At 57.3% G+C, this 243,189-nt stretch overlaps 1 protein-coding gene across 6 annotated transcripts; it reads right to left on the bottom strand.

The window, feature by feature from the left end:
• Positions 1-17,988: 17,988 nt before the first annotated feature.
• On the bottom strand, positions 17,989-212,713 carry RUNX1 (RUNX family transcription factor 1). 6 transcript variants are annotated; one of them, XM_036347492.1, is made up of 8 exons: positions 212,522-212,710; positions 212,290-212,401; positions 104,586-104,839; positions 98,624-98,780; positions 80,392-80,496; positions 58,395-58,586; positions 28,221-28,382; positions 17,989-22,063 (listed from the first exon to the last, which is right to left on the bottom strand). In XM_036347492.1, the coding sequence occupies exons 2-8, from the start codon at positions 212,345-212,347 to the stop codon at positions 21,597-21,599; spliced, it is 1,395 nt and encodes a 464-aa protein (XP_036203385.1). In that variant the 5' UTR covers positions 212,348-212,401; positions 212,522-212,710; the 3' UTR covers positions 17,989-21,596. The 6 variants fall into 6 exon arrangements, with proteins under 6 accessions (XP_036203385.1, XP_036203387.1, XP_036203388.1 ...); XM_036347494.1 differs by lacking the exon at positions 80,392-80,496 and having other exon boundaries at positions 212,522-212,713; XM_036347495.1 differs by lacking the exon at positions 28,221-28,382.
• Between the last annotated feature and the right edge of the window lie 30,476 nt (positions 212,714-243,189).

The following is a 243,189-nucleotide window of genomic DNA, read 5'->3' as shown; positions in this document are numbered from 1 at the left end:
ACTTTGTGTGTGTGTGTGTGTTGTGTGCTTTTAAAAACGTATTTGTGCCCAGCTGGTGTGGCTCAATGGCATGTGCCCAGGTGGCAGGCTCGATCCCCAGTAGGGGGCGTGCAGGAGGCAGCTGATCAATGATTCTCTCTCATCATGGATGTTTCTGTCTCTCTCCCTCTCCCTTCCTCTCTGAAATCAATTAAAAAATATAAAATATATATTTGTATGCTTATTGGTTTAAAAATTTTTGTCTGGACCAAGAAGTCCCTACCCGTGCCAGCCCAGGGCACTAAATCCTGAGAACAGACAGCTCAGCACCCCCGGAGACCAGGGCGCTCGGGGCGAAGGCCTCGCTGGTCTGCTGGGGAGGAGGCCCGGGCAGCCCTCAGGACTGGACCGTGCCGTGGGAGCGGCCTCCTCTTCCCTGCGTGTCCTGAGGCTCGCACCGCGCTGGGCCACGGTGTGGGAGGCAGAGGGAGACAACAGCGCTGCACAAAGTTGCCAGGCAATTCACCCCGTGGGCACGGCGCCTGGAATCATAATCAGACCTCGACTTCTTCACAGCCTTCTCGCTTCGGATCTTCCAAATAAAAAATAAATATTGAGCCCTGACCGGTTTGGCTCACTGGATAGAGCGTTGGCCTGCGGACTGAAAGGTCCTGGGTTCGATTCCGGTCAGGGGCATGTACCTTGGTTGTGGGCACATCTCCAGTAGGGGGTGTGCAAGAGGCAGCTGATCGATGTTTCTCTCTCGTCGATGTTTCTAACTCTCCATCCCTCTCCCTTCCTCTCTGTAAAAAATCAATAATATATATATTTTTTTAAAAAATAAATAAGGAGGGCAGTTCTTCCTTTCGTCCTCCGGGTGCACAGGAGCGATGGGTCATCGTGTGAGCGCCCTCTCGCTGCGTGCGGGAGGTATTGACTTATGACCTCCACAGCAGCACCGTCCGTCTCGGCCGTGACTAAAAGGGGGCTTGTGAGGCTCTCTTTTCCTCTCTTTAGACGTGGCGGGTGTGCCAGGCTCTCCCTCTCACCCAGCGCCTGCTTTCCTCCCATTATGGGTGCATTGTTTGTGTCCCGTTGGCTTGCTGTGCTCGGAGCAGCCGCAAGGGGGCAGCCAACCCCAGTGTCGGGCCTTAGGCCGCCCTGGGCTGCAGCCGCTTTGGAACCTGCCTGGAGGGGACAGATGATTGGATTAGGTCGCCTTCGGGGCTGGACACACAAGCACTTGTCCTGGAGGGAAGCCCAGCCCCGCTGGTCTCCTCCGAGGGAGGGAGCCGTGGGAGCCGCGGGAGCCGAGGGAGCCACGGGAGCCGTGGGAGCCGTGAACCGAGCAGACCTGGGAATTACCTGATGGGTCTGGGCTGTGAGGCGAGGGAGCCCTGTGCACGGCCGGTCCTGCTGCTTCTGGTCTGAGGGGCTGGATTAGGGTTCTGAGTGTCATTCAAGTCACAGTTCCCTCGGGCGACACGGATAGCCCACCCAGCCCTGTGGGTCCCGGTGAAACCACTGGCAAATCTGCCTTCCCCACAGGCCACGGGCTGCCCACGGAGCCCAGTAGAGGGGGTCCCCCTGGGGTCCCTCTTTCAGGGCTCTGAGTCACTGGGGGGCCCCCGTGGTGGCCAAGGCCCTGGGGGTGCTGGCTCCTTGGAGACGTTACTTGGCCGAAACAAAAGGACCGGGAGCTTTGGTGGCTTTGTGGCCCCGTCCAGGGCAGAGGGCGTCGGCCATGTCACTGAGCGGCAGCTCTGAGCACTGTGCCAGATATGCCTGGTCCCCATGGTGCCCGGTGCCCGCAGTGCCCGGGCCTGCAGCTCTCATCCTCTGAGGGGTGTGGGGTCGCGGGGGAGACGAGGCAGTCGCCTGCACAGGGACCAATGGAGACACGCGACTGCGGACTTGACGCTTCGGTTCCAGAGCTTCCCCATCGATGTTGCCTCCAGTGAGCCACTGGGAGGCCCAGGAGGCAGCGGGGATGGGAGGGGCGGGCAGGGAAGGAAGAGAAGTGGGGGCTGTGAGCGAGGACCAGGGAGCCCCTCCCGCCCTCCGTCCTTCCCCGATGGGGACGCAGGAGAGTTCAGGAAGCAGGGAGTTTGTCAGCGTCACGGGTCTTTACCACAGACACGCACACAGCCCAGGGCAGTGTGTCTTCACTTTTTATTTTTTTGAAAGATATTTTTATTGATTTCAGAGAGGAAGGGAGAGGGAGAGAGACAGAAACATCAATGATGAGAGAGAATCAAGGACCGGCTGCCTCCTGCACGCCCCACACTGGGGATCGAGTCTGCAACCCGGGCCTGTGCCCTGATTGGGAATTGAACCTCCTTGTTCATAGGTCGATGCTCAACCACTGAGCCACGCTGGCCGGGCTTAAATGTGTTTAGTTGTCAGAATCACTGAGGACACGCTCACGCGTGCATATGACCTTTTACCTCCGGCGTCAGCACTGCTGGCGGCCCAGTGATCCGCCTGGGGAAGTTCCACAGGATCATGGTAGTTTGGGGGAGACCCCCCCACTTTCTACTCCTGGAAAGACAGGCACCTCGAGGGCTGGTGACGTGGCGAGTTCCCTGCTGTTTGGAAGTGAGGCTGAAGCCCCCCCGCCCTCCTGACCTGTGTGGGGTGGTCACGCGGGGGACCACGTGTGGATGAGCTGCCCGCGGGCTCTCAGCTGAGCTCTAGAAGCGCCATGTCTTCCGGGGACCACAGTTCCTCTTCCTCTCCCTGCCACTCGCTGCTTGAGTGGGAGGGGGCAGGTGCTGCCAGAGGGCCGGGACCTGTGTGCAGGCGGCCGGGGACCCATGAACGGGTGGCTGGGGGGACCTGTGTGTAGGTGGGACCTGTGTGCAGGTGGGACCCGTGTGCGGGTGGCCGCAGGGACTCATGTGCAGGTGGCTGGGTGACCCATGTGCGGGTGGAATCCGAGTGCAGGTGGGACCCGTGTGCAGGCGGCTGGGTGACCCATGTGCAGGTGGGACCCGTGTGTGGGTGGGACCGTGTGCGAGTGGCTGCGGTGACCTGTGTGCAGGTGGGACCTGTGTGCAGGCGGCTGGGTGACCCATGTGCGGGTGGAACCCGTGTGTGGGTGGGACCGTGTGCGAGTGGCTGCGGTGACCTGTGTGCAGGTGGGACCTGTGTGCAGGCGGCTGGGTGACCCGTGTGCAGGTGGGACCCATGTGCAGGCAGCCGGGGGCCCTGGTGCGCACCTCCCTGCTGCCCTCCGGCCCGCCCTCTGCTCAGGCGCTGAGCCCCCTGCAGGCAGGGGACAGCCCTCACGGAGACGCTGCCATCTCCCTGGGGTGCCAGCCTCCCAAGGGCTCTGTGTCTGAGCCAGATGCCAGCTGCAGGCAGCAGGTAGGGGAGGCAGCGGGCAGGGGAGGCAGCGGCAGGGGAGGCAGCGGGCAGGGGAGGCAGCTGCAGGGGAGGCAGGGGCAGGGGAGGCAGGGGCAGGGGAGGCAGCAGAGGCTCCGAGCGGAACAGCCACCAAGTCCAGTCTCCACTGAGGTGGCCCATGCCCGGCAGGACCCTCTGCGGGAGCAGGCGGTCAGGGAGGCGGCATTCAGGGGGAGAGCAAGTCGCTGGCTGAGCCCCAGGCCGGTCCCTGACCTGTGCGTGGGATGGCGGGAACACTGACCTGCACCCCAAGAATCCCACTTTTCTCTCCCGTTGACCTGTATTTAAACAACAGTCCTCAGTGATGAACAACGTTACGTCTCACATTCCCTCCACGAAAGCTGTGGCGGGTGTGTCCCCTCTTGCTGTGGAAGTGCCTGCAGCGCGTCCTCCCTCCTGCCCCTCTGCACCAGCACCCCCACCGGCACCCCCACCCCCACCCGCACCCCCACCCCCACCCACACCCCCACCCGCACCCGCACCCCCACCCGCACCCGTACCCCCACCCGCACCCCCACACCCACCCGCACCCCCACCCGCACCCCACCCGCACCCGCACCCGCACTCCCACCCGCACCCGTACCCCCACCCGCACCCGCATCCCCACACACACCCCCACCCGCACCCGCACCCGCACCCGTACCCCCACCTGCACCCACACCCACGGTCTGTCTGGCTAAGGACACGGCTGCCGACCTGGCCCAGCTGTGAGGGCCGCCGGGCGGAGAGGATGCCGGTGCCGGGGCTCAGCTGCTCTGGAGGGAGAGCTTGGCTGCTGGCGGAAGAGACCAGGCGGCGGGGGCGGCTGGGACAGGTGCCCGCCCGGTCCCTCAGTCTCTTTCTCAGCCTCTGAGGGGCCCACAGCCCTGGGTCAAGAGGCCAGGCTCCTGGCCGCAGCCGCTGCCCATGGACCCCCTGGTGCCCCAGGCCCCCGGGACAGGCGGCACCTGGTGGGCTGCTCCCCACTCAGCGCAGCGCAGCCGGGAAACACGGCCTCGCCCTGATCAGTCATCACCACGGGCTTCCAGCCCCTCCCGCTCACCTGCCCTGTGACCACAGGCCGGCTCCCTTTGGCACCGAGCACAGCGGCTCAGACGTTCACTCAGGTCCAGGGAACAGGTAGGGACTGGTTCCCAGCGAGGGGAAAACACAGCAAATACTTTGGACTGAACTCCGTGCGCGTGTCTTGCTGCGGCTTGCAGGCCCCGAGCGGCTCTCAGACGGCGCTGATTAGCCCCGGAGCCAAGTGGGGCAGCCCTGGCTCTGCTGATCCCGCCGCCGGGAGGGGCCGCTGGCCTGGGACCTGGGATGAGTGGGGCCGCTGGGGCGTGGGAAGAGCTCGCTCCGGAGGCTGGAGCCACCTTTGGACCGGCCAACCTGTTGGTCAAGCAAACAAGTGGGTAGACCTTCCCGGCTGGGCTCAGGGCCCTGGCTGGGAGAGGAGGCGCCGACTCCAGTCCTGGCTGTGCCTCCAGCTTCCCTGAGGCCTGGGGCCAGTGAACCCGTCCGCGCTGCCGCGTCTCCTCTGTGAAATGGGTACAGGGCGTCCATCCTGTGGGAAGCAAATGAGATGAGGGTGATGCTGTAGACACGGGCCCTGGTCGGATCCCTGCAAGGCCATGGTCAGCGGGGCTGGCCTGGGCAGGGGGAGAGAGGAACAGGGCGAGTGTGGGCACATTTCCCCGAGGGCAGAACAGCTGCAGGCGGCCCAGGGCACCCAGGAGAGGGGATGCGGGGGCGGGAGACTGCTCTGCAGCCCGGGAGGCAGCTCCCAGGAGCTCGGCACAGCTGGGGCCCAAGGGTCAGCCTGCCTGGCCGAGGCCCCGGGAGTGCAAAGGCCCTTTCCTCGGAGCTGGTCCTCCGTGGAGACCCACTGTGCTCACAGAGGCCCCGGGCACCTACGCCTGGCCCCTCCCCCGCAGAGCACCCCAGGGGGCCAGCCCTCCGCTGGGCCTGAGCTTCTTGGAGACACCTCGGGCACGGTCCCCGCCACACTGTCGCCCTTGCCCTGGTGCCGACCACCTCCCCACCCCAGGAGGCCCCGAGGGCAGGCGTGGGGCTCACACAGTTTTGAGTCTCTAGAAGAGAGTCCCCTCCCAAGAAATATTTGCTGAACCCAACGGAGCCCTTTATGAAGCATTGAGACCACGGGAGGGGCGGGGACCTCCCTGAAGTCATATGCCCATCGGCAGACGCAGCCCGTGCAGCGCAGGCAGGTCGGGCACGGCCAGATCCGCGTCCCCCTCTCAGTGGGTTGGAGACGGGAGACTTCTCAGTAGCCATGACGCGGACCCTTTAACTGCTGAGGGAAATAGCCAAGGGCTGCTGAGTTAACCTGCAAACCCTTCACCTCCTTCCCTGGGGCCTCCTCAGATCTCACCCTCCACCCGTTTCCCACCGAGCCACCTGCTCCTCGGAGACGCTGATCAGATCGCTCGGTCTCGCCCCACAGGTGTCGGTAGGTGTTGGTTGGCAGCCACCCACCTGGGCTCTGCTGGTGAACGCGCCCACGTGGCTCAGCCGTCGCAGACGTCACAGGGAGCACGTCTGGATGGTGGGATGCAGCAACTGCTGCTCCCTGGCTGCGCCTGTGGCGTGTCCTGTGGTTCGTGTGGCATGGTCCCCCCTGCCTCTGCCACAGAGCCTGGCACGAGTAGCTGGCTGAATCCTGGCCGGGGCCGGGTTCAGTAACGACCTCTTTGGTCCTTTCTCTGCAGCTGACGAGGATGTTTCTAGTGTACCCCTGGCCTGGGACCATCTGTCGGCATCCTGCTATTGCGGATGAGGCTGGGGACCCCCGCTGAGGTACCAAAGCAGCTGAAGTCACCCACCATGGATTGGGGTGGCCATGGTCTCCGGGGTGTTTGACGTAAGATCTGGAGGGGAGGGAGAGAGGCTCACCCTTTCCCTTCAAGGTCAAGGCTATCTGTGGCCACTGTCTCCAATGGGGGACTTACAAAAGGTGTCTTAACAAGAGACCAACGTCTGGTAATTCCAGGGGAAACTTGAAATGCATATCCCAGCTGAGAAAACAAATAGCGCAGTGATTCCTGCTCACACTGGGGCGGCAGTCACCGGGCTGGGGACTTTTCTGCGAGCAGGCTGGGCTAGGAGGTGTGAGAACCACTGAGGGGGTGAGTGAGCTTGGCTGGATTCGACTCCATGGGAAAGTGAGGCCAGTGGTGAAGTACCCTGGCCTGCTCTGCTGTTTTTAGATGACTTGGCAGGTGTAGGAACCATATCATCTTGGCTGAGTCACTGAACTTTTCATATTTCAGTGTCTTCATCTGTATGCTGGGGGCAATCATAATATCCACCCACACACCCAACCCTACTTCTGGGGACAGAAGGGAAGAGCAAGTGAGGCGATGAACTTCTTTTTGTAAAATGTTATGCAACTTGGATTTATCATAACTTGGTTGATTGGGTCTTGGGTGTCTAAATGTCAACTCTTAGTTCCAACGTTCAAATCTATTTAGTTTTTTATATTGAAGTACTAGAGGCTTGGTGCACAAAAATTTGTGCACTTGGGGGGGCCCCTCAGCCTGGCCTATGCCCTCTTGCAGTCTGGGACCCTTCGGAGGATGTCCACCTCCTGGCTTAGGACCACTCCCTGGGAGATCGGGCCCAAGCTGGCAGTCAGACATCCCTCTGGCAGCCCGGCAGCCCTCGGGGGATGTCCACTTACCAGCAGGGAGTAGACCTAAGCTGCAGTTGGACATCCTTAGTGCTGCTGAGGAGGCGGGAGAGGCTCCTGCCACCACCGCTGTGCTGGCAGCCATCAGCCTGGCTTGTGGCTGAGCAGAGCTCCCCCTGTGGGAGCGCACTGACTACCAGGGGGCAGCTCCTGCATTGAGCATCTGCCCCCTGGTGGTCAGTGTGTGTCATAGTGACCAGTCATTCCCAGCCATTCCCAGTCATTCTGCTGTTAGGGTCAATTTGCATATTACCCTTTTATTATATAGGATAGAGGCCTGGTGCATGGGTGGGGGCCGGCTGGTTTGCCCTGCAGGGTGTCCCAGATCAGGGTGACGGTCCTGCTTGGGTGAGACCCAAATACTTTGGACTGAACTCCTCGGTGAGGGGCTGATGGCTGTTTGCAGGCTGGTCACACCCCCTTCAGGGTGGGGGTCCCCACTGGGGTGTCTGGCAAGCCTGGGTGAGGGGATAATGGCTATTTGCAGGCTGGTCAAGCCCCCCCACCCCCGTGGGGACCCTCACCCCATGGAAGTTTGGCCAGCCTGGGTGAGGGGCTGAGGGCCATTTTCAGGCTGGCCAAGCCCCTGGGCAAGGGAAGCTCCCAGCCTCTCCTTTTTTTCTTTTTTTCTTTTATTCTGGAATTTATTTACTTTCTATATTTGAAACTTTGTAGCCTTGAGTGGAGCTCAGAGCTGGCCAGGGCAGGCGGGTGGGAAGTTTGGCTTCCTCCATCACTGGGGCAACCAAGCCTCCTGCTTGCTCCAGCTCTGTGGCTGCCAGCCACCATTGTGGTTGGGTTAATTTGCATATAGTTGCTCTGATTGGCTGGTAGGTGTGGCTTGGGGTGTAGTGAAGGTACGGTCAATTTGCATGTTTGTCTTTTATTAGTGTAGATATGTGGATGCATAAACATGCACCAATCACAACTTGTGATTTAGCTTGATGAGCTGGAACCCAGAGGTACAGCATTATTAGTGCCCAAGAAGCCCCTCGTGCCTCCTCCCCGTGTGCCCTCCGTCCCTCCTTGAGGTAATCACTATCCAGGCCTTTAAAAACTCAGATCCGTGTTTTCCTGTTTGGAACTCTGCACATGGACTCATACAGTATGTGTTTTTTGTTTGTTTGTTTAGCTTCTTAACCTTACGTTTGTGAGAAAGATCTGTTGCTGAAGCAGTCCTTTATGAATTTTCATTATTGCATAGTATCCTATTGTATAACTAGACCACAATTTATACTATTCTAATTGATTGATTGATTATTGAATGGTTAACCCATTCAATGAATTCTTGGAAAAAGCCCAACTTGACCTGATGTATTATCTTTTTTTTATATTGAAGGATTCAGTTTGATCGTATTTTATTCTCTCTTTTATCTCTGTGCGTATGGCTGCGATTGGTTTGTTTTTCTTCTTTGCCATGTTCTTTTCAGGTTTTGGTATCAAGGTTATGCTGGCTTCTTTTACCCTCCATGTGTACTTTTACTTTAAAAAATCTGTATTTCAGCCTGGCTATTTCTTTTGACCTATCTCTTAACTCACGAATCCTCTCTTTAGCTGTCTCTCACTTACTGTTACCTTTATTAGTTAAGTTCTTTTTTTTATTGTCTACGGTTTTACATATGTCTCCTTTTTCCCCAATGGACACCCCCCATATTAGTTAAGTTCTTAATTCCAGTCCAAGCATTTTTAAATCATAGCATTTTCTTTTTCTTTCTATGCTTTCATGTTGTCCACTGAGGGTCTGCATATAGCCATATACATTTCTTGCACTTATTAATTAGATGTAGTTCAAGTCCATCGCTGATAATGTCTGTGGGACTGTCCCTTTATCTGTGCTTCCTGTTGGTTGTCAGTTATTTGTTCATGCCTTTTGGAGCCTCAGGGAATTTGGGCTGAACACGGAGGATTGTGTGTAAACGTGGTTGCGATCACGTGAGGCCCTGGATGCTTGGGGAGGCAGTAGACGTTAGTCATTTACCTTAATCCACGCAGGTATCGAGGCATTAGTGTCTTGGCCTCCGTATTTGTGAGGCTGCAATCCCAAGTGCAGCTCTTTGCACACCTCAGCTGAAATTCTGGGCCACCTGTCAGCGCCTATCTCACTTCTCTTCCTTAAAGGGCCCTTCACCCTGACTTTTGTCCCTGTACTTTGTAAGACTAACAGAGGTAGTTTAGCCTCTTAGAATTCTTGAGAAACAAAAAACTACCTGGAGGAAAAAAGAAAAATCAGTGCCAATGCCAGACTCACCCCCTTCTCACGTCTTTTCCTTTTCTCTTTCTTTCTAGGACATTGGCTTCTTTGGTGTCTGCTGCCTTGGTTTGATATGTCTTCAAACGCACACACACATGCACGCACACATGCACACACACACACACGTGCGCGCTTTGACGATTCCTTAGTTGTTCCCTGTGGGGTGTGTGTTGGCTGTGTTACACGGCTCCACTATGGGCAGAGATCTTTCAAAATCTGCTTTCACATTCCAAATGCATGGCTCCTTCGAACGCCAGGCTGGGCGGCCGGACATGCTTCCGAGACCAGCTCCGGAGAAGCCGAAGTTGTGTTTCTGATTTCAGAAAGCACATCCGCCTGAACTCCAAGCTTCTGGCCCTTTATTTCCTCATCCCCAGGCTCACGCGCCCTTTCTTGTTCCGCAGTCACCCCCGCCTGCGGAAGGCGTGCGGAAGTGGCCCACGGTCCGGATCTGCACCCAGGGCGACTCGGAAGGTGTTTCCCAGAACCCACAGGGGAGGCTGTGGACACCCTGCCTGTCGAGCCACGCGACCTGGCCCCAGGCTGCCCGTGACTTTGGAGTCGCTCTTTGTGCTTCGAGCTCTGGCAGCGCCCGGGAAAGGCTGTCTGTGGGCGCTGACTTTCCTCTGACTTTCTGATGGTTTCTTTTGTCAACATGACCAACTAGTTGTGAATCAGAGTCATGGCATCTTCAGAATGACACACGCAGAGGCTCAGACCTGCACCCTTTTAAATGCAGCCTCATTAAAGGGAGGTGCTGAGCCTTGTAAATGCTGGGAATAGTGCCGAGTCCTCCATTCAAGGCATTTAGCACACATGGTAGGACTCATTGCTAAGACAGCACGGGAGCTGCCTAAGGGGCCATTCTAAAAGAACTGCCATTTCCACTCGCAATGATACATCTGATAAGGGCTGATCTCGGAAACTTATAAAGAACTTACAAAGCTCAACATCAAAAAACAAACAGTCCAGTTAAAAAATGGGCAAAGGACCTGATAGACACTTCTCCAAAGAGGACACACAGATGGCCAATAGACACATGAAAAGATGCTCAACGTCACTAATCACCAGAGAAATGCAAATAAAAACCACCATGAAATATCTCCTCACACCTGTCAGAATGGCCACCATCAATAAATCAACAAACAGCAAGTGTTAGTGAGCACGTGGAGATAAGGGAGCCCTCATGCACTGCTGGTGGGAACGCAGGCTGGGGCAGCCACTGTGGAAGACAGCATGGAGTTTCCTCAAGAAATTAAAACTGGAGCTGTCTTACGAGCCAGTGATTCCACTTCTGGGGATATATCCGACGGAACAAGAAACACTAATTTGAAAGAATATATGCCCCTCCCACCCCCTATGTTCATTGCAGACTTATTTACAACAGCCCAGGTGCCCATCGGTAGATGAGTGGATAAAAAAGCTGTGGTACATTTACACAGTGGCAAACTACTGGGCCATAAAAGAAAAAAGAAGGAAATCTTACCTTTTGCGACCGCATGGATGGGCCTGGCGAACATTATGCTAAGTGAAACAAGCCAGTCAGAGAAAGACAAGTGCCATATGATGTCACATATATGTGGAACCTAACGAACAAAATAAAGCGACAACACAACAAAAAGAAACAGACTCACAGAGAACAGGCTGGCCGCTGTCAGAGGGGAGGGGGTGGGGAGCTGGGTGAAAAAGGTGAAAGGATGAAGCAAAAAACCTATCCAAACTCACAGACACGGACAGCAGCCTGGTGGTTCCCAGGGGGAAGGGGGTGGGGGAGGGAGAGGAGGTGCCGCGGGGAGAAATGGTGATGGAAGGCGACTCGACTTGGGGTGGTGGGCACACCTTACAATGCACAATGATGTCTTACTAGAGAATTGTACACCTGGAACCTATCTAATTTTATTAACGAGTGTCACTTCAATAAATTCAATAACAAATTATAAAAGAAATGAATGGTAAAGTACAGTATGTCTTAAAGCGACAAGCCCAAGAGCCGAGAAGGCTTTGATCTTTAAGAGGCTCATGAACAGGGCAGAGCGCCCGCAGAGCTCTATTCCCGCATTCAAATGCCGAGAGGGACCCAGCGGCGCTCAGGCCTGCGGGCCTTGGCCTCTACCCCAGGGAGGCCGGGAGGAGGCTAACTCCATCCAGCGCTTTACAAACTTTTTACGGCGCGAAGCCAGCGTTCGTCCCTCCCTGGTAACCAGTGAACTGGGGTCTTGCTCAAGCCTTGCTTTTCCAGCAGGGCCTGAACCCATCTTTACAGACACGATTCATGAAGAAAGAAAGAGACAGTGGGACCCAAAGAAAGAGTGTTTTGCTCCTGAATGAAACCTGTGGCTGCTGCCGCCTTATGATACCTTGGTGAAGGGGTCCACCTGTCTCCTCCCCCTCCCTGCCACCCCAGGCCTGTACCCCTTCTTTTAAAAATATATTTTATTGATTTCAGAGAGAAAGGGAGAGAGAGAGAGAGAGAGAGAGAGAGAGAGAGAGAGAGAGAGAGAGAAAGAGAGAGAAAGAAACATCAATGATGAGAGAACCATGGATTGGCTGCCTCCTGCACGCCCCACACTGGGGATCGAGCCTGCAACCTGGGTGTGTGCCCTGACAGGGAATGAACCTTGACCTCCGGGTTCATAGGTCGACGCTCAACCACTGCACCACGCGGCCAGGCTTGTGCCCCTTCTTCATAGTGACCGGTACCCTCCGGAGTCATCGTGGGCAGCCTGCTTGTCTGCTCTGTCCCGGGAGCAGCTAGAGGCTCACAGACAGTGCAGGGACGTGGTCAGGGCTGTGGTAAGAGACGTTCAAAGGAGACGCATAACTATGCGACCTGCCCCCCCACGGACTCTGTCCCTCTCAACAGCACGTGGGTGTTTGTCCCTCCTCTGACCCCAAGGGGCCAGGTCATGGGAAGAAGTAGCCTTCATGGTGCACGAAGGCTCACAGGCCGGGAATGCAGGTCTGTGGTGGTTCCAGCAGCTGCCCCTCACTCTTCCTCCCGCTTCCATGGCGACCACAGGGACAGGTCTGGCCACAGAGTCCAAGGAGATCTCGCACCAGCGCGAAGGCTATTGAGCCAAAAGTGAGCGTGACCTCATTAGCCGCCTACTTGCACCGAGTCCTCAGAATGATCAGTGACGTGGCATGGATTCAGCACTGAGCTCAGAAACAGCACTAACCTGCAGCGCAGCATCTCCTGTGTCCCTCCCACGCTCACCCAGTGTGACCGCGTCTCCTGAACGCTGTTCACCATTCCCCCAATTTTCTTCTAACCCCACGTGGCCCTCAGCAAGGGGAGCGGGAGACTTGGGCACAGAGACACACGGCCGGGGGCGGGGGGCGCCTTGATGGAGGCAGGGCCTGGAGTGATGTGTCTGTGAGCGAAGACCACTGAGGATGGGGGGAGCACTGAGGGTGGGGGTATCACCGAAGACCTGGGGGGAGCACTGAGGGTGGGAGTATCACCGAAGACCTGGGGGGAGCACTGAGGGTGGGGTATCACCGAAGACCTGGGGGGAGCACTGAGGGTGGGGGTTGTCACCGAAGACCTGGGGGGAGCACTGAGGGTGGGGGTATCACCGAAGACCTGGGGGGAGCACTGAGGGTGGGGGTATCACCGAAGACCTGGGGGGAGCACTGAGGGTGGGGGTATCACCGAAGACCTGGGGGGAGCACTGAGGGTGGGGGTATCACCGAAGACCTGGGGGGAGCACTGAGGGTGGGGGTATCACCGAAGACCTGGGGGGAGCACTGAGGGTGGGGGTATCACCGAAGACCTGGGGGGAGCACTGAGGGTGGGGGTTGTCACCGAAGACCTGGGGGGGAGCCCCCAGGCCGGGGCAGGGAGCAGAAGCAGAGAGGTCGGGACAGATCCTCCCTCAGAGCCTCCAGACCGAGCCGTCCTTGCCACCATGACCTGGAACTCTGGCCTCCACACAGAGGATGTCGTTCTGTTGGGTAAGCCACCAGCGTGTGGTGCTGTCAGGGCAGCTGCGGGCACTGCCTGGTGCCGGCTAATGGTGGGTCCGCCTCCTCCGTTGGGGGGAGGACGCGGCCTGGTCACCGACTCTGTCAGGTGAAAGGCGGGTTTGGCAGGAGACACCCCAGCTCGCTCCCGTGCAGGACCGTCTCGGGGTCACTGCGGCGAGGAAGCGGTGCCCGCTCACGGGATTTCCAGTAACACAGGACCCTGCTCTGCACGGCAAGACTTCCATCCTCAGGCGCTGCCTCAGGGACACGGGAGCAGAGGGGACGGGAGGGATGCGGATGTGGTTCCCGAGGCTGGGTCTGCCCACACCCGCCTCCGCCAGGGCGGTGAAGTGAGTGCATTCCCGTGTCTCCTCCCCTCTCAGCAGACAGGAGGAGAGCTGGTTCCTGTGGGTCAGGGAGGAGGCACCCCCATCCCCGGGAAGCCCCAGGGCTGGGCGAGGCGAAACTGAGGATAACGGAATGGACTCTGGACTTTAATGAGCGATAAGGGGTTGGTATTGGCTCATTCACGGTTGCAAAGGCACCTCCTGATGTTTGAAATATCGATGATAGGGATGCGTGCTCTGGGGTGCACGTGCTGGGGTGCGTGTGCTGGGGTGCACGTGCTGGGGTCTGAGTGCTGGGGTGCATGTGCTGGGGTATGAGTGCTGGGGTGCACGTGCTGGGGTCTGAGTGCTGGGGTGCATGTGCTGGGGTGCGCGTGCTGGGGTCTGAGTGCTGGGGTGCATGTGATGCCAGGGGATGGGGACTGTCCAGACTCTTTTCTAAATTTCCCTGTAAGCCTAAAACTTCTAAAAAATAAAGTTTATGGCCTGGACGGCGTGGCTCAGTGGTTGAGTGTCAACTTGTGAACCATGTCAAGGTTCAATTCTGGTGAAGGCACAGGCCTGGGTTGTAGGCTTGGTCCCCAGAAGGGGATGTGGAGGAGGCAGCTAGTCAATGATTCTCTCATCATTGATGTTTCCCTCTCTCTCCCTCTCCATTCCTCTCTGAAATCAATAATAATAATAATAATAATTGTATATAAAATAACATTTATGAATTAAAAATAAACCAATAAACGAAGAGCACTGTGAGAGGGTGTGGTGGACTGAGGCCACTCAGCTGTCACGGGGTCTGATACTCTCGGGCGTGCCGGGAGGTGGCTCTGACCTGGAACCTCGCTGTGACCTTGTGCCTGAAGCCCTTCTGTCCCCACCTGCCCCCTGTTTGCCCCCCACGCTCGCACAGTCATTTCTCCTGCTTTTCAAGAAGGGCCTTGTGGGGAGGCCACCGTCAAGGGTTTGGACAGCTCCTTTGTCGACAGTGGCTGGAGTGCTGCTCTGAGCTTCAGGGCAGAGGGTGTTGGAAGCAGGCATCCGGGCCAGGTCACTGCTCCTCCACCTGCTCCCTGAACCTTGGCTTTCTCGTGTCCCCAGGGCCAGTGTATGACCCCAGCCAGCCGGTGTCCGCGGAGCCCGCGGTGGAGACTGGCTTCAGTAGCACTTACCATGCTTGTGGTTTCTCTGCAGGCCGCCTTTCCTCCTCTGCAGCACATGAGCACTTCGGAAGGTGCTGAAACCTCTCCGCACCAAGGCCTAGCTCAAACGCCGCCAGAGACAGCGGCGACCTAGCTCCCACCTGGCGAGTCTCAGTCTTCCTCTTCCTACAGCATGAGGTGCCGACCCCAGAAACCTACCTCAATAAAACCTCCTGAAAGAGTGATGGTCAAAACCTCAAGTCTTTCTGAACCCGCAGTTCCCTTTAAGTCTACAAAAGTTCTAGCACAGGGCACATGCACACGCAGAAGGCCTCGGAGGGCTGTTCCCATGCAAGACACCAGGGCAGCGTGGTGCCCGCCAGGACAGGGCGGTAGATGGGGTGGCATAGCCGTGTGCCGGCTGAAGGAGGTCTAAGTGCCGATGGGGAAGCAGAAATGCTGCCTTTTGCATGGATGCAGGTAAAACATGGTCTGTGCACTGTCGGTACGGAAAAGCCTGGAAGGATGAGCACAAAACAGCTGACAGCCCCAGCCAGGCGTGGGGTGGGAGAAGTGGGACGTTTCAGCTTTTTACCGGGTGTTGTTTACATTTTTATTTTATTGCATTTATTGGGGTGACACTGGTTAATAAAACCATAAAAGTTTCACGTGCACAACCCAACAAAACCTCATCTGCACACTGCCTCGTGCGCCCATTGCCCTCAGCAAAGTCTCTTTCTGTCCTCATGTATCCCCTCCTTTGCCCTCTCCCCTCCCACCCCTTTCCTCTGGCTGTTACCGCACTGTTGTCTGTGCCTATGAGTTATCTGTACTAATAATAGAGGAATATGCAAATTGTCCGGGACGCCGTCACAGTAACAGTAACGACCGAACAGGCTGCGTGGGGCGACCAGGCCGGCAGGGGGGTTAGTGAGGGACGACTAAACGACTGAACATCAGGCTGTGTTGGGCAACCAGGCTGGCAGGGGGGGCAGTTGGGGGTGACCAGGCCACAGGCGGTGGCAGTGAGGGGTGACCAGGCCAGCAGGGGAGGCGGCAATTGGGGGTGATCAGGCTGGTGGGGGGGCAGTTAGGGGCGATCGGGCAGGCAGGCAGGTGAGTGGTTAGGAGCCAGCAGTCCCGAATTGTGAGAGGGATGTCCAACTGGCAGTCAGACATCCCCCAAGGGGTCCCGGATTGGAGAGGGTGCAGGCTGGGCTGAGGGGAGCCCCCCTCCTGTGCACGACTTTTGTGCACCGGATGTATATAGTTCTTTTGCTTAATCCCTCCACCTTTTTTCATCCAGCCCCCAAACTCCCTCCCCTCTGACTGCTACCCGTCTGTTCTTTCTCTGTGAGTCTGTTTCCACCTTGTCTGTGAAATCATTTTGTTCATTAGGTGCCACATGTATGTGAGATCATGTGGTAGGGTTTCCATTTCGATGCGTAGCACCACCTTGTGCAGTTAGCATGCACTGAGCATGTGTTATGTGCCAAACTCTCAAGTGTTTGACATGTGTGAACTTACTTAAGTGCCAGCACTGGAAACTGTCTTCACAGCTGGGAAGAACTAGGGCACTGGTTTCACGTGTTCCCTCGTGTGACAATCCTGGGCACCCCCAGGCAGTCTGGCCCCTGGGGCCATGCTCTCCGCCGCCCCAAGGCCTCCTTCCTGACCGCAGATGACCGATCCTCCCCCGCCTCCCGCCTCGCTCAGTAGCCATCACTTCCCACGTCCCAGTTTCTCTTGATCCCGCTCGCTTCCGTTCCTGATATCCTTTGTGGCCACATTTAAGACGGCGAGACGACGGTGACCAGACTGGAAGGAGCGCTCGGCCATGCTTCTTGGCTGGGAGGTAACGTGGGTGGCACAGACCTGGGGGCGGAAACACTAGCAGTAATTTGCAGGGCGGGGAGGGGCAGAAAGAACTTCCTAAAGCTCCCACCACCGCTCAGGCTGCCTCCTGGGACTGACAGGAAGGGAGCCGACAGGTGACTGGCCGCAGGTTGAACACAACCCCTTTCCACGTCGTGTTTGCAAAGCACACGTAATTCTTTCTCCCTCTTCCTTTTGTTTTTGAAGACAAGCGTGGAAGCCTGCTCCAGGCTCCTGAGCACCCAGGGGGCAGCCCTGGGAGCCAGGCCTGCACTTGGCCAGGGCCCTCAGAGCCAGGCGGCTGCTGGGAGGGGCTGCCCCCCAGGGCTCTGTCCTGTGTGTTGCGTGGGCTTCCTGTGGCCCCAGCCCTGCACGTCAGAGAAAGCTGGAACCGCTGTGATAGGGTCTAGGTTCTGCCACACTGTGTACTTGCCATTCACTAATTATCACATGGGGCTCACAGAAGGTACTGTGGGGCAAAGACAGTGAGGCTCCGAGGGTCCTGGGCAGCGGCAGTCCAGACACCGGGACACCCTGCATAGGCTGGGCACAAGAGCTGGGCACGAGGGCTCGGCATGAGCTGGGCATGAGGCTGGGCACAGGGATGGGCACCAGGGCTGGGCACCAGGGCTGTGCATGAGGGTTGGGCACGAGGGCTGCGTCCAGGGCTGGGCATGAGGGCTGGGCACGAGGCTGGGCACCAGGGCTGGGTATGAGGGTTGGGTATGAGGGCTGGGCATGAGACCTGGGCATAAGGCTGGGCACAGGGCTGGGCATAAGGGTTGGGCACAGGGCTGGGCATGAGGCTAGGCACGAGGCTGGGCACCAGGGCTGCTCTGGAGGACGGAAGGGGCCACTCCGATCATGCAGGAACCTGGGCCCAAGTGCCCGCCCTCCTGCACCACTAGAACCACCTCAGAGAGGACCTGGCTGCCTCCCAGCCTCTCTGGTTTCCAGCTCGAGACTGACAGTCCCTCAGGAAGGGTCTGTGGGCAGCGGGAGGAGGACCCGCGCGTCCCCCGGGAGCCCCTGCGCAGAACCCGCCCCACGGGGAGCGGCCACCACGGGCCGCGAGGACCGCACCTGCTGGCCGCTTTTTCAAGAGACGTTCCGCCGTCGTTTCAATTTGAAAGTTTATTTTTTCCGTTGATGGTTACACATCCAGAACAGCACAGAGAACGCACGGTTTTTTTTTTTTTTTTTTTGCACATTCATTTTCCCTCAAACAAAAGTGAACTTAAAAAAATTTTGCAACCATGCCATTAGCTCTTTATAAAAGTGGATAAAAAGTAGTTTGTTTTAAAGTCTAAAATAAACAAAGGATAAAGAAGCATTTTTGTCTACAGTATTGAGCAAACGTAAGAAAACGTCCTTAGAAGCACACATAAAATTGAAAAAAGTTATCGTATTAACAATATTTTATAATGGAGCTTAAAACCTATTTACAGACATAAATACAACGAACTTTGTTGATGCAACTCTCCTGGAAGGAAAAAGTAACCCAGCGGCCAGCCTCATGGGCCCTGACCTGGCTGCAGGGAGAGGAAAATGCCAGAGAGACAAGCAGAAAACCCCGAACAGTGTGCCCTGCCGGTGAACGCAAAGGCATCTGTTCAGACGTCACAGCTGTTTTCTGAGACGATGGTTAGACTGACGTTCGCTGTGTAACAGACCCCAAACGTGTCACCCCCCCGGAAAGAAACACCACCCACACCGAGAATCGCTGGGCAGGATGTCCCACGGAAACAGGCCCGGACAGAAACCCGCAATGGGAACTGCAGGGCTTGGGGTGAGACCACGCGTTTCCCGCCCAGTGAGAGCCGTTCCGTCGGTGGGCACAGCCCGGGCAGCTTCAGCTCTGACTGTGCCCGGCCTGGCAGGCTCCAGCCGCGGCCGCGGGCACCCGAGCGGCAAGAAGCCCACTCGTGGCTGCTCCAGTTTGGACTCCTGGTGTTGGGAGGGGTGTATTTCCCAGACAGAAGGAGGAGGAGAGGGGGAGAGAGACAGTGGGAGATGTTACAGGGGCAAAGAGGGAGAGAACTGTAAGTATGATCGATAGTGAGAAAAAGAAAACACTGCAGTGAAACGTGTCCATGTCTAATTATAAATAAGATTGAGAGATGGCTTAGCTCATGCTTCTTCTCCGGCACCAAGGCTCCCGGAGACACCTGGCTTTGCCATCACTGGCTGTTGGCCTCCCGGCTGAAAGGCCACCTTAATGTACCGGCCGGACGACGCAGTCCCTCAGGGAAAGTCACTAGCTGTGCCCTCTATCTCCCAAACAGCTGACCTCAGATTCACTTTTTCTGAAACAATTAAATACCGAATCTGCTGGAAGGGGACTCTGGATGGCCAAACCCGTGGGCCTGTGGGACAGCGAGCAGCCCTGCTCACGCGTGGCCTCAGACCGAAGGCTCACGCAACAGGTGACCTGATTCTGGTGCAGGACCCTCGGCTGATTTCCAGCTGGAATATCATCAGGGACCAGAATTGAACAACAAAAAAATTTTTTTCCTTCATTTTCCCCAGCATTTTGTCAGGGTAGATGTGGCCACAGGTGCTGGAAAGAACATTTGAAGTCAATGTGGGGTAAACGGGCTGAGGGTTCTTTTCAGAAATGGACATTTTAAATGGACTGGCAGGTAATTTTCCTGCCAAATAAATAAATAAAATAAAGCAATCTAGAATAAAATAGGAAAATGAATGCCGGAGGGAGGATTATGTCTAAAATGAACATGGACCTCGCCTGGGGTTTCCCCGAGCTCTGCTTAGCCCTTTTCTAGAGACCCTTGACCTCACAAGACAGACTCCTTCCTCTTCACCTCTCACCAAAGTGCTACTGCGTTTGCGTAAAACAGCATACCCAGGGCGGGCAACAGTCGGGGAACAGCCGCTCGCATGGCAAATAATACAATAATGAATAAATAACAATACAAGAATAAACTCTGTGTTTTGCATATTCACAACTGTAAACCCACGTCCCCCACCCCTGGATATAGGAGAAAACTCAAAAACAAGTTGTTTTAAATAAACTCAGCTGTCTTTGCTGCCTGCAGCCGAAGATCTTCCTAACGCGAACCCTTACATTTACAGAATAAAAACCAAACACTGTTCTCAAGTCCTGCTCTCACACGCTCTTCCGAGCTGACCCGAAGTCGTGCCCAGGAGCTGAAGCGGCGCATTAAACGGCCCCCGACCACTTTGAGCGCACGCAGGCCGACGTCAGCAGCTCGTGTGTACGAGCTGGAGTATTTGTGCGCTCTGGCCGGATCCTCCAGTCAAAACAGTGCCATCAGTTTACAGTGACATCGGCTGTGCTTGACTTGTAGCCATGGGCAGCAGGCGTGACACGGATCTTTCCGCTCACAGGACACGCAGGTCAAAGTGCACCCTCCCTCCCCCCAGGGGAGGGTCTCAGCCTGGGGACGGCAACACGAAGGTGGGTGGTCAGCGAGCAGCACGGGGTGGGGGCCTGCACAGCTGGGACTGATGCTGTCCCGCGGGACTCCAGAGACGGAGGGAGACTGGCTCGCGCAGGCCGGCTGCTGGGCCCATCCTGGCCGGGGACCTGCAGCGGGCAAAGGCACCCGGCCCAGTCCCTTCCACCCCCAGCCTCGGGGAACAGCCACACGTTTTGTTCTGTGTAAACGAGCAGGTAACTGCAAACGAGGAGCATTTTCTTAAAGCTAAAAGCCACTACATTCTGGATTCGGCAGATCTCCTTCCCACCCAGAACCCAGCATCACAGGAACCCCTGAATTCACGGATTTGGCTCCCATGTGGATACTGCTCCCCACATGGCTGACTTTGGATGTGTTCTGAAGTTACCAAGAGGCACGCAGTGAGCGGATCCCTAGGCCGACAGTGAGTCCTTGCCAGAGGGGCCGTCGCTGGCATCTCCCGAGCCCTCTGGAGCCAGGCCTGACCTCTGCTTCCAGGGCGGGAGTCAGGCAGCAGAGCCTTTGTGGGGCTCCGCAGAACACCCCCTGCCTCGGGTCTCTGGATGAACCCTCAGGATCTGAAAAGGCTATTAAAACATTGCTGCATTAGCTACCAACTCGTTTGATTAACATTAAAGGAAGTTTAATGTAAACAATATGTAGATAACCAAGGGATCACATTACCCATCCTTTTTCCCCAGCCTTCTTCAATGTGATACATTTAACTTTGGCTACTATCAAAAAAAAAATGTAGTACTTGATATTCTTCTTCTTAATATAAGTACATTTAAATAATAAAAAAGTATCAACACATAAGTAACTGTCTATACATCAAGATACATAAATATCTAGGGATTCCTCGTGGGAATACAGTAGTTGAAAATGACCCAAAGCTGTAGCTGTTTCTTAAAAAAACAAAAACACACAACTACACAAAAGTCCAAAAGAAAAGTTAAATAAACCTTACAAGAAAAGGAATCATATTTTTTTTCAATTGTCATAGCAAGAAAGAAGCAAGCTCAAATTTTTATATATATGTATATAAAAATAAAACCACCTCAAATGCAAATACGCATTTTGCAATTTATAAGGTGCTGGAAAAGAACATGAAAAATACCAATTCGATGCCAAACAGGATGAGTTGCATCCCCCAACCCTGAACCAAACTTCCATACTCTTTGGAATAAACAACTTGGTTAAAAAGTGAAGTCAGGGTATAAAATCTTTCTTTTATTCACAGCATTGCTAATTCAGAAGCATTCACAGTTTTCCTCTGGAATCTTCCTGTTCGCCTCCCGGGGGCCACATGGCCGGACCGTCACACTCTGCAGACGGCGGGCTCCGATGGCGCTGGAGGCCGGCGGCGATGGCGATGGCGATGGCGATGGCCCGGCCGGTCCAGCTGGTGCCAGCGCGCGGGGGCCCGGCCGGTCCAGCTGGTGCCAGCGCGCGGGGGCCCGGCCGGTCCAGCTGGTGCCGGCGGCCCGCGAGGTGGGCTCAGTAGGGCCGCCACACGGCCTCCTCCAGGCGCGCGGCGGGCATGGTGGGCGAGTTGCTGTGGCTGCCCTCGGCCTCGCCCGCGTCGCTGGGCGTGGGCAGGCTGGGGTGCAGCAGCGCGGCGCCGGTGGACGCGTTGGTGCAGGGCGGCAGGATGCGCGGCGGCGAGCGCTCGCCCACCATGGAGAACTGGTAGGAGCCGGCGGACGCGCCGTAGTACAGGTGGTAGGAGGGCGAGCCCGCCTGGAAGGGGCCGCCCTGCGCCTGCGAGGAGCCCGGGTAGGGCGGCGGCAGGTACGTGTGGTAGCGCGTGGCCGAGCCCATGGCCGACATGCCGATGCCGATGCCCGAGGTGACGGGCGTCGGGGAGTAGGTGAAGGCGCCCGGGTAGTGCATGCGCGGGTCCGAGATGGAGGGCAGCGCCGGGAACTGGCGCGGGTCGCCGAAGGCCGTCAGCTCGGGGGCCGCTGCGGGCGGGAAAGCATCATGGTGAGAGGGGAGCTCAGGGGGTCCGCCCTCGCTGCCGGCCCCCCGCAGGACCATTACCCAGAATGCCGCTGCCCAGGGAGGTGGGGGACTACCCAGAATGCCGCTGTCCAGCGAGGTGGGGGACTACCCAGAATGCCGCTGTCCAGCGAGGTGGGGGACTACCCAGAATGCTGCTGCCCGGGGAGGTGGGGGACTACCCAGAATGCTGCTGAACAGGGAGGTGGGGGACTACCCAGAATGCTGCTGTCCAGCGAGGTGGGGGACTACCCAGAATGCTGCTGAACAGGGAGGTGGGGGACTACCCAGAATGCTGCTGTCCGGGGAGGTGGGCGACTACCCAGAATGCTGCTGCTGGGGCAGGTGGGTCACTAGGCAGAATACTATTGCCAAGGAATTGAGGACGTCCCAGAATGCTGCTGCTCAGGAAGCTGGAAGACTACCCGAGTATTACTGCTCAGGAAGCTAGGAGAGTACCCAGAATGCTACTGCCCAGGAAGCTGGAAGACTACCCAGAATGCTGTTGTCCAGGAAGCTGAAAAATTACCCAGCATGCTGCTGCTCTGGGAGATGGGGACTTCCCGGAATGCTACTGCCCAGGAAGCTAGGAGAGTACCCAGAATGCTGCTGCCCAGAGAGATAGTATGATAATGTATAGTAAAAGAAGAGAATATATGCTACCAAGTAACATAAACGCTAATATAATATGCTATCACGTAGCATAACAATAGAGATCTAATATGGGTACAGTATGTAGAGTATAGACATGACGTAGGCGTGTGTAGTACAGATACAATGACTGGTGTCATCCGGGTTGGCAAACTGCAGCCCAGGGGTCAAATCCAGCCGTGCGTTTTCGTGTCCCACAAGCTAAGAATGAGCATTATTATATTTTTAAGTGGTTGAAAAAGAAGTCAAAGGAAGACTGTGTCCTGTAATGAAATTTATGTGAGATTCAAATTTCAGGGTCAGTGCATAAAGCTTTATTGGCATTAGCTGCATTCCTTTATGCGTTGTCTCTGCCTGCGTTTGAGCTGCCGCTGCAGCGTTGAGGGTCACGACTTAGACTGCAGGGCCCTGAAATACTAAAATATTTAGTTTCTGGCTCTTTACAGAAAAAAGCTGGCCAATCTTCTAGATAATCAATACACTAATGCACCAATATTAATATAAATTTAGTCTCTGACATTAATATAATTATAATTGATAACACAATGTAACACTATATAATAATTAGAAATAAAATGGACACATTAATACATTCATATCAATAGACTATATCATGCATAATATGATATAGTATCATAACAATACTAATGTATAATATTACAATACATTAGACATAGTATTTAGGTTGAATCATAGGAAATTGCCATTTTGTTAGGCCTCAAACAGTTCAAAATTGGCAACTTCCTGTGAGTCAACGCATGCACAGCATAGGAGTGACGGAGTGGATACCAGCACCACCGCTCTCCCCACCTCGACCTCGGACTCGCCCCACATTCTTAGAAAGGGCTCAGCCTGGTCCACCTGGCGTTCACCATCACGCCTCCACGGTTTGTTACCACGAGTGGCTGCAGGGCCTGATTTAGCGACTGCATGTTCCCCATGCCGACATTTTACCAGGAATGGCAAAGCTTCGTCTCTAAAACTCATCTTGCTAGAATTATGCCTTCCAGCTTCAGGGACTGGCTTCGACTCCCCGGCATGGCCCCCCTGCATCCTCTCACCCACAGGCTGCCCTTGGGAGCCACTGGAGGCCTGGGTGTCAGAGAGGGCTCCCTGTGTTAGAGCTTCTCAAAGGTGGCACCGTGGCCCTCTCTCGGCCAGACAGTTCTCTGTGGGGATGTGAAGGGCTGTCCAGAGCCTGCCTTGTAGGATGTCTGGCAGCGTCCTTGGCCTTTGCCCACCAGATACCAGCAGCGTCCCCACTCCCAGAATTGTGACAACCAACGACAACCAACGTCTCCAGATACTGTCAATGTCCCGGGGGTAGGGGCGAGGGGCAGCTCCCCACTCCCCTCTGAGAACCGACACTGTATATTCAGGATGGTGCCCTGGGGTAGTCTCTCTCTCAGAATTATTCACAAAAGGACAAGGCCAGGACTACAGTCTTTACATCAGCAAACCCAGAAGACAGCAACAAAACGGCAGAGGCACGAATGAAACGTTTTAAAATGTGCACGTCCTCAAATCAACAACAAAATGACTCCAAGCTCAGGATGACAGGTGGCCCCATGCCCTCTTGTGTCCAGGCCGATAGAGAATGTGAAGGAGCAAAGCTGGTTCTGGGAGGAGAGCTACTGGGGGGGGGGGGGGGGGGGGGGAGGGAGGGGTATTAATCTGTTTGTGGACGGCCTGGGCCCTTGGTCAACTTCCTCATATTTCAAGCCTATTATTCCAGCAGGGAGAGCTAGTGTCTGCCTCACTCTCTCCCCTCTCTCTCTCTCTCCTGCTTTCCCTCCTCCCTCCTCCCACCCTCTAGTGATTTTTTTTATTGCCCTAACACATTGTTAGAAAATGACCTCCTCTGTAAACTTGGGGTGAATGTGAAGAGGGGCCATCCTCCTCATCAGAGAGGTAATTGAAGTTTCTAGAAACAAGCGAGATGTGCGGGAATCTCTGTGCTAGTGGGGAAAGCAGGAGTCTGACTTTCAAACAAACACCCCTGTCAATCTTTCCTGAGCGCGTCAGACGTGTGGGCAGGGAAACGCCATCAACGGACAGCGCTCCGGGCCGCCCTCCACGGGCGGCCGCTCCAGCTTGTCCCCAGGCCAGGCCGCACCTCATTCCTCAGGGCTGGTCCTGCCGCTCCCGGGGCCATGTGTGAGCAAGCTGGGTGCCACTTGTTTTTGCTCCCACGGAGCTGTGACATGTTCAAGGGTTAACAGGAAGCTTGACTCCATCTTGCCAGTAAGATTTACGGAGTCTGGGGAGAAGCGGAGGCAGGAGGAAAAGCAGGAGGCACATACAATCCGTTTGTTTTCATCTGACGCAATCCTCCGGACACAAATACGGGACCCGCCCACTCCTCCTCTTGCTTCACTTGCCCTGAGACGCAAAGGTGAGCCCACTGGGAAATGAATGAAAGGTCACCCTGTCCACGGCGGCGTCTGGACACGCTCGGCCAGTTGTTCCGACGGCTGCCCGGTACCCGGGGATGGTACCCAGTTACTGGAATCCCGAGTGAGTCGGGCGTTTGTCACGGACGTAGGAACGGAATGATGCTGCGGTCTCAGCCGTCAGGGGAAATAGGGTTTCACTTGTGGGCAGAATATCTGAATGGTCTTAAATACTGCCCGTGAGTCTCCTCCTGCCTACATAATAACAGCGTCACCTTTCCCCTTTGACAGCGGATGATAAAACTTAGGCCCTAGCCGGTGTGGCTCAGTGGATAGAGCATTGGCCTGCGGACCGAAGGGCTCCGGGTTCGATTCCGGTCCAGGGCATGTACCTCCGTTGTAGGCTCTTCAACCAAACACCCCTTTGTTTGTTTGGGTGTTTGTTTGAAAGCCCGGGCCCTGGTCGGGGCTCTGGCAGGAGGCAACCAATCCATGTGTTTCTCTCACATCGATGTTTCTCTCTGTCTTTCCCTCTCTCTTTCACTCTCTCTAAAATCAATGGAAAAATATCCTTGGGTGAGGGTTAAAAAATATAAATAAAAAAAAAATCCAACAACTTGGGCCCTTTAGCTATGCTCAGATTCAAATGATCTATTCAAATATTTGTTTTCATTTTGATGTCCAGTTTGATACCACCTACCAGGCCTCACCAGTTACACCCCTGGGGGGTGGGGGCAGCTCATTTGCCCTCTGGCTGGCCTGGTGCCCCCTAGTGAACTCCAGCGTGGGCGGAGGGGCAGACCCTGTGAGCACAGGGGCTTTGAAGGAGCAGGAAATCTGGGGATTAGGAGGGGCAGGTATTTTCGTTGGAAATGTTGCCCCACTGATGGGGCTAAAGATTTGCCGTGACAGCTCGAGTTCTCATCCTGCAGTTTTCGGGGATGAAAGCGGCCCCACGCCAGGCCCCGCCCCCTGCCCCACAGGATTAAACAGCCTGAGCAGATAATGGCTGCCTTCAAGGGAGCTTTCTCATGACTCAGAAAAATGCATGCCGTCTGTCGCCCAGGTTGGCAGCTAAACATTAACTTCTTTTAAAAAAAGCAGAAGGAAAAAAAGCAAAGAAAACCTCTGGATGACAACTCTTCTCAGACAAGGTGTGGAGTCTGTCTGCAGAGGAGAGAGAGGCAGACAGAGTGCAAGTCCCCCGCAGAAGGCAGCCCAGGTGGGGCTGGGGCTGGGGCTGCGGGGCAGGACAGCGCAGAGCCGGGGGCGGGGCGAAAGGGAAAGGCAGGCCAGGGCAGGGCTGGGCTCTAAAGCTGGGGCCAAGTGGCCACTTCTGTGTCTCCCCCTCCCCCCCAACCCCCCTCCAGCCCCGGCCCCAGCACAGGACCACACTTTCAGGCCGGGCTCAGCCCTGCTCGAGGGGGAGATCTGCTAGTGAAAAGCATCTCCCATGCTGCTCTCTGCGATTCTCACTGGTCCTCCCTCCCCGTCAGCAAAGGGCCATCCGGGTGCAGAAATGGGACCTGGTTTGTGCCCACTGCACACCCTCAGGCCATGACGCATCCTTCCACACCCGGGGGTGCCTGAAGCTGGGTTTGGGGGTGCTCACAGTACCCATTTTTTTTTAAATCACCCTTATGCTTGATCACGGTCAGTTGGAGCTCTTGGCCCCTACGGTCCTTGGACTATAAGATGCCGACCAGGCCAAAAGACGTAATGAATTCCCAGGGACAGACCCCGAACAGGGCCCTTGCCCAGGAGAGCAGGCGTCGTTTCGGAAGCAGGCCACGGCCAGCCCGCGGGCAGAGCAGCGCCCCGAGCAGAATCAGTGAGACTTGACAAGGGCCTCGGAACGGGCCTTCTAAGCCACAAGCCGAGCAGCCGTCCTCATGCCTGCGCTGCTTCCTCCCCGCCGGAGCCCGCGGGTGCCAGGAAGACGTTGGCACCCATGGCCGGAACCAGGTGAAAACTGGACAGGCCGGTGGCTTCCCTACGGCACGCCAGCTCCCGAGGAACGCGAAGGCCCTGTTCTCACCTGGGGGTGGTGTGGGGACATCCGGCAAGGTCCGGGGACATTCTGTGGCTGTCCCCATGGAGAGCGGGGGCTACTGGAACCCAGAGGCCAGAGGCGCTGCTAAGCACCTGCATCTCACGGACGGCCCCCCAGCCAAGAGCTGCCTGGTCCCCAAGGCCATCGGTGCCCCCGTTGAGAAGCGGCTAAAGCACCTGGTGAACCCCAAGCAACCCCAACTGTCTGGACAGCACGACACTGGGCCGCCCTGGAGATGCCGGGCACGCGGCCCTTGTCTTTGCCCGCCCTCGCCTGCTCTAACTGATCCCGAGGAGGGAAGAGCCACGCAGCCGCGGCCCCGGGCGGGAAGTGCGTGTGTGGCCGTCCGAGGCCGGGGTCCCGGAGCCATTGTCACGGCCCCGCCCAGCTCCCACGTCACAGCCCACGGAGGCTTTCTCCTTTTGCTTTCAGCAAAGGGATGTTTCTCTGCAGCTCTGAGCTCCCTGCCCACGAGCAAAGGTGAGCGCCAAGCCCGGAGGCCCCGCAGTGAAATGCCTAATATTAGCGAGCTGGTGCTAACAGCAATGCGCGAACCACGCCACCGGGCTTTCCACGGGGCCTCCTGCCTGGTATGAGCAGCTTCTAGTGGAACTGTCTCCCTTGGGGTGTATTCGCTTGCTTCCCATCCCACGGGGACCCCAGGGTGCTGGTCACGCGTGACCCGTGAAAGCTGGTCACGTGACTCATCCCAACTGCATTCCGCAGGCCGACTTCTTCCTTCTATAGTATGATTAACCCTCCAGCTGCCACCTTTGCTTGTGGAACGTGAACCACCCCACCACGCCCCAGGTGTCCAGGCCACCCCTGCCGCTGGGGGTCAAGGCCGGCAGCGCATGGCCGTGGGACCGGGAGCTGGACAGCCCTGTCTTTAAACCACATCTGAGCCCATGAAAAGTGACGCCACCCGCTCCACGCATCTCCTCTGGTCCCACGACCTCCCACTCCGCGACCTCCCACTCCGCGACCTCCCTCGCTTTCAGAGGGTGTCTCTGGGCCGCTTACTTGAGAGCCGGCTGGAAATCTCCGCGGAGAGGGTCGTCATGCCGCTGGCCCGGCCCGGCGAGATGGGCGTCGCTGGGTGCACGGAGGGAGAGGCGATCGAGCCCAGGTACTGGTAGGACTGGTCGTAGGACCAGGGCGGGGAGGGCTGGATCTGCCTGGTGTCTGCGGAGAACCGGGAGGTCAGTGACAGGTAAGAGTGGGAGGGATTAAAAAAAAAGACTTTTAATAAGAAACCAGTTTCCTTTGTCTCAATATGTCACACGTGTGTGGCCTCTCTGCCAGTGTCCCGTAAGCTCACTTAAGTCCAAGTATTTGCTTTCGTTTGGCCCTTTCTCCCTCCAAAATACTGAAATGTAGTTTATGTTTGGTTCTTGAAGGTTTCCCTCTTCTAACTCCCTCCACAGGCTTTATTTCATCACTAGAGGCCCGGTGCACAGATTTGTGCACTGGTGGGGTCCCTCGGCCTGGCCTGCGGGGATCAGGCTGAAACCAGCTCTCCGACATCCCCTGAGGGGTCCCTGATTGTGAGAGGGTGGTTCTAGGGTAATGCACCCCAGAATCAGGCTCCCTCCTCTCTGGTTCTGGGTGTGTCACCTGAGAACCGCAGCTGCCAAGTCACTGCAGCTCAGCAGCTCCTGTGTTGAGCATCTGCCCCCTGGTGGTCATTGTGTGTCATAGCTACTGGTTGGACGGTCGAGTGGTCAGACGGTCGCTTACACTTTTATATATATATATATATAGAGAGAGAGAGAGATGAGGATAATGATGAGGAAGATTTCCCGGTGGAGTGTTTTTTGTTTTTTGTAAATATATTTTTATTGGTTCCAGGGAGGAAGAGAGAGGGAGGCAGAGACAGAAACATCAATGATGAGAGAGAATCACTGATCGGCTGCCTCCTGCACGTCCCCCACTGGAGATTGAGCCTGCAACCCGGGCCTGCGTCCTTGACCAGGAATCGAACTGTGACCTCCTGGTTCACAGGTGGACGCTCAGCCACTGAGCCCCGCCGGCCAGGCCAGGTGGAGTGTTAACGTTCAAACTGCCGAGCTGCTCGTAGTGACTGTGCAGACATTTCAGCGTCACCAATAATCACATGACCACCATCTGAAACGTTTCCCAACTCAGTGACCACCTGTCTGTACTTAGAGAGCAAGAAAGAACGTAAAGTGTTTTGTTTTTCTTTTTGTACCTTTTGGCAGAAAGAATCCACAGGGCCTGAAATGCTTTCTGTTTAGGGGAATTTTCTGCCAAGGCCGATGGAAAAGCAGGCCCGGCCGGGCAGCTGGCCCTGCGGCCCGATGATGCTTGCAAACCCAGCCCGGAGCTGGCTCCGTCACCCGACACCGAGGGGTCCTGCCTCTTCCCGGGGCAGAGTGTTGGCAAGAACCTTCTAGGCTGCCAGGAAAGAGGCCCAGGAAGGTGACGAGACCAGAGTCGGCTTCGGAAGGTTTAGGTGAAAAGGATTTTGGAAACTGGACTCCAGCGTTCCCAGGAGTCTGTTCTCAAAAGCATCATGCTGTTTGCAGGTGAAAAGGAGGAGAAAAGCCCTAACCGGTTTGGCTCAGTGGATAGCGCATCGGCCTGCGGACTCAAGGGTCCCAGGTTCGATTCCAGTCAAGGGCATGTACCTTGGTTGCGGGCACATCCCCAGTAGGGAGTGTGCAGGAGGCAGCTGATCGATGTTTCTCTCTCATCGGTGTTTCTAACTCTCTATCCCTCTCCCTTCCTCTCTGTAAAAAATCCATAAAATATATATAAAAAAAGGAGGAGAAAAAAAAAACACCTCTATTTTGGGGCAAAATACGTAAGAAAATGCAGGTTGGACGTTGCCCCACCAGAAGCCGGCTTTACTTTTCTTTAGGTCAAACACGAACGTTCTCTGTGTCCCATCTTCTCTGTGGACAGAGGGCACAGCAGACTACACCCCCTGGGGCCCCAGCCGGGGCGCTCCATGCTGGGCGTCACTCTAGAGAGCAAGCCGCCCAGGAAAAGAGCAGGTGTGAGTATTGTCTGCGCCGGACGTAGACGTGCGTTATTCCCCCGGCGATGCCATGTCCCCACCTGCTCCAAGGGGCGCCCGGCTCCCAGAAGGGCCTCTCTGCTCAGCTCCCCAACGTTGTATCGTGGGCAGCGCACCAGGCACCTGGAGCCCCACCCAGTCTTCCTTCCCATTCTTCTCCCAGCAGCCCCCCACCCTTCCCTCCGACGGATCCATTTCTTTCTATCTTCTTTTATTTTTGTCCTCAATTGAGGATATTTTTCCATTGATTTTTAGAGAGAGGGAAGAGAGAGGGAAAGACAGAGAGAAACACTGATGTGAGAGAAACACATCGATGGGTTGCCTCCTGCACGGGCTCTGACCAGGGCCCGGGCCGGGGAGGAGCCTGTATCCCACGTACCTGCCCTTGATCGGAATCGAACCCAGGACCCTTCAGTCCGCAGGCTGACGCTCTATCCACTGAGCCACACTGGCCAGGGCATGTTTTCTTTGTTTAAATCACTGAATTATTAAGTTTGAAAAACCTGGGCAGCTATCTTAACTGAGAATCTTTGAATCTAATTGTAAAGTCGGGTTTTCATGGGCTGCTGAATTTTAGAGAATTCGAGGAGCTGCAAGGAGTGAGAGAGAGAGAGAGAAAGACCCATTTGAAACTCAGGGGAGACTACACGGGCAACCAAAGATGTCAGACAGCCTCGCAGCTCACAGCTTTCCCAGCCACCGACAGCAAACGGCGCCCAGCAGGCTGCCCAGGGTTCCCACCGCTCCAGGCATTCTGCTCCCGGGAGGGGGGGCCGGGGGGGGGGGACGCAGACTCAGCTCTCCCGTGAGACGGCATGTGTCCTCGCTACCACCCTCGCCGAGTGGACCGGCAGCGCTCAGATATCTGAATCACTTACCAGGCGAACAAAAGGCGTTTTGTAATCGTCACTAAGCCCCCAGGCCGCGGATTGCGGCGGCAGCAGGCCGGGGCAGACAGCCCAGCACCAGCCCGTGTCTGAGGCCGCGGCAAGCACACGTACAAGCCGGGGTGCGTGCTCCGTCATGTTTTCCTGGAGCGGGAGCGACGCGCGAGGCTCTTCTGAACCCGTAATTAAGCCGCGAGCCTGGCCCATGTTTCGCAGCCTCTTAACAATACGCTTTGGGAAAACGATCTTATGATTAACGTTTACGTTCTATGATTTTTCTGAACACAGGGTTTCAGATTCAACGTCTTCTCCCTTCTCACCCCAGCGCAGCCCCCACCCCCGTGTCAGAGGGGAGACAGCACTGAGCACCCACGGGACCCCTCCCGGGATCCGTGTCCGCCCCTGAGGCCGCGGCGTCGGCTTCACTGCCCGGGGCGGCCAGAAGGTGGTGGTGGCGAGCTGCTCACATCCGTGTGGGAGTTTCCTTCTTCTACGTTATTAATAAAAAGCCGAAACCGAAATGAAAACAGAAAACGAAGGGCCGAGAATATGGGGAATGTGAGTTACCTCCCTGCTCGGACGGGGCCGACACGGACACATGAACACACGTGTAGACGTGGCAGTGCTGTGGGCCGCCCGGACCCGGGCTGAGCGCCGGGGGAAGTGCCGTGTGGTGACCCCGGGCCACCTGCTCACAGAGTCTTTATTTTTTAAAGATATATTTTTATCAGTCAGAGGAAGACAAGTATCACATGATCTCATATGTGGAATCTAATGAACAAAATAAACTGATGAACAAAACAGGTCCAGAGACATAGCAGCACGGAACAGAGGGATGAACCTCAGAGCGAAGGCGGGTGGGTAGGTGTATGGGAAGAGTTCAACCAAAGAACTTGTCTGCATATAAGCATCCCCCATGGACACAGACAAGAGGGCGGTGAGGGCCTGGGGTAGGGGGTGGGGACAGGCTAGAAGGGGCCAATGGGGAAATATAGGGGGCATATGCAATACTTTCAACAATAAAGATATTTTTTAGTGAGCAAAATATATATGTATATGTGTGTAAATATATGTATATACATATATATATATTTATATTTATTGACTCCGGAGAGGAAGGGAGAGGGAGAGAAAGAGTGAGAAACATCAATGATGACAGAGAATCATTGATTGTCTGCCTTCTGCACGCCCCCAACTGGGGATCGAGCCCGAAACCTGGGCATGTGCCCTTGACCGGGAACTGAACCGTGACCTCCTGGTTCGTAGGTCAACGCTCAACGACTGAGCCGCACGGCAGGGCCTCACTTTCTTACTCTCACCTGTGCCAGGAGGTGACCTCTGAGCACTGCTGCTGGCCCCTGCGCGGGATTCTCACTCACGCGGGACCCGTGCGGCCGCTGCTTAACTCGCACGTTGCGCAGAGTCAGGGGGGAGCAGGGGGAGGTGTGGTGCGCGGTGGCGCTGTGATCATAACCGTGTGCGCTCTGGGAAGCGGGAGGAGGCAGGGGTGAGACGGGGGCGCCCAGGAAAGAACCCCAGGCCGAGGGAGAGAGCCTGTCAGTCATTCTCCGAGAGCAGGGCTGCCTGTCCCCGAGGGACCGCCTCTCATAAGACCACCCTCAGCTGGACCAAAGTGCATTGAAGATTTGCTCTGCGCTGGGCACGTGCTAACTCCCTGGGAACAGCCTAGTGAGCAGGACCTATAGGGTCCCTGTCCCACTGGAGCTCACAGACTGATCTTAGTGACCATGTCCGGGCCGTCGGATGCTTGGAAAGGCTGCTTCCTATCGCATTAATGCATCATGCCAAGAGTTGCTTCATTCATTCATTCATTCATTCATTCATTCATTCATTCATTCATAGGGTCATGAAGCGATTCACTTCCTCATTCCTTCATGTTGCCAACAAACATTTTGCTCCACTAGGGGTACTGACGTGGGGACTCCATGGTGAATGGACACAGGCCTTGCCTCCAGGAGTGGTGGCTGGTGGGGGACCTGCAGGCTGTACCCAGGAGAACTGCTGGGTTATCTGCTTCACCTGGACTTGCAAACAGCTGTTCCCACGTCAGAGATAAGAGCCCCAGTGGTATTTACTGCATGCTTAAGGTCTTCTCCTGAGAGGAGCAAATTAAGGAAAGCATCTAATGTAAGCCACACAAAGATTTCCGCTTGAGCCCGGCCTTCACCGTACACCAGTTATGACCTTGGGAGGGTCACCTGTTTCTCCCTTACACAGTCTCCTACTTCCAAGGGTAATAGTGAGATAAGTGAGATGAGGCATATGAAGCAAGCGTTGCAGTTTGGGGCCACAGGAAACTCACAGTGAGTCTAATTCTTGAGTTAGGATGTGACTGAAACGAAGGAACCCATGCCCAGGGACTTGCCGGTGTTTGTGCGTGAGGCCACAGCCCCACTCCGGGACGGGGCTCAGGTAGCACTAACTGTTCACTGACCGAGACTCAGGAGATTATGGTGAAGATCCAGGAAAACTGGAAGCTTGGGGTGAGGATAGAGAAGGCGAGGATCCATGTTCCCATGAAAAACCACGGGACTTGGGAGTTTAAGCGAGTCTCCTGCATCTGCTTTTTCTAGGGCACGTGGTGTCAGTGCAGCTGCTTCACAGGCCGCTTTGTGATGGTTATTTCAGCTTTTTGATGCCCAAATAATGGGCAGAACAGAGCTCCCTCTCCACGCCATGATCCCTACTTCCTCCCAGTGGAAATGAGGTCAAAACGGGGGCGGGGGGGAGGGGGGCGGGCGAGAGATAGGAGTAAGGTGGGGTGAGGCTAGAGCTGAGCTCAGAGGTATCCATGGCCTGCATCAGTAGGAAGAAACTAGAGGGCTTTAGCTGTGGACGACACAATGTCACGAAGTCTCCAGCGCTAAAAATGAGCCCGTCCAATGGCTCTTGTCAACTGCTCTGCTACCTCCTTGTTCAGCCCGATATGTGAAGAGCTGGGAGTCATCACTCCCCTCTTCACAATAAGGAAAGAGCTGAATAAAGTGAGGATCCACGACTCTTCGTGGGCCTGTCAGAGAATGGAGGTCACAGGGCAAACTGCCACCCTGGCATCTCGAGAGGCAGGGGAATCCCAAGCCACCAGATGCCTGCCTCCTGGGGGCAGAGGTCGTCGGCCATCAACCCGGAGGGACGGACACCTAAATGGTAATTCAGACAAATCGTGGGAGGCTGAGTGTAGTTGGGGGCGAGAGAGAGAAACTCCCGGGGCTGTAGTCGTGTGTGTGTGTGCGTGTGTGTGTGTGCGTGTGTGTGCGCGTGCGCGCGTGTGTGTGTGTGCGCGCGCGTGTGTGCGTACATGCACATGGGGAGCGTGTAGGGATGCTTTGCTGGGTTTTTCATCCATGAACTCCCCAGGTTCTCACAGATCCAGCATAACAGTGGGTTACAGCCAGCAGAGCTACAGGACTATTTAAGGCAGAGTCCGCAGGGAAGCCCACGGACAGTGAAGGAGACAGAAACAGGGACGTCAGAGGAATTGGAAGCTTCTGACACCCAGCTACAGCAGCCAGCACACAGCCCAGCTCCTGGCGGCTTGAACAGCGGGTCTCACACTGGAGTCCTGTGTGCCCGAAACATCATGTCCAGCTTTCAAATCAGGAACCGTGAGGCCAGAAAAAACAGTATGAAGGGACAAAACAGGCATCAGAACTAGACTCAGAGATGACATAGACTTTGGAATTACCAGACAGGGAATTTAACTATGATTAATACAGTAAGGACTCCAGTAGAAAAAGATGACAGCATGCAAGAAAATATGAATAGCGTAGGAAGAGAGATGGAAACTCTAAGACTGAAAAGTAAATTCTAGAAATGAAAACACTATAACAGAAACGAGAAATGCCTTTGGTGGGGTCATCAATAGCCGGACATGCTGAGGGGAAAATCATTGAGCTTGAAAATATGCCAACAGAAACGCACCAACAGAAAGGTAAAGAGAAGAAAGCGGGAGTAGAAGAAGATCTATGACCTTGGGGACAATTTCAAAAGGTGTAACACATGCAAAGTGGAAATCGCAGAAGGAAAAGAAAGAGAAAACAGAATGGGAGAAATATTTGAAGTATTATTGGCCACGAATTTTACAAAATTAATGACAGACACCAATCCACAGACCCAGGAAGCTCACAGAACATCAAGCAAGCTAGACACCAAATAATCTACATTTCGGCCTAGTGTGTTGAAACTGCAGAAAACTTGAAGACAAAGAGAGAAGCTTGAAGAAGCCAGAAGTGAGCAGGGAGGGGGCACGTTACGTAGAGAGGAACAAGAGGAGGATTACTGCAGACTCCTCTTCAGAAACCAGGGAGGCAAAAAGAGAGGCGGGAAATATTTAAAGCGCTGAAAGAAAAAAAACCACCCACCTAAGCCACCAACCTAGTATTGTCTATTCAGCAAAATAAACCTTCAAAGGTACCGGAGAGATAAAGACATTCTTTGACACACAAAAGCTAAGACAATTCATCCAGCAGACATGTTAAAATAAGTTCCTCAGGGGAAGAAATATACCAGGGGCCACAAACTCAGATCGATGTAAAGAAAGAATAAATGAAGGAAAAAAAGTCTTATTTTCCTATTCTTAATTGATCCAAAAGATAATTTTCTGTTGAACATGACAATAGTAATAGCGTACTGTGTAATGACAACATACGGGTAAGTGAAATGAAATACAGAAATGGAAAGGGAGAGGTGGTGTGGTATGACTTTTAAGAGTTGTCATACATGTGTTTTGCAACTCCAGGGCAACCACTAAAACTTTTAAAAAGTATAACTGACATGCTAAGAGGGGAGATAAAATGAAATCACACAAAATGCTGTTAAAACCAGAGAATGAAGAAAAAGAGGGGGGAAAATCAGATGCAAGAAATATAAAACAGTCAACAAGCACGGTAGATGTTAATAGACCCGTCTAAGTAATCTTAACCTTAACTATGAATGGCCTAAATGGCCAATGAAAGAAGAGAGATTATCAGAGCGAATGAAAAACAAGACAACTATGTGTTGTCTACAAGGAACCCAGGTTAAATATAAAGACTCAGGCTAAGAGACAAGGGGTGGGGGAGGACAGACCATGCGAACACTAACCAAAAGCAAGCCGGCGTAGCTATGTTCATTTTATATAAAACTGACTCAGAAGAAGGGACAATGTCAGGGACAAAGAGGGGAAATACATGATGATAAAGGAGTCAATTCTTTAAGAAGACACAGTCATCTTTAAACCTAGCAACAGAGTGTGAAACAACGTTTAGAACACAGGCGGCAACAACGTTGAGACCTACGAGGAAAAGTGGACAAGCACAGACACTGTGACCGATGAAGCGTTCAGCACCCTCTCAGTCACTGGCCGCCAAGCAGGCAGAAAATTCGGGCAGAGATGACCCGAACAGTCCTACCAACCAACTTGCTCTAACATTTATAGGACATTCCACCCAACAAAGCAGAGTACACCTTCTTCTCGAGCTCGCAGGGAACACTCACCAAGACAGGCCCCATTCTGGGCCATAAAACACACCTTAACACACTGAAAAGAATGGACGTGGTGCAAAGTAGGTTCTCCGGCCACCTGGGTTGAAACGGAGAAATCAGCAATAGAGACAAAGCCAGAGAACATGCAAGGAACTGGTGCTTCCCCAACACACTTCTAAGTAAGCTCAGCGTTCGAGAAGAAGCCTAAAGAGAAATTAAAAGATAAGCGGAACGAAACGAAAATCCAGCGCGCCCAAATCTGCGGGATGCAGGGAAGGCGGCGCTCAGAGGGAAACTGGTAGCACTGAGTGCATACAATAGACAAGGAGAATGATCCAGAATCAATAACCTACGCTTCTACCTTAAGAAACTGGAGGGAAAAAGAGCAAAATAAGCCTAAGGCAAGTAGAAGAAAAGAAATAATAAACATGAGGGCAGAAACCACTGAAATAGAACACAGAAGTGACAAAACCGATGAAACCCGAAAGCTGTTGTTTGAAAAGCTGAAGATGCTCTCCTTTGTCCTCGAGCTCCCTCAGGCCACAGGAGAGGGGGCCAGGGACGCCTGACTCCACTGAGGGTGGCTCGACTACCACCCCCCCAACCTGGGTCCCCCAGCACCACCTGAGCTGGGACACCGCCCCCTCAGCCTGGGCCAGGGCAAGGTGGGTGGGGGTCTGTGGCTTGGACGTGGTTGTTACAGTGAGCAGGCCCTTTCTTTTTCTTTTTTTTCTTATAAATATGTATTTTCTTATTGATTTCAGAGAGGAAGGGAGAGGGGGAGAGAGAAACAGAAACATCAGTGAGAGAGAGTCACTGATCGGCCACCTCCTGCACGCCCCACACTGGGGATCGAGCCCAACCCCGGCATGTGCCCTGACCGGGACTTGAACCATGACCTCCTGGTTCCTAGGTCGACGCTCAACCCTGGAGCCACGCCGGCCGGGCTCTTTGGCTCTTTAGCTGGCATCTTTAAAACGCCTTCCAGGCGCCTTTCAGAGCCATGTGAGAACACAGACCAGACAGTTACGTCTGCCACCGGGCCCGCGTGTCTGTTTCTGACGGAGCCAAGCCTGGTTGGTGAACATATAAACCACCAGGGCCGCCCTGGACTTCTCCCCCACCCCTGCCCTCCTCGGCTTGGAGTGGGCAGGGCCGCTCCCAGGGTGTCCTCCAGGGCCACCTCAGTCATGGGCAGCTGCTGTCATGCCCTCCTGGAGGCCTCGGGACGCACAACAGGATGTGACTCAGGCCTCGGGGATGTGAGTCAGTCTCCGGGGCGATGTGTCAGGGCGAGCCCCAGGGGTGGCCGGCGTCTCCCGCCGGGACCCCTGGGAGGAACGGCAGCTCCCTGCAAACACAAGGGGCGCCCGAGCCTCGCTGCCACCCCAGGACGGTGCGAGATCGGCTTCGAGGCCAGGTCATTCTCTGCTGTGAACGGGGACGACCCTGAAAGCCCCACTGCTTTCCTGAAGCCCTGATCCCCCCTCTGGCCCCTGCAGCAAAAGTGCAGCCACCGGGGGCGGGGGGCGGGAGGGGGGGGGTGCGCCAGGTAGCACAGGCTGCTATCAGTGCAGTCCCATGGTAATGTGAGTCAGTTCCCACCAGCTCCGAGTCCTGGAAGAGGAGAGGTTGTGAAAGACGCTGGTATTTGCCAAGCGCTTGTCTCCGCTGGCTGCAGACATCTGGGTTAGTCATGCACGGCCAGCCGGGCGCACTCATTGTTCCGGCAATTACTCTGCAGGGAGGCATCCAGCGCCAAGCCGGGGCAGAGCCCTGCCCGGGGCGCCGGCCTCGGGGGCCTCCGGGGTGTGAGGGACCTGTCCTCGCAGCCGCCCCTGCCTGCCACAGGGACGGAGGAGGAACGGGGCGGTCTCGGCATCACGCCCTGCCTCTGGGACCCGAATTCCGCGTGGGCCCGGGAGGCTCCGTGGCTTTGCGGTCAGGCGCGGGGGTGGCTCGCAGGGGGCCGCCCCCGCCCGGTGCGCACCGCAGTCCCTTTCCTCTCCAGCCGCTCTGCCCTCTCCTGTTCTCTGAACATGGACGCGGCAGGCTCACCTGCCTCACAGGTGTGCGCGCTAATTAGTGCCTGCGAGCCCTCGGAGAGCCACAGATGAAAGGCGCCCATAAATGCAGCGCGCCCTCGCTCATTAGCTGTGCCAGACGGTTCCCAGGGGAACGGCCGCCCGCACCACAGGCCTCCCCCAGCCAGGCCGTCTGGAGAGACTGTGGGCTCCCATCAGTGGGCGCTGGGGAGAGGCTGGGAGAGGCCGCGGCGGCCAGAGAGACGGGGTTTGGGTAATGCCTGGGTGCCCCGCGGGCACGGTGTCCCGGTGTCCTGAGGCAGAGAGGCGGCCTGCGGTTTGCAGGGTGGAGGGACATGGCCCCGGGGACAGAGGGACCAGTGGTCTCTGCTCTGTCCTCCTGCAGACAGGTGATGGCCCTGCACGAGGTTAAACACCCCACTCCCTCCCGCGAACACGTCTTCCGTAGACTCTCCGCGCCTTCGCTTCTGCAAGGCCAGGGTCCCACGGGAACGGGGAACAGGCTGCGACACAGTCCGATCAGACGTGCAGGGGAGGGTGTGGGAGCCCCCACTCTGCTGTGGTCGGTGTGAGCCCCAAACCCCCGAGGACCGGGGAGCCCTGTCTCAGGGTTGCTCCTCGGGGAGCAGAAGGGCCCGAGCAAGGGCACAGAACAGATAGGCCTGAGGTCTGCGAGGCTGGGACTGCGCCCCGCCCGCCCCTCACTCACTGTGTGCTGAGGCAGGGACAACACCCCCTGAGACTCAGTTTCCCCACCCGTGAGGAGGCCCTGGGGGCTGAGCTGACCCTGAGCTCCCTCACTGTTAGTGCAGTCCCTGCCCCTGGCGCCAGGCTTCTCTCCCGCTTCAAAGACAGACCCCGCGTCCCCAGAGCCGAGCTGTGCTGCCCGGCAGAGGCTTCCCACCCGTGGGGACGGCTCCACGCGGGGAGGAGGGAGCCCTCCGTAGCCAGCGAGGTCCAGGGTGTCCCGTGTCCCGAGGCCTCACCGGGAAAGTGTGGCTTCCCCATCCACGCGTGCGGCGCCCCACGGGTGGGACCACAGCAGCCTTCCTCCCCGGGCGGCGGCCTCCTCCACAGCGAGGACCCGGCCGTCGGCCCCTCGGCACTCGGCACGGGCGGCTGCATGGCGGCCACGCGGCCGAACCTCACGCCGGGCCGAGCACGGAGACCGAAAGCTGAGTCTTGCTCGTCAAGGGCCCCGTGGACGGGCTCCCTCTGACCTCTCGTTGTTTTTTGAAAATCGCTAAGTGACTTGGCTTTCCCACTGGAGAAGAGAGTGAGGAAGGCGAGGCCCCCTGGTCCTCCTCCGGGGCAGGTCCCTGCGCCGGCTTGGGGTTCGCTGGAAAATCGATTTCTTTGGCTTGCGAGCCAGGGCGCCAATGCCAGTGTCTGTGTCCTCCGACGCCCCCTGCCCGGTCCCTCTGGTGTCTCCCACCCGCACGTGAGGGCCACGCAGGAGGAATCGGTCACCGCGGTCTGCAGCCATCGCACACCCCAGAGCCGACCTTGGCGTGACCCCCCGGGCCGGCCCGGATTACTCACAGGCCGCAGGGCCGCTGGGAGCAGGAAGGGGCCTTTGAGGAGCAGCGCCGCGCGTTTATAAGCTCGTCCTGCTGCTCGGAACAAAGCACACCCGCTAGTAAAGCAGCTTCACCTCGGGGCACCCATCTCGCAGCGAATGGCACCCCGACTCTGATCCACAAAGGCAACGGCAAAGCTGCCGGAATCCTTTCAAACCCCAACACTGACCTCGACTGAAGAACCACACACTCACACACACACACACTAACACACACACACTCTCATACACACACACACTCTCACACACTCATACACACACTCATACACACACTCACACTCACACACACTCACATACACACTCACACTTACACACACTCACATACACACTCACACACTCTCTCACACACACACACACACTCACACACACTAACACACACACACTCTTATACATACACACTCTCACACACTCATACACACACTCATACACACACACTCACACTCACACACACTAACACACACACACTCTCATACACACACACACTCACACACTCATACACACACTCATACACACACACTCACACTCACACACACTCACACACACACTCACACACACACTCACATACACACTCACACTTACACACACACTCACACACACTCTCTCACACACACACACTCACGCACACACACACTAACACACACTCACACATGCACACACACACTCATGCACACACACTCACATACACACACACTCATACCCACACGCACTCACATACACACATACACTCATGCACACGCACACTGACATACACACACTCACACTCATGCACACGCACACTCACATACACACACTCACACTCATGCACACACACACTGACATACACACACTCATGCACACGCACACTCACATACATACACACTCATACCTACACGCACTCACATATACACACTCACACTCATGCACACGCACACTCACATACACACACACAGTCGAACACTCGGGAGGAAGCAGGCCGAGGATGATCCAGACCCACAGCTTCGTTACTGACTGAGGAGAAGCAACGGCGTTTCAGACACCCCCCCTCCCCCCACTGGACCGGACGAGGTCACCCAGAAAGATGACACGCTGAGTGGCGGAGGCTCCCCCCGGAGACACGCTGCTGTCAAGGTCAAGGGAGGCTTTCTGGGGAGGCAGGAGGGCGCAGGGACCGGGCCTGATGGAGGCCTTCCTTCGCACACGAGGAGGAGAGTTTGAGGTGGCAGGTGACCTGAAACTCGGGCTCAGCCAGAGGGCTGACCGACGGAGGACGGGACGCGAGGGGCCCGCAGAAGCCAGAGACACCAGTGACGCCCACGGGAGGGGGGGGTGCGCCGAGGTCCCGTGTGGATTGACTAAGTCCTGTGGGTTCCCCAGACGGGTCTAAAGGGGGCACCGGACAAGGTCTGGAGACATGGGTTGTCCAGTTTGGGGTCGGGGGGGGGGGGCTGCTGGCATCTGGTGGGCAGAGGCCAGGGAGCTGTGAGACACCCCACGGTGCCCAGGACGGCCCACAGCAGAGCACGATTCCCCACAGTCAGCGGTGCCCTGGGAGCCCGGCCCAGTGGGCAGGCACGCGGCCTCAGTCACCAGGTCAGACCCCGAGGACAGCCCCAGGTGCGGCTTTCAGAGAGGCCCCCAGACTCAGGAAAGTGAGTGCAGCAGCCGGCGGGGCAGCCAACAGATCAGAAACAGGACCTGGGTGTGGGGGCGCCTCTGGGCCCTGGGAGCCAGGGTGGCTGGAGCGCCCCGTCCCTATGCTGGGGGGGGGGGGGGCAACGATGGCTTTCTCAGGGCCCGGCACCCAGCACGCCAGACCCTGGGTGAACCGCAGGTGTAACCCCCAACGCGTCCCCCTGAGCTGACCGTTGGCTCTGCCACCCGGGAAGGGGCAGGCCGGTGCTTGCCTCCCTGAGCTTCCCGGGCGTGAGTCACCTGTAACCAGATAATGATGCAAATCGCTGTCAACACGTCTAGGGTTTCACCCAGCCTCCCCTGGACGAGGGCGAGAGAGCCCCTCAGACGCCGGGCCGGCCGTCCCGGGCGGAGCCCGCGGTGGCCAGTGAGGGGACCGCTGTCCCCAGGGCAGGCGGGGACAGGGCAGGCGGGGACAGGCCTCCGGGTCCTCTGTAAGGTGCTGTTTTTACAGGACGACGGAAGCCATTTCTCCCTTGATCTGGTGACCACACGCTGACGAGATGAAAAGACGGGTCTAAAGCTCAAGGGAGAAAAGCAGTCACCACCGAGCCCAGTGCCCGGCGGACGCTGGGGCGGGCACCTGGTCCTGCCCGCAGGCCGGCGACCCTGAGCCTGGGACGTCCTCACCATGCTGTCCCCGTCCCCCTGAAGACAAGCCCGCACAGCCCCAAACCTCAAGCACACGCTGGTGTCTGTCGCTGAGAATCCCTCACCTCTCAGGATGAGGGAGGAAGGGAGGTGACCATTGCCCGCCTCCTGCTCTGTGTTTTGGGGGTGCTCCTGGGGGGCGCAGTCAGGCTCCCAGAAACAGGGAAGTGGCCCCGTCCTGTGTCTAATGGCCTCAAACTGCCAAGCTGCTCGTTGTAAACGCTTTTATGGGAAGTGCCCTGCCCGCCCCTCTCATCACTGGGAACCACGCGTGAGCTGTCCAGCTCCCCTGTCCCACGCTCTGGCCCCAGGTGAGGGCCATGGCTGGGCTGGCCGGGGAGGGGGCGGGGGGGATGAGAAGCAATTACCAGGCAGACTTTGGAGGCTCTGAGCCCTGGGGCACCGGCTGCTGACAAAAGGCTCCAGGCCCCCTTGCGTCTCAGGCCAGGATCCGGCCTTGCCTGCCTCAGGACCGGGCAGACTTCAGGGCGATAACATCGGCTCCTGTCCGCGGCACCCCAGGGTCTCTGCTGTCTCCCGACAAGAACGTGCAAGTACCAACAAAAGCCCATTATACCAGCTCCCTCTGCGCCTGGCGCGCTCACTGGCTTAGGCTTTTATGGTTTGCCCCGTGACACCCCGACAAAAGGCAGCGGGGAGTCGGCGCTAGCTGCCCGGCTCTGCAAGCCTTTGGACACGCATCGCCTTCCCGGCAAACAGGAACTTCCGGTCGTCTGCTTTTTTTTTTAAAAAAAACCAAACAAACCAGCAAACCAGTCTCAACAACACATCCAAGTCCTGTCCCCGCGACTGGAACAAAAGAGGCTCCGAGGAACCGGGAAGAGGAGATGGGCCGGCAGGGACATAGGGGGTTGGAACGGGAGTCCACCCGCCGAGGCCTGTAAGGCAGCGAGGCTGCGGAGGGACAGGGCGGGGAGCCCCGGGGTGACGGCCGCGAAATGTTCCAGTGTTGGGCCTGGAGGCCAGGCCAAGGGGCCGGTTTGGGAGAGAGGCTGTGATTAGGGCGGGAACATGGGAGGCCTAGCAGCAGAAAGAGTGACCTTGGGGGATGGATTTGGAAAGTTCTGGAACCAAGAAGCATCTAGGCAAGCTTTTAAAGAAGAGGCAACACAGGAAGCCACCTGGACATGGCAGGAGGGGACAGGACCTGGGGTCTGGGAAGAGAGGGAGGTGTGTGTGGGGTGACAGGGGGTGTTATACAACCAGTTCCTGCTTTGGGTCCAAATCTCTAAATGACTGTGTAGAACCAGGGCCAGGTGTCTGGAGGGCAGCTGAGCTGGGAGCGAGGCAGGTGGCAGGAGAGAAGTGACAGGAGAGTTTGGCCTGGGCGCGGGGGCGCAAATAGCAACAGGAAAGGAAGCTCACCCGCTTTAGTCAACAGAGGCTGAAGAAGGCAACGGGTCATACGGTCAAGAGGGACAGAGAGCCCGGCCGGCGGGCTCAGTGGTTGAGGGTCGACCTGTGAACCAGGAGGTCACGGTTTGATTCCTGGTCAAGGGCACATGCCTGGGTTACTGGCTCAATCCCCAGTGTGGGGCGAGCAGGAGGCAGATCAGTGATTCTCTCTCATCATTGATGTTTCTCTCTCTCCCCCTCCCTCCCTCTCTGAAATCAATAAAATATTTTTACATAGAAAGAAGCTCAGAGATATTCCATTTTCCTCTTTGTCACAAAGTGGAAGGGCAAGGGCCTTGCTGTCACCCGGGGGACCACCCCACTTCCGCCCCAGCTAGGCTCTGGCGGGCAGACCGGGCATCTCTGGGGCAGGAAGTGAGAGCCCCCGTGGCGGCGGGCAGGGCAGCGGAGCTGGGCCTGAGAGCGGGGGGAGCCAGCTGGGTGTGGGCCGGGCTGGGAGAGAGGTCCTGCCGCATGGACTCCCAGGAGAGCCTGTCACTCTGGAGCCAGACAGAGACGCGGAGGATGCGGCAGGGGCTGGGCTCCCGGGGCGGGCGGGAGGCAGCCCTCTCCGGGGTTTGGCTGATGGCACACGCAGCACAGAGGGGGATCGTCCCTGGGCCCCAGGAGCCTAGGACACTGGGTGCAGCACACACCTCAGGGCGCCTCTGACCGAACACTGAGCTCCAAGGTCAGGAGCCGAGAGGGGTCCCCAGCGGGACCCAGAGAAGTCGTGTCCAGGGCTGCCTCAGGTCAAGGTCGTTGGAGCAAAGGTTCCGGCCGCCTCAGCACTGGCGGCCAGCTCCGTCCTGCGTGGCTGAGGAGGGCCAGGAGGCTGAAGGGGGGTAGAAGGAGGGGGGATAGAGGGGCCCTGCTTCACCAGGGAGGACACAGTGCCCTCTGCTTCCTGCTCCCGCCCCTGACACGCCAGCCAGGGGAGGAGAACCAGGAAGAGAAAAGCTTTTGCCAATAGACGGTCTATGCGGGCAGCTCAGGTTTCAGCGCTGGGGGTGGGGGGGCACCCCTGCCCACACCCCCTCCCACCCAGCATGGCTGGGGGTTACTCCACAGCCTCCAGCTCTTGTCAGTAGGAGGAAATCCTCCTTCATGAGAGAGGACTGTGGGCATTGTTTGTGTTTTAATTTCCAAAAACAAGGAAATGTTTACAAAATGGGGGGGGGGGGCCGGGAGGAGAGGGAAGGAGAGGCGAGGGCGAGGGAGGCGCGACCCCGTGTTTCCCAGCCTCCCCGCATCTCCCCGCTCCTCCCGCCCCTCCCAGCCGCCGCCTGAGATGTGTGAACAAGGCCCTCATTGTCTGGGGCAGGTGTGAGATTGGACTTGAGTCCCCGCCAAGCTCGGCTCCGGAGCCAGCGCTGGGAGCCGCAAACACGCTCCCGCCTCTCATACCCCTGCAGCCACCGAGTCTCAACAACCGAAGGCTGAACCCACACAACGTAAATCAGGGGATGGCCCGGCCGCCGGCCGCTCCTGGGGCGATGCCTGCAGCCTGTCTGCGTGCAGACGCGGCCTGTTTGGGTTCTTGAGGCTTTTTTTTGGTAATAAAACCATGAGAAAACGGTGGGGCAGGCAGAGCCTCCCTGGGGTTTGCCCTGTCTTGTTCCAGCCGCCCCGCCCCCCTCGCCCAGCAGTGCTGTTTTGAAGGGACGGCTGGGGCGGTTCAGGGCCAGGGGCCAGGGACGGGGAGCGCGTCCCTCGGGGAGGACGGCTGGGCACCGGGAGCTGGCGCGCAGGCTGGGTGACCCCTGGCCAGCTACGAACCCCTCTGGGCTTCCAGCTCCTTGTCTAACAGATGCAGGGACTGGCCATCTGCTGGCCCAGCTTTCTGTGATTCACTGGTCGCCCTGGTCAGAAGTTCAAAGCCTGACTCAGGGAAATGGCTGCCCTTGGGGAACAGCTTGCGACACACACATTCTCCGAGACTGAGGGGGTCTGTGTCTTCGAGCAAGAAAAGGCCAGGCGCTGCCTCCCCGCTCCGGCTTCCTCTCTTATCTGCGCCCGGAGCCCGGGTCCTCGGGCCGCTGAGGCAAGACCGGGATGCGGCCGGGACATGTCCGAGCCGCACGGGCGGGAGGCACCCATGGGGACGATAGGGCCACACGCCAGTCCCTCCCCATTTCTCCTGATGACCTCTGACCTTCGTTCCACCTGGAGAGGAGACCCTGAGCTGCCCGCGGTGCCGGGCCTCAGACGGGGTGGGCCTGGGTCTCTGCTCGGGGGGCCCGGGGACTGTCCGGGTGGCTCTGGCCCTGCCTTCAGGACCTTGACCTGCATCCTGCACAGGGCGCAGCACGCGGGACGCCTGTCTCTGGCCTGGCACCCTGGCTCTGAGCGCTCAGCTGTTCAGGGAGTAAAGGGGTGACGTTGGCAGAAGCGCCCTGAACTGGGACCAGAAACCTGTCACTCAGCCCCAGCCCCCGCCCCCCACCAGCCTGCCTGTCACTCAGCCCCAGCCCCCGCCCCCCACCAGCCTGCCCCCTACCGGCCTGCCCGCATCCTGGCACCTGTTTGCCCCCAGCCCATGCAGAGCAGGCTCTCACGGCCTGTCTGGCTCACGGGCAGAATCAGCACAGGGAGGCATGACCTTAAAGTCCCACAGGAAGGTGAAACTCGGTTCAAAGAAACCCTCTGTGGGTGGTTCTTTAAAAATGCCAGCGAAGCCCTGGTGCCGCTCAGCGGGTGAGCGTCCACCTATGAACCAGGAGGTCACGGGTTGTTCCCGGTCAGGGCACAGGCCCGGGCTGTGGGCTGTGGGCTGTGGGCTCCATCCCCAGTGCAGGGAGTGCAGGAGGCAGCCGATCCATGATTCTCTCTCATCATTGATGTTTCTCTCTCTCTCCCTCTCCCTTCCTCTCTGAAATCAATAAAAAAATAAATATTAAAAAAGAAGCCGAAGAAGCTGACCATGACATTCTCAGAACATGTGCGATTTGTGCAAGTCAGGGACCCGGCCAGTGTTCATCTCTGACAGCTGCCCACGCAGGCCCCATGGCGGGAGTGCCCGTCAGCCCCCCTGCGCTGTCTGCTCGCACCAGGGAGCAGGGCTGGGCGCTGGGCGGGACTGAGAGCATGGGGTGCATGGGAGGGGGTCCTACTCCTGCCCTGTTGAAACCCCCTCCTGGGCATGGAATCGAACGTTTCAACTGGAGACACAAGAAGCCATGACGCAGAACCCAGCCCGCTCATCTCCTCTAGGAGGCCGCACGCTGCCAGGGCGCCGCTGAAGGTCCTGGTGAGGGTTCCGCTCTGGTGGCAGAGACCACGCCGGGGCCCCTCCGAGGCGGAGGCAGGGGGCTGGCCAAGGGCGGAGCAGGGGCCAGGAGTCCCGGGACCTGGCGGGCAGGGCTGCCTTTCCCACTGGGCGTCCGCGTCTCCTGAATCAATGAAAGGCTTTGAGCAAAGACATTGAAGGTCCCTTTCAAGTTCACCAGTGTCCTGTTCCCCTTTGACCTTGTGCTGCACTGGCCCTGGGAGCTCCTGTAGAACTGAATGCCCTGTCCCCTTCTTCTCCCCCCCAGTCCCTCTGGGCCAGCATCCCTCCTGGGGAGGGAGGCCCTGAGGGGGCTCATCTCAGAGCACCTGAGCCCACAGGACAGCACCGATGGGCACCCCCCAGGGACACACCAATGCCCCCAGCGAAGGGCACAACAGGAGCGATAACACAAGAAGGAATAATGCCGGCCATTGGTTTAGCACGGAAAGCGCATCACCCACGACTCGAATGCCCGACGGGAACACGCCTCTCTGCTGGCCACGAGCCCGTGAGGCGGGGAGAGTGACACATACAGGGGGACCCTGCGCCAGGCACTGGGTTCTGCCCGTGGACCCACTCAGTCCTCACGGCTCTCCTGTGAGAGGCGCTGTTACTCCCACGTCCCTTCTGCGGGCGGGCGGGGGGGGTGGGAGGGGCGCGCCCATAGAGAACGCATGAGCCCCCTCGAGGCCAGTGGCCGGGAGCGGCCAGCCCGGCATGGGTCCCAGGCCAGGCCACACCCGCAGGTGGAGCTCAGCATCAGCTGTGGATGCAGACGCTGCCCCCGTGCACGGTCCTGGGGCGGCTGTCCCCGAGCCCCTCCTCGTGCTCAGTGGTAGGAACAGCCTCCCCGACTGACCGACGGCGGGGGGCGGGGGGCGGGGGGACAGAGGGGCTGGCGTCGCGCGACCCTGACCCCTCCAGGCCTCGTGCCTCCCTCCGAGGCAGCAGGTGCCGACCGGGGAGGAAGCTCAGAGAGAAGCCGTCCGGTATAGACGTACGAAGGCATCCCCCCGCCCCCGCCCCCGCCCCCGCCCCCACAGGCGTGAAAGGCTCACGCGAGGGGCTGGGGAAGATGCCGGAGTCAGTCTAACGAGGTTTCCGCTGCTTTCCACCTGAACTGGCCATCTGTGATTTTGCCCAAATTCAATTTTAAAGTCATGCTGTATAATTTGTGGGAAATCGCATTAAATTAAACAGACCCACGCCTGGACAACGGCTTCTCTCACTCGCCACCAGATGACGGCTCCGGAAGGCCGAGCGGGCGGCTAAAACAGTCCCCCCAAAAGAGCCTTGTAATCCGGGCGGCCGCATGGGGCTCCGGGGCATCCCTACTGGTCTCCTGAGGGTGCGGACGGACTCCCCAGGATCACACACTGCGAGCTTCAGAGCTCCCTGCCTGAGCACGCCCATGGCAGGCGGGGCCCGGGGCTCCGGGCTCACTGGACGGGGCCAAGCCGGGCCACGGGGCCGCCCAGCGTCTGGGACCCTCCGGACCACGTCCTGCACCTGAGCGGGGGCTGGTGGCGGGGGTGACATGCACCCAGAGCAGGTCGCTCTACAGACGTGAGCTGTCATTATGTTGTCATTGCCTTTGGTAACCGTGGGAGCCAGGCCATGACCTTGTGCTAATCTCCCTGCAGCAGCTGCTCCCAAAACAACCCAGGAGAGACACCATCCAAACACACGCTGCAGGTTCAAAACCGGCGGAGCCACTGTCCATTCCAGAACCGTCTGGGTCCATCCTCACGAGGCCAGCCCTCCTGACGGCCCACGGAAGCCGGCCTAGACGCCTCCCTGCAGCCGCTCACCCAGCGGGCGGTTGACAGCCACGCTCGGGAGAGCGAGCCCATAAGCCACTTAGCGAAGAGATGCCCAGCCAGCCGAAGCGCGCTGACTTTCACAGATGCTCCGCTAACGCCATCATTCCGTCATGCGCCATCTGAGACGCGAGCAGAGGCACTAACGGAGCGTGAGCGGCCACGGCAGGGCAGCGGCCCCGGGGACGTAATAAAACTTCCCTTGCGCGCTCTGCAACGCCAAGTGCAGCCGCAGGTTGGACTATTTCTTGCTCTGGTCCTTTTAAAACCTGTCCAGCCCATCGGTGTGGCTCAGGGGTTGAGCATCGACCTATGAACCAGGAGGTCACGGTTTGATTCCTGGTCGGGGCACAGGCCCAGGTTGCAGGCTCGATCCTCAGTGTGGGGCGTGTAGGAGGCGGCTGATCAATGATTCCTGCTCATCATTGATGCTTCTCTCTCTCTCTCTCTCTCTCTCTCTCTCCCTTTCCTTTCCTCTCTGAAATCAATAAAAATATATTTAAAAAAGTAAGATCTTGAAACTGTCCTTGGAAGGTTCTAATCTCGACATGACCCTGAGGGGGTGTGAGAGGTGACGGTGCCCAGGACAGTGGCCCCTGAGCCGTGTCTGGAGGGAACGACTCAGTTCGGCCCAACTTCTCCTGCTCATGGCTCGTCCGGGGACTCTGTTTTCTCTTGAAAACGCTTATTTCTTTTAAACATAAATGCCATCTCCCATGTCACCCAGGAGGGCCTGAACCGGCGAACTCCGCCTGAGCACTTTCCGGAGCTTAAAATAAAACAACAACTGGACGGGGCGCCACACTCCCGCTGCCCTGCCCACCCGGGGCCCTCAGAGACCCAAACCCGCAGGCCGGCCAGTGTTTGTCCTTGGGGAGAGTTCTATACTATTTCATTTTATTATTTTGTTTTATTTACTGTGGCTGGTAACTGGATCTCTGGTATCAGAACAGGTAATGTCCTGCCAGAAAGAGATTACGGGAGACAGCGTATGGAAAGAGCTGGGCTTGCCAGGGAAGATGTATTTACAGGCGTTTCGCAATCCGTGTCTTTACTCTCCACCACAATCGGGCTGTTCCACCCCTGGGAAGGCAGTTGTTCCCTCGGGGGAGAGCTGTGTGGGGCGAAGGCTCTGAGACTGAAATGGGAAGACACAACACACACGCACACCCAGGTGGCTCCTGACAGGGGGGCTGGCGCCCCGTCTCCCCTCCCCCCCCGGAACCCCCCCACGCCCCCAGGAAGTCAGCCTCCGAGGGCCAGAGAGGAAAAGCAGAAACAGTTCCAGCTCCTCAGCAGTACCTGCTCGTGGGACGGAGAGGGCCCTGCACCCTGTTCCGTGGTGTCAGGAAACACAATGCAAATGAGCAGCCCCGGCTCAGTTGGCAGAAGCGCCCTCCCCAGGCAGCGCGAGCCGCTCTCGAACCCGGGCCTGCTTCCCGCTCAGCATGGGCTGCCCTTCCTCTCCGGGTGCCAACCTCTGGTCAGCGTCGGTCTGCCTCCCGCCTGCAGCCTCCGCTCCTGTTTCTGAACACCCGGATGGGAAAGGCGGCCTGGCAGGGAGTGGTTACTTCGGGCCGAGGAGCTATGCGAAGTGACCACCAGCCTTTCGCCAGGGGTGCCTGGCCCACAATGCCTTGCAATGAGCCACGAAGGGTTTTCCTGAGGGTTGGGGGTGGGGTTAGGACTGGGGTTGTGGTTGGTGTGCAATACCAAGCTGGGGGAGACTAGGGCAGGTGACGGCTAGGATGGAGCCGGGGGCTATGGTTAGGCTTAGGTATAAAGGAAGCTTTAAAGCCGGAGCTAAGGCTGTGTTTAGGGTTACGGTTAGGTGTTGGGTTAGAATTTTAGTTTGGGTTGGAATAAAATTTAGAGCCGGGGCAAGGGTTAGGGCGAGGCTGACACTAGGATTAAGCACAGCGCTGCGGCCAGGGTCACGTATAGGTGCTGGTGAAGCGCTCTCAGCCTATGCCTAGGCCTGGGGTTAACGTCAGAGTCCGGTTCGGGTGATGGATGGTGCTAGGTTTAGTTTTATGGTTGGGGTACATACGGAGTTGGGGCAATATGGGGTGAACGACAAGGCTTGGATTAAGCCTGTGGCTGCGATTAGGGTTAGGTATAAAGTTAAAGGTAAACCCTGAGGCAATGCTATGGTTAGGGTGAAGGTGAAGTGAAGGTTACTCTTAGGGTTAGAACTGTGGTAACAGTTAGAGCTGGGCAAGTGCCCAGGTAAGGGCTAAGAAGAAAAATTAGAGCCACCAGAAAAGGGGGGGGGGGCAGCGTGTTTGAAACCACAGTGATGTGCTTAGTTGCGGAGGCGCATTCCCAAACCCCTCCCCATGGCTGTGGGCTTCTCGCCCTCCCCGTCCTCATGCTACTGCCACCCAGGACCTCCTGAGCTCTCGGGGCAGGGCAGGGGGCACCCAGGCCTCCAGCTCCTGGGCCGCGCTGCCCTCCTGACCCTCGCCTTTCTCCAGCACCGCTGGGCCCTGGGGGTGTGTCTGCTCTAGAAGGTACAGAACACCTGACCTCATCAAGGAGCAAGACTCACATGTCCCCCCGCTGGGAAATAAAGGGCCATGATGCTGAGTCCCAGCCGGTGGCCGGCTGCCACGGCCAGGGACACGCTGCGGCTGCCAGCCTGACTCATCGGTGCATCTACCTCCCGGAGTGTCTGCTCAGGGGAGGGGCGGGGGGAGCCGGGTCGGAACTCGCCTGGCGCCCCCTCGCTTTTTCTGCTTCGGGGGCGTGGGTAGGATGGTGGCCCCCAACGACCCGTTTCCGTGTGACTCACAGAACTGCGAGTGTGACCTTATTTGGAGAAAAGAGTCTTTCCAGATGTCACCAAGCGAAGGAGCTGGTGACATCACCCTGGCCTGTCTGGGCGGGGCCTGCGCTCAGTGACAAGTGTCCTTGTCGAGCAAAGGAGGAGATGACACAGAGACGAGGGCCCTGGGGAGACGGAGGCAGAGATTAGCGATGTGGTCACAGCCGAGAAGCGCCGGGGCCACCCGAGGTGGGAAGAGGCGGGAAGTCCCGGCCCCGGGGCCTACAGGGGGCACGGCCCTGCTGACACCTTGCTTTTGGGCCTCTGGCCTCCAGACGGCGGGAGAACGCCTCCCTGTGTTTCTCAGCCACCAGGGGTGTGCCATTCGCTATGGCAGCCACAGGAAGCGACGACCCTTGGTCTAGCCCAGCCATGGGCAAACTACGGCCCGCGGGCCGGATCCGGCCCGTTTGAAATGAATAAAACTATTGAAATAAAAGACCATACCCTTTTATGTAATGATGTTTTCTTTGAATTTATATTAGTTCACACAAACACTCCATCCATGCTTTTGTTCCGGCCTCCGGTCCAGTTTAAGAACGCATTGTGGCCCTCCCCTGGTCTAGCCGATACGGATCACGGGCTGGCGGCCACACGCATGCTTCCCGCTTCCCGCCGGCCCCAGACCTCCACATGCAATGCCGCCCACTTCGCAGAGGAGGAAACTGAGGCTGTGAGAGGTTCAGTCCCTTGCAAGCTTCCCACCGTCGCGGTGGCGGAGGCCAGTGTTTGAGCAAGGCCGTCCGTCGGACGTGGGCCCTCATGCTCAGCCTCACTGTCTGCTCTGCTGTCTCTCTTTAAGGCCCTCAGGCCCTCAGCGTCACCCTCCTCCTGCTTAACCACCCTTATCGAGCAAGTGCTCCAACGACAGCCTTGTTAAAAGTCACTCATGTGAGCAAAACATGTGCGTGTGCATGTGTGTCCCTGTGTGTATGTGCATGTGCGTGTGTGTGCACGGCCCCGGCCTGTGGATCACAAGAGTCGGAGAAGCTCAGAAGGCATGAAACCCACAGCAGGGATATTTTATCATGGGATCATGCCCCAAGGGGAGTCCTCCTTTCTTTAACTAGAAAAGAGGCCACGGCCTCAATAACATGCCGCGGGAAGTGTGGTCCGATCCCCGTGGACACGGGAAAGCGCAGCCCCACGTGTGTGCTGCACGGCGCCTGGAGCATGGGCGGCTGGCGGTGGCGGCTCCACGGGGGGCCATGTGTGAAGGACCGAGCTGTGAGGCGCCTGGAAAGGCGGCATGGCACCTGGCGGGCGGCCTGCGTGTGGGTCAGGACGTCTGTCCACACACAGAGTGAGAGCCAGGGCGGCCGCCACCCCGAGTGGGGAGTGACCACCGGTGCGGCCAGTGGCCACGGGCAGGTGGGAAGCCAGGGCCTGAGGGCTTGGATAAGGGAGGAAACCAGTCCTAGCTTTCTCCCCCGCTTCCCCCTTTAGTGAATGTCAACAATGCAGTTCACTCACGGGAGCTTTCCGACCGTCCCCTGAACTCGCAGTGCATGTGGCTCCAGCCACGGGCAGGGAACACGGCACCGGAGCCGCAGGCCCGCCCAAGAGGTCCTCGTCTCTCAGTGGCACCGTCCCGCCTGCTGGGAGGGGGCAGGACCCAGCTGTGGCCTGGGGGCGCCTACCCCCCACCCCGCTCCGCGTCCCTTCCTCTGCTTCTCCTTCCCTCCCTCCCCCTGCCCCCTCCCTCCTTCTTACATGCATTGATTTACCTTCATTTACTCATGGGAACACACCTGGCTCAGGCTTGCTTTTAGGGTAAGATTCTGATGCTGACCTTGAAAGGCCCTTGAACTTGCCACCCCCAGGTAAGAGTTATTTTTTACATCGTCCACTTGGCCTGTTTACAGCCCGTCTCAGAGGTTGATTCCTGGCACTCGGAAGACTTGACTCTGGGTCACCGCTAAATGGCCATCCATAGATTATGTGTGAGGGGTCATGTGCTGGGTTACAGGGTGACAGCCTCTGCTCCGTGGCAACCAGCAGCCCCCACCCCGGTTTGCTTGTGAACTTTTAGAATTGCTGGGGGGCGGGGAGGGAGAGAGAAAGGGGAAGGAAAGGAGAGGGGGAGAGAGAAAGAGAGAGAGAGTGAGGAGGAGGGGGAGGAAGGGGGGGGAAGTGGGGGAGGAGGGAGAGGAAGGGGGGGGAAGTGGGGGAGGAGGGAGGGGAAGGAGGGGGAGGAGGAGGGGGAGGGGGAGGAGGAAGAGAAGGGGTGCCATGCAGTTTGATGTTTCCCTGCCAAGCCTGGAAGGGTTTTGTGGCTCCTCCCGTGGGAGAGGGGAAGCCCTACTTCCTCCTGTGGACCCAGCAGACGCAGGTGAAACTCGCAGCCCCATGTGCTGAGGCACAAAGTTGACCCCCACCTCACAGAGCTCACAAAGGACACGGTGTCTCCAAAGTAACTTTCCCTTTTCGGGAGAATCACTGCCCAAACAGAAGTCCCTGGGGAGACTGAGTATCGGGCAATGGCTGGAAAGGCAGGGTCCTGCCCGCCCCTGGGACTCCCAGAGCCCCCAGGCCGAGCCATGCTGCCCGGGGTGGGGGGTTTGGGGGGCGAAGGAGGCTCTGGTCCTATGGCCCCCGAGGGAGGCCCGCCCATGTGGGAGGCCGGGCGGGCCCCCCGACACGGTGCGCACACATGGCCTGTGCCTCGCCCGCCCCTCTCCTTCCGTCGCTCCTGCGGGGAGTGAGTTATGTTGGCTTTTCTCGCCGCCTCTGGAAACAAACGCTCAGGGCCCAGAGGGGACATTTATTGCGTGTCCACCCCGGAGCCCGGCCCCACAGTCATGATGAGCATCGTGACGTCTAATGATCACAGAACACACTCACTGCAGGACCTCGAGATGGACCGGCAGCCCGGCCGCTCACCCACCGCCGCTGTCCACAGGACGCGCCTGGACACGGGCCGGCCCTGCATCTTGTCCGTCCTGGATCCTGAAGTGTGAGCCCAGGGGGACCCGTCAGCCCGTTGGGACTGGCCTGTCGCCAGGAAGGTCTGGGCGTAAGGCTGTGTGTCACTGCCGGTTCTGGAGACATTGGGCAGTGGTTAACCTCAAGTTCCGATGGCCTGTCTGCCAACCACACCGCGGGCCTGTGGCGAGGATGGCGCGATGCACAGAAAGCCCGACCCGGGGGATGCGTCCCAACGGGCCAATGAGAGAGCCAGACCCGTGCTGTGGGGCTTCGGGCAACACACACGGGAACATTCGCCGCCTCTTGGTTCTGTGGTTTTGACCCTCTGCCCCTGCAGGTCTGTCCCATCCCGTTTCCCAACAGGAGGGGGTTACGCAGCCGCAGGGTGGATCCCCGTGAGCGGCAGGTCAGGACTCGAGTTCTTAGTCACCCACTTCGGCTGCCTGGAGCCGCCTCAGGGGGCGCGAGGGGCTGTGTGTGCCGGACATTGGACGCGGTGCCTTATCTTCCCGGGACCTGCCCCATCTCAGCCTTGAAAAGGGCGTCCCTTCCCTTCCCTTCCCGTGGCTGCCGACGAGCTCTGAAACTCACGGACCATCCTGACGCGCATGAACGCGCCACCGTGGCAGCACGGCTGTCCGAGAGTTCAACGTCAGACCCGGTAACTGAGGAAGCCGAACGTAACCTCAGCCCTTTTAGAGTCCCTGCCTCAAGGCACACACGGTGGTTTGGCGGCAGGCACCCTGCCCCTCCTCCTGCGCCTCGCTCCCATGGCTCGAGGTGTCTGTCCTGAGTGATTCTCAGGCACGTCGATTCTAGATAAAGGGTGTCCCAAAATTCACGCAAGATTTGAATTTTGCGTGAGCATTAACAACAACAACAAAAAATAAAAGCCTAATTTTACTTGGTTTATTGAATCAGATTCTAATATTTGCTGCCCTTTGATTTCAATCCCTTCAATTTGATAAGCATTACCAAGTACCAATGATGGCTCAGGAGCAGGGACAATGAAGACCAATGAAGACCACGGCTTTGTGTCTGTGCCAGCAAAGCCGTGGAGGCCATTTACCCAATGTGCTATTCCATACGTAACCCTAGACTGTATACTTTATGAATCAATAAAAAAATTACAATTTTTAATTATAAGCCTGTATTTTCTATCAAAATTACTTCTTGCGTGAATTTTGGGACACCCTTTAAATCTCGGCGTCGTTGTGTCTCCGAGAGACTTCCTACTGACAGAGTCCAAGGGACAGGGTGCCCGTCCCAGTGAAGTCCCAGCAGAGCTGGGATTCCCAGCCTCTCGTCAACCCATGACCTCTTCACGCCCCCGCGGCTGACACGTCCACGTGCCGGAAACACGTACGTGTGGACAGTCACCGCCACACCCGGCTGCCCCGACCACTGCGGCCAGGTCAGGGAGAGCCACTACCCACGCCGATTTTCACGTAAAGGATCTTCTGAAACAGTACAGACGCCCGGGAGCTGAGCCGGGAAAAGAACCCTTTCCTACCTGTTGAGAGCAGAACGGAGGTCTGGAAAGAGACGTTACTATGAGGACCCCTGTCAACGTCCTGATTCAGGGGGGAAGCCCCAGGGGCCTATTCCCAACACGACGGGGCATAAAAGCATTTTCTTATAGAAAACACAACAGGAAGGAAAGGCGTCTCAGGGAAATACCAGGGGCTCTTGTTTTTAGACGTTGTCCCTACAGGCCCCATGCAGCACTGGGTGGCTAAGCATCATTTGGACAGAAAGCGCATCGGCGATCTAGTTGCACCTGCAGAGGAGCGCTGCGCCCGTGGGCCGCCAGCAGCGCGTTCCTAGTGCTCAGACGCTGCTGAAGTGAGAAAGCTTTTCAAAGGCACAAGGACGGGTTAGGATCCGGGAGCCGACGAAGGCCCGTCCACAGGGCTGCTGCTGGATTCACCTGTGTCACCCCGACCCCTTTCCTTTCTGGTGGGGAGGGAAGTCAGATAGGGTCGCTCCTCGCCACAACCCTGTCAGCAACGCTGGTTGCGTGGGGACGATGTCTGCTCGCCCCCGTGGCTGAATCCCGTTGCCTTTAAAAACGCTGGCAGGGTCAGCAGGGAAGGCCAACCCCGTGGATCAGCCTCGCGGTGCACGTGGCCAGCGATGCCACGAGAGATAAGAAGACGAGGTGACACAGGGCGTCCCGAGGAGGACAGGGGCGGGTTTAAATGGCCCTAAATGCAGACCCAGGCGTCGCCCCGAGAAGGTCATGCTACTTGGAAGGAAAGTATCATTTCCCACGAGCCCATCCTCTCGGCCTGGACGAGCCGTCCACCGAATGCACCGCACACCGCGTCCTGGCGTTGGACGGGTGTCCATCACTAGGAAGCACCGGGAAAGTCACGGCACCAGGGGCCGCTTCCGAAACACGCCTGGGACACACCTGTGGCCGAGGTGGCCCCGCAGAGTCATGCTTGCAGTTTCTGTCTGTCCACAAGGGGCTGTTGGACAGACAGGCCACCCAGCAGCCCTGAGCACGGTCACTTCCGGGAAACGTCTGGGAATTTGACACTCAAAGGAAAGAGCCTCCTCTGGAGACACAAGTGTGAGAGCCAATGGCACGCCCCCCCCCGCCCCCAATCTGGCTCTGTGCACAACGGCCGCACACCTCCTGGGAGTGCACGTGCTAACCCTGAAAGGAAGAGCATCACCCCGAAAACCCTGCAGGTCTCAGGTCCCCCCACATCCCACCGCGGACCGACACAGAGGCGACGCCGGGAGGTGGCTCTGCTGCAGGAGGACGAGGACGAGCTGCCGTCCAGACCGGTCGCCGCCCTCCCCGCAGGCGGCCTCTCTCCCTTACGGGCGGACCAGCCTGCACGCTGGGAAGGGCTCTCCCTGGGCTGCTCGTCTGCACGCGGCCTGCTCCGCCCGGGAAACGGTATCGCAGAGCAAACACTCGCTGACGTCAGCGGTCCCGCAGCGTCAGCCAGCTGGGTGTGCTATCTCACTTGGCACGGTGGGCGCTGGGCAGTTGGTGTGTTCCACGGTGCTGTTGCCATTGCCAGCTCACTAGCCCTGCGGGGTGCGGGCAACCTGCCTGCTTTATTGATTGCAAATTTACTGATTGCAAATAACACCTCTGCTGTGACGGCATCCGAACAGTCCTATTTATTTACATTTTCCGAAGAGCGGATCTCGGAAACAAACCCCCAACGGACGCTGGAGACAGTAAGCTTGAGACAGCCTGGCCTGCACCGGGCTTGGTGTGTGTGCGTGCATGTGCGCATGTGTGTGGATGTGTGTGCACATGCGTGTGTCTTCCAGCCTAAGGGGCAGGTAAGGAAACAGCACCGCTAATCAAACTAGCATCATCTGCATGTGTCTCTCCACAGTCCACATCCCAGGGAGCAGCGCCCTCGACCTGGGGCCTTGTGACCATGTCGTCGGACTCCGCAGGCCTGGGCAGCCCGGGACCGCGTGTCCAACCAGCGCCCGGGCTGCTGGCCGGCGGACCCCCTCTGAGCACAGAAGCGAAGCCAGGACGGGTGGGGCCGGGTGCTGCCGGGGGCGAGGTGGGCAGGGGCGGCCCAGGTACTTACCCTGCATCTGGCTCTGAGGCTGAGGGTTAAAGGCAGTGGAGTGGCCCAAGGAGGCGCGCGGGTTGGGTGTGGGGGCGGGGTGGTGTGGGCTGACCCGCATGGCCGTGCGCCGCAGCTGCTCCAGCTCACTGAGCCGCTCGGAAAAGGACAAGCTCCCCGGCTTGGTCTGATCGTCTAGTTTCTGACGATGTCCTATTGGGGGGGGGGGGGGCAGGGAAGGAGGGAGGGAAGAGATCAGAACATGTATTGTGGATCTTCTGAAATTGGGGGTTTTCTTGTCCTTCCCCTCCCTCTCCCCTCACCCCCGTGGGGCAATTCGGGAACACTGTCCCCACAGCAGCCTGGGGCCCCCTCTGTCACGCGGCCACTAGGCGCTCCCCCGGCCTGGGCTCCACGGCCTGGACCCCCTGTCTCCACAGGGAGGGGAGGGGGCCTCAGGCAGGCGGTGGCGGTGAGGGCAGGAGGGAGGCACAGTGATTGCTGGCTCTGGGCCACCTGCTGGGGCTCAGCGATGGCGGCGGGAGCGGTGCCTCCCGGGGCGTGAGCTCAGCGGCTCCTCGCTGCGCACCACCCACCGGCTTCTCAGCAGCAGTGGATGCCCTGGAGCCCGGGCACGCCCCTTCAACAGGAAGCGGGGTGTGGCGAACCCCAGCCCGGGTGGCCAGGCTTCCTGGTAAGGGCACCGCCCCGCAGCCCCCCTCGCTCTCCCTCCTCGCCAGCCTCCTGGGAACCTTTCCTTCCCGAAGCTGCTGCCCAGGTGCGGCTCCCAGAGGGAACCTACCGGAAGGTGCGGCTGGGGCCTGCGCCAGCTCAGCACTCCCCCAGGCCGGGCCCTGGAGCCCAGAGGTGCCACCGGCAGCTGGAACCAGCTTCCCAGGGGACCCAGGAACCCCAGGGGGGGTGGCCCTCAGTGTCTGTAGGGACAGTGCACGTCCTTGCTGGCCCCTGGTCTAAATCACTGTCCCCAGGACGCAGGGAGCAGAGACCACTCACGCAGGCCAGGCCAGGAGGGTGGGACCTCCTGTTTCCCCCTAGAGGCCCCTCAAAATGCGTTAAAGTGGAGACTCAGGCCTGGAGGCCGATGATGCTCCATGTACGCCCCGGCCCTGTGGTTCCCACAGACTCGCTGCCGGTTGGTTTCACAGCCCCTGGCTGTCCAGTGGCCTGAAGGAGCAGCTTGCTTGTGGCCACACCCACATTCTCATTCACTGGTGAGAAAGGGGGTCCCTGAGCCCGCACTCCCCGTGGCCCAGCCGGGAGAGGCAGGGGGGGTGCGGGGGGTGGGGAGGTGAGGGGATGGGGAGAGAAGGGCATTTCAGCCTGGCTCCCGATCGCTACAATTACAAAGTTAAATTTCGTGGCGCCCTAGTTGGTGTGGTTCAGTGGATAGAGCATCAGCCTGCGGTGGACTGAAGGGTCCCGGGTTCAATTCCAGTCAAGGGCACAGGCCCGGGTTGTGGGCTCAGTCCCCAGTGTGGGGCATGCAGGGGGCAGCCGATCCATGATCCTCTCTCATCATGGATGCTTCTATCTCGCTCTCCCGCTCCCTTCCCCTCTGAAATCAATTTGAGAAAACATTTCACGGCTGGTGTAATGGTCCTGAATGCCCGCGGCCTGTGCTTCCGCCCGCCGCCCGGCCCCTTGGCACAGCTGCTGCGGCTCAGATTCCAGAGCCGAGAAAGGCTCACTCTCTGCGGCGACTGCTCTGCCCCGGGCCCGCCTGGAGGAGGGAAAACACGCCAGCACAGTGTTTGTGCGGCTCCCGCGGACGCTCCCTCTTCACGTGTCACCAGGCAAATCCGGACGCTGATTCAGCCCCCAGCCCCCAGCGCCCGCCCCACACCAACAGCCGAGCCACCCAGCCCGGCCCACGTGGGCGAGGCCTGACCAGCGGGTATTTTAGGCCCTGGCCTGGCGGGCGAACGGCTGTGGGGCCGGGTCCCGGAACAACCCGTCATCCCCTCTGAAGCACAGAAATGTCTTTCTGGAACGTTCTATTCCAGTCAATCGAGAACGGAGTCATTCAGCATCTCTGGAGTTCCCTCACTCCTCCCTCCCCTTATCTTCCCAACACATTCTTGGCTCCCTGATGATCCCCCTGGAGAATCTAACGTTTTCTTCAGAAAAACCGACAGTTCCAACTCCAGGGCTGCTCGGAGCATCACAATCTGGCCCTTTTAAACCCCGAGCGGGACCTGATGCCTGGAGGGTCAGGGGGGACAGAGGGCCACCTAGGGGTCAAGGGGGGGCAGAGGGCCGCCTGGGGGTCAGGGGGGAAAGCAGGAGGGCAGGGGGCAGAGGGGGGTCAAGGTCAGCAGAAGGCCTGGGGGTCAGGGGGAAGAGGTTCTGGGAGTCAGGGGGGCAGAGGAGGGTCAGAGGGGGATGGGCGGGAAGGGGGCAGAAGGCCTAGGGGTCAGGGGGACATGGGGCAGAGGGGGCACCAGGATCGGGAGGATTCTGCCTCAGAAAGAGCGCCAGCTGGTAGCGAAGGCACAGAGCTTTGCAGCAGGTTTGGTGCCAGTTCCCATGGCCCCGTCCTCAGGCGCCCAGGGGTGTTGTTGAAGAACCCGTGTCGGGGTCCGGGGGTGGCCCAGGGCACGTGTGTGCTGAATACACGGCACGCGGCGTTTTGAAGGAAGGCCACGCATCGTGCCTGCCGCAGCCACACGCTTGGGGACCAGGCGCCACCAAGAAACCAAACACCAACACGTCACTTCAGCTCAGTCCCCTGGCCAGGCCCAGCGGGCCCTCCTGTCCCATGTGATACGCGCTGGGTATGTTACACATCCACATATAACGCAACATGAAGGCTATAATGAGGATGTTAGCAGGACACACATGATCTATGCATGTTTACATATCACCCAACGTGCTGTAAACGTAAGGACTTAACTTCCCTCCCCAGTCTCTTCCCATATCTTTAAGCCAAGAGCACAGCACGAGGTTAGGGTTCTTCAGGACGGGGTGGGGGGGCGGGGGGGCGGGGGGTGGGGGAAGGGCCAGAAGTCAGCCTTCTGTTTGAACGCATGGGTGGGAGGTGCAGTGCCGAGAAGTTATGTCATTTACCCGCTGTCACCCAGCCACCGAGAAAGAGGGCAGGTCTGAAAACACACCCTCTCCCTCACCCTCTCCCACCGCATGCTCAGTGCACGTAGACACCCCAAATTCTGCGAACCCCGAGTGCACAGAGGGAGAGGCCCACGGTGGTGCATAGCAGGCGTGGGGACATCGGGCGCTCCCCGCCCCCAGGTCCCGCTCTGTCCCGCCTGCTCAGAGGCCAGGAGCCAGAGCCCACTGTATGGGCAGCCAGCTGAGTCCCCCTCCTGAGTGGCAGGCGTGGGGTGCGGCCAAGAATTTGGATTCTGCTCAGGGGCAGGGGCTGCGCTGGCCCAGGAGCATCCTGGGAGCTGGGAGTGCGGGGGCCACTCCTCCCCATGGCCCTGCGCCTTCAACGTGCTTCTCATTTGCTCTGGGGTGGAAACGAAAGCACCAAATACACCAGCACTGTGCTCAGACCCAGGCCCGCGGCACCGGGGGCTGAGCGTGCGGTGATGACTCCTGGTCTTTCTCCTAATTTCCTGATCCTTCGATGCACGCCGGCCACTGAGAATGCCAAGGTCAGGCCGGGCGGGGGCTGTCGCTCCCACCTCACTGAGAGGGTCCGGGAGTCGCAGTCACAATGCTCAGGCTGAGCTCTCAGTTGAACCCGGGATTCTCAGGGGGAGGCCTCTGAGCCCATCAGGATGGGGGTGCATGCTGAGGCCCCGGGGAGCTGGGCTGTCTGCCTGGAGGTTAACTCTGTTTCTAAACCTGCTTTTCCACCGCGTCTCCTGTGGACAGAGCGAGTCTCTCCATCCGTAGCCTCCTTATCTGGCGGCCTGGGGTTAGGGACTACGGGGCTCCTCTACGCATCGCACAACTGCACCTGCAGATAAGCCACTCGGCTGGTTCCACCGGACGACTCTCACTCAGCACAGGCTTCTCAGACAGGAAAGCATCATATGGCATTAGGCTCTCAAAGCTCCCTCCCTCCCTTCCTCCCTTCCCCTTTCTTTCTTCCTTCCTTTCTCCTTCCCTCCCTCCCTCCTTCCCTCCCTCCCTCCTCCCTCCCTCTTCCTTCCTCTCTTTCTCTCTTTCTGTTTTTCCTTCCTTTTTTCAGGCAAATGCCTGGCCTTTGGGAGCCAGTCCCAAGCCCCATCGGCCTGATCCCACCAGGTCTTCAGCTCCGGGACTCCACCCGCCCCCCTCCCCACTGGTGACCCCCTGCTGCGGGCGCCCCCAGTGCACCCTGAGAGCACCCTCCCCCCCTCCTGCTCTTCCCTTCAGACAGTCACTCGTGGCCTGGGACACAGGGATCCTGGAGCTGCTCCTCCCTTCCCCCCCCCCCCCCAAGCCTGCCCTGAGCGGACCTGCTGCCTGAGCAACTGGCACAGCCCTTCTGGGTGTGCCCTTCCCACCGCCTCCCGTGGCGGTGTCCAGGCCGAGCGGCCTTTTGCGCTCCTGCAGACCAGCTGGGCAGCTGTCGGGGCAGCAGCCGGAGAGAAAGCCATGCTGCCGAACCTAATCCAGGGCACATGTCCCGGCTCCTCTTACCGGTTAGAAAATAATGGCCCCTCCCATCAGCGGCCAGAGGACCGCAAGCAGGAGGTCCCCATCACCCACCCGTGAACTTCAGCCCCACCCATGCGCCTGTGCAGGGCACTGTCCCTGAGCTCATGCCCTCCCGCCTCCCACAGGCAGGTAAGTCAGTGAGCGGTGGGGTGAACCCACTGGGATGCGCTCCTTCCAGGCAGCGTGCTTCCACTTGGGGATCTTAGAGACACGAAGCTTCACCCCTGAGGACCAGGCACACCCACGGGTGGAATGAGCTTTGGCTCCTCTGGCAGGTGGCGACAGGCCACCATGTGACCACCAAGTCTGCCTGTACACGGGGCTTCCCTATCCCGAGTCCCCCAAACCTCGGCCAGCAGTGGCCCCTCACGAGGCATGAAGGGCACGTTTTAGAGGTCAGGCTGGCCTTTGGCTGAGCCTGTTTCTAAGGTGGATCCCCTCCTTGAAACCAGAAGGCAGATGGTTGGCATTCCCCACCCTGCTCCAGCCACACGTCTGGTTGCTGTTGCTGCTGCACGCCTGCCTCAGGGCCTTTGCACGTGCTGTTGGCCCCGAATAATCTCTCCTCGGATACCGGGACCTTCTACCCTTCACGCCTTTGCCTACATGTCATCTTGTCCCTGATGAGACTTGACTCCTATTCCAAGTGGCACACTGTCCCCAAGCTGCCCGATCCCCTTTGCTCCGGTTTCCTGCGTAGCACTAATTAACGTTACTTCTGGTCTGTCTGTGCCCCGTGGACTGTGAGCCCCAGGAGGGTGGGATCCTGTCTCCCTTTTCACAGCTGGGTCCCTAGCACCCGGAAGAGCACCTGCCACAAAACAGGCTCACTCAGCGGAGACGGAACAACCAAGACTGACGCAGGAGGTGCTCAGGTCCGCGGTGACTGGTGCCACCCACCTGTCCTCATCAGACCGCAAGAGAGGAGACCGCGTTCAGGGCAAAAGAAGTGTGAGTGAAAGGTTTCGGCTAAAATGAAACTACAAGACGCAGAAAAACCACGTGTAGAGGGAAAAAAAGAACCGGTAACCAAACATACGGCGTTTCATGAATTGTCTGGAGTCTGCGAAACACACAGGCATGACCACAGTGTCCTCGGCCACGGGCTACGGCCACTGCTGGACACGCAGGAAGGGGAGGTGGAGAAGGCCACAGCCACGTCGCGAGGAAAGCCCGCTAGGCCAGGGCCAGTCCTCCGCTCACACGGACTCCAGGCGAAGGCCACACAGGGCTGCCCCGGGCCCTGCCCTCCCCGAACCACGTCCCCAAAGCTCAGGGACAAAAACAGAAGCAAAACTGAGCTCCAGCAGCTCACGCCGCAGTCACAGACAGCGGAGCCTTTCACTCACGCACGTGAGCTCCCTGAGCCGAAGCTCCCTGAAGCCAGAGACGAACCGGTGTCACGGTCGCCCCGGTGACCTCCTGTTGGTGCCCTGACTAAGCAGGTAATTGCCACTGAGGGTGAGAACCGCCGGGTGGCCCTCTGGTGCAGACGGCTCCCAAGTTCAAGGCTCTTTCTCTTCTCCTGGCCTCCAGTTCCCGCGACCATCGCCCTCCCTGGGAAGGGACTGTGGGGAAATCCCTGCTGGAAAGCAAATGAAAGAGTAGCTGAGAGTGGTAGCGGCGGGCACTGTGCATTGACTTCCCGGTACCTCCTGTCCCCACGGAGGGACGGGCGGAGGGACGGACAGAGGGACGGACGGAGGGACGGACGGAGGGACGGATGGAGGGGTGGATGGAGGGACGGACGGAGGGACGGACGGAGGGATGGACAGAGGGACGGACAGCAGGAGGGTTTGATGGAGGGCGACTTCGAGGGTGGGTTTTGGAGGAGGTGGAGAGTGTGGCCTGGGGATGCTGCCTCTGACCTGCCTTTTATTTATTTATTCATTCATTTATTTACTTATTTTTTTTAAAATATATTTTATTGATTTTTACAGAGAGGAAGGGAGAGGGATAGACAGAAACATCGAAGGGAGAGAAACATCGATCAGCCACCTCCTGCACACTCCCTACTGGGGATATGCCTGCAACCAAGGTACACGCCCTTGACCGGAATCAAACCCAGGACACTTCAGTCCACAGGCCGACGCTCTATCTACTGAGCCAAACCGGCTAGGGATACTTACTTGTTTTTTTTAAATTTATTTATAAAATTGGTTGGGGTGACACTGCTTAACATGTTCATGCAGGTTTCATGTGTAGGTTTCCATGTTACAAGGTCTGTATGTGGCCCCGTGTGCCCGCCACCCAGAGCCAGAGCTTCTCTGTCCCCTCACAGCAGTCCCCCCCCTCCCCCCCCCATCGGCAGACACCACCCTGCTGTTGGTTGAACTGCCGGTCGGTCAGCTGGTCGGTCAGCTGAGCTCCGGTCGGCCCCCAGGGCAAGTGCTGAGGAAAAGGTGAGAATGGCCCTGAGCCCCCAGGCTGCACCCGGGCCTCCCGCTGCCGGCACAGGCCCGACCCCTGCGGGTCTCCCCTCGCCCGCCCGCCCGCCCGCGCAGGGCACATGCCACGCATTCCTGGCCCAGGCGCAGGGCGGGCTCAGACAGGCCGGGAAACTGAGAGTCCCTTCCAGGCCGGTGGCGGTGCCACAACCAGGCGGATGCGTGAAGGAGGGCGCGAGCGAGTGAACGAGTCCCCTTTCCTGGGCACGTCTCATCCTTGAGCACCTCGGCTGACCTCGGATGACCTGAGTGACCTCTGCCCCTGCTGACAGAGGTCAGAAGAGCCCCGCCCACCCCTAGGAGCCTGCCCAGTGCCTGTCCCGGCAGCAGGGCCGGGGCCTCTGGTTCCCACGCTCTCTGGTGTCACGGGTGCCAGCTGGATGCCGGGTGGCCTTGTGGGAGCAGAGAGCCAGCCCAGGCCTGTGAGACGGCCAAGCAGGCCCCGCCGGTGCGAAGGGTCGGGGAGCCCCGAGAACTCTGCCCCTGAGCACTGACGTGTCCGGAAGCCAACGGCAGCCAGGGGTTGTTTCTAACAGGCTGTGGCCCTACCTCACACCCCCACCGCCCACCCCCCCACCGCACGTCCCCACCGTACGTCCCCACCATACACCCCCCACCGCACGTCCCCACCGCACATTCCCACCGCACACCCCCCACCGCACATCCCCATCGCACGCCGTCCAGAGAATGCTCTTACCCTCCTCACCAGGCTGACTCCCGGCCCCTGTGGTCAGCACCCACCTCTGAAGGAGCCTCTGGGGGGCGGGGGAGCCTTGTCCCCAGGTCCCTGCCCTTGGCGAGTGGCTCTCTGCTGGGGACTCCTAAAGGCCAGGGCGGGTGATGAGAACAGGAGCCACCGCCTGCCGGGCTCAGGGGGAGGGGGGGCCCTAGCGGGGAAAGTGCTGTTTAGCCTAAGACGCAGGCGCCCGCTCACCCTGGTGATCCCTGAGCCAGCGAGCGCAGAAGGACGAGGAGGCTGCCCACACTTCCCTGGCCAGCCCGGCCACTGTCCTGTCCCAACCTCTCCACGTGGGGAAGGGACAGCCCTGCCCTCGCCCCCCGCAGGGACCCTGCCTGGGCCCAGCACCCCGCTCCTCTCCGCCAGGGAAGCCCAGGGGCCGCCTTTTCAGGGGACGTCTTGCACTTGAACTCTCTCCTTTTCGCTCCGTGAACAGCCCTCCTCTGTGTGGACACCTGGTGTGTGAAAGCCGCATCTCAGCCCAGGTCGAGGCTTGAAGATGACGGAGCCTCTGCCAGGCCCAAGGGCCCCCCACGCCCTGCCCGGCTCTGGCTCCTGCCCCCCCCGCCCCCTTTTTAACCACTTCTGCTTCCTCCCTTTTCTCTGCAGCTGCAGCCGCGAGACATAGTAAGGCTACTGTGCAGGTCTGCCAGCGGCCGGGGCCTCCCGAGGCCGCACAAGCCGGTTATTCTCCGCGTGTTTCCCTTGGCGCAGGCCCGAGCGCAGTGAGTCAAACGGTATTAACTTTCAATAGGGAAGTGGTGTGGTCAACCAGAGCTGCTTGCGGCGAGATGGGGAGATAGCGGGCAGGTACTGCGGCGCAGCCGGGACCGAGGAGGCCCAGGAGGGGCGGCTGGAGGCAGGCCCACGCCATCCCTCCTCGCTGGCTGAGCCATCAGCCCGGGCCTCCGGGGCCTGCACAGCTGAGCACCGTGCGGCTCTAAGGGCGGCTTCCGTTTGAAAAGGCCGCCAGCGCCATGGGCAGCCTCGTGGCGATCCCCCCACGCATGGCCTGGCACTCTGGAGGGGACCTGCATTTCTCTCTCTCTGGCTAGCTTGGGGAGCGAGGAGATGCACCCCCTGTCCACCTCTTCCCTGGCTGCCCCCCCCCCCCCCCCCCCGCGCCCCAGTCCCGGATCTCCGTCTCCCCGGGCTGGCAGTGGTTCCAGGCCCCGGGCTCTGGCTTCTCCTTGGCCAGGTGAGCGAATGATGTGGGAACTGGCAGTCGCTCCCATAGACACCAAGTCCCACTGTTAGAAGCTGAGAAGGGTCGTGAAATCATCAAATCCCCCCCCCCCCCCCCGCCTCATTCTGCAGATGGGGAAACAGGTTCTGACAAGGGCCGAGGGCCACTGGGCCTCAGAGAGCCAGCCTGGGCCAGAACCCGGGTTCCCAGGCCGGGGGCCCTCCACCGCGGCCGCACCCTAGCCCAAGGCTCAGGATTCTTTCCAGTTCACAGAGCAGCCTGTGAGCCCAGCCCCCGAGCCTCAAATTTCAGCCTTTTCCAGTTCCTCCTCCCGGCCTGGCTCCTGTTTATTTTCAGACGCTGAATCACCCAGGACATGGCAGGGTTTCTCAGACCTGCTCCCCGGCGTCCGCATCCGCCCGGCGCGGCCTCGGGGCCTCGGGCACTGTCACCCCCAGCAGCTGCACTGGCTGCCTCAGGAACCCTGGGAACCTGGCACCGAGGCCCAGGGATGTCACATTTCACCCCTGAAATCTAACCCAGAAATCTCAGGCCAGCAGCATATATAAAAAGCCACGGGCGGAAAAAAAAGCGAGTAAGGACGAACGAAGCAAGCGGCACTAAGACGTTCCATGCTGCGCGAACCTGTCACGGAAAGAAAACGGAATCAGTCACGCAGACGAGATGGCATTTGGTTTGGGAAGAGAAATCGTGTGAAAGGAGGACGCGGCTCTCCCCGCTGTCCACGCTGCTCCCTGCCTCCCTCTGTCTGAGCGGGCGCAGCGGGAGGGAAAGAAGACGCCAAGCTCTCCTAAGGCAAAGGGGAGACGGCGAAAGCTCGGGCTACGCTGGGGGTTGACCGGATGCCTTCATTTCTTTTTCTACCATTTTCTTCTCATCAACCCCAGCAGCCACAATGAGATGAAATCTGCCTTCGAGAAACCCATAACATCTTATTTGAGGCCCTCAGATTTTCATGTAACACATCCAATAATAAATGTCTCCGTTATTTTCCTATCATCTAATCACATAGCTACTATCTAATGGGCAGACCGTCTACTGGGTGGCACAAGTGGGTTTACTATTGTGACTATGGGGGACATAGTTTATTTTTCTGTTATTATTTATCGATTATTGTGTTGTTGTGATGCGACCATAGCCGCTATGGCCCACCCCTGTGGATGACCTCAGTTCCTTCAAACAACCCTCTGCACAGGCACAGCTCAGATCACCACCCCGCCCTCGCGGGTGGCGCGGTGGAAGCTTCTAGATGCTAAGCGCCTTGCCAGGTCCCACAGCAGCAAGAGTGCAAACGCTCGGCTAAGACACAACTACATTTGGACAGAAACCTTTGTTTGAAAGAACACCTTTCTGCAAGGAAGCAGGGCCCCAGCGAGGAATGAGTTGTCGGCTCGGTGCTTCAGTATTTGGGGTTAAGAACAGGGAGGGTGGAAGGAAAGGAGAGAAACAAGCCCTTATTGTATTGTATTCTGAGCCCAGGGTTTTTAAAGTTGGCATCGGCAGCTCTCTGGCCCCCACCTGGGCAGAGTCCCAGGAGTTTTCTGGGGGAGGGCAGGCCTGCGGGGGGAAGAGGGGGATGCGGGAGGGAGGGCCGGCCTGGTCCTGGGCATGTGCTTTCCCAGCAGCTGATGTGTAAGGGCCCCTGTGTGCCAGGCGCCGTGGCCCTTCATGCCGCCTGCACCAGCCGCTCCCCAGTAAGGGTGCCATCTTCCTGGTTTTACCTAAGGACGCTGAGCTGGGGGCGCTGCTCTGGTCACAGAAGAGAGGAAGGCTGAATCCGGCAGCCAGCTTCCCACCTGGGTGGCCAGCGCCCCACCCCCCCTCCCGCCCCCCGCCAGGTTGCCTCTCAGGCTATCACATTCAGTCCTCACACCCTCCTGAGGGAGGCATCCCCAAGCCCACACTGCAGATGGGGACACGGACACGCAGGCAGGGAGAAGCAGGGGCTGGCTGGTCCGGCTCCAAACACGGCCTCGCGGCCTCAGGCCCCGGCCCTGCCTCGTGTCTGGAACCGGAGCTCCGCCCTGCTGGCGATATCGGAAATGACCGCCACCATGTCGCTATGCTTACTCCTCAGCTCTTCAAGATGGGTGAGTTAGAAAGATCATAAAACCACTGTCAAGTCAAACAAAAACAAGGTGATGTCAGGGGCAAATCCAAAAAGGACCATCCATGTACTGAGCACGGAGGATCTTACTTATTTCAGATATTTACTTTCTATCCACAACCAGAGGACAGATCACCCCCAAGCCACGGGGAACCAAACCAAACCAAACCAAACCAGACAAACCAGACAAACCAGACCAGACCAAACCAAACCAACAAACATCGCCTCAGGTGCTCGGCATTTGGTCCAGAACAGGACGCCTTCACTGGCAGCCTCCGTTTACGCCGATACCTGCTCTCCGGGGCCCTGCGTCTACGTAAGTCACGGGAGTAAAACCCAGGCCTGGCCATTCCCCTGCCAACGGGGTGGAGGGAGCAGGCAGACCCACCTGATTGCACTCCTTAAAACAGAAAAAAAAGGCAAATAGAAAAAAACGTTGCTTTCGGAACTTGAATTTCTTTTTACCTTGTCTTTCGATTATAAATGTGCCTCCAGAATGTGTAGCTGCTGGCTGGGGTGAATTATTTTTAATCCTCACCCCAGGGCAGCGGTTCTCAACCTGTGGGTCGCGACCCCTTTGGGGGTCACACGACCCTTTCACAGGGGTCGCCTAAGCCCATCGGAAAACACATATAATTACATATTGTTTTTGTGATTCATCACTATGCTTTAATTATGTTCAATTTGTGACAATGAAAATACATCCCGCATATCAGATATTTACACGATGATTCATAACAGTAGCAACATGACAGTGATGAAGTAGCAACGAAAATAATTTTATGGTTGGGGGTCACCACCACATGAGGAGCTGTATGAAAGGGTCGCGGCGTGAGGAAGTTTGAGAACCGCTGCCCTAGGGTATGTTTTCCATTGATTTCTAGAGAGAGTGAAAAGAAGGGAGAAGCGGGGAGAGAGAGAGAGAGAGAGAGAGAGAGACGTCGATGGGAGAGAGATGGGTCGGTTGCCTCCCACACTCGTCCCCAATGGGGACGTGCACTTGACTGGGAATCGAACCCACGACCCTTCTGTCCGAGGCCGATGCTCTAACCAAGAGCCAACCGACCGGCGAGAGTGGCCGTTCCTAGGAGCACCGCAGGCCCAGGCGGACCCGGGACGGACGGAAATAAAACCAGGCTCAGCCCCGCTGCGAAAAGCCGCTTCCCATCCGGCCGCGCCCGCGTCGCCCTCGGTGCTGGTCGCTCAGGGTGATGCCCGGCAGCAGGTTCCGCCCAATTGCCGCCTCTGTACTGCCAACCCCTCGCGGCAGCAAAGCCAACCTGGGAAGCAAACTGCGCAGCAGGAGACGCGGGGCGGGAACACGCGGGGGCGGGAACACGCGGGGGCAGCTCGGGCGGGAACACGCGGGGGCGGGAACACGCGGGGGCAGCTCGGGCGGGAACACGCGGGGGCGGGAACACGCGGGGCGGGAACACGCGGGGGCAGGAACACGCGGTGCGGGAACACGCGTGTGCAGCTCGGCCCCCGAGCTCAGCGTTGGAGCCGGAGCTTCTCCTGCACGGATTTAAACGGCCCCGGACACGGTGCTCCGCGAGTGGCCTGCGGCGCTCGGCCTCCCCGATGCAGTTCTCTCAGCGACTCGGCCGCACAGGGAAGAACCGAAGCCTCTGGCAAAATCCCAGGAAGGTTTTTGTCGTTTTTCGAAGTGAAAGATGCCAGTGCTCACGTGTGGGCACAGTCCCGAGTCCGCCCCTCGCCGGAGGCCGGCGCTGTGAAGTGCCAGGGCTGCCAGGCGCCGTCAGCAATCCACCTGGCATCCGCCCAGCCGTGGGCGCCCACTCGTGTGGAGCTGCGCGTGGAACCCGGCCCCTGTTCCTGCAGCTGCCAGGCCCCCAAGGCCGCGCTTAACTGCTCCCCTAACGCAACCAGATGGCAGCGTGGGCCTCACTTAGCCGCTCCCCAACCACGGGGGGAGGGGGCTGCTCTCAGGCCACAGGTGGGGGGGCGGGCGCAGACCACGGGATCAGCGCCGGCACGAAGGATCCCCAACGCTGTGCGGTGATCCCCGGGCCACCGAGTGTCTGTGAGGGGCAAGGAGAAGGGGCTCCCAAACAGACACCCCCACATGTGCAAAAAACAAACAAAAACCCCAGCCAACCAACCAACCAACCAACCAGAAACCCGCCCTGAGCAGCTGCGGGCACGTGGCTTCAGAAACCCGAGGGCGGCCGAGCGCCTCTCTATGCTGCAAAGCCTGGCGGTGGCTGGCCGTCCCGGCTCCCCCGGCCCCCGCAGGTGAGCTGCCCTCGTCTGAACCCCAGGAGAGCGGCACGTCTTGTGTCCGTCTTGTGTCTGTGTTCTAGAACTTGTGGAAGCGCCTCACCCTCAGCCACACGCATATTTTGGAAAAGGCCTACTTGGTGGATGGCAAGTACCACCGGCATCCAACGCTGCTCACCCAGAACCCCGCCCCCGCCCCGCCCCGGGTCACCTTCACCGTTGGGAGGCCAGGCCATGGGCACACAAGGGACCCCGGGGAAAGAAACTGCACCACTGAACTGGGGCTAAATACAAAAGAAACTGGGAAAAATCAAAATACATAAATGTTTAAACAAACATCTAAAAGGCTATGTTATGCAGCTTCATGAATTTTTAAGCTTCGGCTTCACAAATCTTCTCTCTTTAGCGTTGCCTTACGGCCAAGGGTTTCGGGCCTCTGCCCAGCTCCCCGAGGCTCCTGTGTCCCAGGCGTGGTTCCCACCATCCATGGGGGGGGGGCCCCACTCAGCCTCCCACCCCGCACGACAGCCACCGTCCCTGTGGAGGCACAGCCAGGCCCGCACCCCCTGTGGGTCGCCCACACAGTTAGCAGGTGCCCCAATGCGGCCCCCAACCCCTGAGATTACGAGTGGATGGCCAGGAGCCAGGGATGCAGGAAACTGAGTGCGCTACTCAGAGCCGGGTAACTTAAAAAGCAAACGACAAAAGCCCTTTAAACACTGGCAGCGAAGCAAGTGACTCCTCCAGTCCGGCCGGGGTGACGCAGACAGGCTAATGCGCTAGGAAGGCGAGGCCCACAGAGCCCGGCCTCCAGGCCCTGTGGGTGGGAATCGAGGGTTTGTCTGACGTTTCTTGTTCCCCTTCGAGTGGGAACTCGCGAGAGGCGACCTCGCTCCATTGCCGAGTTTGACCGCAGAGGAAAGGGGTGAGAGCACCAACTGCCCGCGTGCACACCCCTGGCCAAGGTGCCGGCGTGAAACCCACATCCCAGTTCAGGGCCCACCTTTTCACATGTTTCAAAATTGAGAAACGAAAGCCTAAACACAGGTAGGAGTTTTTCCTTTAGCCCTTCATACAGTAAGTTGTCGCAAGGGCTGTGATGGAGAACTTAGTTCTCGACCTCAGTGGGGTGGCACTGGGTGGTGTGGCTCTCGGTGGTGTGGCACTCAATGGCGTGGCTCTCAGTGGTGTTGCACTTGTTGCTGTGGCACTGGGTGGTGTGGCACTGGGTGGTATGGCTCTTGGTGGTGTGGCACTGGGTGGTGTGGCACTGGGTGGTATGGCTCTCAGTGGTGTGGCACTGGGTAGTGTGGCACTGGGTGGTGTGGCACTGGGTGGTATGGCTCTCAGTGGTGTGGCACTGGGTGGTGTGGCTCTCGGTGGTGTGGCACTGGGTAGTGTGGCACTGGGTGGTATGGCTCTCAGTGGTGTGGCTCTCAGTGGTGTGGCACTGGGTGGTGTGGCTCTCGGTGGTGTGGCACTGGGTGGTGTGGCTCTCGGTGGTGTGGCACTGGGTGGTATGGCTCTCAGTGGTGTGGCTCTCAGTTGTGTGGCACTGGGTGGTGTGGCACTGGGTGGTGTGGCTCTCAGTGGTGTGGCACTGGGTGGTGTGGCTCTCAGTGGTGTGGCAGGTGGTGTGGCACTGGGTGGTGTGGCTCTCAGTGGTGTGGCTCTCAGTGGTGTGGCACTGGGTGGTGTGGCACTGGGTGGTATGGCTCTCAGTGGTGTGGCTCTCGGTTGTGTGGCACTGGGTGGTGTGGCTCTCCGTGGTGTGGCACTGGGTGGTGTGGCACTGGGTGGTTTGGCTCTCAGTGGTGTGGCTCTCAGTTGTGTGGCACTGGGTGGTGTGGCTCTCGGTGGTGTGGCACTGGGTGGTGTGGCACTGGGTGGTATGGCTCTCAGTGGTGTGGCTCTCAGTGGTGTGGCACTGGGTGGTGTGGCTCTCAGTGGTGTGGCTCTCAGTGGTGTGGCACTGGGTGGTGTGGCTCTCGGTGGTGTGGCACTGGGTGGTGTGGCACTGGGTGGTATGGCTCTCAGTGGTGTGGCTCTCAGTGGTGTGGCACTGGGTGGTGTGGCTCTCAGTGGTGTGGCACTGGGTGGTGTGGCTCTCAGTGGTGTGGCACTGGGTGGTGTGGCTCTCGGTGGTGTGGCACTGGGTGGTGTGGCACTGGGTGGTATGGCTCTCAGTGGTGTGGCTTTCAGTTGTGTGGCACTGGGTGGTGTGGCTCTCAGTGGTGTGGCACTGGGTGGTGTGGCTCTCAGTGGTGTGGCACTGGGTGGTGTGGCACTGGGTGGTGTGGCTCTCAGTGGTGTGGCTCTCAGTGGTGTGGCACTGGGTGGTGTGGCACTGGGTGGTGTGGCTCTCAGTGGTGTGGCTCTCGGTGGTGTGGCACTGGGTGGTGTGGCTCTGGGTTGTGTGGCTCTCGGTGGTGTGGCACTGGGTGGTGTGGCACTGGGTGGTGTGGCTCTCGGTGGTGTGGCACTGGGTGGTTGGCACTAGGTGGTTGGCACTGGGTGGTTGAGCATCGACCTATGAACCAGGAGGTCACGGTTCGATTCCCCGTGAGGGCACATCCCCGGGTTGTGGGCTTGATCCCCAGTGTTGGGCGTGCAGGAGGCAGCTGATCCATGAGTCTCTCTCATCATTGATGTTTTTTTCTCTCTCTCTCCCTCTCCCTTCCTCTCTGAAATCAATAAAAATATGTTTAAAAAAAAGATACACTTCAAGCAAAGTGACAATGACCGATGGTTAAATCCGAGATTACAGACCCATGAAGTCGCCTGGCCTTCTGCTGGCCGTTCAGGAGCACGTGTGACACAAACATCCCTCGCACGGCCTCCGTGGAGACTCGTCAAAGGGGCCTGGACTGCTCACCTGGTGGCCACCTGTCGCACAACTCCTGCAGCCGGCACGGGCGGAAGGGGTGTGTGCTATGCACCCCCCCTCAGGTCCCCATGGATGCCCGGCCCCCCACGTGGACCCCGCAGGGACAGACACGGAACCGCATCGAACGTGTGACAGCGTGGCTGCCTCCTGCCCCAGGGAACACGCGATCCCTTCCCGTCAGCACAAACGCGACCGCTGCCAAGGCTGCGGGCTCTGCTTTCTCCGAGGAAACGGTACTTGAAGCAGAACCGTATTGACAAACTCTCCGCATCAGACGTTTCTGAAACACAGTTCAATCCGGTAGCTCAGGGAGGAGCTGGTGCGGTTCCCAAAGGCAGACGGCGCCTGCGGGTCCCGCGTCTGGCTGCCCTGGCACTGCCGCTGCCTGACCCCGTGACCTTGGCGAGGGCCTCCATCCCCCCGGCTCAGCCTCCCCCGCCTGCTCTGGCGAAGGCTGCATCAGCGCCTGTGCCAGGGCGGTGAGCGGTGCTGGGCAAACAGCACGGGGGCTGCCATTATTATCAGGAGTTTTCATGATTAAGAGAAAATAACTTGGTGAAAATAACTGGGATATTTGTCTTCAGTTGAGACAAACTTGCCCTCTACCTTATACAGGTCCCGTGTCCCCGCCGTGCATCTACGATGGGCTTGCTATTTGCACTCAGAAGCGTAGAAGAAAATGGCCTTCGCTGCTGCTGGATCTCAACACAGCCCTTCGCAAAGCGAGTGAGTGACGGGCACCAGGCCTTCAGGCGGATGATCTGGACTGTAACTCCCTATTTAAAAACAACGTTGGCTGGCCTAACACCAGGGCCGCGGGAAACAGCATATCCCAGAGCCCCAGCCGTTACCCGGCCCCGGGCTCCCGGCGCCGTGGCTGTGACCGACTCCTTCCGCCCCAGGGCAGACGTCACCCCAGAAATGGCCAATGTTTGTTTTATTAACCTTTTCCGTTTTTAATTGGGTTACTCAGTGTTCCAGATGTAACAGACTCCTGGCTAGACAGGTGACGGCTCATGACATCAGCATGACCGTCTACACCCTACAGCACGGGGACGCCCCCCACCCCCCGCCACGGGGTCAGAGAGGCACCAACGGCTCGCTCTCCTCACCCTCTGCTCAGCAAAACATCCTCCCGCCCGGACCGAGCTGAGGCGCACATTCAAGTCCTCCCGCGGAGCATCTGCCCATCAACACGACTATTACAGGCACACGGACTGAATGACAGACGCATGGACCACGCCAGAGGTTTTAATTAGGTCCTACAAATGTAAGACATAAGCCCGGCCGGTGTGGCTCAGTGGTTGAGCGTTGACCTATGAACCAGGAGGTCACAGTTCAATTCCCGGTCAGGGCACATGCCCAGGTTGCAGGCTCGATCCTCAGTGGGGGACGTGCAGGAGGCAACCGATCCATGATTCTCTCTCATCATTGATGTTTCTCTCTCTCTCTCTCCCTCTCCCTTCCTCTCTGAAATCAATTAAAAAATATACTAAAAAAACCCCAAACATACCAAAAAACTATTTGACTTGGCCATGCCAGGCCATTCTACAAGAATTACCCAGAACCCCCAGCACCATAATGAGAAGGACATTGGGGGTCTTGTAATCATAGATGTGACGCTGTCTGGGCCTCCTGATCTACATGCAGGGACCACTCAGCACCACATCCGAGGTGACTGTGAATCAGCCACAATGTCCCAGACACAGAGCAACCTACGTGCCTATCGATGGGTGGATGGGCGGATGGGTGCATGGGCGGATGGGTGGATGGATGAAGAAAAGGCAGTGATGAGTGTGTGTGTGTGTATGTGTGTGAGTGTGTTTGTGAGAGTGTATGTGTGTGAGTGTGTGAGTGTATGAGTATGTGTGTATGAGTGTGTGTGTATGTGTGTGCGTGAGTGTATGAGTGAGTATGCGAGTGTGTATGAATGTGTGAATGTATGTGTGTGAATGTGTATATGTGAGTGTGTATGGGTGTGTATATGTGTGTGTGAGTGTGTGTATGAGTGTGAGTGTGTGTGTGTGTATGTGTGAGTGTGTGAATGTGTATATGTGTGTATGGGTGTGTGAGTATATGTGTGTGTGTGAGTGTGTGTGTGAATGTGTATATGTGAGTGTGTATGGGTGTGTGAGTATATGTGTGTGCGTGTGTGAGTGTGTGTATGGATGTGTGAGTGTGTGTGTGTGTATATGTGTGTATGGGTGTGTGAGTGTATGGGTGTGTATGTGTGTGTGTGTGAGTGTGTATGGATGTGTGAGTGTATGTGTGTGTGAATGTGTATATGTGAGTGTGTATGGGTGTGTGAGTATATGTGTGTGTGTGAGTGTGTGTATGAGTGTGTGTGTATGAGTGTGTGTGTGAGTGTGTGTGAGTGTGTGTGAGTGTATGAGTGTGTGTATGTGTGCGTATGTGTGTGTGTATGAGTGTGTGTGTGTGTGTGTGTGTATGAGTGTGTGTATGTGTGTGTGAGTGTGTGTATGTGTGTGTGTGTGTGAGTGTATGAGTGTGTGAGTGTGTGTGTGTGTGTGTGTGAGTGTGTATCGCACACAGTGGGGTATTACTCAGCCAGGAGAAAGAAGGGAATCCTGCTATTTTCCAGGACACGGATGGGCCTCGAGGGCATTGTGCTGAGTGAGATGGTCTGACAGGCAGAGCAGCGCTGTGTGGCCTCACTGTGGAACCTGAAGAACGGAGCTTGGAGGCACAGGGAAGACCGGTGGCTGCCGGGTGAGGGCGGGGGCGGAAATGAGTGAAATTGGTCACAGGGTACACACTTCCGGTTAGAAGAGGACTAAGCCCTGGGCTGTGATGTACGGACGTGACTCTAGTGAACAGCGTGTGTTCAGTGTATACATGACAGCTGCCAAAGAGTAGCTCTGAGAGCTCTCACCACACACACAAGCGCACACACATATACACATGTGGATGCACACACTCGTACACACATGCACACGTGTACACACCCACACGTGTGCACACACGCACACACATATACACACGTGGATGCACACACTCATACACACATGTGCACGTGTACACACCCACACATGCGCACACACGCACACACATATACACACGTGGATGCACACACTCATGCACACATGCACACATGCACACACCCACACATGCGCGCACACATACACACGTGGATGCACACACGCTCGTACACACATGCACACACATGCACACATGTACGCACCCACACATGCGCACATACACACGTGCATGCACACGCACACATACACACTCACTGAGCTGTGTGAGGCGATGGTGTGCTGATCGACTTCCTGTGATAAGCATGTCACAACATAAACGTGTACGTGGATCCTTTAGGAGACTTTAAACTCACACACCATGTCGCTGACATCCCAATAAAGCTGCAAAACTTGTTAACTTTCTCTTAAAAAAAAAAAAAAGCGGTGATCAGAGCTTCATCAAAAAGAACTTCCCACCGGACCCGAAGCGGGCAGACACCAGGAAAACCGCACGCGCCGAGCAGCCACGGCCCCACTCACAGCTGAGAGGACAGCAGCGTCCGGCCCCGGGCTGCCTCTGCCTTTTCCCAGAACCGCTGGGGAAACTGAGGCTGTGTCCCTGCACGAAGAACACCTCTTTATGTCCGGCACATACGTGCTCATTTAACTTTCACTTCCAGGAAAGACGCCACACACAGGCGCCTCTCCGGGGGCCCCTTCGGCCAGCCCCTGCCCTCAGCCACTCTGGCTGCTCCTGGAGGGAGAGGCCAGGGCAGGCGAGTGGACGGCAGGCCCTGGCCACCAACCCCCGCTTCCCCCGCGGCGGGCTCTGAGGAGGCCCCGCACCGTCCGTCTCCAACCACCTCTCAGGGCCTTGGGGGTGACAGCAGACACTAGCGAGGGCCACCCCGCCCTTGGTGACGGGCAGGAGGGCAGAGGGCGGGGTCTGTCGAGGGGCCACGTGGTGTGAGCTCCCTCCTCCAGGCAGGCCGCCACCGGGCTGCTCGCTTCCGTCCGCCGGTAGAGACAGAGACTCGACAGCCCCCGAGTGAGCCCCGCTAGGAGCGCATCCCCCTCAGCGTCCAGTCCTCCCTGCCCTCTGCCCCCGGGCCCTCTGCCCCCAGGCCCTCTGCTCCCCCACCCCCCCGCCCCGGCCTTGCTGTCAGGTAGCCCGGCTCCTCTCTGCTCCGGCAGAGCCCCCGTCCCGCTCCGTGTAAAGCAGGTCACTGCTCGTCACTAGCGGTCCCTGCTTTTCACGCAGGAACTGGAATAGGATGTCACCAAGCCCGGTTTCCTGGGTCCGGGCGGGGCCAGAGAAAGCTGCCGGGGAGAGAAGCTCAGATGGGAGGGAGCCCGGGAGGGTGGCACGTGGAACCGAGGGGGCCGTGGACGAACACCGTGTCCCAGGGGCCGTCCTGGTGGGGGCTGTTTTCTGAGGGGCTCTTCCCACTCCAGCACCGGAGAAGCTGAGGCAGGCCCTGGATGGTTCTAGCAGGGGACCAGCCGGCCAGGAGGCTGTGGCCGGGACCATGGGACAGACAGCCACAGGTGCTCTGAGCAAGGGTGACACGCAGGGAGCCACGCCCAGGGCGGCCTCACGGCTCCCCCACAACGAAAGTCCTCAGAGGGCCCGGCCGGAGCGACGCCAGGGAGATGCAGGCGGGTGGGGGGCTCTCCAGGGCTCCCTGCCCCCGCCCCGTCCCTTCCCTGCCAGGTGCTCACGACCCCATTCAATCTCACACAGAAGCGCTCAGTAGAATCCCTGTTCTGCAGATGAGGAACCCGAGGGTCAGGGGGGCTCCATGACCTGCTGGCGGTGTAAGTGCCTGGACCAGCACCCCCCCTGTTTGCCCCCAGAGCTCAGGCTCCTTATCTCCGCGTCTCAGAGCCCGGCCTCCCTGCAGCTCAGCCTCCAGGGCCAGGAAGCCCTGGTGCTGAATGTCCCCCCTGAGCAGAGAGATGAGTTTCCGCCGGGGACCCCGATACTGTGAGGCACCCGGACTGGGCGGGGCCCCAGGCAGCGCCACAGATCTGGACGGGGAGCCCCGCCTCCACCCGGGAAGGGTGCGGCTTGGAAAAGAGTGTCACTCCCGTGTTTACCCCAAGATAGTCATTAAGTCACCAGCAAGACATCCCTCTGCAGACTAAACAGCCCACTCCTTCTAAAAGCTCTCCTCACAGGAGCTGTTTTTTCGGTGCCATCTTTCTATATTTACCGGTTTCTCCCCTCCCCAACCCCAAAGCATCCTCCTACCCTCCCTTTCTCTATTTTAAACAATCCTGTAATAAGATTTCCATCTGTGCCACCCAAAGAAAACGGTCATTTTCATAGTTTCCTTCTCCAGCCTTCACAAACGAATACAAAGCCAGCTCGGATGGGATCAGGCCCTTGTGGTCCACTCTGACCCCAGGCCTTTTCTCGGCCGCCCCTGTGCCTGCCCAGGTCCATTCACTGTTTGTCTCTGATCCTGTCGGACTCCATGTATTGAGGGACTCGTGCTTCCTCTCCCGCCGCCCGACGTGGTTCTGACATGCGCGTGAGTCGGCCTCGCCCCCTCTGCCCTCTGAGGACGTTTCAGAGAGAGCTCAGAGGCTGCCTCGGAGAGAGACAGCGTCAGAGTACAATTCCTCCCCCTGCGGGGGCCCGGCACGCATCCCCGCTGGCAGAGGCCGTAGCCACATCTGAGCGACGCCAGTGGGACCCAAGGACTCAAGGACACTGTCCCTGGCGCCCGAGCGTGCCCGCCGGGGGGCGTGCCAGCCCCGAGCGGCCCACTTACTTCGGGGTTCCCGGGGCCCATCCACGGTGATCTTGATGGCGCGGTGGTAAGTGGCGACCTGCGGCGGGTTTGTGAAGACGGTGATCGTCAGCGTGAAGCTCTTCCCTGCGGACAGAAGAGCAGGAGAATGAGCGGCGGCCGGCACGCACCTGCCGCGGGATGGACCGCGGACGTACCCGCCCTCGAACCCCAAGGTGCACGGCTTCAGCGCCGCCACGGCTTTCTCCCCGCCCTGGAGTGGGGCTTTGCTTAAGGTCTGAGCCGCTCCCTATGGTAACAATGGGGCACTGCAGACAGTGACAGCGCAAACGCTGCAACACTTCACACAGAGGCAGCACTTAATCCCCCATGAACAGCACAGGATGGAGAGAGATCGGGTCTGTTTTCTTTCCAGTCAAGACCCCAGGGGATGCGGGATGGGGTGGCCAGCTACCCACTCCTTCCCCACCCCCGCCTCCCCCTTTTATAAACTCAGGGCAAACGCGAGGAAAAGACCCCCAATCCGCCTTCAACTCTAGGGCTGCCTGTACCTCTAGGGTTCGGAGAGATGGAACCCCTAAGACTGAGGACAGGTTAAATTAAAAGATTCTCTGTATTTCAGAAATACTCAATGCTGGTGGGTCTTAAATCCTATGTTTCAATGCTGGATGCTGTTAGAGGCGCTCATGGAATTTGCCAAACCACACTTAGAGCCAACACTCGGGCTCCGGAAACGCAGCGACAGACGGGGGAGACGCAGTAGGTTCTGGAAACAAGTCCATGCCGTGCATTTCCCTCCGACACGTCACCTACACTGGGGGCCTCAGTGCCCCCACCTGGGAGATGGGCACGCAGGTACCGGGTAGAGTTACTAGGAGTCAAACCATCCAAACTGAGTGCGCCGCACTCACTGTTATTACTTCCTTTTTCTCTGTTTCCCACACCCGGACCCTACGGTTTGACTAAGCGTGATGGCCAGGCCTCCTAGGAACGCCCGCATGACAGACCTTCTCCTTAATCGTGTAGCATGAAACGGCACCAAGAGAAATGAAGACAAAACATGCCACCTATTCCTCCACCTGCTCCCCAAACACTTCAAACCCAAACCATCTTCCTCCCTGAGTGAGAGAGAGCAGTGTCCTCGCTGCTCCGCCGCCTGACAGAAAAGGCCCAGGACACGCCCATGAAAGGATCGTTGGCCACGGCAGACGGTGAGGCCTGATCGTGCAAAACCCCACCCAGCCACGGGCTGGTGCTCCGTCTATTTAAAGCCGATGAGAGCCAAGGTCAGGGCTGGCCGGTCTGGCAGGCGGGGTGCGGGGTCACGGAGGGCCAGAGCCCGGGAGGCACTGAGGCGCCCCCCCCTCCCCCCCGCTCCCTCCCCATCAGCTGCCTTCCCTGCTGGGACTGGGAGGACCCATGGCCACAGGCACTCGCTGTCCTCAGGACACCCTTCCGATGGGTGGCACCAGGCGACGGCCGGGGTTGGTTTCTTCCCCAGCGCGGAGCTGCGTGGAGGGACGGGAGGAGCCCACTGGGGGCCCGCGGAGGAGGCTGTGCCCAGAGCGGCTGCCATCTCGCTCTCGGTGTGTGGCTTTCGAAGAAGCGGCCAGAGGAGCAAAGGCAGCTGCCGCCCTGGGCGCAGCCCAGCCCCCGTGCCCTCTGGACATCTTGGCCGGTCTGTCCCTCTCCGTCCACCACCAGTTACCGCCTCCAGCATCCAGAGGGATCCCACAGCCCCATCTTCACACGACCACCCCCTCCCGCAGCCAGAACCCCTCCTCCCAGTGCCTCTTGGAAGCCACAGCGGGCGTTTCTGCTCTGGGCCTTTCTCCCTCCGCCACTCCACCCGCCAGGCCTCCTGCCACCTCCAGGCCTCCTGCTGCCGCCCCGCCTCAGTCTCCCTGGCGGCGAAGGCGGCGCCATCACCCATCCCAGGTGTGCGTCTCGATGACCAGCTTGCTCTGCGGCTGTGACATCATCATTGTGATCCATTAGGCTGTCGGACTGAATGGGGTTGTGGCTGTACAGGCCGGAGGGGGTGTCCTATTCTACACCCCCAGGGCCCCCTCACAGGAAGGTGGAGGGTAGAACTGGGGGGAGGTGAAATGAGTGAATATGAGTAAAACATTAAAGCTGTATCCGGTGCATGGCTGTCAAAGGGGTGTGCATGTGCATGTGTATGAGTGTGTGTGTGAATGTGCATGTGTGTATGCATGTGTGAGTATGAGTGTGTGTATGTGTGTGTATGTGTGAGGATGTGAGTGTGTGTCAAAGAGGTGTGCGTGTGCATATGTGAATATGAGTGTGTGTGAGTGTGTGAATGTGCATGTGTGTATGCATGTGTATGTGTGTATGAGTGTGTGAGTGTGAGTGTGTGTGAATGTGCGTGTGTGACTATGAGTGTGTGTGTATGTGTGAGAATGTGTGTGTGTGAGAATGTGTGTGTTAATGTGTGTGTATGAGTGTGTGTATGTGTGTGAGTGTGTGTGTGAGTGTGTGTGTATGTGTGTGTGTGTGTGTGAGTGTGTGTGAGTGTGTGTGTGTATGTGTGAGAATGTGTGTGAGTGTGTGTGAGTGTGTGAGTGTGAGTGTGAAATGAAAAAGACAGGACCTGGAGACACAGCAGTGCAGAGTGGCACTGCCCAGTGACAGCAGGTGTGTGTGGCGGGGGCAGGAGTGGGGGGCTCTTTCTTCAGGGGCATCAGGAGCTCGTGCACAAATGGGTGCCTCTCCAGACCTCCAGCTCCGGGACACACACCATGTCCCGACCTACTGTGCCTCCGCCCTCCAGGGGTGGCCCTTGGTGCCCGTCTCCCGTGCAGGTGGGCGCGTGCCCTGTGCACCTCCACCGCCTGCAACCTCAGCCCTGAGTCCGTGACGATGCCGCTGTCTCCCAGGCCTGCTGTAGCAAACGGCCCCAAACCAGCAGCCCAGATGCCGGGAATGCATCTCTGGTCTCAGGCCAGGCGTCCAAGATCAAGGTGCGGCAGAGCCGTGACTCCTGGGAGCCTCCGGAAGCACCTGCCGGCCTGGCCTTGCCCGGCGTCTGGTGGCTGCTGGCAGCCCTGACGTGGCTTGGCCTCCAGAGCATGGGTCCAGCCTCTGCCTCCATCACCCGTGGCCTCCTCCTGTGTCTTCTCTCTCCAAACCCCGATGCACCCAAACGGCTCCCGACAGTATCCGCAGGCCTGGATTCTAGGTCAAAAGAGCGTCCTCCGGAGCCAGAGTCGGCGCCTGGCTGCCGAGCGCGCAGTGACGCCTCCGGTGAGCCACAGACCGGCCGACTTCATCCCGAGTGACATTCAACCAACGCGAGTGCTTGCGGCCTCGTTGCTCACAGTTAAAGCTCTATTCCTGATGCCCATCGTTTCCGGTGCAGGCGCAGGAAAGGCCTGCCCGGCAGAAGCGACTGGGTGGGGCGCCTGGGCCTGGGACAGGGTCCGAGAGGTGGCGCGGTCCCGGGCACCCCTCCCGCGGGCTCCTGCTGACAGCTCCGCCGGGACGCCGGCCTGTGGCCTCCCAGACGGAGGTGCCGACTGGCGACACTGGGTCACAGGTGTGGCGACCCTGTTCCACTTCGGGACAGCTGCCTCCTCTTCCCACCTTCTTCCGAAACGGACAATCGGGACAGTCAGCCGAGGGCGCACCGAGCCACGCCGTGGCTCCGGGACCAGGGCCCGCGCTCTCCCCGCCCCGCCCGCCCTCCGTCACGGACACGCCCGCCTTGGCCGGCACCTGCAGGCAGACGGTGGCTGTGGCCCGGAGCGCGTGTGTGTGCGCCAGACTCCCTCACCCTGTGACCTATGGGCCTGGTATCTGAAGTGCGTGGGCGTGGAGTGTGAACGGCGCTCAAGTGTTGTTCTCAGGCAGCCGTAGCCAGGCCGGGAAGAAGCCAGGGCAGGGCGCGGGGAGCAGATCTGTGACACCCCTGCCCTCCCCCCCGCGGCCCCCTCCCCCCGCCATGGGCTCTGCAGGGGCGGGAGACAGGGCTGTGGCTGCGGGGGAGAGTGAACGGGAGTCCCTGCGGAGAGGCTCAGGGATCCCCTGGCCGTGGCTTTGGCCTCAGGAGAGGAGCAGAGGCCGAGGCCGGAGCACGGGTGACCCTGAGCTGCTGCTGCAAGGCTCAGCTCCCGGGGCCACGCTGCGGGTCGCAGGCCTTGGGGTCGCAGGCGCCCTGCGTGGGCAGTCCCAGACGAGGGAGCCAGGAAGGGGGCCACGGGACCCCCCTCTCACCCCCGGCCAGGGCGGTGGGGTGCCCGGAGGAATACACCGAGCAGCACACACAGGAGGCCTGAGTAAGAGGGGGAAGAGACGGCGGGGGAGACGGCGTCATGACTGTGACCTGAGGCAGCGGGAGCAGGAGCCGGCTCTGTCACTGCCTGGAGGAAGGCCGGGGCTGTGGGCGAGCGAGCTGTGTGGCCTCGGGCAGGCTGCTTAACCTCCCTGGGCCCTCGGCTTTGTCAACTGTGAAATGGGGAGTCCTTCCCTCTCAGTGTTGTGCAAGTTCAATGGAGCCCTGAATAGCAATATCAACTTAATGATCACAAAAGACGGAGCCACATGATCCCGCCAGCCCACGGCTGCGGGCGGTCCCGTGTGGAGGGGCTGGGGTCGGGGGCAAGGTGTGCATCAGGGCTCTGCAGGGCGGCGGGACGGAACCCAAGACCCGCCAGGAAAACTACGCTGTCTACTGACCTTGAAGTTCAAGTTCGCTCCTGCCCCGCCAGCTGGCGACCTTTGCAAGGCACAGCTGTGACTGGCTGCTGGGCTTTCTCAGCCAGCCAGGCCCATGCTCCCCACGGGACATGTGTCACCCCCTCAGCGCCGTGTGGGCACGCAGACGCCGGGGCGGAATACCGACGGTTTATTCTGTGGGGAAGGTTCCCGCGAACGTTCCCGGATGCTGGCTGCCCCACAACTCCAAGGCCCTGGGGCCATGACCTCCTGCAGCCACTGTGGTCGCATAAAGCCACTTCCCCGCCTCGGCTGGGCCTCAGTGGCTAGACCTCAGGACGGTGGCAAATGTGCTCCCTGGTCCCCAAGGGCCGAGGGAGGCGAGAGGATTAGAAGGTAAGAAGGCCACTCTAGCCCTGGCCGGTGTGGCTCAGTGAATAGAACGGCCTGTGGACTGAAGGGTCCTGGGTTCGATTCTCATCAGGGGCATGTACCTCGGTTGCAGGCTCCTCCCTGTCCTGGGCCCTGGTTGGGGCTCCTATAGGAGGCAACCAATCGATGTGTCTCTCTCACATGGATGGTTCTCTCTGTCTTTCCCTCTCTTCTACTCTCTCTAAAAATTGAGGAAAAGCCCTAACCGGTTTGGCTCAGTGGATAGAGCATCGGCCTGCGGACTGAAGGGTCCCGGGTTTGATTCCGGTCAAGGGCATGTACCTTGGTTGCAGGCACATCCCCAGTAGGGGGTGCGCAGGAGGCAGCTGACTGATGTTTCTCTCTCATCGATGTTTCTAACTCTCTATCCCTTCCCCTTCCTCTCTGTAAAAATCAATAAAATATATTTTTAAAAAATTGAGGAAAAAAATATCCTCAGGTGAAGATTGAAAAGAAAAAGAAAAAAAAAAAGAAGGCGCCGTCAGTTCATTTCTTGCTCAGGAGCTCAATGACAGGTAGGCGACTGCGCCCACTGTGGCCACACCCTCCTCACCAGTGCACCCGAGGGGCCGCCCTCTCACTCCATCCTCTGCCATTGTCTCCCCCCGCCCGCCGGCCTGGATCCAGTCCAGCCCATCACCTGGGCCACCCCAGAGCCACTGGGCGGCTTCTGTCACCCTCCTTGGGGCCGGTCTGGGTCCTAGACACTTCTTCCTTTTCGGGCAGTTTCCACGGGATGTGAAACTTGCCTGTGGTCACGTGAGGGAAGGCTGTCTTCACGGGGACCAATGGCCCAGGGGTCTCGCAGCTGGTGAACCCCAATCTCAGAGCTGCCCTCCCTTGCGCCCCCTGCAGGAAGGCTGTGGAAACCCCAAGACCACGAGGAAGGAAAGTCAGAGGAAGAACAGCAGCTTTGCAGAGCCCAGGACGGCAGGGGCCGCTCGAATGTTGCTCTTCGCGGTTCCGGAAACCCCGAGAGATTCTGAGACGCCGCAGGGAGATCCCGCCTGTTCCTACACATGGCGCCGGGTCTCATTCTGATCACGGATAACCAAGTATTAACATCAGTGTGCCCTCCGCTTCCGGGAGAAAGCTGAACTTGGGGTATTTTTCACGAAATGCTTTTAATGTATAGTTCTCGCTCTTCCACCGGAACAGCCTAACCGCCCACAGTCATGCGTCTGCCCCCCTCCATGTCCTTACCCAGCACTCCCCGCGATGTTGGAGGGGGGAGCTGTGTCACTAGTCACCTGGGGGTTTCTGAATGGGGTACGAATCCTGCCGGTTGCACGGGATTTCCTGGCTTCTCTGCACTGAAGTTAATCCACGTGTGTGTTTGCAGATGCTCTATCCACCCGCGTCCGCACGGGCAGAGGCAGACAGGAGGGAGGCCCAAGCCACGGGCACAGGGACGGCCCCCCGAGCCCACTGGGTGCCCGGTGCTGAACATACACACCTCGGTCTCCATAAACACAGCGCTTGTTTGGAAGGATGGGTTGGTTGGAAAATAGCCGTTTTCCTCAGAGAGACCAGAAACATGCCGAGCGTGTTCTCCGGAGACGGTCCGTAAAGGTGAGACGTCTGAGGGCAGGACAGCATTTTACTCTCCGCACCTTCTGATCCGCGGCCAGGGGACAGTTACATGGATCCACGAGCTATTCTGTCAACCCCCAGTGGACGGGCTCCTAACGGCTGATTTCCCCCTGAAGGCGCGGCTCTCCCTGCTCCGCTCAGGTGGGGCCGGCCTCCCAGAGGGGTGACGGCGGGCCTCCCAGAGGGGTGGCGGCGGGCCTCCCAGAGGGGTGGCGGCGGGCCTCCCAGAGGGGTGACGGCGGGCCTCCCAGAGGGGTGGCGGCGGGCCTCCCAGAGGGGGGACGGCGGGCCTCCCAGAGGGGTGACGGCGGGCCTCCCAGAGGGGGGACGGCGGGCCTCCCAGAGGGGTGGCGGCGGGCCTCCCAGAGGGGTGGCGGCGGGCCTCCCAGAGGGGTGGCGGCGGGCCTCCCAGAGGGGTGACGGCGGGCCTCCCAGAGGGGGGACGGCGGGCCTCCCAGAGGGGTGGCGGCGGGCCTCCCAGAGGGTGGACGGCGGGCCTCCCAGAGGGGTGACGGCGGGCCTCCCAGAGGGGTGACGGCGGGCCTCCCAGAGGGGGGACGGCGGGCCTCCCAGAGGGGGGACGGCGGGCCTCCCAGAGGGGTGGCGGCGGGCCTCCCAGAGGGTGGACGGCGGGCCTCCCAGAGGGGTGACGGCGGGCCTCCCAGAGGGGGGACGGCGGGCCTCCCAGAGGGGTGACGGCGGGCCTCCCAGAGGGGTGGCGGCGGGCCTCCCAGAGGGGGGACGGCGGGCCTCCCAGAGGGGTGACGGCGGGCCTCCCAGAGGGGTGACGGTGGGCCTCCCAGAGGGGGGACGGTGGGCCTCCCAGAGGGGGGACGGTGGGCCATGCGCTGAGCCCCGAGCTCCATGCTTCCTGCGACTCTCACCTCCTTTCTCCAGATTCATGGTTCCTGTCATGTCTTCCTATTTTGTTTGGTATCACAGGTCTGAGTGTCTTGGGTGAGGAACCACGTTTTAATCCTTTAAGCACAAACACCCCCAAGACAGTGAACACACCACCTCTTCAGGCCGAGCCCACGCCCCGGGGCGCTGTGCTTCCTGGGTGGTGTGCCCAGATGGGCATCCAGGCACCTCCCAGGGCTGACCCCGTCCTCACCCTGACCCTGCTGTGCCTGCAGCCCAGCGCCCCAGACACACAGCCCAGCAGCACGGAGCCTGTGGCAGAGAGACCGAAGGATGGACACTGAGAAGGGTAGCAGCTCGGGGCCCCAGGCCCACTCACCAGCTTCCCGCCCCAGTGGCGGTGGCGGTGGCGGTGCGGGGAGCTGGGAGGGCAGGCGGGTGCAGGCAGAGCGGGAAGAAGAGGGAAGCTCAGGCAAGGCTGGGTGTGCTCAGCAGGACCTGTGGGGCCTGACTCCCAGGCGCAGGGACATTTACGGGGGGGGGAGGGGGTGCAAGTTGGGCCCCCGTCTGAGGCTGCCCAACAGGAGCAATGGGCGCTCTTGGTCCAGACTTGTCTCCGAGCCCCCAGGCGCCCCCAGACGCACTTCCCACCTCCAGTCTGCGATCCAAGTATCTTTTGCTTTTCTTTTTTTTAAAAATATATTATTATTGATTTCAGAGAAGGGAGCAGGAGAGAGAGAGAAACATCAATGACGCGAGAGAATCATTGACCGGCTGCCTCCTGCACGCCCCCCACTGGGGATCGAGCCCACAACCCAGACTTATGCCCTGACCGGGAATCGAACCCTGACCTCCTGGTTCATAGGTCAGCGCTCAAGCACTGAGCCACGCCAGCTGGGCGTCCAGGTATCTTCTCCACCGGGTCAGTTCCCTCCTTAGCGCCTGCTGGCAGCTCTCCGTCTCACGGGGACTAGAGCAGGCTCGTCAGGGGTGTCGGGGCCTCAAATGCCTCTCCCACAGGAGGGTGTGCAGTCCCTTGCCCCCATTCTGCCTTCTCCTCTTGGGCACTCATCTTGATGGCCCCACCTGGGCGGCCTCCTCATCACCCCAAAATGTCTCAGCCGAGATGACCCCTGCCCAGAAAGACCCCCTCCCTCTTCACGAGGTCACGCCTATCCCCGCACCCAGTGCTGACCCCTCAGGGCAGCGATGCTGCTTCGCTGCCAGCCCCTCTCCAGCCCCGAGGCTGTGGCTTCGCTATGGCTGAGCTCTGCACCCCCAGTGCTAGCTCAGTGCCTGGCACACAGTCGGTGCTTGTGCAGGTCTGATGATGAATCAATGAGCTGATGGATGAAGGAATGAAACGCCCTCATGAAACGCCCTCTGGGGACAGGCCACAGCCGCCACGGAATCACCACGGACACTTCCCCTCCTGACGGGAAAGGGGTTGGAGCTGTGAAGCTCACGCACCAGCACGGGGAAGGCCCGCTCCATCGCGTGACCGTCTGGAACGATGGTTCCCGTGTTTGCCTGTGAATATTTATGAAGTTCCTGCTGTGTTTGGGCACTGTCACTGGACACTGGACACACTTCCTGGTAGGATAAAGGCATGCCAAATCCTTGCCAAGGAGGAGCAAGCAACAGAAAACCCGAAGCTCCAGCTTTCCCAACCGGCGACGCGTCCCTGGGCAGGTGACTTGACCTGTCGGAGCTCGAGGCTGCCTGTCCCTGGGGCTGAGGGCGCCGTGTGGGTGCCTGGGGTGAGACGCACATGGGCGGTGTTCTGGAAGGTCTGTTCGGTGGCCCTGACTCGGCAGAGCACACGCCGGGAAGCTCTGTGAGCCCCAAACCGACAGCAGCGCCTGCTTCCGCTCCTCAGCCCAGAGCCCTTGGGTGGGAAAGGGTTATGCGCGGCGGCGGGCGGGCCCTGAGGTTGCAGATTGGCGACGGAGGAGATGACATCAAATCTGCGCTGTAATTGGAAGCACCGCTGTTCATGGGAAAAGCCCTCCCTGCGTAGCCCGTCCGACTCTCGTGTCCAAACGCTCCTGGCACGCAGATGCGTGTGATTCATACGTGCCCCGCTTCCCGCTCGTACTCGAACAGCAAACGCTGCACTTTCACAGGAGGCCCAGGGACCCCCATAGCCAGGCACCCGGCAGCATCGCTTGGGGGAGGGGGAGCGGTGCCAGGGCAGCTGGCCCTGGACCGTGGCCAGGACATGCCGGCATCCCCCAGGCCATCTGAAGGTGGTGTCTCCGCGTTTGCAGAAACTGAAAGCGAGCATCGTGCCCGTTTCTGCTTTTGTTTCTTTGGCCACAGAGACAGCACTGACGCCCCTGGCTGCTCCTTGGACAGGGACCCGGCTGCGTGTTCCCGAGTGCTCCGTCCAGGGCCTGGGCCCACATCACAGTAAAGCCACCGTGTCCCTGTTGATATTTCGCTGATTTGTAATAACAACAAAGAAACACACGTCTGTTCGTGACGAACCTGCGGGTCTTTGGAAGGAGAAGTGGGCATGCTGGCAGGATTCACTCCATGTGCTGGCCTCAGTCTGCCCATCTGTGCAATGGGTGTGACCGTGCTTTCCCACGTGCCTCGGAAGGTAGCCAGGGTGAATGTTGCTAGATGATGTGTATGTCAAGACTTGGGAGGAAGAGCTGCCCCTGCCCCCGGTGTTCTTCCTTCTGCAGCGAGAATGGCGAGGGCGGAGGAAACGGGCAGGCGGCGGTACCACGCGGTCCGCTGATACAACCAGCGCTCGCTTTCCCAGGCAGGGACTGTGCCAGGCCTGGTCCAGGCCCCGATGAACCACGTGGGAGTGTGCCGGGCCAGAGCGGGTCTTGTGTCTGAAGATTCCCGGGCGTCCGCCTGAGGGGCGTCTGGGCTCATTGTCTTGTCTTCGCCGCGGTGCTTGGGGCTGCGTCACCGCCTCTGTGGACTGAGGCTGGGAGCCGGGGCTCTACCGTGGGGCTTCCGGAAGCCAGGAGGCAGGTGGGGTGGCCACGCAGAGGCGGCTGCCCGAGGACCTGCCCAGGGAGCCGCCCGCAGCGGCCCCGCCTCGGGGCAGGGAGATCTCAGTCTCTCCGAGGGCGCCTTCCGGAACCTCAGCGTGGAGCACGGTGACAGCAGCACGACGTGCTGGGCCGGCAGGGCCTCCAGGAGAGGGAGAGCCGGCCTGTGTGTGCCCGCGGCCCGCAGCCCCGGTGTCTCCACGGCCGGCCATGGGCTCGGCCCCTCCGCTCCTCTCCTCCCCTGCGTCCCGTTTTTGTTCCAGCCCTTTCCCGGGCTGCCAGGTGTCCGTCAGCAACGCCCAGCAGGGCCTGGCTTTTAGTCCTTTGCAGGTCGAGGGACACAGTCCTCCGTGCTCCTGGGTCCGAAGCTTTGGGGTGGGGTGGGGGGAGGGGGTGGAGGAGGGACAGGCGCTGAGCATGGGGAGGCCAGCCGGCCACAGGCCTCGCCTCAGAGGGTCTCCTGGACCTGCCCCTGTGCGACATGCCTATGGGCGCGGCAGGACTGGCATTTGGGCTTGGGTGGGTGTCTGTGGGGGGGCTGCCCCGTGCCTTGTGGGATGTCGAGGAGCACCCCTGGCCTCTGCCCACACCCCAGCTGTGACATCCAAACTGCCCGCAGACATGCCCAGTGTCGCCTGGGGGGAGCCGCTGAGTGAGACTCCCACCTCTGCTCTCACTCCTCACCCCCACTCCCCCCGTCAGAATTGAAGAGGATGCCACACACCCGACACGAATAGAACACGGAGTGCTGCCTGCGCTTGGACAATAAACAATGACAGGCAGACGGATATAGGAGACCCTGGCTACACCTGCCCGGAGCTTTCAAACAGGATGACGAAGGTGGACCATCGGAAAGACGTGGTCAGGTAGGTACCGGGCACTCCACTCAGGGAGGCAGACAGAGCCCTGGGGGTAGACCGTCCTCATTAGTTGTCATAGATAGACAAATAGATGATAGATAGGTGATAGATAGGTGGCTAGATGATAGGTAGGTAGATGATAAATAGATAGATGATAGATAGATAGATAAATAGATGATAGATAGATAGATAGATGATAGATAGATAGATAGATGATAGATAGAAAGGTAGATGATAGATAAGTAGACGATAAAGAGATGATAGATCTGCCTGTACTAGGTACAGTGGTCTCAAACAGAATGCAGGAGAAACATCAGTTAAAACCCCGAAACGAATGCCTTGAGCAAACTGCAGCTTCCCCTTCCACCCAGCCCCCTGTGGGCCGAGCTGAGCCCCCAGGTCCCTGCTCACACCGCCCATCCCTGGGTGCTGCCGTGCCTGAGCCCGGGGAAGGCGCCTTTGCTGCACAAGGAGACTCAGTGGGCCAAGCTCCACCCACAGGCCGGCCTCCCATTAACGGGCCAGAGTGTCCGGGGACCAGGGGTGGGGGCCAGGTAAGAGGGCTCTCCGGTCCGGACGCCCACACGTCCCTAATGACAGCCTTGGTCTCAGGGTAAAAGCAGGCATTACTCTAAGTTGCAAAATACACAGGAAATTCACTACCATCTTCTCTGGGAAAAGCGCAGCTTAAGTGGCTCCTAGCGGAAGGCCTGCTCCCCAGGAAGCAGAGCCCAGCGCTGGCGGCAGCGCAGGAGGCCGGCTCTGAGAGGCCCGGGGGGCACTGGGTGGCGGAGGGTCCCCAGCTCCCTGACGCCCTCGCTGAGAAACCTCAGTGACCTGAAACGGAATTCCTAAGTGGGGTGCCCGCCCACCCTATATGGGCTCACAGAGGCCCGGCCCCGTGCTGGGACGCCGTCTCGGTGCTGAAGGAACCCGCCATCACCCCGTTCTCCACACCGACTCAGACGCTGGACCGAGCTCTGCTGAACTCGGGGCTCAGCTCTGGACCCACGGGGCACAGGCGCAGCCCGAAGCCGTGAATGCACGTTGACAAACACAAAAGCCTTGAGCAGTGATCTGCTCCCCATGGGCCAGCTCATGAAACCTGCGTATTTTTAAAAATATATTTTTATTGATTTCGGAGAGGAAGGGAGAGGGAGAGAGAGAGAGAAGCATCAAGGATGAGAATCACTGATCAGCTGCCTCCTGCACGCCCCCTATTGGGGATTGATCCTGCTACCCGGGCATGTGCCCTTGACCGGAATCAAACCCGGGACCCTTCAGTCTGCAGGCCGATGCTCTATCCACTGAGCCAAACCGGCCAGGGCAAAACCTGCGAATTGGAAAGTGTTCACAGGCCACTCATTAAGGCCGGGCTGCTCACTCACTGGCTTCTGTTAATTGCTTTCTTTGGGCTTCAGACGGGATGATGTTATTAGCGTGGATTCCGTCCTCAAAGACACTCTGCTCCAAAGTCATCTCAGTGGAGACACGCACACACGCACCCCACCGGCGAGACGCCCGACAGCTCCTTCACCAACACGCAGCCCCTCCTCACGGCCGGCCCACAGCCCACGGCGTGCAGACACCCCCTCAGGGCACTGAGCTTGCTCACGATCATCGGCAGAAAAAAAAAGCCCCCAGACAGGACACCATCTCTCTTTTCAACAAGTCATTTTTCTTTAAAAATATGAAAAAAGAAACACAGAATACGTTCTTCCATGAGCAGCCTTCTCCGCCCTGGCCGGCCCTCGCCAAGCGGCACGGAAAGGCCGTACAGCGCTGATTTATGGAAGCCGGGCAGCCTGCGGCCGCTGGCCGGATCTCTGTTTATGTCTGTGATGCTCGCTCGCTGCCGAAACAGGAAGCTCTGAAATCACTCAGCCCCCGTTCTCTCCGAGGCGCTCTGACCCACAGTCTCCGTCCCCGGCCATCGCCAGCCCGCGGGCAAGGGAGGGGTGGCGGGTGGGTGGGGAGAAGTCCAGCTTCTGCCCACGGACCCACAAACATTGTTCACCCCCATAACCTCAATTTCAAAAAGCCATCTGACAGCCTCGGCCATCCCGACACCCCATAAAGTCAGCGAGGAACATGACGGGAGCGTGCGGCAGGGCGCCAGGCCCCAGCAGGCTGCCAGCTGCCCTCTCCCACCCCTGCCAGGGCCTCTGGGGGCAGGGGCGCTCCTGGAGGGGGGCAGGGGTGGAGCCAACCGACGGTAAGAAAGTGTTGCTCCTGTTTTATTGGGAAACGTGAAACAGAGGGAGAAACCTGATCTGGGAGATGAACTCCATCTCGGAGCTCAGCCTTCGACCTGCGGCTGCCCGAGGTGCACGTACCCCCGGTGGGCCTTTCCATCCGTATCTGCCCACACTGACGTCCCAAAACAGGCGTCGGGGTCTGCGTAGTATTTATTGTAGAGGGCACATCAATCACAGCCAAAAAAAGGGGGGAGGGATAGGAGAGCTGATTTTAATACAGCTCATGCCTGGTCCTGGACTGCGGCGGAGAGCTGACCGCCAGCTCCCACCTCCGGCGCCATCCTCGCCGCCATCCGGGCTGCCCCGCTGCGGGAGTCCGTCCGTGTGGAGCAGAGACTGACTCCGGTCCCGCCAGGCCACCGGGACTCGGGCCGTTTCTCAGCAACAAGCGCTCCGTGAAGGCAGGCTCTGTCCGCCCGGAACCCCTGTGCTGAGCGCACCTCTTCCTTCCACCACAGCTTCTGCCTCACCTGACAGGCAGCCCCCACCCCCTCCCCCCACCCGGCACCGTCCCCCCAATCATGTGAAACCACCTCCGAGTCAGAAACATCCCCCAAATATGCAACAGCCCGACGGTGCCAGTAAAGTTACGTCTGGGAAGACGCCCCCGGTAAGAATGCGACGAAGGAGCCTCCTGTTATAAGGGCGCCCGGACAGGGGACTGTTTTAAAGTGGGGGAGATGAAGGGGGCCAGGGAGGTCAGCACACCCCCAGACCCGCCCGGAAGCCCGTCCCCGGGGCGCAGACCCGCAGCCTCGCCGCGCTGCTGTGCACCCACAGGACGACTCTGAGGCCGGGCCGGAGCTGTGCGAGGGGCGCCCTCCCCGTGGTGGGATGGGCCCTTTTCCTGCGCGAGGGGCCACGGCAGCCACACCGAGAGCTCGGGGTCTGCAGCTCAGCCTGAGGGAACCTGCTGTCCTGCACGCACTCCAGGCCTGGCCACATGCAGACAGCGGCCGGTGGCACGGGCGCCAGGGGGTGCGTCTCTCTCGTTCACTGATGGGTGCGCCTCTAGTTGTCTACAGCGCGCAGCACAGAATGGGGCTGGCCCCCCACGGCCCAGGTGAAGGTCTGAATCCACAGGTTCTTGGCTTGGGGGGCCCATGGGTCCCCGGAAGCTCCGGCATTAGCTCCGGCATTAGCTTCCGCGGCCCCAGAAACTGACTTTGCACAGGACGCCTTGGGAGAAGGCCTCCAGGGGACTTATGTTCCCGACAGATGAGAAGTCGCATCCTTAGGGAGGTAGGAGGATCTGCGAGGACCCTCTTCCCCGGCAGACCTACTGCTTGGTTCTAAGTGAATGAACCAGAGCCGGGGCCCCGAGTGAGGGGTGAAGGACTGGCCGGGCCGGAAGCATTCCTGGATCTCCTGGCCAAACCGTCTGCAGTGTCTGTCGCTGCAGCCGCGATGCCCCCGCTTACACCTGCAGACACCCGTAGCTCCTGCCTCAACTGCTGGTGTAAACTGCTAATCGGCTCTGCCATCGGGAGTCCTTTCGACTCGAACGCCCATTTTCTGGGGGCAGGGGCGTCCCAGGGCGAGCGGGTGAGTGTGAGCGCTCTGAGCAGCCACCTCTCCGCTCCTGGAGCTGCCGCCTCATCTTCGCCAGGGAACCGGCCCCCTCCGTGGGGCCGCCGTGTGAGAGCCAGGAAACGCCCAGGCCGCATACACCTGAGCAAGATGTGCGACTGGCACGGAGCACAAGGGGGGGCGGCGGGGAAGGAGGAAGGCTGGGGCGCCCAAGCCCTCGCCCATGGACGTTAGGGGACAGGGTAGTCAGCCAGGCCGAGGCCATGAGAGCCGGACGGGCAGGTTCTCCCGGTTGCAGGCTGAACTTGAGGTTAGAGCTGCGAACCTGGACCTCAGCCAGCGCCCAGACAGATCAGTTTTGCAGAACAGAAAAAAAGCACAAAAAACCACAAAAACCCCTCCATGTTCGGCCTCTGGCAGCTTCTCCGAGGCCCCACAAGCTCCCTGGACGGCAGCAGGCAATGAGAAGGGAGCTCCTCGTTCTCCCCTCACTGGGAGCTGAGCCCCAGGCCCCGTGGAGATGCCGGACGCTGCCTGGGGACAGAGTGTGAAACTGCACGGAAATGTTTGGATGAGCCAAAAGCCTGGGCCTCTTTGGCCCCTGTGGGGTGTGTCAATGCCAATGACATGTTTATAGGCACATTTTGAAAAACAGAAAAATCATCTTAAGATCACTTATAAAAAATAAACGTAATGAAACTTTTAAAGGGCACGGTTCCCTGTGGAAGATTGAGGCTAATTGTCCAAATGAGAGAGACTCATCTGCTCTCTTCATAATGGGAAGCAAATTACAAAAAAAAAAAAAAAAAAAAAAAATCTGGCAGACGTTGAGTCGACACTCACACTTGAAAGAATAAAATCGAGCTGTGTTTTATGACTGTGGAGAGAAATTCTGGGACAAACAGGGCCTTCTGACAGCTCAATTTTGTCTGGTAGCACTGACCAAAAAAAAAAAAAATTACTCAAGCCCAACAACACACAGGGTAACCTTAACGGGGCCAGACGTTCAATTAGGGCTCCTGTGGTTTGGATTCCTGACTATCACTCATGGGAAGCAGACACCGTGCAACACAGATCCTGCCCACTCACGGCGCTTCAACTCATTGTCTCATTCCAGGTGACCAGAGACAGCCCAGCCTGGGTTGTAGCTACGTTACTCCGGCTTTTATGCAAACTCAAGGGCACACTGGCATGGACCAGGCAGCCAAGTGCAAACAATCCACGCCTTGGGGAAACAGCTCCCTGCTCCCCAGGTAAACACAAGCACCTATTAGTCACCCACTCCAACCAGAAATGGCCAGCGAGACGAGAGACCAGCCCCCAACGCCAGAAAAGGAAGCAGGCTCCTCTCCAACTCTCATTCTTTCTCATCCACCCACTGACTGTGCGTGGCCACAAAGCCACCACGGAGCTTCTTGTGGAAAAATGTCGCTGGCATTGGCCACTGAACCGTTTCCACAACTTTTTATCACCCAAACCTGACACACAGAGCCACACAGAGCCACACAGAGGCACACGATGCTAATATCACTTTCTCCGGAAAGGCCACCAAAGGTTACCCAGCTATGAAGTCCTAAGAGTGGAAACCCACAAGAACAGAGCGGAGATTGCTGGAGCCGGGCTGGTAGGCACGGACCAGGAGGTGGGGCCTTGGTTTTTATTGGCTTCGCACCCACTCTGCCAGCTACTCATCCGAAGCCCTCAAGATGTTTTCTAAACACACATCTCTGAATCATAATGTGAGTTCCATTTACTGAGAGGCGGGGACTTTTAACAGAACAAGTGAACCCATTTAACGACTTATGCTGGTTTACCTTATAGCATCCCTCATGCTTCCAATCAGTGGATATAATTTTCTTTGCATTGTCCTATTATTAACATAGTTCGGGCGATGAACATAGATTTTCAATCATCTTATGTTTTTTAAATTACCCTCACTATGATTCTATTTTGAAAACAATAGCCAAACACCCCTCCCGTCACCATCTCCCCTTCTCCAAACTAATCAAAACCCCTAAGAACACAGATTTCCTTAGATTTTTAAATGCCTTCATAAAGAGTAATGATGACTCTTGTTTAAATGTCCATTGGTTGCACCTTTACGTTTTTAACACAATAATCATCAGCTGTTGTTTGGGTATTTAGCGTGTCTTTTTACTATACTCAAAATGATATTTTTTTCTATTATAAAAATTAGATTTTCAAAACAAACGGTCCCGCCTCTGTCAATTAAACTTCTAGTGCTTACTGCTATTTATAAGTGTGACGTGGGTTCTTACAATACAGAGAAAACACAATATTTAAAAATAATTTGAAAGCAGAAGAGATTGCAATGAGCCAACAGCCACTCCTCTTCCTGCTCTCGGGCAACAAATAACACCACACACAGAACTGCCCGGACCCAATGGTTCTCCTGCATCATCCAGTCTTTCCTATGGTCAGTCCCGGACATGTGAGCTGGGCCAAACCCTTCAAGCGAGAGCAAGGCACCCACATTCCATGGACTAGGAAGTCATATTCTGTCAAGCTTACCAACCACCATTTCTTCACATTTTACCATAAAAGGGCAAGCTTACCTGAGGCCGAATTTCAATAATCATGCACGGCCCCTCCCTTAAAATTATTAGATGTGGTCACCTGAAACCCTATCACCTGCCACAGGGAGCACACGGATCACAAGTTAAGGGCTCCCATTATAGAGATTTCTGATAATCATCAAAGACAGAACCCCCATTGAATAATCCTAGTTTTGTATTTTTACACTTTCATAAAGAACTGAAATCCAAAATTCATCTTCCTCGAAATCCAAAATTCATGTTTTACATGCTGCCAATCAGAAAGCAATAATGTAAAACTAGATTCTGTTAAAAATGTTAAATTCTAAATTAATATTTTTAGAGGCTCGATGTAGCAATAATAACAAGAAAGACTGTGTTTCTAGGGAATCCCACCACAGAAATATCTCGAGGTTTTGAAATTTGGGTCGGTTGCCATGTAAATAGTTTGTGATTCAAGTTCAGCTACCTACCTCTTCCACTCCGGCCGACAAACCTGAGGTCATTGAATCTCGCGACTTGGTTCTTCATGGCCGCGGTGGCGTTTCTCAGTTCGGCTGAGTAGTTCTCGTCATTGCCGGCCATCACGGTGACCAGCGTCCCATCCGGAACGTCCCCGAGAGCCACCACCTACACGCCAGTCAAGGGGCAAATGCACACATCAGGAGTGTCCTAAACTGTGATGTCATTTACGGAAAAACTGCAAAAATAAATGCATGTTACGTGACCCTTGCTAGTTTGCACACGAATAGCAATCCTAAATTAAGCAAAACGACAGAAAAGTTAGTGACGGGAAGCTCTGCGTTTAAACCCATTACGCATGGCTAAATATAAGTCTCCAAATCCTAAGAAACTGACATAGGGTCAGGGCGGTCGGCTGGGGCAAGACTGCCTACAGCAAGGACCTGGCCAAGCCATGCCTTCTCCCGAACACGCAGCGCTCTCAACTCTCCAAGTCTGAACACCAGGAGGTCTTGTTTCTGGAAGTTTACAACCTAGCCCATCTTCCTTCCACTTGTCCAGGCCTTGCTGGCCGGCCTACTCGGGCCAATTGACTTGTAGTGTCTAAACTCATTTCCCTAAAATTAAATCTGACCCTTAGAACCGAGAGCGGAGGATTCCCGCGTGACCGAAGCTGCCCCCTGCAGTGCACCTTCGAAACCCCTGCTCACGTCTACACTCCTGATTTCCACGAGCAGCGAGCTGGGGCACGCCAGGCAGACCCCTCTGCTATGGCTGAGACCAAACCTCAGCCTCCGAGGCGAGGCCCGCTGTCCGGCGCCCCTGCGACCTCAGGAGGGGGCCGTCGCCGGTGTGAGCCTGTGAGTCCCCGAGGCGGCCTCACTCCGCCCGCACAGGTGCCTGAGGGTCCTCCCCCCGGCCGACCCCGAGGAGGAATCCCTTCATGTCATTGACCGGAAATGGATTTCCTATCGGGGCTACTGACGAAAGCGGGCAGACACATCGTGTTGAAGCTCAGGTAACAAGAGAGCGGTCATTTCAAAGGAAAATGGCCCAAGGAGGGCAGCAGGAAGGGGCCTGCGGAGGAGAGTCCATGTCTGGGTCATCGCTTGACCCGCTGGACACAGGCTTGCTGGCCTGGGCCTTTACCGCAGCTGCACTGCCGCTGTTGCTGTTTCTCCAGTGACCTCAGAGTTTCTCACCAAAGGCCCGAGCTTTCCCTGTTCCTGCCACTTCTGGTCTCTCCCGTGGCGCTCTCTCTCTCTCTCTCTCTCTCTCTCTCTCTCTCTCTCTCTCTCCCCATCTCTCTCTCTAGTGGAATCTGTGGCGTCCATCCCAGTTATAGACACAGTTTGGCTGTTTTTGTTTTCCAGTCCTGGCAGTCGAGCATTCGGTAGGGCCCGCCTCTCCTGTTCCCACCTCCCGGTTTTCCCCTGAGAACTGCTGGGTCATTTTGGCCAACACCTTCACGTGCAGCCTCCTTTCCCGTCTGTAAGGAAGGCGCCATCGGCTCGCTCGCCCGACAGCAAAGCCACGTTTCTCAAAGTCCCGCCTCCGTGGCCCGCTCAGTGGTCATACTCCCCCGGGGTCCGCTAATGCTGTCATTCCCCAAGATGCTCCAGCTCTCGGGCTCTTGGGAGCACGATGGAGAACGGACCCCGTGCTGGGCGGGGCGGGGGGGGCCCCGAGCAGCGGCCCTCACACGGGAGGTGGGCACCTCCTCACCTACTCATCCCACTCGCACAGTCACCTGAGGTCTGGCTCCTTATCTTTCTTTCCCATCCTCTCCCATCCTTTCTGTGCAATTGGTGGCTATGTTTCCTATGCCGGAGGTTTACACACACAGCTGTTCGTCCCCCAGGCGCCCTCTAATTAGGCATTTAGTTCCCATTATAAGTGTGTGTGTTGCCATTTAATTAAGAGCAATAATATGACAACTCCCTTTTGTTTCAAAAAACATCATTGAAATCAATCTCCCCAATCGGTTATTTAGTTCTTGCTGCTATTTTTTCGATGCCCACGAAATGTGCCTGCTTTGTTCTTCTCTTAAAAACTTCAGGCTCTTATACATGTTTCCACTTTTTTTTTCTTTCTCGCCGTTTTCAGTTCCCCGTGTGAAATTAGCTCGGAGTGTCGAAATGTCTCCTTGAACACACATTTTTACTTTCTCATCCCCCTCTCCCGGTGGTGACCCGGCTCCTTGATTTTAATGCAACGTTCAGGGAGCACACGGGGGCGGGATCCACCACATGGCTTTCCGGCCGAGCCACTCATGCTCGGGGCAGGCTACGTGAAGAGGGGGAGATACACAACTGCTTTCCACCTCCCCAAACCTATGGCAAGCCTCCCGCCTCCCGCCTGCTCCCCGCATAGTGCTCCAGGCTAGGCCTCGCTCACCGTCCACGCCGCCCTCGGCAGTAACTGCCTGGCTTCAGGAGGTGGTGCCAGTAGAACAAACAGAGCAAGGGGACCATGGTGGCCAACTAAGGAAAGATGGTGGAGGTTGGGATTGGAGACAAAAAAATTAGGAGTTTAACTCCTACCCTTCTGGTTTTAAAAAAATGCAGCAGGAATCAAAGAGAATTGGGGGCTCCAAGATCACTTACGTGGCCTTTTATTGATCTTGGAGGGATGTGTTTTTCCATGTGGGGAAGGAAGAGAATATTAAATCCAGGAAAATCATATTCATTTAGATAATGTACAGCATCTCATGATCAACAAGCGCCCTCAGACTAGGTAAATTTTTTGTTCAATTTAAAACTAACACGCCTGCTGGTTTGAAAGATTTTATCATTGATAAGCAAATATAGAGGGAATATTAAAAAAAATCTAACTTTAAACAGAAAAACAAAGCGACGGGAATGGAAAGCGATACACAATAGAGGAGGAAGCACAAACATTTTCATTCTAGCGCAGACCAAACAGGCAAGAAGGGACTTGTCGGCCAAAGGGTATCTCGTATTTTGTTTTACTTCTCTGCTTTGGAAGTATCAGGAAGTTGGGCGAAATATCCACCCTTTACCCAGAGACCTACCCACACTGCTCTTGGCCCGGCTGCTCACGGCTCGAACTGGCATGGAAACCCGCTCCAATTAGGCTGAACTTGCAGTTACAACTCATTTATTTCAAAGCCCTCATTTCCTAGCGTTTCAGAGAAGGCTCTGAGGTGGAACCTGCAATCCAGCCGCGATGACATCTACTGCCAAGCTCAGGACGGCGTCGCACCCACGGAGGCATGACCCGTTTCTTTCTTATGGAAAGAACACTCCACCAGCACCAAGGCCTCTGAGCTGGCGGAAGGCGTGTCTGTGCTGTGCCTTCGGACTCGGTGCAGCAGGGCCTAAACGGACTGTAATGTTACCCTCGTACAAAGCGTGCCCGGCGCCTCCCCAGCAGCTCTCCAGGCTGCCCCTGCACAGAAGGGGTGACTAGCAGAGGCAAGGTTTTCTCAATAGTCCGCTACACCGCTCTCCGACCCTAAACAAGGGAGGGGCTCCGTGGGGGCGGGGGGGGGGGGCATGATGGGATCCCGGATAAGCAACTGGGATGATTTTCATCTATTTTAAGGGAAATCCATCATTTTAATCTCCCTTTAGTTTCAAAGATTAGAGCTGAGTTCTTCAGAAGACTCTGGAAGAATGGCTGAGCCGCTCTTTTCGCCAATATCGCCAGGCTTGCTCACCGGTTCACATTTCCCCCCTTATTACAGGGAACAGCGTAATTCTTTCCTGATTAACTTCTTAGAGGGATTGTCTGAGGCTTACGTACAGCCCAAACTGTACAGGAACGATTTCTGGGGAAGCGGCCTGGGAGGTGGGGGGTGGGTGGTGCGGATGGAGCCCGGGACGTGCACACCGCGCCCCGGCCTGTGGGCTGAGCTGCCTTTCACCCCTGCCCCCCACACTGCTCCCTCCTGAGAGCCTCTGGCTCCTCCAGCTCCGGGCTGAGCAGGTTCCCGCAGGAAGGGGCCTGGCTTCGTCCAGGGGCCCGACTTCTCTGCTGTCCTTTCCCCGGAGTGCTCTCAGGACGCAGGGGGGATCGTTCCCAGAGCTCCCTGCCTTGATCTTGTAGCCGCCCACCCACCCTCACTCAGTACAGCAACTTGGATGAAAAAAAGAGCAGTCAAAAGTCATTTTCCAAAGGAAACCTCTGCAGTGAGTAAGGTTTCTGCTAAACAAACAAACAAACAAACACAAAAAACAACCCCTGGAAGCTCATGAAGCAATCTATCTGATTTTTTCCTTCTTTTAGAAGGAAAGGACTATGTCCACATGGTGGCTTGAGAAACTACAGGCTCCAAGTCCTGCAGAGTCTCTAGTCATCACCTAGTTCTGGGCGGGGGCGGGGGGGGGGGTGTCTGGCAGAGCAGGGAGATTCAGAAGCGACCCTGACTCACTCCGAGGGAAGCCATGGACCCCTGCATGTGGGGCGCCGGGGGAGTGCCCAGGCTGCTCACTGGCCTGGCTCCATCCCTCCGCTCTTATCCGAGGGACACCCAGGGCCCGGGCTTCAGGTCCCTCTCACAGGGGACTTGGTCCTCTCTGGGAGGAGGCTCTGGATGGGAAGGGATTAGGCGATTTTACGTGGGAATGGGCTCCTGAGCAAATCCAGATAAAGGGAGGTGGGGTGGGGACGAGGCCAGGCTGGCCCACACCCCTCAGAAACTCTCCTTCAGGAGACAGAGGGCAGGCGGCAAGCTAGAGGCACAGCCAACAGCACATTTTGTTTTGCTTTAGAATCAGAATCGAAGTCTGGAAGGTGCATAAAGCTTAAAAATAGAGAACTCCGACAGCACTTTGCAAAAGAGTGAACACTCTTCCTTGTAACTAGATCGAGATCCCACGAGCCCTGGAACCATGGAAAGCTGATAGTAAATTGATCTCCCCTTAAAGGGGACAATAATTTAATCAGATTAAAAAAAAAAAAGAGTAGCTGCTCTTTACAGCTTTTTTTTCTTTTTTTTTTTCCCACCTGCCTGCCTTTGCCCTTAAAATGAACAGGAAGTGATTGGACTGATTGCACTGAAAAGCTGAGCCTGCTTAGACCCACCCAGGACAGAAGAACAGAATCCCCAAGGCCGCAATTAAATTCCGGCGGCTGCTGCCAGAGCGGTGGAGTGGTTGTTTAAAAACTCCGGGGTTGTTTATATGTCCCCACCGAAGGCCAAGGTTCTTAAAAGCAGCTCAAAGCAAGGGCACGATCTGGGGCTGGGGCTGCTCAGCTGAAGGTGCCTGGTCCGCAAACAGGGACGCTGGCCGCCTAGACCCCGATTCCCAAACGCAGCCTGACTGCCTTCCGCTGCCCCGGGCTGGGCTTAAGCTAGGTGAGCCCGAGAGATAAAGCTGCTCGGGACGGTTCCAGGAAAAGAAACTGGATTCGCTCCTTGAGGCTTCTGGCAGGAGCAGGCTGGAGGCTTGCAAAAACTTCAAAAACTTTCGCAAACTTAACTGCCTGCTGGTGGACTTCGGACATGCTAATTGCCACAGGGATGTTCGAGGGGGTGGGGAGCCCTGACAGTTCTCCGGGTCAGTGTGTCTTCAGGGACCCAAGGTCTGAAAGCATCCCTTCCCCCTGCTCCATGGAGAACAGGCAGGAGGGTTTGGGGGTTAAGCCCGCGGGGAGGGAAGCCTGGGACCAACCAGCCTCGCCCCGGCCGGGCTGCCGCGGCCAGTGGGTTCTGACTTTTGCTACTTTGTATCAAAGCTAAAGACCCGCTAGGGAGGTCCCCACCGCCCTCCGGGGAAGGTCTGGGGGCTTCCGATTTTTGCAGCCCTCCCCAGAGGCAGCCGGGGTGGGCCGAGGCGGGTCCCTTGGAGGGTCGCCACGGAAACGCAGCATCCCCCGGCTCCCGCGCTGGGGGACGGACTAGGGGCCGGACGCGCCGCCTGGCTGCTGGCCTCCGGGTCGCCTCCGCCTCGGCCTCTGCTGGCCTCCGCCCGCCCGTGCTCCCGCCACCCGCTCCAGGCCGCATACCTTGAAAGCGATGGGCAGCGTCTTGTTGCAGCGCCAGTGCGTGGGCAGCACGGAGCAGAGGAAGTTGGGGCTGTCGGTGCGCACCAGCTCGCCCGGGTGGTCGGCCAGCACCTCCACCATGCTGCGGTCGCCGCTCCTCAGCTTGCCGGCCAGGGCGGCGCCGGCGTCCGGGGCGCCCAGCGGCAGCGCCTCGCTCATCTTGCCCGGGCTCAGCGCGGTGGACGGCGGCGTGAAGCGGCGGCTCGTGCTGGCATCTACGGGGATACGCATCACAACAAGCCGATTGAGTTAGGACCCTGCAAACAGCTCCTAGCAGAGGGCGGCGGGGGCGCGGATCTTCAGCCAGCAGCTCCCGGGAGACCCACATACAAGTTCAGGGGCCTGGACTGCCGCAGGGGCTGGGGGCGGGGGCTGACTTAAGTTACAAACTGTCCAGGAGGGGCAAGTTCTGGTTTTGCCCACGGGCCTCAGACCCGGGCGGGCAGGGCTCCCAGCATCCGGCTGCTGAGTGCTTTAAAAGTGGGCGACCAGAATCCAAAGCCAAATGCCAAGGGGGACTGGACTGTCTTCGCCCGAGTCTTGCTTTGAGAATTTCAGCTCAGTCTTTGGCTGTCAGAAAAGTTTCGGGGGGCAAGATCCCCATACACTCCCTACAACATGTCTGCGGAGAGATAAAGGACCGGCAACCGCACAGTTTGGAAGTTCCAGTAGTTAACCGCCTGTCAGTTTTCCCAGGTGAGTTTTGTCTAACGTCCCAACACAACAGAAAATACAGGGTCGTCTTCCATAAACATCGCCGCTTTTATCATGCAAAACTGGCCTGGGTCCTCCAACACCAAGAGCCGCGACTTCCGAAGGTCGCGCTACTAATGTATGTGCATATATACACACACATATAAATATATATACATATGCTCTACTTCATAAAATATTTACAAGACAATCTGTAGAGAATTTAAACACAACAGAAATCCATTAATGTCCGCTGCCGATTTTTTTTTTTTAAAGTAGCCTTGAAAATCAGCTTCAGTAGTTGGAGAAGGGCCGGGTAGAAATACTTGTCATGGTCTCTCAATAAGTTCTGGCAGAATGCTCAGTTCCAAAAATTCAGCTTTTCAAAGAAAAGCTGATCTTAAAAAAAAAAATCCACGTTGATGACACACAGGGAAACAGCTCTCCACATCTGAGAACTCGGGTTTGGGGATATTGGTTAAGTTTGTGGCTGATCCCGTGGTTTGGTGGGAGTCGAACAGCGGCGGAGTCACACGCACGCAGACATGCACTCCCGGAGCCAGCCGCTGTCTGCCGGGCTCGGTGAGTCAGCCCCGGCGGGAGGCGGCAGCGAGCGGATCTTCCTCCAGGGCCTCCCCAGCGCCGGCCTGTGAACTGCCAGGCCCCGCGGTACCCACAACCACCGCGTAACCGCAGCAGGTGGAGCGGGCCTCCGGAGGAGGGGGCGCCGCAGCGCAGATCGACACGGACCGGGGGCCGCTCGAGTTACCCACGCACACACTCCCACGCACACTGCCACGCACAGGCAACTTCGCGGCTCGCCTCGCGACACAGCGCACTTTCTCCTGCAGTTGTCAAAGGAAAACAACCGGGAAAAGTTCACAGCCAGGAAAGAAGTGGAACCATCCAGCCAAGAAACCAGTTCATTCAAAAGTAAGAACGAAAGGGGAAAAAAATAAAAAATCGAAGCTCCAACGCGGGTCAAGGAGAAGCAGCGAAGGTTGACTTTCTTCTCGCGTCCCCGGAGCCCGGGGAAGGGTGCCTGCCGGCCAGGGCCGGCGGCGTGCTGCCTGCTGGTCCGGCCGCGGGGCGCCCGTGCCGACCGTCCCGCCGCGCCGCGCCGCGCCGCGCCCGCTGGCTCTATGAATGAGAGTGCCTGGAAATGAACGTGCTTTTACTGTAAGCCCGGCCCGAGGAATTCCATTCCCTCAGCTCGTTTGCATAGGGGCGGCCGCGGGCCAATCGCAGGCCTTTCCGGTATCAGCCAGGGCGCGGCTCCCCGCCCAGGGCTCCTGGAATTGGCCCGCGCGCCCCCGCCGCCGCCGCGCGCTACTGTACGCACCGGGGCGGGGAGTCGGCGGCCCCCGCGGTCCCCACGCACCCGCGTCCGCGCACACACACGCACCGGCTCCCACGCTCCCCGAGGCCCCGCCCCGCCCCGCGGCTGTGCACACACGCACCGGCGCGCGCGGCCTGGGGCCCTGGGCCTTCAGTGCCCAGCGGCGCGGCTGGCAGCCGCGGCCCGGGGACCGAGGAGGTGGATGGAGGAAGAGGAGGACGGCCGGCCGGGAGGACTCGGGCTGCGAGTTGCACACGGAGCGGCAGGAGGAGACCAGCAGGAGGGAGACGCCCCGCGCACCCCGGAGAGACAGCGGCCATCGCGGCCGCCGCGAGGCTCCCGGGATCGGAGAGCAGCCCCAGCTCCTCCGCGGGCGGCCGCACCCGAGCCCCCGCTTCCCCGGAGTGGGTGCGACTCGACCACGAGGGGACTGGGAGGCCGAGGGCGGGTTGGCAGCGGCTGCGGAGTGGCACTGAGTCCTAATGAAGCCAGAGGGTTCTCGGTGGCCACAACACGGGTCTTGTGTTAGTAGTTTCCACTCTTGGCTTGTTTTCTTTAATTGGTGTTTTCGCCGCGTCTGGGCTGCGGCTTAATTACGCAGCGCGCCTCGCTCCGGCCGTGTGCTTAGCCGCCAGCAAAGGGCTTTCCCAGTCAGACAAGACCCCAAAGAACTTGCGACTGGAAAGAAAGTTGCAAGCACCCGCCGGGTTCGCCCCCCGTCCTCGGAGCGAGGCTGCCCCGAGGGCGGCGCTAAACCTCGCGCTGGGCCGGGGTCGCCGGAGCCCCACACCCACCCGCGGCTCCCCGGAAACGGCCCGGCTACTCCCCCCGCCCCTGCGCGCGCGGCCCGGGTGCCGAACCCACCCCAGCTTTGCGCGCGGGCGGGAACTTCCCGCTGGGCCCGGCGCCGCGGGCATTTGTGCATAGTTTAGGGGGACCCGCCCGGTGCATTGTCCCCCGCACTGAGGGTCCCTCCCTCCCTGCGGGGTCCCTCACCTCCAGGTAGGGCGCACCCGGAGCCCGTCCCCAGCTGCCCTCGGAGCCCTCAACTTCAACTCCCTCGAGATGGGGGCCCCCCACCCCCTCCGGGTCCCCCCGCCCCCCCTCCCCGGGTAGATGCGCGGTCGGGGGGCTGCCGCCCCGCACTCCCATCGGGCTCTGCCAGCGGGCCTGCCTGTCGGAGGCGAGGGCCAGGGAGGGTCCCAGGCTGCTGCCGGGTCCCAGGACCCGCGAGGCGCCTCGGGCGGAGCGGCTGGAGGACGACGCCGCGGCCGCGCGGACGCCAGGGGGCAGCAGCGGCCCTTGCTCGCCGCCCTGGACGCCCAGCCGCCGCACTGCACCCGGAACGCCCCGAAGGCGCTGGGTTCTGCCGGCCCTCGCGGCCTTTGGGCCGCTCTTGGAAGAACTTCAGTTTTGGGGGGAATCGACAGGAAACGGCCCAGGGAGCTAGCCCGCGCGGCCGCGTCCCGCCCCAGCTGCCCAGCAGCGGAGCTGATGGCGCGGGAACCGGGGAGCACGGGGTCCCGACTGGCCCGCGTCGGGGTCTCTTCCCGAAGCCCCTTTACCGGACACCGCGGTCGGCCGCCCCAGGCCGTCCGTGCGCGGGGTCCCCAGAAACCTGCCTCCCGCGCTTCTCCCAGGCGGGCCGGCCCTGCTCCTGCGGGAAGTCGGGACGCCCGCATCCGCTGCGTTTTGATGGTTTCACTGGCCTGGGGTCTGAGATAGAAACCTCGCTTGTCTTTTTTTTTTTTTTTTTAAGAAGCCCCACTTCATGAATAGAGCCCCCCCCCCCCCCACCAACGCCCACCCTCTGCGTGGGCCAAGGGATTCCAAATACCGCGCAGTCCCAAAGCGCCGGCGCCCCTGCCCGGACCGCCCGCCCGCCCTGGAGGACTCGGGAGTGAGAAGCGCTGCTGTCGGGGCGCGTGCATTCGCCCAGGAGCCACCGGGCGCTCCGGGGCCTCCGCTACACCCCCAGGGACCTCCGGGGGCGCGGGGCGGCTCAGGCAAACATGGGCCCAGCGGAGGGGAGAGCGCAGATCGGGGTACCCGCGCCTCTGGAAGGTCAGAGGGGGCTCCTCCCGGGCTGGGGCGGTTTGAAACCCTAAACCCCGCGAGGGGCTACGGGTCGCCCCCCCCCCCCCCCACAGGCCTCCCAGCGGGAGTCAAGTTCCCAGCTTAGTCCGGAGAGGGTTCAGCCATAGATGCTCCCCGTGCAGCCTTTCAAGACGCCCCGCTGAGCATCGCAACCAGCGCACCCCGGTTCGCACGCCCAGGAGGATGGTGATAGCAGGACAGTCCTGCTGGTTTATTCCGAATCTGGCCGGCACTTGGGGTTCCCACACCTGCGAACCAGAAACCCACCCCCGCGGCGCCTTCGCAGCAGCGAGGCACCCGAGTGAGTGGGAAGCAGGCGGGGGGCGGGGGGGACTCGGCGGAGGGGGACCCGCACCCCCAGTGCGAAGGGCTTTTCACGCAGCTCATGAAGTTCCTGCGCGGAATGAACTCTTTCCTACCAGGCGGCTCAGGTCAGCGGCGAGAGAGACTTTCCCCTCCGCCTTTGGGAGAAGGGAGAGGGCCATGGCCACAGTCCCTCCCCGCGCCCCCGGGGGTAGCCCTGACCCCATTGCCACAAAGCAAAAGTAGAACTGAGCGCTCTGTAGGGCAGATGCCTGTGCCAGGCTTTTCCCGCTTGGCTCCCCGCGGAAATTTCAACAAGGCTCATCATTGCACTGGGATGTAGGTTTACCCGGTGAGTTTTAAACGTAGCGCTTCGTTAGTTGAAAGGAAAAATAACCCTTTCCCTGGAAATCAGGGCCGTCTTTTCTTCTTCAGCTTTAGGGAAATCTGTCACTAGAGGTGGTCTCAGAAAATATCTAAACATTTTACATTTTTTCCCCTTTTCAAAACCCTGTCAAAAATAAAATATGCAGAAAGTTGAGATTAGAATCTTAAGCATTCCCTTAAGTGCAAAATCCCCCCTGTGAGCAAAATCTTCCTAAAATGACACTTCTAAAAATGGGATATTCCTGAGTTATTTCTATTTTCAGTGCCGTTTAAGGGAAAATAAAATCCAGAGAGAGTGTTTCTTGCTAGCGGTTCTGACCCAATCCCTGCAGTTGGTACCATGTCCCGGGGAAGGGAACTTCGGAGTACAGGGACTTGTGGACGTGCACACAGATAACCCGCCATCTGCGCCAGCCGGGTCCCAGCCTGGGGGTTTAATGGAACAGCTCTCCCTCTGGAGGGGCTTTGAGGAGCTTCCCTTTTGAAATCTAATCCTTAGTCCGCCCAGTGCGGGTCTCCGTGGGGTCCGTGGGGTACCGTGGTTGACGTGTGACTATTTCACTTTAACTTCACGCCTCGGTTGTGCAGCTCACAGGTGGCAAGATGGAGAACATTTCAAACCCCATCTTCTGCAAAGTTAGGGGGTGCTGAGTAAACACTCTGCCCCCATAAAAGTGAGGCATTGCCGCTCCCATAACAAAGGCAGTAAACTCCTTCTGCAGAGTCAGGGAGAGCCGCCCATCCCGGTGGAATGCACTGGGGTAGAGCTGCTGCACGGAGGGTGTCATTTGAGGTTTCATGGGGACATTTTATAGGGCTTGACGTTTACAATGTAGAGAATAGCTTTTAAGTATTTTTGAATCAGCAAAAAAAAAAAAAAGCCTTAATTATTTGGTTAATTTATATCATACATCACTTACAGGATATATACATAAATGTCATACATATGCATATATATGTGAATGCATATTTTATAAAAATATAATGGGGAATCTAACATACCATGAAAGTCTCTAGATGGATTCATTCCGTGTGCACATTCTGGAAGAACAGAGAGGAGAAGAGGAAAAATAGTTGTCTGACTCTACTGACAGCAAACACCAAACTGACGGATGGTTGACGCATTTCATTCTAATTGCAGGCAAGGCAAGGAGAAAAACTAAACCCCCTCCATTGTTTTTGCCAGCGTATGGCCTCTTACACTTCTGAGCGCTGGGATTTTTTACGGCACGTTGTCCAGCGTTGGCACAAACAGAGCTTAACACAGGGAGTCGGCAAATGAGAAACGAGCTGGTACAGAGGCTCAGGGTTCCTGTGCCTGCGACCCGTTTGCCGCCGCTGCTCACGCTGCCTCTGTCGCTCACGGAACCACCGAGGTTTATTTAACGGACATCACAGACCCACTGGGAGGGCGCAGGCTGGCTCGGCGCGCCAGTGAAGTTACGCAGAAGCACGTAACCCTCTGTCAGGGGGCAGGGGCTTCGATGCAGGAAGTAAAAATACACATTTTTTAAAGCGGTGAAAAGGAACAATTGGGAATACACCTCAGGAGAGAAACGCACCGATGGCTAACCATTCTGATCATTTTCTCCCAAGGACAGGATTTTGAAATATTCCTTCCTGCTCGCTTTCCTCTCTTTCCCTTTGAGAGGAGGGCAGGTTATTTGTGTCAAAGCCTCGCATTCTTAAAATAGCAGATGCTATCCATTATCACTGAACACAGTGCCCCAGGGTGACTTCCACATGGGAGCCCCTCGCTGGGCAGGGCGATAGCGCAGCCCAGGGAGGACAGGCCAGGACGCGGGTCCTCCCTTTTGGGTGACACCCACACACGGTGCTCTGAGTGCGAAGCTACGCCATCAGCTTTCCGTGGCGAGAAGGGTCAGCATTCTGGCCACAGACCTGCAGGAAATGCCATTTCTCAAGGCCTTAGACTCTGAGCATCTCGAACACGGCAGACCTGAAGCTTTCAACCCCACAATATTAGTCTCCTGTAGCTTTAAAAACCCTTAGGACGCAGAAAGGAGGTCATTATTCCAGACGCTGTTTAAGGAGGCAGGAGAACAAGACCTGCAGCTCCTGGGCCTTCTATTTTTGCCAAAGTAGAAAGGAAAAAAAGCAACTAAAATAATGAAGGGTTCCGCCCGGCCGCCCCACCGTGAAAGATGAAAGGAGCGGAACACGGCTAGTCTCAGAGAAGCGCCTGCCACACCAAACTGCGGCGTGCGTGTGCCTAGAACGGCTCCATAAAGACGTTTCAGAAAGCCCAGCATCAGGGCCGGGCAGCAGCATTTGCGCTGATGATGGTGGGGGCGGGGGCGGGGGGGGGGGTTAAAGGTGACAAAGTGCCCCAAGTCAGCAAGCTGGCTGTTCGCAGGCGCGGCTCCGGGCAGGACCATGCCAGCCAGACTGCCCAGGCGCTGGATGTGTGGCAAAGAGACCAGCAGACCGACCACCTGGGGGTTGGGGGGGGGGGGGGGGGGTTGGGGACGGACCCTGGGCTGCCTCTCCATGTCCAAGGCTGGAAGCAGGGGGCGCGGGTGACAAGTGTTCCCTCGGGCGCCCAATGTTTCAGGGGTTCTGAGAGGAAAGCCAGGGTTTTCTTCCTAAACCTGAACACCCAGGCAGCCATGAGGAGATGCGGAAAGCTTGCTTGCTTTGCCCAGTGCCCCTAGCTGTCGGGGGTGGGGGAGGGGGTGGGGGGGCAGGGGAGGGGCCAGGTGTCCCCAAGGGAAGCCGCCCCTGTGCAGATTGGAAGGGACTTGTCCAAGGAGCAGGTACAGGTGGTAAAGGTACTGGAACCTGAACTCTAAGAGGGGAGAGGCCTGCATGCTGGTGACTGTGGGCACTGCATGTGGTGGCTGATCCTGCAGAGACCTAATCCCTCCCCCCTCCTCCCTCCCTCCCCCCTACCTCCCTCCCTCCTTCCTCCCTCCCCCCTCCCTCCTTCTATGCCACTAATATTGCAGGCCATGGCCAAGTGTGTCTGTTTCCCTTGCCGGCTTTAATCCTCACGGCAATACCATGTCCATCTCCATTTGCAGACCAGGATCCTCCTACTTGGAGAGTTTAGGAAACTTTACAAGCTCACTTCACTCTTGATCTCTATGCACACACACACACACACACACACACACATGCACACACACACCCCCACACATGCACATACATACACACACTTATCCACATGTGGGTCTGTATGCATGATGAGCTATGTTTTTTTCTGACCACAACTATGTGTTCCTATGGGCGGCCTTTGTCGGGTTCTGAGAAGTGAGACTCTGATCTCATCTTTTTCTTTTCTCCCCCCACCCCCTCTCCTCCCTCATGGTTTCCACTGGAAAGTATTCCTGAAATTCCTCGCCATGCAAATCTCAAGGCTTCAGGAGGCCTATCCTGAAGTGACTACTGGCAAGCCAAAGAGTTTGAGGAGCACGTCAAGGTTCATTTGCATAGAGGCTTTGAATTGATAATAAATGTTAAATGGATTCCTATTCTTTTCCTGCTTCCACTATTTTTTCAAATGGCACCTGGGGGGCATTCCCAGATAGGAAGTGTTTCATTTTCCTCCCATCAGCATCCCTCCAATGCTCCCTGTGTACCAGGCAGGGCGCGAGGCTCCTGGGTAGCTAAGGACCGATACCTGAGAACAGGGAGTGTCAGGCTGCTGCTGGGCATGTGCAGGGGCCGGGGAGGTGGTGAAAGGAGACACGGGAGGGAGGGAGGGGGAGGGCCCCGCCTGGGGGGCTCAGGAAAGATACCTTCCTAATCCAGGTGATGTTTGATTTGCCTGTTGGAGGTTGGGTAGGTTTTTACCAGGTGGTTGGGAGGGTTGCAGGAAGGGTCTAGAGAGGTGGGAGGAGCTGGAAGAGAAGGAATCCAGGCAGGAGGATCAGCATGAGAAAGTCGTGAACTTGTGAAACCTCACTCGCCAGGCCAGTGCTGGGATAGTTGGAGCGTGGGTTTGGGACCGGCTGGGCGTGGCAGCTCACAGCCGACACAGTGCGGGCAGACCTGGACACGCACAGGCCACGTGCAGCTGACAGCCCGAAGACATGTGCACACCCACAGGGGGCAATGGGTTCGCCCAGAGCCGTGAAATCGGGGCGGGACGTGGCTCACACCTTAGGAAAAGGAATCTCCCAGGGGTGTGTGTGTGTGTATGACTCGGGGGGGATAGAGCCCCCACAGGGGTCAGACAAGCATCGTGACCATCTATACAGGTGGAAACATGCAGATGGGAGAGGGGGGAGTGAAGGAGAGAGATGAGTACCCGCCTTGTGCCCAGGTGCCAGCGAAGGCAGTGAAGACCCGCAGAGGACGGGTGTGGCAGAGGACATCAGTGTCCAGCTGGGATTCACACAGCAGAACTGTAGGTCGGTGGGACAGGCAGGAGCTCCGGGCCGAGGTCTGGGGCGGCTGAGGTCCTCACACAGGCTGTCTGGGGAGTGTGCCGCGGGCAGGAGAGCACTGACCATCTCAGATCACCCAGCTTAAGGGGTGCCAGGAGGGGAGAGAGGGTCTTCAACACCAAAGGCAGGTGGGAGCTTTGAGAGGAAAGGCGTGTCTCAAAGGCCGTGAGGGTGAGGACTGAGAGACGCTGCCTGCAGGGGAGCTGTGGGAGCCTTTTCCAGCAGGGCGTCTGTGGAGCGGAGGGTGGGAAAGTGGGTGGGATGGAGGGACCGGAGGGAGGTGCCTGAGGGAGGGCGGGGAAGGGGAGCCATTGCAGGGGAGGAAGCCCAGCACTGAGATGTGAGTGCGTGTTTCAGATGGAAGACCCGTGAGGAAATGAACACTCGTCACGTGCATTTCACTGACCATCGAACCCATCGGCCCCCATCTCAGACCAGCTTGCCCTCCCCATGACTCTCTGTTCTCAGACTGGGAGCCATGCGTTCATTTATGACCTCATCCAGCCTGTTGCCAATTCCTTTCTTCAGCGTCTTCCTTGGTGACAATCCATCACCCTCCCATCCCTATGGCCACCGTGCTGGCTCAGGCTCTCACAAGCTCCCAGTCTCCTCAGAGGCCGCCATGAATCCCCTGGGCACTTTCAGGTGAGTCGCCCGCCCCTCGGTCGACAGATCCGGTCCGATCTGAGCTTTCCTCCGCGCCCTGATCCAGGCCAGGCTCCTTAGCACCGTCGGCAGGATTAAGGGCTGCTCTCCCGCTCCCCATCCTGGAGGGGGTCGGATCCTCTGCCCTGGGTGAAGTTTCCTCTCCTGGACCAACTGTCTCCGTTTTTCCTCATGCTCTCCATGCCCTTGCGTGGCCCTAAACCAGTGATGGCGAACCTATGACACGCGTGTCAGAGGTGACACGCAAACTCATTGTTTTGGTTGATTTTTCTTTGTTAAATGGCATTTAAATATATAAAATAAATATCAAAAATATAAGTCTTTGTTTTACTGTGGTTGCAAAGATCAAAAAATGTCTATATGTGACACGGCACCAGAGTTAAGTTAGGGTTTTTCAAAATGCTAACATGCTGAGCTCAAAAGGTTCGCCATCGCTGGCCTTGATCATAGGTTTTGGAACAGAAACCACATGTCTCAGCAGAACCCTGAAATGGACCCCAGTATCTTCCATCCTAACCCCGGGGCCTGGGACTCAGCAGGCAGCCACGCCCACACAGCTGGCCTGCATGGCACCGGGTGTGAGCAGTGGGCGGAGCCCTTGGGGAGCGGCTCACAGCGCCACGCGCACCCGTCAGGTTCCCTCACCTCTCGCGGGCCGCGCCTTTAGCCAGGCGGGCTGCCTCCTCATTCTAGAATAGTGCTGGCCCATGGAAGTGTGATGCGAGCCATATGCATCCATTTTCAATTGCTAGCAGCCACATTCAAACAGTACAGAGAAATGAGTGAAATTAAGTCTTATCATATATTTCAATCAGTTTAACCCAATATATCCCACACATTCCCATTTGTGCATATGATCAATATAAAATTATTGAGATATTTTACGTTCTTTTTTTATTGTACGTCTTCAAAATCCTACGTGTATTTTACATTTACAGCGCGTCACAAGTCCACGTAGCCACACCCCAGGCCCTCAAGAGTCGCCTGCCGCTGGTGGCTACTGTGACGGACAGGCAGCCATGGCGTGGCCGCTCAGGACAGCTCACCCCGGAGAGCACTGTTGCTGGCACTCCGCCAGCACCCGGCCCTGTGTCCCACCGGCTGACAGCAAAGGCCTCTGAGCAGCACGCCCCTCTGGGCCCCTATGCTCCCTCTGAGCCGACCTGAAGCAGAGCTCACGGCATCACCTGACTGACTCAGAGGCAGAAGGACACGCACAGCGACAACGGGACTGCAAAGGCCAGCTAACCACTGTCAGCGCCACCAATGCCGGTCACAGCCACGGACAAGCCACAAGCCAGCCCCTGGCACTGCCCGCGGCCACGTCTGGGTCGCCAGCCCCGAGGGCCCGGCCTATGCACAGCGCACGGTCTCCTCGAGCCCTGAGAGGATTTCGCCGAAGCATCTCGCACCCCTTTCTTTTCCGGCAAAGCTAGTTCCCTACGGAATTCATACGAACAGCGTGGGTTAGTGGGGAGCAGAGATTCATTTCTCATCGGTCCTGATTTCAAAGCAGAATTGCAAAGGGGTAAATGATACTCATCCTCAAAGAGCAATTCCTATCCATAGGCGGATTTTGAAAGGTAACACAGATTTTTCAGAAACCCATCCCTATATCGATCTGCTAGCCACCTGCCCGTTAGCTAGCAGCCATAGCTCCGTTCAGGGAGGCAGCTTCCGCTGAAGGTCTGGAGCGGGTCCCGGGGGCTCTGAAGACATAACCCAGGGGAGACCGCGGAGCAAGGCTTGATGTCTGTCCAAGGTTCACATAAGGCTGAGGTTAGAGAGAAACAAGGGGCGCGCATGCCCCCACGTTCTATCACCACAAGCACCGAACGGGGTGCACGGGCGGCCTTTGCACTGATTGCTTGGTCCATGTCAGCACAATCGTGAGGGCTCACTGTGGGTTGCATGATAAAATCATAACAATTTAAGGATCAATGGATGTCAATCGCACACAGCGTAATTAGTTTATCTTTAGAATAAGCAGTTGTAAGGCTCTTTATTCTTATAACTGTCGGCACCTCAAATTGATGCTACCCCCCAACCCCCAGAAATAAAAAAATTTCCTATTTGTGACCCCCTACCCGATTGCAGAGAAATTTCCCCCAACTATAGCGGAACTCTCTAGAAAGGAAGCGTAAAGGCTTGAGATGAATCTTGGGTGCCGCATCACCCATCTGTCTTGGACGTGGAAAATCTACTCGACCATCAAGAGCAAGATGTGGAGCTATCTGTGAAGGAATTGCTGGGATAGCCACGGGGATCGATTTAATAATGAATCGCCCAATGTTGGTCTTCGAGTGTCTGCAGGCGCTCAGACAAGACACATCCTTCCACGTGAATCCCGCTGCCTTCAGACGCGAAAATTTCCTATTTCTAGGAAGTAACGGGCTGAGACTCTCACTCCCCTGCCTTCTTGGGAGGCCCTGGGATGGCCATTCCGCACAGAAGCTGTAAGAGTTCGTGCTGTGGTGCGCAATAAGACAATCGCTCCGAGAGCCAGCCGCAGGGGAAGTGCCAGCCCACTCAGCCATCATGTGAAGTTTCCCGAGACTCCTAGGATCTGCCTCGTAGCGGCTACAGATTCAGGTGACATGAGTGATGTCATAGGAGAGGTGTTCTGGTGATAAGCACGTCTCCATAAATAAGGCCCTGACACGGAAAGGGGAGCACGTCTGTGGAGACGTCTTTTGAATCATCTTTGTTTCTTTCTCAGTCAAACAACGGCCAAGCCCGATGGAGACGTTCGGATATGATGGCGCTGGACCTGCTTAGAAAAAGGCTGCCTTTGAGATCTGTTCTCCACCGGGTAGAGCAGGCGCTGCTGCCTGTCTCCGAAGGACTGCAGACGCCGATCCTGGGGAGTCCACCTCTTCCTGGAAGGCGGAGAGGGAACTGAAACACGACTTCACAAACTTAAACGAAACACCTGGAGAGAAAGGCCCTCTCTCAGCTGATTTCCAATGTGCACTCTGTGTGCAAAGACGGCAATGGGCAGAGACCACCGAGATTATTGAAAACAAGGAAGCAGCCGGCCGAAGGCCCTGTCTCTTAGTCAGGCAGCTGCGAAGAGGAGGATTTTTTCTTAAATGAGCCAGAGTGGGGGGACAGGCGATTGTCCGATGCACACCGCGTGCCGCACACCGTCACCTCGGCTTGAACCGGCCCTGAGCCCTGAGGCCGGGCGACACCACACACTTCCGTCTCCTGCCCGCCCGCCCGGTGCCTTCACCAACTCAGGTGCCTGGGCAGATGGTGGAGCAAATGGTAGTGGACAGAGGCGACGGGTCTCCGACATTTCCTGAGCTCCTTGGGGGCTCCAGGGAGAGAGGAGAGGGCTTTCCCTGCATGTCTCATTCCAGCCCCTAGGGCAGTGGTCGGCAAACCGCGGCTCGCGAGCCACATGTGGCTCTTTGGTCCCTGGAGTGTGGCTCTTCCACAAAATACCACGTGCAGGCGTGCACATACAGTGCGAAGTTGACTTAAAACTTTAAGTGAAGTTTATTAAGTTAATTTTAGGGAACGTTGTGGAGTGAAAGAAGATGTAGTGTCGAGGATTGAGAAAGGTATGTGAGATGGTTTGGACATACAGAGAGGATGAACGAAAGGAGATAGAGAAACAAGTATGCAAGACGAGTGTGGATGGGAGAGTTGGAAGGGGTCGACCTCCGTGAACGTGCCTCAATCAGATTGAGGACGTTTTTAGCAAAGGCCAGCTTAGGACTACCCTAATAAAGTTAATAACAATGTACCAAATTTTTTAAAAAAATTGGCTCTCAAAAGAAATTTCAATCGTTGCACTGTTGATATTTGGCTCTGTTGACTAATGAGTTTGCCGACCACTGTCCTAGGTCATTCTACTACGTCTGGAGCCATTGCCCCCTTAGGGTTAAAGAGGTTAAACCACGTGTGGTTGGTCACATGGAGAGGGGGCAGTGCCAGCAGCCACGCGGCCAGGTGCACAGGAGTCAGCCTCTGAGCTGTGTTGTCCTCACAGTTCTCTCAAGAAGCCACAGACATGCCTGTGTTCAGGGACCGTGGGGGCCAGGCAGGCCCTCCCCAGCTCGCGGGCGGAGCGGGCTGCTCCAGATGCCGCCGCAAGGACACGCGCTGCTTCAGGGCCCCGGGACGCGGAGGGGATGAATATTTCAGCTGCTCTCCAGAATGGTACTTAAGGAGCGGCGCCCACTTGGGCTTGAGCCCGTGGCCTCTGGTTTAAATAGGAAACGCATTAGAGCCCTGTATTTAGAGCCCGCGCGCCGTTTTTAGGGAGCAGCTCGGTTCCGCTGACGTTATGGGGCGCGCGGTGCCAGGAGGTGCCTGGGTGAAGTCATCTGGATTCATTATTCATCAGGACTTGATGGTGCGCTTGGAGCTGGGAGGAAGGGTGACTGCAAGGACAGTGCTTCCTTCGTGTGCAGACTCGGGGGGGGGGGGCCTTCCCAGAGCGAGACAGCCACAGCGGAGAACCCCGAGTGGCACTCTCCCGGGGGCCCAGAGGCACCTCTCCACCCCTGACGTAGAGAAACGCAGGGAGGCTCCCGCGGGGCTTGCAGGCCCAGGTGGCAGCCACTCCTGGGCGGGAGATCACAAAGCATAAGGGTAGACATGGTGGCAGCACAAAGACAGGAAATGGCCCAAGAGAAGCTGAAGAGGATAGATGGGACCCCATGTTTCCCAGGATGACAGAGCCGCGGGGCTTCCGGGAGGGGTCCCGCCCCTGGTCCTGCACGCAGCCGGAAGCCTCTGGCCTAAAATGACACCCCCACCCCCACTCATTGTAACTGTGAGTCGGGGAGAGTCTCTGTGACTCTCTCTCTGCAGGCCCCTAACTTCCCTTGCCTCTTGCCTCAGCTTCCTCACTGGCCAAGCCCAGAGCCCTGCCCCGTCAAAGGGTTACATCCAGACCCAGTCCACGGCAGGGGCCCTCAGGACAGTGAAGCATCCAGGCCGAGGGGACCTAGGATGAATCGGGGGGACACTGTCTTGGAGGCCGCCCTCCCTCAGAGCAGCAGCAAGTGCATCTGCGGGCGAAAGGGCGCGGCGAGCGTGTTCTGCAATCCGCTCACTTCCACCGAGAGGAGTGGCCCCCAGAGAGCGGTGCTTTTCCCAGGCCCCGGAGCAGCGGCTGATCTGGGGCCCCCGCCCTGCTCATCGGTGCCCGTCACCCCACACCTGCCTCTCCTCAGCAGCCACGCATCACTTCTTTAAAAAAAGAGGGAGGGGCTTGCAACATTTGTTCACAGAAAACTTACAATTGACGAAAAGCTAAGTAGATTTCTTCCCCTTCCAAGTGGCTTCCTGATCGCAATCACATAAATTAAACTCCAGCCCGCGAGGAGGTCTCGAGAGCCGAGTAATAAATCTCCCAGGAGAGACGCCCCGAAAGTCCCCAGAAGCAATACTCTGCCAAGAGTGCCCCCCGCGCCTCTCCCGCCGGCAGTGCCAACCGCAGTGCCAACCGGCAGAGGAGTGCAGGGGGGAGGAGGAGGCAGACTGTCTCTCCTCTCTCTAAGGGTCTACATCAGGGGTCCTCAAACTTTTTAAACAGGGGCCAGTTCACTGTCCCTCAGACCGTTGGAGGGCCGGACTATAGTTAAAAAAACAAAACTATGAACAAATTCCTATGCACACTGCCCATATCTTATTTTGAAGTAAAAGAACAAAACAGGAACAAATACAATATTTGTATTTGCATGTGGCCCGCGGGCCGTAGTTTGAGGACCCCTGGTCTACATGGAAAGGAAGGGAGAGCAGAAATGTCACCCCAAGCGTCCGCGCTGTCTCTTGGGGGGCCGGATGGAGGGGGCCCCGAGCATCCTCGCTGTCTCTGGGGGGCGAAGGGGGGCAGTGGTGTAAATACAGACGCGGAGGGTACAGCAGGCCTTGCTCAATGCTGTGTTGTAACACTGTCAACCGTCACCGCCGATGGCAGCTCTTGCATCAGCCCCGCAAGGTGTTTCCTGGGCTGCGCTGGCCGAGGCTCCCAGCGCAATCTCCACTCTTGTGCGGCCCAGATAAAGGCCCGCTCGCCGCTATCTCTCAGCCCCGGGGCTGCTCCCCCCGGCCCGCCTTCCCGAGGGCGGCTCTCCGTTGCTCAAGTCTTCCGTGTGTGCGTTATCAGACGCGTTTGATCACCCAAAGGCCGTTGTCAGATGAACTTCTTTTGCATGGACACAGAATCCCCCCAAAGGTTCGCGGCGGGCACAGGAAGGCTTATCTTAACTTCAAAGAAAGAGGAAGGGGCTCCTTTTGCTATCATCGTTCTGTCTTTTCTGAGGGGGGCGTGTGTGCAAACACGTGTGGTGCTGGGCACAGGACGTAGAACCTTGTTGGTTACCTTTAGGATCACCCGACGCAACTATTTTATGCCTTTTGTTTTCCCACCAATTGAACCCGGCTCCTGGGAGAGCAGAATGCTGCGGGCCGGCTCATGTGGGATTGATTGCACGAGAGACCCACGTCGGGGCCCCGCTCACAGGACGCGCTGCGGGGACCCCACACGACTCTGTTCTCTTCCTCCTCCCGATGCCGCCGCGGTCAGGGGGCCGCAGGGCGCGGGCGGGACCCTGCTGTGCTCTCCCTGAGGGGCCCGCTCAGGGAGGGCGCAGTCCCCTGAGAGGAGTGGCGGCCGGCTGGCATTTCCCTCTCCTTTGTGTGTGAAGCAGGTGGAACCACGTGGATCTCAGCGGATAGGCTCTCAGCGTTGTCCCCCCTTTCCATGTCCCGCGCGTTGTCCCCCCTTTCCATGTCCCGCGCGTCCCCGTCAGCGCTGCCCTCCGCCTGTGCAAACCAGCCAGGAAGACGCTGGTGCTCCACCCTCCGGGCACAGAGGCAGCTGCCTTTTTAAAAAAAATATATATTTGTATTGTTTTCAGAGAGGAAGGGAGAGGGGGAGAGAGAAACATCAATGTTGAGAGGGAAGCAGGAAGCGGCTGCCTCCTGAACGCCCCCCACTGAGGATCGAGCCCGCACCCCGGGCCTGTGCCCTGACCGGGAATCGAACCTGGGACCCTCAGTCCACAGGACAACGCTCTATGCTCTGAGCCAAACCGGCCAGGGCACAAATTACTCTTAACCACTAGGTCCCAGCAAAGCCTGGAAGGCGGGGACCCTCTCTCTGTCTGGACTCTCAGGGCCTTGCAGGCCATGGGAGTGGACACGGTCAGCACCTCAGGAGCCGCTCAGAATCGTGGGCCCAGAGATACCCTCCTAGGAGGCCAGCGGGCAGGGCCCGTCATCTCACTCCATCCCCGACACGCTGGCTGTGCCGACGGACGGCTTTTCTCCCTCACAGGGCACACATTCCTGGCCAAAGACACACAGCAAGGAGGACTCGCCTGTGAGGCCTCAGTGTGCCCCTCCCCGCCGCCTCCCCCCACCCCCCACCCCCCACCCCCCGGCAGCTCACAGCCCAGTCCAGGGGGACGGGCTTCTCTGTGCATGAGGACCACGCCCAACCCGGGTCTGAAGCCAGGCCCGTCTCATGGTTGGTCCCAGATACACAGCCGTGTACGGGTGAGTGTGCCAGGCCCTGAGCAGAAGCAGACAGGGTGTTGGGGTGGGGGGAGGAGGGGTGCTGCCCCCCGTCCCCGTGGCCCACGTGGCCTGGCTTGGGCTGGAGGCAGGCGGGCTGACAGGTGCGGGAGGAGCCCCGGCCTGGCCTGAGCTCCCTCGGGGTGAGCGGGGCTCAGGGAAGGAGACAGCGGTGGGGCTGAGGGGGGCCGCCCACCCTCCGGTGAGCAGCGCGCTCGGAGGGGAGGGTTTCCCGGGGCCCGTGTCTGAGCGGCGGGCGCGCGGACGGGGCACCGGACAGGCTGCGGGGGGCCGGCCCTGAGCAGGTGGCCTGGCCCTGCTTCTGCCGCCCCAATCCTAAGCCTCCTCACTGCCTCTCTTTATTTCGGTGCCTTCGGCTTTGTGGTATTTTCCGTGAGGATCTAGTTCAGGGCCAAATGCCCATTTCCACCTTCTCTCCTGTCCCCCCGCGGCCCAGGGCTTCGGCGCAGGCGGGGGTGGGCCCGGCGTGGTTCTTTAATAATTCACCCGGCAGCTTTGTTAGGATCCTCCTAACTGCTTCTTGAAAGTAATTAATTGATTTTCTGACAGAGTCCGCCGTGTATGACGGGGACACAGCGGTGTTTAGGCCCCGGATTGGACTGGGGGACGCTATGGCTTCACTTCGGAGCAGAGTTGAGCTTTAGAGACTACAAATACGCCTCCGCGGGGAGAGACTTAGGGGGGTGCTGTCCCCAAAGCCAGACCACGCGGCCTCCAGGCCTGCCCGCGGGGAAACACAGTCAAGTGTGTGTAGCTGCTCAGACGGCGAGCATTCAGGAGGCACAGAGTAACCTTCAGCTATGCCACATGCTCGCGCCACACGGGACAGGAAGTCTCCAGGCCAGGCGGGGGCGCTCTCTCTCTCTCTCTCTTTCTCTCTCTCTCTCTTTCCAGGAGGAGCCATGCAAGCGTGGTTTGCTAGGGACCCTGGAGGAAGGCAGGCCACCTCTGTGCCACGCTGTCTCCTCGTGGCTTTCGCCTTGTGGCTGCCTCTTTGTTTTGTCACTGAGTCTGCGAGATCCGCTCATCGCTGCGGTGTTGGAGGATCACCCGTGGGCAGCGTCTGTCCACAGCACAGACGCTATTAACGGGACTGAAGACAGACCATGCCGTGCTGGCCCTGGGCCCAGCAGGGAGTCCGTGAGGCCCTGGGAGCGAGGGCTCCCCCACATTCTGGCCTCTGTCAGGATCCCTGGGTCCACATTCAGCCACGAGGATGGCGTGATATTAAGGGCATCACACCTGCCAGGAAGCGGCCGTGCAGGTCTGACCACCTACTGTGCGCACGCTACAAAGCCCCATGGAGAGTGCTTCCAGGGAGCAGCGTGTCTTCCCGCTCCGGCCGCTGCCGCCACGTGGGGTGGGGGTGTGGGGAGGTGGTCCCAGCCTCTCTCTTCCCCTCGCGGGTGGGTAGGTGAGTCTGGAAGGAAGCGGCTGCCCTGGGAACCCAGCCCCTCTTCCGTGTGTGGCGGCCGGAGCACAGGCTCCCGTCTGTGTCCCCCGTGGTGTGTTTGGAGGCCCGCACAGGTGGGGCGGCGCCTGAGGCGGACGAGGGACTCTATCTGGCTCTGGAGCGCGGCCAGGGAAGCCGGTCTGAGCCCGCCCTGCCGTCTGGCTTCGGGCTACAGTCGCGCTGGCCCTATGAACTGCCCGAGCCCCACTCCTTCTGTCTGTCTCTGGATTGATGGGCAACTGATCAGGAAAGCGGCTACTGATTGGACGGGCTCCGGTCTTCAGCACAGAGGTCTGGGCGCACAGCTGGGAAGCGGGCTGACTGAGCGAGCCCACTTGAACTTGACATGCTGAGAGCGGAGCCTGGCTAACGACAGTGGCCACCCCTGGCCGGCCGATGAGTCTGTGTCCTGAGTTACAGACGGGGCCACTCCTCTCAGCTCCGTGTGAGGATTAGACGAGATGCCCTGTCAGTCTACTCTTAGCTCCCTGCTGCCCCATCAATAGGACTTGAACTCTTTTCTACGGTAACGTAGCAGGAGAAAGACTATGAAGGTACTTCCCACAGGGTGCCATTTCCTGTCTGCCAACTGGAGAACATCTTAAGTTCTGACTTAGCCCCACGGGAGGAAATATTAACAGAAGAAGGAAGGACCACGTGGAGAGAAGGGAGTGGACGCAGTGAGAGGAGGAAGCGACGGAGAACCCCTCCCGGGTGAAGCCCAGCTCATCACAGGTCTGGTCCCGCTGAGAACGGACCTCGAATTCCTTTGGTGGGTGTTTGAGGGACCACCCCTCCCTCCTTGCCCAGCCTGGCCCACGTGGGCAGAGGCGGCGCGGCCCGTGCTGGAGGCACCTGCTGGGAGCGCGCGGACGGCTGTGCGGGGAGCGCAGAGCAGAAACCCGTCTTCAGTGCAGCAGAGAAGCCTCTGTGCAGATGCGAGCGCCCCTGCGGAGGCTCGCAGGCTCCCTGTTTGCATCGTGTCTGTCGCCGTGTCTGTTGTTTCTTGGCCGAGGGGAAGGTGTTGTCGGACTAGACACACAAGCGCAGGAGATCAATATTGTTTGGGTGACCCGTTTCACATGGCTCTTCTAACGCGCACACTCTCAAGTTCCGTTTTCCTCCGCCCGTGTTCCTATGCTGACGCCTAGAAGCAGAGCTAACGCTGTGAAAAGGGGGGAGAGGTATCCGGGGTCTGAGGTCCTCACATTCTTAGTCTTGGGTAGTGGAAGCTCCTGTCCTGCCTGAGGTGTGGGGTCTCTTCCCTCCTCTTTAAAGGGTGGTGACAAGAACCCTGGCCAGTGGGCTCCGTGGATAGAGCGTCAGCCTAGAGCGAAGGGTCCCGGGTTCGATTCCAGTCAAGGGCACGTACTTCGGTTGCAGGCTCCTCCCTGGCCTGGTCCCCGGTTGGGGCTCGTGCAGAAGGCAACCCATCAATGTGTCTTTCTTACATCAATGTTTCTCTGTTCTTCCCCCTCCTTTCCAGTCTCTCTAAGAAGCAATGGGAAAATATCCTCAGGTGAGGATTAACAACAACAACAACAAAGTAATAAAATAAAGCTCTTCCCTCCACAGTTTAAAAATCTATATTATAAAAGGCCTGTGGCTCTAAGGCCCTAAGGACCAAAGACCTGCGTGGGTGGGCGGGGCTGTGTGTGTGTGGGCGGGGCTGTGCACGTGGGTGGGTGGGGCCGTGCGATTTCACCCACTGGGCTCCTAGTAAATAAATAACAGTATGGTGACAAGAGACCCCAGGCAGATTCCATAAGAGTAGAAGAGGTTTCTGTTGGGGGGGGGGGGTGCACCATGTACCAGGTGGCGCTCTAACGGTGGAAGGAGTCTCAGGATTTTGCTGATTGATTCTCTGACACAAATGGGAGAGGAACCGCCAGTGGCTGCTCCGTGTTGAGTGACAGACACAGGACCCTGTCAGACGCAGAGCTGTGTTTCAGGGGCTGGAGGCTAGTGTCTCAGGGGCGGGGGCGGGGTGACTTCTGCTGCTGGGGAGGTAGTGTATGCGACAACGCCCTGGAAGCAATCCTCAACGTGTGAATTCTGCCTTCCGCGAAGGAGACCCACCCGGACAGGATGTGACGGAGGGACGGCCCCGGCCCTTAGCATCTGCACAGAGGAGAGCTGGCGCTCGGGCCACCAAACACGCAGGTAGAGGTGACGCGATGACTGTGGCGATGGAGGTGAGACTGGAGCGAGGCTGCCTCGTGGGGAGACCTCTCAGCAGAGGCTGATGACACCTGCCCTCTGGCCTGTGAGTTGGAAACATCCGACCAGTCGCCAGCACTGCCAGCTTGACCTTTGACCCCAGCCACCAGAGTCCTGGACAGCATCTACAGGCATCAGATGCTTTTATTTTATTCCTCATCAGGTTGTTTTTTTAGATTTCCTTACTTCATATATGGAGCTCGCTTCTGCATGTCCCGCTTTTATTATTTTTTAAATACATTTTTATTGATTTTAGAAAGGAAGGGAGAGGGAGAGAGAGATGGAAACATCAATGATGAGAGAGAATCATTGATTGGCTGCCTCCTGGGGATCAGGCCACAACCTGGGCATGTGCCCTTGACTGGAATCGAACCCGGGACCCTTCAGTCTGCAGGCCGACGCTCTATCCACTGAGCAAATCCAGCCAGGGCCTGATTTTATTCTTTATGAGGATGGCTTTATAGTCATGAGGGCTGCACTTAAAGCTCCACAAACTTAATACATTACATGAAATATCTACGTGAAATTACAGTGTTTTGAGACGCACGGTAATGCTTAGTGCCGGCCAGACCCTGCTGTGATATGTGCCTTCACTGTAAGGTAATATGTCAGCCCTCTCACAGCAGTGCAGTCAGTATCGTCCACGCAGCACCGAGGAGGGAGCTGAGGCACAGAGCTGCCGGTGGACTTGCCTGATGCCACCCAGCCCCGCAGGCGGGAGTTTGGGCCAGGACAGTGGCTCCAGAGGACGTGCTCTTAACCAGCCTCCTGGATGCCCGCGCTCGACGCCAGACCTAATCCCTTGGGTGAACGCGCAGGCCCAGGCTTTGTAACGATGACCGCGGACAGAGGGGACTGTGGCGAGAAGGAGCCAGGGATCTAGCGACAGTGAGGACTCAGACAACTCAGCTTGGCTAAGAGGCGGGCGACGTGGAGACCAGGGAAGGAACCTGCCGGGTGTTGACCTCCCGAGCTGCCGCCTGCGGCTCCATGTGGCCGGCGCTGCAGGGGAGCCCGTCGGTGGGCCCCAGCAGGACTGGCCGGGCCCGAGCTTCAGCCAGCCGGTGGCCGCCCTCGCGGCTGGGTGGTTCTTCACCACCCCCCGGGCTGGTGCCCAGCGGGGCCTGACGCTTCCGGGGAAAATGATTCACCCAGTTAGCACGGAGGTAAAAATACTTCCTCTCCCCCGGGGTCTCCTTGCAGAACGAGCCAGGGGGTGGCGGGTGTGGGAAACTGACGCCGGGCAGCGGGTATTCTCAGACGCAGGTCTCTGCCCTCACCAAGCTCTGCAGGCCTTTCGGAAAGACTGTCAGAGGCGACCTCTGCGCCGCAAGCCACGCTGCGGAGGGAACCTGCGCCTTCTGCGCCAGCGCTTCCTTTCTGAACCGCACCTGAAGCGCCGCCCTGGGCACTGGCTCATGCACGCGTCGCTGTGACTCGGTCGCGCCGGGCAGCGGGGTAGGTGTTTGAACAAGAACGTGAACAAAGCAGCCGACCTCTTCCTCCAGCAGCCGAGTGCGCAGGCGGGTGGGGGATTGGACGGAATTCGCGTCCCGTGGGACGTGGGGACAAAGCACAGTGGCCCCGTCGGAGACCGACGGCCTGGCCGCCTGTGGGGCGTTGCCTTCACGCGATTTTACTGAGTTCAATGATTCTCTGCTGCTTTCCAGGGTAGGTTTCAGCATCTTAGCACCTTTTATGGCCTCACCACCCGCCCTTTTCATAAACCTCTGCTACTGTGAGTGTGGCTAACCCCAGCAAACCCTTCCCCAAACCCCGCCCCCTGCCCCCTCGCGATGACATCCGGGTGGCTCCGGCTTCTGGCCAAAGAGGTGAAGCAAGAATGGAAGCCCTCGAGGCTCCCGGTCCTACCGACGAGGGCACAGCTTTCAGCCGGAAACACACCGAGAAACGTACCAACTCAGACCGAACTGAACAGCAGTGAGTCCTCCTCGCTCCTCTCATTCCAGGTGGACACATTGCCGTCCTGGGGCCCCTGGCGACCCCCCCCCCCCCGGGGGCTCTGGAGAGGGCCTGAACCTGCGGAGTGAAGCGCTCCCCCGTTTTCCTCCCAAACCTTCACATTAAAACCCAGGCTCTGAGGCTCAGTGGGGGGAGGGGCAGCCAGAGCATTTACATACATGTCCACACAGCAGGTCACACGCGTGTCCAAATACCCCTTTGCAGAAACGGAGCTCCTTAAACATTCTTTCCCCCTATTTTTTATTTTATTTTATTTATTATCATTTTTAAAAATCCTCGCCCAAGGATATCTCCCCACTGACTTTTAGGGAGAGTGGAAGAAAGAGGGAAGGACAGAGAGAAACATCGATGGAAGAGAAACACATCAATGGGTGCCTCCTGCACGAGCCCTGACCAGGGCCCAGGCGGGGGAGGAGCCTGCAACTGAGGTATGAGCCCTTGACTGGAATCGAACCCGGACTCTTTGGTCTGCAGGCTGACGCTCTATCCACTGAGCCAAACCGGCTGGGGCCCCCTATTTTTTATTGTGATAAAATATACACAACATAAAATATACCACTTTAAGCATTTTTAAGTGGACTTTCTATGGGGTTCAGCCCATTCACACTGTGTAGCCATCACTACCATTCATCTCCACAGATTGCTCATCCTCCCAGATTGGAACTCTGTCCCCAATGAACATGGCTCCTCCGTCCTCCGTCCTCCAAGCCCCAGAAACTACCGTCCCTGGTGCTGCCTCTGAGTCTGCCTCCCCGGGAACCTCGTAGGAATGGAGCCATGCACGACTGGTCCTCTGTGATGGGCTCGCTTCGCTCAGATAATGTCTGCAAGGCTCACCCTCGTGTCAGAACCTCTTTCTTTCTGGGGCTGCATAATATTCCACCTTGTGTGTCTCCACGTCCACCGATGGACACCTGGCTGCTTCCACCCTCGGCTGCTGTGACCACACGGCTGTGAGCACGCGTGCACACAGCTCACCATTCTCATCCACGCTTTGACATAAGCAGCTTTTAACAAGGTGACCGACCCAGCCATGACTCACCCCTTTTGAAAACCTGTGACAGGATAACTCATCTTCATTCGTTTTCCTTGTATACTTTTTACCCCTTATTTTTTAAAAAATATTTTTATTGATTTCAGAGAGGAAGGGAGAGGGAGAGAGAGGTAGAAACATCAGTGATGAGAGAGTCATCAATCGGCTGCCTCCTGCACGCCCCACACTGGGGATGGAACCCACAGCCTGGGCATGTGCCCCAAACCCTTCAGTCCGCAGGCTGACGCTCTATCCACTGAGCCAAACCGGCCAGGGCCAGATGGTCATTATCGATGTCCTGGCTGTGTGTCAGCCCCTAAGGGCCGCGCTCTCTCTCTAGCTCCTCGCAAGGACCCGGAGCCCCTCTCGGAGGCTGTTACTGCCATGGCTGTGGTCACAGGTGGCTGCAGGCACAGGTGGCCGCAGCTCAGGGTGCCCAGAAGAGGGAAGCCGTCGGGCGCCCAGGGCTGCTGGCCCTCCCCCTCGGCACCGGCGAGGCGGAACGTCTATATTTACACCGCTGCCCGCTAGCTCCTGGTTTCCCCTCCTTTGCAGCTCGCGGCCGCCCCGTGAGGAGCCGAGTGTGACCAGCTCGCCCTGGGTGTCCGTTACGTGCATTTTTAAGTCGTGATGTCACCAACCCGGCCCGTTTCTAGAGTCAGCGCTTGATCTCAAAGGAAACTCTAATTATAGTGGTTACTGAAAACCCCAAACCCCAGGCCCCACAGCCCAGGGTTAACTTTAGAAAGCCCCACTGTCCCGTGGGAATTCAGAGAGCTCGCTCGCTCGCTCGTGTGCAAAGCTGAGCCCGTGGCCGCCCACACTCCCGTGCCTCCAGGGGTCCCGGCTCAAGGCCCGGCATCTGTGACCCCCTCCCCCCCCCCCCCACGCAGGGAGACGTCCTCCCCAACAGCGCAGCCTGGCCACGGGGCCAAGTGCTGCTCCCGTCCCGGTTCGTGGCCGAGGTCTCGCTCCCTCCGCCTGCCTCTGTGAGACAACCCACGTCTGGCATTTCAAGTTGCGTGGTTTGGGGAACATTGTCACGGCCCGGGGACACAAAAATCCTGACTGAAACATCACGTTTCTTAGGGAGCGAGGGGGGAGGCGGTGTAAGCATGGTGGGGCGCGTTCAGAGCGGTGCTCAGGGAATGCTTACATGTGGACTGACCGACTGAGACGGGAGGGATGAGATGCGGTGGGGTTTACAGCAGGCAGAAGGCTGGGTCACCTGTGCCCCCCCAGGCCAGAGCCGGCGGCTCTCCTCCGTGTCCCAGGTGCTGTGGAAAGGCGGCACTCTCTGCACCCAACCATCCCCTTCCGTGGCCACTAAAAGCCACAACAAGAGCAGGACTGTGCACAGTGGCTGACGGAATCGGCTCTGGACCAGTGGTCGGCAAACTCATTAGTCAACAGAGCCAAATATCAACAGTACAACGATTGAAAATTCTTTTGAGAGTCACATTTTTTAAACTTAAACTACATAGGTAGGTACATTGTTATTAACTTCATTAGGGTCCTCCTAAGCTGGCCTTTGCTAAAAACGTCCTCACTCTGATGGAGGTACGTTCGCTGAGGTCGACCCTCGCATCCACACTCGTCTTGCATACTTGTTTCGTCTATCTCCTTTCGTTCATCCTCTCTATATGTCCAACCCATCTCAACATACCTTTCTCAATCCTCGACACTACATCTTCTTTCACTCCACAACGTCCCTAAAATTAACTTAATAAACTTTACTTAAAGTTTTAAGTCAACTTCGCCCTGTACGTGCGCGCCCACATGTGGAATTTTGTGGAAGAGCCACACTCAAGGGGCCAAAGAGCCGCATGTGGCTCGCGAGCAGCAGTTTGCCGACCACTGCTCTAGATGACACGGAGTCATTGTGATCTGCTTTCAGCTTGGTTGGATTTTCCAGTTTTGGGGAAATGCACACTCATTTCTTTAAGACTACAAGTTGTATTTTAAAAAATTATTTTTAGATATATTGTTATTGATTTCAGAGAGGCAGAGAGAGAGAGAAACATCAATGAGGAGAGAGAATCATCTGTATCATCTGTTGGCTGCCTCTTGCATGCCTCCTACTGGGGTTGGAGCCCTCAACTGGGGCAGGCACCCTGACTGGGAATGGAACCTTCACCTCCTGGTTCACAGGTTGATGCTCAACCACGGAGCCACGCCGGCTGAGCTACAAGATGTATTTTTTTAAAAGGCAAATATCTCGTGTGCCCAACAGGCAGAGCCAGCGGCGCTGTCTCCATGGTCGATGGAATCTGCCAGCGGCGGGATCCCCAGCAAACACTGGGGCTTCCTAAGGCTTGGGGCGTCCTAGGACAGCAGGCCGTGGGCCGCTGGGGAGCATCTCCGGGAAGGCGAGGAGCAGCCTCTCAGGGGGGGTTTCACCAATGCCCGAGGGCAGGAGACTCGGCAGGGCTTCTCTCCGGGGCACAGGGCACGCAGGCGGCATCGCTCTCCGCATGGAGGTGGCGCTTTTGCCATCGGTCAGACGGAGAAGCATGTGTCCCGAGGCTGTCAGCTCCTTGCGGAGAAAATCCCAGCCACTGGGACTGACCGGCACCAGGTAGGAGCGGCCCGGGGCTGTGTGCGAGGTGCGCTGGGCACTGCCGTCGCCTCTCCCGGCCTCTCCCGCAGGCTCAGGGCTGGCCCTTTGCCGTAGCTTCTCTATCGTGACACCAGCTCTGACTGGGGCACGTGACAACTAGAAGGTTAATTAAAAGTCATTGGCACGTTTCTGGCCAAGGCTGCACCCTCCTCAGGAGAAGGAATCTGGTGTGCTTTCCCGAGCCCAGGCTGTGGGTGGTTCCCAGGGGGTCCCCCTGAATGTGCCGATGGGCCCGGGGCCCAGGATTGCCCGTGCAGCCGTGAAGTCTCTCTCTAGGCCGCTCTGGAGGGTCCCTTTGTGAGAAGTATCCGGGTGACCCCTCTTCGGTATTAATCACTGTAGCAGACGCACAGGGAGGCGAAGACAAACCTCTTCGCTCTTTCAGGATAAGCGTGCTCATCCCTAAGGCAGGTGCTCAGGTCTAACGTCACCCGTCTCTTCCTTTGCTGTCGGGAGGGCGGTGGCCGTGTTTGCCTGGGAGCGCTCAGGGCTGAACCTGCCAGGTGTTCACGTTCACGGCCCTGTGAGCCCAGCAGGCCGCTCAGGGCCACGGGCAAGGCTGGCAGAACTGGCGGGAGGAGTCCATCTCTGTCAACGCCCTGTCGCTTTGGGTTGGAACCAGGTGGACTCTGCTGCCCGGTATAACCATCACCTGATCTACCCGGAGCTGTTCTTTCTTTGTGGTTGTCAGAGCCCAGAAGCCCGTGAAGGGACAGAGAGGGTTTTGAGATGGTTTGTGGTCGTGGTCTCTGCACACCTGTGTCTACAGGTGACTCACTCTTCTAAAACGACGTCAATGACATGATTGTTGTTCTGAGTGTCTGGAAGAGTCTTTGTCTGCTAGGGACTGTTTACATTGGAAGACAGGTTACTCCTCATGTCTTTAAAAACAACTGGAAGCAGCAGCCACATAGCCTGAACCCAAGTTAGATTCAGGTGCCTTTTCTTCTGACAAGTTGACCAGAGGAGGGAAGGCCCAAGAAGGCTCACGGGAAGCCTCCACTCTGATAGACTGGTACTGCCTGGAAGATTCTGAGGCGGCAACTGGGCCAGGAGGGAGGGGTGCTGCTATCAATTACTGATGTCTGCAGTGGGCAAGGGAGAAAGAGGTGGCTGCATACACACGAGGCATTTCCAATCTCCGAACTAGAGAACTGAACGTTTGGAGGGGACGGGGGGGGGGGGGGGGAGGGGGAGAACTTGGGGCTCGTGTTGAAATTTGTGCTCCCTCCTTAGGCGTGGAGAGTCCCCGAGGAGTGCTGAGCGTGATGGAAGTCTGGTCAGACTTGAACTTTTAGGAAACCAGCTTGGCCATGTGTGTAAGATAAATCCAAACAGGACAGGTAACTGAAGAACCAGAAGTCCAAACAAGAGACAAGACAGGGCAGAGCTAAAAAAACATTAGACCTGCCCCTGAGCCAGTGATAACTACGAGATTTCCATGGATGGCTGATTTATGGAGAGTTTTATTTACTTTTTATCTGTTTACAAATAGAATGCTTCATGTACCACAGAGACTATACAAGCAGCTAATGAATAGTATAGATGAATGAGTGGATGAATGAATGGATGGCTGAATGGGAGTCAGGAGGAAGAGTGTTTTGAAGAGAAGAGGACAAGTTTTAGCCTCGCCGTTCTGACTTTGGGGGCTGCTAGCCTCTGGAGAGAAGATGTCCCCATCATTGGTTGTAGATTGCTTCCTCCCAACAACGACTCCCTACACAACACTTTCCCTGTTGCTGGCCCCACATGCTCCTCGAGGACACCATACTGTGGTCTTGACCTGCTAACACAATGACATGTGCTGAGGACTCCATTAGAGGATTTACTTGTGATGCAACATGGCATTCAACCTGCGCAACAACCCAGCATTGGGGAGAGGACTGTGTTTCCAGTCCCTAGAAGCAGCACGCGAGCTGTGGAGATGACTTGCCAACATCCATGCAGATGGTTAGGAGCTTTTCCTTTTTTCTCTCTCTCTCACTGTCTCTCTCTCTTCCACACTCTTGATCCTGTCTTCACTTGCCATCTGATGATCTAAAATATGATCTCTTCCTACTTAATGGATTCTTAAACAAATGACTTGAAGATTTATTTTTTTATTAAATTTACGGGGTTGACACTGGTTAATAAGTTTAGGTTTGTTTCATGTGTATAATATTATACTACAACATCTGCACATTGCATTGTGTGCAAAGTTTAACCAGTAATTTTTTTTCCAAAAAGAATGAAATTAATAGAGGATTAGAAGGGAAACCAAAATATACTTCTGTAATTAAGCTAATGTGCCGCCCATCTGTTAACTGACGTCATGACGTGCTCTTGAGAACTACGAATGGATCCGACCCAATGGGTTCTCCTCCCTCCACCAGGACCTCCTCCCCAGGGTCACGTCGTTGGTGATTCTAACCAGGATGGAGTTGGGCTGAGCCCTCGGTTTAAATCCTGACTCCGATAGTCAAACGTCATATGGCCTTGCACTAAGCACTTGGCCTCTTAGTTCCTCTGTTGCTCAGGTAAGTCTTCACGAGCATCCATCGTGTAAGGCGAGGAATGAAATCATGACTCACAATGGCCTTTGAGCGCTCTGAGCAGCACTCTGGGTGCAGGGACGTTGGTGTTGGTGGTAATAACAGGACGGGTACGGCGGACGATATGTGAACACGCTGAGATGCTTCTGTAAACTGGTTACAGCAGGTGCAGCGGAACTAACTCAGGGGTGCAATATGGCCGCAGCAGCAAAGGCGTGTGGGGAACGCGGGGCTCGCTGTTTAACCCCCCAGGACTGTTTACTCTCTCGCAGCCTCAGGTTTGGGCTGACTCCCCGGAAAACCGGAAAACTGCCCAAAGGTCAACGCCAGCCCCGGAAGGAGGTTACTGAGCCCACAGGGTGGGGTAACTGCCTGGTGTTACCTGTTGACTTAGGAATGCATTGTCCTTTCTGTGGCCCTGGTGCCGCCCGCCATGTGCTTTTACTACTAACCCCCCATCACCACGAGACCTTGCCTTCCCAGCGGCCCCCGGGGGCTGCCGCTGCTTTGCCTGGGTGTGAAGCTTCCCCTGTGACCGCTCCTTGTGCATTTGAATAAGGCTCCGCACGTGTCAGCAATTCGGGATCGAATCCTGGATTTAGACTATTGGGGCTTTCCCCTGACAGCAGGGTTCTTAGCCATGAAACTTGACGTGTTGGCTGGGTGAGTCTTCGCTGTGGCGCCTGCTCTGTGTATTGTGCGGTGTAGGGCAGCACCCCAGCCTCTGTCTACTGGGTGCCACCCGCACTCCCTGCCCATAGCAGCCAAATGTCTCCAGATACACAACATCCCGCCCAGTACCCAGAGGGCCACTGGGACACAGCCCCCAGTGCGGCTACAGACTCCCTCCCCATGCGAAGGCTTTGAAGAAAACTGAGCAGGCAAACATGACACCCCGTAAACAGCAGCATGGCTCCTCGGTGGCACATGCAGTGTGCTTGCCAAAGTCTACACAGAACACGCAGCTCTACGTAACCACAGCCCGCGATGTGCGGGATTCCCGGTTCACTCCTGGTCCACGCGAACAAGAGCCTAACACGCTGGGTCGGAAAGCCGGGAGGCCCCCTGGAGGAAGCCCCCTCCTGGAGGGGGAGGTACCAGTGAGCGCCCACCCTGCACCGATTTACAACCCCCTGCGGCCTGCCCACGGGCAGCAAATAAAACCCGAGACCAGGGACCCGACTGCCCCATGCACTTCCCCTTCTGTCCCTTTGATAACTGTTTAGATTTCAGCCTCTCTGTTGTTTTAAACAATAGCGTTCTGTCATTTCCAGAAAATGTTTTAAATTAGTAGAAAACTTGGCTAAATTTAGCTTTTATAGAAGAAAGAATAAAACATAGTTTACTGCTTCAAGGAGAAAACAGAAACCACATGGAGGGTGCCGCTTGCTGGCGGGAAATCTAACAGTAGTTTTGGTAGCTGCCCGTCTCCTGTGCAGCAGATGTTCGCGGAGTTGAGTGGAAACAGGATGGACACGGGACACGCACGGGCGATAAAAAGCTGGCAACTGCGCACACGCACGGGCCGGTCCAGGTGCGCCGTTTCCTCTCTCTGATCGTCCAGAGGTGGGGCCGAGGGCGCCACGCCGGAGTGGACGGAGGGGAAATCTCTGCGTGGCAGGAAATGCTGGCAGCCCGCTGCACACAGGGCCGGCCCGCGGGCTGCGGCCTCCGCGTGGTCCGCGTGCTGACAGCGGCCGGCGGGCCGGGAGCACACGCCGGCTCCAGGCTCTTGCATCACTCCCTGGCTTGAGCAGAGCCATACCATCTGCTGTATTTTATTTTTTAAAAAGGCGATTTTTATTGATTTCAGAGAGGAAGGGAGAGGGAAAGAGAGATAGAAACATCAGTGATGAGAGAACCAGTGACTGGCTGCCTCCTGCACATCCCACACGGGGATCAAGCCCATAACCCAGGCATGTGCCCTGACCAGAATCAAACCCTGACCTCCTGGTTCATAGGTCGATGCTCAACCACTGAGCCACGCTGGCCTGGGCCCTTTTGATGTAATTTCTATGGAAAGACTTGTAAGTGGAAAAAACTATTTTTTTCTCCCTATCCAGACTACTATCTATGGCTGTGCAGTGGGAAAAGAGGTTAATTTGATTTAAAACCTAAAAGTGATTCTCTGGCTGCAAGAAGAGTATTTGAGAGAGACAAAGGCACCGGGAGAGACAAAGGCGCCCATTGTGCCGCCGGCCTAGGTGTGCCGGCCGCCTCCCTCGGAGCAGACAGAGGGCCGAGCCCCGAGCAAGACGGATTAGGCACAGATGGGTCCAATCTCCGTCACCCAATAAAGACGCGCGGAATCAAAGGCCAGGTTATCATTTATCCTGCCGGGCTGACTAACGCAACCGTCCCTCCTGAATGCGGTCTTTTCTTAGTGCTCCAACAATTCCACTTATTATTACTGCTGTTGTTGTTACTGTAATATTTTCAAAACACAGATGAACCTGGTAGCGTGCCATTGTAACCTTGCGGCCCTTGCCAAAAACACGACAATATTCTATTGTTAGAGCTGGGGCCCCACGGGCGACCCGAGAAGGCTCCGGGTAGAGCGTCTGAAATCGTCGCAATGGCTGAATCGGCGAGGTCTGCTTTCATCCCTGTTCCCACATTTTATCTCCTTGATACTAATTAAAAAAAAAGCACGAATTGATTTTAAGTAAACTAGAGACTCAGCACGAGAAATTGCATGAGATCCAGACTCCCTCCTGCCACCGCCACCATGGGACCCATCAATGCACGTCCTGATGACCGGTCGCTTGGTCATTCCGGTGTTCCAGCGTTACGGCCACTGGCTTTTTATAATATACATAACATACTAAATAAATGAACAATAAATGAAATAACCGCCCAGCATCTTGGGAGTAGGCCGCACTACCAGTCCCTTCTTATCTGAGGTCACACATGGAATTCTGTCTTTGGAAAAGATCCAGAAAGTTGAATCAAAAATGTTTGGAGGCTCGGTATAGGTTTTGGGGTTCCTCTTTTGTGTCACACTTCGTTCCAAGATGCGATGCGGGTTCAGGTAAAAAACACACACACACACACACACACACACACACAAAAGAAAGCAGTGCTTCTGCTCCCTGGACTAGGGGGACCCCTCCATGTCAGCCATCTTGCTGTGCACCCCTATTTTCCCAGTTTCTCAACGGAAAATACCAGGTGAGGTTGAGTTCCTGTTCCTAAGATTGCTTTCTCTTTGGTTCACAGATTTAATAGTAATGCAAAAGACTTCCATGCTCCAAAGAAATGGGAAGGCAAGTTTACTTTAAAAAAAAGAAAAGAAAAAGATTTCAGAGAGGAAGGGAGAGGGAGAGGGACAGAGAGAAACATCAGTGATGAGAGAGCATCCTACTGGGGGCCGAGCCCACAGCCTGGGCATGTGCCCTGACCACTGGGATTTGAACCTGTCACTTTTCAGGGCGCCCAACCAACCAACTGAGCCACACCAGCCAGGCCCAATCTTTTTTAAACCCGATTCTTCCTAAAGATGCCAAACTTTCCTATGCAAGCTTTTGAGGACTTTTATTGTACAGGTGACCCTGCATTCATAACACAGGTGCTAATTTACAGCTTCCAAGGCTTACATTCTGATTAATCGTCGCAATTAATAAACCGTGACTTATTGATATCCACAGTGAAAAGACCCAACATGACCAGGGGGAGATTGAGATGTGAAATGCTTGTATGATCACAGATGGGTTTTTTTCAAGTAGTTTTGTGCCAATTATGTTCCCAGGAGAAATAAAGTTGTTATGCTTTCCTTCTTTCACTGAGGAGCAAATCTCTTATAAAACCAGAGGTAAGTGGACCCTCTCCCAGAACTGCACATGCAACTAAGCTATCAGGCTTCCAGCGGGAACAAGTTGGTTCTCAGCAGGTTGAGCAGCAGAGGCGATGCCGCCTCCCTGGGGCTCAGCTGACCCTCTCGTCCGGCAGCTCTGGCAGCGTCCGGCGCAGACCAGCCGTGTGCATTTCGAGTTCCTCTCTGTTTTTTTTCCAGCTCTGCATTCGCTCTTCTTCTTTTTTTTCTTGGAACTAAATGCTTTCTGCTATGGGGGATCTTTCTGACCCGCCACAGGCCACATCTGCCAAAATGCTGAGCCCACATTGGTTAAAAATAAGGGCGGACTCACCAGCGGTGCTGGCACAGCTGGACATGGGCATGCACAACAGGGCATCTGGACACGGACCTCACGCCCTACACACACGAGCTCACATTGGGCCACAGACCTAAATGGAAATGTAAAGCCCTGGGCCTCCTGGGAGATAACAGCGGACATAAAGCCGCCGGCCTTGGTATGGAGACGGCCTTTCAGAACCAACACCAAAGCGCAGGCACGAACCAGGAAACGGACCAGCTGGACTTTATTAAAATTAAAAGTGTCTGTGCTGTGAAAGACAATGTCAAGAAAACGAGGAAGCAAGCAGCGGACTGGGAGAAACTCTTCGCAAAAGGTACATGTGACGAAGGACTGTCATCCAAGGGAGATAAAGAGCTCGACAAGGAAACAGCCGGGTTAAAAGTGAACCGAAGAGCTTAAGAGACACCTCACCAAAGCAGAGAGACGCGTGGCAAATAGGCTTCTGAACAGGCTCTGCACATCACAGGTCACCAGGGAAATGCAAATTAGAGCCACGAGATAGCACCTGGCACCTCTGAGAAAGGCCACAATCCGGGCCCTGACAACACCAAGTGCTGACGAGGACCTGGAGCAACAGGGACCCTCAGTCTCGGATGGCGGGAATGCAACATGCTGCAGCCACTTGGAAAGACAGTTTGGCAGTTCTTTACAAAATTAAAACGGCTCTTACCATGTGATCCAGTGACCTCACGCCTTGGTATACGTCCACAGGAATGGCAAACATACGTTCACAGAAAAGCCTATGCTACGAACACATGAATGTTTGTAGCAGCTTTATTATAACAGCTCAAACTCGGAAGCAACCAAGATGTCCTTCAGTAGGTGAAGAATCAAACGTGGTCCACCAGGCGATGGAATGTCATTCATCGCTAAGAAGAATTGAGCTATCAAGCTTCAAAAAGGCATGGGGGAGGAACCTTACACACAATCATGACGTGAAAGACACCAGTCTCAGCATTTCCTATACACGGTACGATCCCAGCTACATGACTTACCGGAAAAGGCAAAACTATGGAGACAGTGAGAAGATCAGAGGTTGCTAGGGTTGGGGGCAGAAAAGACGGATGGTAGGCAGAGCACAGAGGACCTTAGGGCAGTGAAGGGAGATGCTGTGTGAGGCCATAATGGATACATGTCATCACACACTTGCCCAAAGACATAACGTGCGCAACACGAAAAGTGAGCCGCCACGTACACGGTGGCCTTCGGACGTATGGGGGCAGGCTCACCAGCTGCAACAGTGGCACCACTCTGTGGGGATGTTGAAAGGGGGCAGGGGAGGGCGTTTCGGGGGACAGGGGAATAGCTGCCACTTCCCCTCAGTTTTGCTGTGAACCTAAAATGGTTCTAAAACAGTAAAGTCTTAATTTTAAAAAAAGCAATTATAGCCCGGCAGGCATGGCTCAGTGTGGAGTGAAGACCCACGAACCAGGAGGTGACGGTTTGATTCCCGGTCAGGGCACATGCCCAGGTTGTGGGCTTGAGCTGCAGTTGGGGGTGTGCAAAAGGCAGCCGATCCATGATTCTCTCTCATCACTGATGTTTCTCTCTCTCTCTGAAGTCATTAACAACATATTTTAAAAAAGCAATTATGAACTAATGATAACTTTAAATGCTAGAAACTGGGCCTTTCATTAAAATATCAATAACAAATGCTGTTCTTTTCTCAACGCTTTCTGGAGTTTGACATTATCACCTGTAGTGACCCTTCATCGTGTCTTGGCTTGCACATGGAGCAGCAGAAAGGAACAAGCTTCTGATGAAAACTTTTAGTCAGATGGCTCCTGAGAACATCTACATATATAAAAGCCTAAATGACCTTTAAAACTGGACGACTGGCTGGTAGGTATGACATGCACTGACTTCGAGGGGAAAGACGCTCAACGCAGGAGTGCACTCCCACAGCCAACCTTCCACTGTCCGTGCCCCCTGCTGGCTGGCCCCCATTGGCCCCAACTGGGACTGGGTGAGGTGGCCCTGATCAGCTCCAATCAGCCTCAATCGCTGGCCAGGCTGAGGGACCCCACCCATGCACGAATTCGTGCACCGGGCCTCTAGTTGTGACAATAGTGTAATCTTTGTTGCTTATCTGGCTAAATGTTGGAACCCAAGAAACATAAGTCTTCCACTAGCAAAAACCATTTTAAAGAAAACTCATATTTACCACTATTTTCCTAGACTCGGTTTCCATGCAAATTTCACATTTTAAACTTTTTTTCCCACAAAAGTTTTATGCATGAAACTTATAAACAAATCAATGGCTAATCAATGAAGCTTTTAGAAAAGTAAGTGGCTAATGGAACTCACAGGTGCTCTCTATGCCAGAGCCTGCTAATGGACCCCAGGGTGGGGCTCCTTTAAAACATTTTATCTCAGGGAACAAAGAACTCAAGAACCATAATTTAATCCTTGGGTTCAACAGGTCCACCTTCTCATTCTAACAGCTGCTTCTGCAGATGGCAGGAAATGAGCAAATAGGACTTTGGTGGCAGAAGCCAGACTGTTGGCTCGCCCGTTGTCAATAGCACGTTTGCTTCTGCGCTGTTCATCGACGGCCACATCTATTGCCAGACAGACTGTGAGCTCTTCCCTTGGAGATGGACACAGTGATCCTGTGTCACAGTCAGCAAGGATGCACGTTCGTGGCAGAGGACAGATAAGAGCGGATTCATCCGGCAAGCCAACATGCACCCGCCATGTCAGAGCTCTGAACTTCAAGCCACATCCCCAGGTTGCGGCTCGATCCCCAGTGTGGGGCGTGCAGGAGGCAGCCGGTCCATGATTCTGTCTCATCATGGATGTTTCTCTCTCTCTCCCTCTCCCTTCCTCTCTGAGATCAACACAATATATTTCAAAGAACAGCACCGCTCTCTACTGTTCCCCCTGGGTGCAGGCCCGTGCCCAGGCCAGCCCACCCCAGCACGGCATCGGACTCCACTCCACGAAGAGCCGAATGTGAGGCACCAGGACCTCCCTCCAGAGGCGCGCGAAGAGCAGGCCTTGCTTGGTGAGTCGTAACCTCACCGCCGACCCGGCTTCCAGACGCCGCTTTCCCGGTGTGACACGCTCGGGCTCTCACTGAGAGCTGGCCTCCGGGCCGCAGACACGCGGCAGCTCTGTCCACCCCCCTCTCGCTGAGGGTCGTTTTCCCGAAGCCGGAGATCGGAACGACAAATGCCTGGACTCCCTTAGTGGCCGGGAGGAGACTCATTTTATTGTTTGATGTTTAGCTCGAGACGATGATTTCTATTTCTCTCTCTTTCCTTTTTCTGAAGTTCCGAGGACTATTTGATGAGAGACGCATGCAGCCAGTCAAAGCCTGCCAGCTCACGGCCTCGGCGGGGGGGCCTCCGCACCCCGGACCCCGGGCCTGCGCTCAGAGGGACGCGCGCCCCGCCAACACGGCCGCTCCGCACGGAGAACGAGAGGACAATGACGGAAAAGCACCTCCCGTGTCCTGAGCCCCGTGCCTCCCCCATCCCGCCGCCCAGGCCAGGGTTGTATCAGTGAGATTCAGAAACCGGAGAAGTGTGTGTGTGTGTGTGTGTGGGGGGGGGGGGGGTCAGGAATCTTTCCTCAGGCCCCGCTTCTGTGGGGCGGGCTCTGTCCCAGGGTCAGGACGGGGCTCCGGCCCGGCGCGGGCTCAGCGATGACCCTGGGTGACCGTCCACGGGCTGGTTACACGGCACTTTGCTAAGATTTAGAAGCTGGGTCTTTGGACTCGCTCTACACACGCCTGTAAAAATCCCCGGTGTCTGGCAAGGCTGCACAGACATGTGCCTGCAGATGTTGGCAGATGTTCTCACTGCGGCGGCCACTGTGCCGTTTCAGTCACTGGACACCACTCCCTGGACGCGTCGGGGCCGCTCTCCTGCCTGCTCCCAGGCAGGCACTGCTGTGCCGAGCTCCCCTGGATGGTGCTCATGCGGGAGTGGGAGTGTGATGAACGCAGGGGCACTGGATGTCCGGCCTGGCCACAGGGTGACTGCGGGGCAGCCTCCCACCCGGGGAGGGTGAGCAGGGTTCAAGGCCGAGTGGTGAGGCCCACCCGTGGGTTAATGGAGCCTTCCCAGGCTGGGGTGACACAGCGTCCCTCTGTGCGTGCCTTGCGCCCTGCACGCGTGGGGCTGCGTGGACCCAGGTAGCAAATCGCACATCCCCAACTGCACAGGCTCAGCTCCGTGCTGTCGGAGTAACACGGCCAGGCAGCGGGGGGGGGGGGGGGGGGGGGCAGGCGAGAAACCATGACTCAGGGTGGAGGCACGAGCCCCTCCTGGCCCCCGACCCAATGGGCACAGCCAGGGCGCACCCCACGGTCCTGCCCGGCTAGTAGGCGCCCTCTGACCTGGGTCCAGAGACCCAGTAAGTCTGCTCAGCCTGTCACCCACTTCCCTATGTCTGGGTTGGCGGTGGTGTGCCTCTGAGAGTCGGGGTGTGCCTCTGGGAATGGGGGTGTGCCTCCAGGAGTGGGGGGCCTTCGGGAGTGGGGGTGTGCCTCTGGGAATGGGGGTGTGCCTCCAGGAGTGGGGGGCCTCCGGGAGTGGGGGTGTGCCTCCGGGAGTGGGGATGTGCCTCCGGGTGTGGGGGTTTGTGGGAAGCGGGGTGGAGAAGGCCCGCAGGGGACAGTCACGTGTGCCCAGGCCAGATCTGAGGAAGACAGCTGCACGTGTGAGTGCAGACAGGCTGATCTCACTCTGACTGTTCTGCTGCTTTTGGTTTCATGACCACTTTTCTCACGCTGGGCGGAAAAACACAAAAACCTGGGCAGACACTAAAGCCAGCAGAGACTCTGTTTGGAGGCACATCTTCTCCCCTCCCCCACCTCCCCCCTCCGCCCCGCACCTGCCTGCGCTGACCAGACGCCCCGTCGGGGCTCCAGCAGGAACCGCTGTGGCGCTCAGGCCCGGCCCGCGCACGGGAGCCACAGCGTGGGGGCTTGTAGCGTAAACATGTCCCCGATAGCATCTGGGGGACATGCTGCCCAAGCTGCCCGCTTTCCCGTGGCTCCCTGACCCCAATCCTCCTGCTGAGCCCGTCGCAGGCAGCCCTGGCGCTGGGAGGAGGACGGGAGCCGCCCCTGTGCGGCCAGTTGTCGGGCCCATGACCTTGGCAGGTTACTCAAGCGGACGCTCCCCTCCATCGAGGCTCAGACGCTGGGAATGTGCCTCCCGGCTGGTTCTGAAGCCCCCAGGTAAGTTCACAGGCTGACTGACCTGGGTGTGGACAGGGGCCTGGGCAGCCTGGGAGAAACCTGACCTCCCAACCCCCTCACACAGATGTCACCACGGCCGGGCAAACATTTCCTCTCAAAGCCCTGGAGTGGGGCAGTGGGGAGGCGGTGGGGAGACGGTGGGAGAGGCAGAGGGGAAGGGAGTGGGGGAGGCGGGGGAGGGGGCGGGTGCCTAAGCAGAGCACTGGCCTATATAATTCCCGTTCTCTTTCCCCAAATCCTTTTCCTTTTAAAAAAATAACATAGGAAGAAAAGGAGATTTAAGAAATGATTTTATGTGCTTATTACACCTGCCCCAACAATGCTCTTATTCTGTGAGATTCTCAGCTTCTTTGAACAAAGAGTTTCCCTGAATTACATAGAATCCAGGTAAAACCGCGTTGATTGAGATCACCTAATGCATCTTCCCCAGTTTTCCTGAGAGTGACGCAGGGGCGGGGGTGGGGTGGGTAGTGTTCTCCTGGACTGGCTAGTATTGGGGTGCACAGCATGCCAGCACATGCAACAGGGCCTAGATCTTGCCCTGCTTGGTGTTTGGTCTCATAGGAGGGCTTCCTCACATGAACGTCACGTGGCAAACCTGATCGTCACGTTCAAGTGGGTGACATGGGGAGAGAGGCCAGGCTGCCGTCTCCTCTCGGTCAGACGGCACCTGCCGCCGAACGTCAGGCCTGGGAGAGGGGGTCTGTGTCACGTGACTAGGGAACTCCCCAACTGTCCCAACGGGGGTTGGGGCGGGAGGAAAGAGAATGACTTCCTTTCCTTCTTTGTTTAAAATAGACTTTAATTGATTTCAGAGAGAAAGGGAGAGGGAGAGACAGAAACATCCACGATGAGAGAGAATCACCGATCGGCTGCCTCCTGCATGCCCCACACTGGGGATGGAGCCCACAACCCAGGCCTGTGGCCTTGACGGGGAATCAAACCCTGACCTCCTGGTTCATGGGTCGATGCTCCACCCCTGAGCCACGCCGGCTGGGCGAGAATCATCTTCTTTCCAGTGATGGCTCAGTGAGCGTTTTAAGAATAAACTACCTGCAATACGTTCTCTGGCTAGTGCTCATTCATCAGCTCATAGCGAATGACATCAAGAGCAGGGTGCGCCGTCCAGAGTGAGTGCTTGCCCCCCAATGAGCTGTTAGTGTAGCAGGTGGCCCCTGACTCCCGGGGGAGCTGGCACAACGCCCAAGGCTGGCTCCAGGAGCCTGGCCCAGGATGCGCTACATTTGGGTGTGAACGTGTGCCCCCAGTGTTACTTTGCAAATGGCCTTTTGGGTATCCAAGGTTAATAATGAGTGCAGGTAAAGAAACCCTTTCACTGGGAACAGGCCTGTCAACACAGACAGTATCAAGACGTACAATTTGCTAACAAGTGTGCCGCCCCCTCTGCCCATGCTCTTCCAGCGGATCAGCACGCCCTGCATCCCCCGTGCGCCGGCAGCCCTCCGGCCGGTCTGTGGCCGCCCTCCCCACAGAGCCTTCCCCTTGGTTGAGGCGCTGAGGATCAGAACGAGGCCGTGCACGTTCCCACGGCGTGGCCTGACCACACGTGGGAAGAAGAGTGGCACCCACCTCTCAGCGTCGTGTTTCCTACAGGGTGGCCTCACAGACCGCGTGTCAGAAGTGCCTCCCTCCTGGTACATTGTGAATCACCGAGGGCCGTCCAGACCCCACCAAACCCAGAGCTTTATGGGGTGCACGGAGGCGCGGAGGCACGTGTGCGACATACGCCCCCGCTGGTTTCTACACGCATCACAGTGTGAGGAGGACTGTTTTCAAAGGGTTCGAGGAGATAAGAGGAGCCAGCAGGGGCCATCGCAGCTGGCACCTGGGAAGCGCTCAGTGAAGGGGGGGCGATGGCTTTTATCCTTCGAGAACCCGTGGGGTGAGGCGGATCACCCAGGAAACCTGTGAAGGTTTGCAATTTCGCAGGCGTATCGCTCTGGATAGAACCGGATTTGACTTAAATGAGGGCGAGGCAAATGGCTGTGATGTGGAGCCCGTTTGGCAACAACGTAGCAACTGAGAACAGATGCGGGAGGAGGCCTCCCTCCCACGGGCAGGCCCCTGAAGACTTCGGGGGGAGGAGGGAGGACGTGTGAGCCTCGGTGGGGCCGCGCACGCAGCTGGGGATGGACGGCGCCTGGCGGCGGGGGTTCCGACAGCCGTGTGGCTTCTCCTGTCGCGGCCGGAGGCGGACGCTGTTCTCTGGCCACGTAGTTGCTCAAGGAGCGAGTGGGAGCGCGGCTGCTCCCCGACAGGCAAGAGCCGACGGCACGCCAACCCGGTCAACTGTCAGGGAGAGTTTGGCTCAATTTCTTTTTGAGTTTGAATGATTGTTTCCCTTCCTACATATGCAGCCGGAGCACAGCAGCGAAGTCCACGGACAGCCCGCATGGACAGGGCACTTGTAACAAATCCCGCGTTTCCAGACGAAAACAGCAGAAGAGGCATTTTTGCGTTTGTTCTTTCTTGGGGGGGGGGCGGGGGGGTGAACCCAGTGCTGGGCCCCGACGTGAGCAACGACGGGGCTGGGACGGGAGGCTTTCCGACGGGTAAGACTGCAGCCTTGTCGGCCGTGACGGGGACAGTCACTGCATGTGCGCGGCCCCAGCGGGAGGGCCAGTGTCACTGCTCGCGTGCCGGTTCCCCTGCCCCTTGCTCTGCTCTCTGAGGCCAGGCTCGGGTTCAAACAGTGAAGCCGGAGGGCTCTGACCACGTGGCCCCCGGGTGGGGATGGGCACCACGGCCCTGTCCACCTCCGCAGACTCCCGCCTGCCACTGCGGCCACCAACACAGCACGAACCACGGCGCCAAGAGCCACGTTTCCACCGAGAAGTGAAGGAGTGAACCGACCTGCGCCTTCACCTCCCGTCTATGGGCCGCTCCCCCGCCTACGTGTCTGCTCCCGCACCTACGTGGCTGCTCCCCCACCTACATGGCTGCTCCCCGCCTATGTGGCTACTCCCCCGCTTATGTGTCTGCTCTCCTACCTATGTGGCTACTCCCCGCCTACGTGGCTGCTCTCCCACCACCTGCGGAGCCGCGCGGTGGGGACACTGCTATAGGTTCTCAGGCTTTGCCAGTCAAAATGCACCGCTGACCTGCTGTCCCCAAGAGCCCACAGCACAGGGGAGGGCGATGCGCACAGCAGTGCCGGCCTCGGGCTCCGGTGCACAGCCTGCCACTGCCCGTTAGGCTGCGGTCCCGCCGGGGGCACAGCCATGTCCCCATGGCCTTGGATCTCGGGCACCTGCCCATAGGTAACAAGGATGGAATGCTCTCTAAGCACCTGCATGGACGACACCCCGACACCCCAGCATGCGCGTGTCCACGGCTTCCCAGCAGAGAGGCGGCGCTGGTGTAAGAGCCAGAGCTACTGAATGAGGAGGAAACTTCTAGAAGAGAGTGGGGCAGCTCACCCAGCCCGGCCAGGGGCTGGCTCCGTGTCGGTATGTCCCTGGGCCTCATCAGCGTCCTCACACCCTGAGCTGGCGGCACACAGATGGCCCCTAAGGCCCCCCTTCCTTCCCCCCTACCCCGCGTGGTTAAAAGTCCACTATTCCGTTTGCTGCGATTCCAGCCGGCCATCCGCCTCAGGGACAGGCCCAAGACGGGGACACCGGAGACGGCCTAGCGTTTCCCCGGGGGGGGGGGGGCGTGCTGCCGGCTGCGGACCCCCAGGCGTGCCAGGGCGCGGAGGGGTGAAGGCAGAGACGTGGACGTGGACCGCGGGCCGGTGGGACAGCATCGGCAGCTGTTTCTGTCACCGACAGTAGAACAGGAGCGCAGCGCCCCGGCTGACTGGGGGCGGATGGCCTGGGAGGGAGGTCCGAGGGGCTCTCTGGGCTGCGTCTCCCCGTGATGAGGGCACGGAGCCTGCAGTCGGGCGCACTCAGGCTCTGAACCATTCTGGGGCCTCTCCCTCCGTTTCTAATAAATGAGCGTGTCTATGCGCACGAGTAAGTGGGAGACCCGGACGCCAGTCACTCGTGCAGGTCCCGGCCCTGCCCACTGAGCTGACCAGCGCGTCGGCGTCTGCGGGGGTCCATGCTGCCCTGGGGCCAGGGAAGAAGCGGTGAACTCACAGCTGACCCGGGACCCGCGCCTCCAGCAGGAGCACCTGGGGGCGGAGGAGGCCTGTGCGGAGGCCTGGCCCACGGGGAGGGTCGCGCTCCTGAGGGCACAGACCGCTCTGGCTCACAGCTGAAGACCCGGCGCAGGCGGGGGTGAGACACCACCTCCGGCCGTGGCGAGGCCAGCAGAGAGACAGGAAAAGCCCAGAGGAGGGAGGCGGAGGAGGCTTCTGCCTCCTGGCCCAGCACCTGCACAGGTCAGGCCGTGGCCAGGCCCCTCTCTGGCCTCAGCGTCCTCGTCTGGGGAGTGAATGCAAATGTCTGAAGTCAGTTCTGGCTTCCTAGGGTGTGAGGGGCAGCGGCCCCAGATTTCTCTACGTGCACACTCACACTCACACTGACACACTCACAGACACACACACACAGAGACACACACACTCACACACACTCACATGCATGTACACCACACATGCACACACACTCCTGTGCTCACACACGCACACACACGCATGGACACAGCACACGGCTGCACACAGATCTGAGTGTCTAGCCCACACTGCACTCCTAGTCCTCACTTCATCTCCCAGTTTCCAGGAAGCGGTACAGACCAGCAGGAAACGATGGTAAAATCACCTGGGATATTTTATGCGCTGATGCCCGCCGCCTCTGCTGGGTCTCAGGGAGTGGGCGCAGGGTCGAGGCAAAACACCTGAAGCCACATGCCAGCGCACGGAGGGAGGAGCGGGGGTTTCGGTCCCACCGTCCTGCCCTCCGGAGGAAGTTCCTCCCCTCCCCCCAGCGGCTGGATGCGCAGCCTCATGTATGTCCACAGCGGGCTTCACCCCCAGCCACCAACAGCCACTTCTCCCCAAGGGTCAGAGCACCAGCCAGCACAGGGTTGCGGCCAAGGGAATTCAATGTCGCTGCCCTTCCATGTGTTTCTGCTTTCCGCCGACATTGCTGTGATGGCGGCCTGAGCCCGAGAGGGATGGAGGGAATGTCGTTTCTAAGCCAATTTCCACCTCAGCGTTTTCCATGTTCACTTCCTGGTGGTGGGGGCTGCACACAGGGGAGCTACGACGGCGGTAACCCACCCCCTGTCACTCCAACGTGCTGGGTGAGTTGAAAAAATGACGGACAGGAGCCTGTGAGGGCGCATTAAAAAATTATCCTGCCCGGCTGGAATGGCTCGCGTGGCTTGTGTGGCTCCGTGGTTGAGCGTCGACCTATGAACCAGGAGGTCATGGTTTGATTCCCGGTCAGGGCACAGGCCCGGGTTGCGGGCTCGATCCCTAGTGTGGGGCGTGCAGGAGGCAGCCGGTCCATGATTCTCTCTCATCATTGATGTTTCTCTCCCTCCCTCTCCCTCCCTCTCTGAAATCAATAAAAATATATTTAATAAAAAAATATACAGACTATTATCTGATTTCTCCAGTCATGGAAAGAAGTCTCCGGGTGGAAGTAAACCAAGTTCACAACATGCCTTTTGAACTGTTCTGTCTTCCCGCTGCGCCTGGGTGGGGCTGGAGGGAAATCGGTGGCCCCTCACCCACACGGCAGCCGGCCAGTCACGGGAATAAACGTGTGGGTGCGGTGTCAGCGGGGGAGCTGAACCCCACCCCAAAGCCTCTGCGCGGGGCCCAGTGCTGCCACAGATCAGCCCTTGTAGGCGTGGGCAAGGCGTGCGCAAGGCGTGCAAGAGTCACTCTGGCGTCACGTGGAAAAGGGCTAACTCTGTGGTGAGAAGTGACCCACGGTTGGGCCCGTTAAGTATGATGACAAGGCGTGGAGAGTGGTGACAGCCGGGGTGGCTAATGGACAGTAGCTCGGGACCCTCAGGCCCCAGGGGCCTTAAATATGTGACCGGCTGCAGGGCTGCATGTTGAGGACGGAACCGTGTGCCCACAGCCCAGGCTGTCCGGGGCAGCCTCCTGCAGACAGACTTGCACCCCCATGTTACATAATCGTGCTTTCAGAAAAACAGCCTTTGTCATTGCAGCTCAGAGTCCATTCTGATGCCTCCGAAATGCAGGTACGAGGGCTGAGCTCACGAGAGTCTGCGGACGTCATACCTGCCCCAAAGCCGCCTCCCCCAGAGCCTCGATCTCTGGGAATAATACTGGTCAGCATTCCCAGCATCTGAGGTCCCCCGGGCCCCACCCCTGGGACCCCTTACAGCCTTTCTGGGGTCCAGAATGTCCCCAGGAGGCGGTTGGCTCTGGGAATGCGTCCTGGTGTCTGTCCGTGTCGGAGTGGGTGAGCGATGGACTGGCCTGGCCGGCGGAGGCCCTCAGTGACTCACTGGGGAGAGTGAGTGCCCTTGTGGCCTGCAGAGGTGACGCTGAGGTTTCTGAGCCAGCGCCCTCCTTAGCGAGGCTGGGTTCCCGTCCCGCCCCAACAACTCAGTAATGACAGGAGCGATTCTGCAAGGGGCCCCGCGTGGCGAAACCAGGAACACGGCATCCTCGTTCCCCGTGTGGAAACCGTGGGCAGGGCGTCCGCGTCGGACCGTTCGGGTGGATCGCCGTCTCCCCTTTCATTTATCTCCGTGCCCTTTGAAGTCCAAGGCCCCGTCTGCCTACTGCCGGAACCCGAGAGACGCTGAATTCCTCCTCTATTACACAACCCGCGTCTGGAGAGGCCCCTGCTTCCGAGCAAGCCGCCGTCCCTGCCCTGCACCTTTGCCCAGCGCTGGCCCTGGCCCTGCGCTGCGGCTGATGGAGCGAAAGGCTGCTGTCCACCCCGGGCGCTGGCGGAGGAGAGGGGAGACCCCCCCACCCCAACAGGTCTCCGCTGGAAGGAAGCCCACCCCCTTCCAGTCCGTCCTGCTCTCTCTCAGGGGCTGAGAAGGAAACGCAGAGGAGAGGGAGGGGAGCGGAGGGGCAGGGGGAGAAGATGAAAGGTGCAGGAAGAGCAGGAGGAAATGAAGAGAACTTTACTGCCCGGCCTCTTCTCCCGCCGCCTCCATTATCAGATGCTGCGCTTGAGTTTAAGCTGGGAGATCAAAGGCGAGAGCGCTTTGTACTGCTGCCAGGCGGCCAGATGAGCCCGCTCAGCGCTCCTGCTCCTGCGCCAGGGCCACGCCGCGGGCCAGGCCGCATGCGGCGCGGCGAGCAGAGCGCAGCAGCCTCCACAGCAGCCTGCCCGGGCGGCCAGCATCCGCGGCGCTTTATCCGTTACAGAGAGAAGGACCCAGAGGTCTCATCGCGGCTTTCCGAGAGCACGTCGCACGCGGAATGGGGGTGGAAAGGAGGACGAAGGCTGGCGCCACGCGTGCTCGGCGGAACCCATCCTCGCCGGGCGTGTTGTCCGCGCTGCAGAGCTGTTCACAGGCGTGGAGCGGCTCTGTCCCGGGACGGGAATGTTGCGCGGGGCCGGGCGTGTTCTCCACACGCCGGGGCCTGGCCGGCAGATGCAGCTCCCCCGGCACGGCCTGCCTCCCCAGGGGAGTGCTGAGGAGCCCTCTGCCATGAGGGGGTGGCTCTGTGAGCGCCCTACGCACCTGAGCGTCTTCACGCCGTGGACACGGCTGGGCCTTGTGCCGCTGGATGAATCGATGCCGGGAGGGTCCCTGTCTCCCGAGAATCGGGCCAGCACGGGAGACAGGGACTCCCACTCCGGGCCTGGGGGTTTGCGAGGACTCAAGGCCGAGGACGCTCTGTCCCCAACGGGAGGTTTGGAAACACCGTGGGTGACCGACCTCCACGCCAGCGGTGACACTGGAATCAGGTTGGGCCCAGTCGCACTCACGTTTGCAAAGGAAATCAGCCAACAGGCTATGGAGGTGCTCCAGTTCAGCCCCTTTCCTGGCGGGGGACAAGGTGTGGGACCGGGGTCAGTGTCCCTTTCTGACCCGCTGGCTGACGTGAAACACTGACCCAGAGGCCCCCTCCGCGGCCTTCCCACACCCCCACCCCCAGGAGAGGCCCCCTTCCGTTTTTTTAAAATCCTCACCTGAGAATATTTTTCCATTGATTTTTAGAGAGAGTGGAAGAGAGAGGGAAAGACAGAGAGAAACATCGATGTGAGAGAGGCACATCGATTGGTTGCCTCCTGCACAAGCCCTGACCAGGGTCCGGGCCGGGGAGGAGCCTACCCCTGAGGCACGTGCCCTTGACTGGAATCGAACCCGGGACCCTTTGTTCCACAGGCCGACACAGAGGCTCCCTCTCCGGTCCTAAGTTCCCCGGGGTCCTGCTGCGGCGTTGCTACAGCTCTTCATTTCCGTGTCTTACTTGTTACATCTGCAAACTCACTCGGTCCCCCAGTGCCCGGGCGAGGGCAGCACCCACCCTCCCGCCCGCGTTTCACAGGTATCGGCCCCGCTGCACACGGCGAAGGACGGGCGCTCAGGCAGCCAGAGGCGGGCGGTTGGCCAATCTGGGGGGAGAGTGTACAGAAGTCCTCCGTGTGACGCTGCAACTTTCCTGTATGTTCAAGTCATTTCAAAACACAGAGTTAAAAAAAGCCTCGGGGCTTAGGCCACTCTGCGTTTCCACAGTGGCTCGGCCTCTTAGCAGCTGTTGCTAAACGGAGGGTTTTCCATACATTCATTCGCCCCTCTGACCTTCATCATCCCATGAGGCGAGGAGGGCGTTCCACGTTTAAGCCGGCTGTACACGTGAGGAAACCGAGGCTGGGAGCCGCTGAAGGACACGCCTGTGCCCACAGACACACGCGGTGTTAGTTACGGCCCAGCCTCACTGGTCAGCATCGTGGTCACCTCCCATGAGCGCGGAAGCAATACGCGCCCGCATCTCTGAGCAGGAAAGGTGCACGTAACACACAGGAGGTTCCAACCTCCACTCTGACCTTAGGAGATGTGGCGGCAACTTGACCTTCCTTTCTTCATTAATTTCTAGAATCCAGGAAAAGCTAAGCACTGGGAACGTTGTTAATTTTATCCTTTCCTTGTAATCCCTACAGTTGAAAAGGATCCTTCCTTCACCTCAATTTAAGAAAATACCTAATAGTCCGGCCGGTGGGGCTCAGTGGTTGAGTGTCATCCCACCAACACCCATGAACCAGGAGGTCCGGGTTCGATTCCTGGTCAGGGCACATGTCCGGGTTGTGGGCTCGATCCCAAGTAGAGGGCTTACAGGAGGCAGCCAATTATCATCAATTTCTCTCTCATCATTGATGTTTCTACCTTCCTGTCCTTTTTCCTTCCCCTCTCTCTAAAAATTAATTTAAAAGAACATTAAAAAAAGAAAACACCTAATTTTTAGATAATTTCAATTACTTTCTAGGCACATTAAAAATTTTTGTTCTGCTTCCTTCCACCTACCACCCATTCATCATCCATCCACCCACCCACCCACCCATCCACTCATCTGCTTCTCCATCCATCCGCCCACTGCCCGCTAAGCATGGGGTCCATACTATGACTCGGTCTTTTTCAAAGGGAAGGCGCACGTCTTGCCTCCACTGAGTGGAAGAGGGAGATGCAAGCATAACCACACCAGAAGGTAGGAAACAGGTCAGTAGAGGGAGAAAAGATTCTTCGATGAGCCCCTGAGTTGCAACAATCCAACCTCAAACACCACATATTTCACAGAACAAGCACAACACCATCGAGTGTGGTTCGCCAGCGCCTCGTCAAGGGTTTCTGTGGCCGGGATGGGGCCGCCTGTCTCGCTGCCGTCTCCCCTGGAGGAACACTCTCCCGACAGGGCTAATGATGCTTCATGGGGTTGGCTGTCACTGACCCCTCAGAGAACATAACTTGCTGACTCTAGTTTAGAAGAATTTCGCCGAAACGCAACAACAGCCCAACGCTTACGCTCACGTGGCATTTCTGTGTCCACGACCCAGATCTTCACGTAATTCATTCCACAACATGGCACCTGGGCAAGCTCATTTTCACCAGAAAAACTGGAAACCTCATTGCCTATTGGCCCACCTTCCAAGTGGCTTATGAAATATTGACCTACACAGCCCGGTAGTGACCCACGGGGCCTGGAATTAATACTTCTCATCGAGGGAAACGTCTGCTTGGTTTCTGCCTCCCCATCAATATTCTATAGCAAAACATCTTCCAATTCCACGGCAGTGAAGTAAACAGAAGTTTTTACTAGGCGCCGTGCCAAAGAACCTCTGGAAGTGAAAATTGATTCTATCTGCCGGCGCATTGATCCACTTGCTTATTACCGCCCCAAAGAGATTTATCGTACGCGTTGCCCTAAAAAGCGAACAAACAAAGTAACTGAAAGCACACCTGCGCCTCCCCCCAAGTGTGGGGGACGTGACAGCCTCGCCGGGCGGTCGGGGAAGTGAGTCAGGTGTCACCATCGCTGAAGACATTTGCTCTTTGACAGAAGTCCATTGTGAATTCTCTCCTAAAATAAATGACCGCCTCTGAGTGGTCGTTGGTGCCGATGAAACGTGCACACGTTGGGTTTATTTCCTACGAACTACCCCGTAGCGGACGGGTGAGCAGTGGCTTCCTACTGAAAGGAACGTGCTGTGGGGTTTTGCATCTGTTCAGCAGGAGGTGGGTGGTCCTTCCCACAGCCATGGCTCGTGAGGCCTGTTCTCCATCATGTCCCCGTGTTGTCTAGTTGCCGGGACAGGACCAGTGGGGCGAAGACCCCGATGATCCATTGGCCCTCTTCCCCCTCAGCATCCTGCCCTGGGGGATAGCACGGACTTAATACCTTTACGTCAGTGACCCCCACATCCATGTCTCTAGCCCAGAACTTCCCCGGGAACGTCTAGAGCTAAGTTTCGGGAGGCCCTGAGAGCTGTGCCTGTATATTCCACGGGGCCCTGAAACCCAGCGTTTCCCAAACGGAGCCCATCACGGGGGAGGGTTCCCGAGCTTATTGGATGGCACCGCGTCATAAGGTTCTTTCCGCAGGTTCCGCTCCCAGCGGCGGTCTCTTCGCTCATAGGCCTGTATTCTATTCGTACGAAGGAGGACGTGGCTGCGGAAACCTTTCCATTCTGCCCTGAACTCCTTGGACGTATTCCCACCCCAGCTCCTGGGACATTAGATTGTAACGGTCGGTGCACGCGGCCTCCCTGGCTGTCAGTGATTCTGCACAGGAGATACGGTTGTCTGTGGTGGAGATCACTGAGGGAAAGTTGAATCCGTGCAGCTCACTGGCTGCCAGATCTGGACTGGACATGTCAGTCACGTCATCTCCCCGAGACCCACACTGACCACCTCATGGGGGTGCTTTGGGAAACCCAATGTGGCCACGTGGGGGAAGTTTGTGTGGGTTACTTTTACAGTATCACACAGACATACGCTATTGTTCAGAAGCCATGGATTTTCTTTCTTACTAACCTTTACAGTTTTGTATGCATCGGTGTAATAAACGTTTTATGGCAGATTCGATCCATTCTTCTTTGTGTTTATTATTATAGCCCCCGTATAAATGCCAAATGCTAGTTAATTTACCAAGAAGACAGGGTGGCTTCCCTTGATGTCAAGGAAACGGAGCTTGGAGCGTCTCCACATCGGCCTCTGTCTCCAGGTGCCGTGGCCCCCGGCCCAGCTTCTGAGAAGGATTCTAATCTCCTTCCAGGGGGGAGCGTGGAGCGGCTTCACGCCATGTCGCAGGCAGCTCACTTTGCCTTGAGGATCTCAGGTTTGCCAGTGAGCGGGACATGTTGGCCCAGGTCATCCTAAGCGTTGCTCCAGCCTCGCCTTCGCCTCCACACACAGAGCGTGAGGCCCTCCCGCTTCTTCCTGAGTCATTCCTTTCAAAACTGCTCATCTCAGTTTTTGCAAAAGCCAAGTGCGAAGAGGTGACCTAATTGGTGGCATTTCTTGCTGGTGTGCCTGACGGTTCTCCGTCATCACAGTGATCACATGGACAAGATTTCTCCAAACCTGGCCCTTCTGGGGCAGGACCAGCAGCCACCCCTCCACGCTGGCTGCCTGGGCACGGAGGAGACCGCGGCCCCGTCGCTGGAGGCGGGCCGTGTCTGCCGAGGCAGTCTTATGAAACTAGGGCACGCTTTGCATGAAACCCCATTTTCAAACCGAAACCATGAAAAAAAATGGTGGTTCGGTGTGGTTTGTACTCAAAACCAGGTGAAGCTTTGTGGTTCAGCCACGCTTTGACTGAAGCCAGAGCGGAGGGAGCCCACTGGGTCTGGCTGGGTCTTGTTTCACGTCTCACGTTCCACGTGGTTCTGTTTCCCAGTCCTGAAATCTGGGGTCCAGGTGAAGGGGGAGGAGGAGTAAAGTGAAGGTGGCCTGCAGTGGGCACGGATGAGGACAGCCTTAGCGTAGCCAGGGCCCTGCCACTCGGGTCGTCAGCTCCTGTGTCCTCTCAGCGTCCCTTCTGGAAAGGATCCCCTCACACTCAACGTTTCCCTGAGATTTCCTCCCAAGGGGCAGACGTGTGAACCCCATACTGACATACTGACACAGGAGAGCCAGTTCTACTGATTTTTTCGAATAGACCCATTCACAGATCTGTTTTTCCAGGTCAGCCATGGAAATGTTGGGGCAAACATTTGAAGCAACCGACTGTGACATTCCATGTGTGTGGATTTACTTAACATGATTTCTAGTTCTAGTTCTCGTTCTAGTTCTAGTTCTAGTTGCCTCAAAATCAGACCACGTTCTGCCCTTCAAGAGCTTTTAACTTGGAGAAGGAGCCACGATATACCCCCAGACCTTGCTCTGTGGTGGGAAGGGCTGACACCATCGGGCTGTCCAGTTGGCGAGTGGGACGAGCACAGCGGCACTGGCACCTCTGCGGGGTGGGCGGGCATGGGGTTGGTGGGAAGGAAGGAGGAAGAGTCTTGGTGGGGAAAGGGCGGTTGGAACACTGAAGTGAGAGTTTATTGGTTGGGCTGAGGCCATAGAAAAGGATTTGAGAAAAATGACTTTGGAAGGAGAGGCTGGTACTACATCTCGGCGGGTCTCCCCTGTCTGGCCAGGAAGTTGTGTTCTCCCTGGAGAGAGGAACCAGGGAGCGTTTTTGAGTTGACAGTTGACAAAATCAGGGCCAAATGCAGGCAAAAGCCTAGGCTTTACCTTGGAAAGTTACTCAAGTCTCCATGAAAATTCAGACAAGGGAAAAAAAAAAGAAAAGAAAAGCAGTAACTGGTCTTTGGGTAAAAAGAAATCACTGAAGAAAAGCGAATCATCCTTATACAATGTGAGCTCAACAACCAATCTGCTTGAAATTACGGACTAACACCAAGTTCTCGCTTGAAATTTGAAGTTAGCATGTGCGAGCACACGTCTTCCATGAATGTACTGTCCAATGCCTACTCCCCCAAATTTAAACATTTCTACAAATACATGGAACCTTACTTTATTGTTATAATGACCCCTCCCCCCACCCAGGAGGAATGTAACTTAAACTCTCCCTAATGGGAGAGAGGAAATAGTAAGGAGTAAGACTTGATAGGTGGGATTGCGTTTTGGGGGTTCACAAGCCAGTGTGATATCTACGACCCATTTCTGTCCCTTAGGCACAGTAGCAACTCCACTGGGAATACACGACACAGACCTGAGCTCGCCCCGCGTGGGGCTCTGAGGGAAACAACGGGAGCTCTGGGAGTCTGCCTCACAGGCGGGGGGACGGACAGAATCCCCAAGCCCAACAGGCCGGCAGCGGGCAGAGGCGCCCCCGGGAAGGTGAGCTGCAGGTCGGAGCCCAGAGAACCCTGGGGAGGGTCACGGGAGAGCGATGGCCAGCCACAGGCTGGTTGGTTATACTTCCCTCGGGCTGGCAGCTTTTCCTGGGAAATTATCTTTACTTCCTTATTGTGCATTCTGCCAGGTGATGGCGGCAGGGAAGTCAACAACAACATCTCTATGTGGGCCCCCAGAGCACAGCATGAGCGGCCAGCATCGGTGCGGTACCCCTGAAGCCTGGGCGCCGCCAGGCCTCCCCACCTGCCTCCATGCACAGGGGGCACTCATGTATTTATTTCAATCTTCACTGTTGACAGTATTACATGTGTCCCCCTCCCCGCATCGACCCCACCCAGCCCACCCCCACCCGGGTTGCGCTCATAAATGGATAGCCCTTGGAGAAATCTCAACTAAAATTTAAAAAAAAAGCAAACGTGATCGTTTAAAAGATCAGAGTGGCCCTGACCGGTTTGGCTCAGTGGATAGAGCATTGGCCTGCAGACTGAAGGGTCCCAGGTTCGATTCCAGTCAAGGGCATGTACCTTGGTTGTGGGCACATCCTCAGTAGGGGGTGTGCAGGAGGCAGCTGGTCGATGTTTCTCTCTCATCGATGTTTCTAACTCTCTATCCCTTTCCCTTCCTCTCTGTAAAAAAATCAATAAACTATATATTTTTTAAAAAGATCAGAGTGGTTGAGCATATAGTTTCTGTGTTGTTGTTTGTTTTAAATGAAAGCGGCTATTATTCGAAGAATCCATGATTTTTAAAATCGGAATCATCCGTTTCACCTTTAGAAATGAAAAATTAGAAAAATCAGAGGGGTCTGTGTGGTGCTGAATCGCCCGCTGTCCCCTCAGATGAACCGGTTGTCACTCCCAGGAATGACGCTCGGGCCAGCGCGACAGGAAAGGCCGGGAGCATTGCTATTCCAAAATGGCCTTTCAAGGGGGGGGAACACGCGTTTCTCTCAAAAGCTTCCAGAAACGACCCTGGAGGGTGAGGTTGGACCTGGAGCTGGGGCTGTAGACTTCAGGGCAGCAGTTTCCCCTCATCCCAGGCTTCAGTTTTCATGGTTCCAGTCACCCGTGGTCAACCACGGCCCAAAAATATTAAATGGAAAATTCCAGAAGGAAACAATGCATACGTTTAAAATTGCCGGCTGTTCTGAGTAGTCTGATGACATCCCTTGCCGTCCCACTCCGTCTCCCCGGGGCGTGAATCATCCCTCTGTCCGCCCTGCCCTCTGCCTGGGCTCCATCCTGGCTGTGGACAGGGAGAGCCAGGGCGCAGGTGGGGTTTGGCGCTAGCCTCGGTGTCAGGCGTTTCCCGGGGATCTTTCCCCCCCGAGAAGGGGGAGCTGCTGCACTGAGCAGTTCGATAATTTTATAAAATTGGACTTTGGTCAAATCGTTCCCAGACCCCATCCTATCAGTTGAACTCCGGCTTGATGGGGTCCTATGTCTGGCACTGTGACCGCCCGGCTTTAGCTGAGCTGGGTGATTGATTGTGGCACCTCCATGCTGTCATTGAAACTCACACCCACGGAGTGGGACAGCCAGGGGTCTGCACCAGACTGGCCTGTCATATTTCCCATGCACCTTAGAGGTCACTCCTGCAAAGATGTTGGGATTTGGAAGCACGCTGGACTGTCACGTGTCTCTCCACCTGTGCAGGGGGTGCATGGGGAGGCCTGACTGTCACGTGTCCACACACCTGTGCAGGGGGTGCATGGGGAGGCCTGTCACGTGTCCACACACCTGTGCCAGGGATGCATGGGGAGGCCTGACTGTCACGTGTCCACACACCTGTGCAGGGGGTGCATGGGGAGGCCTGTCACGTGTCCACACACCTGTGCCAGGGATGCATGGGGAGGCCTGACTGTCACGTGTCCACACACCTGTGCAGGGGATGCATGGGGAGGCCTGACTGTCACGTGTCCACACACCTGTGCAGGGGGTGCATGGGGAGGCCTGACTATCACGTGTCCACACACCTGTGCAGGGGATGCATGGGGAGGCCTGTCACGTGTCCACACACCTGTGCAGGGGGTGCATGGGGAGGCCTGTCACGTGTCCACACACCTGTGCAGGGGATGCATGGGGAGGCCTGACTGTCACGTGTCCACACACCTGTGCAGGGGGTGCATGGGGAGGCCTGACTGTCACGTGTCCACACACCTGTGCAGGGGGTGCATGGGGAGGCCTGACTGTCACGTGTCCACACACCTGTGCCGGGGGTGCATGGAGAGGCCTGAACGTTGTCCCATCTGTGCCCCAACACCCTCCTCCCGGGACCTGGACGACGCGACTGCTTGCGCGCTGACTCCGGTGTTCACTGTGGCCCACGCGCCCGCGGGCAGCGGCCAGTGTCTCCTGAACAGAATGCCCTGTGCCCAGTGAGCAACACTGAGCAATCGACGGCCCTTCCACTGTGACCACAGGCCCTGCTCCGGTTACCTTTCTCCAGATCTCACAACCGGGTGCTCCTCTCGGGGGAAATCAATGAAATGACACAAAAGAAAAGGTAGGACTGTTTCTCCCCTGTGCACCCTCCTCGAGAGAGAATATGACAGAAAGCCTCCTTCTGATGTGACTTGCACTTTCCCACGTGAAGAAAAGGTCGAACGAAAGGCGTCTATTTTTACTGGAATAACAAGATGTCACTGGGAGAGCATGACTTTTTCGGAAAAGTTTTTTTTTCACTTGTCTACCACAGCTTCCCATATTTCATAGCTGCATGTTTTCTGGTTAAAAAGCACTAAACTTTTCAACATTTGGCGCTGGTTTTGCGAGCCGCGCGGGGCGAGGACATTCCATGCTAATGAACAGCTGTAGCGGGAAGCGGGCCGTCTGATGTCTCGGCCCGTTGTGCCGAGCAAGCCCGCGGCTGCAGCACAGACCTCCGCGCGCCGCGGCTCCTGACTCCATCCTCAGGCCTGTCTTACCGGGCCAACTGGCTGCAGAGAGGGCTGGCTTATTTTAAATTTTAAAAAATATTTTTATTGACTTCAGAGAGGAAGGGAGAGGGAGAGAGTCAGAAACATCAATGATGAGAGAAAACCATGGATCGGCTGCCTCCTGCATGCCCTCCACTGGGGATCGAGCCCGCAACCCAGGCCTGTGTCCTGACCGGGAATTGAACTGTGACCTCCTTGGTCCATAGACCAACGCGCAACCACTGGGCCATGCTGGCCGGGAAAAAGAGGGGTTTTTAGGTGCCTGTGGCGTCTCCCTGCCAGAGTTCCCAGACAAAGCACCACCTTCGCTTGTCCTGGGCAGGGGGCTCCTGTCACCCTCAGCAGACAGGCCCTCTCCCTGAGCTGGAGAGCAAGATTCACGGTGACGCCCCTATTGCCAATGCGCTCCGAGCACTGAAGGCCCTGGCCGTGCACAGCTGCTCGGGGGCTGTGAAGGTCAATTGGGAGCTGTGAAGGTCAAGTACGTCGCCCGTGTTCCTGCGCCTGAGTTCTGGACATCACCTGCGACCCACACAGCTCCTGGATGAGAGAAAGATTCTCCCTGGATTTGGCTTTGCTCTTAAACGTATGCCCCACACTCTACATGCTACAAACCCTTACATTTCCCCTATAAGCCACAGTTTTTATGGCGAATGCATTTTTTTTCCCCATAGGTTGGCAACTCAGACACAACCCCTCATAATCACCGTCAGGCAATATTTAGTAAGAAAACTTCCCACGGGGATACCAGGCGCGCCACAGAGGGAATCGCACAGCACGATGGGATTTGGGCCTCACGGCCTCCCTCGGGCAGCCCCTGACCCACCCACCCACAGCACTGCCCCGTGCAGGTATCACGGCCTTGCTCCCTAGGGCTGCTCCCGTGCTGTGTGTGTGGCCAGTATACTGACGCTCCTCCCTGAGAACACATGTTATCCAGCGGGTCTGCGTCACGTTGGTCTCTCAGCCCCCTTTGCCCTTCACGAGCGTCTGGTCGCACTCGGTGATGCTCGGAGCTCCACAGGGAGCAGCTTCGGGACGTCGGGCTACATTTTCACTAACGAGCTTTTTGCAGTTTGGTTCAAAAGCAACACACACAGAGCGAGGCTGGGACCCGGCGTCAGAGCGCTGGCCCTTCGGAGCGGGTGACACGCGGAGCTCACGGAGACTGGAAGCGGGTCCCCGACCCCAAGCACAGCTCTGCCCTCGCTGGCGCCTGGCCCGGGTGGGGGAGGGGGCAGCCGCCTGCTGGAGGAGGGATAGTAACGCCCACCCCGCAGGCAGCAGGGGTCCTGGGGGGCAAATGAGTCCATCTACGTGAGGAACTCAGAAGAGGCGGACCTGCTGTTATGGCTCTGCTCCTGGCTTGGTCACGAGAGGTAGGTCCTCACACCCCCTGGGGTCTCGGTCCCCCCCCCCACCCCCCCACCCCATGGACCAAGGTCCCCGAGGCCATCGCCTGCTGCTTTCCTTCTAAATCAGCGGTTCTCAACCTGTGGGTCGCGACCCCTTTGGCAGTCGAACGACCCTTTCACAGGGGTCGCCTAAGACCATCCTGCATATCAGATATTTACATGATGATTCATAACAATAGCAACATTACAGTTATGAAGTAGCAACGAAAATAATTTTATGGTTCGGTCACCACATGAGGACCTGTATTTAAAGGGCCAGAAGGTTGAGAACCACAGTTAAATGAAAGCATCGGGTAAACACCGAGGGGAAGTCGCAGCCAGGGAGCGATCGCACCAATAGGCCACTGGTAGCCGGGACGGAGACGCTGTCGGTATGAAGCTGCTGGGACAGCGGCACACGCCGGGCCAGCATGGGCCCCCACGCACAGCAGGCGTGTCCGCAGCCACACAAAGCCTGCGAGGGGCTCTGCCTGCGAAGACACCAGGGGTGAGTATACAATTCCAAGTAAGAAGGTGGCACTTAAATAGCCCACATTTTTCCCCATTAATCCTCACCCTAGGGTATTTTTTCCCATTGAGTGGAAGGGAGGTGGGGGGGAGAAACTTGATAGAGAGGGAGAGAGAGAAATATTGATGTGAGAGACACATTGATTGGCTGCCTCCTGCACGTGCCCCAACTAGGGCCGGAGATGTAACCTGCCACCTAGGTACATGCCCTTGACCAAGAATCGAACCCACAGCCCTCTGGTGTGCAGGCCCATGCTCTAACCACTGAGCAATCAGTACATCAGCCAGGGCAAAGGGCCCACAATTTAAAAGATAAAAAAGAATCAGCCCACAATGGGAACAACGATATTCAACGTATCCCCTTGTGTCCGGCCTCACTTTGCTCAGCGCCGCTTCCTCCATCCACCGCACAGGCAGGAAGGGGTGGACGTCGGCGTGAACAGCAGGCCTGGCTGAAACCTCTGCCTGTGGGTGTCCGGTCTGCTGAGTGGTCTCTTCCACAGCCGCCTCCGCGCTCCCTGAGGCGCTGCTTTCCCATGGGGGGGGGGGGCTGGGTTTCCCTCCCAGAACCTCGGGACCAGGCAGGCGCCGGGCGTGGGTTCCGCACCAGTGAGCGGCCCTGTCCAAAGACCGGGGAGAAATAATTTGCTTTGGGCGGTTTACGGGGAGCAGATAAAACCTACATGGAAACATGGATGAGAAGAGATGGAAAATGAGACACAGGCCTGGATCGGACGCCCAGAGGCCGTGTGTTTTGTCCAGCTGTGCCCAGAAATAGCCCGAGGTTAACAGTGAGCGTTTCTACGGGAGGGGCGGCTACAGTGGGGTCACCGACAGAGAGGAGTCGGCGGAAACTTCCCACCAAGCCGGTGGCTGTACAGGCGCTGCCTCAGCAGAACTTTAACGTGATTGAGAGGCTGCGGGCGCAGCGAGGGAGGCCGAGCGAGGGCTGTGGCCAGGCCTGGTTAAGGGCGAGGGCCGCTGGCATCTCAGGATGGGAGGGTGGCTTTGCTAAGGCTCCTTGGGGAGTGAGACCGGAACCCCTGACCGCTCCCCCAGTCTGATGTGGAAAAATAAACGGGAAGAGGCCCTCACTCTCTCTGTGGTCCCAGCTCTGGCCACACCCCCGGACCACACATTCCATCTGATGGTGGCGAAATGACACGCGTGTGCTGTTGAGAACGGAGCCCAGCTACCACCCTCTGATTTCCCACGGAACGTCGGTGGGGAGTCTCTACCAGGTCTAGTCTAACTTCCTGTGAAACCATAAACAAGGACCCAGTAAAGACATGGAGCCCTTGGGCCCGGCACCACCAACGAACAGATTCCACGTGGTCGCTCCGCCCACCCCGGAAAGGACTGGTGTTTTCCTGGGAGCTTATTTGAGAGTCAAAAACAGACTCTGTTATGAATTTGATACCTGTCATTGCGTGGTTGAGGGATTTAAGAGTGACTAGATCTTTCATATCCTTGGATCCCTATGAGCCATGGATTTCAGGAGGATTTTGCTTTCTGGGATGTTAAGAACTGTTTTTTTCACAGGGGACTTTCTGTGAGAACTCATTCGATCCATTGGGTTTGAACATTCAGACGTTCCGAACCACCAAATGGTGAGCTTTTTTTTTCTTTTTTTTTTTTTTTTTTCCCATTTCCGCTCACCATCCTCATCTGGCTTTACGTGTCAGCATCTGTGTCTGCTTCCTTAGCGGCAGAATGGTCCCGAGACCTGCGTTGGGGTATCTGTGATTCATTGCCATCAGCGTGGTGGGAGCCCATCTCAAGTTTACTTCTTCACATGGGGCTGTGCTTGCACAGAAGCCTGGAAGGATGGGTCCGGGAACAGCCGTGGAACGTGCAGCAGACAGCAAGGCTGCAGTGCCCTGTGCGCCAGGGAGCTGGCACTCGGGTGTGTGTGTGCCGGCTGAAGGCAGCCACACACACGGAAGGCGCTGCGCTCCATCCAGCCATTGTTGGCGTCTGGTTCCACTTGCTTTATCACCATATCGGTGCTCACCTCCTCGAGTCCTCAGAACTGCACATTGCCGCCCCTCCCCCTCAAGGATTTAAACAGCTTCCTTGGCCACATAGGAAGTGAGAACTCCCCTAGGGGCAGACTTTTCATGGCACTACCTGCTCATGGCACTACCATGGAGGTCAGATGCTAGGTAACAGGAAGGAGGTTTGCTGCTGATGGAGGTGTCGCTCTTACGAGGCTCAGTTTTGGAGATGTGTGTGTGCATATGTGCCTGTGAGAGAGAGACGGGGGGGGGGGGGGGGGGGGAGAGAGAGAGAGAGAGAGAGAGAGAGAGAGAGAGAGAGAGATGGAGGGGAGGAGAGAAAGAGATAGAGAGAGAGACTGGGAAAGCTACTGTCCACTAGACTCTTAGCCTAGTTGTCAATTTTTTTCTTTATGGCAAAAATAAAATAAAATAAAAATCTAGCCTTAGGAAAAATGTGGCATTGTTATCTCAGATTTAAAAACTAAGAAATGAGCTCAGGGAAGCTCAGCCCCCCCCCTCGGGTCTCAGAACCAGAGGTGCTGGGACCGGATTGAAGCCGGGGGTGGTAGGGAAGTCACCGGACCGCCGCGCCAGTGAGCCTGGGGAGCGCCACCCGTCCCAGGCCCGCGGCCCCTGCACTTCCCCAGCCGGCGTGCCCACCAGGCGCCAGGGTCCCTCCTCGCCGGGGCTGCCACCCAGCGGGCGCCGGAGGTGGCACTTTAGGAGGGTGAGGCCTTGTCAGACCCCCCGCATCGCACCCAGGCGTCTGGTCTGGTCTCTCAACACGGCTTCTAGCGAGGCCAGGCCATAGAAGCCCAGAGACGGTGAGTCACGGGGCGAGCTAAGCCAAAACACCGAATGAGTCATTCCTTCCAGAAACAATGGCCGTTTTTCCTCCAAAACGTTCGACAGACTTACTGATAGGGTAGAATGAGAGCGACTTAAATGCACTACTGCGACCAATAAAAGTACGTGCTAAGACGCATGTACTACGACTGCTAGTAAATAGCGTTTACTTTTTGATGAGTTGCTATCACCATGAAAGATTCTTTACTTGCCCAACACCTGCTAGTAGGCCACATGCCTTCTGGGCATAAACACGCTAATTCCAGTAAATGGTGAGAATGCAGTCTCTCCACCGTCTGGCCTCACTCCCGCCATCTCCCCCGTGTGCCGGGCCTACACCAGCTGGGTGGTGGACAGCCAGAGGTGGGGTAGGTAGAAGCTGGTTGGGGTGGGGGTGAAGGTGGGGGATCAAAGTCCACTCCCTGGCGATTCAGGGGCTGGTGGTGCCTCGGCCTGGAATAGGAGGTTGGAAAGTCTGAGAAGACGACAAATTCAATTGGGGACACAGTTCTCTCAAGGTTCCTGGGGTGACAGCCTGATGGGTGTGCTCAGGGCTCAGAGAGGGGCTCCCTGGGCTGGAGGGCCGCCTGGGCGGTCAGGGGCCGTGGTGGCGAAGGCGGAGTGGGCAGTGTCCCAGGGGAAAAGGTGGACCGGAGAGAGGAGAGCCGAGGACGGAGTCTGGGACACATTTGGGGTCGGGGAAAGGAGAGCCGACACAGCAGGAACTGTGGAAAGAGTAGTGATACTAAGACAGACAACACATGACTGCAGTGGGCAAACACAGAGCCAGAGGTGGGGCCATTTTAAAATAATTTTATTGATTTCAGAGAGGAAAGGAGAGAGAGAAACATCAGTGATGAGAAAGAATCGTTGATCAGCTGCCTCCTGCATGCCCTCTACTGGGAATCGAGCCCACAACCCTGGCATGTGCCCTGACCAGGAATCAAACTGTGACCACCTGGTTCATAGGTTGACACTCAACCACTGAGCCACACTGGCCGGGCTCAAAGGAAGAGATGACCTAGACTGTAGGCCCTGGAGTATCAGACAGACTAACACAGTGGCTCAGTCTTAGGATGCCCTTGTGTACCAGCCTGTCCCCAGGGGAGCAGGAGAAAGGGAGGGGTCCCAGCATCACACTGTAACTCGTCAGTGGAGGAGACCTTCGCAGCGGCTACAACACTTGGGTACGCTGTGCAGGAGGCGGGTTTGCACCCCGCTCGGATGGTCTAACACGTAAAGGAGAGGTTAGGTGATCGTCGGTAGGGGTGGCGGAATAGAAAGAAGGACATTTTCCCTGGCAGCGTGGCTCAGCGGCTGAGCGCCGACCTAGGAACCAGGAGGTCATGGTTCAATTCCTGGTCAGGGCTCGTGCCCAGGTTGCAGGTGCGATTGCCAGTGTGGGGCAGCTGATCGATGATTCTCTCTCATCATGGATGTTTCTGTCTCTCTCTCCCTCTCCCTTCCTCTCTGAAATCAATAAAACTATATTTTTAAAAAAGGAAAAGGAAAAGAAGGGCATTTTAAGACAAGAGGATGCCCAACAGCTGGAGGGAGACCCAGAGCGGGGGAAGCGAGAAGGATCGGAGGCGTGAAGAGCTGCCGCAGCTGGGGGCGCACGGGAACCGCAGCCTCAGAAGGGAGGGGAGCCAACCCCACGCTCCAGGGAGAGGCTCAGCCGGTCACAGGAAGGAGGGAGTCCCCAGGTGCTCTCAGTGCTTGGCACCTTCGCACACGCGCAGGGGATGTGCCGGGCGTGAGAGACGCTGCTGGGAGCGGGTCTCCGGGCGTCCCTCTTCTCCAGACCTTTGGGTGATGGCTGCATCCTGGGCGCTGCGCATGGAGACCTCCTGGTTCCCCATCCACACCCAGGGCCCCCCCACACCCTGCCCGGGTGCAGGTCACAGGCCCCACCCACCCTGCCCAGGCGCAGGTCACAGGCCCCACCCACCCTGCCCAGGCGCAGGTCACAGGCCCCACCCACCCTGCCCAGGCGCAGGTCACAGGCCCCACCCACCCTGCCCAGGCGCAGGTCACAGGCCCCACCCACCCTGCCCAGGTGCAGGTCACAGGCCCCACCCATCCTGCCCAGGTGCAGGTCACAGGCCCCACCCATCCTGCCCAGGACAGGTCACAGGCCCCACCCACCCTGCCCAGGCGCAGGTCACAGGCCCCACCCACCCTGCCCAGGTGCAGGTCACAGGCCGCACCCTGTTTCTTCCAACACGGAAGTTGAAAGGTCGAGTCCACACTGTCACCAAGACTTCAGTCTGTGGTGGCGGCTCCACAGTCACGGCCAGGGCTCACCAACCCCACTGAGGGGCCAGGGCGCTGGGTGGGGACAGCAATGGAGCCGCGTTCCCCGGAGTGTCCCGGAGCCAGCAGGTCGCTCTGAGCCAGGGATGCGACCGTGTGTGGAAAGGTCTCTGACGAGTTTAGGTTAAAACAGGGTGACCAGGCGGGGTGGGCTCCACATACGGACCAGTCTCCTGGGAGGACGAGGAGATACGGATCCGCAGGAGAAGGCCACACGGGGACAGGCGGACAAGGGGGTGATGCAGCTGCACCCCAAGGGCGATCAGCATGGCCAGAGCCGCTGAAGCCAGGAGCTTCTTCCCGGGGGCCCAGGAGGGCGCGGCCCTGCACACACCCTGATTTGGACTGTGAGCCTCTAGCCCAGTGGCTCTCAACCTCCTGATGCCGCGACCCTTTAATACAGCTCCTCATGTGGTGACCCCCAATGTCATTGTGACAAATTGAACATAATGAAAGCATAGTGATTAATCACAAAAACAGTATGTAATTATATATGTGTTTTCCAAAGGTCTTAGGCAGCCCCTGTGAAAGGGTCATTCGACCCCCAAAGGGGCCGCGACCAACAGGTTGAGAACCGCTGACTCTAGCCTGTGACACCCTTCACCTTTGCTGTTTAAAGCACCCCCTGCGGCCATTGGCTGGGGCAGCCCCAGGACACCAGCACAGCCCCGACCCGCCCCCCCAGCCCTCCCGCCCCACCCCCCCGCGGGAGGTGCTGTCCCTGCTCCGGCCCGGAACACGCATGCCGTAGGGTCTGGGGAGCCGCGCCCGGAGGGCTGCGTGCCGGGAGGCACCTCTGTGGACGCCCTGGCCGCGAGGACGCTCTGACGTAGGTCTTGGTTCCTTTGAACTGCGCCCGCCCGGGGCTGAGCCAGGACCGTTGTTTTGACTACGCGGCCGGTTTCTAGGCTCCCCACTGTGTGGTTTCCAGGTCAGACAGTTGGGCTCTGGCCCAAGCGAGCCCACGGAGGCTCCTTCGCCCGCCCGTGGCAGGGTCTCGGTGACGACTAGCGAGACAGGGACACTTAGCAAGTGACCGAGGAGAGCCAGGCCCGGCCCGGGCGTTCCTCCATGAGCCACAGCGCCTTCGAGGCTCGAAAGCCCAGCCGAGGCACCGCCTTGGCGCTCCCACTTCCTTCAGAACCGACCCAGCCAGCGCCTGGACCTTGCCCTTCCCCGCCCAGGACGGAGGCCTGAGTGCTGCGCTGCGGCTCACAAGCCGCTGTCTGCCGTGCTTCTGTGAGAGCATCCCACGCAGACGAGGCAGCGAGAGCCAGGAGCGCCCTGGGCCTCCGTGGCTGCCGGGAATCCGTGGCTGCCCTCTCACTGGACGCCAGCGCGTTCTCGCCTGGGCGCGCCATCCTGCCTGCGGGTGCCTTCCTGCCCCGTCCTGCACGCGCCCCTACCTTCCCCCGCTCCCCGCGGCTGACCCTCCCCGTGACGGGATGTGTGCGTCTGCCTTCACCTTCCTGGCCAGGCTGGGCCCCACCGTGCTCCTGCCTGGCCCCGTGAGGCCGATTCCAACCGGATCCACGCGGAGCTCCCGCCGACCACCGCGGGGCCTCTCGCGGTTCCAGTCAGTGTTTTCTTAAAAGATCAGCAATCGCCTCCGCAGACACTCCCAGCCTGGGGGAAGGATAAGCCATTTCACCCAGGGGGCCGCAAGCATGGGCGATTCGTGGTCTTCCCGCCACGAAGGGCTTCGCAGCGATGCTCACACACACACAGACGTTTTGTGCTCGTAGAGAAACTGGCACAGACGCAGGCTGATCCACACCAGGCCTGGCCCGGGCCGGCTGGGCTCAGTGGACAGAGCACCCGCCTGGGCACTGAAGGGTCGCAGGTTCGATTCCGGTCAGAGCACAGGCCCGGGTTGCGGGCTCCATCCCCAGTAGGAGGCGTGTAGGAGGCAGCCAAACAATGATTCTCTCTCATCATGGATGTTTCTATCTCTCTTTCCCCCTCCCTTCCTCTCTGAAATCAATAAAAATATGTTAAAAACAATAAAATAAAACAACCGGCCCTGGCACTCTCTGTCTCCCGGAGGGTGGTGCTGGCTGCACTCGCCGGCCGCCATTGACCGAGGAGGCGAGCGCGTTATGACGCGGGCGGGCACCGCACACGCACACGTCTGGGTGTCAGCTACATCAGTGCCGCCGGAGAAGGAAGGGACGGAGCCACGGAAAGGAACTAAATCGCACCAGCTCCCACCGAGGCAGAGCCTGGGCAGCCCGTCCTCCTGCCCCTCAGACCTCAGCCACATGCGGGCGGTTGGGTTGGTTTCCTGAGGGGAATTGCGACACCCCGAGCGGAGGCCGGTGGCCCCAGACGAGCCGTGAACCCGGCAGGAAGTCCCGGCAAGCGTGAGTCAGCACAGCGTGGCACCCGGGCCCCCCGGCCTCCAAAGAAAACTTGCCCGGTAGCCGGAGCCAACAGCAGGGACGAAGCAACGTGCGCGATGCTGGGAAACACAGCGGCGGGGGGGCGGGGGTGGGGGGGCGCGGGCCAGCGGGTCCCCACAGACCCCCCACGCCGAGCCCCACCCTTCCCAGAAGAGCTGGTCCGAGCCTTCCCGCCCTGACCACAAAGCGGGCGATCACTGACCCGGGAACTAACTTCTCGCTGGGTTGGTAACTAAAAATGATGGAGTGAGTAATACATGGAAACCATGTATTTTTCCTACTTGGAAAAAAATTACTGCCCTTCGGGGAGCCTTGACCGACTTGGAGTAGAGACTGTCAGTTTCTGGAGGACAATCTGAGATTTCCCTGCGCACGTGCTGTAAGTTACACTGTCCGTGCGGACAGGAGATGTGGGTGCGCGGGCGCAGCCACGCCTGTGTGCCGGGACTTCTCCTGTCCCTCCCGCCCGTCAGCAGGCCCTGCCCGCCTTCAGCGCAGGCCTGCTCTGCAGGACTTTGAACACTGAGAGCGAGTTAAGGCTGCGGGTTTGTTTCTAACCTTGTCCTTGAACCCCGGAGGTCTGCAGCGGCCCCCAGGCGTGTGGGAGAATGGAACGGGCCGCGGTGGGGCTGTGGGGCTGGGGCCTGGAGCTTTCTACCACGTGGGGCAGAAGCTCTCTCCACAGCCCCCTCCTGGGAGCGCCCCAGAGGCCAGGCCCCAGGAAGGGCTGTAAATTATCTGGAAACGTGGGCACGTCTGCGGTGCAATTTCCCCCGAGTCGACCACTGTTCTTCGCACAGTGAGGCCAAAACACACACCCAGCGATCGCAGCCAGCGCCTTCACGCCTTGAGCAATAGGACACAGACGCCATCCAAACAATTCCCAGAAACCCGGGGGCATTGCCACACCTTCCTTAGGCCTGGCTTCTGAGATGAAAAGCGAACTTGGAGCTTATGAGTTCCCTCTTCTTCTTTTTTATTTTAAATCCCCTTCATCAAGCCGAAGAAATTTACTTGGGAAAAGAAAATGACTAACTTGTCGTTTCCCCAATGAGAAGCACATTCCCGTGGCTTTCGGCCACCGGCTGCCTTTCCGTGACAGACTGAAATGGTGCTCATTTATCGTGAGCTGGGAATATGAATGAAATCTTTAAATGAGTCAAAATAAAGCCCCGGTTGGAACATCCTCCCCTGCAAAGAGAGAGAAGACACCGGACAGCGATGGACATAACAACGGTCGCTGAGTGTGAATGAACCCCGCAGCCCACGGATAATTTCAGACAAAGCGCCGCAACTTCACCATTAAAAAAAAAAATAGGCCCCTCATTGCCTCACTGCGGTGGGAGATAGCGACGGTGCCAGGCGTGTCTCTTCCTGCGGCCTATCTGGCCTTGAGTCTGCAGCATCGCGCCCCCCTGTGCCCCCCCGCCTCGAGCACATCAAAGGAAGCTGGAGGAGATGGTGTGTGGAAGAGCAGATAGCTCAGGGAAGGGGGGGCGGGTAGCGCACGAAGGGGGGACCCTCCCTCTGCCTGGAGGAATTGCTAAAATTAGACGGTGAGGGAGTCTCGCCCCCACTGGGGAGGGTCTTGCTGATCGTGGGCTTGGATCGATGCTACACCCTGACTTCTGCTGAGACCTGCAAAGGGAAGGGCTCACGCAACAGGCAGGAACGTCTCTGCCTGCAGACTCTCCCCTCTGTCTGTCCTGAGCTCTTGCTGATATTCAAATCCGCTTCCTCCTGCTTTGGGGACTCAGGGCAGATGGGGAGCAGCCGGCCCTGTGCTTCCTCCGGGCTCTCCAAGATGGTTTTCATAATCAGGGACCAGGCCCGCTCTCCCCCTCAGCCGGGGGACGGCCCTGCCATCCGGCCTTCATTTGGTCTCCACGCATTTGGGCTGCACGTGGGAAGGGGGCAGGGGCAGGGCCAGCCCCGCACTGGGCCCGAGCGCGTGGCCACCTGCGGGACACCCCCGCCTCCCCCTTATCTCCCGCTCCACCCGCCCTGCCCGGACGGTATCTGCACGCCTGCCACTCGAGATTTACGCTTGGGGGCGAGGGCTGTGCTCTCTTCTGTTTTTCTCCTAAGCGTGGCGTCCTCAGGAAAGGGTTACATCCCTGCCCCTGAATATCTCTGCCGCCCTGATTTCCTCTCTAGAAAATATGGAGGGAAGCCAGCCGGGCGGGGAGCGGGCGCAGGGAGAAGGAGCAGGGGGCTTAGGAAAGGGACCCGAGTCGGGGCGGGACCAGCCCCAGGTCCGGAGAACGTGCCGTGCGGCTTCCCCCGGAGGACCACAGTGTCCAGTCAGCGCCGTGTGACTCTCAGAGATAAGGGCCGTTCCTGGCCACCTGCCCTGCCCCGCCCGCCGCCCCCCTCGGCCCTCCTCCTCCAAGGACTGGCTTTGGCTGTGGGCGCCGTGAACCTCAAGTTGGAAGACGGAGCCGGGTCCCCGTGAGCCCAATGCTCAGCTCCTCTTGTCAACTTCTCTTCCCTCAAGACCAACACAAACCACAAGCCTCTTGTCCCTCTCACTAGCCACTCGTGAAGCACAACCAAGAAATCTGTGTCCAGAGCAAAACCGTGGCCCTGGAGGGGCCGCCTCGCCTGCCACCCCACAGAGGGAGAGGGAGCGGACGGGCCCGAGGCGGCAGGTGGGGGCGCACAGCCCATCATGGGGTTGGACCGGTGACTTACAGTGGCTGTCAGGCCTCGGGGCCCTGGAGTTCGGGCCTGTGAGCGAGCCAGGACCACAGCCGGGCAGAGCGGCCCTTCATCTCCTGCCAGCTGGCCCCGGAGACGGAGATGGAGACGGAGCCGGAGCCGGGAGGCTGCGGGGCTCGGCTGCTCCGGGCCGGCCCGAGGAACTCTGCGGCATATGTTCACAGGCTGCTGCTCTCTGGGATCACACGGCGCATCCCCTCCACTGTCTGTTCTGCAAGTGTTACTATCTGTGTTCTATGGCAACACAACCAAGACCCGGCGAGGCCTTTGAGCTCTGCCATGTGAGGGGGGCGCGGGGTGGGGGGCCGCCTGGCAGACCTGCGCTTCCTGAGTCAGGCGATTGCACAACAGCCTCCCCAACCTTCCCCAGCTTCCAGAACGGTCTCTCTGGCTCACAGATCGCAGGGTCTGGTGGGAGTTAAAAGGAACACGTGTGTTCCGAACTCCCTGGAAGAGAGAGGAGTATTAAAAACACACACACAGTCCCGAGTCCCACATGTGGGGCTAGATGAAAGGGAGGCTGCTTCAGGCTGAGCTCTGTGACCACACGTGGCCAGCCCTCGCCCCGTGGGAGGCACACGAAGAGGGAGTGACCGGCCTGTCTTCTCTCCTGCAGCTCCTCTCCATTTAGCCTAAGGCAGTGATGGCAAGCCTATGACACGCGTGTCAGAGGTGACACGCGAACTCATTTTTTGGGTTGATTTTTCTTTGTTAAATGGCATTTAAATATATAAAATAAATATCAAAAATATAAATCTTTGTTTTACTATGGTTGCAAATATCAAAAAATTTCTATATGTGACACGGCACCAGAGTTAAGTTGGGGTTTTTCAAAATGCTGACACCCCGAGCTCAAAAGGTTTACCATCACTGGCCTAAGGCCACACAGATCCCGGTCTTGTCCCTTTTTAAAAGGGCGCCATCTAATCAGACGGAACGTTCTGGAGAACTCACCCTTGTTCATCCAACAGGGAGAGTCGAAGCCCAGCTGATGAACGCTGAGGGACACCTTGGAGCTGGCTGTGCCCAGGGGGGCTGCATCTGCCTGGGGCGGAACGAGGTCAGCTTCTCACCAACAACGTTGGAGCCACACTTAAAGCATTTGCCTCCGACACAAGTGAGTCTTTAATTGTAATGAAAGCCCATGGTCTCCAGAGTTAGAGCCAGCAGCAGACACCGGAACGCCTCACACTAGGCTGAAGGCCGTCGGAGGGTTGTATTGCTCAGGGTAGGGCCAGCAGCAATTCCAAAAAAGTAAACTCTAGTCTACAGATTTTTTCAAATCCTACAACTTTCACTGGAAACTAGCGTCTAGCAACCAACCAGCAGACATTTGCCGCATACCTACTGTGTGTCAGGTTCTGTGAGGCACAAACATAGTCAGTCCACACATGTTCCCATGGTTGAATGGGTCTTGCTCTTTGCACTTCTAGAAATAGCAGTAACTATGCTCAGGGCTGGGGATTGAACCTGCAATGAAAGGATGGGCCCTTGACCTGGAATTGAACCTATCACCCTTCAGGTCAACGCTCTAACTACTGAGCCAAACCGGCCAGGGCGCAACCATTTTTAAATGTACGATTCAGTGGCATGACTCACATTGACAATGGTGGTTGTGTGACCATCATCGCTATCTATTGCCAAAATGCTTCCATCACCCCAAACAAACACTCAATAAACTCAGAACAGAGGGAACGTCTTCAACATGGTAAAGGCCACGTATAAAACACACACAGCCCACAGCACACTCAGTGGTCAAAGACGAAGTGCCTTCCCTCTAAGAGCAGGAACCAGATAGGAAGCCGGTTTTGCCGCTCAGTGTGACACAGTCCTGGAGGTTCTAGTTAGAGCAACTAGGCCAGAAAAAGAAATAGATGGCATCAGAAAGGGAAAGAAAGATGTAAAATTATCTTCGTTCGTAGATGACGTGATCTTATATGTGGAAAACCCTAAAGAGTCCCCAAAACGGTGAAATCTAAGAAATGGATTTAGCAAAGTTGCAGATATAACAGCCAGCACACAGAAATCAGTTGTGTTTCTATATACGTGCAATGAACAACCCAAAACGAGTATTAAAAACCAACTGCATTTACAATAGCATCATAAGGAACAAAATACTTAGAAATAAATTTAACCAAGGAAACCAGGCCTGTTCACTGAAAACCACAAACTATTATTAAAAAGAAATGAAAGAGACGGAGGTAAATGGAAAGATATTCCACGTTCATGAACTAGAAGACCCCAAACTGGTCAGGTGATGATTGTAACCAAAGCAAGCTACGGATTCAGTGCAATCCCTAGTAAAAACCAAGGCTGATACTTTACCAAAATAGAAAAAGTCCAACCTAAAATCCCAACTAGCCTTCGCACCTGCTGTCTCTCCGGCCTTGCACGCTCTTGTCCTAGAGCGTTACGTGGTCCCCTGACTCACCTCCTGCAGGAAAGGACGTCCCCTTCCCAGTCACATGTCACCCTCTCAGTCAGGTGTCACCTGTCATCCTTCTGGGGTGGCCCCCCTCACCACCACCTCACTCCCAGGAGCCTCTCGTTCATCTTATTTTTCTCCATTGCCCTTTCTATCACCTGCTGCTCTGTATATTCTACTCATTTACTTTTCGACTTCCACTTCTGAATATAAATTTCATGAGGTCGGGGATTTTTGTCCATTTGTTCACGGTTATATTTTAAGCATCTAGAACATGTCAGGCATGTGGTAGGCACTCAAGAGAGAAATTGATTGAGTGCAAGAATAAATGTAAAATTTTACATAGGAAAAATAAGTACATTTACATCTGTTGTTTTGTAATGAAACAATACTGACAAGTGGCTACTAATACGATTTTTGTCTCATGCTTTCCTGACAGAACTCACTATTATTACCCTGAAACACGCCGATGTGAAAGCAATGCAGCCCCATGATACACGCCAAGAAGCGGTGAGTTCATACACCCCCGCCTTTCTGAATATCGTGTGCACTGCGGGCTATTTTCAAATCATCGACTCTCTTTCCAATGTACTGCTCCTTGCGCCCCAAGACACTGAAAATCACTTCCCAGCCTGAAAAAGCCATCAGAGCATCTTAATCCATCTTAATCTTCAATGGCAGAGGACCCGCGTGAGTGGAGATGCAGTTATGACTGTGTGTGGCTGCCAGGAACTTGACATTGGCTGGGTCGGCGCAAATCTCGCTGCCACCGCGGGGGCCAGCAGACATCTGATAGGAAAAAAGGGGTTGGATGGAGTGAGTAAAGGGGCGAACGGTAACGGGAGAGTCCCACCGTGGGACAGGCAGGCTGTGTAGACGCCACCACGCACCAACCCGATTACACTTCCACATGCTTCACACATGACGCTCACTTTGATGATGATGAGCGAACAAGGAGAAATGCTGTCGTTGGGGGAGATGACTCATCTATGTCTTATTTTAAGTGGATCTGGGAGCGCTCCCGATGACATCACTGCCCCGGGAACCCAGGGACAGTTCAGACAGCACTGGGGGTGGGGGGCCCTCTCCGGCTGCAGCCTGCATTTCCATTCTCCGGGCAGCTACGCCCTCAGGATGCTGTGGAGGCTGCAGCCCCCCATGATGAAACGCAAACACACCCCACCCGCAGACTGGGAGGCTAGTGGGGCCGAGGCGCGCTGTCGCCGTCCAGCGGGACAGCGTCTAACCCTCCAAGCCAAATCCGTGGAAATGAAGCGAGCGCGGGCTGGGATTGTCTTTCCACACACGCTTTGGGCAGCGCACAGGTTGTACCTCCAACTCCTCATTGATTGATTTATTCACCATTTTCTCAAAATAACCCATAGACACTCACTAATCCCACCGGGGTGAGGTTTCTTTAAAGGAGAAACCTGTTTCCCTGCCCTTGGCTGCTGGGAAAGTGAACGTGTGAGATGTGCTGTGTGGTGGCCTCCGGGAAATGGACAAAGGGGGAGACCTGGGAATACGGGGTTCCAGCTGTCCACGCCGCCTCTCGCAGCCCGGATGACGTGTCTAAACTGTCACTCCCATGCTGGGACCACTCCATTGATGCCACAATGTCTTTGGCTGCCTCAGAGTTTTATCACATCAAACAATTCTAGAAAACAAGGGTCCAGAAGCTCAAACGGGGACCAAATTATCCACGTGGCTCAGACCCTGAGGCCTGGGGCCAAGGGTAGCCTGACCTGCTCTGAGTCCCTGTCCTGAGGAGGGACTTGGGGCAGGGAGGCGAGCTCTCTGAACCTCGCAGACTCACTTTCTGCTCACCAGCAGTCTCCACAGGCCTGCCTTCGCCCCTGGCACCTGCTGTCCCCATAAAGGACGCTCTCATCCTAGCTTCACTTCCTTCATGCTGCTCAGCACCCGGTGGTGGGACTCCAAATACACCCTCGGCTTGCCAGCTGGGCCCCCTCCTGCTGGGCCCCCTCCCCTGCTGGGCTCCCTCTCTTACTGGGTCCCTTCCCCCCACTCAGCCCCCTCCCCCGCTGGGCCTCCTCCCCTGTTGGGCCCCCTCCTGCTGGGCCCCCTCCTGCTGGGTCCCCTCCCCTGCTGGGCCCCCTCCCCCGCTGGGCCCCCTCCTCTGCTACGGATGCTACACAGGAGGAAGAGCCTGGCCTGTGGCTGCAGCTGGGACCTCCTACTCATCATGCCTCTGCAGCTGGCTTTGAGTTGCAGGCGGGTCCCTGAGTGGGTGACTCTACTGTGTGCTTTTGCCGCTGCCCCGGCAGCACTGCCACATGGCCTCCCATGGTGACAGTCACTCCCTGCTCAACTGGAACCTGTGGCTCTGGTTCCCCCACCCCCAGCCCCGCGGGAGGCCTGGGACTGTATTTTACAGGATCGGCATCTTCCCTACTGGGAAGCCTCCCAGGGCCTCCGACAATGGGGACGCGTCTCATGTCACCCCTGGCAGGCCCAGCCCAGTCTTCAGCCTCCCAGGCAAGGCCCACAGGAGGCCGCCCCCCCCCCCCCGCCCGCACCCTTCCCCCCTGCCCCCCCACCTCGTGGCTCATAGTCCTGTCTCTGCGTGTCCAGGAGCCACAATGTGGCTCCAGCAGCCGATGCCAGAGGAGCCTGGGGTCTGAGCAGGGACGCACCGAAGGAAGCGAACACACACACACACACATACCTTGAAGGCAGAGACTTAAAATTAAATGCCCTCAATGGTTTTTGTTGTTGTCATTGTTAACCTTCCCCCAAGGATATATTTTTTTCCACTGAATTATTTTAGAGAGGATGGAAGGGAAGGGAGAGACAGAGAGAGAAACATCGATGTGAGAGAGACATGTGGATGGGTTGCCTCCCACAAGCGCCCAACTGGGGCCAGGGATGGAGCCTGCAACCGAGGTACCTGCCCTTGGCCAGAATCGAACCCGAGACCCTTCTGAAGTCTGAGGGCCGTCACTCTAACCCCCGAGCGACCCCGGCCGGGCTCTTCTCTCTTCTTGAGTCCAGCACCCGCCTCCAGCACTTTTCTTCTCTAATGTCTATTATTTCACGTGCTCTACGTGGACCCTCTGGCCTCTCTGTCCCCCACGCCACATGCTCTCCAGGCCACGCTGGGGAGGGCATTTCACCATCCAAGCTAGTTCATGTCCCAGTTTGAAAACACCCTTTAGAATCCAGCCCCGTGTTATGGATCCAGTTGGGGAATTCGGAGTCATTACAGGGTGCAGCCACAATCTGCTCTCTCCACACACGGTCCACCCCTCCCAGCCCCAGCGGACCTATGGGCCTACCCTTCCACGCCGGGAGCGTGTTCACCGCGCCACGGGAGCATGTTCACAGGTTGGTTCTGTGTCCGTATCACGCATGTCAGCTTGTCCTCCCCACCCAGGGGTGGACTTCCTTCACATTTAGGTGATTTCGTCACTTCTGTCCCAACCCTCCCTCCCCCATGACAACTGGCCCAGTTGCCAGCCCTCATTGGACAGGGGCTCAGTGCACGCGGGGGAGAGGCGTCAGCGTCAGATGGGAACTCGTCCTGTTTGAAAGAGGGATTGCTGCCCAGGCTCCCGGGAGAATTCCGTGAGGGGGATGAAGAGGGGCCGGCGAAGGATGCGTTTAAGAAGAAAAGGAAAAAAATTACGTTGTGCATGTCTTCAAGGCAGACTTTCTGGGCATTTCAAGAGTATTTCCGCCCAGCTGCGTGGCTCCATGGTTGAGCATTGACCTAGGAACCAGGAGGTCACAGTTCGATTCCCAGTCAGGGCACAGGCCCGGGTTGCGGGCCCCATCCCCAGTGGGGAGCGTGCAGGAAGCAGCCGATCCATGGTTCTCTCATCATTGATGCCTCTCTGTCTTTCTCCCTCTCCCTTCCTCTCTGAAATCAATAAAATAAATATAATGTTTCACATCAAGATCAAACGTCAGTGGCAGCGAGCCTAGGGGTGCTCCAGGCTGTCCACCCACCGCCCACAGCTCCCTCCCATCCTAACGGCGGACAGGGGCCTGAGGGCACGGCCGCTCCCACCACACTGACCCCGGTGGCCAGTGAGGCCGGTGGACGGCCCTGGAGGAAGATGAAATTACACCGACGTTAGGATGTCAGACAGAACGCCCAGGAAAGAGCTCCCATCCCGGGGGGCATAGAGGGGGAAAAAGGAAAATCCAACAGAAAAGCTCGACGCCCCAGCTGTAATGGAGAAGCCAACGCCTGCTCTCAGAGCGGTCGTGTGCGGGTTGAATTACAGGCAATTATCGGTGGTCTCCCCGTCGGCCTAAAGAATGCGGGGCCGCTTTGAAGGGAAATGCGATCCATGTGGGGGGTGGGACTGCCACGTCCTTCAACCCTGCGCAGCTCCGCGGCCGCGGGCCATGGATTTTCACGATGCGTTTATACTGGAAATCACACGGTCGCCGGGGAAAGCTGACGCGAGGACACGCTTCTCCCCCAGCCACACGTGTGAAGGCCCACACGGGCCGTGAAGGGCTGCGTGGTTTGGAGACGGGAGTGAGTCCCACCCCCTGTCTTCCCTGCGCCCGGTGGGCCAGCCGCGGGGAGAAGCGGCGTTTTGCACAAACCAGCTGCGGGCGGTTCACCGCGATGTTCTTGAGGCGCAAGACCGTGAGGCCTGGTCTGATTCTTCAGAGACAACGCCACGCTCGCCAACGCCATTTACGTGTTGATTACACCTCCTGCTGTCCCGGGACATGGCCCACGCACACAGGAGCCTACCAGGTGCCTGGCCGGGTGCCAGGGACAGTCAGGGGGACCGAGACGTCCGTGCTCCACCAGGCCAGGCCAGCCGGGCGCCACAAACACCCCACCATTCACAGTGCGTGACCCGGCTCTGGCATCCCTGGCTCAGCCAGCATCTGAAGGAGGGACACAGCACACTCCTGACTTAGAGGAACGCAGCTCACCGAGGGAGAAAAGATAAAGCACGTTAAACGCTTCCAGGATGACTGTCTCTAGGTTCTCATTTTCCTGGTTTGTTAAAATGTTGACACCAACTCCATGTGGGTCTCGGCCAAATAGCTTGCCATTCCTTTTTTTTTGAATTTTGATTGATTTCAGAGAGGAAGGGAGAGGGGAGAGAGATGGAAACATCAATGATGAGAGAATCATGGATCGGCTGCCTCCTGCACGCCCCCCACTGGGGATAGAGCCCACCACCCGGGCATGTGCCCTGACAGGGAATGGAAGCGTGATCTCCTGGTTCATAGGTTGACGGTCAACCACTGAGCCACGCTGGCCAGGTGATAGCTTAGCATGTCTATGCTTCAGTTTCCTCATGTGCAATCAGTGAGCACACTAGTGTACACGGCTCCCAATCTTCAGTCCTATCGGCTGATGTTGACGCGACACACAAACCACACCCTCGTCAGAACGTTCTGGGTGAATGCCCCTGTGTGTTCACGCGGAGTTGCCTAGGGGGGCGGGGAGGGGTCCTGCGCTGGCAGCACTGCAGCGGCGATGGCTCGTGTGCTGTCTGGGTGCATTAGGCTGGCGTCTGCTTCAGCTCTGGCTTCAGGGCACAGGACAACCACATCGCAGGTCTGGTTCCCAGCCCCGCCCCCACATCCAGACCCATGGCAAGGCCTTACTGCTCCATAAACTTTAGGAAAATGATTTTTTGACAATGCCCAGAACCCACGGGGAACCACTGCCAGGAACGTAATCTGTCCATTCATCTGCTTTTCAGCATCTTTTCCTTCTCAGCGTTGAAATAAGCAGAGGCCCGAGACCCAATGACGCAATCACCCAGCACGTCCCTGCTGCACACGTGACGGAGGCGCAGCCTCTGTGTGAGAATGTTTCCATCTGCGCGCATCGTGGGTTCCTTTCTCCCCGGCTCTGGGGTACTTCACGGGGGAGAGGGACGCCCAATAAAAGTCTGTTAAATGAGTCAGGGCATGGACAGATGGGAAGATGGCCAGCACACCATCCTGAGCAGGGAGCACATGTGCACACACACACACACACATGCAGATACACCTACACACACAGAGATACACACACACGCACACCTAGGTACACACACACAGATACACATACACACAGATACACACAGGCACACAAACACACACAGACAGACACAGACATGCACACACAGACATGCACACACAGACATGCACACACAGACATACACACAGAGTGTCCTACACGAAAAATGACCTCAGGCTACTGTGGTTCAGGAATGACTGACATCCCCCACCTTCTCGGGCCTTCCCTCGTCCATGGCCATGGCACCTGTGACTCACTGACCCTGGCTACTTCCCTGCTAAACGTCCCCTCCCTCCCAGCTCCGGGCACCAAGACAGCCGCCACTGGCCCGGGAGCTGTCCCCTGGGGTAAACCGATTTAACTAGTCTGGACCACATGTTGCTGCTCACGGGCAGAGACTAGGACCACGTGCTGGGATAAGGTGGATCCCCCTGGGCCGAAACGGAAGAGAAGAACCCCAAACAGCTTGGCATTGGCCAAAGGAAGCTGAGAAAGAGGGGTGTTGAGGCTTCATCCCCCCGATCACCACTGCCTGGGGGAATCCTCGGCCGGCTGTCCAGCGGAAAGGCCCACAGACACATGGCATCCCCGCAGAAGCGGAGGGAAGCAGGCCGCGTCGATTACCGTGGAACAAAAGAGAAAGCTGGCGACCGCCCTCGCCGTTCTGTCTGAGAGTGGAGTCAGATTCTGGGCACCCTCTCCACCCAACCCACTTCTTGCCTCGGCTTTTATGTGGGCAAGGCTGTTGTAATTTCTCTGTTCAAATAAAGTCTGTGAAAAGCCACAAAAGGAGATCTGGACCCTGAGCTTAACGGATTCTGGAGCGCAGCTGGCCTGTAACGTGAGTCACCCGGCCCAGCTCTCTTTTGTGTGCGTCTCTCGGGCCTCGGGCGGGCGATTGGATGTCTCCCGGCAGGTGCTGCGGGATTAAGGAGGTAGCTGGTCAGGAACAAACTCTGAATTAGGATTTTTTAATGGTTTGCTAACGTAAATGTGATCGTTAGCTTAATCCCCCGTGTCTAACACGAGGTTCAAATTTAATAGCGAGGCTTAGCATGACTGGTTGGCGTGTTCGCCTGTGATTTGTGTGGGGGGCTCTGTGCTGTGCCCCCAGGAGCCCTATTTTCACGTTAATAATGAGATTCCCAGGAGGCTCCCAGTGACCGGGGTTCCGAACGCTCCCATATCCACCTTCTGTTTCCTTTTCTGTGACTTGGAGAGCAAACCAAGTGGCATGTTAATAAAATGGCAGCGGGGGCTTGTTTTAGTGACTTTTAAGGGACGTTACAAGGTCCACAGGTTCAGAAGGGCCTCCCACGCTGCATTTCAGGGCCCCACAAATGAAGAGGCTTCCAGAGGAGGCCTCGCGGGTGTTTCTGAAGATGTTTCAGGCTTCGGAACCCCCGAAGGGAGAGTGACTGCGGGGTGTCAGCTCTCCACGCACCGAGCACCGGACGAGTGAGATGCCAGTCTCCCTGTGTCATGTCTGTACACAAGACGCAGGCTGGGCAGCACCTGGGTGTCAGCACCCCATCACAGCACCCGCTCACCCAGGGGAGAGCCTGGGAGGGGAATGTGGGAGCCACTGACGGGCACTGGCTGGTAAGACCCTAAGAAGGGAAAAATGATGGCAGCTGTTCAGCTCCTCCTCACAGACACTCAGCATGACCTTGGACACGACTCTGACTGTGACGAGACTTATTCACCCACTTGTACACTGAGATGAGTACTAAGGCCTGGCCCCTCACAGGGCAGAGGAATGAAGGAGGCAGGTCCAGGGGAAACCCTGGGCGTACCACACAGTAGGACATTAACCAGGGCCAGTGCGCTTCTCTGGTCGAGCGTCAGACAATGAATATCCCGGGCTTGTGGATGGGGTCTCTATCAGAACTACTCAACCCCACTACCATAGCAAGAAAGCCACCCTAGGCAATGAGTACATTTGTTTCAATAAAACTTTTTTACAAAATCAGATGGAGAGCCAGATTTGCCCAGGGGCTGCTGTGCAAACTCCCCAACTGGATCCATAACACGGGGCTAATTTTCAAATTCATGCCAGCGGAGCCTGGGGTCTGAGCGGGGACGCACCGAAGGAAGCGAACACACACACACGCGCGCACACACACACACAGAAGGCGGAGACTTAAAATTAAATGCCTCCAATGGTTTTTGTTGTTGTCATTGTCAACCTTCCCCCTGGGAGGCCTTGGGAGGCTTCCCAGTAGGGAAGGTGCAGTCTTGCCATGCCTGCCCAAGGCAAACCTGCCCATAGAAGAGCATGTGTGTAAACACGGGATCCCGGTGGTCACCCCAGGTCCACACCAGCTCCCTTCTTCACAAAGGCCCTGCCTTTCCATCCACCTGGGCGCGTAAGGTAGGTCAGGGAACCGCACGGAGGTCCGCGGGGGAAGGCGAAGCTCCACCTCTGCTTCGCAGAACAGAGAGCCAGGCCGAGGCAGCATCTCTCCGGAGCTTGCACTTGCATGTTAAAAAGCCTCGTCTGGACACGACTCACACACTGTGGTGTCCGTTACACACCTAGTCCCAGGTCCACACGCAGGAGGGAGCGGCCCCAGGAAAAGCTGCTCCGAGAAGCTCCAACGACAGGGGAGGACCAGAAGTGAGTTTATGAAACACCCTCACCCCCAATCGGAGGTGAGTTATAATAATGAAAAGATCAGACAAAGCAAACCTAGTGGCCAGGGATGGTTTAGGGCCAGGTAGGGGGACGGGGGGGACAGCCACCTCACGCCACTGCGGCTGGCATGCCAACTGGCACCGCCTTCCCAGAGGGCACCGGGCCAGGATCAAAACTCACAAATGCCGTGGCCTCTGCCCTGGCATTTCCATGCCCAGGAATTTACCCTAAAGGAGTCATTAGAAGTGAGCCCATAGACGATGCTCAGATGTGCTCCTTCCGCAGGGGCCATCACAGTGAAACGCCGGGGAAAACCTAGATTCCCGAGGACGCTGGGCTGACTACGTCGCTGCCTTATGAAAAGCTGGGCAACAATTAAAATAACATTTTGGAATAATTCTTAATGGCACGGAAGTGCTCCGATATTTTTTTTCAGAGATGAAAGGTAGCTTATAAAACCATACTTCAAATTGGATGTCCATGAAAATAGATTTGGAGAGTATGGAGAAAAGACACCCTCATGCTAACAACAGGCTGGGCCGATAGAATTAAGGATGGTGCCAACTTCTTATTCACGCTCCTCTGATTTCTCAAATTTAAATATTTGCAATGAGAAAGAAAAAGTGAGCGCTATTTAAACATCAGCCGTGTGCTGGTGAGTGGAGGGCGCTGAGCTTGAATCGCTGGTATTTTCGAGGGAAATGGACAGTTTCATCCTCTGTCTGAGCAGCTTTCTCGCTGAGGGTGAGGCAGACTCAGTCCACCCCAGTCCCTGCGGCTCCAGCGGGGACTGAATCACATGGAGGTAACCCTTCCGGGGGATGGGGAGCCATAGGGACGCGATCGGGAATCAGACGGCTTTCCCTCTGGCTCGGGATCAATACTCGGCGCTGTAGCCTCGGGCGCATGCCATACTCACTGAGTCAAAGGGGTTCATCGTCTTTCTCAGTTCACCCTCAGAGAGTTGCCGGGAAGGTCAAACATGACATGGCCATACACAGAAACAAAGATACAGATTTTTAAAAATGGTCGTCCCCAACCACAACCGTGTTGTGTAATTATTTAGGCAGAAAAGTGAAGTTAATGACTTTAGAGAGATAGTGAGTCTATGGGAGAGACAGAGGCGCTCTGTGGCCAAGTTCAAGCAATCATATAATCCCCTCCCTCCCGACCCTTCTCTTCCCGAATTCTCTGTTTAATGCAGGCTTCACGCTGATGAGGAAACTGGGGTCAGGCCTCCTTTCCAGGTGCCTGAGTGCCATTGTCCTCCCGCCCCCTTGGAGGTGAACGGGTTCCACTTGAGCTGCTGGTGAGATTGCAGCTGGGGTCCCCAAGCCGCCTCAGGGAGGGGAGGGGAGGGGGAGCTGCGGGTCAGGGCGGGTGGGCCCTGGCAGCTGGCGAGCCCACGATCACCAGGTCTCGGTGGGCCAAGTGGGCCAGGCTAGCTCCCCCGTGTGCAAAGGCCTGGGAGAGTCATGCCTCAGGCGCCCCTGCTTGGAACCCCACGGCTCCTGCCCCACAGGCAGGCCGGCTGCCCCCTCACTGGTGCAGCGAGAAGCCAGACCACAGGAGCTCAGGCCAGGATGCCTTCGTTCTGCTCCCTTTTGTGCAGTTCCTTGCATCACCCATTCTCAGAGCCAAAGGAGCGGAAGGAACTTTGAAAAGTCAGTCCCCTTTGGAAAGGAGGTGTCCTCCCCACCTCGCTGAGGGCACTCAATAGAGATTCATTTCCAAATGCCAAGATCGTAAACAGACCTCCCTTCCTGTTATGTGCTCAGCAAATCCCAACCTGTGTGTGTCATAAGGTATTAATAAGTGTTACTAAAGAACTATAATAATAAAATCATAATATGCTAATTAGACTGGATGTCCTTCCGGACGACCTTCCGGATGAAGCTGCAGCGAATTTCATGCATCGGGCCTCTAGTAATAAAATAAAAGAGGAGGGTTTGCTAAGTAGTTTGAGGAGCAGTTAAACAAGAATAGGATGTTTATTACTGCAGACCTTCTCAGTGCCTTTAAGGTACTAAAATGGCTCTTTAAGGTACTTGTGACGCTCAGAGAGGGGGCTTCATGGGCAGCAGAAAGAGCCTGTTCTAGAGACCATGCAAAGGCCACCCTGGGGCGTCCCCTTACCGCAGCTAAGGCTGCGCCCTAGAAGGTGAGGGACTTACCCGGACCCACCCAGCTCCGCAGGGGAAGGACCAGATTAAATACAAAACCACCATGAGTGTGCTTCCCTCTGCCACACAGATTTCATCACTGGAAGGAATGAGCGCTGTTCAAAGGGGCCGCGCCGAGTGAGAAAATGTCCCTGTGTGCACACGGCTTGTCGCAACCTGCCCTGTTCTTTGGGCGACAAGACCTCCTGACTGGGCCTGGGGAGGGCAGCAGGCCCTTCTGTTCTGGGGTGTGGCTTCCTTTGGGAGGCCTGGGAAGCCTGCCCTCAGAGGGCCCAGCCAGGGAGACACTAGAGAAGAGAGGGGAGAGGGAGATGAGCTGGAGAAGAGAGGGGAGGGGGATGAGCAGGAGAAGAGAGGGGAGGGGGGATGAACAGGAGAAGAGAGGGTGGGGGGAGGGGAGCAGAAGAGGGAGAGGGGGGCGTCTCTGCCTGTTTCAGTGGCCCTTTTGGGGTGGGGCGTGGCCCCCCTCCTCCTCCTCTTCCTCCTCGCAGTGCTTTCACCTGAGGACCCGGCTCTGCAGTTCTCTGTAGTCGGGAGGATGGGAGCGGCCCCCCGTCACCGTAATTCCCACTATAACCTGATTTTAACGGAAAGCTCTCCCGGGCTCCTAACACCGCCTCACCCGTGCTCTTAGGGGGAAGCTGTTTCCAAGCAGCTGTGTGCAGCTTGCAAGGTTGCTCCAGCCCCACTTCACCCGCGGCCACACCCCACGCGAAGCGTAGGGACCCGTGCAGACAAGGCCCCGTGCACCCTGGGTGAGGAGTCTGCGGTGACAGTGACCTCTACTGACCTCTACTGTTGTGAGGCCAGTCCCCGGCAGCGTCGCAAAACAGGTGGTTTCCAGGGTGCCCGTGGCCCTGATCTCTGCCGCAGGGCAAGACGCTGCCAGCGCGCATGGCTGAGTCCAGGCCCAGGCTGCTGGGCAGCTCTGAAGCTGGCCTCCTCCGCGCCCAGAGCTCTGCGAGTCAGGCAGCTCCCCACAAAGCTGACCTACTGTGTGCAATGGTTCTCTAGGGGCCGCTGGCTGCACGGGTGGAGGAAACAGACGGCTCGGGTGTCGGAGTCCCCCAGACCGAGCCCCAGCCCTCTGTCTGCTGCTACCTAGCTCCTGACCTTGGGCCGCTGTTCGCCTCTCAGAACCTCGGTTCTGTCTTCCCTAAAATGGGGCAGCACCTCCCCCATAGGCCCCTGCGAGGCTAATGAGACAGGGCTTCCCCCATAGGCCCCTGCGAGGCTAATGGGAGATGATGCAGTAGAACTCTCCGTTGGTCCAGGGCTCTGCATACAGCAGGTGCTCAATAGGTGCCCCAGCTTCCTCCGGCCTCTGTGGTCAGCAGGCACCCCTGGTGGGCAGGTGATTCCTCCATGGAAACCCCACAGTGAGTTTCCTAGCACTTGTGAGCGGCCACCCGCCCTCACCCCCACCTGTGTGCCGCACTCGAGGTTAGAAAGGCACTGCCTTCTGCCAGGGGACACAGGCAGTCTCAGTCCTGCGGCCCACGGACCGCGGGCCTGAGTGGTCATTTCAGAGCCCGTTTCTGGGTCCAGTGGGTCACCTGACCGCTAGTCCTTAACTGCCCTAGCATGGCTGCCTGCACTTCTGGAATGCTGCCAACTATCCCACATGCGTCTTTTGTCCCCCACAATGGCCTCCCAGGAGACGGGGTGACACCCCGACAGCCCCTCTGCCTGGGCACCGGGAACCCAGCCCTGTCGCAGCTGGCCATCCCCAGAACCAGGGCCAGCTCGCTCTGCCCTGGCCCGGGGGACGCCTGTGCGGTCCATCGGCTGATCCTAGGCCAGCTTCCTGCTGATCCAGAATGTTCTAGCGGAGGGCGCCCATCGGGAAGACGGCATTTTCGTGACAAACTAGGGAGCCGTGCGGCAGACGGCGGGCCTCCCAGTCTCAGCCGGCAGGGCTGCCTCCGGTTCCCCGAGTTCAGACTTTTCAAATGTGAGAAACGACGGAGTGAGCCCTGTTCTCCCAAGCGATCCGATGTGTACACACGGCCAGGAAAGAGTGGAAAGCAACGTTCTCTGGATAACGACGGAGTGAGCCCTGTTCTCCCCAAGCGATCCGATGTGTACACACGGCCAGGAAAGAGTGGAAAGCAACGTTCTCTGGATAACGACGGAGCGAGCCCTGTTCTCCCCAAGCGATCCGATGTGTACACACGGCCAGGAAAGAGTGGAAAGCAACGTTCTCTGGATAACGACGGAGCGAGCCCTGTTCTCCCCAAGCGATCCGATGTGTACACACGGCCAGGAAAGAGTGGAAAGCAACGTTCTCTGGATAACGACGGAGCGAGCCCTGTTCTCCCCAAGCGATCCGATGTGTACACACGGCCAGGAAAGAGTGGAAAGCAACGTTCTCTGGATAACGACGGAGCGAGCCCTGTTCTCCCAAGCGATCCGATGTGTACACGCGGCCAGGAAAGAGTGGAAAGCAACGTTCTCTGGATAACGACGGAGCGAGCCCTGTTCTCCCCAAGCGATCCGATGTGTACACACGGCCAGGAAAGAGTGGAAAGCAACGTTCTCTGGATAACGACGGAGCGAGCCCTGTTCTCCCCAAGCGATCCGATGTGTACACGCGGCCAGGAAAGAGTGGAAAGCAACGTTCTCTGGATCATTAGAAGTTACACGATTTGTGAAAATAGAAACGGCAGCCCAGCCGGCGGGGCTCAGTGGTTGAGCGTTGACCCATGCCCCGTGCCCGGCTGAAGGCTCGATCCCCAGTGGGGGGCGTGCAGGAGGCAGCCGGTCCATGATTCTCTCTCATCACTGATGCTCCTATCTCCCTCTCCCCCTCCCTTCCTCCCTGAACTCAGTATATATATGGCGTACATTTGCCTTCTCTATGGAGAGCTGTCATCACTTCCTCCCAGAAGCGCCCCCGGGAGCCCGGGAGGCCCAGGAGGACCGGCTGGCACGCGTGTCTAGCCCACGGGGCACGGGTGCCTGCTGGCCGCACAGGCGCGGTGAGAAGCACAGAGGTGGCCGTTCGGGGTGGTTTGCCCACATCTAGAAAGCGGCACCTCACGAACAGTGGAACCAACCGCACTGTCTGAGGGAGGCTCCCAGTTCTCTATGGAGAAGGCGGAGCCAGCATGGGGGCCCCGGGGTTCCTGCGGAGGCGAGAGCAGAGCCGGGAGCCACAGGCAAGGGCCCCGAGGGGTGGGCTGCACAGCGCAGTTCCCCCATGGGCAGGCTCGCAGCCAGGGCTTTGTCAGGCTGTGGGCTGGGGGGCGGGAAGGGGAAGCTGGGAGTGTCAGCGCCGCTGCCCTGACCTCCTCCTGCCCGTGACCCCTCTCGGGGGCAGAATTGAGCCAGAACTGGGGCCCTGCCGCGAGGCCGGGGGTTGGTGGACGCCTTGATTCATAAGTTACTAAAACTAACAGGCCACTGAGGTCATTGAGCCGGCGAATCCCTTAAATTTCAATGCCCTCAACACACGACTCGCTTTACAGAAATAGAACCTAACTGCAGCTTCTCGAAGGGCGTTCTGCTCCGCGGAGCCTCACGGAGGGTCTGGCCCCTGTCTCTGTGGGTGGCCTTGGGGAGGTGGGGGGAGGCCGCTCCTTCCTTGTTCTGTTTCTCAGCCTCAGAAGAGCACCCACCCCATCTCTGCTGCTCAGGCAAGGTGTGGGGGGGCGAGGGGCGGAGGGAGGGAGGAAGGGGGAGGGGGCGGGGGTCTGCAGAGAACTGGACTCAGAGGCCAGGATTCACTCTCAGCCTCCCTCCCCGCTGGCCCCTGCGGCTCCCGGGAAGTCACTCTAGGGGAGCTTGGGGCACTGAGTTGGGATTTGAGACCCTGGGCACCAATCTGTACCTCAGTTTGCTCATCTGCAAAATGGGGCTAATGATTGTATCCGCCACTAAGGCACGCGGTCACTGCGGGTGGGTCGAGTCCCGACCACAGCAGCGCCCGGACCCCGCGTTTGCCCCGTGAAGAGACAGGTGCCTCCCGCTGACGGCTGGGACGGTGGCGGCACGATCGGGCCGGCAGCTGCCAGGCCTGGTTCCCTGGGCTGTAAGGTGTGTAATTACGCGTCGGTATAACTGCAGGTGGATGGGCTGCAGAAGGACCAGCTTGCAAATCTCCTGAGAAGGAGCCACCGGCTCCGGGAGCTGACACAAGAGTAAACGCTTGGCAGCGTGTCCCTGCTGGAGGGGAGGGGCGGGGTGTCCCTCCTCCTGTCCCTCTCTCGCCTCCCAGGCTGCTGAGGGGCAGCTGAAGCAGAAGCAGGGGGCATCGCACCCCGGTTCCCAGCTGAGCTGAGGGCCTGCCCAGAGCGGCGTCCTGCCTGTGCCTGTGCCCAGCCCCGCGGCCCTCCCGCCGCGCCCACGTGCAGTGCGTCCCATAGACATGAGCCTGGAGCTGGTGTGGGGAACGGGGGGCTCAGGGGTCCCCAGCACCGGGTCGCAGGGTGACTGCTGGGGTGCACGCAACTGGGCGGGGGGAGTCGGACAGCGTCCGTGGAGCCTGCTGTCCAGGCTGCTCCTGTTACATACAGATTCTACATACAAAGTCTAACATAGAGATATGCTAACTGTGTTTTTATACATATCACATTAGCATATATTAACACATTATACATTACAATGGGGATATTGTCACATATAAAATAATATATTAATATAGTAATACAATGCATTAGTATATGCTAATATAACATGTTATCATCTAATATAGAAATATATTTATATAATTTTATACTTTTATTTTATTTATTTTACAGAAATAAATAAAATATTTATTTTATATAAATTTACATATTTATGTAAGACATATAGAAAATGTAATTATGCATGTTAATATATTTTATCTTGTGGATGAATATATTTCTATTATATTAGTATGGATTAATTCTATTTTATATATTAATATGATTTAATATTAAACTATTTTTATATTTACATGTTAAATTATTATAGATACTATAATATAGTTTATATATCACTTATAACTTTATGTATATTTATACTAAATGTGGATGACTGTTAATATAGTCACTATAAACATAAATAAATTTAAATAGCCAGTAAGTATGCACACTCCGCTTGCACTGGGCTGCACAGAGCAGGCCATCGCCCAGCCTCTCTGACAGCTGGGCGTCCGCGTGAGGTCAGGCCCTGGCCGGGGGGGCTGGGAGCAGGAGAGCTGCAGCAAACCTCCGCCTGCCCCTCTGAGGAAGCAGACCTTCCCCACACCTCGCGTCCCGCGGGCCTGGTGGAGGCTGGGTGTGTGCGGCGCAGCCCACAGGGTGGAGGAGGCCAGTTCCCTGTGGACGTGAGGCTGCGCGCCGCCCTGCCCGCCTTCTGGAGAGGGAGCCCGCTTCTCACTGGGGCCCTGGAACCGGGACCCTGTCCCAGCAGCCAGGCCAGCACCTGCCAGGCCACACGGCCTTCCTCTGCCTGCTGCGCGTCACGGGGCAGGTCTGCGCCAAGCCGGCCGCAGCGCTCCCCAAAGCCTTCCCAGAACCTGAGCTCAGGCTCTGCGTCTTATTCTTTTAGCGCTTCAAGCCGCGAGGCCAGCTGTGCAGTTCCGCTCCCGCTGGCGCGCGGACTCTCGCTAAAGCCATTCGCGGGCGCGCCGGGCTGGCCGTCTCTTGTTTCCTTTTGAGCCCCGTGTGGCCTTGGCTGCAGCTGACTTCTTCCACCCCCTGTAGCCGGCACAGGCCGACCGCCTTGCTCCCTTCCACGGCGGCTGCCCCTTCCTTCCGCTGTATCCCAGGGGCGCCGAACCCTCAGCCTCCGGCTGGGATTCCTTTTTGAAAGAGAAGAACGGAGCACATGTTCCCCAGAATGTTCACGGCGCCTGGAACGCCGGCAACAGGTTCGATTTTAGAAACAGCCAGAGCCCCCTGAGACCGAGACGGAGAGATCTAGGAGGAGGCTGATGAAGCTGGCGATCCCTGTCCCCGGCAGCAAGGAGGCGTGACCCCCAAGTCAGGGAGTCGCTTCAAAAGAGCGGCCCCCAAAACGCCGAAAGCAGTCAGGGAGCGGCCTGTGGCGGAAGGCTCTGCAGGCCACCGCCATCACAGACGTGTGAACCCAGAACACAGCGTTACAAGCCAGGCGATGGTTTTCTTGTCAGCACCTCTTTATTCATTTGTTTATGATAATGCTTAAATGAGGAAGAGGTCCATTAAGGACATTTCAATGAGGTCTGCAAAGTAGATAATGAAAATAATGATGCCTCGATTTGGGTCACTGCCCAGGAAAGAAAGTTCCTCCTAAACACGTTCAAGGCCCTTCATGGCCAGCGTCCTCCCTCCCCCGGCCTCCCGGGCCAACACCAGCCTCAAGGGACAGCGACGTCCCCACTAGACTGACCCCTTGACCGTCGTACCTGGCTCAGGGGGCCGGTCTCCCTCTCCCACTCCCCAAGGCATTACCATCCTCTGCCTGGGGTTTCCACTCCTTTATTTCATGACAAAGGCGGCCTCTTCATCATCAAAGTCTGTACCTGGATCAGCCCCAAGGCACGGGACTCCCTTTACTGGGATCCAGCGCCAAGCAGTTCAACCAGGAGGACAGGGCAGCTCAGCGAGTGGCTGCATGAGATGCAGGAGAAAGGAAGGGCTCGCAGGTAAGGAGGGCGGGGAGCGATGCTCCCCGAGGAGCTGCTGACGGGAGAGCCAGCGAGTCTGAAACCATGGCTCCCTGGAAATCCTTAGCCCGAGGGCCGCTTCTTATTCACCCCGGGTAGCCATGCCTCTCACAGGGGGACTGAGGAATGCACGTGGTCTCTTTCGGTCCCATGTTCTTGGACAAAGAAGGATCAGAGAAGCAACCATGAAAGCGCAGGAAGAGAGCTTTCGGCCGGCAGCTAAGAGGCCCCAGCAAGATCGGGTCCGGGTCTGGTCCCGCCCCGTGGGCTCTCATCAACCCCAATGGGGTCCACTTTCCGTGGCTACAGATTCTCTCTCTCTCTCTCTCTCTCTCTCTCTCTCTCTCTCTCTCTCTCTCTCCCCTCCCCCCGCCTCCTCTCCGGTTGTTCTTTCTATGCTCCTGTTTGAGAACATGGTGTTCCGCGGCCTGTGAGAAATGATTTTCAGGTTAATTCTCAATTACAGCCTTCGCCTCAGAGGTCAAGTCGCTTGGTTTCCAGCTAATACTGTGGTTGCACCTGTGGTTACCCACGGACTCCTCATCTGCTTTGCTTATCTGATAACAGGCAGATGGGGAAAGAGCTTTTAATATCCCCCAAAAGGGGAAGGCTGGTGATGAGCTCTTCACCGCATGGAACCGGGCCAGGCCAGCTCGCTCCAGGACAGAACGCAAGCTGGATGCCGGGGTTCGGGGTGCCTTGCACACAAGATCTGCGCGTGACAGGTCTCAGCTGGGTTGCTCTTTCTTTCCTTCTTCCTTTCTTCCTTCCTTCTTCCTTCCTTCCTTCCTTCCTTCCTTCCTTCCTTCCTTCCTTCCTTCCTTTCTTTCTTTCTTTCTTTCTTTCTTTCTTCTTTTTTGTTATTTTTTTTTAAATCCAGGTCAAAGCATTCCATACTGCAGAAGAGAAAAGTGATTCCGGCTTCTCTTAAAACTGTCATTTTCATGATGGCTGTAATTTCAGTCCCGTATCCTCGTGTATCCACCGGGGAGGAGTCCTCAGTCCGCCCCTCCAGGCGGGGCAGCGAGGGGATCCTTTAGGAAAAAAAAGGGGTGAAGCAACTGAAGGAGAGGTGCACGCAGAAAGCAACAGCCAGAACCGGGGAGGGGGTGGGATGGGGGGGGCAGGCTGCAGAGACAGGAAAGGAGGCGGTGGTGCGGGCCGGGAGCGGGCGCTGCAGCGGCGACGGAACTTCTGCAAAAGCTGCCGCCCGCGTGTTATCAGCGGCGCGCAGGCCTGTGGTTTTCTCGCTCTCGCAACCCGGCTTCAACTGCCGGTTTATTTTTCGACAAACAGGATGCCTCCATCTGCGGCTGTCAGCATCCAGGCTCTTAGAGAGAAAAGAGGTAGTGAGCCCCACCCCAGCGGCAGGGGGGGAGGAGGCTGCTGTGGGGGTGTTGCTAGAGGCTTTCCAGAAAAGCAACCAGCCTGCAGGTGCGGCAGCTGGGAAAGCAGCAAGAGGGGCAGGAGGCAGGAGGGGGCGAGGCGGGGCCCCCACTCACCCCTGCAGCCAACTGACCCCATTGCCCCATCTCCACAGGCCTCCCGGCAGACGGGCCCAAATCGTGGGGGCAGGGTGCATACTGAGGACGATGAGCCCCAAACTTTAATAAGCGTGCAAACGCCAAGGGCTTCTGTGAAAATGTCCCAGCTGTGGGCTGGGCCTGAGGCTCGCACTCCTACAAGGTCCAGGGTCGTGCAGCTGCTGCCCCAAGAGCGTCTGACCGCTCTCCATAAATTTCTCTTTTAAAAAATATGTTTTTATTGATTTCAGAGACGAAGGGAGAGGGAGAGAGAAACATCAATGATGAGAGAGAACCATGGATTGGCGTCCTCCTGCATGTCCCACACTGGGCATCGAGCCCACATGTGCCCTGACCTGGAATCGAACTGCGACCTCCTGGTTCATAGGTTGACGCTCAACCACTGAGCCACACCGGCCAGGCATCCATAAACTTCCTGTTGAGAGCTCTCGTCGAGGTTACAAGCCACAGGCAGAGGGTTCCACATCCCAGCGAACCCCAATGGGAGCGGCAGATCCCCAGCATGTGTATTCTAGGGGCGCCGTTCTGCACCAGCCTCCTCTCTCACGGACAAGGAAACCCGTCTTGCTCCGGAGGGCAGGCAAGGTCAGAAGCGCTAAGGGGTTTAAATATCCCACTGGGCGCACCTCCTGGGACTCAGGTTCTGAGCCCGGAGGGGGTGGGGGAGGGGTGAGATGTGTGAAACACATAACAACACTCAGAGCCCCCAAGCCAGCCAGGGTGTCTCCTGCTGAACACGTGCACCTCGCGGATTTGAGGGTTCGAGGCCCAGCGTGACCTCAGACCGACCTCCGGTGCGCATGGCCCGGCCTGGACCCCAGGGGTGTCCAAGCCCCACCATTAACAGCAGGTCTGAGCTGTGGTCTGACAGCCTGGCCTGGGAAGCGCGCAGCCTGTGGGTGAGTCACGAGAGGACGCAATGCCTCCGATGTCCAGGTCCCACCAAGGGGGGGCGTCGGCGGCCGGAGAGATGGTTCTGCTAACCTTCCCCTCACCCTGGCGTTTCATGAAGGTTTCCTTTTGGCTTCACACCAACCAGCCAGCCTTCCCGTCGCAGAGCAATTCGCAAAGGACGACGGGGCTCAGGGCCCAGGAGGGCGCCCTCGTGGCCCGGCCTCTCGCCGTCTTCAGGCCCCGGGGTCAGCATTTCAGCACAGGCTCCGGGGCTTGTCATGGCCGCCACGGTGAGGGCCTGTCTGTTGCACCTTCAATCCAGCCTTCTTGCGGCGGCGTTCCCAGGTCTGGCTTCCACGTCGCGTCTCCCTCGGGAGCTGAGGTGCCATCTTCGTGCCCACGAGCACCCCGCCCCAGCCCCGAGCCCGCTGGCTGCCTGGCTCGCGCATCTCCTGCGTCTCCCCAGCCCAAATGGAAGGGCTCGTCCCCCTGAGCCCTCCTGAGACCACCGCTTCCCGTGCAGCCATTGGCCCCTGTCCGGGTCCGGGATGGCTCCCGCATTTCACTTTTCAATTCTCCTTTTGTGCACCGGCGGGTCCTCATCTGTGAGCTTTGCCTCCTTCCCACGGAGGTCAGCTCCCCGAGGGCAGTTCCTGCCACGGATCTCTGTGTTCCAGGCCCTGGCCTCACACCGGGCCCACGCACGCCAACCAGGCATTCACTTAGGGCTGGGTCCCTGCAGGCATGGCTCCCGGGGTGACCAGCCACACGGTGGCTCTAGGATCCGAAGGCGCTGGGAGGAGCAACGGCGTGGGGGTGAGAGGGCTGAGGATCTGCTGAGAAGCGTATGCAAGACTCAGAGGAAGTGGGAAGGTGTGTACGGACCCGGCTCATCTGTCTGCTGTCTGACCGGGGGAAGGAATTCGTTTTGTTGGACACATGCTCCATTCAGCTTGCAATCTAGGCGCTCAGATCTGTGACCCCAAGGACATAGGTCGGCTTTTCACTCCCCTCCCCCGAGGATGGAGCTCTCGATGGCCCCTCCCCACCGCCGCTCTGCCCCACCCCGCCTCCTGCTTGCCCTGGTGGTCAACCCTGACGCCCACCTCCAAGCTGAAGCTGGAGGCCGCTTTGGTGGTACAGATGCAGGTTAAAAGCTGGGGCGTGCGTAACGATTTAGCGGGAGGCTGTCAACAGCGCTGGGTTTTAATCCCCACACGGCCAGGACTGTGGGCCATGCGACCTGGGTTTTCACGCTAAGCTTCAGAGTTCTTGTTTTTGCTGTCGACACTCGGAGCCCCCATGGTTTCACTTTCAAGGTCAGCGTAACAATGTCACCTCATAAGGCACCGGCAGGGGTGAGTGGGGTGATGTATGGGGAGCCGGGGAGGACCTGGCACACAGGAGGTGCTCGTAACACGGGGTTTCCTGCCGCTCAGCTCAGGGGTGTTTCCTGGAGAAAGCTTCCGGGTGTTTCAGGCTATTCCTTGCTTCAGCCCCTTTCACTGCCGTCCAACCACATGCCCACTGGCTCACCTGCTGCCCCCAACCCTCAGCTTCTCTCTCTTTTTTTGTTAATGTTTTTATTGATTTTTAGAGAGAGAAGAAGGGAGAGGGATAGAGAGACTGAAATATCAATGAGAGAGAATCATTGATTGGCTGCCTCCTGTACACCCCACACTGGGGATCAAGCCTGCAACCTGGGCATGTGCTCTGACCTGGAATCGAACCAGCAACCTCTTGCTTCTCTGGTCAACGCTCAACCACTGAGCCACAGTGGCAGGGCCCTAGCTTCTCTCCTAAGGGAAGCTTCTGGCGTCTGTGGGAACACCTTCCTTCTTGGGCTTCAGGCATGTCCCCGTGGGGGTCACCTCCTCACCAGCTCGGTGGTCCTGGATTCCTTCCCCGTATCTCCTCTCTCCAGCCTCCGAGCTGGTGTCTCTCAATGCTCCCTGCAGCCTGGCCTTTCTGTGCTGGTTCCCTTGTCCTCTAACCGCCTCTTCCTTTTCCTCTGATTCTCAAAGCCCTGACTACAGGCTTCACGCCGTCTGCTTAAGGGGCAGCACCGTCGCCCTCCACGGAGTGCAGAGGCTAGGGCCTCTTCTGTAAGAGCAAAGTGCCTGCAATAGGCACAGGGCCGTGATGGGCTCGCAGGGGCCCCAGGGCCACCGTGGCCACCGCCAGCGTGGTTTCCAAGACCCAGGGTCTCCCCTACCCCGGCAGGTGCCTGCTCCGAACACAGGTCAGTGACTTCCCGCGTCAGGGATGGGGAGGGTTGCATTTCCCAGAAACAAACCATCAAGAGGGAAGACAGAGCAGCAGCACGGCTCTGCAGCCAGGGCCCCGGGCGTGGATTTCTCGGCCTCGTCTCTGCCCACATGGGGGCCCCGACGCCTCTTTGCTGTCCCTGCACCGGAGGGTGTTCAGTAGCTTCCTTGGCCTCCGCCCTAGACGCAGGGCACCTTTCCTACCCGCTCCCACGGACAACGAAAGGTGTCTCTAGACCTTGCCAAGGTGCCCGGTGGGCAAAGTTACCCCCTCACCTCTCACCCCGTCCTTCCAGGCAAGAACACCGAGTGACGCGATTGGGAGGTGATAAGTATGGAGGAGAAGATGGAAAAGGTCACAGGAAAGGTCTACTCCAGCAAGAAGTCCCCACATATGATGTAAGTAAATGAAACAGGGGGCTGACTAAGCAGACCATGGGATGAAGAGGCCAAATCCTAAGAAAAAGTATGAAGTTTGCACAGATAAGGAGGCCTTTACTGGGACAAAGGACCTACTGAGGGACATTTCTCCACGGAGCGAATCTGAGGCCTGCTTTCTCTGCCTGTGGGCAAGGTGGGTGCTTTCAGGCGACTGAGGCCCAGGCCTGGCCGAGGGGGACTCAGGGGCACAGGGGCTTTGGAGGGAGTGATCGGGGGTGGTTAGAACATCAGGCTCTACCGTTGTCCCACAGATGGTGACGGTCTCGGGATGGGCCGGGAGCACACATAGGCAACATCGCCTGCCCAGCAGGCCACTGAAGAGACTGTGCCCCTCAACTGAGAGGCATAGAACGCTGGGCACAAATGAAGAGGGCGCCGGGCACGGTGGGCTGGGCATTGGGTGGGACAGGCCACATGCCCACTGAGCGTCCTGAGAGACTCCATCGAGACAAGCAAGACCGAGAACTTAATGACGCGTCCACTGTAAGGTATTTACCAAAACTCTTCTGTTTCTCCACGAATTTCCTTTGGAACAGGAAGTAAAGGTGAGGTTTTCCCACTAGAAAGGGCCTCTGTGAGGGAACACAGGGGACAGAGGACCTCCTTGCTGTTCTTTGTTTGACATCTTGGAGGCAACGGTGTGGGAAACCGACTGGACGTCCCTGTCGGGCCTGTGACTGTGAACGCTGTCACAGATGTTTATTTTTCCACACAGGCATGTACTTTAAGCACAAACCGACATCTCAGGGACAGGAAGGAGCCAGCCTTTGACTGTGTGTTTCTCACATGCTTCTTGCATATGTGCCCCGCCTCCCACAAGGGGCACCCACAGGATTTGCAGCCCGACACTCTTTGGACAGAAGTGGAACCAGCCCTGTGCCTCCTGCTCCGCTTTGCCCTAATAGCCCCACACACTTCTTCCTGCTCGTAGCTGAGCACAGGAGTTAAGGGGGAACCAAGTTGGGTTACTTGATCCCTGCCGTGGTTCTGTGGGTGGAGAGACCACTGTGCCCTCTTCTGTTGATAACCACTGGGATTTCTACCTCAGTAGCAAGCACAAGGCTGCTGGAGCTCCATGCTTCTACCTATTCACCTGTCCATCCAACCATCCATCATCCATCCATCCATCTATCCATCCATCATTCATTCATCCATACATCCATCCAAACATCCATCCAACCATCCATCATACATCTATCCATTCATCCAACCATCCATCATCCATCCATCCATCCATCCATCCAACCATCCATCATACATCCATCCATTCATCCAAACATCCATCCATCCAACCAACCATCCATCATCCATCCATCCAAACATCCATCCATCCATCCATCCTCCCTCCCTCCCTCCATCCATCCATCCATCCATCCAAACATCCATCCATCCATCCATCCATCCATCCATCCATCCATCCATCCATCCATCCATCCAACCAACCAACCATCCATCATCCATCAATCCAAACATCCATCCATCCATCCACCCATCCATCTATGCAAACATCCATCCATCCAACCATCATCCATTCATCCAAAATTTGTTGAGTGCTAATACCCTGCCAGGTATTGTGAATGAAGAGAAAAATAAGACATGAACATGTCTCTCAAAGAATTCAGTCTCTGGGAGAATACACTTATACACAGAAAACCCTGAATTACATTTTCTTAAGTGCCAAGTTGATATATGAATTGAATAAATGATCCAGAACTAGAACGTGGCTTTTTGCATGAGCTCCCTATGGGCATCCTGGAAGACTTGGTCACCAGAGTATCCCTCTGGACCCCGCTGCTCGGGGAGCGAACACTGTGCCCATCCATGTCTGTGAAGGGGCCCTGGGGTGGCCTGCTCTCTGCTCCCCCAGCACCCCGTGCAGGTACATGTCCCAGCCCTTAGAGCCGGCATAGTGACTCTCCTCCACTGAACAACAGCCCCACTGGGTGACTGTAATGACCTGGCTGCCAGACATCCTGGGAGCCATGGAAATTGTGCAGAGCATGGAGAAGCACCCTCCCAGAGGGGATTTGAAGATAGCATGTAGATGGCCCACATTTTTTATTAACTCCTCAATTCTCTGCAGACCCTTGAATCTATCACTATCTGGTTTTTCTTTATTCCCTCTCTTCTAGATTTCAAGAATCTTCCTCAGAGCCGTGCTGACAGCCCCGCCATAAAAGGGAGGAGTTATTCAAACAGGCTCGGCCAGGTCAGAATAAGGGCACTGTGTTCTCCAACACCGTCTCCAAGGAGCTGAGGGCTCTGCCATCATCAAGTCATGGTCCTGCTTCCCACGACACCTGTCCTTAGAGACTAAGAACTTGCTTAGAATTTATTCCAAAGGACATGAGTGCCCAGGTCACATGCTCTCTGGAAGACCATCTCTTGAGAGTATGCGCGGTTTTGTGGCTAAGCCCTCAAGCTGCAAAGCCGGGCTAGCGATGAATTCAGCCCTGGCACTGCCAGCAGTGTGATATTGGATGAGCCCCAGCCACCCATGTGTAAAACGAGGAGACCAATCGTCCCCACTTACAGGTGACAATGCTGACACAGTTCCTATCTATAAGGCACAGCAACAGGGCCCCGCCCACGGTGAATGCTACATAAGGGTGCTTGTTCAATAAAACCTGACGTTCCAGCAGTGCTTGCTCGTCATTCTCTAGGGACCCACCGCTTTCTTCTGAATTGTGACCAGTGGGTACCTTCACCAAAGCGACCTGCAGGCGTTGTCCCAGGAGTGCCTCATTTTCCCTCCCATGCCCTAGAAAAACGACGAAGGTCAAGTCCACAGGCCTGGTTTCCTCCAGGAAGTAACCCCCGGGCATCAGTTCTTCCTGGTTTTCCCTCAGCGGACGCATCGTGGATGCCTTTTCTTTCCCGCTCTTCACTATGGGGCTAGTGGCTGATTGTCCCAGTCCCAAGGCCCCTGCTCACGGACTGTCATTTTTGTGGACACCTCAGACCACTACGAAGGGACTGGGGTGACAGAGGAGGTCAAGCCAGGTGTGAGAGATGCAAGCAGGAAGAGGGTCAACATCACCAGCTCTTAATTCCCTCGGCCCATGAAGAAAGGGGACCAATATTAGCGCATTGGCTCCTAAGGTCTCTGGAATAGCGGTTCTCAAACAGGGGTGACATATCCCCCAAGGGGACACGTGGCAATGTCTGGAGACATGTTTGGGGAGGTGGTGCTGCTACACGTCCTAGAACACACAGGACAGTCCCCTCCACAGGATGACCCAGTCCCCAAGGCCAACAGTGCCGCGGCTGGGAAATGCTGCGGAGAGTTACTGGGGGGCAAGTTCTCAGCCTGCAAGACACCTTCACGTAGAACATCAGCGCTGAAGGATCCCAGCCCCGGCCCTGCCATGTCACAGGGATTGGACAACGTGGTGCAAGGACACATGCACCGGAGTGAGACCCTGCATTTCACCCACTGCCACCGGCTGCCCACAGCACAGGATCTAATCTACAAGAACGCATACATGCCCAGGTGTGGTCATGTGAGTGACAATGGGCTGTACTTTCAGACCTGGTTTGCACTAGCATGCAAGAGGACATGGAAACTTCCAGAACAGTCTCTCACGAGAAAAGGCGGATCAGGTGGAAGGAAGAGTCATGACAACAGGTGACATCTAACAGCAGGTTACCGGGTGTCAGGCAGCATCTCGTGTCCTAACCTGGACCTCACGGTGATCTGGGAGGCGAGCATCCTCATAGCACCTGTGCCGAGGAGGAGGTGGCGGTATGCCCAGGGCACCTGGCAGGCAGGGCAGAGCTGGCCACATGGGCTGTGCCCACCACTGCCCCCACTGCCCCGGCCGCTGTGCCAGGGACGGAATCAGGACTCTTGCTGGGTTCTGCCTGCTACAACCTGTGGGCCTGGGTTGCTTTCTTAACTCATCTTTGTTCCTTTCTTACTTTTATTGAGTGTGGATTGAGCTGTGCTTTTCATAAGGCTTTGTAAATATATATATACTGGAGGCCCGGTGCATGAAATTCGTGCAAGGGGCTCAGCCCTTGTAGCCCCAGCTTTGTCCGGAACATAGTCCGGAATGTCGTCCAGAAGGTCATTCGGCCACCCGGTCTAATTAGCATATTATACTTTTATTATTATAGATTTATTTATTGATTTCAGAGAGGAAGGGAGAGGGAGAGAGAGATAGAAACATCAATGACGAGAGAGAATCATTAATCGGCTGCCTCCTGCACGCCCTACACTGGGGATTGAGCCCGTAACCCAGGCATGTGCCCTGACCAGGAATTGAACCCTGACCTCCTGGTTCATAGGTCGATGCTCAAACCCTGAGCCATGCCAGCCAGGCCTTCTAAGGATTTTGGTGATGAGAGATAATGGAGACGACGTGCCTGAGGTACAGTTAGCACTTGGCCAATGTTCGCCGTCCTTGTCATTATTTATGAGCAACCAAGTAACTCAGTCCTCGCCCAACTTTACTGCCAACCAGGATCCTTCCAACCAGAGCGAGTGCTCCTGACGCCACTGAGCCTCCCTCCCCCTCACTAGGGTTGACTTGGTCAAGAGCCCCTCAAAGGGCCCAGATGACAATGTGGTCCAGGCCTGTCTGTGGGGATGGGCACCAAGGGCTCCCCTCAAACCTCTGCTCCTTCAGACTGCGTGGCCCTTATTGAAACGTGGAGCAGAGAGATGAGGGGAGTGAAACAACACCCCCTGCTTCTGCGGAAATGAAGGGTTGGACCCTAAGCATGAAAAGGGTGTTTTGAGGCACAATGGTTCCCAAAATATCACCTCGAAGGCCACTGTGGCATTTCCCTCCCTGTGGGACCCGCCTCTGAGTGAGGAAAGCAGCTCCTCCGGGCCCCCCATCACCTCCCAAAGGAGCGGTTCATTCATTATTATTCTATTGGGAGCACCATCAGCTCAGTGCCTTTTAATTTGTTCCCATTAGGATGCTTGCTCAGCAGCACTAGAGGCTGAGGTCTCCTTGTCTTCTCCCTGAGCGGGACCCCTGGCTGTGAGAGGGACCCTCTGGCTGTGAGCGGGACCCCTGGCTGTGAGAGGGACCCCCTGGCTGTGAGAGGGACCCCCTGGCTGTGAGCGGGACCCCTGGCTGTGAGAGGGACCCCCTGGCTGTGAGTGGGGACCGCTGGCTGTGAGGGGGAGCCCCAGCTGTGAGTAGGGACCCAGGGGCTGTGAGCTGGCTTTGGGGGGAATGTAATGAATGACTGTGCCTTTTGCCATGTGGAGCCCAAGGAGAAAGGGAAGGAACTTTCTGTGATAATGGGGATGCCCTGAGGGTGGCCAGGGTCAGGGGGTCACAGTGCTGGCTTCTGGGGATGCCCTGAGGGTGGCCGGGGTCAGGGGGTCACAGTCCTGGCTCCTGAGGACGCCCTGAGGGTGGCTGGGGTCAGGGGGTCACAGTGCTGGCTCCTGAGGACGCCCTGAGGGTGGCTGGGGTCAGGGGGTCACAGTGCTGGCTCCTGGGGATGCCCTGAGGGTGGCTGGGGTCAGGGGTCTCAGTGCTGGCTCTTGGGGACACCCTGAGTGTGGCTGGGGTCAGGGGGTCTCAGTGCTGGCTCTTGGGGACACCCTGAGGGTGGCTGGGGTCAGGGGGTCTCAGTGCTGGCTCTTGGGGACTCCCTGAGGGTGGATGTGGGTGTGAAGCCCTGATCAGTGTGGGATCATCTGAGAGCCCCTCTGTGGGTCCCAGACAGGACCAGGATGGGGCAAGTGGGGCGCTGGGACAGGACGTTTAAGGAGGCGCTGCCTCTCCAGGCCAGGCAGTGCGGGCTCAGCCTTACCTGGCCTGACAGCCTCACCCAGGCCTTTTGGGGGGATGCACGTAGCCTCAGCCTCCTCTCCCCTCTGAGGGCTCAGACCAGGGGCTGGGAGGAAAGGCTTGGCAATGGTTCCCCTCCAACCCCCAGCCAGCGTCCTGCCAGTGTCGGCACCCTAGGCCTCAGGAGAGTCCCCTGTGGCTGCTCTGGAGCTGGTGAGGGTCCCTCAGGGGACATCTCTGCTGTGGCGGGAGGGACGACACAGACGGTGGGGACCGGAGGCCGCTGGCGCCTCCAGAGTCAGGCCCGGGCCAGTGTGGACGGCCGAGCCCATGGGCGAGCCGCCTCGGCACCTTCCGTGTGAACAAGCGCATTTGCTGCTCTTCCGGTTGGTCGCTCAGATTTCCCTGAAGATGCTCCCCAAAGCCAACCTGGTTAACCATGAAGTCGCCTACGGGTGTGCGGGCCCTGCTGGGCGCCGGTGAGAGCAGCCGGGCTGACAGAAGACAGACCCCGGAGTGCGGGGGTGGGGCCCTCCTGGCGGGCACTGCCTCCCCCAAGGCCGCCTGAGCCTGGGACTCCGCGACGGCGTGGCCTCAGAGGAAGGGTGTGCCTGTGAGGCCTGTGCAGTCTGACCAGGGCAAGGAAATTAGAGGAGTCACACGAGGCATCTGCTAGTTATTTAGCCGCCCAAGCGGCATCAGCCACCTGAGTCAGTGTCTGCCAACCCAGCGGGCAGGAGTGGAGCCGACCCAGTTTCTGGTTCTGATTCTGGGGCTGCCCAGCTGTGGGACCTTGGACAAGGGGACATCACTGGTGCCCTGATCACTCCAGGCAAAACCCGCAGGAAAACCCTATGTAGCTACGTAAATAAAAGGCTAAGTGACCAGCCGCCCGTCCGTCCGTCCGTCCGACCGCCCAACCGTCTGACCGCCGGTACATATGACGCGCACTGGCATTTTAAAAATAAACGTTGACTCATGCATGCACCATACATATAAAGCCCTAGCTTTTTTTTTTATTTTATAATACTATATTATATATACTACTTTGACGTGTAATTTTTTGCAGTAATGTAATTACCGCACGAATCTTTCTTCTAATTAATTTCCTTTCAATGTGCACAAATCCGTGCACTGGGCCGCTAGTATAATATAATATACATCTTCACAAAATTACATGTTTCAAATGCCACCCCACACCATATAAAACTACAAATGCCACTATAGATAGAAGACACACCCACACGAATAACTTAGCACGACATGGGACGACGTCTCATAGCTCATTTGTTATTTAAAGAGATTCACCCGCCTCTTCCTCTTTGATACAATCATCCCTTTGTTTGGAACACAACCTCGGGGGAAGCCTAGGGGAGGCCTGGTGTTTTTCTGTGTGAATGCGAAGGAATGTGTAGGGTGATGGCAGGTGAACAGACTGCCCATTGTCGGCACCAGGCCTCCTGTCTACGAGCACACCCCTCACCGAGCTGGTATTTGTTTAAAGCGGTTTAATCATTGTCCCTCTCCCCAAGGACTGAGTCATCGTGTCTGATCTTCACACCCATTGGGTCAATGATACAGTGGCAGGGAGAGGGGCTGTTCCGCCCGTCAGCCCCTATGGCGTGTCCCCCCTGCCTCTCCCGCCGTGCCACACACCAGCCCCTGGAAGGCGGAGGCGAGAGGGAATAACCCTCCTGAGGCTGTAGAGGTGGCTTCCCTGCCTGTGGTCCCGGACCCTCGCCGGGCCGTGGACCTGACGCGCTTCCAGATGGTATAGTGACGGGCTGTCACGGCGGGCGGATGCGGCGGCAGCTGCAGGTGGTGGCACGAGGGGCCGGTGCTGGAGCTCAAGGGCGCACAGAAGCCGGGCCACAAAGAGTGCAGCCTGTGGCCGGCGCTAAAGCTGCTGCCGGAAAAGCGCCCCCACCTGTGCCTCCCAGGGAACCTCAGGCTTTTGGGGCGTTTCCGTGCGCGGATCACACACGAGAAGCGTGGAGGCTGGGCGAGCGGCATGGCTTGGCTTAGAAGCAGAAGACGCTCCGACACTGAGGAGGGAGCCACCGCCCTTCCAACCCTCACCCAGGCGGCCGGGGCCCGGGGGTCGCATGCAGCCTGCTCACCGTCCCGGCCGCTGTGTGTGCTGACTGGAAGCCCTGTCTGGAAGCTGACTGCTGCAGCGTTTTCCAGATCTTTCTTTAGGATCCACAGAAGGAAAGTCTGAAACCTACACAGTCTCAGGAGCAGGAGAGCTGTGAGGGTTCTCCCAGGCTGAGCTGGATTCGTGGCTCACATCACACTCCGTTCTCCAGCAGAGCACCCAGAGGCTCCTTTCACGGCCCTAGACTTCCTGCACGAGGACATTGGAAAGACCGGCAGGCAGCGCTGACGGCCACGAGGGCGGGGCGGACCCTGCAGAGGGTCCCGGAGAGTCTCCCTCTCCCATGCGCTTGGTCTGGAGGCCTGACAAGGTGCGTCCTTGCTGTAGGACCCGTGGCCCCCGCGTGGCCATGGACACAGAGGCGCATCAGCCCCGGCTGCTGAACAAGCCCACTGGACCATCTGAGATTTCAGTCTGCCCCGCTGGGCCCCTACCATTTCTGGGGGAGCTCACAGGTTCAGAAGAGGTTCATCTAAAAGTAGACACACAGGGCCTAGCCAGTTTGGCTCAGTGGATAGAGCGTCAGCCTGCGGACTGAAGGGTCCTAGGTTCGATTCCTGGTCAGGGTACATGCTCAGGCCCTGGTAGGGGTCGTGCAGGAGGCAGCCGGTCCATGATTCTCTCTCATCATGGGTGTTTCTATCTCTCCCTCTCTCTCCCTTCCTCTCTGAAATCAATAAAAATATATTGAAAATAATTAAATAAAAATAGACACACAGGATCACGAACTGGGAGGCGGGGTCACCTACAAAATCCATGGTTCTCTCTGTGAGCACTGATGTTGCCGCAAAGCAAGGTGAACATTTTACACTCTTTCTTCTTCCAGAGAAAAACACAATAACTGGTTGGTTTTTTTCCTTCTCTTTTTCACGAGGCCTTGCCTCTCAGGGAGAGACACGGGCATCCGGGCTCAGAAAGTTGGCGGGGCCAGTAATTACGAAGCAGAAATCATGGGTAACTCAGAGAAATGCAAGGCCTGGGAGCGTTTCATCTCGCGGAGAGAGGGCCCCATCTGATTGCCGGGTTTGTACCCGAGATAAGACAGTTGCAGGTAAATTCACGGAGGCCACTGGGCAGCTGCTTTTCTTCCTCCCAGGAGAGCATCACACTGAACCTGGGCTTTGACCCTGAACAAGGTGTGACCTTGAGGGCAGGTCCCCGCCCTGCCCCGTCTCCCGCTGCTTTCAGTAAATCAAGAATAAATGTCCCCCTCCCCCTCCAGCTCCCACGGCGACTTCCAGGCAGGGTTGAAGGAGGGCCTCGGGGCTGCTGCGTGTGCTGTCACAGCATGGCTAACCCTCAACACGGATGAGAGGAACAACCGGGACGCGGGTTCGAGGGGCGGGCTTTGCGGGCACAGACGCTGCAGGTCCATTCCCACCTCCTTCCTCCGCTCCCTCCACGCCTCCTCCTGCCAGGGGCCCTGTGCCATGGCTCAGGCCTGGCAGACACAGCACGGGACGCTGCAGAGAGGGGTCCTGTCCCCTGTCCGGTGACAGGGTCCCCTCAGGAGCAGCACCGAGGCCTCCCGTCCCCTTCCTGGCAGCCAGAGCTGAGCCGCGGGCCACCTCGCCACAGGCACAGCCCCTGGAGCCACACTGGAGCCCGTGTCCCCCATACCGGCCGCACTGCTTACCGAGACCCGCCTGCCCCGCACACAGACCTGTGCCCACCGCATAGGCCACCGCGGCCAGACTCTCCTGTCTGTGCACCAAACAATCCCTCTGACCAACCCCCAGCGCGTCCAACTCCATCAAAGCACATCTTTCGGCTGCATGGCCTCTTTCTCCCCCTTGGCTGCCTTTCCTCTCCAGTGTCACTGAGCATTGCCAGGGCGAGGGGGAGGGGGAGAATTCAAAAGGGACAGAGAGCGGGAGCATGTCCGTCCCACGGAGGGATGTCTGGCACCCCGCATGCCTGTCCACGCAGGCTCCCGGCACAGCACGGCGGCGCGAGGTCCGGATTTTCTGTGCTCAGAGTCCCCTCCCGCCAGGTCCTCTCCCGCAATGTCCTCCTCCAGCACCTTCCCGATACCGTTCAGGGGCTGCAGGCTCTTAGCGAGCGCGCTCCGTGCCCAGGAACCAGGCCAGGAAGGACACGCCGCCCGCGGCTTATTTAACTCAGCAAAAGGCTAACGTGGGATGGGCCCCCAGAGCAGGGCGGGGTGCCCGGGAGCCAGCGTTGCCTGGGGTTGGACTGAGGACGCACGGTGTGTCAGGGCACCTGCCTGAGGCGGTCCTGGAGCAGGACCTGTCCCCTGGGCAAGCGCATCTGTAGACAAGACACGAAGACGCGAATGACTCATCTGGTCACAGGCCGTGACCCGAGGAGCCCGGCCCTCCCACCCGGCAGCCCACCCGGCGCAATGGCACGTCCACCATGAAGGGCCTTCGGGGACGAGAGCCGCACATGCCTCGATGGGGCACGTCTGTGCCGGTTTCTGTGCAACGTGCGCGGGGAGCCCCCACATGTGGACGCTGGACTCGCTGAGTCACGGGGGCCTCTCCTTTCTGGCTTCTTCATGGACACCTACGGGGACAGCAAGGGCAACACAAGGCGGAAAGAGGCATCGGTGGGCAGATAACTCACCGCCTCCTGTACCCGCCGGGTCCCTGCTGCTCCACCTTTGCCTGGGCTATCCCCCCCCACCCCCGCACTGCCCTCCTCTCCTCTGGTGTCGCCTCCATACCATCGCCTGCCCGACCCATGTACCCCTGTCCAAGGGCCTCCACACCATCGCCTGCAGACCTGTGTCCCCCTGTCCAGGGGCCTCCACACCATCGCCTGCTGACCCGTGTCCCCCTGTCCAGGGGCCTCCACACCATCGCCTGCCGAGCTGTGTCCCCCTGTCCAGGGGCCTCCCTGGGGCCCTGCAGGGCAGAGTTTGCCCGGCCCCCTCTTAGGCAGCGACCATCCACAGCCACAGCGAAGACTCACTGCCCCATTTTCACGACTGTGCGGGGCATTTACACGCACAGACTATTCAGTTGTCCGCGTGGCTACTTTAATGCCAGGTGCTGCAGACGGGGAAACGGAGGCCCCGAGGGAAGTTGCTGTGTGCTCTGTGACTAGAGCCAGAAGAGGCGAGAGAGAGAAGGCCTCCCCACGCTGACGGCTGCTGGCCCCGGGCAGGCCGCCTGCCAGCCCTTCACCAGTCGTGGCTGCTCTTATGAAACCCGTGCTCCCCACTCTGATGGACCCTGGCCCAGCCCTGGCTCCCTGTGCAAGTCTCTGCCAGGCCAGCGGCCGGACCCTCCCCTGCCCAGCACGGGACCCAGCCTCTCCTTCTCAGCCACGGGCAGGCCTTTTCGGGCCACACGTCTCAGACTGTTCTTGAGGACAGAGGGGCCTCGGTGACTCATGTGCTCCCCAAGCCTCTCTGGGGCATCTGGCCCCCAGCTCCGGGCCAGCTGCTGCCCCCGCTGCCCCCGTGCTGCCCTGGACGTGGGAACAGGTGCCAGGCCTCCTGCAGCCGCCGCCCTCTCCCCGCCCCGGGCACAGTGCATCCTGGGAGGGCTCTGCTGGGCAGGGACCTTCTCCTGGAGGAAGTGACGCCCGGGGTGGCCTCTTTGGGGGCCAGTGTTGCTGTTAGGATCTAAGCGTTTCTAAACTGCTTTGTCATTTTCAAAGGCTCCTGCGTGTGTGAAGGTGCGGCATGGCAGATGTGAGTTCAGATAGATGCTTAACACCCTCCCTGCAGTTTGAGAACGTGTGGGCAGTTTCAGAACGCAGGGCTCCATCTGGCACGGGGGCGGGGCTGACTCCTCCGCACCCAGCACCCAGCACCCAGGAAGACGCCCAGGGAGGCCCGGGGGAGGTGGAGGGGGAGGGGCCTTGCTGAGACAGCCCCTATGGACTGACCTGGGTGTGCCCCTAAATTCCCACGTGGAGTCTCCTAGCTCCCTAGTGTTTCAGAATGTGGCCTTATCTGGGTTTTCACTGAGGTCATTACGATTAAATAGTCTTTAGTGTGGGCCCTGGTCCAACGCGACAGATGTCCTTCTGAGAAGAGAGTAGGGCCCAGACTCGGAGGGAAGGCCAGGTGGATCGAGTGGGGGCGGGGGGAGAGGCGGCCTCCACGCGGAGGGGAGAGGCGGCCTCCACGCGGAGGGGAGAGGCCTCTGAGGGAGCCCCGCTCTCAGGCCTCCGAGCCTCACTGTAACCAGGGCCCCCTGTCCGGCTCTTCTGGACACGCCCGGCCTCCGGGATCATGAGCCAACACGTTCCTGCTGCTGAAGCCGCCGCCTGCGGCCTGTGTCCAGTGGGGTAGGAAATACTATGGACTCCCCTCCGCGCAGCCCCGGGCATCCACGCCCGCCTGTGCCTTCCCGTCCTCTGGAGCCAGCCTGCCTTTGTGAATGTATTTCTGGAAACAGGGGCGCACGGGTCTTTCAGGGAAGCCGTAACACACCCCCCCGGAGGCATCCGTCCTCCTGAGACACTTTGGGGAGTCGGCGGCCCTCTGAACTGCGCTGGGGACGTGGTTCTAGGAACTGAGGCAGGTGGCACGCAGGCTGCGCACAGACCACTAAGCCACTTCTAAGCCCCGGGCTACCTGAGGCTTCGTGCAAAAGCGCACAGTGCTGCTGCTTCCCTCTCTACCTCCCCTGCACCCCCCGCGGTCTTTGGGGCGCCATGGCACACCTGGCATGGGGAGCAGAGTGGAGGTCCTGTGAGAATTTCATGGGGCACAGCCTGCATGATGATTCCTGGGGGTTTTGGTTTGGCCTGTCCTGGCCACGGCCAGTGAGTGTGTGCCGTGCAGTGTGCGGTGTGTGGTGTGTGCTGTGCCCTGTGCCAGACCACACGTGTCCCTCACGCCGGCCGCCCGACCCGCCCGGAGAAGGGAGCGATGTTTTGTGCGGCCCGTGCCCCTCTTTCTCCCCAGTTGCCATGTGGGTATCTTGCCAAAAGGGAGGATGGGTTTCATTCTGTGAGAACTGCATGGACCAAGAGAGCGCCCCCCCGGGGGAACTGTGGAGTTTTTCCTCTGGCGCGTGGCCGCAGCTGGGAGGGAACACGCTACATGTTACAGGCAGCGAGAAAGGGCACAGGCCTGGCCCCCCGACAGCTGGGCTGGGACACAGGGCTAAGGACTCGGACTCGGAGAGAGAACCAGGTAGAGGGTGGGGCCTGTGCTGGCCTCGGCGCTAAGGCAATGCCCAAAGGGCACCCACGCGACATGGGCCACCTCTCCAGCTCGGGGAGGGCGCTAACCCGGCAATGGAAGCCGCCGCCATGTCAGTGCGTCACCTGAGGAGTGTACAGGGAAACTGCCCGCAGAGAGTCCACTCTGGCTCTCTGACATGGACCCTCCAGACCATATTCTCGAGCCAGAGACTATGAGGCCCGCATTCCTCTCCTGAGAGGGACCACGCAAACCCCTTTCCTCAGGAGCCCTTCTGAGCTTTGTGTGGGGGGTCCCAGGCCCCCCTCCCCGATCTGCCCCTGGAGGGCTCCCCCTCCCTGGCTCCCAGCCGGGGTGCGCGGGCGACTGTGCACGGGGCCGCAGGACGGAGGGGCTGTGTCAGGGCAGCGTCTTCTCTTTCCTGGTGTCTGTGCGGGTCACCGGGGCCCTGGCTATCTGGACTGCCTGCCCGGTAAGGGCACAGGCAGGCGGCACCCCACACCGAAACCCAACCTGCTGACCAGCACCCTGTTCCAGTTCCCGACTCCGCCTTCCCAGCCGAAGGAGTGAGAAGCGACTGCCGCGCAGAGCGGGACGGAGAGCAAGGAAGGCAGGAGGGTCTCGTTACGGTTACTCTGCACATAGTGCTTCCTGGGCTTATTTGAGACCCAGAGGAAATGCCGGGGGGTTGGGGGGGGGGGGCGCCGGGGGGAGGCAGTTCGCAGCTTCTCACCGCAGCGAGCGGCGTCTGTGACTCACATGCAGCGCGTGATTCAACTTCACTCAAGCGTCCGCAGCTGCCAGGAAAGGAGCCTGGAAACCCTTTAATTTGAAGCTTTGAGTCGGTTAATGACTTGCTTTCCTCTCCTTCCCCCTGAGCTGCTCTCCCCGCCCCCAATACACGTGCACGCACACCCCTCCGCCCAGCACTCGAATTTCAGGGACCCAGAGCCACAAAGCCCCATGGCATTCACAACAGCGTTTGTTGTGACAAAGTGGCTAGAACCCTCCGCATTCCAGCTCCCTGGGCCGCATGAATCAATAATGAGTCACAGATACCACCGGGGTGCGCGCCAGAGTTTTACCAGATAGCGAATTCCCCCAGACCCACCCGCCCCACCCCACCCCGGCTCTGCCAGCCCAGCAGCCAGCCACGCGGGGCGGGCGCTGGCCCCAGTGGGTGCCCGCCGCACACTGCCAGCCTTGGACACAGTTTCCTGGTTTGTGTTGGTCTCGGCACGGTCCTCTTTCTCCACCAAAGAGACACCGATGAGCAGAAACACGCACACACCCTCACACCCTCACACACTCACAGCTCGCCTCCCCTGCTCTGCCCCTCACGGGCCAGGGCAGGAACACAGTCAGGGCTTCCACACCAGCAGGCCGCATGCCATCATGACCCAAGTGCCGCACGCTTAGCTGAGGAAACCTCGTTATGCTCTTCGCGAGAGGCTCCGTACCTGACAGCCGGCTTCCTCTCTCTCTGAACGACGCCGCTGCCTCCGCATCGAGACCACAAGGCACCACACAGCAGACCTCAGCCGGCTCTCACCCCGGGGAGCGCCCGCTGCACTCCGCCTCCCGGCCCAGAGCGGCCGCTGCCCCCGAGGACCCGGCGGGGCCAGGGCAGGTCTGGGAGCCTGCCCTGCCCTGCTCTGCCCCTGCCCCTGCCCCGGCCCCGGCCCGGCACTGGCTCAGCCTCCTGGCCAGCTGTGCAGGCTGGAGCGCGGGCCACGGAGCACACAGAGTTTCAGATAGTCAGCCCCTGCCACCGGAGTGAGGGACAGCGACACAAAACCCAGAGGGCCTCCTGGGAGCTGTGCCACCTCCAGACCTTCACCAGGAGCAGCTCCAGCTCCCCCCTTGCCAACGTTCCCAGGCACCGACCACACGCCAACGGCCTCCCTGTTCGCTCAGACGTCTCTGCAGAGCTGCCGTCCAGGAGCCCGTAACCCAATAGCCTTGTAACCACAGCCTGCGTTTGCCTTCCTCCCTCCGGCCGACGGCACCGCGGCCTCGGCTCCGCGTGACAGCCCTGCAGGCGGAGCTGAGTGAGAGGACCGGCGTGTACTCACCGCGCATGAAGCACTGCGGGTACGAAGGAAATGACTCAAACAGGCTCTCCGAGGCCATGGCTGCTCCTCCTCGCACCCTCTTCGGCAGGCGGGGTCCGAGGGCGGTGTTCACCTTGGGAGCAAACCACGGAAGGTCATTGCTGTCGCCTCACCCCCCGCGGCTCCCCACATCTCTTTCCTTTCTTTCCCCTTCGACACCCCTGGGGCTCCCCGAGCCCTAGGAACAATGTACCTTTGCAAAACAAATATTCAAATTGTTAAAGATTAAAAAAAAAAAGCGGTGCTCGGCTGTGGCTTGGGGATGCTCGCCGCCCTGCGAAACCCTGTGGTTTGCAGCTGTGTGATTCCTCCTGCCGCTGACCACTGCGCCCGCGTCGCCCGCTGACTCTGCCAGCCGCCCCACTTGTGGTTCTGTGGTTGTTGTTGGGGCCCAGGGAAGTTTTCACACAACCCAAATGACAAATTTAACTGTTCCCCTTTCCCCGGCGCCTCGTCATTGGTCCTTGCCAATCACGTGACTTCCATGATGTCAATTTTTTTTTTTTTACACTTTCTGAGCCATGCCCTTCCTCCCCTCCACCTGCCCCCCACCCCCGGGCTGTGCAAGAAAACAGCCCCAGAGACGTTGCAAGACAGCGACTGGCTGCAACGTGACTCAGGCCCTTGTTATACCAGGGTCGCTGCTGAGTGCGGCCGCGGGCCTGCTGCTGTGTGTGGTTTGGAAGCTCTGGCTGTTTGGATGAGGGTGTCATTGCTGCTTATTCACTAGGAACTCCGCCCTGGCACCGGCTGCAGGCAGGCGGGACGTGGTGCCATCATGCAAGATGCTGGGCACGGGCTCAGGGGTCCCTGGCCCTTGGGAAAGACTGTACCGGCATCAGCAAAACTGTAAAGGGGGGGAAAGTAAAAGGAAATGTTTTGGTGAGAGTCTGACCCCTGACTCCCCAGTATTTTAGAGCTGACAAAAGGGAAAGCGTTTTCATTTTGTGATGAAAACACTATTCTAATACCAAAAAAATTCTGTGGTTTTAGTGCTCCTACATGGACATCTTTTCAGTGAAGAGATAAAATCGTAGTTCTCTCCTACACACACACACACTCAGGAAACTACAGGGAAGGGCAGACACACACACACACACTCACACACACACACACTCTCTCACACACACATGCACGCACACACACACACACTCAGGAAGCTACAGGGAAGGGCAGGCAGACACACACACACACTCACACACACACACACTCTCTCTCACACACACATGCACATACACACACACACACTCAGGAAGCTATAGGGAAGGGCAGACACACACACACACTCAGGAAGCTACAGGGAAGGGCAGACACATACACACACACACACACACACTCAGGAAGCTACAGGGAAGGGCAGACACACACACACACACACACACACACTCAGGAAGCTACAGGGAAGGGCAGGCAGACACACACACACTCACACACACACACACACTCTCACACACACATGCACATACACACACACACTCAGGAAGCTATAGGGAAGGGCAGACACACACACACACACACTCAGGAAGCTACAGGGAAGGGCAGACACACACACACACACACTCAGGAAGCTACAGGGAAGGGCAGACACACACACACACACACTCAGGAAGCTACAGGGAAGGGCAGACACGCACACACACACACACTCAGGAAGCTACAGGGAAGGGCAGAAAAGAGAAGTTTTGCATTTTGGGTGAAAGCAGGGCTGCCTGTAAACTTGTGTTTTGCTTTTAGCTGTGAGAGTCGCTGCCTTGCTTCCTGTGTGACCGGAACCCGCAGGCTAACCCGCACCTGGAGGGGACACTCGCCCTGCTATCAACCCTGCAGAGAGGAGAGCTACGAGGACCCTGCACGATAGAGGGGACCCAGAGGCTGCCCCAGAGGCCACCTCCCCGGCCAACGGACAGTCTGAGGCTGGTCCTTGGCCCGGAAGGGAGCCAGGCCTGCTCGAGGGGCGGAGGACAGGGGAATTGGCACGTGGGCCGGCGTGCTGGGCACACACTCTCTTCCTTGTCCTGCCCGCTGGGCTCCCTGCTAGCGGATACGATAGTTTCTCCTTGAGTTCCCAGAGCAAGGAAGAGTCCTTCCGCGATGAACCACGGAGCCTTGCGGGGCTCCACGCGCACCCTCCATGCGGCTCTGCACACAGAAGCCCCTCCCCCCCGAGGAACTGTGAGCCCCCAGGTCCCCAAGTGCCAGCCCCGGTGCCAGCAGGTCTGCGATGCCAGCAGAGGCCTCGGGCCGTCCGGCCGGAATACCCCTGCGTGCTGACCTCTCCGCCCCGTCCCGCCCTCACCCACGGTGATAACGTGTGAGGGCCAATGGCACGGGCGTTTGCGAGGGCACAGACGGGATTGTGACTTAGGCCTGTTGTGACTAAAGCAGGAATTGAAACTCGTGCCTGCGCTCTCCGGATGTGTGCAGAGCGAGCGTGCCCAGTGTGGACGCCGTATTCACATGTACGCGCACAGTCACATGTGTGTGTGTGTGTGTGTGTGTGTGTGTGTGTGTGTGTGTGTGTGTTATGAAGTTTATTGACACCCGAACGCCACGCATGCTCCGTGCCCCGCGCTGCTGGCCCTGCTCTCCGGCTCCCGCGGCGCCAGGGAGGGCCCGGAGCCCAGCGCTGTGACAAGCGGCTGCCACACAGCGTCAGCTCCGGCTCAGTAGTGACTGAGGGAGGCCATGGCGATGCAGACGAACCTTGGATGGTTCATTCTCAAAACCCCTGATGCTTTGGCCTCCAGTGTCCAGGCGCCCCAGGTGGATGTGTCAGCTCCCGGCCGAGCTCCCGCTGCTCTGCTGGCTGAGGGGCTCGTAGTCAAGTGTAAAGGCGGCTGGGCCTGCGGAGGCCTTGCCTGACGCTGCCGTCCTGTGTGCCGGTCAGGGCTGGGGCAGCAGGGGGCAGAGTGTGCAGGCCTGCAGCCCGCTGGCCGCCGCCAGCCACCGCAGCATCCTGGCTGGGAGGCGACACTGGCAGCTTTGCTGGGCCCCCTCCAAGTCAGAACAGCGAGTAGAGGCGCAGCCCGTGCCGGTGAACTTGGCCCTCCCACTTCCTTAGGAGCCTGAGATGCAGAGACACCTAAGTCACCCGAGAGCCGCCGGAGGAGTGCTGCACGCTGGCTTCGCCGGGCTGGTTGGGATTCCTTAGGTCTGGGCAGCGACCCACGCCCTCTGCCCTACTTCCTGCAAGTGACTCAGCCTGGGCTGCGCCTGGGGAACTGTCCCCGAGCGGCTGTGGCCATGGGGGCTCTGCCCGGGCATTGATGGCAGTGCTCAGCCTCACTCAGATCGGCCGCAGCCCCCACATATCACTTGGGGGGGGGGGGGGCGGTGCTCAGGTGTCGCTTTCGATGGCTCTCTAAAAGTACCACGACGGTAGCAAGACCTGCGGTTGCATCGCCTGGGATGAGAGTGTGGCTGCGGTGTACACTCCGGTCTGATGGACGCATCTTCTGCCGGGCGTCTTCCGTCCAGGATCACTGTCCGTGTCTCCGAGCGTGTCTATTGTAAAGCAGAGTCTCTGGCCAGAAAGTGGACCCCAAAGAGACGCCCCAAAACACTGGTGTGGTCTCAAACCCCAGGAGGACGCTGCTGCCCAATCTCTCTCCAGAGCACACGTTTTCATTCTCCTACATCCTCGTGCCCCACGGAGGTCGAGGAGGAGCCTTCTGTGTGGTGGTGACAAGGGTCTCGGGGGTGAGCTTACACCCAGGCCTGACAGCAGGGCCTCCTGGACTGGCGAGAGCCTGGTCTCGGGTTAAGTGACAGAGCTGCGCGGACCCCGCGGCGAGGCCTCCCTCCTGGAGCCCGCGGTGGCGTCTGCAGGGGGCGCCTCCCTCTGAGGCACAGGCTCCTCCAGCAAAAGTACGATCCACATGGAAGTCACCACGAGAACTTACAGCCAGACGAGCATCCCGGCATTTTCCCGTACCCTCCCCGGAAGGAGACGCATGGCTCTGCGGGGAAGTCGGATTGAAAAGAAGGAAGACAGCAACGCGTCCCACGCAGGCCGTCCAACCGCACGGCAACCTGTTGGGTGGTCACTGTTGCAGGCAGAGGGGTTTCCGCTGCCCGCTGCTCAGGGTGGCCCGCGGGCCGCAGCGGGGGCACAACCAGGGGGCCTCTGAGAATCAGAATCCTGGGCTCCAGTCCGAGCTCCCGACTGGAATCCATTTCCATGGGTCCCGGGGACCCTCTGCACAGCAGGCTCTGAGAGGCATCGCGGAGGGCCTCGCACGAGCAGGGATTGGGCACGGAATATGCTGGGGTCACTTCCCACAGCCTCCAGACCGTCCCACTCAAAGGTCTAACTTTCTGCCTTGCGGCCTTGGCATGACTCTTACAGCTTTATTTTTACCGTCGACACCATCACAGATTTGGGCAGGATTCTGTGAGCCCTGGATGTTTCCAGATGCAGAAATCCACGAGAGGCGTGGCTCACGGGCTCCCAGGTAGAGCTTTCCCCGTGGCCACTCCACATTCGCATCTCAAGTGTGGGGTCTGGGTCACGTTCACAGTCTGAGGTCTGCCACCCATGTAGGGAGGCCCCGGTGCGCTCTGCCTGCCAGGCTGGTGGCACGTGGACACACGGAAGGTGTTTGTCCTTGAGGGGCACCCGAGTCTCAGTTTCCACCCGGTTTGCAGTCTGGGGACACATGGATCCTGCGGTTCTTCCAGGTGTACAACACGTGCCCCCGGGGGCGTTTCCAGGGGCCTCGGTGGCCCGGCCCTGGGCTGGCCTCCCCGGTGGGTACCTGCCTTACTCTCAGGCCACCGCCTCGCAGATGCCACGCCCTGTGCCTTGCCCGGGAGGGAGGGGCCCCGCCTTACCTGTCCACTCTGAGAGCCGCCCCCTCCAGGGCCCGGAGGCCCCGCTTACACAGGACCCGGGAGCCCGGCTACTTCGTCCCGAGGCGGCTGGATCCCTCCCGCCTGCGTTGGGCCTCGGGCCACGGGTCCTGTTTGGAACCGTTTCTCCTGCAGAATGTTGGCTCTTCTGCCCCCGGTGCCATCTGAAACCAGGGGTAAAAGCGAGAACCTCAAACAAACTCTCTTTGAATGTGAGAGATGTTTAGCATGCGGGGTTGGGCCAAAGGACGGAAAACATTCCGAGTTGGTACTGAACTTTCCAGCCAGCTCCTCCAGCCTGAGGCTAATTTTAGCAGGAGATCCAGGCAGGGAAGGCGCAGGGAAGCGAGGAGAGTAGAGTTACTCAGAGTTGGGGCAGCCAGACCCGTGTGGGTGAGATCGCGCCAGATTCAGTCATTCCGTGCACCCGGCGAACAGTGTGTGTCCCCCCGCTGAGCAAAGCGCCCGCTGCAGGGACTTCGGACTTGGTTGCCATGGCTACTCCTCTTCCCGATGTAGGCAAATGCAGAGGTGCCCATGTAGCCATTCACAACCGAAGCATAATGCTACCTTTCTTACCGGGGCCGCGAAGACCAGGACTCTGGACTATGCAAAGTGGCTGTGAATGGAATCAGTGAGAGACCGGTGGCTGCTGCTTCCATATGGAAACTCACACGTGTGGATTTTAACACTTGCATGCGCTGGGGACACACACACACACACACACACACACACACACACACACACACGGCACCAGGACCCGCCATCAGAGTCCGGGTCCGAACGCGTTGAGACAGCCTCTGCTGTCGATGCTGAAGACACCCTGAATGCTCCCCACTTCATTTTCGAATTAGATGTTCTTTTGCAAGAATGCCATTCAGCCCCCCGCCCCGCCCCCGCCTCCAGGCAGACTGCCTACTCTTCCAGAGCCTCACAAATGTCTCAATTAAAAACATCAACTCTACCGCAAAAACAAAGTCTCCCGCTTAAAACTGTGGGGCGTGTGCTTGAGTTTGCTCCTCCTTGACCCCCGTCCCTCCCCCCGGTGGCCAGTTCAGAAGCCGCTGTGTTTCTGGGAGGAGAGGGGAGGAGGGTCCTCCGCCCCCACAGGATTACATCAGGTATGTGCTCCTTCCACCAGGAGGGAACGCGACCGGGAGGCAGAGAGGAAGAGGCTCACCTGGCTGTCTGTCCTCAGAGGACCAGGACCCGGTCTTGGGGCGCATGAGTGTTGGTTGCCTTCTGATTACTGGGGAGGCATTATTCTTAGTTGGTTTCCCTGCGCTTGCTCAGATTTTACCACCCTCCTTTACGATTCTCTGATTCATGTTGCAAAGGGAGACTGAAGGACCGCACGGTGTGAACTGAGGCTCGAGACCTTCGTCTCTGAGTGATGTTAGTGGGGGAGGGGGGATCAGAAAACCAAATTAGTGACTGTCCAAAGGCCTGAAATTACGCCCAAATCATCCTGGACTCAGAAAGCATCCTGAGCTCCCTGAGTCTCTTGCTTCTTCTGCCTTCAGGGATCCATTGTCCGTGGGAAGGAATTCAGGGGACACGCACTTTACCAAATGTTGTGGGGGGCCTTTAACCTCTTCCTGCCATGCCTTTTGCTTTGAATAGGAATCCGTCCTGTTCTGTTGACTGGTCTCACTTGTCAATTCCTCCTCCTTTTAAAATATCAATTTTCCATGATCCGTGGGGCTCCTTTCTCTTTACTCACTGACCTTGGCCATGGTCATGGCCATTCATGTATGTACACATATGTCCAGCTTTGTCCTCACTAAGAGACTCAGGTCTCAGGGCCCCTTCATCCATGTGTGCACCCTGTGAACTCACATGTAGGTCTCCCCCACTCCCCACCGGGCTCTCCTCCTCCCCCTCCTCCTCCCCCTCCTCCCCCTCCTCCTCCTCCTCCCCGTTTCTTCTCCTCCTCCTCCCCCTCCTCCTCCTCCTCCCCCTCCTCCCCCTCCTCCCCGTTTCTTCTCCCCCTCCTCCTCCTCCTCCCCCTCCTCCCCCTCCTCCCCGTTTCTTCTCCTCCTCCTCCCCCTCCTCCTCCTCCTCCCCCTCCTCCCCCTCCTCCCCGTTTCTTCTCCTCCTCCTCCCCCTCCTCCTCCTCCCCCTCCTCCTCCCCCTCCTCCTCCCCCTCCTCCTCCTCCCCCTCCTCCTCCCCCTCCTCCCCGTTTCTTCTCCTCCTCCTTCTCCACACAGTGCTGCGTGCCCGCCAAGGACGCTCTCCATCACGGCGGTGCAGCTGCCCTTCCATTCTTCCATTATCACGATGAGAATTCACTTGTCTCCATCTTTGGCAGGAATATCCAATCCCCCTTCATCTTTGCACTTTTGTCTCCTCTGATCTTTCCCCTCGGCGTTACCAAGTATCAGGAACAGCCCACTCCCCCTGCACTGCAGTTACTTCCCTGAGTAGTTACCTCCTAATCTTAGGCTGGACGGATGAGTACAGCTCAGAAGAAGACTCATGGGCTTCTGAACCATTCATGTAAGAAATGAACAGCAGCCCGGCCGGCTGGCTCGGTGGGTGAGTGTTGACCTATGAACCAGGAGGTCACAGCTTGATTCCCGGTCAGGGCACAGGCCACGGTTGCAGGCTTAATCCCAAGGGTGGAGTGTGCAGGAGGCAGCCAATCAGTGATTCTCATCATTGATGTTTCTAGCTCTCCCTCTCCCTTCCTCTCTGAAATCAATAAAAATATATTTTTTTTAAAAGAAATTTAAAAAAATAAATAGCAGATTAAACACACACACACACACACACACACACACACACACACACACACACGCCAACAACAACAACAACAACAGGAATGCCCAGGGTTGGAAGTGGGAAGACATGTCTGAGGCTTAAAGATGCAAACTTTAAGGGAGCACTGACTCTCATGCCAACCCTGAACGTGCACACCCCTAAGAGGCATGCTTGCTGAAACAGTGTTCCCAGGTGTCTCACTCGCCTTGCCCTAGTCCCAGCCCTGGACATGGTTCACCAAACTGCATACAAGCCCCAGGCTGGGCAGAGGCTGCTGTCTGAGTCAGGGGAAAACTGTGTGGCTGAAAGCCTTTGGCCATGGAGCAGGGGAGTTCTGAGCTGGACCTTCACAGACACACATCTTGTTTTGTTGGCATCAGACACATACATCTTCGACAGATCAAAGGCCAGGGAGAGCGGTGGGGGGGGGGGGGGCAGATCTCTGAGGCCACAGGCAGACCAGGAAAAAGCTCAGCCTGCTGGGAGACAGTGAGGAGCCCAGCCTGGTGGGGAGAGAAGAGAAGGGAGACAAGAGAAGGACCCATTTGGAAAGGGAAATCCTGGGCCAAGTAAAGGAGAACCTTAAAGACCAGGATGAGGAGTTCGTTTCATTCTGTTCACCTGGGAGCCATCGGAAGCTTTAGGGTAGGAATGTGATGGAAGGAAATTGGAGTTTAGGAAAATTGAGCCGGTTATAACTATCCTGTTCGTCTGTGTGTGAACTCTTGAGAACAGAGTTCTGGCCATTTTTGGACATTATTAGATCTCCAGCACCTATCGCTACGCTCAGTATATAGAAATTTTTTTGAATGAATTAATGGATAGATGGATGAATGAGTGGATGGATGGAGGAATTAATAGATGGATAGATGGATGAGTGGATGTATGGATGAGTGGATGTGTGGATGAGTGGATGGATGGATGAGTGGATGGATGGATGAGTGGATGGATGAGTGTATGGATGGATGAGTGGATGGCTGGATGAGTGTATGGATGGATGAGTGGATGGATGGATGAGTGTATGGATGGATGAGTGGATGGATGGATGAGTGGATGGATGGATGAGTGGATGGATGGATGAGTGGATGGATGGATGAGTGGATGGATGAGTGTATGGATGGATGAGTGGATGGATGGATGGATGGCTGGATGGATGGATGAGTGGATGGCTGGATGAGTGGATGGATGGATGAGTGGATGGATGGATGAGTGGATGGATGGATGGATGGATGGATGGATGGATGGATGGATGAGTGGATGGATGGATGAGTGGATGGATGGATGAGTGGATGGATGGATGATGGATGGATGGATGGATGAGTGGATGGCTGGATGAGTGAATGGATGGATAGATACTGATTTATTAGAATAAACAGCTGGAGAATCAGAGGCTGAAATTCTTAGGCTGTGGGATAAGAAGCACTTTGACTATGGACATGGGCAGTAGGAATGGAGGGCAATGGGACTGTGATAGGTTGACTCCATGGGCAGCCTCCTTTCACACCTCCTGTAGCCATATCCTTTTCCCTTTAACTGTGGTCCCCTCCCACTCTGACCCTGAGCTCAGCCTTGTGACATGCATTGGCCAATGGGATGGTAATGAACTTGATGGAAGAGGAGGCTTGGAAAAGTGCTTACTCATTTGAATGTGTGTGCGCTGATGTCCTGGAAGCGGGGACACCTGGAAGGGAGCCAGTCATTCCAGCCAAGACCCTCTAGGTCAGCCAGGAGCCAGGTGACCATTGGACACTTAGGTGGGCTCCAGCCTAACCCAGAAGAACCAACCAGCCAATTGCAGCCATGATCAGCAGCACTGCCCAGGTCCCATGAGGTCTGAGCAGTCGTCACTGGTGGCTGTTTTGAGCCGTAGAGTTTTGGGGTAGTTTGCAACACCCCCTTGTCCTGACAGTCGTTTTTGTTGGGGAAGAGACAGAGATGTACAAAGCACCCATGGTGAGCTGCAGGCTGAGGCCCTGCGGCTGGACCAGTTCATTTTCAAAGTGAAGGAAAGCACAAAGCTACTGACTGGAATGCAGAGAGGGTGTGGGGGGAGACAGAGCCAGGGCGGGTGAGGAGAGCAGCAGCATAAAGAAAAAGGAAGCAGGTGCCACGAGAGGAGGAAGGCATTTCCAGGGATGGAGTGAAAGGGTTTGATGCTGAAAAGACAGACAAAAGAAACCAAGACTATGGGAAGGTCAGCAGACTTGACAAGAAAGAGCCACTTGAGATCTGTTCCCTCACGACGCCTCCACAGACTAAACACAAGAGTGACGGCCAAGTCGCTGCTGTGCAGGCACGCGGCTCTGCTGCCTGAGTAGGAAGCTCATGTGAAGTTGATGATGACATGGACATGCTTGTCCACATGGACCTAAGCTGGTCACATGGCTTCCTCTGTTTCAGTGAAATTCAAAAAACATTTGCAGAGCATCTGCGGCGACAGAACAGAGGGAGATGACGGAACAGAAGGATGGTGCTCTCTGTTGCTGCGTTCCACACAGTTGTGAGGTTCTGAGGGCGGGCTTGAGACATGATTATGAACCCCAATGCCATCGGAAAGCCCAGATAAGCGGTTCTTCAGAGAGGTCCTGACTCTAACCTCACTTCACATGGCCATACCTTTTGCTCCAGAAGTATCTAGAGTTGTAGCTTAATGATTTGACAAAAATGAAACTTAGTAAGATACTTTTTTTCCAACAGAAAAAACGAGCTTGTATTACATTTCACTTCAAAAACTATATACACCCACATACTCAGACACTCAGACAGGCAGACATACAGACACACACACACACACACACACACACACACACACACACAGGTGCATGTGCATTTCCAGGGTACTGACTTCACTTTAGGCTCTGCCCTCACTTGGTACCAATGTACGGGCAAGCCCGAACACGGCCTTCCCGTGCTCCACGCACCTATAGCTGGTCGACCACACAAAGGCAGACCCGGAGAAGATCGCTAATCTGATGCTAAGTCAGATGATTAACCCTGTTTCTGCTGCCTCTTACTGTGCAGAGGTTATCTCGTCCGATGCCTGACTATCACTCTGCTGCCAATCATGCTGGATTCCTGCTGTCTCCTCCTTGGATCTACTCAGGCTGGAGCTCCTCAGACTAGAGCTACTCAGACTGCAGCTACTCAGGCTGGAGCTCCTCAGACTAGAGCTATTCAGACTGCAGCTACTCAGGCTGGAGCTCCTCAGGCTGGAGCTACTCAGACTGCAGCTACTCAGGCTGGAGCTACTCAGACTGGAGCTCCTCAGGCTGGAGCTACTCAGGCTGGAGCTCCTCACACTAGAGCTACTCAGACTAGAGCTACTCAGGCTGGAGCTCCTCAGACTGGAGCTCCTCAGGCTGGAGCTACTCAGGCTGGAGCTACTCAGGCTGGAGCTACTCAGGCTGGATCTACTCAGGCTGGAGCTACTCAGGCTGGAGCTACTCAAGCTGGAGCTACTCAGGCTGGAGCTACTCAGGCTGGAGCTACTCAGGCTGGATCTACTCAGGCTGGAGCTACTCAGGCTGGAGCTACTCAGGCTGGATCTACTCAGGCTGGAGCTACTCAAGCTGGAGCTACTCAGGCTGGAGCTACTCAGGCTGGATCTACTCAGGCTGGAGCTACTCAGGCTGGAGCTACTCAAGCTGGAGCTACTCAGGCTGGAGCTCCTCAGGCTGGAGCTACTCAGGCTGGAGCTACTCAAGCTGGAGCTACTCAGGCTGGAGCTACTCAGGCTGGAGCTACTCAAGCTGGAGCTACTTAGGCTGGAGCTACTTAGGCTGGAGCTACTCAGGCTGGAGCTCCCCAGGCTGGAGCTACTCAGGCTGGAGCTACTCAGGCTGGAGCTACTCAAGCGTTCACCAACAGCCATTCTGGCCTCTGGCTCCCAGGTCACCAGATAAAACCAGGAAACCATGCTGATGAAATGGTCTTACCCCTCTTGGCCTGGCATGCCCCCCGGGGTGCCCTTTTCAGAGGCACCAATGGAAACTCAAAATCAGAGATAGAGGTATGAGTCGGTGTTGACAACGCTGCCCCCTGCCCTGTGCTGCCTCCGGGTCAGCGCTGCCCTGGACAACCTGGCCCGCTTCCTCAGGTGGGGAGAGGTCGGCGGAGTTCTTTCAGGTCCACAACCTTTCACCTATAAAATACACAGCTTTTACCCCCAGAATTTTCTCCACTATTCATATCACCTGAGGAATAAATGAGCCTGAGCTCGTCCCCTCTTCCAGGGGGGACAGGAAACGCTTGGAATAACTTGGTGATTTCACTGTATCTCCAGCCTGACTCACCTAATGGGCTCGCATATTGTTGGCCCATCGCTTACTCTCAAGTTCAAGTTTATCTCTACCAGGGACACACGTCTGTGATGCCAGGAGGGTAGGGATGCCAGACTTAGCAAAATGCAACAGAAGAGGATGCACTGTTACCTTTGAACTTTAGAGAAAGAAATGAATACGGATTTAGTCTGCCCCAACTCCTGCGTGGGAGAGATTACAGTAACGAATTCTTCACTGTTTAATGGAAATTCAGATTGCACTGGGTGTCCCGTATTTCAGCCGGCCGTCCTGGTTGGGTGCCCAGCTGGGAGATACGCGTGTGTCCACACATCACTCGCGGGGCAGAAGCTTTGGGGTGAAGTTTAGTACAGAGGCGACAGCGGAGGAGGCCCATGGGCTCAGTGCAAGCTGGCCTGCGTTACCCTCCCCCCTCTTTTCTTTAGCCCTTTCAAGGCCCTGGGGGGTGTAACGGGCTCACCTTGCAAGTGGCCCATCCAGCAGTGAGACAATGGCCAGAGGGACCCTGTACCTCGTTTTCCCTGCTGGACTCACCTGCTGTCTCGTCCGGCGCGCCTCGCTGCCGTCTTGTCCTCCTCTGCTCCTTGCCAGCGAGAAGCCGGCCTGCTAAGTGCCAGGTGGCAGCCATGCCGAGTGGACATGGGCGACAGCTGGGAGCGGGGCGGGGCCTGCAAGGAGAGGTTTGAGTTTCCCTAGGAGTCCGCCTCCCACCCGCGCATCTGCACGCACTTTTGTTTCAGGGCTCCAGCAATTGGCTGGAGCTGGAAACAAACACCTCCATGTGCTGGCCCTCACCTTCTCTTTGTGTTGGTTTAGGAAATACACCTGAGACACCAAAGGCGCACAATGAACCCCTCAATTACCCGCCACTGCGGGCAGGGCAGGCGGTACCGCTCCATCAACTACCCCCACCCCCGCCCCCGCACCCCCACTGAGACCGGGCTGCGGCTCCCGCCTGGCCTCCTGGTGCCGGCCTTCAGCAGTGGGCTCCCTCCGGGGCTCCCTCTGGGCTGAATGCCGGCCCCTCTCCCACTTCCGTTCCTGGACAGCTGAGCTCAGTCCTGCCAGGTGGGCATTCGGGAAGTTTCCCTCCTGACTTATTTTGAGGGAACAACGGGTTCAGATCACGCACGAGGCTGGGGAAACTGTTTAACAAAGGGAAGGAGGCAGGGCTGCCCCGGTTTGTCATCTATGAAACACTTAGTTGTGAAATTGTTAAAAGGAAAAACAGATCTCTCCCCCCGCCCACGCCCCTCTGCCCCATATATGGCTTTGGCAGAAAAATCTCGAAGGGACCTTAAACAGTGGAGGCTGAGGGGGCAGGGGAGGGAGAGACGTTTGAAAACACCTCCATCCGTACCTTAGAGCACGTCCTATGTATCAGGCACCACTTCTCTGCGTGAAATAGACAAAGCCCCTGTCCATTTCAGCTCCGGGCGGGCGGGCGGGAACAGGGTGTGACATCCCCTGAGTCTGAATCTCAGCTCAGCCACTAACTCGTTACCTGGACGTGGGCCAGCGATCTAACTGTCCTGGGCCTCGGTTTCCTCACCGGGAAACGGGGATCAGGCCTTCCTTTCCCACCGTTGTTGTGAAATGGCGATAATCGCATTTCTCACTAAGAGCGTGGCTGCGAGGACTGACTTGGCGAATGCCCAGGAAGCTCTCAGAAAACCTGCTGGCGCACACTAAGTCCACGTTAGCTCTTACCTAATGGTGGCCACGTGTTGCTGGTTAGCTGAGTTAATGTGCCCTTGGGGGACCTTCTCCATCCATGACGGAGAAGGGAAACACTGCCTTTCCAGCCAATCGGGGAAGACTGGAAGGTGCAATTTCACGTCCACGCTCCCTCCCAAGAGAGTGAGTGGCTTAAGACATTGTTTTTATTTGTCACGTTGTAGTGTGCTCCCAAAGTGTCAAACACATTTCTTCCTTTCAGCAATTCTTTTTAAAAAAATGTTATTTTTATTGATTTCAGAGAGAAAAGGAGAGGGAGAGAGAGATAGAAACACTGGTGAGGAGAGAGAATCATGGATCAGCTGCCTCCTGCATGTCTCCTGCTGGAGAGGGAACCCGCAGCCCGGGCCTGTGCCCTGACCAGGAATGGAACCATGACCTCCTGGTTCTTAGGTCGATGCTCAACCACTGAGCCACTACAGCTGGGCCTTTAAGCAATTCTTTAAAAATGATCAGAATGGCATCAATGACACGGGTCGTCTATTGAAACGTGCAGAAGGCACTTTTACCATCACCGAGTTAGCAACCAGAATGATCGGGTGGGGGTGGGAGTGGACTGCATGATCGTCCAGAATGCTCTCTGCCCTCGCCTCACCCCCACATGCCCCTCCTTCCTGGTTCCTGCTGCCAGGAGGCCGGTGGGGTCTTGGCTAAGATGGCTTTTCAGCAGGTCAGAGTGGACGTGGCCAGTGCATGGTGAGCACACGGGCTGAAATGACCTCTGTGGTGGTGAACCACTGATGTGGGGGCAGTTTGAGGTCACCACCAGCCCATCCTGACTCACAGATGGGCTCCCACCCATAGCCACCTAACTCATTGTTTCTCCGACATCATGACTGCTGTTTGCAAGCTTTTTGCTCATTAATTGGTTATTATAGTGTGAGGATATGTTTTGTGTACTGACAAGCAAGGATTGTATTGGAAACAACCCATGTTTCCTGACTAAATGGCTATGGACTTACCACCCATGCATTCATGTAAGTTTGCCATTCTATTTCTTATTCACTTCAGGGTACCCGGTGTCTTTCCGGGTGGGGGCTGGGGAGCAGGTGCTGAGACAGGCATGAAGGACAAGGGCCCTGTCCCTGAGAAAGTGAAGAGTTGTTGTAAGGCATAGAGACTTCTGGACATTTACTATATGCTGGTCAAGGTGACCTTGGGCTCTGGTTCTACCCAGGCCTCAATACTTTATGAATTGGAATTGACGTAGTGGTTGCCCTAATTCATAGCCTTGAAAGGGTTAAAAAAGGAAATGACTTCCCTCCCTCCTTAGCTTTCTAGGCTAAATATGTGCACTTAATTAAATTAATCTCTCACCAAATGTCTCCTCCGTTTCCTTCATGATGTTGGTTACCCCTCATTGGCACTTACCCCTCAGTAGCCTTTCCCATTTGGCCAGATATCTAGAGTAACCAAAATGACACCCCGTTATTTTGACACCCCATTCTTTTGTTGGAAAGGAATATAACTTTTTTTTTCTGTTTTCTTTCCAAAATACATCTAGGTAATAAACACTGCACCCATAGTTCTGATTTACATTAGTGTCTGGCCAGAACATTCTAGATGATAGGTTCAGTCTCCTGCTTTTTCTTCACTGTCATCCATTTGCACGTGAGTTATATATGCGCTGGGTCCTGGAGTCAGGGGTGGAATTCCTTAATCCTGAGCAGGCTATCATTTTCCAGGATCCCAGTCCATCACACAGCTTCTGTATCGACTCTGTTTTCAGTAAGTGCTGAAATCCTGTAATAGACCTGAACTCTAAAATAAACCCCATTTGTCACGTAGACACGGACAAGTAGAGGTTCACATCTCAACCTTCTGTCAGCTGTCAGCTGGGTGGGCAGCTCTGCTGATCTTGGCTGGCCTCTCTCGTATGTTTGCAGTCGGCTAGTCTAGGACAGCCTTTGCCGGGACTGTGGGCTATCTTCCCTGTGGTCTCATCCTCAGGATGCCAGTCCAGACAGGTTCTTTTGAGTGTGGCGGTGACAGCGAGAGTAAACAGATATATGTGCGACATCTCTCCAGGCCTAAGTTTGGAACGGCCATTGTCGTTTCTGCTGCATTCTACTGGCCAACGCAAGTCACAAGGCCAGCCCTGAATCAAGGGGTGGGGAAGTGGACTGCATCTCTCTCTTTAAAAAAAATAAAATATATATATATATATATATATATATATATATATATATATATTGATTTCAGAGGAAGGGATAAGGAAAGAGAGATAAGAAACATCAATGATAATAGGGAATCATTGATCAGTTGCCTCCTGTACACCCCCTACTAGGGAAGCAAGCCAGGTATGTGCCTTGACTAGGAATTGAACCGTGACCTCCTGGTTCATAGGTCAATGCTCAACCACTGAGCCCCACCAGCCTGGCGGACTGCATCTCTTGATGGAGGACTGCAAAGTCATGTGATAGAGGATGGGTCTGCAGGAGCCCTGAAGAACTGGGGCCACTTTTGAAACCACCTGCCACCGATGAATAAAGGTGATTGACAAGTGCTTTCATAGGCAGGAGGGTACAGGGTGCAGCAGCAGGTTCAGGGGTCTCTCGCCTTTCCATCCCTACTTGACCACCAACATGTCATGTCACACCCCTAGTCACCGTTCCTCACCTTCCCAAGGTTCTTGCGAGAATCCAGCGGGACATACACACTGACTCGCTTTCTGAAGGATAAATCTCAGTGCGTGTGCGCACCGGCCTTGCGGGCTTTGCACCGGAGCTCAGACAGCCTCCTGCCACTCCAGGGAGGGCAGAGCCCAAACAGCACAGAGAGCTGTGCCAATCAATCCTATAAACAACGCCTTCCTCCCTTCACTCCCAGATGGGATGGGATGCACCCCGAGAGCCACAGGGTCCTGCCTTGTTCCCAGGAGTCAAGGAACCTGCTCCACATTCAGGGAGCTGCACACGCCACCCGGACACTCACCACCCGGACGCTCAACTTCGAGAGGAGCGCGCTTGTCCCCGCTCTGGTGGCTCCGCCCCAAATGAGGGTGGGACACAGACCTCCCAACTTCCACATTTGTTTCTGCCTGAAGGACTGACATGTCCTTAAAATAAGTAACGTTACGACTTCTTCTTGCAAATTTTGTGAGAACGGAGTGGGTGGGGCCTGCCCTCTTACTGCTTCTGGGGATGATCTCACTCGTTGAGCGACAAGTCTCAGATGGTGCTGGGAACAGGGCCCTGTGTGGTGTTGGAATGGCTGGGTCTCCCCCTCTTGTGCACCCCTGGTCATTAACATGGAGATATGTTTTGCATAAACGACTTGTAAGGAGTCTCTCATATACCCCAGGGGCCTGGCCCTGCTGATGAGTCAAAGGGAGATGCAAATATTTAACACATCGCCAGAGTGACATTTACAGACCGGGACGGAATGCACTGAATGTGCGTAGGGACGGCCCACATGTTGCCACACTCACAGAGCTCCAACAGGCATGGCCTCAGAGGTGTCTGGGATGCTGAGAGCACGTGGGACCCACTGAAGACCCAGCCAGGAGGAGAGAGGGGTTAGAGAGCATTCTCCTAAAGATGTACCACTGTCTGCACATCCTGAACCGACATTTCCTTAGGTGGCAGCCTGCATGCTGTAGAGCGAACATGCAAACTGATGACATAGACGCCCCTCCTCCTGGCATCGACGCGACCTACACACTGTATGAAGCTCAGCCTGCCATTCGCTTAAAACCAGGCCCCAGGGGCGGCTGCCTTACTCTGTGCACACAATCGCTAATTCCTTGGCAATGGTGCTGCTCCGTTCCGTGGGCTGCCTTCAGCCAGATGGGGAAACAGCTGGCTTTGCCTTCCCCATGCACGAGCCGCTTACCTCTCCCTGGCTTCCCGTTCCTCTCCCGGGGCCGCGGAGGGACAGGCCCTGGCCCCTGAGTCCCAGTGAGCGACATCAGGGTGCGATGCCCAATGCCCGAGGGGGTGGCGGGGCCGAGGGGCCTCAGCGGCCGCCCTGGAGGGGAGGAAGGCCAGGCCGGCACTGTCCTGTTCTCATTAAGTGTATTTATAAACACAGCGAACATGAAACATTTCTCCTCTCTTCGCAGTGATGGATGATTATATGTCTCTGAAATGTTTTCGTTTATTTGGCGCCAGGGTAATCAGAATCAGTTGAAACGGCCCCGCGGCCTGGAAGGAAAAGCAGTGGGCGTGGGGCGGCCGCTCCTTCCCCCACTTCCCGGGGCAGTAGCTGGGGAGGCCCCTCGAAGGACACGGGCCTCGGGGTAATTGCTCCCAGTCCCGCTCGTGGCTGAGGTCCACGGAGGAGGCTGCAGCCTGCGGAACGTTCAAAGCAGCCGCCTCCGCCGGGAGCGGCGTGGGCGCGGGCCAGCCTGTGCGTGACTCTGTCAGGCGGAGCGGGAGCCGGGCCCAGAAATCCGTGCGGAGGGAGCCGCTCCCGCTTTCATGTCTGGCCTGGCCCGGGCTCCGGGTCGGCGCTGTGATCTCGACATCCTGTTTCCACGACAGGCAGACAGCGCCAGTTCCCTCGTGGCCCTGAGGCCGTGCACAGACGGGCCTCGATGGGGCTCCTGGGTGCCTCCTGAGCTCAGATGTCTGTGTTCAATCTGTCATTAGTCTTAGGAAAGGCCTCGGCTTTGGTGCGTTCACTTGGCATAAGCCACAGGCTGGCTTTGCCCGTTTCTGGTCAGCTCTCGGCTTCGTCACACAGACCCAGGCGCAGGCGTGAGGGTTCAGAGCCTCAGTGGGTACAAAACCCCAAGTTCCTTGGCCCCTGATCATCACCTTTCTGGGGTTTAATTGGAAGTCTGGAATAGGGAAGGGACTTTTCTTGAATAAATGTAAGAAGCTTTAAGGAGTGAACTGAGGTAATTTCTTTAACATTGTTTTCTCATTAAGACAGGCCGAGTTCAGCCTGGCCGGTTTGGCTCAGTGGATAGAGCATTGGCCTATGGACCAAAGGGCCCCGGGTTCGATTCCAGTCAAGGGCATGTACCTTGGTTGCAGGCTCCTCTCTGGCCCTGGCCCTGGTTGGGGCTCGTGCAGGAGGCAACCAATGGATGTGTGTCTCTCACATCGATGTTTCTCTCTGTCTTTCCCTCTCTCGCCCATTCACTCCAAAAGATCAATGGAAAAATATCCTCAGGTGAGGATTAAAAAAAAGAAATTAAAAAAAAAAAAAAAACAGGTGGATTTCTCGCCGATATTTCCACAGCAGACTCCAGACAGAATGACCTTCACCTCCTGGCTCCTCGTTCATGGGGCTCAGCCGGGCCAACATGCCGTGGAGAGGGTCAGGTGAGCAGTCCGACGCCGGTCTGTCTAACAAGCAGGGCGAAGTGAGCCTGAAGGAAGATGCCCACAGTCCAGTCCTTGAACCTCCCAGTGTGTCACCTTCCAGGGGAAGGGTGCTCACCGATGTGGCTGAGTTCAGGGTCTTGCGATGGGAGATTACCCTGGGACACACGAGTCGGCCCAAAGTAATCATGAGCATCCTTGAAAGTGCGTGAGATGGAGGCAGAACATACCTGTCAGGCGATGTGATGTGAGAAAGACTGGCCAGGCCATCGCTGGCTCTGAAGATGGAGGAAGAGACCCCAGCCGGGAATGCAGGTGGCGACGCCGAGCCTCCGAACGGAGACCAGCCTGCCCACCCCTGGTGTCGGCCCGGGAGCCTCGCCTCTGGGCTGCAGAAACGCAAGGGGATAAGTCTGTGTTGCTTGAAGCCCCTGTTCGTGTGGGTCTGTTTCGGCGGCAGCCGGACATGAGTTCACTGGGAGGCCTGCCAGGGAGGCGGCCGGGTTTACCTTTGAAGTCTGTGCTGCCCGCGGACAGCACTGCCTCCCGTCTTCTTCAGCAGCATCGGAACCGGCTCCTCGCCTCGCCTTACCTCGCCTCGCCCTGCCTTGCCTCGCCTCGCCTCTTAGGGAGGCCCGGGAAGTACAGGCGGACGCCCCAGCCACCCTGGGCTTCTGTCACCTGGTAACCAGCAAGGGAAACAAAAATCAACCACCATCAATAAATCCAAAGCCAGCTTCCTTTTTATGGAGGTGACATTTCGGAACGTGCCTAGATCTGGTTTTAAGAAAATTGTGATCGCAGTTAGAGGCTGGCAACCCCTCCTAGGTGGAAACACTGCTTGTTCTGCGGTCCTCAGCTGTAGGAATCAGTGACCCGTTCAGGGCTCTTAGAATTCCAACCTTGGAGATTCTGAGCTCTTCCTGTTAAGGGTGAAAAGTTGCTTGACAGTGGGGAACAAAAGCTGTGGTACACTTACACCATGGGATACTACGCAGCAGTAAAAGGAAGGATCTCTTACCCATTGATCAGCATGGAGGGACCCGGAGAGCATTATGCTGCGTGAAATCAGCCAGACAGAGAAAGACAAGTATCACATGAGCTCACTCCTATGTGGAATCTGATGAACAAAAGAAACCGATGAACAAAACAGATCCAGAGACAGAAGCATGGAACAGACTGTCGAATCTCAGAGGGACGGTGGGCGCGGGAGGTGCGGGTGGGAAGAGATCAACCAAAGAACTTGTATGCATGTGTGCGTAACCATGGACGCGGACAGTGGGGTGGTGGGGAAATCCAACCAGGAATGCAGGTGGCCGCAGGGAGCCTCCAGAGTGGCCTGAGGGCAGGGGCTGGCTAAAAAGACAGGGCGGGGGAGGGAAGAGGGAGAAGGACCTATGTATTACTTTCAACAATAAAGATTTTAAAAAATTTCAATTAGAAAAGAGGGGGAAAATTGCTTGACGGACTTCACCTACAAGGGAGCAGAGGTTTACTTGTGCCCTGAAGCAGCTCATGCAATGTGTATTTTTAGTATGAACTCCGAGTAACAATCAGAACATGAAGCTCCTCTGTCTGGTATGGACACAGCTATATGTTCCGTGGGGAGCAAGGGGCAAGGGTGACCACTGAGTCACCAACGGGCCTCCTGCTTATTCTTGTAAGCTCCCATCTGCAGCTGTGGACCTACAGTGCAGGCGTGGCTGGAGGCTGCCCGAGCTCTGCATTAGCTCTCTGTCGTTAACAACTAACCACTACGATGAAAGGATACTGGTAATGCTCGGGAGGTGTCAACAGAAGACTCTTTGGCACAAAAACACAGATGGTCTGAGTAATGCTTGGGGTGGCCGCCCCGATGTCAAACTCAGCTCGTCCATTCCTTGGTATGAAGTCTGTTACTTCACAAAGAGGAACTGATTCATTCAGAAACTGGTACCAATCAACTTCCCCCCAGCCAGTTCAGATGACATCACCCGAAAGGCGGAGGCAGGATGCTACATACAATTCAAAACAGCCAATCAGAGCGGTTGTGAGGAAGCGGCCACAGCCAATCGGGATCCCCAGCCTCCAGGTCCAGCTCCGTGACCTCAGCCTTCTGAAGGAGTCAGTGCGCAGCCAGGGCGTGCAGCCAAGCCTTAGACCCCCCAGGCCTTTATCTCGGGATGAATAGATCACGTGGGGCTTTCTGTGGCGGGCAGGGATCCCACAGAGCAGAACTGTGGTGTCTTTTTAGCTCATATTTCCCTTCCTAGGTGGATGTGTTTTAGAAGGGGCATTTTCTGTTTTTACAGGTGTCTCTTCCATTTCAGAGCCTTATCTATCTAAAGTGCGAAGAAATTCTCAAATGTGTGATGTGACCGGAGAGGGGAGAGCCCGCCACTCAGAGTTCAGTGAGCCCGTTTCCTGGGCAGCAGACGGTAAGTTGCACAAAGGCTACCAGCTGTTGGGCCCACTGGGCCGTTCCCCGAGGTTCCGCTTTCCTCGTTTCTGCCTGTAGCTTCTTCCAGGCTCAGCGAGGGCACGCTTCCTTCCTCTTACTCACCATCTGTCCTTCTTGCTGTAGAGCGGCCCGTTTCCTTAACTGCACGCAAGGCCCCTGCAGGCACCTGCATTCCAGGCTGTGCTATTTGCAAGGCCCAGTGCAAAGCCAAGAGGTGGGTCTCTTGTTCAAAACGTATTAAGAATTTCAAAATAGCCCGCTGGCGTGGCTCAGTGGATAGAGCGTCGGCCTGCGGACTGAAGGGTCCCAGGTTCGATTCCGGCCAAGGGCATGTACCTTGGTTTCGGGCACATCCCCAGTAGGGGGCGTGCAGGAGGCAGCTGATCGATCTCTCTCATCAATGTTTCTAACTTTCTATCCCTCTCCCTTCTTCTCTGTAAAAAATCAATAAAATATGTATATAAAAAAAACAATTTCAAAATAGCCCGGCTGGTGTGGCTCAGTGGTTGATCATCGACCTATGAACCAGGAGGTCAGGGTTCGATTCCCCGTCAGGGCTCATGCCCGGGTTGCAGGCTTGATCCCCAGTGTAGGGTGTGCAGGAGGCAGCCAATCGATGCTTCTCTCTCATCGTTCATCATTCTCCCTCATCTCTCTCCCCCTCCCTTCCTCTCTGAAATCAATACAAATATTTTTTTAAAAAGAATTTCAAAATAGTGACAACAGAGTGTGAGCCCCTTCTGAGCACAGGCAAGTGTAAAGCCACGTGGGCCACCTACCCGCAGAGCCAGCCGGCTGCCGTAGTGACCACCTCCCGCCGGCAGCACCTCCGCGGGCGTCTCGCGGACACAGCAAGCCTGCGTGTGGAGCAACTGAGCTTTACCTTGTGCTGAATCTTTCCTTTCAGCCCAACACCAGTTCCCCCTCGCTGAGCAGTAGCAGGACAGCAGAGCAAACACCGATTTCCTACACTGAGATCTCTGTGGCGTACAAGGCCCTTTAATGTGTATTTCTCCTTTGATCTTATTAACCCCGATTTGCCAATACGAAGGCAGGCAAGTCACTTACCCATGGCAAATATTTTTTCTGATTAGAAGTGGATTACATAGAGAATTTGAAAAGTATGGGGGGAAAGAAAATATTTATGACTAAGTTACTAATATTATTTTAAAATACCACCAATTAAAGATAACAGCCATGGAAGTTTCAGTATGTATCCTTCTTGGTTTTTTTCATACATTTTTATGTACAGATTTGTATAGATTCTTGTGTATTTTCTTACCTAAATTGAGGTCATAGCGTGCATGCTGCCTAACAATCTTTTTCACTTAATAATATGACACAGGCCTTTTGCTCGTTATTAAACACTCTTACGAAGCATTGTTTTCAACGGCTATATTGCGTTCCCTCGTGGATCCATTCAGGAGTGAATGAGAAATGGTAAACGGAGAAAAGGTGACACAGTCAGCGCTAATTCCTTTCCCCATCACAGATCTTCTACCCCTCATGGCTGCCTATAAGGCAGACGTTCCTTCCATTTCACAGATAAGGACACTGCGGCCCCATGTCACACACTTGTTAAAGCAAAGTTGGGATTCGGACCCAGGTCTCCCTGAAGGCTACGCTTGCGCTCAGACCAGGGTACAATGGCCGTGATACCGCGTTTGCTATTTTATTCCGAGGCAAGGCCCTCGGCGAGCGCATCATTCAGAGCCTGAGGTTTCTGCGTGGGCTCGGTTCTCTGGCCCGGGAAAAGGCAGCGAGGAGAGCCCACGGAAGCAGCAGAGGGGCCTGGAGACTCGGACAGGAAGAGATGAGAAGCGATGATCAGGAAGAACCTCTGGGCGGAAGAAAGGTCCCTCCAGAGGTTACCTCCCGGTTAATAGGAGCTGTTCGGTCACCGAGAGTTGAATTCACACCTTAGGAAAAATCTAGCAAAGATGGCTGTATGCTTATGAGAAGCAAACGCAGGCACGAGGGAGGCAGGGTCCCCTCTGTAAGGAGGCAGCTCCGCGATGAGTCCCTGAGCCGCGTGTCTGCTGGACTGCGTGTTTCCCTCTAAGTGAGAATTCAGGACAATTTCAGAAGATGCGCTTACAGTTTTCGGGGGGTGGGGATCACTTGAAAACGCGGACCCTGGTGGAGCATGTTCTCCCTCTGCCCTCAGCCCCCTCCGGCGTAGGCAGCTAGGTTCTCACTGACGTTCTGAGTTCCAAGAGCCTTGTCCCAGAGGGGAGTGGGAAAGATTCCTGGAAGATACATCACATCAGAGGAACTTCATGATGAGCTCATGCCTGCACTCCGCATCTCAACTACAAAAGGGTTTCCCCAAGGGAAAGGCAATCGGTGGGTGTGTCCGTGTCCTGGGGCCACTCTAACAAGTCACCATGAACTGGCTGGTGGAAAACATAAGCTCCCTCTGAAGTTTCTGGGGCAGAACCTTTCCTACCTCTTCCAGCTTCTGGTGGCTCCCGCCATTCCTTGGCTTGTGGCCGCATCCCTCCATCTCTGCCTCCATCTTCACACGCCCTCCTCCTCCTCTGTCTCTGACGAGGACACTTGTCAGTAGAGGCAGAGCTCATGTGGATAATCCACGACTATCTTATGTGCAGGCCCTTAACTTAATTACATCTACGACGAGCCTTGTTCCCAGGAAGGTCCCACTCGCAGGCCCTGGGGTCAGCTCAGGGCCACCATCTACTGTGAAGGAAGCTGGGTGTTGACATGTCCCCGAGAAAGAGTCAAGAGCTCTTGGGTTTAGACTTTGGGAAGATCCTGGGTGAAGAGCTGAGTAGGAAGGGACAGCTCAGAGCCGAAGAACTGCTGGGGTTACGCCGGCCGACAAGCTGTCTCTGAGATTCTGAGCCACTGAAGGGCGTGGTGTGGTCAGACTCACTTTTGGGGAAGACGGCTCTGGCTGCTCCCTGTGTGCAGGTGAATGGAGGGTGGAGGTCGGGCCGGACAGGCGAAGGGTCCCCATCAGACATGACAATGGCCAGAACTAGGGTAGAGACGGGGAGGTTCGCACGGAGTAGCTGCAGGAGTACAAGTGGACCGAGACAGCATCTGTGCGTGTAGATTGCTGTTGGGCCCGAGTGGATAGACACACACTTCCACATTCACCTCCCGTGGGGATGGGTTCCACAGCCCGACAGGTCGGTTGGCGTCTCTGATCAGCTTTCTACCAGCCTCTCCGCGGCACACCCTCACCTCTTGTGAGGAGAGTGAGGTAGGGTCTTCCTCAAACATCTCCTGTCTAAATAGGAGGCGGGTGTTTTGTTTCTTTTCTTTCCCGAAACCAGGTCTTGTGAGTGAATTTATTGCCCGATGGGAAGAGAGGTAGATGCTGATGTCGATGTAAACCGCCCTCCATCCTTCAATGTTGGCGGCACGGGCCACACCCTCGGGAGGACCTCCCCCCACCCCTCCCCAGACACTGACCGCTTCCCGGCACGCTCTTCCGCAGCCCCTGGCCTTGGGGGGGGGGGGGGACGACTGAAATTGGAGGGAAGTGGAATTGAACGCTGCCCAACCTCTCAGAACTGAAGAGAACACGAGATCGATGGTCGGTTTTCTCAAAGGCTATGTCACTCGCATTAGGTTACTTCCCTAGCGCCGGGCTGGGAGCTCAGAGGAACGGTGGTGGTGGGCGGTGGTGGGGGGGGAAGAGGGGGGCGAGGGGGGTGGAAGGAGTCTTTGCGTTTTGCCGAGTCTGTAGCGTGAAGAGCACACACGTGGCGCGGCGCCTCTGAGGGGAAGGAAACCCCTTGGCGGCGGCGAGAGGAAGGCGGCGCACTTGGCCTGGGGGGCCCACGTCCTGCCTGCGCCGCCCAAGCTCTGCTCCCACCGAAGCAGAAACAGGTTTGCCAGACGCGCCCCCTCACTTTCAACGCGTGCGAATGGAGCCCATGTGTTTCTTGTCCATTTACACTTAAATCATCGAGATGTGGCTCAGCGGTGCCTCTGTGACGTAAAGGTCTTTTTAGCCTTTTTTTAAATCTGAAAAAGGAAAATCATAGTTTGCAAAGTGTAGACTGGAAACCACAAATTGGTACAATGAAGAAGAATGTGCGCCTGCTGTTTCCATTCCTTGCTTCCCGAGCTTCAAAGGGGCCTTGCCAACGTGCAGGCACGTGACTTCCAGAAGCATCCATGCCAGCTGCGTGGGCTCGAGCCTCCGTCTCTTCCTCTTATTGCTGCCGTGGGCCCTTGTCACGGGAGACGCGCACGCGCGCGCGCGCGCGCGCGTGTGTGTGTGTGTGTGTGTGTGTGTGTGTGTGTGGTGGGGAGAAGATGAAGAGAGAATGGTCTAGAGAGAAACTGATAAGGTTCCAGGCCGAGCCGCCATGCGGGGCCACGGGAGGGCCAGGCGCAGCCCCGGCCGTGCCCCCGGAGGAAGCCACCTGTGCCGCACCATCGTGGGTGTCCGGCCCAGTCACGCCTTCGGATGTAAAGGTTGCGTGAACCAAGAAGGTGTTTTTCTGATAAACTTAGCTATCATTAGTGGTCGGGAATACTTGCTTATATCATGGTGTCTTTGAGATGAATCTTTAAAAGTTCCAGGTTGTCACTGGCATGTGTAACTGAGGTGCACTCTTCCAGGCCCTGAGTCTTTCCTTTTATTTATTTTTTGTTTTTATTGATTTCAGAGAGGAAGGGAGAGAGAGAGAGAAACATCAGTGATGAGAGAGAATCATTGATTGGCTGCCTCCTGCATGCCCCCCACTGGGCATGTGCTCTGACTGGGAATCGAACCGTGACCTCCTGGTGCATAGGTCGACCCTCAACCACTGAGCACACTGGCTGGGCAAGTCTTTCCTGTTATTGAGACTCCATGTCCAAGTCACAAGCACTGCCACCCAGAAGCCCCTCTCACTTGCCCCGAGGTGACCCTATTTGAGAGAACATGGCCGATTTTGAGTGTGGCTCTTATGTTTAATATGTAACTACTCTCAATTGGTCCATCCACTCACCTATGCATCACAAATCTCACATTTCACATACATCTCACATGCATCTAATACACATGCCAACACCTCACAGTTTAATTCCATGGCTCCTTGACTGGATGAATGGATTCGGTTGTCTTACTTTTGATTTCTTTTCCTGGAATCTAGGTTTTCTTTATTCTTCAGATTTGTATTCTTTGGCTTTGAAGTAAAACTGGACAGAATGAGGGTGACTGCTGAAATAGTAACATACCCCCCCCCCCCCCCCTCGGCTATGGTGCTTGCTACAGTGTTCTTTCTTCCCACTAATTTTTGAGAGAGAATAATAATGAGAGCAGCCATTTTTGAGATAACACAGGATGTTACCTCACTTAATTGTCATAGCAACCCCTGGAGGCTGGTAGTTTCCTCGGGTTCCTGCTCAGGAAGAAGAGCCTTAGGGAAACTCAGACCCTCGCTCAGGGTCGCACAGACGGTGACAGAAGCAGGATCTGAATCCATAGTCATCTTATCCCAAACCCAGGAGTCATCACAGCCTGCCTTCCCGTCTCTTATGTTCACCCATCCGCCCTCAGGGACCCACCTGGCCATTCACCCAGCCATTTAAACACTCTCCAACATCTCCTGTGTGAGTCAGTTTAGTTAAGCCATTCCAGGTAAAAGGCCAAGAGAAACAAATAGGACATTCTCCATGTTCACAGGGGCTTTTGAGTCTTGTTAAATTTTATCAGTGAAATGGGACTGTAGATATTCCTTAATGATCCATCAGCATAGGCTGGCTTATGTCGCGGTAACAAACAGTTCCACAATCTCGGTGGCTTAAAACAGGGTTGACTTCTTGCTTAGGTGATTAGCCCCTGAGCCCTGGGCAGGGCCTTGTTCTCTGTCATCATTGTCACCCTGGGACACAGCACTGCCTGGGGCATCTATGCTCACTGTGGCCGAAGACATGTGGCCTGGAAGGTCTCAGCGGGGCCAGGGAATGCTCCAGCCAGAAAGCCACACAGCTTACTTACACTCACAGCACATTGGCCAGAGCGAGTCAGACCCCACCCCAGGGGAGCGGCGGGCAGTCCTCCAGAAGTGGGACGTGCCCACACGGGGGGAGAATTAGAATACTCTGAAACTAGCAGTAATGACTACCATGTTTATGATCATTTAAGAACTCCTGCTTCAATATGTCGGAGAACTTAAAACACAGAGCACATTTTATGTCAGTCACGTGTCTGTGTTCTACTAGTGTCATGGAATTCTGCTGTGAAATTGGGTATTTTCAAGAGGTTTTTCCAGATCCTTTCTTGCTGGCTATTATAAAGGGGAAAAGAGGATTTTTAATGAAAGGTTCCTTTATTGTCTCTCTCCTTTTCTCTCTCTCTAAAATCAATAGAAACATATCTTCAGGTAAGAAGAAGAGGAAGAAGAAGAAGAAGAAGAAGAAGAAGAAGAAGAAGAAGAAGAAGAAGAAGAAAGAGGAAGAGGAGGAGGAGAAGGAGGAGGAGGAAGCCAACCGCATTCAGTGGGAAAAGGGAGGTCTTTAAAATATCTATAAAGATATTCGTATTAAAAAAATTTATTTCAATCCCTACCTCACTCCACATACACAGTTTAACCACAGGTGGGCTGTAGGTCTAGATGAGAAAGGTTAGATTGTAAAGCGCTTGGGGTCAGCATAAGGTAATATTTTTATCACCTTGAGATTTATGCAAAGACTTCTTACCTAGGACATACAAAGCATTAGCCAGGAAACAGCTGATGACCTGGAGGGCATTACAGTGAAGAAGTTCCGTTGTTCACAGGACACCATTGAGTGGGTGAAAGAGCAGGCCAGGCAGTGGGAGGAGCTGTTTGTAATGTGTATATTAGGTAAGAGACTCTTACAAGTCAACTGTTTTTAAAAAGGCAGACAACCAAAACGAAAATTGGGCAAAAAATGTGAACAAACACTTAAATAAAGAAGTTCTCTCATTGGCCAAAAAGCATAAGCAAAAATGCGCCATCTTAGGGGAGCCAGGCAAACGGGAATGAAAACAAGAAGGGAACAGCACCACTCATCCCCCAGAGGGACTGAGAAAAGCAGCTCTGGCTGGTGTGGCTCAGTGGACAGAGTGTTGGCCTGCAGACTGAAGGGTCCTGGGTTCGATTCCAGTCAAGGGCATGTACCTTGGTTGCAGGCTCCTCCCCAGGCCAGGCCCTGGTCAGGGCTTGTGCAGGAGGCAACCAATCGTTGTGTTTCTCTCACATCAGTATTTCTCTCTGTCTTTCCCTCTCTCTTCCACTTTCTTTAAAAGATAAATGGAAAAGTCTCCTTGAATGAGGATTAAGAAAAAAGAACTATAAAAAATAATAAAAAAATAATAAAACTAAGCAAATAAATGACGTCCAGTGCTAGGTGCCGCCGAGGAGGAGGAGCCGTTGGAGCGGCCACTGTCCCCCACTGCTGGTGGGACCGGAACTGAGTGCTATCCCTTTGGGAAAATGCTTGGGGATAATTACTGAAGTGAAACATCCACACAGCCTTTGACGAGAAAGTGGGCTCAGTTCATACAGGACTGAACTGCAGAGACACACGCAAATGCCACGTGTGAGGACATTCAGAGCAACACGCTTCCTAAGCGCCCCAAACGTCCCTCACCAGAGGGTGCGTGAGCCGTGTATTCCGGCCACGGGGTGCTGCCCCGCAGGAAACGAACACGCGGGCGACTGCACGCACTCATGAAGCTCACGAACCGGACACCAGGAGGAAGACGCAGCCGCAGAATGAAAAGCACAAGCTCTGTGACTCCATTCACACAAATTCCACAACAGGCGGGCGACTCGCAGTGCGGGGAGTCAGGGAGCTGTTATCTTTGGGGGGCGGGGGAGGTGGCTGGGAGGGGCCCGGGGGTTCTGGGGTGCCCTTCCCTGATTCGTGCGGTGGTTGCATCAAGTGCTACAGTCACAGTCAGAATGTGTGTCCGAGGTCAGTGAAGGCGTTCCTTCACCAAGGCCACGCCCGAGGGCCGTCAGCGGCTGTGGAAGTGCGCCGTCCCCGCTAAAGGGCCTGACGATGCTGGACGCGGAGCGGGAACCCCAGTCCCAGTGCAGCCAGCAAAGCTCCGGAGCTTGTTCAACTGTCCTCTGGGAGGGGCTGACGACAGGCCAGCAGTAACTCGGAAAGCTCTACAACAGCAAAAGTGCTGCGATTCTTCTACATTTTCATTTAGATGTGGCTCTTTGTTGGATGAGAAATACAGGATTAGAAAAGATACGTTTGGGGGCTTTAAATAAAATCTTTTTTATGAGAACAATGGACTCAATTTACGGAAAAATGTTTTCAGTGTATTTCTGCACTGTGTTATACCATAGTAACAATCATGTACAATCCTAGAACAGCGCTCAAAGCACCGAGTCTCGCTTTAATGTGCACCCTCTCCATTAAAAAAAAAAGAAAAGAAATAGAGGCACCTCATGGTTGATTCATCCCCAATAACGCTGTGAAGCGGGGGGAAAGAATGACTCTTCCGTTCCGACCTGGGAACCTGAGAACAGGGCGAGGGCGGGAACCTCGCCCAGCATCACACACCTGGTCCAGGACCACCAGGGCCAGGGTGAGTGTTGCGACTTTGATGGGTGCTGGTGTTTGCCCACTAAATTCCTCTCTGCCTTGATTTGGGTTCAGAACGCGGAGTCACCAGCCTCAGGTCAGCCCTGGAGGGGACCAGCCCTGAGGGAAAGGCCAGTGGGTCACAGGACAAGGCTGAGTGGTGACGGCGGAGAGCTGGCCCGAGACAAGACTGGCCCCGGTGTCCATCCCCCACCATCAGCCAAGAAACAGGGAAAGGACAGTCGCTGGACCACAGTTTGTATTGATGAAAAAAAACAAACAAACAAAAACCAGAACATGAACATGATGTAGAACAAGACACTGAAAACGCAGCCACAAATGCCACACCTGTTTCTTAAAAGGTTCTGCTGTTTATCAGCCCAAAATGTGCAATCTCCCATCTCCCTGCCTCCCTCTGATTCCGGTTTTCTGGGAAATTATTCGCAGGGTTGCAGCGAGAAACTGTTTTGTTTCCTGGGAGCAGGCAGAGATGGGTCACGGGAAGGAAACTTCAACTCTGCATCAAAATCCAAGCCCTCCAGACGCTCGGCTGCCTGGCCCCGTGGCTGCTCTCTGAGGACCCTGACTCACGTCCTGGCACAGACCTGAGCTCCTCAGGCCCCGTCTCTCCATCTCTGCCCCCGCTTGTGGGAAAGGGAAGGCCATGACCGCCCATCACCAGCCCCTGGCGCCCACGGCCTTGGTGACTAGATGATGAACTGGTGGGGACTCTCTGGGTGCATTTTGATACTTTGAGTCCATTCCCAATGACTGGCAAAAAGACTGCCCAGTTGGGCCTCCCTTCCCCATTCCCCCTCCCTCCCCAGTGGGTCCTTCGTCTCCCAAAGGTCCTCATTGCCGTCCACGTGCTCAGAGACTAGGATGACCTGTGCCCTCTTTCTGACACCTCCCGCTTCCCACTGGCTCCTGTCTCAGGATTGGACGCTTTCCCTGGGGCCCATGAGG

The sequence above is a fragment of the Myotis myotis genome, unplaced genomic scaffold (assembly GCF_014108235.1).
Source record: "Myotis myotis isolate mMyoMyo1 unplaced genomic scaffold, mMyoMyo1.p scaffold_m19_p_2, whole genome shotgun sequence".
NCBI lineage: Eukaryota > Metazoa > Chordata > Mammalia > Chiroptera > Vespertilionidae > Myotis > Myotis myotis.
Note: the sequence above shows the minus strand (reverse complement) of the source record. Positions and strands in the feature narration are given on the sequence as shown.

Bases quoted from the DNA above. Each gene is read 5' to 3' on its own strand.
- RUNX1 (XM_036347492.1), bottom strand. From the start codon at position 212,347: ATGGCCTCGGAGAGCCTGTTTGAGTCATTTCCTTCGTACCCGCAGTGC. The intron at 80,497-98,623 runs GTAGGTAGCTGA...TTCTGTCCGCAG, and splicing joins TGTCGGCCGGAGTGGAAGAG to GGAAGAGCTTCACGCTGACG. The intron at 58,587-80,391 runs GTAAGTGGGCCG...CCCCCCCAATAG, and splicing joins TGGGCCCCGGGAACCCCGAA to GACATCGTCAGAAACTAGAC.